Source organism: Cryptomeria japonica, chromosome 9 (assembly GCF_030272615.1).
Source record: "Cryptomeria japonica chromosome 9, Sugi_1.0, whole genome shotgun sequence".
In the NCBI taxonomy this organism is placed as follows: Eukaryota; Viridiplantae; Streptophyta; class Pinopsida; order Cupressales; family Cupressaceae; genus Cryptomeria; species Cryptomeria japonica.
In genome coordinates, this window is record NC_081413.1 from 707,783,805 (window position 1) to 708,072,162 (window position 288,358).

The following is a 288,358-nucleotide window of genomic DNA, read 5'->3' on the forward strand; positions in this document are numbered from 1 at the left end:
CCTGCCCTATTTTGGGGCAGGACCCTTCCTAGAGAATGCATTGTGGGTTGTGCCTCGAGCGGGAAACTCCCCTAATGTCAGCCTATGATAAAATTAAAATCCACCAACATGTACTTAAGGGACATTCCTCCTCTCATTTGCATAAGTGGAAGTTAGATAGGTCGAAGTTAGAGAGATTCAAGTAATCAAGCATTCAAGCATTCAAGCATTCTTTTCCAGCATTAAGCATTCTCAAGTCTTCCTTCAAGGATAGGTGTCGCATTCAAGTCAAGGATTCAACCATTGAAGAGGAGATTGATTTTAACATTTAATTCCACACAAGCATTTCTATCAACATTGCTACTACAACCTCCCTTGAGTTGATTTACAATTCAGTCTTTCATTTACATCTACTTGCAAGTACTTTCTTTCATTATTTGGTTAGTTCCAAAACTGGGGTTTGACCTAAAAGAAAACCTCCAATCCCAAGGTTGCAGGTGCGTAACTATACTTTTGGATTCAAGCTTCATTTGAAATGCAGAAAAACCCTTTTCATTTTGCGGATTTTTTGGAGGACCATGTACATTCTCGCCACGGTTCAAGAAACTTTTCCTCAAATTCATAGGGCAACTTCATCTTGATATTTTACTACCTGATCCAAGTGCACAACATCATCTCATATTTCTATCTCAAGTTATAATCGATTCTTTGTCACTTTTGCACTACACAATTCAATCAATTTCCTTTCCAAATCAAACAAGGAAGAGGGGATCAACTTGGCATTCCTAATTCAATCATAATTCAATCTACCATCTTTGTGTGGAGAGATTGAATCTAGTGAATTATCATCTCCTACCTCCTAATGTAATGGTGAAAAGTGCTTGAATGGTAATCGATAGCGAAACTCTCATCTCTTTTTCGAGGAAAGGGTAGTTTCCTTCTTGATTTATCATTCACCATTTTCCCACCATTACATTTTGGTGAATATGAAGCTCTTATAGGTGGAATTAAAGCAGCCTTGGCATTAAATGTGAAACATCTACATATTTATGGAGATTCTCAATTAATCATAAGACAAGTGACATGAGTTTATCAAGCTAAGCAACACAAATTATCACAATATAAAGATCTAGCTTTATCTTTGTTGCAAAAATTTGATTCTTATACCATGCAGCCCATTCCTCGAAAAGATAATTGACATGCTAATGTGATGACATGTGTTTCCTCTCTTGTGTCTCTAGAGGATCCCTTGGTAGATCTTCAATTTACTATTTGCAACCTTACTTCCCCGGCTATTGTTGATAATCCTAGTGATGTGGCATATTGTTGTATTATAGATTCTGATGAATGGTACTCGTATGTTGTGAGATATTTGAGTGATGGTACCTTTCCTGACTTTGAGAATAATAATACTAGGGATAGGATTTGCAAATTGGCTGCTAGATACATTATCCTTTCTAATGTCCTTTATAGGAGGGGTTATAAAGGTCTTCTTCTTTGATACTTAAACAAGGCTGAAGTCCCTATTTCTCTTGAAGAAGTGCATGTAGGTGCTTGTGGGGGGCATTTTGGGGTAGGTTTTTATCTCATAGATTGCTTCGAATGGGATATTATTGTCAAACCATGGAAAAGGATTCCTTTGCATTTGTTAAACGATGTCATCAATGTCAGCAACACAACAATTTGATCCATGCCCTTGCCCAAGAGCTTCGATCATAGATAGCGTCTTGGCCCTTTTCTACATGGTGTTTGGATATTGTTGGTAAAATATCTCCTCCTTCATTGCAAGGACATACTTTCATCATAACTACCACTGATTACTTTACGAAGTGGGTGGAAGTCGTTCCTCTTCGATCCACTACCGCTGAAGTAATTTGTCAATTCATTTTGGAAAACATTATCTCTCGATTTGGGATACCTTCCACCTTAGTTTTAGATAATGGAACGTCATTCAAAAATAAGGATGTGAAGAATTTTCTCAAGAAATATCATATTCAACATAAATTTTCTACACCTTACTATCCTCAATAAAATGGTCAAGCTGAGTCTTCTAATATGATAATTGAACAAATTTTGCGAAAGATTGTAAACAATCATGGTAAGGATTGGCATACCCAATTAACCTATGCTATGTGGGCCTATCCCATGAGTCCACTTGTTGCTACGGGTTGTACCCCTTATAATCTTGTTTATAGTGTTGATGCCATTATGCCTTTGGAGTTAGAAATTACTTCTTTGAGAGTTTCTCTTAGAGGCATAGTGGATGATGATTCCTATAGAGAGAAAAGACTTCAACAACTTGAGATTCTTGATGAACAATGTATAAATGCCCTCAAGCATATTCAAGCGTATCATAAAACTTTGCAACGAAGCTACAGTGATAAGGTTATTCAATGTTCCTTCTCGATAGGGGATTTAGTCCTTTATGAGAATCAATGCAATGTGAATACCTTACCTGAGGAGAAAGGAAAATTCAGTCCTAATTGGCTTGGACCATACCTCATGTTTTGTGTTCATTATCCTTGGGTTTATACCTTGATTGGGGGCTAAATCCGTGCGATAATGTGATCCCTCCTTCTCTTTCTTTCGGGTGTATCCTACCTTAAAGAAATCACTCCTGATAAGGCATGTGTGATCACTTTTACATGGGGGTATACAATTTGCTCATACTTTCCTTCTTGTGATACTTAGAATTACTTAGTGAACTTTGTTTTTCTTTGTAATCTTTAGTATCCTTGCTTTCATGACTCATAGTGAAGGGAACTTTGCTACTTGCAGTCATAGTTCTCTCCTTCTTGATCTTCCCTTTTACTTTGTCAATTGAAGTCATAAGATCCTAAGTCCATTGGGGGCTTGGTGCATCTTGCCTCCTTGATGTGGTGAAAGTCTTTCAATCTTGTTTCCTTGTACTTTACCGATTCAAATTGTACAAGTGATCAATCATTCAAGCATTCAAGCAATCTTTTCCAGCATTGAGCATTCTCAAGTCTTCCTTCAAGGCTAGGTGTTGCATTCAAGTCAAGGATTCAACTAGTGAAGAGGATATTGATTTCAACATTCAATTCCACACAAGAATTTCTATCAACATTGCTACTACAACCTCCCTTGAGGTGATTTACAATTTAGTCTTTCATTTATGTCTACTTGCAAGTACTTTCTTTCATTACTTGGTTAATTCCAAAACTGGGGTTTGACCTAAAGGCAAACCCCCAATCCCAACCCATTTTCCTCTCTTTTATGTATGTAGGTTGTAGGTGTGTATCTGTACTTTCGGATTCGGGTTTCATTTGCAGAGGCAGAAAAACCCTTTTCGTTTCACGGATTTTTCGTAGGACTGTGTACATTCCCACCACGGTCCAAGCAAATTTTCCTCAAATTCATAGGGCAACTTCATCTCGATATTTTACTACTAGATCCAGGTGCACAGCTTCATCCCATATTCCGATCTCAAGTTATAATCGATTCTTTGTCACTTTTGCACTACACAATTCAATCAATTTCCTTTCCAAATCAAACAAGGAAGAGGGGATCAACTTAGAATTCCCAATTCATTCAAAATTCAATCTACCATCTTTGTGTCGAGAGATTGAATCTAGTGAATTATCATCTCCTTCTTCCTAATGTAATGGTGAAAAGTGCTTGAATGGTAATCGATAGATAAACTCTCATCTCTCTTTGGGGGAAAGGCTAGTTTCCTTCTTGATTTATCATTCACCATTTTCCCACTATTACAATTGTTCCACCGGTGGATCTCATAATGAAAATTACAACCAAGGGAGTGCCAAGTCTCTTAGTCACAAAATGAATAAAACAAAAAATTGATCTAATGGTGAAAACCATTCATTGGTAGTATTAGATCATAAAACAGTAAAAAGAAAGGGTGTATCCAATGGTGAAAACCTCTGTGAGGCACTGAAGGATAAGAGACTCTACACTCTTCCAGAGCATTATAAGGATAGATCATCAATATTGATTGAACCAACTCAATCAATCAATATCGACACTGAAGAGGCAACAAAGACCATACACCTAGCCGAATCATTGACAGAACAAGAATGACCTCATTTCATAAAGTTATTCAAAAAAAATCAAATCAATTTTGCTTGGTCATATGCTAATATGTCAGAGATAGATCTAGATTTGATAATGCACCACTTATCCATAGCTCCCAGAGCTAAGCCGATAAAGAAGAAGCTGAGAAATATGAACCCACATGTTTCACTTTTGGTAAAAGTACAACTAAAGAAACTACTAGATGTGGGATTCATCAAACCAATTGACTATGTAGAGTGGATTTAAAACATTGTATCTATATACAAACTATATAAAAGCATCAAAATATGCACAAATTTCAGAGATCTTAACAAGGCTTGTCCAAAGTATGTTTTTCCTTGACCTATCATCAACACTATTGTAGACTTAACACAGGACATGATATGCTCTCAATCATGGATGGTTTTTCAAGCTACAAACAGATCAAGATAGCACCAAAAGATCAAGAAAAAACAACTTTCACCTACCCATGGGGTACATATTGTTGGAACATCATGCCTTGTGGATTAAAGAATGCATGAGCAACTTATCAGCATGTAATGATTACAATTTTTCATAATATGATGCACACATTCATGGAAGATTATGTAGATGATCTGCTAGCTAAGTCATTCACTAGGAAAGGACATCTGGAGATCCTAGATAAAATTTGTCAATGATTAGAATAGTTCAAAGTGTGACTAAATCCAAAGAAGTGTGTATTCAGAGCCACATCAGGAAAGCCCCTAGAATAATTAGTATCAGGTAAAGGTATTGAGGTAGATCCAGCAAAGGTCCAAGAAATCATGGAAATGCCACCTCCTAGAAATATCAGTCAACTAAAATCTCTACAAAGAAGGTTGCAATCCATTAGAAGATTCATTGCATAAACAGCTGACAAATGCCTACCTTCCACCCATCAACTACACAAAAATGTTCCTTTCAGATGGAAGAAAAGATGTGAAGAATCTTTTGACCAGTTAAAGTAGTATCTCATGAAACCACCCATATTGATACCACCAATAACTAGAAAACCACTTCTACTCTGCATATCAGCTACAGAGGTATCTTTAGGATCTTTTCTCGTACAAGAGGATTCTATAGGCAAAGAAAGGGTTGTCTATTACATCAGCAAGACACTGAGTGGTTATGAATTTAATTAAACATTCATCAAAAAGGCTTGTCTAGTTGTAGTGTTTGCATCCCAAAAGTTGTGACACTATATGCTAGCTCACACAATCAAGCTAATAGAAAAGATATATCCCTTAAAATATCTACTCAAGAAGGCCACTCTAATAGGACAACTCACAAAATGGGTGATGATTTTGAGTTATTTTTACATTCATTACATGGATAGAAGAGTCGTCAAGGGCCAAGAAATAGAAGATCAATTGGTTGAAGTACCATTGTTAGTTGATCATCCACTACATATTGAATTTCCAGATACAGATGTTCTAGTAGTTACAACACAATCATGGGTACTATACTTTGATGGACCTTGCACCCAACATGGGTCAAGTGTTGGAATCATGTTTGTCACTCCTCAGGGACACACAATCCCAAGATCTTATAGGTTGATGTTCCCTTGCATGAACAATATCATTGAATATGAAGCCCTGGTCACTAGCCTCAAGGTGGCAATAGAATGGAACATCACAGAGTTACTAGTCTATGGAGACTCTCAATTGGTCATCAATTAGGTTAATAATGACTATCAAACAAAGGATGACAAGCTAATGCCATAGAAGAGAATGGTTGATGACTTTAAGAAATACTTTGTTTAAGATCAAGTTTGAGAAAATTCCAAGACTCGACAACAAAGTTGCAGATGCCATAGTGACCATCACCTCTCTTCTACAAATACCAGAACAACAGACTTGTTATGAAATCCTAGTGGAACAAAAAAATTTACCTACTTGTGACAATCCCAATACCCAAGTTATATGCCACCTAGTTGATTATTAATCTCCAACCTAAGAGAAGATCTATACCTATCTAGAAGATAATACCCTTCCATATGATCTATCCCAAAATTAAAAAACCTAACTTTATCCATCAAACAACCCTTTACACCCTAACAACCGATACACTTTACCAATAGGGTCTTGATGGTACTCTCCTTAGGTGTCTTGAAAGTAATGAATCTGAAACGGCCTTATGAGAAGTTTACAAAGGTATTTGTGGTACTCATTCAAGCAGTCCTACTCTAGCCAAGAAACTTCTTAAGATGGGATACTATCAACCAAACATGAAAAATGAATCCTATCTATTTCCTAGGAAATGTCTGAAATGCCAAATTCATGGCAATCTTATATATGCACCAGCACAGGAGCTACAACCATTTATAACATCATGGTCATTTTGTCAATGGGGACCTAACCTTGTGGGTAAGATCCATCCCTCCTCCTCAAATGAACACAAGTTCATAATCATAGCCACTGAGTATTTCACAAAATGGATCGAATTTGTTCCATTAACCACTATCATTGGAAAACAGATATCCTCCTTATCTTGAACTACATTATCTTCTAGTAGGACGTTCCTAGTTCCATTATCACTGATAATGGTAGACCCTTCAAGAATCAAGATGTGCAAGAACTTTGTGAAATATTCCATATCCAACATCGCTTATCCACACCTTATTACCCTCAAGAGAATGGCCAAGAAGAAGCTTCAAACAAAACCATTTTGAAAATCCTAAAGAAAATAGTAAACAATGTTGGTCGTGATTGGCATGTCCAACTAAACCTTGCCTTATGGGTATACCAAACTAACATCTACACACCTACTGGAGCCACACCATATGCACTTGTATATGGGCTATCTAACCCATTTAGGTCGAAATACCGTCACTCAGATTATCATTCAAAGGACTCAAACTAGATGAGGAATACGGGGTAAACAAATTACAAGAGCTAGAACTGCTAGATGAATTTCATCAACATGATTTTGATCATTTGAAAGTATATCAACAATGGATGTCTAGAAGCTATAACCACATGGTGAAGCCACGAATGTTTCAATTTGGTGACTCAGTACTAAAAGAAAATCCCTGCAATCAACAAGATTGGGAAAAGAAGGGAAAATTTGAACCTAACTGGCTATCTCATATTAGCATATGGATCTAGAGCATATCATCTATCTAAATTAGAAGGGGACTTGTTTGAAACACCTATCAACAACATCCATCTCAAGAGGTTCTATATCCAAGTTACCTAATGCATGGGAAAAATAAAAAATAAAATAAATTAATTAATTAAAAAAAAAGGTGCAATAAAAGCAAGTAGTGAAAACTTGGCACTAGGCTCTATTTGTGATTGATTGGCTCCTCCATCTATTAGTATATATATCATATATCTACTTTTCTCTACCATTATCTGCATTTGTGATGTCATCTTACATCCACCTCGAGCATTGCAATAATATATCACCATGTCTTGGTGATCATCATATATATCCATAATAAAAGGTTGTATCTGGACTGGGGCCAAAATCATGAACTCAATGGGGGAAATTCACTTTGAGCTAAAAACACGCAAACAACGAGACATGTGCATCAAACAAGGATCACGAAAATCAATAGTGAACATTGAAACTGCATTCCCAAAATAATCACAGGCAAATTCCAAGAAAAAACCAAGTTCAATCCATTAGTAGGATGTTTTTATCTGACAAGTAACAGGGATAAGTGTGAATGTTCATCTTTGGTAGTTTGATTTTTGCTACCATATCTCTCGAGCAACTCAAGGATGTCTTGAAACTAGAGAAGAAAGGGGGGAGTTTGATATTCTTCTTTGTCTACTGTCTATGAGTGAATCCTTAATCCTATGCAAATTTGTCACAAGACATGATTGGAAACATATCAATGAAGACATTTCAAATTTACATAATGGAAGGATTAACTCTTGCCTATTTACGCAAACAACACTCGGGTCATCTTGGTTCAATTATACCTCAACGCTTGTGTCATTTTGCAGTATCAAAATCCATGTAAGTTGTACTCAGGTCATCATGGTTCAATTATAACATCAATGTTTGTACTAACTTTCAACATTTTAAAAGCTCAATGATGATAAAAAGGGCACAAACAATTTACCAACAAAATGACAACATAACTAGGTTTTCATGGCTACAAAAGTTCAAACCATTATCATTATTCATATCAATTGCATTTAGTTGCATTCATTATCATTATTCATATCAAATTGCATATCATTTAGATTATCATTTACATCCTTACCATATCATTTAGATTATCATTTACATCATTATCATATCATTTAGATTACATTTCAAAACATTCACTCATTTCATTTTAGCACACTATAGTAGAATTTACATATAATTCACATCATTTAGGTGCATTTTCATATAAATTCATAATATTAGAACCAACAGATCATTACATCCATCCATGCATTACATCATATAAACATGCATCACATTATAATAAATGCATTACATCATATAATCTTGCATCACATCATAGCCATTTTATAAGTATATCCATATACATTAACATCATCATACATAAATTTAGTGCATATGCATCATCATCATCATAAGTAAATCCATATACATCAACTCCATCATACATAAGTATAGGCATCAATAAACACATCCTCATGATACATACATACCCATTATATAAACATATTATAATAAAATCATGTAGGTCATGTCATCATGAAATCACTCATCACACATACATCAATTGCATCTATACATACAAGCATGAAGTTCATAAGCAAGAATCATATAAGCATCTATAAGCATATAGAACATAAATTAAATGCATCCATCACATATAAAACATATAACAATACATCATCAAGCATAAGTACTACATATGGATCTCAAGGAAAATCGCTACTACATCTCATATAATCATAAAAAAGGAATCACTATCAAGGTTACACAAATATCAAATCCCAAATGAGAGATACATAAAAAATTATCAGAATCATATAAAATGAATCAGTGTATACATAATGATAATACAAAAATTGGGGCACATGAGTCTAGGCATGACTGTCCCTAGAGGTTGTAGGCCTTGCAGTAGCTGATCCAACTCCTCAACTCTCTGATCAACTATGTCTTGATCTCAGGCTACTGGGCTCTGCATAAATAGGATCTCTTTGATTAGTAGGAATAGCTACAAAATACAATGTCCTATAATACTCAGCCTCCTGAGCCAAGCGTTGGATGGCCTTGATGGCCTCCTTCGAGCTAGTCCTCATAGATGTTGTCAATAGAGCCTCTACTTGTCAACACCCATCTAGAGTTGTGTCTCTCTCTGCTATCAAAGTCAATATGTGCATGTGTCTATGATAGATGACCCTGTAATCCCTGTAATATCGACTGAAAAGATTCTATTTGGGTTGCCTAGTGATGGGGTGGCACCATAATGTGTACTCTCAATTGTTGTGATGGTTGGGGATCTCGTGCTTCCTGTACCAAGATATCTTGTAAGGGAGCCAATGAAGGAGGCATATCTATTTGCCTCCTTTGAATCAGTGGTTGCTCTACCTTTGTCTCCTCTAAGTCAAAATCATCTCCTCCATAACCCCTGACACCACCAATATCTTGTCCCATCTACAAAGGTCCACCTTGGCTTGCATCTCTCCAACCTCCACCTCGGCTTGCATCTCTCCAACCTCCACCTCGACCTGCATATCTCACTGCACCCCCTCTCCCCATCCTACCTCCACCTCTCCCACGGTCCCAACCACCCACTAATCTTTGTCCCTGAGAATGTGGTCGGTCCTCACCATCATCAACCACCTCTAAAGGTGGTATCAGCTCTCCTAGCCCTGTCAATCGGGGAGAAGGATGCTCTGCCCTGTATTGAGCATATTGTGTTGACATCCCCCCATCTGTCACATGTAGAACCATATCCCATGCCGACCGAGGTAATGCATAAAACTCTTCTCAGGTTATCTCAAAATCGAGCGTCGAACCCCAATTTGCTCTATCATTGTGCGCACGAGCATACAAGGAAAAACCCTAAGGCATCCCCAAGGTCCGGCCAACCTGCCTCAACACACAAGTCAAAATGAATCTCTCCATAATGTAAAGTGTCCTAACTATCGGATATTGACTCTGCATCAGCACCCACATCTCTGTAGCATCATCTTGTGAGGCCTCACAATCAAGGTAAAAACTCCACATCACTCGATCTATATCATCTAGGGTGTGTCTCCAATACTGCAATTTGTTGGCATTTGGCATAACTGATGTAGATGAGGTGATACAGTTGAAGATGGATAACTACATTGGTAAAGGATATAAGTCTATTTGTGATGAAGAGATTGATTTTGTGATTAGATGACTTGATCAGTTATTTGTGTTGTCATTGATGGCAACTGATGTCAACTGATGTTCTTGATGTTTTATTTTGTCATCTAAGTAATTTGGTTTACCGAAAGATAGGGTTTACCGACAAAGAACTGAAGTCTGTGAAATAGAACTTTAACTAGTAAAATAGAGATGTTTTGATTGAATCGGCCGATTGACGATGATTGGTGATTTGTGGTTTGGATGGTGAGCTTGTATCATGGAACTGAGTATCTGACCAGAACTGGAACTTGTGAAGATTACTGGAATGCATGTTTCAAATTTCTGATGAAATTTTGCTAAGGTTTTAGTAGGGTTTAAGACCAGTGAAGAAATCATCAAATCGGTAATGATTTATGTTATGACAGTGATCAACGACAAGTCTACATGGAGGTGGTAACACGGCACAACCCATGTGAAAATATTTAATTACTATTTTGGCGCGATTCAAGGAATAATTTCTTGGGAATCAGCAAAACGCTTAGTAGAGTGTTTTAAGGTTTTGACTTTGGTACATATCGTATTTTTGTGATGGGTTATGATCAACCAACGGTTGATATTGCATTGTAATTTTTTGTAATGATCTGTATATCAATTTTATATGATCTCATATGATTTGAATTATAAATTCATAATGTAACTAGGGTTTAGTGGCCGACCTAGTTGAGATGGCTATTTAGGATGACACAGTTGATGTTTATCATGTCGGTGGTCTTAGAGAATTTCTTAAGCCATCCAAGTGAAGTGTGAGATTTACCTGAGAGTTGCAGAGTGTTGAGTATAACTGGATCTAACCAAGCAAGTAGAGAAGTGCAAGTAACATATCACTTATTCACTGTTGTTCCCTAACAATTGTAGTAGGTTAAATCCCTTAACTGGGTAGGTCCTAACAGGCCTTAAACATTTAAGTCCCCTAAAAAGGAAGCTCTCAAAAGAGTGTTAAATCCTCTCATGAGGTTGATCCTAATAGATCATAAAGCTCCTAACCAGGCTGCTAGGCAAATCCCTTTACCAGGTGACTCCTAATAGGGTATGCTCCTAACAGGGCGTATTGTAAGCTCCTAACAGGGCATACTTCAAAACAGTACAAATATTTGTCTGTGCCAACTCCCACCGTGGTTTTACCCTATTTGAGTTTCCACATCAACAACTTATGGTGTTTATGTGTGGAATTTTTTTCTTATGATGTTCTTGTTTATGTTTCATTTTATGCATTATTTCTGAGATACCGGTTATGATGTTTTATCAGAGGTTACTAGTACTGATATGTGTTGGTAGAGAAAGTGTTTTGATCTGATTGATGAGGATATAGAGTTGGTAAATGATCAAATCTATATGACTTCTTTAGTGGTGAAAGTATTGATTGATGTGATAAATGATTTGATTAATGTGTTAAGCAAATCTGATAAAGAGGTTGTTAGATCTAATATAAGAAGTTGAGATATTTGTTAAATGATTTCAAATATGATATAAGTTTGATTTTGGCTTTAAAGTTTCAATTGTTCTTAATACTGATTAACCAGATCCTCATAGGATTAACATAATTTCCCAAGAATTGGTTGGGAACCGTGTGCCTATAAGCATACAAGTAGGGTTGTCCTGGTGCTTGTGATCTCTCTACTATCAGTCGTGTCACTACTATGTTCTCCCAGGCCCAAATTCGCAACAATGTCACTTCCACTGATAAACTGGTCACTTTGTCCTATACTACTTGGTGCAAATCATGATATAGGTGGGCTAGGATGTAAATCCCCCATGCATATTGGGTACCCTGTGTGACCATTCACTCTAGATGCGACCCCATCCCACTGTAAATCCATGACACCTCCTATCTAGTCATAGGAAGCCTCCCACCAAACTTGCCAATATCGACGACAATGACATATAGAACTCAACCTTTTACTCCCAGAAGATATCGGGTCCCTTGATCTCCTCATACCCAAATACTTGCCACAATGTCAATGTACCTCCCGCCTGATGTTGATCATATTATACTAACTCTCTTGTAATCAGACTTCGAAGAATCCTATATATGTCCTTGGGAGTCACCATGATCTCTCCAGTAGGTACATGGAAGTTGTTGTGGTCGCTATGCCTCCTCTCCGCTAATGCAGTTAACAAAGCCTTGTGTTGGGACTATTTAAAATTGAGTAAAGTTTATAGGCCAATTTCAAAAAAATTCTCTGCATGTCACAAAAGCACCTAAATGAGTCGGTTTGAATGGCTTAGTTTGAGAGGGGGTAAAATGGAGCCAGTTGATTTTCAGAGGGTAAGGCTCGGGATTCATGTCCCACACCTTTCATTTGGCCTATTCAGTGATGTGTAACTTTCAGAATTCAATTTGGATAAGTTTACAAGGTACCCAGTTTGAGGGGTGAGCTGAAAGTGCATTTTAGGCACAAATGCAGTCTTTATTGAGTAGCCTACTTTGAGCGATTACATCTTTTGCTCTGTTGATCATCATGGAGAAATTAAAAGTGGATTCAATTGTATGCATTAATGTGAGTCAGCCTCCAAAATTTCAGGTCTTGACGAATCCATTTGCTCAGTTTTCAAAGCCGAATCCGTTTGCAGTTTGTGTGTTTTGGCAAGTCCCTATTTCGACAGCTAGTCGGAGCTCTGTTTCGCATAAGTGTAAAAGTTGCCTCAGTAAGTGTCATGCCATAATGTTTGTTTCGAGCTGATGTTGGTATAAATGATGAGCTACGTTTCAAATTTCAAGGCTCTACCAATCCGTTTGATCGGTTTTCAAAAGAGCTCATTTTGCCATTAAATTCAGTTATCCGCACTCCAGTGTTATATCAATTAATGTAGCCATTTTTGTGAGCGCACCATTTGCATCCTTTCAGTCTGGTGATCGAACTGAGAATTCAAAGATTTAATATGTACTTAAAGGTACATGTGTTTCAAGTTTGAGGGCCTATGGAGGTCGTTTGATATTTTTGAGAAAGGCATCATGTGTTGCCAGGACATTGACTTCATCAGGTCCGCAGTGTCGACAAAGTCAGTTGGACATTTTTCAAAATTAATATCTCTTTGCTCGGGACTCATCTTGAGAAACTGTTTGGTAGATTTCATGCTTGCATATTAGAGTACGCGCCTGTCAGATGGCGAGATCCAAAAAGGTGTTTTGACCGACTTAAAAATTACATCTTCGCGATTAAATGCGAAAATTTGGCGTAATTGCCTGAAAGTTGTAAAATGCAATTTGATGATCCAAAAATGATGTCGATCATTTCCAGAGGTGTGTTTGATGTCCGTGAGATATTTCAGAGGTCAGTTGCATGAAAATGAAAAAAAATTTAGTCGGACCCACTTCGGGGCCCGACCCGGATAAATGCCTGTGCATTAATTTTATGACGAAATGGTCAAAAAGAAAAGCATGTATCTTCCAAATCCAAGAGGGAAATAAGCTTTGACATTGAGGTTCAGTGTCCTCCTATGGTGTGGTAGTTTGAAAAGGCATTTAAACTTCAGCAGGATGCATTTTTGCCAGGCATAAATCCAATTCCACGACTTTTGCCAGCATCTCCCTCCCATGAGTTAGAATTAGTTATTGAAAAGGTAAAGAAACTCATCGCAAGAAAAAATGTTTTGATTTGTTTTCAGAGGCAATTTAAAACTCTAGGCAAATGAAGATTGGCAGGCTCAAGCCAAATCCTGGAGTGTGGCATAGAAAGCATGTAAAAGATTCAGCAATGTTTTTTTTTAAAAACAAATATATTGGCAGCCATAAGGCCGAGCCAAAATCCTCCCCATCTCCCTGCTGGTGGTGGCTTTTTAAGCAGAAATATATTCCTTTGTGTGAAGAGGGAGTGGCCATAGGCTGTTGGAAAATCATATGGTAACATGCCAGCACATAAAGTAAAAAGCTAAGGGAATGCAAATTAATTAGTTGCAGTCTTCCCTCCCTCATGTGGTATATGAAATACTCCAAACTTCAGCTGAAATCTGTGTCTCCAGCAAATGCAAAATGTAGATGCAAACAGCAATAAAATCCCACACTCCATGTGACTTTGCCAGTGTACTCTCTGCATTGAATGGAGGCAATTTATAAATCAAGTCTTCCTCCCTACTGTGCATAATAATTCTTCCCTCACCTGCGTTGGAAACAAAGGGAAAAGTTCAACAATAAAACTCAAGCCAATGTCCTGCATGGTGGAAGGAGACTAAAGAAGACAATTTGAAATGTTGATTAGCAAATACCTTTGGCTAGTGTAAGGCCCAAACTCTACAACCTTTCCCAACATTATCCCCTGCGTGACATGTTGAAGATGCTTAAGAAGCTTCAGCAAGTGCAATATGGCAGTTTTGATGCCAAATCCCCTTTGTGTATGGCATGTAAAAAATGTAGAAGACTCCAGGCTTCTACGTGGTGTTTGAAAGCTGCCATAAACAAAAATCAGCAAATGAAACACTTCCTCCCTGCTGGACGTGATTGTTGGAGGGGATTGAAATGTATTTTTAAATAAAGGCAATTGGCTGGTATGAAGCCATCCCCCCCTTGCTACCATGGTGAAACAAGTAATGTGCAGCAGGCTTCGCATGGTATGAGGAAGAGGCAAACAGAAAAACTTGCAAGAAAAGGAAAACACCATTAAACACTCTCAAGAAAAGCTCAAAAATGAAGTTCCAGGCAAAACATATTATCCCACATTGACTGGGAAAGGGACGTTTTTGATGTTTATATGCAAATCTACACAGTAGTAATATGTCTAAGCCATAAAGGCTTTTGACACAAGGTGCCTATGGGCTCCCAAGGTGGGCCCACGCACGAGCACACTTCTCAAGGTGATAGAGGAGATGACTGAGCGGTGACCAGGTGGATCCCACGCAGGCACGCTTCCCGAGGAAGACAAGCAAAATTTTGCAGAGGAAGGTCGGCTTAAGGAAGATTCACAGGAGTTACACCCTGCGAAATAGCGAAAGTGAACGAGAGTCATCCACGTGTCGTGATAGATGGTCATGTCAGTTCTTAAGATGACATTGCGATGAAGTGGCGTACAAGCAAGCAGCCCAGTGGCGGTGACGTGGCCGACAGGTGGCAAAAGATGAGGTGTCATCCCAGGTGGCGTTCAGTCAACCCCATCGACCAATCAGAGGCCACCACGTGGCAAGGCATCAGAGCACAAATGGAGGCAAAAAATCAAATTTAAAATGAATAAATGATATAGTTCTGACTATATTAAAATTCGAAATATTTAAATGACTGAGCACAAATGGGAACTAATTCACCCAGGGTCTAAATTTTGGCCAAAATATAAAGTATTATATATCGTCGGAAAGCTCTTGGAGTGAGGAATCTGATTATGAGGTTAATTTTGACAAATGTGGGATGTTTTGGAGGCAGTTTCCATGGGAACAAAATTCAGTTAGAGAGGAGACACTTGGCAATTCAGTTGCAGATTTGATTTGGTTCCCTCTCCCTTTTATTCCCAATTCTTCTCAGTTGTAAGGGTTCCAAAAATTTGGAGAAATGCTCCAGATTTGATGGCTTCCATTTTCTGAAGATCTTGACCCAAGTTTGTAAATGCTTCTGTTTGGTTTCAGGGTATAGAGATTGCAATGCACTATTGTAAATATGGTTTTAATTGCAGGTCTTACTTGTGTCAGGCATGAGTAATTTCCCACAAGATTGTCTCTGTGATATGTTTTTTCATTATTATGAATTCAATCCTCAAGGAGGATGAAATTTGTCATCTCAAGGAGATTGTATGATTGTTTGTAGGCATTCTTCAATGAAAAGTTTAAATTCTATAGTCAGTCATAAATAATGAAATATGTATCCAGATCTGATGAATTTGTGAATGAATCAAATAGTGCATTAATATAAGGTATTGATGCATGAATATCTTATTTAAGGAAGACAAACTTGCATCTATGATTCATATTTGTAGTTCTGTGAGTGACTCTGCTGCCCAATGAACAAGGCACTAGTCTTTGACAGATTTGGGAATGGTCTCAGATATACATTTTAAAAGACAAATCTATTTTCCTTTATGTTTAGGGGTTAATGTTCTATCCTTCCAAATCTCTATTTCACCTATTATTTGTATAAGATCCAGCCCATCTGTACATGTTACCTAATTTGGTGAGCTTGTGGAATGGTTTGCAGTCTTATGTTTGTGATTGTTGTATTCAATGCATCAAAAGGGTGTCCCCCCCTAGGTCTAGCAGAACCTGAAGTGCAGGAGGATCATTAGGATCCTATGTTATCTTGTCCCAGCCCTGAAGTGTTTCATTGATTGAGATTGGCTATCTCATAGATAGATTTACAGGTGTCTTGGGTTATCACTTTTGGTGAACAACAAAAATGGCGACTCTGCTAGGGAATATGAAATTTAAAGAGTCTTTGGTTGAAAATTTTGTTTCAAATATAATTGAGTCTGCCTATTGAGAATGCACAGAGTTGAAAATGTCTTTTATGGTTGAGGGATTTAGTATTATGTTCTGGGTTGTAATGTTATTGTCTGCAATCAGAGAATGTTTCTTGTGAAGAATCAGAGAGAATATACATTGTTTAGAGTTGTAAGAGGTTCTTACAGCTCTTTATGAATTCTCACCAATGTCATAATTGGGTGGCGACTCTAGTCTCTATACCAGTGCTTGAAGGAAGTTTGTATTCCAAGACTTTCACAAGATTGGTTGATATTTTTATGAATCATATTAAGATGCAGATGGATCTAAGTAGCAGATGCTCAGACATGGTGCTTTTATCATAAAAGTGTTATAAAGAAGATGCAGTAAAAGATTTCAGTCACACATAACTCTGTGGTTCATACCAGTATTAAGCAGCCTGGAAGAGTGTTGATTGCAGCGAGATTGAAGGAGTAGCAAAGAATTGAACAAGTGTTGGATGGCATTCTGCTATTCAAAATATCCTCTGTGCAAGAGGTGGCGACTCTGTGATAAAAGACCGTGCTAAAGTGTGAAGTAAATCTCCAGATTTGCAAGAGTTTAAAGCTGCAGATCTCCAGGTATTTTCAGAGGTTTCAAATGCAAAGATGTTTGTTCTGAAAATTAGAATGTGTAATGTCATTTTTCCATTTAGTGAACAACACTAGTCTAGAGGGAAAGAGAGAATCTCAAAATGTATTTGCATATCTATGCTGCTAAAATATTCAGTGTATGTTATCCTCTGTAGTATGCAAATGTGGAAGAACTTTATGTCAAGCAGTGTTATGAATAGATCAGTATAAGGATACTTGCTTGAATTTTTCTATCCAAGATTTTATAATCATTTGTGGAAGTAAGAAAAATGAATAGTAAAGATTTTAAGCCTTGTGTATTTTGACATAGAGCCATGCCTGGTGAAGTGTCACAACCGTATAATAGGAGAAGTTTCATCATGAACCATTATGATGCTCTAAATTTCAGAGATATTCTAGGTTACCCAAATCCCATACCCACAGAAATCAAAAAGTATTTGCCCATATTTAGTGGGAAGAAATCAGAATCAGCATGTCAACATTTGAAAAGATTTTCAGATTTGGTAGGAGAATTTGAAATTTGTCAGGAAGATGTATGCATGAAATTGTTTATTCAGTCATTGAAAGAGGATGCAAGAGATTGGTTCTCTTTTTTGCCAGTGAATTCTATTACCTCATGGGAGGAATTGGTTTCAGATTTCATGGACCAATTCGATGAGAAGGTGAGTGATTCTGACTTGCTGAAAGAGTTCACTTATATAAAAATTAGGGAAGATGAATTGGTACCAACATTCAATATCCAATTTTCACAAGCTTTGTCCAAAATTTCCAGAAAGTATAAACTTGATGATAAAGTATGTCTGGATGTTTATATGAGTGCATTTGATGAGAAGATGGGTTTCCTATTGAGAAACAAAGAACCCAAAACCTTGTATGAAGCCTTTAACACAACTAGGGATAGCTAAGAGGTTTGTGTCTGCTGTGGTTTCTTGTCAAAGCACCTTCAATGGTGAAATACCATGTGAGTCTCAGCAAATCATTCCGTGTCTAGGTGCATCAAGCTCTGCAGTTCCAAATGGCTTTTATGATGCATGTGTTTCAAATTTAAATGAGAGTCAAGAACCTTTGTTGTTAATGTCGTTTGTCTCTCGCAGTAGTGATGGAATGATCAGTGGGAAGCATTGTGAAAATGTTGATAGAGAGGTAGATATATACAAGGGATATGTACCATTTGATTTGTATGCCGGTTATGTTGATTATGTGGCTGCCAACTACCAAGTGAGTCATGCATCTCTTCAGGATAATATTAATGAAAATAATGATGGTGATGACCATCAATCTTTACATGTTGCTGATGTATTTGATGTTGAAATACCAAATACAGAGGGATTACTAAGTGTTGCTATTTGTGCAAGTGAAAATGTGCCATATGATGAAAATCAAAATTGTTTAGTGCAAACAATAGTTGATCCTCACTTAGATATTGATGATCTTAATTGTGTTGAGGATGAAGTAAATCTATTTTCAGATTTCACTTCAGATTTCATTTCTTGTAATCATGTTGATAATCTTTCTATTTTGAAAGTTATGCACAAAGTAAATTCAGAAAATTGTGATGGTATGCATGATTGCAATGAAAATATAGCACACATGGATGGAGAAAATTTTATGGAATCTCACATGGAACAAAAAGGTGCAATGCAAGTCCAGAAGATTGTAGAACTCAGAAAAGCTCTTGAAGTTGTGGATAAGAAGGTTCAGATATTGGAGAGCCTTCGAGCTGTTAATGAAGACCTTCTACAATATGGTGAAGATGATTCTTCAGAAGAGGACTATGAATTGAATGCTTGTACACTTGATGAACATGCTGATCTAACAGATGGTTTTATGACAGAAAATTTTAGTGAACATGCTGAAAACCCATCTGATGAAGTAAATTGCAGTGATGTTCATTTTCTTTCTTTGGCTGATGACGAGTATTCTATTGGTGAAGAAGATCAGTTGTGCCAAGATAAGTATGATTATCTTAATTTTCAGAATGATGGTCATAGGATAAAATCTCATGAATGTGAAACATGGAACACTGAGGATTGTTCCAGCCAAGTTTCATTTTCTTCTTTGTCTGATGAAGATGATTATGATGATCGAATGGATGGTGTCTTTAGCAATTTTACTAATGCTTTATTCAATGCTGATATAGATACGAACCAGCCACTTCAGTGTCATAATGTTCATAAGGGGGTTCTTCATTTTGTTTCTAACCCTTTGTATGAAGAAATAACTGATCAACCAAATGTTGTAAATGGTAAACCAGTCCATAATAATGATGAAATTCCGAACAACAATAGCGTGGGTTGTCAAAAATTATTTCATGATGAAAGTAAGAGGCATGGACTATGTGATGATCATTTAAAACCACAAATGAAAGTGTTTCAGGTGGATATAAGTTTGGATGAAAAAGATCCAACTGAGGATTTGCTTCAGCCAGAGGTATGCATTCTTTTCTATGAATGGGATGTTGAGAATGCAGAGGTTTTCATTTTGATAAGAAAGGATAGTATGAGGTGTGATCAACATAGTAAAGTATCACATCCGGATTGTAACATTCATGTTCCTTGTTTGCATCAGCTAGTTAGTAATGCCCCTCATTCTACGAATTTAAATGATAATAAGGCATGTGCTGATAGGAATTGCAATGTTGAAAATGAGTGTTTTATTTTTCAAGTTCAGCATGATGATGTCTTTGCAAATGATAGAGTTGATTGGGATAGTGAAGTGTATGGCAGCTTGTGGAAAGGCCCTTATTGTGCTTTGTTTCATGATCTTATTTTTGTTGAAGTAATGTGTGGCTACAAAGCTCAAAATCAGATAAATGGCATGCACACGAGCTGTTTCAGCAGTATGATGGTAAGGTCTGATTATAATGATTATGCTCAGTTGTTACTGGAAGATGCCTTTGTTAGGATCATAGTACCAAGAGATGAAAATCAGATTTTTGACAGAGGTAAATGTTTGTAAGTGGAGCAGTATGATTCAGTTTTAAGCATGTTTGTATCTCTTGTACAGTCGCTTTGCTTTAGTTGTGTGGTTTTCAATAAAGTGCCCTGCTGTTTGGGTAGAATAAGGAAGCCCTGTTTTTTAAATGAGAAGAGAAGAATGATCCGTTTTTGGGTGGTCTGCTTAACCAAAGATATCTGGATTCTTGTGTTGATCTTGCAATCAACCATCCCCAGTCAGAGCCACTGTTGGGACTATTTAAAATTGAGAAAAGTTTATAGGCCCATTTCAAAATTTTGCTCTGCATGTCAAAAAAGCACCTAAATGAGTCAGTTTGAATGGCTTAGTTTGAGAGGGGGTAAAATGGAGCCAGTTGATTTTCAGAGGGTAAGGCTCGGGATTCATGTCCCACACCTTTCATTTGGCCTATTCAGTGATGTGCAACTTTCAGAATTCAATTTGGATAAGTTTATGAGGTACCCAGTTTGAGGGGTGAGCTGAAAGTGCATTTTAGGCACAAATGCAGTCTTTATTGAGTAGCCTACTTTGAGCGATTACATCTTTTGCTCTGTTGATCGTCATGGAGAAATTAAAAGTGGATTCAATTGTATGCATTAATGTGAGTCAGCCTCCAAAATTTCAGGTCTTGACGAATCCATTTGCTCAGTTTTCAAAGCCGAATCCGTTTGCAGTTTGTGTGTTTTGGCAAGTCCCTATTTCGACAGCTAGTCGGAGCCCTGTTTCGCATAAGTGTAAAAGTTGCCTCAGTAAGTGTCATGCCATAATGTTTGTTCTGAGCTGATGTTGGTATAAATGACGAGCTACATTTCAAATTTCAAGGCTCTACCAATCCGTTTGATCGGTTTTCAAAAGAGCTCATTTTGCCATCAAATTCAGTTATTTGCACTCCAGTGTTATATCAGTTAATGTAGCCATTTTTGTGAGCGTGTCGTTTGCATCCTGTCAGTCTGGTGATCGAACTGAGAATTCAAAGATTTAATATGTACTTAAAGGTACCTGTGTTGCAAGTTTGAGGGCCTATGGAGGTCGTTTGATATTTTTGAGAAAGGCATCATGTGTTGCCAGGACATTGACTTCATCAGGTCTACAGTGTCGACAAAGCCAGTTGGGCATTTTTCAAAATTAATATCTCTTTTCTTGGGACTCGTCTTGAGAAACCGTTTGGTAGATTTCATGCTTGCATATTAGAGTACGCGCCTGTCAGATGGTGAGATCCAGAAAGGTGTTTTGACCGACTTGAAAATTACGTCTTCGCGATTAAATGCGAAAATTTGGCGTAATTGCCTGAAAGTTGTAAAATGCAGTTTGCTGATCCGAAAATGATGTCGATCATTTCCAGAGGTGTGTTTGATGTCCGTGAGATATTTCAGAGGTCAGTTGCATGAAAACGAAAAAAAATTTAGTCGGACCCACTTCGGGGCCCGATCCGGATAAATGCCTGTGCATTAATTTTATGACGAAATGGTCAAAAAGAAAAGCATGTATCTTCCAAAGCCAAGAGGGAAATAAGCTTTGACATTGAGGTCCAGTGTCCTCCTATGGTGTGGTAGTTTGAAAAGGCATTTAAACTTCAGCAGGATGCATTTTTGCCAGGCATAAATCCAATTCCACGACTTTTGCCAGCATCTCCCTCCCATGAGTTAGAATTAGTTGTTGAAAAGGTAAAGAAACTCATCGCAAGAAAAAATGTTTTGATTTGTTTTCAGAGGCAATTTAAAACTCCAGGCAAATGAAGATTGGCAGGCTCAAGCCAAATCCTAGAGTGTGGCATAGAAAGCATGTAAAAGATTCAGCAATGTTTTTTTTTAAAAACAAATATATTGGCAGCCATAAGGCCGAGCCAAAATCCTCCCCATCTCCCTGCTGGTGGTGGCTTTTTAAGCAGAAATATATTCCTTTGTGTGAAGAGGGAGTGGCCATAGGCTGTTGGAAAATCATGTGGTAACATGCCAGCACATAAAGTAAAAAGCTAAGGGAATGCAAATTAATTAGTTGCAGTCTTCCCTCCCTCATGTGGTATATGAAATACTCCAAACTTCAGCTGAAATCTGTGTCTCCAGCAAATGCAAAATGTAGATGCAAACAGCAATAAAATCCCACACTCCATGTGACTTTGCCAGTGTACTCTCTGCGCTGAATGGAGGCAATTTATAAATCAAGTCTTCCTCCCTACTGTGCATAATAATTCTTCCCTCCCCTGCGTTGGAAACAAAGGGAAAAGTTCAACAATAAAACTCAAGCCAATGTCCTGCATGGTGGAAGGAGTCTAAAGAAGACAATTTCAAATGTTGATTAGCAAATACCTTTGGCTGGTGTAAGGCCCAAACTCTACAACCTTTCCCAACATTATCCCCTGCGTGACATGTTGAAGATGCTTAAGAAGCTTCAGCAAGTGCAATATGGCAGTTTTGATGCCAAATCCCCTTTGTGTATGGCATGTAAAAAATGCAGAAGACTCCAGGCTTCTACGTGGTGTTTGAAGGCTGCCATAAACAAAAATCAGCAAATGAAACACTTCCTACTTGTTGGACGTGATTGCTGGAGGGGATTGAAATGTATTTTTTTTAAATAAAGGCAATTGGCTGGTATGAAGCCATCCCTCCCTTGCTACCATGGTGAAACAAGTAATGTGCAACAGGCTTCGCGTGGTATGAGGAAGAGGCAAACAGAAAAACTTGCAAGAAAAGGAAATCACCATTAAACACTCTCAAGAAAAGCTCAAAAATGAAGTTCTAGGCAAAACATAATATCCCACATTGACTGGGAAAGGGACGTTTTTGATGTTTATATGCAAATCTACATAGTAGTAATATGTCTAAGCCATAAAGGCTTTTGACACAAGGTGCCTATGGGAGCCCAAGGTTGGCCCACACGTGAGCATGCTTCTCAAGGTGACAGAGGAGATGACTGAGTAGAGACCAGGTGGACCCCATGCAGGCACGCTTCTCGAGGCAGATAGGTAAAATTTTGCAGAGGAAGGTCGGCTTAACGAGTGAGCAAGTTCGAGATGGATCAACGGTGCGCGCTATTTCGCGAAAGGAAGATGCACACGAGTTACACCCTGCGAAATAGAGAAAGTGAACGAGAGCCGTCCACGTGTCGTGATAGATGGTCATATCAGTTCTGAAGATGACATGGCGATGAAGTAGCATACAAGCAAGCAGCCCAGTGGCGGTGACGTGGCCAGCAGGTGGCAAAAGATGAGGTGTCATCCCAGGTGGCGTTCGGTCAACCCCATCGACCAATCAGAGGCCGCCACATGGCAAGGCGTCAGATCACAAATGGAGGCAAAAAATCAAAATTAAAATGAATAAATGATATAGTTCTGACTATATTAAAATTCGAAATATTTAAATGACTGAGCACAAATGGGAATTAATTCGCCCAGGGTCTAAATTTTGGCCAAAATATAAAGTATTATATATCGCCGGAAAGCTCTCGGAGTGAGAAATCTAATTATGAGGTTAATTTTGACAAATGTGGGATATTTTGGAGGCAGTTTCCATGGGAACAAAATTCAGTTAGAGAGGAGACACTTGGCAATTCAGTTGCAGATTTGATTTGGTTCCCTCTCCCTTTTATTCCCAATTCTTCTCAGTTGTAAGGGTTCCAAAAATTTGGAGAAATGCTCCAGATTTGATGGCTTCCATTTTCTGAAGATCTTGACCCAAGTTTGTAAATGCTTCTGTTTGGTTTCAGGGTATAGAGATTGCAGTGCACTATTGTAAATATGGTTTTAATTGCAGGTCTTACTTGTGTCAGGCATGAGTAATTTCCCACAAGATTGTCTCTATGATATTTTTTTTCATTATTATGAATTCAATCCTCAAGGAGGATGAAATTTGTCATCTCAAGGAGATTGTATGATTGTTTGTAGGCATTCTTCAATGAAAAGTTTAAATTCTATAGTCAGTCATAAATAATGAAATATGTATCCAGATCTGATGAATTTGTGAATGAATCAAATAGTGCATTAATATAAGGTATTGATGCATGAATATCTTATTTAAGGAAGACAAACTTGCATCTATGATTCATATTTGTAGTTCTGTGAGTGACTCTACTGCCCAATGAACAAGGCACTAGTCTTTGACAGATTTGGGAATGGTCTCAGATATACATTTTAAAAGACAAATCTATTTCCCTTTATGTTTATGGGTTAATGTTCTATCCTTCCAAAGCTCTATTTCACCTATTATTTGTATAAGATCCAGCCCATCTGTACATGCTACCTAATTTGGTGAGCTTGTGGAATGGTTTGTCTGCTCATTGTTGATGCAGTCTTATGTTTGTGATTGTTGTATTCAATGCATCAAAAGGGTGTCCCCCCCTAGGTCTAGCAGAACCTGAAGTGCAGGAGGATCATTAGGATCCTATGTTATCTTGTCCCAGCCCTGAAGTGTTTCATTGATTGAGATTGGCTGTCTCATAGATAGATTTATAGGTGTCTTGGGTTATCACTTTTGGTGAACAACACCTTGTTCATCCTATAGTCAGGCATAAACAAGATATGGGATAACCCACACAAATCAATAATGGACCTGTCTGCATCGATCAGGTACCCTCTCATGCAAAAAGTCTTCGGGTATCACTCCCAAGACATCAATACACTCAAATGCTCCTACAAGGTGATATCAACTTAATGTCATATCTTTATCCGAGTAATCAAAATCATCAATGAAACAATTAGTTTTCCTATCCACTCATGTGAGATCTTAATCAATCTCTTTGAGCACATATCAGTGACAAAGTCACACAATTATCCAAATTAGAGTTTTTTTCATAAACTCTTATCAATCAATCACTCAGTTTTCCTATCTACTCATGTGAGATATTAATTAATCTCTTTGAGCACCTATCTATGACAAAGTCACACAATTATCCAAATTGGAGTTTTTATCATAAACTATTATCAATCAATCACTTATTCATCCTCTTTGCTCACGAGAGATCTTAATCTCTTTCAGAACCTATCAGTGATGAAGTCACACAATCATCAAACTTGGAGTTTCTATCATAAACTCTTATCAATCAGGTGGCTCATCAAGCCTAACATATCAGTGATGAAGTCACACAGTCATCAAACTTGAAATTTCTATCATAAACTCTTATCAATCAAACAATCAGTTATCCTATTCGCTCATGAGAGATCTTAATCAATCTCTTATTATTAATTAAATATTTATTATTTAATTAATTTTTAATTAATGCCTTTAATAAAATAATCTTTATTATTTAATTAAATTCAATTTTTAATAATCAAATAATTTCTTTAAATTATTTAATTAACTCATTCATTCTTTTACAATTCAAAATTCAAAAATTCAAATTTCCCCAAATTTCAATTTCATCTTATTTCATTAAATTAGCATTTCATTTTAATGTTTTCAAAAATCAAAATTCATCTCAAATGCAAATGAAATCTGAATTTCATGTCAAAATCCTACAGCGGATGCTAAAATCATAACTGAGCAATCAATTAACTCGGTTATCTCCCCAATCACCTTTTTCAACTCCAAATCAGCTTTTTTTCTAACATGGAATCAGATCAGTCATCTCTCTAGTTAACTCAGTTAACTATTCAATCTATCTAGTCATCTATTCAATCTATTCACTTAACAATTTAATCTATTGAGTTTCAAATCTCAATCAACCCAATTCAACTATCAATCAACATGTGAGCTCATTTGAGTTCCACCTCTCAATCAATCTCATCCAAAAATCTATAAATTCAACATCAATTCTACATTTTCAACAATCATGAACTTCAAATTCTTGCATCAATCTTATGAAAGTTAGCAATGCAATATCTGAGATCCATCATGCCATGAGAAGTAGAAGAACAATGGAAGTTATTTGCATCTATGCAATAGGGTTTTTTATTGAATTATTTTATAGCCTTGTTGTATTGCATGCATACTTTCATTGATGTTTTGGAATTTGTTAATTAGATAGGATTCATGATTTGCTATTATTCTAGTTAGCAATGATGAATTTCCCTCTAACACAACATACATAAGGCTACCAGCAACACTTGCATAAGGAACTTTGGTCAATGGAGACTTTGGACAGTCTTCCACAAAAAGTTGTGTCCCCTATAGAACAACAACAACTAATTGTGTGCAATATGTCATGCTAAATCTCTCCAACATAGAGTTCAAATACTTTCTTTGGTTGATCCAAAGCTTTCTATTAGCTCTATCTCTTCTGATCTCCATACCCAGAATGTACCTATCTACACCTAGATCTTTCATCTCAAATTGTGCTGACAATTGAGACTTATAATCTGAAATTATTCTCTTCGCATTCCCAATGAATAACATATCATGCACATATAGGACAATAATAATAATATGACCATTTTCAACTTTATAATAAACACAATGGTTAGATTTAGATCTTAGAAATCCCAATGACAACACATAGGTGCCGAATTTCTAGTACCGCATTCTAGAAAATTGCTTAAGACAATAAAGAGATTTCTTTAGCTTGCATACCAGATTCTATTTGCCTTTCTCCACAAAGTTCTCTAGTTGTGATATGTAAATCTCCTCCTCCAAGTCACCATGAAGGAAACTTGTCTTCACATACATCTGCTTGACTTCCAAATCATGAGCTACTGCAAGCAATAACAAAATCCGAATGAATGTCAGCTTCACTACTGGAGAGAATATCTCCCTGTAATCAATTCCCTCCACCTGGGAATAACCCTTCGCAACCAACTATGCCTTGTTCTTCTCAACACTGTCATCTGGACCCAGTTTCTTCTTGAACACCCATTTACAACCAATGGGCTTTTGTCCCTTGGGAAAAGCTACTAGATACCATGTAGCATTCTTTTTCAATGCAGCCATCTCTTCATTCATGGCTTTCATCCAAGAATCTGCATCTTGCATGCTCATTGCCTCTCTAACAATCCTAGGCTCATCAACGTTAGCAATCAAAGAAAAAATACAACTAGAATATAAAAATGAATAACCAAACCTTTTTGGTGAATATCTATATTTCTAAGGTTATCGCCTATCACATGTAGACCTCCTCAAAGACCGAGGTTGAGGATCGTGTTCCTCTTTTGAACTCTTCGAGCTACTAAAACTCTCCTCATCATCAAGTCCCGCAGGAATACATAGTTCATCTATCTTAGGAGTGGGTGGAATTTGAACTACCTTATTCTTCTATTTCTCTTCCTTCTCTAGCTGCAAATCAATTGTGGAAGGTTTCAACTCTCTAAAGACTACACTCCTACTATAGAGAACCTTCTCTACAGCTAGATCCCAAATCTTGTGCCCCTTCACACTGATACCATAACTGATGAAGACACACTTAACTACCTTGTTCTCTAATTTAGATCTCTTTTCATTAGGCACATGAGCATATGCCTCACAACCAAAGACTCTAAGATGTCTCAATGAGGAATTTATACCAGACCAAGCTTCCATAGGGTTCTCTTAAACAAGTATTAAAGTAAGATATCTATTTATCAAATAACATGCAGTGGCTACTACCTTAGCCCAGAACTTTTGTTCAAGGCCAGCACTACTCATCATACTCCTAGCCCTCTCCATCAATGTTTTATTCATTCTCTCTACAACTCCATTTTTTTGTGGTGTATATGGAGTTGTCTTATGTCTTTCAATCTCATGGTCCTTACAGAACCTATCGAACTTAGTAGAACAAAACTTGCCACTGTTATCCATCCTCAAACACTTAATTTTCCTACCAATCTAATTTTTAACCAAGCACTTAAATTCCTTAAACAAACCGAAAACTTTAGATTTACTTTTGAGAAAATAAACAAATGTCCTTCTAGAATAATCGTCTATGAAAGAAACAAAGTACATAGATCTATTTAAAGAAGGCATATTAACTGGACCAAATAAATTAGAATGAACATAATCCAAAATCCCAAAAGACTTATGAGAACTAGAATAAAAGGAAACATGGTGTTGCTTTCCATAAATGCAAAGTTTACAAAATTCAAACTCAAGATTACAATCATCAAGGCCTTTAACAAGGCTTGTAAGCCCTTTTCACCTGCGTGGCCAAGTCTTTAGTACCACAACATTGTCTTCTCAATTGGGAGCTTCATTTCCAAAGCATTAGCACCCTTAGGTACCCAGAAAGGATGATCATCAAATGTTGATATACTAGTTTTCTTCTCTTCTTGATTTGACGGTGAGGATGAATAATCTAAAGCCCTTTTCTTGGAATTCACAAAAGTGTTGTACTAAACCATGCATACATGCATCTTATATGGAGTGCCTAACCAAACACCATTAGCAAGCACCATAGAACCTCTAGTCATCTCGCATCCACCTTGTGAGAAAAAAAATTTCACTCCCACATCACTTAGCTTGCTCACTAAAATAAGGTTTTGTATCGACCAAGAATGTGCAGTACACCATCAATCCCCTTCACTCTACCATCAGGGAATCATATCTTCTGTTCCATGACCAACAATTTTTCAGGTGAGATTCCTCACCCAAGTACACCTTCCCACCATCATATTCTTCATACTTTGAGAACCAACCCCTATGAGAGGTCATGTGGAAGAAGCACCTAATTCAATCAACCATACATCTTCTAATACATGGGTTGACAAGGCAGTGAAAAAATTATCATCATCTTCTTGAGAGGATTTATTAGAATCATAATTAGAGGCTTTCTTGTTTTTCTTTTTCTTCTCCTCTTTACAATCTTTTTGAAAGCAACCAGGTTTTCCACAGTTCTAGCATTTATCTTTGGAACTTTTTCCAAGAGACTTTGATCTCCCCTAATATTTTAAATTTCCTTTCATGTCCTTCTTCGTACCTTTCTCTGTTGATCTACCACGAGAAACAAGGGCCTCCTTGTCCATCTCAGAAGACTTCCTTCACATTTATTTAGACAATAGTAAAGCAACCACATCTTCCATCTTGAAAGTGGTTTGTGTGCTTCCAATCACAAATACAAATTTGATAAACTCCAAAAATAACAAAGATAAGAAAATTGAAAGCACAACACACAACACCAAGATTTTGATGTGGAAAACCCGGTTAAGGGAAAAGCCATGGTGGGAACCTACCCACAATAAGATGATACTTTGCAGTAGTATGTGAAAATATTACAATGGGAAATGCACATGCATTTAGGCACATTTCCTAGAGCTCATTACTCAAAAGATAATGACCCAAATGGCTACAACCCTTAGGGAAGTCTCACTGACTTACAACAAGATTCATACTACAATCCGGAAGGAATGAACTAAAAGAATAGCATCTCCAAATGCCTGATTACAATTCCAATTAAGCACAATGTCTTTTCAACACCAATCTCTGCTTAATCACTACACTGAAATATAAATCACTTGTTCACACATTTACCACTCTCCGATAATGCAAACACAAACTTGACACCTAAATTACATGACAATATCACCTATTTATACAATTCATCAACCTTGACAACAAGGTCGGCTAAACCCTCAACTCACAATTACAAAATTAAATCACACGATACAAAGATTGACCACCGAACCAATATAATATTATACATGACATAACATGGTCCTAAACCAAATATCCAAACATACACCACTACCGAAAATCATGCCAAGATCAACCACAACATGCTACACCACCAGGAAAATCGTATAACATGAAGAACATCACTAGTTGAGTAAAATCACCAAGAAATTGCACAACGATCAATGCAGATCACCAAAAAAATAGGACACAATCAGGAAAAACCAGCAAGAATGTTAGAATCATCAGTAATAACTGCACCAACGCCACTTATCAAATCTTCATCAATCAACATTTGAACCTAAAGAACACTCAACCAGCAACAACTGTCATGAATAAAATATAACTGGTGAAGCACCAAATCATGAACCATTTGAAATGAAGATACACAAGACCATCCCAAACAATCTCCCAAAATCTCAGCACAAGATCTGATCACACTGAAATGTACCAAAGGAAATACTAAACTCTGCAAAGCACTAATCAAATAAACAAACCACAAAATTGGATCATCTGATATGATCCAGTAGGCTTCCCAGCTCACCAAAACCAATACAAAAGAATATAATGATACTAGGAATAATCCATACACCAAATCATGATCCCGATAAAACAATTTGCAATCATCAAAGCAAGAATATGTTGACATCAATGACAACAACATATCCTAGCAGCAGCAATGTCCAACAATCTCCCCCTTTGGCATTGATGGCAACATATGAATGTGAAAAATAATCAATACAAAGATAGAAGATATCTCCAATAAACTCCTCCTAAGATCAAGTAGATAAAATACTTTTTCACATGCTTTTATCCCCCTTTGATAGTAATGCCAAAGATCTCAAAACGGAAAACCAAACTCACTCCATAGAATATAAAACATGAATCTCTCCCCCTAAAACATATAACCAGACTACTCCACCAGAGGAGCAGTGCCAACTCATCAATTTTGATAAAGAGATATAACTGTGAGGTCCAATAGATTGATGCAACTTAATGCATCTAGCTCTCATCAAGAGGGGCGGATACCCCTAACTTGTCTCTCATATAGACAAATGTATTTGCAGGCAAAGACTTAGTGAAAATATCAGCAATGTGTTCCTTTGTAGACACATACTCCAACTTCACTTCCTCTTCACTGACATTTTCTCTCAAGTAATGATATTTGATTGACACATGTTTGGTCTTTGAATGTTGTACCAGATTCTTTGACATGTTAATGGCACTAGAATTATCACAGTATATGATAGTAGGTTCATCATAGATAACTATGATATCCTTCAACATTTACTTCATCCAAACTACCTAAGTAAAGTTACTAGCAACAACAATGTACTTAGCTTCTACAGTAGATAAGGATACTGAATCTTGTTTCTTACTAGCCCATGAAACCAATTTCTTCCCTAAAAAGCGATTGTCCTGAAAATGACTATGCAAAAATGTGGTGTTCTTGACATGATTTTGGTCATTCTGAATCATTGTTGCTCTTTGTTTTTACCCTCAAAGTTTAGGGTTTTTCAGGTTTTTATGTTCCCGGGTGAGCTTTTTGTTTTTAAAAACCCAAACCTGTTATAAACTCGTGTTACCTTTTTTATTTTAAGCATGAGGGTCTATTCCATCGTGTCTCAAGTGGGTTGAACAAGTCTGATAGCAGGGCAACTGACAGAGCAGATACTCAACGATGATTTGGCAGTGCTTTGTCAAGTTTTAACGGGCCCACTTGCTGCATTGGAAGGTCAATACCAATATTGACTGATGGTCATCATGCGATATGTCGTGCTGGACAAATCAATGGTGGAAACAGAAAAAGTTTTCAAAAGGAGTGATTCGGACTGTTTCATTGTTATTCACGTAGGAAAGTAAAGGCCAAAGGAAATAGGCCTATCAACATAGAATAAATAGAGACAAGTCGAGACAAGTAGATGTCAACCAACTCTCAAAATGCCAATTTGAGAGGTATTTTGTTGGGTTGGGTTGTATTAGCAGGACAAAGCTAGCAGTACCTAAGGTGGCAACTATTGGAATCCAAGAACACTGAGAGGGGGGTAAATCAGTGTTCTTTTGGAATATAATATTTTAGATGTATCAAAGTATTCATTCATCAACCAATAAACATAAATACATATAACTGAAACAAATAATACAATCACATAATGAACACCATAACACAGAGAATTTATACGTGGAAAACCTCAATGAGGAAAAACCATGGTGGGATTTGTGACCCATAGTATCAATTCACTGGCCATATGAAGAGATATTACACAATATAGGGGCATGCACATGCAGGAAGGAACACTGCCTAGAGTACACTGCTCATCACCAAGAGTCTCACTAACTACAATCACTTTCTGATACAAAAATACAAAACTGAACTCATATAATGCATCTTCTATGCCTGATTGAGTTCTATTTAAGGCTTTGACTATTTCGATTCTTAAACCCTAAACCCTTGCTGGAATAACATACACCTTATGAGTACCTTAAGAATCATTTACAAATCATTATAGAATATTGCTTTCACATACATAAACTTCACATTTCAAATCTTATCTCCAATTATATTTGAAAATGACCTAATAGACTAACTAATATACCCTTACAAACATTTATGCCATATGTCGGCTTACATACAAAATGATAATACATGTCATCTCATTACAAATATATATGAATTATAAAATGATTCATCGGATACTACCCTTTTCCAGATCTCCAAGTGATGTCGGCTTCCCATACTAGTACCTAGTTTGTCGGTGAAGTGTCTGTCAAATGTTAATGTGAACCAAAATATGTTGCCATCAATGACAACATAAGAAACCAAATGAGTGTCAATTGCCAACAATCTCCCCCTTTGGCATTGATGGCAACACTCATCTGAAAAATGGTTTCAATTTGCCTTGTTGATCTTGGAATGTGATTATGCTCCCCCTGAGCTAAATATACCATCGGAAATCTGATCCATACATATTTCTCATTTATATTTATCACATACATCACTCCCCCTTTGGCATCAATTCCAAAAACTAGTACAAAGAATGAATAAAACAATGAAATTTTGTACAGGGGAATGTCACTCAAAATACTTATTGGAGTTGAATGAGCTTGAAGATTTTTGGGTAAGAATTCTTCAAGAACTCCAAATATGTGTCCCAACTAGATTTGAATGTCTCTGAAATTGATACAAATCCATTTAGGACATATGCATGAGATTCTTTTTCTTTGAGTTCTATCTGTGTGGGCTTTTCCATCATATATATATACACTCCTTGTGTGCATACAGTATGTCCAACCGGGGACTCAGTAACCCCTTGGGCTCTTTAGCTCTTTGTATGATTTTATCCCCGTCTCTTTCAAGAGCTGAAATCTAGACTTCTAACAACAAAATTTCACCATCCACAGATGTGGTTAAATAATTTACTCCATAAAAGTTATTTACAATGCCTACAATTGTATTTTGAATATCTTTAATGCTTTTGTCTATACCTGTTGTAAATAAACTTGAATTGCAACATATGATGAGCTAAGATATTAGCTCTTTTTATTCTTAAAACTCATAAGTTTTTACCATGTTTTAATTTGTATAATGGGATAGTAATGATGTATTAGAGTTTGACTATATGCATTTCATATGTTAACTGAACTCATTAAATTGTGTTTTGCCATGCCAATTACTCTTGTTGCCATGCCAATTATTCCTGTTGCCATGCCAATTATTCATGTGCCATGCGAATTATCATAGGTGATATCATGTGTGAAATGTATAAGTGTTTTTATTAATTAAAATAGATATATGTGTATGCTTGTATGTTCTATCTTTTTAATTGCAGGAATAAATAAGATGTTGTTGTGGTGGTTTTTGTGTCACAACATGAAGGTAGTTAGAGATATTCAAGGGGCGGTTAAAAGTTCAAAACAGCAAAGAGAATAATGGGCGTAAGGAGTGACAAAGGAATAGCAGGGCGTGCAAGACTCATTTATGTCTGTCTTCAGTAAACATTAAATCTTGTAATATTGCCATGCTATATTCTTGGCTACGGTTTAGTAGTGATCCACATTTTTAGTGGCTTAACTCCATTTGTTCTCTGTCATAAATATTCTCCACCTTGTTTCATCGACGTGACCTAGTTTGTAGGGAGTTCTTGTTGTTTTCTTTTAAATAATATTTTGCACCTCTTCTTTGAGGTTAGAGAAAGAGAAAGGGAAGAGATACAGAAGATTTAGAAATAAAGTTGCAGAGTATTCTTAGCTTTCTTTCATTCTGTAAGTTGTATCGACCTTTGAAAGACAATAAATAAAGTGATGCTATTCTAAGTATTTAGAGTTATCTTTGGAAGCCTGGATACACTCATCCAAGGGGACCCACTTGGTGATTATTTCTGTGCATTTGTTAACTTAGTTTCCCTTTCTACTGCAGTAGTCATTCTGGCAATTGACTGTTCTTGTAGCCACTGGAAACAGATCTTGTGATTGTTCCTGCAGCAAAAGCAAATAGAGTAATTCATGTTTGTCATCTTTGGACTTAGTTAACAAGTTCTTTAATTGGGTTTTATGTTAATGCAGATTTTTCCTGTAGCCATTCAGTTGTTACAATTCTTGGTTACTTATTTCAAATAGGTTTAGTTGTTGCAGTAATGCAGAATAGCTATTGTAGGAACTTAGTGCATATATAGTGCAAACCCATTTCAAGTAATACGTCCCTGGGTTGATATATAAATGAACTTTAGTTATGGAGATAATAACTTCATAGAGTGAATGTCCAAACTTTGGGTTGAGACTTTAGCTATAGTTATTGTTCCTATTGGTGAAGCAAACATTTTTGGCATCGTTGTCGAGGATGGTGTCAAGCTAAGAAGCTGTTATGGTTATTAATTTTTATCTTTCAGTATAGTTGTTTTTGATAACTCAATTTGTTTAAAGTAATTCTCATGAATCTGCATGCATAGACGAAGAAGAGATGCTCAAGGTAGATTCCTTCCCAGTCATCCTAACCATACAAGACTCAATCCATATGACCCCCCAGATGTAAATCCTTTTGCTGCACTATACCAAACTCCAAATAATTTGAACCCTCTTGAATTTGAACTTCCAGAGAACACCCTCCATTTCCTCTTTGGACCTCCTGAAGAGGAACTTCATTTAGTAACTCCCCCTCAAAGCCCAATGCAGGGAAAAAATTTACAGACAAGATGGTTAGGCCCATATGAAATAGATGAAGTTTTTATGAAATAGATGAAGTTTTTACAAATGGAGCAGTCTGCTTGACCACTATAGATCTAGTCAGATTCAAGCTTCTAGTCAATGGTCATCGACTACACCTATATCATAAGCCTGCAATCAAAGAGCAGTTCCTGCAACAATTCACTAGCCAAGAAAAAACATCAGATCCTGTAGTAACTGAAGAAGTTCCTTCAGCATTTGAAGAAGTTCCTGTAGCAAATGGAGAAGACATTAAGGGCGCAGTTCCTACATCTTGCTGACAGTTCCACATATCGGCCTGATGGTATGATTGAAGATGTGGTTGTTACTTTAGATTCTTGGGAATATCCAACAGATTTTATGATCTTGTCTCCTAAAGCTACATTGGGAGGATATCCAGTTATCTTGGGAAGACCTTGGCTTGCTACAGTCAATGCATATATTGGATGCCGGTCAAGAGATGTGACTATTTGAGATGGAAATACAACCAAAACTTTGGCTTTGTATTCTCCTGCTCAATGCCAACTTGACCAACAGCAAGTTGTTTGGCCTAACGTGGGAGAAGAATTTGAGGAAGGAGATGACTCTGTCAATCATCTTATGATGATTAATAGAGAACCATTCATACAACTTCATGATGATGATTCAATTCTCTATAAAATTCTAACAAATCCATTAAGACAAGGGCAACAATCGTAGGAGTTAGTATCAAATATTCTAGCCACTGATATTCTGCATACCCTGTTGCCGCAGGAAGTCGACACTTCTCATCTTTCTGAGGCATCTTAGGTTGATCTTACTATCAAAGTGGAAGTTGATCTAAACAAATATTTGAATATCAACAATCAACTCATAGGGATTCAAAGAATAACATTGGTTGACTTGCTTAAATGTCATCAACATGCTTTTGCATGGGATTACAACGACATGTATGGCATTGATCCTAGAGTTTGTACCCACCGTATCTACATAAAAGAAGACTGTAGACCACTTAGACAACCACAAAGAAGAATTAATCCTGCATTAAAATAAATAGTTAAAGAGGAATTGTAGAAATTATTAAATGTTGGATTTATCTATCCTATCTCAGATAGTCAATGGGTGTCACCTCTAGTGATAGTTCCAAAGAAAGGAGGTAAATGGTGGGTATGTGTGGATTACAGAGCTTTGAATTTAGCAACCAGGAAGGATCATTTTCCATTACCATTTGTGGATCAGGTATTAGACTCCTTGGCAGGGAAGTGATACTTCTCATTCCTGGATGAATTCAGTGGCTACAGCTAGATTCAAATTGCTCTCGAAGATCAGGAAAAGACTACATTTACTTGTCCTTGGGGAACATATGCATATTTTGTTCTTCCTTTTGGATTATGTAATGCTCCAGCTACTTTTCAAAGAGCAGTGATAAGCATATTTTTAGATATCTCTCAGGACAACATGGAGATCTATATGGATGATTTTACCACCTATGGTTCAGAATTTGAAGAGGCGTTGAAGAATCTAAAGAAAAATTTGCAGTGGTGTGAAGACTACAATTTATCATTAAATAGTGAAAAGTGCTTCATGATGATGCAGGAAGGTATAGTTCTTGGTCATCATATCTCTATCAAAGGAATACAAGTTGACCCAACAAAAATTGAAGTCATTCAAAACCTCCCTACACCTGTAAAGAAAAAGGATGACAGAAGTTTCCTGGGTCATGTTGGATATTATAGGAGGTTTATCAAAGATTTTTTGCAGGCTCCTTATATTCTCTTTTGACCAAGGATATGGAATTTAATTGGACTTCATCATGCAATGAAGCTTTCTTGAAGCTCAAATATGCATTGACTCAAGCACCGATGCTCAAGGGTCCGAACTAGTCCTTACCTTTTCATATTCATACAGATGCATCAGATTATGCCATAGGAGCAGTTTTGGGACAGAAGATTGACAATATGGAGAATGCAATTTATTTTATCAGCAAAAACATGCAAGGGGCTGAGTTGAATTACACTGTCACTGAAAAGGATATGTTAGCAGTTATATATACACTCAACAAATTCAGGCATTATATAACAAGATATCCAATATTTGTGCACACTGATCATATAGCAATCAGATATCTCATGAACAAACCTTCAATTACAGGAAGATTGGCTCGCTAGTTACTATTGATGTAAGAATTTGACATGACAGTTGTTGATAAACCAAGTAAATCCAATGTAGTTGCAGATTATCTTTCTACGTTGCAATTGTAGGATGATCCTACAGCCATAGACGATGCTTTTCCACATGAACATTTGCTCCTTATAAAAGTACACACATCCTGATATGCTGATATTGCAAATTATTTAGCTGCCAATAAGATGCCAATTAATTTTTCACCTAAAGAAAGAAGACTGTTAGTTGAGAAAATCTTTAATTTCTCATGGATTATTGATTGCTTATTTTATACTGGACCTGACCAAGCCATGAGAAGATGTGTAAGAGAGGATGAAACATATGATATCCTGCATGCATGTCATGATGAACCATGTGTAGGACATTTTGCTGCTAAAAGAACAACACTTAAAATACTTAACACGGGATATTATTGGCCAATATTATATAAGGATGCAACACAATATACTAGAAAATGTGATAGATGCCAGCACATGGGTAGACCTACCAGATCTGATGAAATGCCATTATATCCCCATATATTAGTTGCATGATTTGATAAATGATTAGATTTTGTTGGGCCAATCGATCCTCCTTCAAATGGGAAATCTTATATTCTAGTATGCACTGATTATGTCACCAAATGGGTGGAAGCACGAGCTATGACACATGCAAGAGATAATAAAGTGGCTGAATTTCTCTATGAAGAAATATTTACCAGGTATGGAGTTCCAAGAGAGATTGTTTCAGACCAAGGACCACAGTTTACTTCCACATTGATTGCAGCATTGGTTAATGAATACAATATCAGGCACAGGAAGTCTACCCCATATGATCCACAAGCAAATGGTCAAGTAGAAGTCACCAACAGGGATTTAGAAGCCATTCTTACTAAGACAACAACTCTTCATAAGAAAGATTGGTCACATAGACTTCCTGAAGCCATTTAGGCATACAGAACAACATGGAAGACACCAATTGGTTTTACACTTTTTGAAATAGTGCATGGAAAAACAACAATGATACCCATTGAATTTGAGCACAAAACTCTTAGAACAACTCTACAATTGAATATGACTCTCTCTGAAGCACAAACAGACCCCATTCTACAATTAAATGCTTTGGATGAGCTGAGGAAGATGGTAGTCCAACATACAGAACTTATTCAAAATCAAAGAGCTAAGTGGCATGATAAGTACATAAAGAAGAAAATTTAAAACAGGTGATTGGGCACTGTTGTATGATTCAAGATATAAAGATACTTGGGAAAGTTGTAGACAAGATGGTTAGGCCCATATGAAATAGATGTTTTTTTTACAAATGGAGCAGTCTGCTTAACCACTATAGATCCAGTTAGATTCAAGTTTCTAGTCAATGGTCATTGACTACACCTGTATCATAAGCCTACAACCAAAGAGCAGTTCCTGCAGCAATTCACCAGCCAAGAAAAAACATCAGTTCCTCCAACAACTAAAGAAGTTCCTTCATCATCTAAAGAAGTTCCTGCAACAACTAGAGAAGACATTAAGGGTGCAGTTCCTATAGCTTCTGCAGGGAACATTCTTAGCATTTAATAAATTCTTCAAGCATGCTTTCATAAAAATATTTCCATGTCTTATGGAAATATTATTCTCCCATAATAAAAAAATTTCCATCCACATCATCCCATTCCATCTCTTTGTCTATCACTTCATTCATGTCACATCATCTCATTTCACCCCTTTTTATTAGCTAATTGTTTAATGTAGCATTTATTGGTACGACTACAGGTATGTACATTATTTTTTTTATTAATTATTTTGTTGTGATTATTGCATATTTTAAATCCACATACCCTTCCCTCTATCCTTTCAGCATGTGTTGACACATGCCACCATAAGTTGGGGGGCATTTTATGGTCCATTTTTCCAAGTCAAGTAATTATCCATCCTTGTCAGTAATTTGCTTTGATTTTCCTAACATCATTTTTGAATAAGACATTCTTTGCCATGAGTGATCAATTCATCCTGCCACTGAAATCATTGAAAGAAAATGGAAGTAAGGTATTTTTGAGCAAAATATTTACAATTCGGAAGGTTATCTCAGTCCCTCATTCTCTGTCGTGGAAATTATTTTGAAAGTCGAAATAGACATGGGTGGAGATCCTATCTGCCATGAACCTATAATTCATGACATGTTGCTACAGGATGTCCTGTGTGAGCATTATTTCCGTATCCATGGGTGGATTGATTATTCTTTGAAAATAACAGATTACAATGAAGAAATTGCTTCTGAATTCATGCGTACATTCAATGAACGAGAGGCCTCTGTTAAGGGATTGAGAGTTATTGCCATAGAGAAGCAAATAGCTAAAGTTATTGGATTTTGGCTACAGGAGGGACAGGACAAGGAACTATTGGTGACTTGTGAGTAAGTGCCCGAATCAAAAAAATTCCTCTTGCTGGAGAATCAATAAGACACTAAGTTGGGGGGCATGATGAGCTGAGATATTAGCTCTTTTTATTCTTAAAACTCATAAGTTGTTTACCATGTTTTAATTTGTCTAATATGATAGTAATGATGTATTAGAGTTTGACTATATGCATTATATATGTTAACTAAACTCATTAAATCTTGTTTTGCCATGCCAATTATTCATGTTGCCATGCCAATTATTCTTGTGTCATGCGGATTATCATAGGTGATATCATGTGTGAAATGTATAATTGTTCTGATTAATTAAAATAGATATATTTGTATTCTTGTATGTTCTATCTTTTTAATTGCAGGAATAAATAAGATGTTGTTGTGGTGGTTTTTGTGTCACGACATGAAGGCAAATAGATATATTCAAGGGACGGTTAAAAGTTCAAAACAACAAAGAGAATAATGGGCGTAAGGAGCGACAAAAGAATAGCAAGGCATGCAAGACTCATTTATATCTGTCTTTAGTAAACATTAAATCTTGTAATACTCCCATGCTATATTCTTGGCTACAGTTTAGTAGTGATCCACGTTTTCAGTGGCTTAACTTCGTTTGTTCTCTGTCATAAATATTCTCCACCTTGTTTCATCGGCATGACCTAGTTTGTGGGGAGTTTTTGTAGTTTTCTTTTAAATAAGAGTCTTCACCTCTTCTCTGAGGTTAGAGAAAGAGAAAGGGAAGAGATACAAAAGATTTAGAAATAAAGTTGCAGAGTATTCTTAGCTTTCTTTCATTCTGTAAGTTTTATCAACTTTTGAAAGAAAATGAATAAAGTGATGCTATTCTAAGTATTTAGAGTTATCTTTGGAAGCTTGGATACACTCATCCAAGGGATACCACTTGGTGAGAATTCATGTGCATTTATTAACTTAGTTTCTCTTTCTACTGTAGTAGTCATTCTGGAAATTGACTGTTCCTGCAGCCACTAGAAACAGATCTTGTGACTATTCCTGCAGCCAAAGCAAATAGAGTAATTCATGTTTGTCAGCTTTGGACTTAGTTAACAAGTTCTTTAATTAGGTTTTATGTTAATGCAGAGTTTTCTTGTAGCCATTCAGTTGTTACAATTCTTGCTTACCTATTTAAAATATGTTTAGTTGTTGCAGTAATGCAGAATAGCTATTGCAGGAACTTAGTGCATATATAGTGCAGACCCATTTCAAGTAATATGTCCTTGGGTTGATAAATAAATGAAATTATTTTATGGAGATAATAACTTCAGAGTGAATTTCCAAACTTCGGGTTGAGACTTTAGCTATAGTTATTGTTCCTATTGGTGAAGAAAACAACATACCCGGTAAAGATTTGTACATTGCCTCAAAGCATCATCTATCATTTTCAATCTATCTATTATATGTACTTTGTCTGATTCAATCAATTGATCAAAAGTGGCCCTTTTGGCATGAGAAAACCGGTCAGAGCATGTCGATTAGAGATTTGTTTCAGTGATTGAAATTCCTTTTAAATATGCTATGCCAGCATTTTGAGCTTGTCGAATGGGCTTGCTCCCTTATCAATTTGGCATTCCGGGACTAACTGGTGCAAAATTGGAATGAAATGATCAATTGTTTGCTTTTCTTCAATTCCTTCCCTTATCATTTTTTGAGCTGCAATCATCATGAGTTTGGTTGAACTCATCTATGTTATACTCTTCTACTCAACATTTGTAGTGTTAATTGCCAACAATGAAGTTCTGACTGTCGGTTCTCTGTTGGATTCATCTCCCTTTTTCTCTTATGAATGTGCAGAAACAATTATTTCAGTTTGATCTTCCTTTTCCTTCTCTCCTTCCTGATTTTTCTCTTTATCCTTCTCCTTTGGCTTATTTTCTTCAATATCATCTTCTTTTGCACCGGTCGTTTTTCCACTCAGTGCAACATCTTCTATTGTCGGTTCCTCATTTTTTGTATCCATAACCTGTTCATTTTGATCTAGAGGACTATTGTCCTCAACATCTATAACCTGTTTATTATATACACTAGCTTTTTTTGTCGATATCTCCACTTTATCCTTTACATTTGCTTATGGCGGAGATTCTACATTTTATTCCTTGGCATCTTTTAAAATTGTGAATGGGTTGTCCACTACACCTTTGCCTTTAACATCAACCAGTATGTCTATATTGTCAAACTTAGGATTAGCTTTTGGTGATGTAAATAAATCAGGGTGGTCAACAAAGAATTTGACCCATGCCTCATGGGTTAAACTGAATTTTTCATTAACTCTACCTACCATAAGGCTAACTGTCATGTGCCTGCTTTGGAAAATTGTTTTATTAGCAGTTTCAAGACACATATTCATCTCCTATGGGGTAGTTAAATCAAAAGTAGTTAGTAAACCTTCAATCTTTATGTGTTGGTTTTCCTCTATAGTGGATAGTCTTCTAGCATTTAGATTATTATATAATTGTGCTGGTACTTTTCAATCTCTAATAAAGCCTTCTTATATATTTCTAAGTGTAACAAAACTGCTTCCTCGGTTTCTTTTTGCTCATCATCATCCAAATTTTTATAGTAATGTTGAATGTTCTTTAAAATACCATCCTTTGTTATCTCATCTATTAACTCATCACAAGACATAGGTAGAATAATAGTTACATTATCAGTTTCACTAGCTTCATCTATGTATCCCTTCTTCTTCTTCTTCTTGTCAGATGATGTAGGAGTTTCTTTTACTGCCATTTTCTTCTGAGTGGGCTTCCTTTCAGTTGGATTACTTACCGGTATCTTAAATTTTACCTTCCTTGTCGACTGCTTCCTTGTCTTCTCAGCTTTCTCATTTGGTTCTTCTACCCTCTTTCTCTGCACCCTCTTGAAAGATAGAGGAATTTCATCCTCAGTCTTAGTATTTGAATTAATTGGTGCAATGAGAGCTTCAGGTTGTTTCCTCTTCTTGACTTCTTTGGCTGATGAGGCTTCAATTATAGTCTTAATATCTTTTGAGACTTTTTCAACAAATTGACTTACTTTTCTCTATTGCCTCTTTCTCTTCTTTTGATTAAATTTTGTTTTAACTTCAATTTCTTTTTGCTTGGCAGTTCCAAATGATTTTTCAGATTCATATGTCGGTGCATCTATAAGCATCTTAGCATATGCATCCAAAATGTTTGCATCTACCTCATAACCCATTTCTTCAATCCATATCTTCTGGGGTATCACAGCTTCCATAAGAGTTTCATCCTTTTTCACCATGAAAAAGATTTCGGTTGAGTGTTTCTCAACTATGTGCTTTGGAATTCTTTCCCTTGACTTCATGGCTTTCTCAAATGATTTGAAGTATCCCCAAACTTTGTCATCTCTTTGGTTCTCCAAACTAGTGATAGCACCCTTAATCTGCCTACCTACTAGTATATCGAAGGCCCATTGCCTTTTGCCCAAACCCGGTATCTCATTCAAAAAGAAAAGCATTAGGCACACTATCAGATTTCCATACTGGAAAACTCCTTTCTTTTCTTCCTTGATCTTGCCTAAGTTCATAATCAACTCTTCTTTCATCAATTCAAACAGATCATACTTTTCATCCTTCTTCAACATTTGATAAGCAGCAAAAATGCAAGAGCTATAAAATGAGTTAAGTTGGTTAGATTGGGTTACCTTGTAACCTATAATCTGTTAGGACCCAGAGGCAACTGAGAGGAGGGGGGGGTGAATCAGTTGACTATTAATTTCAACCCAAATATAAGTTAATCAAACTTGATGCATGATATCGATAAACCAAACTTAATGTCAGTTGACAGTTTAACAGTTAATAACAGTATTGGTAAAGTTTAATGCATGAAACAAAAAGACAAATAACATCCATGACACATAACACAGATATTTGTATGTGGAAACCCTGTAAGGGGAAAATCCATAGTGGGAAACCTTACCCACAATCAGATAATACTACTGCAAATAGCATGTGTATACAAATGGGGTCTGCACGTGTAGAAAGGCCAACTACCTAGAGCTCACCGCTCAATCACAAAATGGGAGACACACTAACTACAATTGGATGGTTAAATCCAATGATTATGTACTGATCAAAATAGCATCTTCATATGCTGGATTCAGTACCAGTTAAGCTCTGATTGTCTTCTTCATACCTTCCTTGAATCTTCAAATGATGTCTGTATGTATAGCTCTACTTATATTCATATATACCTCATTATAATCTTCTACCACACCTTTTGCATAATTTCACAAATGAGATCTTATATACCAAAACCTAAGACCAAATGTGTAGGTTGGCTCACTAAGAATATTACAATTAAATCAATTACAAATGAATCAATATGTGATGCATCATGTCGGCTCAATGCATTTACAATAATGACCAATCAATAAAACATCTCCATAATGTGTCGTGTTGATCTAGAATAGATAACACTTGTCGGTCCATAACCTAGACCAATTTGTAGGTAACAACAAATATGCAAACTCGATTAGACCAATAACCAATCACCAAAACCAAGTGTCCAAATAATGTCTTCGACATAACCAAGTAATCTCCAGATGATAATAGATCATCCTCAATGCCAGTGAACAATATAACCTATCGGTAACCCAGATATCGATGACTATGCATAAGTCACTAAACATGCTGGTGAACATAACCAAAGATCTCTATTGCTGATAAGTGTTGACAAGTGTTGACATCAATGACAAAACCAATGCAACACATCCATAATACCAACAATCTCCCCCTTTGGCATTGATGGAAACACAAGATGGAAAAACCATCTAAGTGCCAAAGCAGAAATGCCAAAAACCAAAAACCAACAATCTCCCAAAGAGATCAATTACCAGAAATCAAAATACATAATATCTCTCCCCTAGGAATAATCTCTCCCCAAAAGATAATGTGTTTTCCATATATAACTCTCCCCCTTTGACATCAAATGCCAAAGCAATATAAAAACCAGATACAATCAGTTCATAGAACTTATTACAAATATCAACTTATCCAATCTACTCCCCCTAAGAAGTATCTCTCCTTCACCAAAGTCGGAAAAAGATTTCTCTGTTAATTCCTGCCGGTTTGATGTCAATCTCCGACTATCTAAGTTTCTACTAGTGAGGGTATAACCCCAATCTATTCTTTGAGATATTTAAAAGTTTCCTTCGGCAAAGGTTTAGTAAAGATATCTACAATCTGCTCTTTAGTATTCACATAAACCAATTTCACTTCTTTTGCTTCAACATTCTCTTTCAGAAAATTGAATTTGATAGAAACATGTTTAGTTTTAGAGTGAATACTGGATTCTTAGATATATCAATTGCTGCCTTATTATCACAGCAAATGATTATAGGTTCTTTGCATTTTACCTTTATGTCCTTCAACATTTGCTTAATCCATAATACCTGAGTACAATTAGTTGTTGCTGCAACATATTCTGATTCAATTATTGATAATGATGTACAACTCTATTTCTTGCTCAACCATGAAATCAATCTGGTACCAAGAAAGAATGCTCCATCGGTGGTGTTCTTTCTGTCATCTACATCTCCTTCCCAATGTGCATCTGTGTATGCACATAAATCAAAATTTTCATCTTTAGGATACCATAAACCAAGATTTGTTGTGCCTTGTAGATACCAGAAAATCCTTTTCACTGCTGATTCATGATTTTCCTTAGGATTACTCTAAAATCTTGAAACAATACATACTGCATTCATAATATTAGGTCTTGTTTGTGTCAAATACAATAAACCTCCAATCATAGATTTACATCTTGTTGGATTAATAGGTGTTGATTCATCCTTCAATGATAGTTTATCAGTTGTAGTCATAGGAGTACTTACCGGTTTAGAGTTTTCCATACCAAATTTCTTTAGTAGTTCTTTCAAGTACTTTGATTTATTTATGAATATACCTTTATTAGTCTATGAAATCTGAAATCCTAAAAAGAATTTTATCTCCCCAATCATAGACATTTGAAATTCTTCATGCATCTTATTAGAAAAGTATTTACACAATCCATGTTCTCCTCCAAAAATGATATCATCAACAAAAACTTCAATAACCAAGATGTCATCATTAGTCACTTTGTAATATAAGTTGTTGTCAGCATTACCTTTAGTGTAACCAAGCTTCAAAAGATATTTGTCCAATATAGCATACCAAGCTCTAGGAGCTTTCTTTAATCCATATAAAGTTTTCCTTAACCTGCAAACCATATCTTTGTCATCTGTCAAAGAAAATCCATCAGGTTGTTCAATGTAAACTTCCTCTTCAAGATCACCATTCAAAAATGCACATTTAACATCCATTTGATATACTTTATAGTTCTTGTGTGCTGCAAAAGCTAAGAATAGCCTAACTACCTCAATTCTAGCTACCGGTGCAAAGGTTTCATTGTAATCAATTCCTTCTTTCTGTGAACATCCCTTACACACTAATCTTGCTTTGTTTCTGATTACCTTACCATCTTCATTACGTTTATTTCTGAATACCCATTTGGTTCCAATTACATTTTTATTTTTAGGTCGGGGAACCAATGTCCATGTGTTATTTTTTTCAATTTGTTCCAATTCATCTTCCATAGCTTTAATTGAATCTTTATCTTCATATGCCTCAAAAATAGTTGTTGGTTCAATTTGAGAAATTAAACATACCTCTTCATTTGCCAATCTTCCTCTAGTCATAACACCTTGATACTTATTCCCAATTATCTGACTTTCAGAGTGATTCAATCTTACATACCTGGGTGTATTCACTTGTTGTTGTTCTTCAGTCACTGTGGAATTCTTAGATGATACCGGTGTGACTGGGTCAACATTTTGTACCGGTGTACTTAGTGTAGGTTCATTTGTGATTATTTCGATTACCCGTTCAAAGTCCATGGACCTTGAATTACCTCTAAACTATTCATCAATCTTCATGTTTGCACTCTCAATGATTTTTTGCAATCTCTTATTAAAACATCTATATGCCTTGCTCTTAGATTAATAACCAAAAAATATTCCTTCATCACTTCTAGGATCAAATTTACCAATATAATTATCTCTCCTAATATAACATTTTCTTCCAAATATTCTAAAATATTTAAGAGTAGGAGTATGACCAAACCATAGTTCATGAGGGGTCTTACCGGTTTCACCTTTGATGTGAACTCTATTGAATGTGTAAACCATTGTATTGAGTGCTTCTCTCCAATACACATGAGGTGGGTTTGCTTCTGATATCATTCTTCTAGCTAGATCCAAAATAGTTTTGTTCTTCCTTTCCACAACTCCATTCTGTTGGGGTGTCCGAGGTGTTGATAACTATCTTCTGATTCCATTCACTTCACAAAATGTATTAAATTCCTTAGATGTGAATTCACCTCCTTGATTTGATCTTAAACATTTGATTTTCTTACTAGTTTCATTCTCTACCATTACCTTGAATAATTTGAATTTCAAAAAAGCTTATGATTTCTCCCTGAGAAAAGTAACCCAACACATTCTAGAATAATCATCAATGATTAGCATAAAATATCTATCTCCTTGTAAACTTCTAGTTCTTGTTGGACCACATAAATTGGTATGAATTAAATCAAGAAAATAATTGGATTTTTCTGGAATACTCTTAAAAGTTGCTCTAACTTGCTTTCCAAATTGACATTCCTTACATACTGGATTATGAGGTTTTACAATCTTAGGTAAATCCCTTACTACCTTAGTTGTACTGATCTTCACAATGCAATCAAAATTTACATGACAAAGTCTCTTATGTCATAACCAACTTTCATCAATATGTGCAATCAATCATGTCTTCTCATTATTATTCAAATGAAAGATATTACCTCTAGTCTGATTACCGGTTGTAATTTCCAAACCAGTTCTATTCATGATTTTGCATTTACCATTCTTGAATTGCAACTAAAATCCCTTTTCAACTAGTTGACCAGCACTCAAAAGATTATGCTTCAAACCTTCAACATAATAAATGTTGTCAGTATTGTGCTTACCATCAAAAGATATAGTGCCTTTTCCTCTGATCAAACAAGCTTTATCATCCCCAAATCTTACTAGACCTCCATTGTATTCCTGAAAAGTTAAGAATTTACTTTTATCACCAATCATATGATGTGAACATCCAGAATCAATGATCCATTCATCCTTTTCTTCAATTTTAGTTGCCAGGGCCTGCTCTACCAGTTGTACAGTAGGTGTCAGTTGATCTTCTGTTATTGCAACAAAAGCCCATCCATTGTCTGTCGGTTCCTCATCAGAATCATCAGTAACTCCTTCATCAGTATAGTAACATGATTTGTCTCTATTCTTCTTAAATCTGTATCTTTGATATTCAGGGTTAGGCTTATATGTTCTTTTAGCTTCTTTTTTCAATCTTGCATGTCTATCAGGACACCTAGATGCCATATGACCAATTTTATTGCAGTTAAAACATTTAAATGGTGCTTTACCTTCATACTTACTTCCAATTGGACCTTTAGGCATTTTCCTTGCAAATAATGCTTCAAGCTCTTCAAGTTCTTCATTCTCTCTTCTGATTTCTTCAAGTTCTCTTGCATAGAGTGCTTTCCAATAAGATTTCTCAGATGATGATGATGATGCTTTGAAAGCTAAATATGTCTTAATTGTAGCAATAGGACCAAATTCCTCAAGTTCAAAAGTTGAAATTTTTCCAACCAAGGTATCTCTAGATACTGATGTATTAGGCATTCTTCTCAATTCATTAATAGTTGTAACTTTCATTTTGTATGCCAGTGGCAATGCTCTTAAAACTTTAGAAACAATTTCATCTTCACTTAAGGATCCTCCACAACATTGTATACCCAAAACAATTTCATTAACTCTTTCCATAAAAACAAAAATCCTTTCATCTTCTTCCATTTTCAAATTTTCATACCTGACCCGGAAGCATTCCAGTTTTGCAATTTTGACAGTGGTATCACCTTCATTCAATGTCTCAAATTTGTCCCAAATAGATTTAGCAGTAGATCGGTCTGATAATCCCTTGATTTGTTGATCTGACAATGTGCTCAAAAAAGCTTCTCTTTCTTTGCAATCATTCTCTTGATCTTTAGCCAAGGTAGGTGGATTAGGTTGACTCTATGTAGGACCAACATAGCCATTCTTTGTAACATCCCATATGTCTTTTCCAATGCAATTCAGATGTGTCTCCATTCTGATCTTCCATATACCATAGTTAGTTCCATCAAGCTTCGGACTATCCTTCCTGAAATAGTTAGTTGCCATAGAATCTCCTCAAGTTGTTAAACTTCTGCAAAAAGAGGACTTGGCTCTTATACCAATTGTTAGGACCTGGAGGCAACTGAGAGGGGGGGTGAATCAGTTGACTATTAATTTCAACCCAAATATAACTTAATTAAACTTGATGCATGATGTTGGTAAACCAAACTTAATGTCGGTTGATAGTTTAATAGTTAATAACAATATCGACAAAGTTTAATGCATGAAACAGAAAGACAAATAACATCCACAACACATAACGTAGATATTTGTACGTGAAAACCCTGTAAGGGGAAAAACCATGATGGGAAACCTTACCCACAATCAGATGATACTACTGTAGATAGTATGTGTGTACAAATGGGGTATGCACATGCAAAAAGGCCAACTGCCTAGAGCTCACTACTCAATCACAAAATGGGAGTCACATTGACTAAAATTGGATGGTTAAATCCAATGATAAGGTACTGCTCAAAATAGCATCTTCATATGTTGGATTCAGTACCAGTTAAGCTCTGATTATCTTCTTCATACCTTCCTTGAATCTTCAAATGATGTCTGCATGTATAGCTCTGCTTATATTCATATATACCTTATTATAATCCTCTACCACACCTTCTGCATAGCCTCACAAATGAGATCTTACATATATACCAAAACCTAAGATAAAATGTGTAGGTCGACTCACTAAGAATATTACAATTAAATCAATTACAAATGAATCAATATGTGATGCATCATGTCAGCTCAATGCATTTATAATAATGAAAAATCAATAAAACATCTCCGTAACGTGTCGTGTTGATCTAGAATAGATAACGCTTGCCGGTCCATAACCTAGACCAATTTGTCAGTAACATCAAATATGTAAACTCGATTAGACCAACAACCAAATCACCAAAACTAAGTGTCCAAACAATGTCTTCAACATAACCAAGTAATCTCCAGATGATAACAGATCATCCTCAGTGTCAGTGAACAATATAACCTATCGGTGAACCAGATACCGATGACTATGCATAAGTCATTGAACATGTCAGTGAACATACCCAAAGATCTTCAGTTGTGATAAGTGTTGACAAGTGTTGACATCAATGACAAAAAAAATGCAACACATCCATAATACCAACATAATCATTCTAATAAATTTGGCATCCTTGTTAGTAATGGTACTGACTTTGATTGACCGACTATTAGAGGTTGTACCTATGAGCTTGTTGATTTGATCATTTGATATCTTCTTCTCTGGTTTCTGACCTATCTAGGGTAAGTTGATGATAGCCCTGATTGCTTTCTTGGTGATCTTGTGGGGTCTATCTAGCTAGATAAATTCACCATGAACTCTGCTCAGCACGTACTAGATTATTTCATCCTCAAACTCAAGAATATCCAAGATTTTGGTTAACCCTAGGTCTGCAATATGTTTGAATTTGGACTTGATGATTTTGGAGTCGTTCAACAGTTCAGATATGTACATTGATTTGATTTCAGTTGTTCCCAAGTCCTCTAGATTGTAGTGGATGTAAGCTCCGACATCCTCAACATAAAACAACGCCTTCAGGAACCCTCAAAAAAGCGCCAACCAAATCATTCAGAGTTGCAATATGAGGGAATCTTTTGAATATCAGTCTTGGATGGTCCTTAACCTCTACTATAGTGGGATTTACAATGAAAGTGGGGAAAGAAGAAGAGCCAGCCTCCATTTTGAATGATTGAATTACGAAAAATACCTAGAAATAGTCACTAGTGACAAACCCTAGATATCTCCTTTGAATGCAGTTGAAATCACTGATGGTTGCTTATGATCACTCTGAATCGCCTTTGACTCACTCTGTATCACTTTGAATGCAAGGTGATCATACTGAAGTGAATTCTTCCTTTTATCCTTCAAAAAACCCTAATTTGACATCGACATAAATGCCTTCCGATGAGACATACTGGATCTCGATTCAACATATATATGTCGGATAAACCTTCTTAGATGTCTGAAACTTCCTTCTAGATCTCTTTCCTGGGGAATATGCAGGATTTTCATGAAATTTGCCTACCCCTAAGGCATCTGCCTCAATTGTCAGAAGAGCTTCCTGCTGGTGTAGGAACATTTTGCTCTGTCGGCTGAGTAACCGGACCAATTTCATCTCCTGATTGATCATCTAACTTCCTCACCCATCTCTTGGTATGATCATGTTGAATCTCATTGATCTTTTTCTTTCCTTTATCATTTGATTCATTATTTCTAATCGGTGGATTTTTTCTTCTACAAAACTTGGCTATGTGTCCAATCTTGTTGCATGCATAACATGTAACATTTCTCATTTGAATTGCTTTGCTATATTCGGGATAATTGCTTGACCTGCATTGATTATCCATACGTCCAAACTTTCCACATGCATGACATTTTACATTCATTTTGCAATCTTCTATCTTATGACCATACTTATTGCATTTGGAACATTGACTGGGGATAGAGTTATAATTCTAATTTTCTCTATTTCTACATTGTCTAGCCATATGACCAAATTTATTACAAATAAAGAATCTACCATTGAATTTGTGAGCATTGACCTTCCTTACCAGTGTCCTCTAGTTCTAGTTGTTCTGATCATTTTGCATACCGGATGTCTGATCTTAATTTACAGTACTGTAGATCTGACCTTGTTCAAATCCAAGTCCTTTGGAGTTTTTGTTCTGCCTTTGGCTCTCCAATAATTCATTAAGTTGTGCTAAACTAGCCTTGAATTTGTCCTTATACTCATTTACAATAGTCAAATCATCTCTTAGGATTATCATCTGTCTTTCAAGTTGTTGTTTATTGTTTTCGAAATGTACTAATTTTGTTCTCAACACATCATTTTCATGAGCCAACCTAATGCATTCTTGAGATCTATCCTTCAGTGATCTAGCAAGGTCTTTGATGTAGAGAGTCATGGTGCTGGTATAGGATAGGTTCCCCTAATCCAAGAACACACCAAAGGCCCTAGCAATCACATAACACTCCAGGGGCTAAGGAACATCAGTTTGACAAGTCCCACATCCCTTTCTCTGAAATAGAAGACTACCAGTACAAGGTCTCTTTCATTTACCGATACAAAGTATTTATGGACAACAATGGTTTGGTCCCTTCTCCAATGCAAAAATGGTTAATCAAGGTTTGATTTTAAATCCCCTAGGTCAAGGAGACTTCCTTCAACCACTGAGTTCAGGTTCCCTCTATCAGTTTGGATAACTGCTGCAACAAGGCCTACAAAACCTAGTAGCCTTGCCAGACTGTTTTTCTACACTTAACTCTTTGTTACTCCAAAAGAATAGACCAAAAATCCTAGACTTGGATACACTTTTGGGGGTTACGAAATATATCCTAAGGGTTCTTACAGGTAGGGAACACAAGAATCCAAACCCTACTTGGTTAGGAGACCGGTATAGCCCAATTAGGCCTATTCTACAAAGGAGTGTATAGACACAAACCTTAAATCACCAAAAAACTAAAGGGGTACTCTTAAGCAATTGCAAAGACACCAATTCCTAAGTCTTAGGCCATGATCAGACCTTTAACCCTTGATGTGAGACCTGTTTGCTTACACTTGTCGATGGCCACATGGAGTTGCCCACCTTAATGCATCAAACCCTCGCCTCCAACTGGTGCTAACTTGCAAAATCCCTTTAAAATCCTAAAATTAATTGGCCATACTTGCATCCCCTTCAAAGTCATGAACCACCAATGAAGGATCACCAAGGTAAGGCCATTTCTTTGCAAAACCCTAGGCAAAACTGTCAAATCTAGAACACTTCTAGAAATTTGTCGATTTCTTCCTTGTCTTGGTGAATTGGGACCTCAAACTTGATGCATTTGAAATTTGTTTGGCCACTCTAACACATCCCACTAGTTTCCAAATTCAAAAATGATCGCACAATATGATACACCACGTAGAATAACAGAATTGCAGGAAATTCTCAGAAATCTATTACTTCAATGATGCCAGAGTTTACAAAATCATTCTCCCCTCATTCTCATCTCATCCTCTCTCTCAATTATGATCGGGGATGAAATTTTATACCTTCCTCAATAGTTATCAACCACCTTTTGAACTGAGGTGACCATTGGAAAGAAGTTGCTTTTGAACCAAAAGTTGTCATTAAAAGTTGTCAAGTTTGAGCAACTTTTGACATATGTTGAATCCGACTACGTAGAGGTGCTTAGACATGTCCTAGACCTTTCTAAGACATTTCCAACACATAAACACCTAGAAAAATACTCAACCAAATACCCCTAGGCCCATATGCCCATGGTGGCTTATCAATTTGCCAAATCCATGTCATTGGGTAACAAGGTGGGGTTTATTATAAACAAATCAAACATCAAACACACAAGAATACCTTGTTACATAGATTGAAAGGTCACATTCTCATGTGTGTCCTTTAGCCTTTATTGCTCTTATTATCTTAGTCATGAGGTGCTCCTGCACCATACTCCCGAGATTAATGAATCTCAAGTCCACTTGAGATGAGGTCATGTAATGTAGTGCCATGGTTCTTGATCTAATCTTCATCCAACCAAATGGCTTCAGAGTTTGGTTTTCCATTCCATTTGACCAAGTATTGTTTATACTCATTATTCCTGGTCTTCTTTATAATCTTGGTGTCCAACAATTTTTCAAGTTTAGGTGGCTCATGTTTGAGAAAATCTATATTTGTTGCTTCTTCTAAGATCTGCTATGAGTTACCTACATTAGAGTGACATTTAAAAGGAGTTAGATCACAAACATTAAAAATAGGGGATATGCCAAGGTCTAATGGTAATTGAATTTCATAAGCATTGGTGCCAAAATTCTTCAAGATTTGACATGGTCCTACTTTCCTTTGCATGAGCTTAGTGTGTTTGCCTTTGGGTAACCTTTCCTTCTTCAAATTTGCCCAACCCAAATCTTCGACTTGAAACTGTACCTCTCTCCTTTTCTGATCTGCATGTTCTTTGTATTTTTTTGATGACTTTTAAAGTTGTCTTATGACCTTCTCATGAACTTCTTTTATAGTTTTAGCAAACTTCTCATCATCTACACTTATGGGATCTGTATGGGGTAGTTTTCTCAACTCCAACATCTCTCTTGGATGCAACCCATACACAATCTGAAATGGTTACTTCTTGGTGCTTCTGTTTATAGTGTCATTGTAGGCAAACTCAGCCTGAGGTAAGATTGAATCCCACTTTTCACCATGCTGCCTTGTAATACATCTCAACAAATTCCCTAATGACCGGTTTACCACTTATGTTTGCCCATCTGTTTGTGGATGATAGGCTGATGAGAAAGATAGATTGGTGTCAAGTTTCCTCCATAGAGCTCTCCAAAAATGGACAACAAATTTGACATCTTGGCCAGACACTATGTTCAATGGAAGTCCATGAATCCTTGCTACTTCTTTGAAAAACAAATGTGTTATATAAGATGCATCACTAGTGGACTTACATGGCAAGAAATGTGCCATTTTACTAAACCTATCCACTATCACAAATACACTGTCAAACCCCTTTTGGGTCCTAGGAAAACCCATTACAAAATCCATTGACACACTCTCCCGCGGTCTTGAGGGAATGGGTAAGGGTTGATAGAGACCAACATTGGTACTTCTTCCTTTTGCCTTTTGAAAAATGGTGCATGCATCTACAAATTCCCTTACATCAACCTGCAATTTGGGCCAAAAGTAGTGCCTTCTTACCATTTCAAGTTTCTTGTCCAAACCAAAATGACATGCCATAGCTCCACTATGTTTTCCTTGATGATATTAGTCCTCATTGAGCACTTTGGTATGCACAATTGCCCACCTTTGAAAAGAAGTCCATCCTAAATCAGAAAATCAGAAAACTCCACATGATACCTTTCACCAAATTCAGTACATGTCTTGTAAATCTCCTTAAAGTCCTCATCTGCAGCATACATTTTTTTCATTGCATCAATCCCAATGCTTTCTAATTGGATTTTAGATATGATTAGCACTCTCCTACTTAGTGCATCAACCACTTTGTTGGATACTCCCTTCTTGTGTTTTATGGAAAAGGTATAGGCTTGTAGGGATTCTACCCACTTCATATGCCTATGGCTTAACTTTTCTTGGCTATTAATGAAACTCAAGACTTGGTTGTCGGTATAGACCACAAATTCCTTTGGTAGGAGATAGTGTCTCCATTTTTTTAATGCATGAACTAGTGCATACATTTCTAGGTCATAAGAACAATATTTTCTCTTTGCCTCATTGAGTTTTACACTAAAGAATGCTATAGGTCTGCCTTCTTGGCTTATGACTACTCCTATGGCCACATGACTAGCATCACATTTAATCTGAAACACTTTGTTAAAATTAGGTAAAGCAAGTACCAGTTGTTGAGCTACCTTTTTCTTGAGAGTTTCAAATGCCTCGTCCACCTCCTTTGTCCAAAAAAACCTGTACTTTTGACCACCTTTTATGGTTTCCAACATTGGAGCACATATCTGACTGAAACCTCTTATGAACTTTCTATAAAATGTAGCTAATCCATGGAAACTTTTAACTTCACTAATAGCATTAGGATTAGGCCAAGAAATAATTGCATTTACCTTATCCCGATCCATCTTCAAGTGACCTTTAGAGATCACAAATCCTAGGTAGATGAGATCTTCCTGCATGAACAAACACTTCTCCATATTGATCATCAATTCTTCTTCACTCAACCTTTTCAAAACCATGTCTAGATGCCTCAAGTGTTCTTCCTTTGTCCTGCTAAATACTAGGATGTCATCCAAATACACTATTACAAACTTCCTTGTGAATTCTTTCAAAACTTCATTCATGAGTCTCATGAATGTACTTAGGGTGTTAGACAAACCAAATGGCATAACATTCCATTCATACAACCCTTCATTTGTTTTGAAGACTGTTTTCCACTCATCACCAGGCCTAATTCTAATTTGGTGGTATCCACTATTTAAATCAATTTTAGAAAAATATTTTGCACCCCCCAAACAATCAAGCAAATCCTCTATCCTAGGCATTGGAAATCTATACCTTATGGTGATCTTGTTGAGATCTCTTGAGTCAGTACAAAGCCTCCATGTTCCATCCTTTTTGGGTGCCAAAAGTGTCAGTGTTGCACATGGACTAAGACTCTTTCCAATCAGATCACAGTCTAACAACTCTTGAATCTACCTTTCCATCTCCTCATTTTTCTATGGTGTGAGTTTGTATGCAGCCTTGTTAGGCAATGTAACCCCTGGGATCAAGTCAATACAGTGACTGATCTCTCTCATTGGCGGAAAACTCCTTGGTACTCCATCTACAACTATTCCTTGGTATTTACCAATGATCTCCTTCACTTCTGAACCGAGATCCTTGTCCTATCCTTCTGTTCTGTCATCAGCAACAAGCTTCCCCTTTGAGGTTGGTATTGGAAGCAATGCAAAACATATTCCTTCTTCCATCTTTATCTCCTTGAGGAATGGTTTTCCCTCCATCATCATCACTTTGGACTCAGTTTCTTTTTGCTCTTCATTGTTTTCAATTAGGAGCAGTAGCTCTATGACCTTGCCATTCTTTGTGATGGAATAGGTATTCCTAAAGCCATCATGGTGTGCTTTGAGGTCATACTGCCATGGTCATCCAAACAAGAGGTGACAAGCATCCATGTCAACAACATCAAACAAAATCTTATCTTTATATGCTCCTATCTGGAATTCTACCCATGATTGCTCTTCTACAAGAATTTGTTGCCCTTTTGTGAGCCAAAACACCTTATAGAGGTATGGATGGGGTATCTTCCTCAATTTCAACTTCTCTGCCATTTCTATTGACACAAAATTCTCAGTAGACTCTGAGTCAACCAGAACTTTACATACCTTTCCTCCTGATTGGCAAGTGGTGCGGAAGATAGACTTCCTCTGAGGTGTCTCCATAGGTGTTGGTACCTTCAAGAGGGTTCTTCTCAACATGAGTGCCTCTCAGATCTCTGGATAACTATATGAATCAAGTTTACTACTACCTTGGTAATTTGATTATTGGGTTAGGTTGCCTCTCCTTTCTCCTTGGGAACTAGAACCCATCTTCTCTGGGCATCTGCTGGCAATGTGTCCCTCTTGGTTGCAGTTAAAACACTTTATTGGTCCCGCTCATCTTCTTGATGATCTTCTTCTGAAATTTGGCCTTCTACCTCTGAAGTTGCCTTTTTTGTTGCTATCATTCCTTAAGGAATCTTGACTACTCTCTCTTTGGAATTCAAAATCCGGTCCTCTTCCTCTGAAGTTTCTCCTTCCTCTTAGTTGTTTACCCCTTCCTCTACTACTCTGCTCTTGTCTTCTTTTGAGCTTCTCCTCCACCTTTAATGCTAACTAATAGCATCTATGAACATTGTCAAGGCACAAGAGGTACAACTCTTCTTGCATGTTCCACCTTAGGCCATTTAGACACCTTTCTACTCTTTCACTTTCATCTTCAACCTTCTTAGACTTTATACTCAATTTCTGAAATTCTTCAGTATAGGCACACACATCCATCTCTTTCTGTCTGAGATTCTGTCTTCTCTTGTGTAATTGGACTACATAGTCCTCCAGTACATATACTCCCTTGATCTCTGTAATCATCTTCTTCCAAGAGGTGATCATTCCTCTTCCCTCTTTCACTCTTTCTCCTTGCACAAAATTCCACCATGTCAGGGCTGCTCCCTGCATTTTTGACTTAGCAAACTTCATCTTTTGGTTGTCAGCAATGTCTTCACATTCAAAAAAGTTGTTTAAGGACTCTATCCAATCCATCACTCCATCAACATCCACCTTCCCACTGAAAATAGGAAGGTTTGATTTTTGTTCCATGGTTCTCCTCTCCACAGACTTCAAGGCATTGACCAGGTACCTATGCTCTACAGGAACTTCCTCTTCTTCCTGCCCTTGTGGGTTCTCTCACTTCCTCCAAGCCATTAGGTCCTCTCTCTAGCTTGCCTTCCAAGTTCTCAATCAATCTTCTAAGTTGATCATTTTCTTCTATATTCTATTGCACCATCTTGGCAAGTTCCACATTTGTCATCTTCTAGCCTCACCCTTTGATTCTTCTGTTGACATGTACTATTCTTCTTCCCAAAAGGATTCCTCCTTTGCTCTAATACCAAAACTGATGTAGAGAGTCCCCGTGTCATTATAGGATAGGTCTCCCTAATCCAAGAACACACCAAATACCCTATAAATCACACAACATTCTAGGGGTTAAGGAACATCCGTTTGACAAGTCCCACATCCCCTTCTCTAAAATAAAAGACTACCGGTACAAGGTCTCTTTCATTTACCGGTACAAAGTATTTATGGACAACAATGGTTTGGTCCCTTCTCCAATGCAAAAATGGTTAATTAAGGTTTGATTTGAAGTCCCCTAGGTCAAGGAGACCTCCTTCAACCATTGAGTTCAGGTTCCCTCTACCGGTTTGGATAACTGCTGCAACAAGGCCTACAAAACCTAGTAGCCTTGGCAGACCATTTTTCTACACTTAACTCTTTGTTACTCCAAAATAATAGACAAAAAATCCCAAACTTGGATACACTTTTGGGAGTTACAAAATATATCCTAACGGTTCTTACCGGTAGGGAACACAAGAATCCAAACTCTACTTGGTTAGGAGACCGATATAGCCCAATTAGGCCTATTCTACAAAGGAGTGTATAGACACGAACCTTAAATCACCAAACAACTCAAGGGGTACTCTTAAGCCATTGCAAAGACACCAATTCCTAAGTCTTAGGCCATGATCAGACCTTTAACCCCTGATGTGAGACCTGTTTGCTTACACTTGCCGATGACCACATGGAGTTGCCCACCTTAATGCATCAAACCCTTGCCTCCAATTGGTGCTAACCTACAAAATCCCTTTAAAATCCTAAAATTCATTGGCCATACTTGCATCCCCTTCAAATTTGTGAACCACCAATGAAGGATCACCAAGGTAAGGCCATTTCTTTGCAAAACGCTAGGCAAAACTATCAAATCTAGAACACTTCTAGAAATTTGCCAATTTCTTCCTTGTCTTGGTGAATTAGGACCTCAGACTTGATGCATTTGAACGGTGTTTGGCCACTCTAACATATCCCACTAGTTTCCAAATTCAAAAATGATCACATAGTACAATACACCACGTAGAATAACAGAATTGCAGGAAATTCTCAGAAATCTATTACTTCAATGATGCCAGAGTTTACAAAATCATTCTCCCCTCATTCTCATCTCATCCTCTCTCTCAATGATGATCGAGGATGAAATTTTATACCTTCCTCAATTATTATCAACCACCTTTTGAACCGAGGTGACCGTTGGAAAGAAGTTGCTTTTGAACCAAAAGTTGTCATTAAAAGTTGTCAAGTTTGAGCAACTTTTGACATATGTTGAATCCGACTACGTAGAGGTGCTTAGACATGTCCTAAACCTTTCTAAGACATTTCCAACACATAAAAACCTAGAAAAGTACTCAACCAAATACCCCTAGGCCCATATGCCCATGGTGGCTTATCAATTTGCCAGATCCATGTCATTGGGTAACAAGGTGGGGTTTACTATAAACAAATCAAACATCAAACAAACAAGACTACCCTGTTACATAGATTGAAAGGTCACATTATCATGTGTGTCCTTTAGCCTTTATTTCTCTTATTATCTTAGTCATGAGGTACTCCTGCACTAGTCTTCCACATTTTTCTTTCTGTCTTTAATTTCTTTTTCCATCCTCATAGTTAGGGCTTGCATTTCATTCTTCATAACTTCATTTTCTTGATTCAACTTCTGACATAGGTTCTTCAGAGTATCCTTTTCTTCATCATTTTGATCTTGCAATTCTTCCCATAGTTCCTTCCTTTTGGCTTGAGCATTAGATAGCTTTTCTTACAGAGTGATAATGAATTCTTTTGCAAATCTAAGTTTATCTTCTAGCTTTATGTTCTTAAATTTTTCAGCTTCAAAATATTCAAGAGAAACTTCAAGCTACTGTGTCAAACACATCTCCATGGATTCCGAATTCAGGATTTCCCTCAATCTGTTAGGCTTCCTCTAAGGCACAAGGCTCTGATACCAATTGTTGGAATCTAAGAAGACTGAGAGCGGGGGGTGAACCAGTGTTCTACCGAAATATAAGATTTTAGCCTTATCAAAGTATTAATTCATCAATCGGTAAACATAAATACATATAACTGAAACAAATAATGCAATCACATAAATGAACATCATAACACAGAGAATTTATATGTGGAAAACCTAAATGAGGAAAAACAACAATGGGATTTGTGACCCACAATATCAATTCACTAGCCATATGAAGAGATATTACACATAATAGGGGCCTCCACATGCAGGAAGGCACATTGCTCATCACCAAGAGTCTCACTGACTACAATCACTTTCTAATACAAAAATGTAAAACTGAACTCATATAATGCATTTGTTATGCCTGATTGAGTTCTGGTTAAGGCTCTGACTGTTTTGGTTCTTAAGCCCTAAACCCTTTCCAGAATAACATACACCTTATGAGTACCTTAGAAATCATCTACAGATCATTACAGAATATTGCTTTCGCATACATAAACTTCACATTTTAGATCTTATCTCCAATTATATTTGAAAATGACCTAATAGACTAACTAATATACCCTTAAAAAAATTTATGCCACATGTAAGCTTACATACAAGATGATAATACATGTCATCTCATTACAAATATATATGAATTATAAAATGATTCACCAAATACTACCCTTTGTCGGATCTCCAAGTGATGTCAACTTCCCATACTAGTACCTAGTTTGCCGGTTACCTTTGAAATCTTTGATGTCGGTGAAGTATCTACCGGATGTTAATGTGAACCAAAATATGTTTCCATCAATGACAACATAAGAAATTGAATGATTGTCAATTGCCAACAGCAACATATGCAAATTTTCATTGCCACCACAGAAAGAAATCAAGGTCATCAAAGAGATGAAAGGGATAAGGATGATATATGAGCTGGAGGCAAGTTGATCAAGTGTTGGAAAATGCCCACTCCAATGAGAAATTGTAGGTGATTCAAGGTATTTTCATTGATGGAAACCTTACAATCATGTGATACTGGCAGGCAGACTCAGGCACCGACACCGGCAGACTCTACACTGGCATACAAAACACCGACACTGAAAAGGAAGAATACCGGCACCTTGGCCAACAATAATTTTGTATAAACATATTTTGTAATTAATTGTAAAATCTTTTGTAAGCTGACATGGCGGATTGTAATATGACTCATATATGTATGAGATCATTGTAGATCATTTAAAAAATAATAGGATGTAAAATATGAATAAAAGGTAGCAGACCTAATGTGCGAATTATTAGGTTAAGGGTTTATGTATGTAGCAGAGCTTAAACTGGTACTGAATCTGGCATAGTAGATGCTAATCTAAAGTAGTACAAGACATTGGATTAGTGTAATCCATTTTTGTAAGTCAGTGTGACTTATTTTGTAACTGAGCAGTGACCTCTAGGCACTTGGCCTTCCTGCATGTGTAGGCCCCTATTGTAAGTAGTAATATTCTCTTATTGGCCAGTAAGTGAATATTGTGGGTCACAAATCCAACCGAGGTTTTTCCCACACCGGGTTTCCTCATTAAAATATTGTGTTATGGTGTGTTTTTCATGTTGTGGTTGTTATTCTTATTTGCTACATTATTTCTGGTTTACCGATACACAGTTTTAATATGCTTTTCATGTTATAAGTTAAGAAAATTAACATACCGGTAAGATATTGATTCATCCCCCCTCTCAATATCTTTGGGAATCCTAAAAATTGGTATCAGAGCCTGGTCCTCTATTTTCAAAATCCTAACAACTTGAGGAAGATCTTGTCACCGGTAGAGATGGAAAACTTGAGAAAACAATTGGAAATAGCTCTTTTAGACTATGATGCAGAAAAAGTGAAGAATATCAAACTTGAAGATGATCTAAAGGCTACTTAGGATATTATTCGAGGACTTCAAGAAAATTTCACCATAGCAAGAAATAAAAGAAGAGAACTTTGTGATAAGATGTAGAAAGAGGAAGATGAAAAGGAAACTCTTAATGATCTGGTGAACCAACTAAGACAAGATAACTGTACAATGAAGAATGAGATGCAAGATATGACTATGAGATTTTGTAAATAAATTGAAGATAGAAAGAAGAATGAAGATGATTTGACTAGAAGACTAAATGATGCTAGAAATGAAAACACGAGACTTGGTCATGAAAATGATATGTTGAAGACAGATTTGATACATACACAAAATGACAGAACTGAACTCATGAGACAAAAAGGAATCTTAGAGAATGAATTGACTGCTGCAAATCAACACAAAGAGAAATTCAAGAAAAGTTCAGAAGAACTTGTTGACATGCTAAAGAATCAGAAACCTAATGGTGATACAAATGGCCTTGGCTTTGAAACTAGTGAAAGCTTTGGTACTGCAAACATTCATGATCATAGCAAACTGGTAAGACAACCTAATGCTTACAAATTCAATGGGAAATGCTTTAACTGTAACAAGTATGGTCATAGAGAAAATCAATGTAGATCTAGAAATTATCAGAACACTAATACACCCACAGGTCAATGTTCTAAATGCAACAAAATTGGTCATAACTCAGAAAATTGCAGAATGAATGTAAGATGTTATATTTGTGGAAGATTTGGACACTTATCTAATCAATGCAGAACACATACCAACATAGAATATGGGAAAGCTATTCAAAAAAACAATGTGACTTGTTATGCTTGTAACAAAATTGGACATATTGCGAAATTCTGTAGAAGCAAGACCCCACCGACAAATAACAAAGGTCCTAGCTTAAAAGGTAAAGAAAAGGTTGAAGAGGTAAAACAAGAATTCTCAAAACAATGGATCAGAAAGTCAGATCAAAATGTTGATGGGAATACCCCTCCACTGGTAGAATAGAGTAACACTCCACCAACAGGAGACTCTTCATCTAACTGAAGGAAAATCCTTTGGGGGTTTAGCAACAAATTGAAAAACATGCTATTATACCCTCGGTTGATGGTAAGAAGTTGAAATTACTTCTGTACCAGCAGATGAGTTAAGTTGTGACTTAACCAGCAAGCATTAAATGTGGTAGTTGGAGAAAATAACATTATAAAGCAGGTGTTTTGGCTCCTTTTTCATTCACCAAGCATTCAAATCTTTGAGAGCGCGAAAATTTCTGAGCGAAGACATCCTTAGCAAAAAAGTGAAGCAACTCATCCAAGCATTCATCCTTAAGGAAGATTAAGGTATTTATAAATATGGCTTCTTTATCCACTCCTGAATTTATTGCAAACCCTACTGTGATTGAGGTTATTAAGCGCCCTAGACCTGTATTCAAACTAGTTCCCGAAATTGCGAAGAAGGATGATAGCACAGGCGCATTCTCTCAAATTCCTAAGGGGGTAGTATATGTTGAAGACCCTAGGATATACATACATTGTCATATAGAGGAATTAGGTGATGATGAGATCAAAAATATGTATAGGAATGTGATATGTGATGTAGATGGTAATGTCAAGCCGGAACATAAGGTAGTAGAAACCCTAGGCTTTGTGGATATTCTTAGCATTCTTGATTTTCCTGAAGATGTAATAAGAATAGTTCTAAGCAGAGTTCATGGAGAATTCTTTTGTTTGGTTTCAATTTACAAAATCACCAAAGAAGCAGTAAAAGCAGTAAAAGGGTTACCTTCCACTGGTAGCAGACCTGACAGAACAAAGAAGATCCCAAATGACACAGTGATGAAACTAACCGGTGCAACTTTTGACAAAAGATTTCTAAGGGTAAATGATGTAAAGGACATCAATGTCAGATTTATCAGTATGATCTTAAGTTACAAAGCCACACATGCTAATAGGTTGAACTCAGTTTCTAGCCTATGTATCAAAAGTGCATATGACATGGTAAATGAAAATGCTAGAATAGATGTGTGTGAATGGCTCAAAGATGAATTGATAGACAATCTAAATAAGATTAAAGGAGATAAGAAAGGAACCTTTAGATTTGGAAATTTGCTTGTTTGCCTAATGTAGTACATTACTAAGCAAGTTCCCGATATTGGTAGAAGAGATTTTGGCTTTGATATACTGGTAGGAAAGCAACTATTGGATCTATTGAACAACATGGGAGAAAACAGAGAGAAAAACATAAACGAACACTTTCAAGCATTGAAGGCTCGAATGAAAACTAGAATAAGATTGTCACAGGCAATTGTGGACAAATATCAGAAGGAAATATGTTTTGTAATCAAGAAAGATGAAATTTGGATGGAGGCAATTGTCCCTAGAACTATCTGGGTAACTGAAATGGGCTATGAAATAGACGATAATATCATAGAAACTTATGCAAAAGCCCTCCTTGAAGCACCAAAGGAACCCACTGAGAAAGTCTTTGGAAATGCAGAAACAATTGAGAGTGGAATTCAGTCTAGGAAAAGGGTTAAGAAGGTTGAAGAAACAGTAAGGAAAGGAACCTAATAGGCAAAGGCAATTAAGGAAGATGTCTTGAAACAAACTGGTATAAAATAAAGTGAGTTGGAAGGACTTCAACCGGAAACTCATCTTTCACCGGTTGGAACCTCCTCTGAAAGTGATATGCCAGCAGTATTCAAAAGGGTAGAAAGGAAAAGAAAACCCTCACTGGTACTCTCACCCACTCCTAGAAAAACAAGACAAAAGCAATAGGCAGTGAGTCCTCTAGTGAAGAAGTTAACTCCTAAGAAGAAAAAGAAGGAAAATCAAGATATTGCTCCACTGGATAAACTCTTAAGTGAAATAACTGAAGATGGAAAGTTGAAAAACATTAGCAAACTGTATAACACACTATCTGCAGATGACAAAGAAAGTATAGAGAACAGTGTAATTTTACACTTGGACATTTACCAGAAATTTCTGATGGAAATTGTTGATGAAATACCAAATTATCTGTATAGAAGACTAGAAGCTAGAAGGGTAGCTATTGTTGAGCTAGATAAGAAAATAAAAATTGAAAAACTACTTGCAGTGCATCCAGTAAACTCACCTGATGGGATAGACAAACTAATCAGTGAAGCTAACCGGACAGTATTTTCAACTGCTCACCGACATGTAGCATTGATGGCAGGTAGAGTGAATGAAGTCTCTGAGGAAACAACAGATGCATGGGATATAATCTTTGTAGAAAAAGAGAAACAAGAAGAATCACTAAGACCCAAAACTATCAGAGTATACCAAAAGGATAGGGATAAGGGAAAAGGTAAGGTAGGTGGACCTCCAAGCCTTAAAATAACTGATAATGTGCTCCCACCTCCTTCGGATACTCAACCGATAGATACTATAGATAGTCAACCAGCCACTGAGAGTATGGAGACTCCACTTGAGGATACTAATCCTGAATTTGGAATTTTGTACACTATAAATATAGACACACAGGAAGTAAATTTTGTGGTTGACAGAGAAACCACTGAGGATAAGAAGGAAGAAGTGACTACTAAGTCACCAACTACAGATGTTGAGGTTAAGGTTAATGATACTATAAACATGAGCATAGAAAAACCTACTCTAATAGAGAAACCGATAGAGGACAACACTGGTAAAACACTAGAAGAACCGATAGATACAACTAGAAAACAGTAAGGAGAACCGACAATAGACAGTGTAGAGGTACAAACTGAGAAACCGGAAGTGCATACAGAGACACAGATTGAGAAACCGGCTATTAAGAGCTCAGAAAAACCCTCTGAGACACAGATGGAGAAACCGGAATAGAAACAGGTTGAGACACAAGTTCAAACAGAGACAGTGCCATCGGCTAAAACTAAAAAGCCCAAACCTTTACTTGTAGAAATGCAAACACAAACTGACCTTCCAGAGGTCGAATCAAGCAAGGTAATTACTACAACCGGTAGCATGGATATTGTGAAAGCAGTTGGGTAGACATATGGTACTTCAATATCAGAATTATGGCCTACAAATGTAACATAAGTCTTATTGGATTCAATAAAGAAGATCACAAAGTGCAATGCACAAGCCTATAAGACTATAGATGATACAATCCCTATTCTTAAACTGGTAGCACCTAAATGCATAGTGGATAATAAAGATTCTTTAGGTCAACTAGACACATTGTCTAAGTTCATCACCGGCAACATTTTGACAGTTGATCAAATAAATGAGGACACATTTAAGGAGAGATTGATAAAGGAAAAAGAGAAATTCTTTGAGGAAATTGTGAAGAAGAACAAGGAGAAAATGGACACCTTATTACCAGATCTAGGAAAAACAATTTTGGATTTTAAGAAAATGTACAGGGATACTTGCAAAACAGACATCTTGACACAGGATATAGATTCAGAGATCAACAAAACTCAAACTAAAATAAACAATGTTGCTAACAATCCAATAGGTACATCTGATTCATTTTTGGAGATAGAAAAGAAGATTGCAAATCTAGAAGAGAAAATTGAGAAGTTAGAGAAAGACAAAGAGAAAGTTAAGCATAAGGCAAAGAGAAAGTTAAGCATAAGGCAAAGAGCTTAAAATGTAAACTTGGTCCAAAACTAGACTACTTCATTTCTTTGAGAAAAGAAATTTCTGAGGCTCTGGTTCCCGGACTTAAGACACCGGAAGAGAAAATGCACATACTCACCAATACAGTTCAGAGAACCCAAGAGGCATTACAGGAAAGCACAAGATTCAGCGACAACTTAAAATTGGTTTTGACAGATATTTTTTAGATTGTAACCCAACGATTACAAGAATCTAGGAAGGACTCCACTGACAGCGAATGACAACCTTTGTCATTGATGTCAAAGGGGGAGTAGTGAGATGAGAAAAATGATTAGAATAGGACATCATCAACTCAGGGGGAGCATACATTTTTGTGCACATAGTTTTGGTATGACAAATTTTGGCAAATTCTTTTTGGACATCTTTTTGGACAACTTTTCATTTTTCTCATGAGTGTTGCCATCAATGCCAAAGGGGGAGATTGTTGGCAAATGCACACTCCAATGAGAAAATGTAGGTGATTGAAGGTATTGTCATTGATGGCAGCCTTACAATCATGTGATACAGGTAGGAAGACTCAGGCACCGGCACCGGCAGACTCTACACCGGCATACAGAACACCGGCATCGAAAAGGAAGAATACCGGCACCTTGGCCGACAACAATTTTGTATAAACATATTTTGTAATTAATTATAAAATCTTTTGTAAGCTGACATGGCAGATTGTAATATGACTCATATATGTATGAGATCATTTTAGATCATTTAAAAAATAATAGGATGTGAAATATGAATAGAAGGTAGCAGACCTAATGTGCGAATTATTAGGTTAAGGGTTTATGTATGTAGTAGAGCTTAAACCGGTACTAAATCTAGCATAGTAGATGCTAATCTGAAGTAGTACAAGACATTGGATTAGTATAATCCATTTTTGTAAGTCAGTGTGACTTCTTTTGTAACTGAGTAGTGAGCTCTAGGCACTTGGCCTTCCTGCATGTGCAAGCCCCTATTGTAAGTAGTAATATTCTCTTATTGGCCAGTAAGTGAATATTGTGGGTCACAAATCCCACCGAGGTTTTTCCCACACCGGTTTTCCTCATTAAAATATTGTGTTATGGTGTGCTTTTCATGTTGTGGTTGTTATTCTTATTTGCTACATTATTTCTGGTTTATCGGTACATAGTTTTAATATGCTTTTCATGTTATAAGTTAAGAAAATTTACATACTGGTAAGATACTGATTCACCCCCCCCCCCCTCCCTCTCAGTATCTTTGGGAATCCTAACATCAAGAACCTATCAACAAAATCATATGATGCATATTTTTAGAGATTCTCACAGTGAGGCAGAAAATCGAGAAATCGGGAACAAAATCGTTCACGTAAGATGAACTTGGTCAGAAGGTAGTGAATTGGAAGTTTGAGTTTGACGATGTTCTTGATTCAGTGGATATGATTTTTTGAATCCATTTGCTGGCAAGATGAGTAGAAAAGCATTGGAATGATGATTTTTTCCATGCATGAACACCGCCAACAAAGGTATTTTCATTATAAATACGACTGTGTGGTGTCTTCAATTGGTAGAAAGATAGAGAATTCATTATCTTCTCAGAAGATTTTGAACAAGGCAAAAATGATTTTTGAGCAGTATCGTGCCAGGAGTTACACTAAGCTTTGTGATACCAGATGGATTTCCTCTGGGAATGAGTATGCTTATAGTTGATGGAGTCTTGGAAATGGGGAGGATAGTCGATGGAGGCTTGAAACCATTTTCTTATCAGAAGAAGCCCTACAGGATTCATCCTTTGTCTCTCCTTTGTCACCCATTGGAAGAGGGTTAAAGAAGGAGCCACACAAAGGAAAACAAGAAGAACAAGGTTGGGATTGGGGTGGAAGCCGATCATCTTAGCATGGGCATGGAAGCTCCAATGCCTTCCCTTCACTTTATATTCCTCTGTGAGCTCCTCTTTCCATTTTCTCTAATCATGCGCATGAAGGTTGAAGCTCTTCCTCTAGTTTAGGGGTGACTTTACTTCTTGTCAGGATCCAATTCCCCTTCCCGAAGGGGAGTGCTCTGTAGAAAAAAGATGATGCTTCTCATGATCCATTTGGAAGCATCTACAATGATAATGGCATGGCTCAAAGGTTTTTGTTTCTACCAAAATACAGTGGGGAATTTTGGTTCTACTTCATCACAACCACCAGCATGGACAGTCTTTTGGGAGACTATGAGTAATATTTTGTAACAAAGTAACAAGCAATCTTATAAGCTTGCGACAGGTGTCTCCTCTAGCCTAAAGCTTGTTGCTCCCTTGTTTCTATAAAAGGGAAATCAGTGCCATGAGACAGAGGTCGAGAAATTTAGTCCAAAAGTTTGGATCCAAATCCTTGGTCATGTATAGTAGGTCTAGGTGAAATGAATAGGTTGTAATAGGCATTTGCAAAGCAAATAAAATGGGTTTTGTGTCTTAGTTTGTTGCAAGTTCTTGAAGGATTTATATTGAATATAATTTGTAACATAAAGTAGCTTATGAAATGAATGAAAGTATTGTCCGAATTTATTTTCTCCAATGTATGACTCTGTTATGTTTTCGAATGAGTAAGATCAAGGGTTTTTCTCGTTTGTTGCATTGTTGTGATGCATGTTTCTTCTATCTTACACTTTGTCATAAGGGGTCTGTTAAACTGCTTAGATAGGATTTGTAGAATAATGGGGATTATATATGGATTCCTGATAAGTATTTTGGGTTGGGATAGACAAATGAGATACATTGTAAGGTAGTGTTATCTTGAGATCTTTAGCTATTAGATTAAGGTTTCTGTCACATTTTTATCTTGCATTCTGTAATTTCAATTGCCCAATGGATAAGACACTAATCGTTGCTTACAATAATTTTTCTATAACATTTCTTTACTCATAACTCATCGACAACTTGCTATAGCTTTGATAATATCATAATATCTTTTCATTTTCCTGTGTATGATGTTGTTTGTCGAAAAGTTGTCTCGCACTCCAAAGCAGGTTGAGGATCACTAAGAGCTAGCCACTCTATAGCATTCTACCTCTTTGTTGAGCCCCCTTTTAGGAGTGAGACCATCTGCTTTGTTTTAATATCACCTAAAAGTGTGGTGCAGAGATTGCAGAAGCATTAAGGGAACACCCTCCCAAGTTTTGTAGAGCCCGAAGTGTAGAAGGATAATCAAAGAATCCTTGTTATATTGTTGGTCCAAGTCCCTGAGTATCCTAAATAGTCTGGAGGTTGGCCTCTCCATGCATGATTCAAGGGCTCGACTTGGTTTCTATCCCTGGGTTAGTGCAATAACCCTGCCAAGTGCATTTTGGGGAACCGACAAAAAGAATGCTCCACCACTGGTGCTCTTCCAATCATCAACATCACCAGGCCAATCAACATCAGTGTAAGAACATAACATGAAATCATCATTCCTCGGATACCACAAACCATAATCCACAATCCCCTTCAAATATCTGAATATCCTCTTCACAGCAGTGACTTGACTCTCTTTCGGATCATCTTGATATCTAGCAGCCATGCACACAATATGTGTGATGCTTAGCCTAGTTTGAGTAAGCTATAGCAGTCCACCAACCATAGATCTGTACAAACTCTAATTAGCTTTTAGAGATTCATCATTCTTAGATAATTTGCAACCAGTCACCATAGGAGTTCCAACCGGTTTGGAGTCATCTAACCCAAACTTCTTCAGCAATTCCTTCACATATTTAGTTTGAGATATAAAAATACCTTTTCCAGTCTATGAAATTTGCAAACCTAAGAAGAATTTCATCTCACCTATCATAGACATCTCAAATTCTTTCAGCATATCACTGGTAAACTTCATGCTCAAGTTATCATCACCTCCCACCTACAAAGATAATATCAAAACAAAGACTTCAACAATCAAGATGTTATCATTTTTAATCTGAAAGTACAGATTACTATCAGCAATCCCTTTATTAAATCCTAATTTCAGCAAATACTTATCCAATTTAGCATATCAAGCTCTAGGGGTTTGTTTCAAACCATAAAGAGCTTTCTTCAGCTTACATACCATGTCTCCATCATTTGATAATGAAAATCCTTCAAGTTGCTCAATGTAGACTTCTTCCTCAAGATCACCATTCAAAAAGGAAGATTTCATATCCATCTGATACACATTGAAATCTTTATAAGAAGTATATGTAAGCAACATTCTAACAACTTCAAGTCTGGCTACTGGAGCAAAAGTATCCTCATAATCAATTCCTTCTTTCTGTGAATGTCTTTTGCATACCAATCTTGTTTTATTTTTGACAACTTCACCAGCTTCATTCAATTTATTCTTGAATACCCATTTAGTACCAATGGCATTCTTATCTTTAGGTCTAGGCACAAGATCCCATGTGTTATTCATCTCAATCTGATCTAATTCTTCTTCCATAGCTCTCATCCAATTTTTATCTTTTCAAGCTTCGACAACATCTTTAGGTTCAATTTTAGAAATCAAACATACTTCTTCAGTAGCTAGCCTTCTTCTAGTCATCACACCTTTATTTTTATCACCAATAATCTAATTTTCAGAATGATTTAATCTTACATATTTTAAAGTCTTTTGATTGTTCTGATTTTCAGGTTCCTGCACCTCTCCACCGACAACAACATTCAGATTAACTGTCTCTACCGGATCAGTCTACTTCAATTCTTCAGTTTGAATAGGCATTATAACAACATGCTGACCATCATCATATCTGCATGCTCTGATCTCTTTACCAAGGTTCTCATCCACCTTCACATTCGTACTTTCCACTATCTTCCTCAATCTCTTATTGTAGCACTGGTAGGCTTTTCTCTTTGTTGAATATCCCAAGAAAATTTCTTCATCACTTCTTGCATCAAATTTTCCTATGTCGCTATCTCTCTTGATATAACACTTACTACCAAATACTTTGAAATATCTCAGAGTAGGAACATGACCAAACCATAGCTCATAAGGAGTCTTACTAATATCACCTTTAATATGAACTCTATTGAATGTGTAAATAGTAGTGCTAATAGCTTCTCTCCAATAGATCTTCGAACACATTCCCTTCAATCAGCATAGTCCTTGTAGCATCCAAGACAGTCATGTTCTTCCTTTCAACAACTCCTTTTTGTTGTGGGGTTCTAGGGGTAGATAATTGTCTTCTAATCCCATGCTTCTCATAGAATGAATCAATCTCACTGAAACAAAAGTCTCCACCTTTGTCAAATCTGAGACATTTCACCTTCAATCCTAACTTAGTCTCAACCTTTGCTTTGAATATCTTGAATTTGTCTAATGCTTCATATTTCTCCTTCAAAAATATAACCCACATCATCTTGGAATAATCATCAATTAGCAACATAAAATATATATCTCCCTACACACTTCTAACATTTGTAGGTCCACATAGGTCAGTATGCATAAGATCCAACAACCCATCAGATGTATACTGTTTTCTCTTGAAATAAATTATTGTTTGCTTACCCAATTGACACTCCTTACATATCGGATTATCAGGATTAACAATCTTTGGCAGATCCCTAACAACTAAAAATAGAACTGATCTTAATTATAGAATCAAAATTAACATGACACATTCTCTTGTGCCACAACCATCTTTCATCTACCTGAGCAATCAAGCAACTTTTCTCACCAGCACTGAAATGAAAAATATTGCCTTCAGTCTTAGTTCCAGATGCAATCTCTATACTGAAGGCATTTAGGATTTTGCATTTACTATTCTTGAATTGCAAGTCATAACATTTTTCAACCATCTGTCCAACACTTAAAAAATTATGCTTCAAACCTTCAACATACAAGACATCATCAATATTATGCTTACCATTAAAGGAAATAGAACCTCTACCATGGATCACACAGGCTTTTTCATCTCCAAATCTCACTATTCCACCATCATAACTTTTCATAATCATAAATTTTCTTTTATCACCGGTCATATGATATAAACAACCACTATCAATCACCCATTCATCTTTCTCTTCAACTTTAGTAGCTAAAAATTTCTCCTCAACAGTGCATCTTGTGGAATCAACAGGTACCAGTCCATCTTCTTTAATGGCAAGAAACACAACTACATCTCCTTCTGATTCTTCATCTGTAACTCCTTCATCAGCAACATAATAGTAGTTCTTCTGATGTTTATACTTCTGGTTAGACTTGTAAGGCTTATCATACTTCTTTGCTTCTCATATCTATCATTTATATCATGCTTATCAAATTTATCATGCCTATCATATTTAGCCATTCTCTCTGGGCATCTAGAAGCAAAATGTCCTACCTTATTACAAGAGAAACATTTCAAAGGTAATTTTCCGTCATACTTACCGGCTCCTTTAGGCAATGTTTGGGCAATCAATGCTTCAAGCTCATCTAGCTCTCTTTCTTGCTCTTCCATTTCTCTCCTTTCTCTTTCATATCTAGATATTCTACATTCTTAAGGTTTATAATTTTGCTTTTCGAATACAAATTCTCTAAATATTGTCTCAAACTTTCCATGTGATTCACCCAATTTTCTCAGCTCAAATGCAACAATCTTTCCAACCAGCATATCTCTTGTTACAGAAGTCACACAACAAATCTCATCAATAGCAGCTACCTTATGTTTATAAGCAAGAGGCAAAGATCTCAACACCTTAGCAACAATTTCATCTTCTTCAAGGGTTCAACTGACACATCTGATACATAGGACAAGATCATTCACCTTAGCCATGAAAGTGTTTATGTTCTCATCTTCTCCCATCTTCAACATCTCATATTTCCCTTTCAAGCTCTACAACTTAACAACTTTTACTTGTTTATCACCTTCATATAGGGTCTCAAGATTCTCCCAGATCTCATGTGCGGTTTGAAGTCTCATTACATTTGTCATCTCTGAATCAGTCAGGACACTCGACAATGCTTCCTTCTCTCTACTGTTATTTTCATCTTCCTTGATCTCATCAGCAGTAACTGGTCCATTCTAAGGAGCCACATAGACATTCTTTGTAATCTTCCAGTAATCTTCTCCAAGACATCTCAAGTGCACCTTCAACTGATTCTTCCATATAGCATAGTTACTACCATCAAATCTCAGACTCTCCTTAAAGATAACACTTCCACTTCTAGTTGTCATCCCAGATCTCCTCACGAGGTTAATCTTCTTCTGGAGGATCTAGCTCTGATACCAATTGTTGGCAACAACAATGAAGGAAAACTGAGAGGGGGGCTGAATCATTTTTCACCAGATCTATAAACTTAATCGCAAATACAGATATGATAAACTACAGCAATAACAAAGATAAGAAAATTGAAAGCACAACACACAACACCAAGATTTTGACGTGGAAAACCCGATTAAGGGAAAAACCATGGTGGGAACCTATCCACAATAAGATGATACTCTACAGTAGTATGTAAAAATGTTACAATAGGGAATGCACATGCATTTAGGCACACTTCCTAGAGATCACTTCTCAAAATATAATGACCCAGAAGGCTACAACCCTCAGGGAAGTCTCACTGACTTACAACAAGATTCAAACTACAATCCAAAAGGAATGAATTGAAATAATAACATCTCCAAATGCATGATTACAATTCCGGTTAAGCACAATGTCTTCTTTGCAACACCAATCTCTGCTCAATCACTACATCAAAAGATGAATCACTTATTTGCACATATGCCACTCTCTGATAATGCACACAACCTTGACACCTAAATTACATGACAATATCACCTATTTATACAATTCATCAACCTTGACAACAAGGTCAGCTAAACCCTCAACTCACAATTATAAAATTACATCACACGATACAAAGATCGACCACTGGACCAATTAAATGGCATACATGACAAAACATGGCCCTAAACCAAATATCCAAACATGAATCACCACCAGAAATCATGCCAAGATCAACCGCAACACGCTACACCACCAGGAAAACTGCATAACACGAAGAACATCACCGGTTCAACAAAATCACCAATAAATCACACAATGATCAATGTAAATCACCAAAAAAAATAGGAAACAATTAGGAAACACCAACAAGAATGTTAGAATCATTAGCAACAGCTACACCACCACCACTTATCAAATCTTCATCGATCAACTTCTGAACCTCAAGAACAATCAACTAGCAACAAATATCACGAAGAAAAGATAACTTGCAGAGGACAAAATCATGAACCATCTAAAATTAAGATACACAAGACTATCCCAAACAATCTCCCAAAATCTCAACACAAGATCTGATCACACTGGAATATACCGGAGGAAATACTAAACTCTGCAAAGCACTGAGGATCATCTGATAGGATCAATTAGGCTTCCCGGTTCACCAAAACTAATACAAAAGAATATAATGATACTAGGAATACTCCATACACCAAACCATGATCCTAATAAACCAATCTGCGATCGTCGAAGCAGGAATATGTTGACATCAATGACAACAACATATCCTAGCAGCAACAATGTCCAACATTCCCTTCACAAATATCACCAAGCATTTTTCAAAGCGTAGCTGCAGTCTTCTCTTCATGAACATTCAAGAGTATAGAGTCGGCTAAACAGAATCTTATCAGACCCTTATCTTTCCAATCCATTGTATCCTAAACATCTTGGGTTTTAGTCTGAGGTTTTTGTCCAACTATCGGATCCCAAAGGTCTTTGTCAACAAGCATGTCCTCCATTTTGAGTTTCCTCAACTCAAAATTGTTGCCATTGAATTTATCCATTTCAATCCTTCCAGGTGTGCTTTTCAGATCTACAATTGGGTTAAGAAACTTCTTCCTGCAAAGACTCCTACTAAAAAAGATATGGGCAAAAAACACCCTACAACCCACCAAGGATAACAAAGCTAGCTAAGATCCGATACCAATTGAAAGAAAAGAAGAGGAGAAGAAACAACCTTCCTGCTGAAAACCCCCAAGGAGAGTGAATGAAAATTTATTTGCAAACCCCTAAACAACATTACAAATAAAAGAAAAACACACAAATAAATTTTAGATTTAACATAACCACATGACACAAAAGATTTAACGTGGGAAAACCCTTTCGAGAAAAAACCCACTACACCAAAGAATGGTTCAATTGTATTACAGTAAAAAGATATTACAAACAATATGAAGAGTATATGCTCTTGTAGGTGTCTTCAACTGTGATATCTGATTCCAGAATAATTCTGACAACATAATGACATCTTTTAAAAATACTTCACACTACTTCTCTTCTACAACACATTGCATTTAGAGAGTTTTCAATGCAAAAGGAAACAACTTCTCAAAAGTGTTGACATTCAATGTATCCAACATATAATTAGAAACTTCCTTTATGCATAACTCTTGCCTAAATAATATTTAATATAAATATTATTTATTCCATAAAATGCAAGGTGTCTAAGAAAATCAAACCTTCTGCCAAAATAGAACTTTCTATTTTGCTCCAAGTCTATCCATGTGGAAGATTTGGCCCCATTGAGAATCTTTCCAAATCCATGCTCAAAGATAGGAAGCAATTTCCATGTGTCGCTTGGAGGAGGTATTGAGGAGCTCCAAAAAAATTTACTTCTCCAAAGTTCCCTCCTTGTGACAAGTGTCGCAATTCCACTTTCTCCTCAATGCTTGTTTCTTGCACTTTGAAAATTTGTACTATAACATTAAAATCAACATGCAAGACCAATTAAATAATTATCCTTGGGACTCCTAAGGTTGAGGTACCTCAATCCCAACAACTGCCCCCTAGACCCTTGGAAAATCATGGGATTAGTGTTGGGAAGGGGGGAACTCCTTGCAACCCCCAAGTCAAGGGCTCTACCCCCAAATCCCTGTCATCATGTATCAACAATACTCTTTTATCATTGCAAGGTTGAGACACAATTTTCCTAACAACATGTAGGCAAAACGTGTAGCACTTAACCAATTGGCCGAAAAACACTTCTTCCAAATAAATTCACATAATGTAGACCCCCACATGACATAGTGAGACCCAGATACAACTCAAAACATCTTCCAATGCTGATGAAGACCCCAAAGATGTACCAAAAGCAAGAGAACAAGCCTTGTTAGTCAAATAGTTGTCAATTGTACCATAAAAACCAACACTAGACCAAATGCAACATCAAACAGACCACCCAAAATCATGTGGATCACATAGAGGCGTTCCATGAACCCTCAACAACAATCTCCAAAATTTCACTCTTGATCAACTTCCAAACATCAAAACAATATTTTTTTCACTCAAGAGCAACAAAGGAGATACTACAATATCTTTTCGTATGCACAAAATCATTCAGAAAATATCAATTCATCATCATTCTTCCAATCTGCATCTTAATATTATCATGATATCTATTCAACAATTAATCATGAGAATCATCATCATCATTGTTTTTCAACATATCAACAACATCACCACCACATGTTGAGTGTAGACATCAACACCAAGAAGGTGGACATCCACATTAAGGAAACTCTGCATCAATGATCACATAGTATAACACAACAATAAATTGCAACACCATTCTTCAACAACATGTACTATCATCAACAAGGGGTTAACACCAATGGACAACACCATAAATGTACTAACAACAATCTCCAATCTCTTCCTCAACATTGAGTCAATAACCTCTACAATTCTACAATTACAACACTGAGTATGACATGACATAATCTAACAACATCAAGCTAATCAACACACAAGTTGAGGGTTGACATCAACAAAAACACCAAGTCATCAATAACAACACCTGCCAATAGATGCATCATCCCTATAGAATTTAGGTTTATTTTATTTTATTTATTTTCCCTTTTCCTCAACAAGACTATAGTAGTTTAAGTTACTTTAGGAAATAAACCAAGGGAAACAACCCTCTATAGAGATTCATCTTGGTCTATATGCAACCCACATGTGTCAAGTTGTTTCCATGCCTATCAATTGGAGAGAGAGTCTAATATCACTCTTTAGGGTGCACCCCGGTTGATAAAACTAAAAAATGCCTTACATTCAATGAGATACAATTCATGAGCTAAAGGGTCTAGGGGTATTTCCTTGCAATACAAAAAATCTATCATGCTAAAAAATAGTCTAATGACTAGGAGAAAAAAACACCAAACTACATCTTCCCTTTCTCGGGAACATAATCTTCTCCTTTGACCTTGCAGATGGGTTATGATACCATCTTATTCCCTCTACTTGTGGCATAGTAATAAATCCTAAAATTGTCAAGGAAAAATACCTGTTGATAAAGGAGTTCATGAGAATTGAGGCTTAGTAGCCTCTTTGATGAGGTCACCAAAAGGAAATAAAATAAATAGTTGTAAATCAACTTCTTGCTTTATTGTATCACTAGCTTGTGACTGAGAAGAATTTATTGGCTTTATTGAATTATCACTAGCTTGAGGTTGAGAGGGAATTGGTTTTTTAGCCTTAGCAATGAAACAATTACTAAGCCTAGGGTTAGATTGAGAATTCTTTTGGGCTCCATTAAGTCTATTTTTATGGTTTCCAATATTAGTCCACCCATATTTAGGTTTTCCTATCTTAACTATTGACTGGGAGTCTAGTTTGGGCTTATGTGTTAGTACAAGATAGTCTCTAATTTTATGGTTGAAGGATTGAAATTGAAAGTAAATATTGAGAAGGTTGATATTCAAAATATGTTGTGTGTGCACATGTCACCTATTTATATATCAACAATTTGTTTTAAGACCTAGGCAAGGTCAATCTCTACATATACTATGTTGTAAACTTGCCAAATGAGACTTTTTGTTCAATACAAATGACCCTCCCCAAAAAAGAAACCATGAGATGAATGAAGGGCCCATGGGGTAGGGGTAACCAAGTAAATTGAACCCAAATAAGCATCTTGAGAGCATGTTTATTAGCCATTTTGAAATCCCTTGTCTATGAAAAAGAAACTAGCGAGTATTGCACATAACATGGCCCATGGTGGAGGATTGCTTCCACATGGTTTTCTTTTACATAGCAAAAGAGAAATAAACCTTTCTAAAGTTAAATTCTAGATGGAATCCAATTTACCACCACAAGGAACCCACACAATGTTTATCTACTTGTGGGGCATGTTTTCAAATTGCACATTATAAAAAAAAAAGCCAATAAGCATAAACTACCATACCATTTACATGCATTATTAAAGTTAAGCACCCAAAGAATAGCATTTGACAAGTTGGTAGAAGGTATACCTTGTGAAATACTTTGGACACAAACTTGTACATTTCTTTGATAATGGCATTGCTCACTCCAATTTCTATTTCATTAACATTCACAATTAAAATGAAAAACTTAAATGCTAGTAAAAGAATCGCCCTGAAAATAAAAAAATCTAAAGCTATTATAATAAATAAAATCAAAATTAAAAAATCTCTACTAAGGGAAGAGCACTAGTTATCGTCCATGTTTCAATTACCATTCAAATCATCTAGTTGGCCAATAACTGCATATTTTATGGTAAAAAAAGAGTAATTATATCAATTGTGAAACTTTATTGGTAACAACAGTGCATAATTATTGGAGCATTTGTGCGTAAGTATAAAAAATGAATTGTACAAATCTTTTGATTTTCAAAGCGAATGGGTAATGGGGCAAAATAGGGAATATGGTTCGGACAACACTTTGAAATGACCACTTTTTGATCCTTGTGTGCATAACAGATCCTACAATGTTCATCTTTATTACATAAAAGTCAAAACAATAGTTATAAACAGTTAAGTCCCATGCAAGGACAACCAAAAAACTGATCGAAATATGATGTACCATTTAAGAGCTTAAGATACACAAAATTAACTATAACAATTTCTGATACTTTACCACTAATATTAAAAAACCCACATATTACCAAAAACCAACCTCACTTTCTTCAACAGACCTATTAAATCAACATTGATTTTGAACTTGGTGTAAGTTTATCCCCTAAATGATAAGCAAAAGAACTTGTGGTAAAAAAATACAAGGAATTGACATATATTGGATCTTGTGTTATGCTTCATCTTGAAAACAAAAACAACCGGCCAAAACTTTTCTTGCAAAGAGTGTGAATTTAAACATGTGGATATGATTTATTGCTAATCACAAGACAAACCCAACTTTTAAGTCTCTTTAACAAGAAGATTTAATCCCTAATTTTCTTCGTGAATGTGGCTTTCCACCATGTTGGAGGGTACAGCAAATTGACCACTTTTAGAAGCATTTTATTAATGAATGTGATGTGGAACTCGTTGACCATAGAGTCCTCTTGCTTTATGGAGGATTGAATGTAAATTAATTAATTGAAAAAACCCTCCCACTAGGGCTGTAGTGAGTGATAATAGTACTATCAAACTCAATAAAAAAAATGATTAACAACTATTATTGTCTTTAAATACATAGAACGAGGAGGCAAATGGGTTCTTTATTGCACAAAAAAAAATGAATTCAAAGAGAGGTCTTATGTTGTAGTGAAGAAAGCAAAGCATAAAGGAAAGGAAAGGAAAGGAGGGAGAAGGGAGTCAAAGAACGGAAAAAAATTCCACTAACAATGTAAAAGGTGTTCCCCACTTGCAAAAGAGTTTAAGAAGAAGTAGGGTTAAGTAGACAGATAACCTTATCTCCGACATAGACCATCATTAAAACACTTAGCATAGAGAAATGTTGGATAAATATTGAATGAAGGAATCTCGGAAGACATGGGATTTGGTTTTGTTAATTATGTTTTTCTAATTGGCCTTTGTCGGCTGACTTAGCTAATCAAAACAAAAGTGCCCATGTAGCATAAGGTGAGGATGATGGTTTATGTCTCATTGATGTGGTTTAGTGACCTAGCACCCTTTTTAATTCTAATATATTTTTTTTATATTTGAATGACTGATTTGTTCCAAACTATTCTATATTTTAATGACTGATTATTGGAGGTAAAAACTAAGATGGTTAGATAGCAATATTTGAACATTTTGAGACCCACCATATGGGGCACACTTAACTTACATGGGAAATAGATTGGGGAGTACCATGTTTTAATATGAGGGATAAGACAAAGCATATGTCTGTATATTGAAAGGGAAATGTATGTTTCTTTTTTAAATTATGTAGTTGTTAAGTAATTGAATAAGTTAATAAAGGAGTGATGTGTATTAGGTATAAGTATTTGGAGTATACGAGTATGGATAGAGTAAGTTAATTGGGATTATATAAATATATATGTTATCAAGATTTTGCATTTGGATTTGATTATGCATTTTTATTTGTTGTCAACATTACAGATTAATTTTTTATAGATGAAATAAAGATATATGTTTTAAACATATTGAAAAGAGAAATTTAAGTAATGTGATGTTATGATAGGAGATTGATATGTATGAATTAAAATTGGATTTTGGATCAAAGAGTAAAGATGACTAAGATTAATGAGTGTGAGTTCTTAGGATGTGATAGCAATTTTTGTGATCCTATCTAGGGGTGTGGTTTCATCTAGATCCAAATATGATTCTATATATAGGCAAAGATGGATCCTTGACACCTTTAGAACTAGTAATGCTAAGAAGTGTCATGGGCCACCCTATGCAAGGGTTAAAGTTCAAAGATTTATTGCACATTGATTAGAGATTGAGACTAAGTTAATAATTATAAACAAAGAGTGACAATGAAATAAGATGTTGATGTAGATAGATTAGTCACTACCTAGAACTTGCAAGTGTTAGTTACAAATGTGCAAATATGTTACAATAGTTGTTAAACTATGATTTTAAATCATGTTTAATTAATTTAGGGTATTTCCTTTAAATACAAGTCCTATACCTATAATTCAAGCATTTTGACATATATGTTGATAGATAGTCATTATGTTTACAATTGCCAACTTTAGAATTAAGTAAATTTTGAATTTGGAAAAGGGGGTGTGTATACTCATGGTACTATCCAAAGGAGAATATTGAAGATATAGTCTAGTTCGAAGGGGACATAATTGTAGGTCTGATCTAGTTTAGGATAGGCAAGTTTTGAACAACGAGATGAGGCATAACTGAGTGTGTTAAAATAGCTCAAAAATGTGTTAGAACTATATATTAAACTCATCCACACAAAGTAGCATAAAAAGAGAAGGCAAAAATGTAACAATGTGCATATTTCCCCTATAAATTAATAATTAAAAAGTTAGTTTGGTATATATGTCTGATGTTAATGTTGAACATATTTTTATATTTAATTTTAATATATATTACTTAAAATTGTTTAAGTGTGGCACTAATATTAATACCTTACTATTACTAGCTAGATCCCTTAGTGACAGTCATTTTATAACATATGATTATTTTCCCTCTTATTTAGATATAGACTAAATTTGACCATCCTTACATAACATTGAGCCATTAATAGCACTTAGATGACGAGTTTTAATAGTTAAACAACATGATCTCATTTGACACACATTATGTGTAAACTTCCATGCTAATAAAAGTCTTTATCACTTGAAATGTTTGTTAGCATAAAAATTGATCAATGCTATTATATTTTCTCATTTGTGTATTATTCATTACCTTTCATTTTATAGATTTTATCTTGTGTATTTTTTTTAATATATACTAGTTTAAAAAAAAATAGCGTTCTTTGCACCTTCATGAAGTGAAAGGCCAAGTTAAAGAGTATTTGCACTAGACAATATAGACAATGAAAGCTTTAAATTCTTACATTTCTTCATAATAATTTGAAACCTTAATAACCTAAACTTTATTGTATCGTTTATCTATGCTTGTATTAATTTTCTTGATCTTGTTTCTTTACTAGATGTTTTAACTACTAGATATTATAACAAAGATATGTTCTTAGTTAGTTGTCTAAACTTCATTGTGCCTCCTTTTGAGTTTATACATCTTCAACAAAAAGCCATTACCATCATTTTCTCACCTATTCATCATGTTATCTTGTTTCAATGTGCAATAACAATAACTATTACAATGAACAAAGATGTACTCTCCAACAATCATAGCAACATTTTCATCATCATGGAAAAATTAGATCAATATGCATTTCTTAACAATGAAGAGAATTAATGAATAATTTGGTTGATACACCTCTCACAACATATGAAGGACAAATGAGTTCTTTGAAAAAGAGAAACAATGTTATTGTGATTCAATTAGTAATTTATTGCATTGGCTCCATGTTGTGAAAGATGTAGCCTATAAAAATCACAAAGAAGTTAATTAGATAAAAGACATATTACCAACCTTCAACTTTAATGGTTGATGTTGTGCATGTATGGAGAATGCCATAGAGACCACATCTTAAACTAGTTATTATGCATTCAAATATTAAATTCCCAAGTAAAGTTAGATGCTTACATAATGGATTCAACCTTTGTCAAGAATGAATTTAGGCAAGGAATCATCATAGTCATTCCTATTGGTAAAAATCTATAAGATTTTTAAAATTTTAGCCATCACTATAACACATATATCTTAAAAAATAAACACACGGTTTGAAATCTAGCTTCCTAATTATATTAGGTAAAGATGGATTTCCAAATTTATATATTTATATAAATGATTTTGCCTAATTTTACAATGTAATTTTTTTATCTCACTTCTTAATCTTCTCTTTGGTTTTACTTCATTAGATTCTTCTCAACATAATTTTAAAAAAAATTAGAAATAAAATTATATGCATATTTTAAAAGTATATTATATTTTTTTTATTAGAGATAAAATTTATAGTATGGTCCAAATTAAAATATCCTAAATATAACTTATAAAAAAATATCTATAACAATAAATGTGTGTAAACTTACCCTTATCCACATAAATGTGTGGGAAGAAATGGATTGCATTCTTCATTCCTTACAACATGATGTCTTTATCAAATTCAACTTTGCAAATGCCTATGATCATATTGAATGGCCATTCATTCTTGTCATATTATAGGTGCTTGGATTTGGCTCTCAATTCATTGACACAATCTAAATACTCTTTATAGATGTCTCTACTTGCATCACCATTTCCAATCAGCTATCTAGTTCTTTAGAACTTTTCAATTTCATTCGATAAGGTTGCCCCTTGTCCTAGCCCTTTATATTTTGGCACTTGAAGGCTTTGATTGTACTTATTGGTGCAAGTTGTTTTGCAAACATGTGTTAAGGGGATCTCCCTTCCCAATTCATATTTACAAGCTTGCTAATGCGTATTTTGTTGATGGCTCCTTTATCGCGCTCATTAAAGAAGAGAACAATGTCAAGTAGGCGCTACAATGGTTAGAATATTTTTCCAATCCTTTGGCTCTAGCATCATATGTTGAAAGAATCTTTGCTACACATAGTCTTTCCTTCCCAAATTAGGTTGGCTTGAATCATTTGGGTGGAAGTGGATAAAACATTGGTGAAATATTCTAATTTTTGGGGCATTCCTTTTTCTTTCCAAGCCTCTCTTTTCTATATTTGGCAAGTCATGCTAACAATAATTGAAAAATAATTTTAGTATTGGATTGCCAAGCCTCTTATTTTGCTAGCGAATTCTAGGTTTGTTTTAAAATCGTTGCCACCATGCATGTTTTCCAGTTGATTCCCCTCCAAGGCCACTTATCTAAAGATAGAGAAGCTTCTCAAAGATTTCTTTGGGCCTCTGATGAAGGGCACCATGACTTCCATCATATTGCTTGGGTATTTTGTTGTTGTCCTCATGAAGCTAGAGGACTTGGTTTGATTTCCATCCATTTATGTGCCAAGAAAATTTTGGTTTGACATTGTATTGGTGCTAACACATCTATAGGGTATCAAAATGGAAAGGCTTGGACTTAGGAACACTTCTCACCATGAGGGGACCTGTTATCATCCATGCCACTTTTTTATTAAGACTATAGGAAGGCTTGGGAAGCCATTAAGCCCTGGTTCCATTAGGCAAGAGATGACTTTCGTAATGGTTTATCTATTAATCACCAATCCATTTGGTGGTCTCCTCTCCTTGGTTCTTAAGGTAGACCCTTGGCCTTGATCTACCTTAGATTCATGCCTTGGAGGTTTTTAAACAAGGAGTGTAGGTTTTGTAACCAAGAATTTCTTATCTTCGACTAATTTCAAGCTTGGGTTAAAATTCACTAATTAGGATCAAGAGATCTTTTAGGTTGTTATTGATGTCATTTCTCCCTAGATGTTGCAAAAAGTGGGGATGTGATATCTCAAGACTCGATGGAAAGATTGGAAATAACATCTAGACAACTTGTTTCAAAATCATAGGCATGTAAGGGATACTCTTGGCTATCTCCTCATTCGCTTATGGTAGATCAACGTAATCACCTTTGATAGCTTTAGTACTCTCATGGAACTTAGCATAAACAATTGCAATGTGTCAATTGTCTTAGAACCCAAACTGACTCATTTTGCTTAGTGTATTTTATACTAAGGCCTTTTGATGGGGCCCATATCATTCATATGAACATTCCCAACCCTCATTGTTCATTCTGTGAGATGATCAAACACCTCTTTTGGTTTTTCCCCAAGCTTAGGAAGCTTGGAATCAGATCCATCATTTTACTTACCTGCCCCTTTTTTCTTGGTGCATGGTTTTACTAGGAGTTTGGCCCTATCTATCGGCTAGATCTGCTAAAATTTGGCATCCTTTTGAGGTGAAAATTCTTTTTAGCATATAAAAGGATAATAATGTTGCTCTCTTTAATTAGAGTGTTGTTGATAAGCACTTCTCTTTGTACACTAAAGTTATCATTTGTTTTAATGTTCTTACATAGATCCAAGTGCAAGATCGTAAAGTTGAATTGGAGGTTGCTCACCTTTAGGAGTTGCTGGACAACTGGGGTGATGCCCCTTGCATAATGGCTAGGATACCACCTAACTCTACCTCTCCTAGAGGTTGTTGATGTGGGTGTAGGGTTTCTACCAAGTATGAATGTGGTGACAAAGGTTCTCACTCTTGTGCTTCCTTGTCCCAAATTTTGAGGGCCTCTATTGCCCATGAAAGATGACCCCAACCCTCCAAAAAACCCTCTTCTTTTCCTCTTGGATGTGGTGGAGTTGGCTGGCCTAATTTAGGCAAGTTCCCGCATCTGTAACTTACCATTTCTCTTATTCACACTTAGTCGACCAAGGAGAATTCTAAAGAAAAATATTCCATTTTCATTAGTCAAGAACCTATTGATGATGCTTACCCTAAAGATGTGTGGAGAAAGCTTGATGATCATAATCCCCCTCTACAATGATTAGATCAGCTGCTTAATACTCTTTGAACTTTTCCCTATATTTTTGTCTTTGTTTCAAATGTTGTCCTACCAGATTTTATAAATGTGCCTTTCTATCAATCTATCTTTTTTAATGCTATAAAAAAAATAAAGAAAATGTAAATATAAAATCATGCATATGGGGAGAGCCATTGCATTTCCAAATTGAAAAACCTATTTTCTCTTACAAGAATAGGCTTCTAGAACTACCTTCCACGTTCCGAGACACAAACAAATTGAGTCCGTAGTGCTCTCTCCATTACCCAAAACATGCATATAATGACACAATTACAGTCATTAATACCAGACTCGAGGAGGAAAGTCAATACCAAAGCAAGTTAAATTTTTTTTGTCTCCTATCTTTGTTGTTTTTAAAAATCCTTCCCCGTCAATCATTCTTTCATTAGAACACGTGAGCTTGTACACAAAATCCACCACAGCCATTCACCCATTGTCGTTCATTAAATCATCCAAAGACCAAGAACACATATTTAATCACAGTGCGAATTCTTCAATGCAAGAAGATCCATTTCGTGATATCACTGTTCCCATCACATCTATCTAATCCCGTCTTTTCTTCTTCATTTCAATTGCGGCTCTGCCATAAGCTCTTTATATTTATATTAAACAGAAGCATCTTCTTAGCAGCATTCAGAGAACACAACATTGAAAATGCATCTACTCTTCAAGCTGACGGTACAATAGTTTGCAACAGAAACCCAGAAATAATAATAAAAATTCAGGTTAGGATGCGATGTGTATTGGAATTTGTTTCTAAGGAAGGTCCCACAGTCTCTCACGAGCCATGGCTTCTAGTTTTTGCCCTGTTTGTTTGTGTTGTCATTATTATTATTAATGTAGAGCCTCACGCCTGGGCCCTCCTTCAAATTTGTCGCCACCCCATTTCTTTTTCTCCCCTGCATGCGCATAATCTTTCATTCCTCCTAAATCCTCCCCTGCATTCATACAAGCCTTACAAGCAATCTTTCTAGTCATTCCATGATCTCTATAGATTCTATTCAATCAAAGCATGCATATGGAGAATCTGTATATTGATGTTCCTTTATAAGTAGAGTTGGAAAATTCAACTGGGGTTTTTAAATTCCACCATCCCAAGTAAAAAATCTTGCATTGAATTTTGACACCCATGTAGCTTTCCAGCCCAAAACAATGCTGGATTCCATGAATGACTATGCCAGATTGTGAAATATCTACTGTTGTTTTACCTGGGAAGACTAAGCCAAAGTTGAATAGACATGATATCCTGGAATATTAATTAGTATCAGATTCTTCAGAATCAGGTAGTACTGTCAGGGCTCAGTTGTCCATATAAAGACTTCCAAGTGTTACATAAGTTAATTAGTCTTGTTCTTTTCTTTTGTTGTATTGGCTTATTCCAATTAGTAGCACCTACCCACCTGGCTGGTATAGTCCTCTTGCACTTGTTTCATTCAGAAACAGGTTTTTAAGCAATCGATTTTTCTCTTTATCTAGTCTATAGGTTATGCTCTGTTCTGACATCTTACTTTCTTTCTTTCGCTTCTGTCTGGCCACAACTCTGGGGGATCCATGATAACTAACTTCTTTAAGTTCAGAGTTGAGATGCATAGATTTTTGTAACTTTGTCCGGCGGATCCCAATAGTGTATTTTTAATACTGTGATCTGGGTTTGCAGATCTAATATAAGTTTTGCAAAATGGGTTCTGAGAAAAACAACATTCTACTGTCTGACAATGACAGAATGGAGTATATCAAGAATCAGTCTTCTTCTCCTCCTCCTCCTGCTTCTTCTGCTGCTGTTCTTGTTCATCATAGGGGTGGTTCTACTTATACTTCTACTACCACAAGATCTTCTCCTGAGAGGAAATTGAAGAGAAAACAGCAGGAACCTGGAAGATATCTGGGGGTAAGAAGAAGGCCATGGGGTCGTTATGCTGCAGAAATTAGGGATCCCACAACCAAAGAGAGGCACTGGCTCGGCACTTTTGATACAGCCGAGGAAGCAGCTCTTGCCTATGACAACGCTGCCAGATCAATGCGTGGGGTTAAGGCCAGGACTAATTTCATGTATGCTGATATGCCTCAAGGAGCTTCCTTGACTTCGGTCATGTCCCCTGAAGATACGGAGAAACTCAGGTGTTTACTCCTTGCCTCTAATGTGAATTCATGGACAGACCAGCATCTACATCAGCAACAGCACCACCCACATTTGCAGCAACCATACCACCCACATTTGCAGCAGCAACACCCAGATTATCATCATCATCATCATCATCATCAACATCAGCAGCAGCAGCAGATTAACATTGATCAGCATTCGAGGGTTATTGCAAAGGATTGTCTTGTGCCTGCTGCAACTCTATTACATCCATCTCAATTCATGTTTGCCGAAAGCTGTGAGCCCTGCATGGCTGATAGTGTGGGAGAAGAAAAGGCTGTTTTCATGCAGTCTGATGCATGGAACATAGCCAGCCTTCTTGACAGTTTTTCATGTCAACCTGCTTCTTCCAATCTGCAGCAACAATTCCTTCATCAGCAGCAGCAGCAGCAACAATCATCAGCCTTTTCTTTTTCGTCACCCACGTATGGTCCCAATCACACCCTCTTCTCACCTCCCCCAAAGCAAATCGCATCGCCAATTACCCAACTTTGTACTTCTGACCTCCTGTCAGCAAAATCCCAGTCCCCTGCAGAGACAGTCTCTGCAACTTCTTCGGAAGTGTGCAGCCCTGAATGCTTCCAAACTACTTGTACTACTACAACAACAACCACTGCTACTGAAACCCACTATCATAACCTCCACATGAGCAGTAGTCTGCCACCCACTGAACAAGCGTTATCTGCTCCTGCATCTGAAGTTTGCAGTCCAGCACCAGTTAGCCATGCCCAGATCAATCCCACTTCAACAGAGTATTCTAACACATTTCCTAGTCTGTATGATGTCAGCCAAGGTCTCTGGGTTGATTCAGATCAGCAGCCTCTTGTTACAGAATGGGGTGACCAACTGTGTGAGTCTCCCATATATTGCCCAGGCATTGATTGCACTGAGCTGAATTCCACACTTGTGCATAGCCCTCTTTTTGGATTCATGCCCCAGGTTTCTGATACCTTCCTACATGGTATACCAACATTCAGTGATGTCTTTGACTTGGGATCCTCTCAGCTATGAGCCAAGAAGTCTTAAGATTTCAGCTTAGAGTTCTGATATATTTTACATTTTACATATCTATATATGCATGTTACTACATTGTTCATTAGAGTTTGAGAGTGCAATTAGTAGCAGGAGGAGGAAATTAGATGTCCAGACCATGCCTGTCTAATGCAAGACAGCATGGAGTTCATATAATGGTGATTATAATTTCTACTTGTCCCTCAAACACACCTGGTCAATTAGACCCATACCCATTACTTCAGTGCACCAACACTCAGAGATTATATTATGGAGAGAGTGCAAGTTTCTTCATAAGTAGTAATATTCCTTCTGACAGAGTCTAAGGCTGGCTACACAGTTTCTAATCAGGTATTGTTGGCTGAAATATCCTTTAGTGATCAAATGCATTCTGGGTGGATTGCTTTTGGGTTCCTCTGCACAAAGAAATTAATCTATATCATCAAAATTTGATTTGCAGGTTGAGTTGGTAATATGGTATACATATTTATTAGAGGCGGAGCAGATGAGATGCAGAGACGAGAATGAACATAGATGCCCAGATAATTTTACAAACTCTATGTAGAAGTTTGCTATTGTATGTAGAATGTATGGAGTTTTTGTGGCACGCAGCGTGCTATAGTAGCTTTTTATCAAAGCTCAATATGTAAGCGCAATGGCTCTAATTCAGTAAGCAAGAAACAGTATAATTCGTACATGTATGTCTCCTTGATTTGTGAATGTAGTGGTAATTGATATTTGGCTCTTTAACATTGTGAAGAGTCCAGAAATTCTATTGGCTAATGAGTGAATACGACCAAACAGCCTATTGCAATCATCATGCGAGCAATATAGTCTCTTACACAAGCATTTCACTGAAACTAAAAAGGAAAACACATCAGCATCACTCCTAACAACTGACCAACTTGCCATCTTTCGCTATCAGACTAACGAAAGAAACAAAACACAACTGTGCTCATGATGTTCACAGTATCAATCACTAGAAACATTTGTCTTAGTCACTGTTGTTTCTAGATTCGATTGTGTGAGATTTTTAAGTATGAACATTTTTTATCATAATCCATGATTTATTATAAGAATGTTAAGAGTTTAAGAATAAAATATATCAAAGAGTTCAAGAGGAACAAAATTAGATCATGGAGTGTTCCGAAATATTGATGCTAAAAATCTCACAATCATGTTTCGAAATGTCCATGCTAAAAATCTCACACAATATGATTCAAAACATTGATGCTAATATGATTCAAAACATTGATGCTAAAATCTCACACTATGATTCAAAATATTGATGCTAAAAATCTCACACTATGATTCAAAATATTGATGCTAAAAATCTCACACAATGATCTAAAACATTGAAGTTAAAAATAATATGGACAATCTGACTCATGAATTGTGGAAATCTGATCATGAAACGTTGATGTTAAAAACAGTAACGACCGTCTCATGAATAGAGGGAATCTGATAAGATTAACAGTTATAGCAGTTCTTTTTGGGCCGAAATGTAAAATTTATTATGCTTTTTGTTTGCGAATTCTCTTGTATAGGTAGACTAAGTTTTACTATTTGCAAAATTCCGCTCTGGGTTTACAAGTACCTAAAAAGCTAAGTTTTGTTATGATCCCATCAGCGTTGAGCAGAGAGATGACTCAAAACATTTTTGTAAATCACAGTGAAGCAGACGTTTTCATTTCACACACAGAATTTTACAGTTCTGTAAATCAAAGTTTCGTTCAAAATTTCTTTGACATTGGTGATGGACGTACTAGAACAGGTAAGTTTTAGTGAAGACGATGCCTAGAGCTATTCTATTCTATGGGATAGCTATATTTCTCACACGCTTCAAGAAAAAGCATTATAATTATCATGTCGGATTGTATCTGTCACATTCTTCAAAAAATGGAAACTTTTGAAAGCGAAGGCCTTCTAAGCTGTCATATATTTTATTGTTTATTACTGTCTCTTTTGAAAAAAGCATTGGAAATGGGGTTTATAAACTGGTGGAGGAGGCAGAATGTGGCTTCTTGGAAATATATGATGGATTCCACAAAGTGGAACTGGACATGACAGTTAAAGGACAGACTGACCGTGTCTAGGTTTGCTTGGAACTTGTGAGCTAGATTTGCTATGCTATGCTATGCTAGGTTTATCTATCTTTACTTTGGCAACACGGAAGGAACCTCCTTTCTCTTTAACAGTTTAGCATGCTGACTAGCTCTGAGCTGCTCGATTGTTATCCTCTGTAGCTACAGTTCCCATGGCTGTCAGGTTGTAGTTATTGGGCTGCGGGCAAACTGATTTCAAAAAGTCATTAAAAAGTACAATTTCTGCATAATTTTTGTGTTAGTCGAAAATTACAAATTTTTGATAGTGATCGGCACAACAAGCTGAGGCTTTGATTTTTCGAAAAAGTCAATAACACAATTTTTTTGGAGTCAGTTTAGTCGCGTTCGTAGCTATGCTCTAAAAACACCCTACTTTCGTGTTATATTACAATGGGGAAAGCAGCCCAACGCTTCTGCCGAGCCCCGCAACCATTATGTGCCTATTCTACAATTTTTGTGTCCGCAAACACAAAAATTATCGGTCGTACAATATCATGGTTTTGGAGCTAGATTAGGCACGCCCTGGCTGTCAACACTAGTTTCTCTTTAGATTATGTCTACGGATGACAACATTTAAATGTTTCTTTTACGGAACAAATTTAATGTTGATATGCCCACTCATAGTTGTACAAAAATTCTTTTAGGTTGTGGAATATAGGTGAGAGGGAGAGGGGTTAGAGGTCAAATTTGTTCGAGATATAATACTAGTCCCATTTCTTTTAGATGTGAGAGTTTTGCACTCAACATGACTTGAACTTGGGTGGCCTCTTCAAGAACCTTTCAACTTCACTAGTAGACTAAAGACCCATAGCAAGCCAAAGATCTATTGATAACTACCAATGTTTCAATTATCATTCCACGAGGGCTTCACTGGCTAGGCAAAATATTATATCATGTGCATTCATATCGGGGGGTTTAATATCCCAAAAATGAGGGTGCAATATATTGCCTATCGGTGAAAATAGGGGGGTTTTTAATTCAGGATGTTTATTGGGAGGGGGTGACAAAAAACAGTTTGGGGAAATAGTTTTTTAAAATAGGGGGATTCTGCCATTAACGCACGTGTTATAACCCAGGTTCACTAAGCGAAGCCCCCATGTATCATTTTTTGGTTTTTAAAGTGAATGGGTAATGGTGTAATAAGGAATATCTTTCTGATGGCACATTGAAATGATCATTTTTTTTTACCCTTGCATGCATGATGGATCTCATAGCATTTGTCTTTACTACCCAAAAGCCATAACATTAGCTATAAGTTGTTAAATCGCATATGAAGACAACAAAACAAATGGTCAAAATCCAATGTACCACTATTGGTGCTCTTCTCCTAATGTTTCTACAATTTTAATTTGTTTTCTAGGTTTTGGAATAGGTAAAAGGGAGAGCGCTTAGTAGTTGTGTGAGCTAATTTTGCGATCATGTGCTAGTTGTATAGAATTTTATAAGAATTTTAATTTCTTAGAAATGTTCAACAATTTTTAAATTTGTTTTCAATGTTTTTAATACATCTATGAGGGGCTAGTAGTGGCATGAGCTATTTTGCAACCATGTTATATAGAATTCATAGGGCTTCCCTTTTATTTTTAGAAATGTGACGTGGATTGTTATCTATCTACATTTAAGGTTTGGAGATATGACTTATCATGCAACTTGTCATATTAGTGCATCTAATGGAAGGTATCCTTAAAATGATTTTTCAAGGATTTGACCAAAACTTTATCGTCATGAATTCCTAATAATGGAACATTAGAATAACATTTATTGTCAATGGTTCCTTTGTTTATTGGTGATATTGAATGGTTTTGAATGAGCCCACAAAGATCAAGCCTTGTTAAGTGCAAAACCTCAAAAACATATGACAATACTGCAAGATCAATATGCATTAGTAGTTGTGAAAGCTAACTTTTTTTCTTGAGGTTTTGGAATAGGTTAGAGGGAAAGGGGTTAGTAGTTGTGCAAGCTAGTTTTGCAATCATGCAGTGGTTACATAGAATTTTATAACTCTTAATTTCTTAGAAATGTTGTACAATTTTTAAAGTTGTTTTCAAGATTCTTAATATGTCTAGGAGAGAGGGGCTAGTAATCTCATGAACTATTTTGCAAATATGTTTAATTGAAAGTCAAACATTAAAATATATTCATTTTGTCAAAATCATCCAAGACCTCATCCCTTATAACATTGAAACTTTACACTTATTTAATTTATAATAAACTAATTTTGAACTCTAATTTTTTTAACCGTAAAATCCATAATATATCAACCCTAAACTACTATCTAAACTCTAAACTCTACAATCTATTCACATTATCCTTTGTTTCATTTTTTGGCACTTAGTGTGACATGAAAGACATTGGAACGTTCTTTTCATATATCACAAGCATGCAAAGCTTCTTCTTAGCGCAAACACACAAGATTTTTATGGTATGAAAATTTTAAAATATTTGGGTATGTATAGTGGCACCCACTGATGTGTGTAATAGCATAGATCGTTTCATCTTCCCCTTTACTTTTGCTGACATTGATGAAAAACATGCTCTAACTCACACATTTTTCTATCATTGACCTATATAATTCATTACTTTAGGATATTTTGACCTTTCAATTTCATTATTGCAAATGTTTTTGTATCCTCAACCAAATTGGTCAAGATATTGTAAATTTTTTAAGGTTCTTCTAAAGTTTCCTTTTCAACTATAATTGCGGTCAAATATTATGAAGGGTTTATTTGTGCTATGGTCTTCAATTATAAGATTATTATTATTATTTTTAAAATATATGATTTGTGTTTTAATATTGATTATTAAGTAGGAATTGTATTTTCTATTATAAGATGGAATGCTTGATCATATACTTTGTATCATATTTTCATCTTTTTTCTTAAAATTTTATAAACATTTGCAAAGATTTTAATCTTTTGTTTTATTATGTTGAGTTTTGTGACATCTTTAGCTTGATTATTTTTTCACATATTTTACAAAGAATCTTAGTTATGTATATGTATTAGAATCCTTGAGTAGGTGCATTAAAGGAGCATAAAATATTATAGCAAGTGAAACAATATATAAAATGAAATGAAACAACATGATGTGGAAAAGCAAAGGGTTTTGACAGGAAGGGCCATTCATTCATGATCTATCTGCAAGATGCTCATGCAAAATAACAACAATTTTTGTTATATTTTTAAAGATGTGTATCATGACCACATTTATGAAAGAATACAATTTTCTGGCTCCACACACACACATATACACAGACATATACATATACATATGCACGCATAAGTATACGTATACGTATACATATACATATGCATATAAAAATACATATACGTATATACACACACACACACACACACACATATATATATATATATATATATATATCTGTGTGTCACACAAACACACACACACACACACATATGTGTGTGTGTGTGTGTGTGTGTGTGTACTGTTGGCATTTGCATGAAGATTGCATTAATGATATGTTATGTTGTCATTGATGTCAATTGAACCGGTAATGGTATTTATGATATTGTTGATATTATTGTTATTATTGATATTCGCTTGTAACCGGCAGGAAGAGCCTTGTGGAAGATGTTGTAAATTGGTATGGTAAGTTTATGAGTTGAACTAGTAAACCAGTGTATAAGGTTAAACCCCTTTCTATGCAATGTAACCGGTAAACCCTACCAGTTGTTTTTTGGTTAAACCCTAACCGATCAAGTTTGTTGGTTTAAGATCTAATGATGAGCAGTAATGATGGAGACACGTGTGATCATTGAATGAGGATAAGTTCATATTGTTTTGGCCCATTTGTTTGTTTGATTGATTGTCTAGGGAATGAGCAAAGTGGATTGCATCAAAATGCATAGCGCGTGATGAGTTACAAATTCTGATGAAGCGGTGATCATGGAGCGGTTGGAAATTTCTCAAAGAATGTGAAGAGATTGTTATGATTTCTAACGATCAAGATTGAACCGACTTGTTTGTAATCTCTATGAGAAAATTAGGTTTTTGTTGTGTTACCGACCTAATTTATTTGTATTTAAGGTCGACGAAGTTGTTTGTAAGAGTGTTGGCAAAGTGTTGGTTGAAACTAGTAGAGTGTGTAATTGCCTAATCAGATAATGTATCTGCAGTTTGTGTAGAAGCAGATTGAAGCTTAAAAGGATCTGATCAAGCAAATGTAGTGTTATTCAGACAGATCATAAAACTTGTTGTTTTCTAACAATTACAGCAGAATTGAAATCCCCTAACCAGGTAAGCTCTAACAAGCTTGGTTACTTCTTAAATCCTCTAACAAGGTGGTCCATTAGCTTGGATTCTCAAACCCTCTACTGAGGTTACTCCTAACAAGGTTTTTTTCTTTTCATCAAGGCATTTTATAAATCTCTTAACCGGGTGATTCCTAACAGAATCAGTTCTTAACAGGACTTATTGTAAAAGCTTTAACAAGCTTGGCTCCTAACAAGGTGAACTTCAAAAGAGTTCAGATAGCTATCCTTGTGAGTCTCATCTCACCGTGGTTTTTACCTATTTGGGTTTTCCACTTATAAACATTTGTGTCAAGCGGTGAATGTTTTTGTGGTTATGATCTTATTTGTTGATTTGATTAACTTATGATAAGGAATGATAACTGGAAGCATTGAGAGATTGAATATGTTGAGATATGATTAAGCATTTTTTATGTTTACAAGATTGAATTTGTTTACTGTTAAGTTGTTATAACAGTTAACCGGTTGATGTTGAGTATTGATCTTGACAGTGAAAGTTTACTTTGTGAGTTTGAATTTGAGATTGGGAAGTTTGTATCAGTTTTTCAGTATATTGATTCACACCCCCCCCGACTCTCAGTATTCTATCAGATACTTATTCTTTCATCATACCATCGATTGGTATCAGAGTGTCTCAGGTCCTATTTAGCCTAAAAGCCTAACAGCTCGAGGAAAATATCTTGTAGATCATGATGAAGAAAGAAGGTCTGAAGTTCAATAAAGATAACTATAGGATATGGAGCGACAAAATGAAGATTTTCATTAAGAGTCTGGGAAGTCAGTATTGGGATCATGTAGAAACTAAGTATATTGCACCTACTGGAACTCTAACTGATGATCAAAAGAAAGAACAACAAGAAAATCATCAAGCATTGGAGGCTATTATCAGTTCCCTATCTGATGTTGAATATGTAGATGTTCATGGTCTTGAAACTGCATATGAAGTAAGGAAAAAACTTGAAGAGATTTATAGCGGTGATGAACATGTTAAGATTGCTAAAGAGGAGAGCCTAAGAGGAAAGTTTGATGACATGAGAATGTCTGAAAGTGAGAATATCCAATAGTATGGTCAAAGGATAAAAGAGATAGTTAGTGAAATAAAGAGTGCAAGAGGGAAAGTGGAAGATGCCATAGTGATCAGTAAGGTACTGAGAACCCTGCTACCGGTCTATGCTATCTGATTTGCAGTTATTCGGGAGCTGAAGTCCATTGACAAAACTAAGGTAGCTCTTGACTCTATCATTGGCAAACTTACTGCTTTTGAATTAAACGGTTATGATGGTAGTGTACATAAATCAGAATCTGCATTCAGAGCTTTTGTCTCTAACCCATTTGTGAGAAAAAGTAGAGATACTTGTCATGGTTATGAATCTAGATCCAGTAGAGATGCTGATGATGAAGACAACTTAGTGGAACTTGAAGCATTGTTCGCAAAATGACTGCCTAGAGGTACTAGTAAATATAGAGGAAAATACCTTTAAAATGTTTTGCATGCAACAAGATTGGTCATATAGTAGCTAATTGTCCTAATGGTGAAAATGAATACAAGAGAGACAAATTCAAGAAGTATAAGGGCAAAGGCAAGAGAGATTGTCTTATTTCTATTGACAGTGGTATTACTGATGAAGAATCTGATAATGATGTTAGTGAAGATATTGTGTTTGTAGCTATTAAGGAAGAGATATCAAATCAGAAGGCACTAGTGTCTAGGATGGATAACTCTGATGATTGGATCATTGATAGTGGTTGTGCACATCACATGACTGGTGATCGAAGCAAATTTCTTTCCTTGAAGGAATTTGATGGCGGTGTTGCCAGATTTGGCAATGACTCACCCTGTATGGTTAAAGGTAAGGGAGTTATTTCTCTTAATGGGAAGAGCAGTGCTGACGATGTCTATTGGGTTGAAGGCCTAAAGCACAATCTTCTAAGTGTGGCACAACTTAATGACAGAGGATACCCACTAGAGTTTAGGAATGGTATGTGCAAAATCTTTGACAACAAAGGTAGATTGATTGCAATTGGGAAACAAACCAAAGGTAATTTATTTCATCTTAATCCTAAAGTTAGCAACTGTTTGATTGAAAAGATAGATGATAGCTAGCTTTGGCATAGGAGATTTTTTCATATAAACTTTGATAACATTGTTAAAGTGAGCAAGTCCAAGACAGTAAGAGGTTTGCCTCAACTAGACAAACCGGTTAATGCTCTTTGTAAAGAATGTCAGTTAGGAAAGATGACTTCTTCAACTTTCAAGAGCAAGTGCTTCTCAGCAGAACACTTGTTAGATTTGGTTCATACAAATCTATGTGGACCAATAAGAACAAGAAGCATTCAAGGTGATAGATATTTCATGATCTTCACTGATGATTGTTCAAGGATGATGCAGGTCACATTCTTGAAAGATAAGAATGAAACTTCTGGTAAGTTCAAGGCATTCAGGGCGTTAGCTGAGAAAGAGTGTAGTAAAAAGATAAAATGTTTGAGAACAAATCAAGGCAGTGAATTTACTTATGAGGAATTCACTAAGTACTGTGATGAGAATGGTATCAAGCGGCAAATTTCTGCACTAAGGACACCACAACTGAATGGTATAGTAGAGAGGAACAATCGATTAGTGGTTGAAGCTGCTAGGACAATGTTGATACAAGGAAGTGTAGTGAAAACTTTTTGGAAAGAAGTTGTAAGTACAATTGTCTACACAATGAACCGAGTTCTGATGAAAAGAGGTAAGGACAAGACCCCTTATGAATATTGGTATGGGAGATCACTTGATGTTAGTTATTTTAAAATATTTGGTAGCAAATGTTTTCTTAAAAGAGGTGATTACATAAGCAAGTTTGAAGCTAAGAGTGATGAAGGCATATTTCTTAGCTATTCCACCAAGAGTAAGGCCTACAAATGCTTCGACAACCAGACACACAGAATTGTTGAGAGTGTTGATGTTCGTGTAGATGAATGTCCTGAAGTCTCAGAAGGAACCAATTTAGAGAAAAAGGATGAAGATCCTTGCATTTTGCTTTTGGAACCTAAAACTGTTAAATCAGAAACCAGTAAAGCAAATTCTGATATACTTTTTCAACTAGAACAAATAAATTCAGAAGAAGATGGTAATGAAGAAGCTGAACCTGAAGAGAATGATCATGTTATTCGTAGGTATGTAAGACTGAACCATAGTCCTGAGTAGATTATTGGGGATAAGGATGCTGGAGTACTAACTAGAAGGAAAATAAGAGAGAAAGCTTGCATGATCTCCACCATTGAGCCTAGAAGTGCCAAGGAGGCATTTGGTGATGATTATTGGGTTAAAGCTATGGAGGAAGAATTGGATCAAATTGAGAAGAACAACACTTGGACCCTAGTACCCCGATCGGTAAACAAGAATGTTATAGGTACTAAATGGGTATTTAGAAACAAGTTAAATGAAGATGGTGTTGTAGTTCACAACAAGGCACGATTAGTCTGCAAGGGTTATGCTCAAGAAGAAAGAGAAGATTATGGCAAAAATTTTGCACCAGTAGCAAGATTGGAAGGTGACATAACTTTACTTGCATTTGCAGCCCATAAGAAGTTCAAGGTATACCATATGGATGTTAAGTCTACATTTTTGAATGGGATATTGAAAGAAGAGGTATACATAGAGCAATCTGATGGTTATGCATTAATAGATGAGAAAGACATGGTATGCAGATTGCATAAAGCTTTGTATGGATTGAAGAAGGCACCCAGAGCATGGTATGAATGGCTTCATACACATCTGATGAAGATAGGCTTTGCAAGAACCAGTGATGATAGTAATATTTATCTCAAGTCTGAAGGAGATGAAATACTGGTCAGTGAAGTATTTGGTGATGACATTATTTTTGGAGGTAATGATGTCATGAACAATAGTTTTGCAGATAAAATGAAAAATGAGTTTGAAATGTCTTTAGTAGGGGAAATAAAAAATTTCACAGGCTTGCAAATACAGCAAATGAAGAATGGTATTTTCATTACTCAATCTAAGTATGTGAAAGAGTTTTTGAAGACTTTTGGCATGAGTGACTGTAAACCAGTTGGAACACCAATGGTTACATGTTGTAAGTTGTCCAAGGAGGATGCATCTAAGTTTGTTGATGAAAAGGAATACAGGTCAATGATTGGCAAATTATACTATGTTGTTCACAGCTTACCGAATATTGCCCATGTGGTTGGTATAGTTGCTAGATTTTAGAAGAATCCAAAGGAAGCACACCTAATTGCAACTGAGAGAATTTTTAGATATCTGAAAGGTACAGTTGACTATGGATTATGGTATCCATATGGAGGAAACTTTGATTTGAAGACATACACTGATGCTGATTGGGCATGAAATATTGATGATCGGAAAAGTACTACCGGTGGAGCATTCTTTCTAGGAGGAAATCTACTTTCATGGAGTAGTAAGAAGCAGAGTTGTACTTCACAATCTACTACTGAAGCTGAGTATGTTGCAACCTATATGAATTGCACACAAGCTATTTGGATGGCACATTTTGGAAGGTTTTAAGATGAAGATCTCAGAACCTATAAATATTTAATGTGATAATATAAGTGACATTAATATTTCTAAGAATCCTGTTTTGCATGCTCACACCAAGAACATTGAATTGAAGTATCACTTTTTGAGGGAAAAAGTTCAAAGTAAACATGTTATCTTAGAGCATGTTTCTACCTAGGAGCAACTTGCAAATATCTTTACCAAACCTCTACCTAAGACTACTTTTGAGTATCTTAGAAGTCAGTTGGGGGTTGTCCCTCTTCATGAAGTTAGTTGAGCATGATGTTGATTGCATCAGTCCTCGAATTACTTGTAAAATTTTACATGGATTGATGAAGAAGTGGATGTATTCCACAAGGGGAGCATCAAGTTGCAGTATGTTGTTGATGCATAGTGAAAATTTGAAATTACATGTTTTACTTCCAATTTGGCATTGCTGTCAAAGGGAGAGAAGAATTATTTGTGATTGAGAAGAAGAGTTATGTGACCGACAAAGGGAAACCAACGATAAGCTAAAGACAGACAGAGCATGGTGATTACTTGGTAATGTAAACCAGGATTCCTATTCACCAATCACAACAGCAATCAGAGGCGTTGATATTTATATTACCATCAATGCCAAAGGGGGAGATTGTTGGCATTTGCATGAAGATTGCATTAATGATATGTTATGTTGTCATTGATGTCAATTGAACCGGTAATGGTATTTATGATATTGCTGATATTATTGTAGGAAGAGCCTTGTGGAAGATGTTGTAAACTGGTGTATAAGGTTAAACCCCTTTCTATGATATGTAACCGATAAACCTTACCAGTTATTTTTTTTTTAAACCCTAACCGATCAAGTTTGTTGGTTTAAGAACTAATGATGAGCGGTAATGATGGAGACACGTGTGATCACTGAATGAGGATAAGTTCAGATTGTTTTGGCAAGTTTTTTTGTTTGATTGATTGTCTAGGGAATGAGCAAAGTGGATTGCATCAAATGCATAGCGCGTGATGAGTTACAAAGTCCGATGAAGTGGTGATCATGGAGCAGTTGGAATTTTCTTAAAGAATGTGAAGAGATTGTTATGATTTCTAACAGTCAAGATTGAATCGACTTGTTTGTAATCTATATGAGAAAATTAGGTTTTTGTTGTGTTACCGACCTAATTGATTTGTATTTAAGGTCGACGAAGTTGTTTGTAAGAGTGTTGGAAAAGTGTTGGTTGAAACCAGTTGAGTGTGTAGTTGCCTAACCGGAGAATGGATCTGCAGTTTGTGTAGAAGCAGATTGAAGCTTAAAAGGATCTGATCAAGCAAATGTAGTGCTATTCAGATAGATCATAAAACCTGTTGTTTTCTAACAATTACAACAGAATTGAAATCCCCTCACCGGGTAAGATCTAACAAGCTTGGTTACTTCTTAAATCCTCTAACAGGGTGGTCCATTAGCTTGGATTCTCAAACCCTCTACTGAGGTTACTCCTAACAGGGTATTTTTCTTTTCATCAAGGCATTTTGTAAACCCCTTAACCGGGTGATTCCTAACAGAATCAGTTCTTAACAGGATTTATTGTAAAAGCTTTAACAGGCTTGGCTCCTAATAGGGTGAACTTCAGAAGAGTTCAGATAGCTATCCTTGTGAGTCTCATCTCACCATGGTTTTTACCTATTTGGGTTTTCCACTTATAAACATTTGTGTCAAGTGGTGAATGTTTTTGTGGTTATGATCTTATTTGTTGATTTGATTAACTTATGATAAGGCATGGTAACTAGAAGCATTGAGAGATTGAATATGTTGAGGTACGATTAAGCATTTTGATGTTTACAAGATTGAAGTTGTTTACTATTAAGTTGTTATAACAGTTAACCGGTTGATGTTGAGTATTGATCTTGATAGTGAAAGTTTACTTTGTGAGTTTGAATTTGAGATTGAGAAGTTTGTATCAGTTTACAGTATACTTATTCACCCCCCCTCTCAGTATTCTACCGGATACTTATTCTTTCATCATACCATCATATACATGTATGTATATACATGTATATATATACATATATATGCATGTATATACATGTATATGCATGTATATATGTATATACATATGCATATGCATGTATATATGTATATACATATGTATATGCATGTATATACATGTATATGCATGTATATATATATATATATATATATATACATATGTATATGCATGTATATATGTATATATGTATATACATATGTATATGCATGTATATACATGTATATGCATGTATATATATGTATATACGTATATAGATACATGTATATACATATGTATATTCATGTATATGCATGTATATACATGCATTCATATAGATGTATATACATGCATGTATATACATATATATGCATGCATGTATATACATATATATGCATGCATGTATATACATATATATGTATATGCATGCATGCATATATATGTATATACATGCATGTATATACATATATATGCATGTATATACATACATGTATGTACATATGTATGTATATATACATACATACATGTATGTATGTATGTATATATGTACATGTATGTACATATGTATGTATATATATACATACATGTATATACATACATGTATGTATGTATGTATATATATATACATACATCTATGTATATACATGTATGTATACACATACATACATGTATATATATGTATGTATACATATACATATATATGTATACATACATATACATACATACATATATATATATGCATATATATAGATATATACATACATATACATACATACATATATATATGCACATATATATATATATACATACATATATATGTATATATGTATATATAGAAATATATATACATATACATATACATATATTCATGTATATATACATATAAATACACACACACACACACACACATATACGTATACATATACATATATATTTACACATACACAATCTAGTTATACATTCTATCAAAATGGTGGAGTTATGATTTATAAGTCTATTCTAATAATAAGGATTAAGATAAGACTTAGAACTCAAACCAAGTAATAAGAATCCAAAATGGTCACAATAAACTTCACCCATGGAATCTTTGATGCACAATATTTTCTATTGATTTGATATTGATGATGAGTATTCCAACAAATAAGTTCAACATGCTTGTTAAGTTATTAGAGACGAAATACTTCTTTTATTTTAAAACTTGTAAAGTTTGCAGCAACATACAATTATGTCAATATTGTATGCTTGTTGAATTTATTGAATCTCAAATTGTAGTAATCGATTATTTTTGTAATGCATTAAAGGAAAACATATTCAAAGAAAAGGGAAAGTTGATATACACAAAATATGTAAGAGGATGGAAACGTCATGATTGATTTTAGGTGAGGTCAATTTGGACCTCATTAAGCTAATGAACCAAATGTTTCTTTTTAATATTTTTGATTTTGTATTTTATGTTTATCTTCTCTAAGATGGAGACCTAACAAGATAAAAAGATGTATCGATATATAATATAGTTTTTAGTTCTTTTTTTCTATTTGTATATGTATATATTTGTATGTGTGCACATACACACATAGCCAATAGAGATTTTTGAGAGAAAGAGACATTCACTCATGACTTGGGTGTATAGTGTGTGCAAAATAGCAATTTTTTTTTGCAAACTCTAATTTTATGCTACTTACAATACCTATTTGTTGTTTTTTTAAAGGTGTGTATTCACATTATATTTTTTTAAGGGATATAGCTTCATTATCAACATGGTTGTACAATTATGCGTGCGCGCACACACACACACACGTATGTATATGTATGCATATGCATGTGTATGTATATGTATATGTATGTATATGTACATGTATGTATGTATATGTATATGTACACACACATGTATATTTATATATGTATATATGTATATGTGTGTGTGTGTCTATATATGTATATATATGTATATACATATATACATATATACATTTATGTACACATATATGTATATATACATACATATATATACATACATAATATGTATATACATATATACATATGTATATATATCCATATATATATGTATATATCTATATATGTATATGTATGTATATGTATGTATATATATGTATGTATATACACACATACACACACACACATATGTGTGTGTGTATGTGTGTGTGTATGTATGTATATATATGTGTGTCTGTGTATATATATATATATGTGTGTGTGTGTGTGTATTTATATATGTATGTATGTATGTATGTATGCATGTGTGTGTGTGTGTGTGTGTGTGTGTGTGTGTGTGTGTGTGTGTGTGTGTGTGCGTGTGCACGCGCGCATACATACACATATACATACATGCATATATACATGTTGGACTTACTAGGTAATCACCATAGTAATTAATTAACCAATGATTAATAACTTAGGTCCCCTATTACTTTATTAAACTTAAGCTAAACTTAGGAGTGATTCTCTATTATTTGATTGAGCTAATTATAAGACATATTATCTTATTACCTAGGATGAGGACACTTGTCATGCTCTAATTTAATCATTGCATAGGTTTAGATCTAGAGTTTTGTCTTTATGTTTTTATATGCATTCATTGTAATCATTGTAATCTATCCAAGTTTATCCAAGTTTATTCACTCAATCTATACATGAATATATATCATGCTTTATTAGATCAATCTCTCTATCAAGGTTGCATATAGCATTAATCATGCCTCTTCTCTTAAGATATGATAGGTGTTTTGGTTGCAAGTGATTTTTAAGAGTTGTAAGGTTAACTATCAACTCCAACATGGTATTCATTAAACACAAACAAATGTTGAAAGGGAGGGGGGTGAATTAGCATGCATCTATTTTCATCCATTGATTAACTTTTAGAACCATTAATTCAAATTATCAAAAATAGAGATGAAGCACAAAATTCATAGCACAAAGACAACCGGATTTTTATGTGAAAATCCCAAGGAGGGAAAAACCATGGCGAGGATTAACTCACAATATATAAAACATATTTTTACAATTTTTGTTTTAGGCTAATGGCCAAGTGATGCAGGAGCATCCCCGGTCGATGAGCAATCTTGCATCAACCAAAAATATTTCCTTTCAGTTTTGTTATTGTTTAGTTCCTTGTGCAGGTTTTGTGTTCTTGCCGGTATGTACCGGTAGTTGTTTGTTCTTCTCGGTAGATCTTTTTGGCAATTTCCTAGCGGTTTCATGTGGTTGATTCCAGATTTCTAGTTCATTTGGGTACTTCTCTGGCATGTTATCGCTTCTAGTTGGTTGTTTCTTGGTTCCCGAGATAGTTCTTGTACTTACCAGTTGGTTTTCTTTTTTTACCAGTGCGATTTTTGGCATGTGGATCCATCTTGGGTCTTGTCCGATGTTCTTTGGCATGTGGCCGACCTTCCTGCTGATCCACATCACTTGGTTGTTATTTTCTGGAAAGATTTCTTAAATCTTAGGGCTGACCTAATTACACATTTCATTTTCCTGCATTGGTGAATGTAATCTTTTGAGGTCGATCCGGATATGTTCCGATGGCTATAAATATGATGTTATGTAATCATTTGTAAGAGCAGAGGTGGTAGAACTCAGAATAAGGATTGAGATTCGCCTATTATGATCCGATTGATCTTTAGAGTCCTGGTTGGGCTGTTTGTGGCTTGAATCCTACATGTAACCGGTTATCTACCGAATGTTCTTTGGTGATAATCTGGTGATTATTGGATGATTGTCAAAAGTTCTATGTCTTGAATATGATCTATTTATATGAATTTGTTATGTTTTCTTGCTGCTTTCGTTGTGTTACTCTTGCTGCATAACCCAGATGACTCTTTTAAGGGTTTTCATCAATTATGGTTGCATCAATTGGTATCAGAGTTGGTTATGGACGGACTGGTGGAAGAATCGTCTAAGGCATTCCTTGAGGTGGACAGGTAGCCGATTGGAGGTAGGCTGTGTGGGTGTTCAATAGATCACCAAGGGGAGGCAATTGAAACTGATAGTCAAATCGCCGAGTTGTGGCAGTTCACCAGAGTGGAAGGAGAGATGTCGCCGAGGAGAACAAACCCCTTGAGGGTGGAACAAATGATGGAAGACTTCAAGAATGAAGTGAGGAATGAAATCCAGAATGCTCTGGCTGGTATGCAAAGAAACCCTGACTCTGAGGATGAGTATAAGGAATTTGATGAAGAGCTTGAGGAAGTTGAAGGACCGGAAGATGAGAGAGAGGAAAGATTCCTTAGAGTAGTGGCACAAGCAAGTAAAGTGCATAAAGTTGAGGTTTCTAACTTTTCTGAAACGCTGAACCCGAAGGATCTGATCGATTGGATTGGAGAGTTGGAGGACTACTTTGAGTTTGAGGATTTCAAGGACCCACAGAGAGTTCGGTTGGCACATACCAAGTTGAAAGGACATGCTGCCTTGTGGTAGAAAGAGTTGCAGAAAGAAATAGTTGAGAATGGTGAATTGAAGATCACTCAGTGGAGACATATGGTCGCAAGATTGAAGGCCAAGTTCATACTGGGAGACTATGAACTGGAGTTGTTCAAGAAGTTGCAGAACTTGAAATAGAGAAACATGACTATGAAGGAATGTACTAAAGAATTCTACAAGGTGGTAATCAGATATGGACATAGAGAGATGGACAGAGAAAAGGTGGCGAGGTACATCAATGGGCTTGCTTATAACATTCAAGATGAGATGAGTATGTTGAAGGTTTCAATAGTTGAAGAAGCTTACCAACATGCTTGAAAGGCTAAGGAGAAGGTGAGAAGAATACAACCAAACAAGGGAAAGGAGAAATCCAAAATGAATGATAGTATGAAGAAACTAGTTGAAGAAGAGGATGCAAAACCTAAGTGGAGTAAAGAGCTAGAACAGAAGACACCAAGGAAGGGTAGTGGTAGTATCAGTAGAGAATTTATTGGCAAATGTTTCAAGTGTGGAGAAACCGGGCATAGATCCTATGAATGTAAGCAAGGAATGGCAAGAAGTTATGTGGCAAGTAAAGAACCGGATGGTACTAGATATGACTGTGCACCAGAGCAAGGAGAATCCCTTATGTTCAGAAGAAAAGATACTGAATCTACTCAGAGGAGGAGTCTTTTCCGAACTGTATGGAAATCAGGTGGTAAGTGTTGCAAGGTCATTGTAGATAGTGGAAGTATTGATAATTTAGTATCTGAGGAGATGGTAGAGAAGCTTGGGTTGAAGAGGCTTGAGAATCCTTTTCCTTATGAGGTAAGTTGGTTACAAGATGATCAGAAGGTAGAGATAAAGGAGCAGTGTTGGGTGAGTTTCAATATTGGGCCTCTTAGAGATGAAGTTTTATGTGATATTGTGTCAATGGATGTTTGTCATGTCTTGTTGGAAAAACCTTGGCAGTATGATAGAGGAGCTATTTATGACTATATAAGAAACCTAGTTACCATTGAAAATGATGGGCAAAAGTTCACATTGATTTTTTTGAAGGAGAAAGAGAAGGAGGTGAAGAATCAGAGCCCTGAGAAAAGTTGTAGGAAACCTGTTAGAGTAAATTTTTAGTAGCTAATAATTATTTATTTAATTATTAGTCTATTATACTCTATGCTTAAGCTAAACTTAGGAATCTTATAATTCTTTAGGGTTTTTTGCTTTAGGGTTTTGAGTATCCTCTTATAAGGATTCTCTCTTTGTATTTTCATAACAACTGTAATTATTGAATTGCATTCTTGTTGCACAATCAATATGACTTCCCTTTTCTGGATCTGTGAATTCTGGCATCCATAGCTATTTTGCTTCTCTCTTTCTATGACAGGTTTGGATGCAGGTGATCTTTGGGAGATGTAGAGTTTATTTTTCCTCAACTCTACTATGGTATCAGAGCTCCAGATCTGCATGCCCCTATTCTCTTCATGAGAGATTTTGGGCCTTGTTCTTCAGATTTGTGTATTCGAGGGTTTGTGCAATTTTTTTTTCATTTCTGGGGGTAGCTGATTTTTTGGTACATTTTGGTGCCAAAAGGACCTCACAGTTGGATTCAGAAGGCCGATTCCATGAATTTTGATATATAATTTGCCTATTTCCGGTGACAAGGGTATTTGGGGCATGATTTTTTTATTGGTACATTTGTTGAGGCACAAAAATCCATACGACTGTACCTGCAAATGCGTCAGAAATTTTTCGTCAAAAAAATAAAATAATTTTTTTTTTACTCTTTTTATGCCCTAAAAGGGGGTTTTTGTTCTTTTGGTCGTAACCTGGTCATACAGAGGCATTTTTCGACAAATCTTATATCATCGGAAATCTCTTTCCAAGCTCTATCCAGATCTGGAGGTTTGAATTTTTTATTTTGCTTTTTTTATGGTGTTTTTTGCTGTCAAAGCCAGCAATTCCTTTTTGCACTCCGGGAGACATAACTTGAGCATCTGAACTCCATTTTTTGAAAACTTTATATTGTTGGAAAACTTGTTCTGTGTTATTTTCATTCATATGAGTTTTCTTTCTAGATTCTGCTCTAGGTATATTTTATTCAGTTTTTTGCTTTTCAACACTCTGGTGAATATCTTGGATGTTTCAGGTCCTGGGATCTCTTTCTTTGAGTATGATGTCTTGTCTTTGGCTGTTCTTTATGTTTCCAGTCTTCCGTCTCTTCTGATCATTGTAGCATTTTATTTATGCAAACGCACTGAGATAAAGTGCCACTATACATTGTATACTTGGGATCTTGCACATCTTGTGTCTTATTGTACCTGCACTACTTATAAAGTGCCATGGGGGGTTGACGTTTGTCATCTACCTTTGTCACATGAGTGTTCCTTCCATGATATTAGTCTCATGATGTGTTTCAAGTGAGTGTTCCTTCCATGACACTATGTACTTTCTATGCACCTTCGATGGTCCTGGTTCTTCATCATACAGTTCTTGTTGGCCATTCTTTTCTGCGTACCTATCCTTTTTCAGCATTATGAGGAGGTTTGTCCTATTGTTCTAATGCTTCCTTGGTTTGATTGATCAGATCTTCAAGATTTGGTGTTTCATGTCATTTGTATCTTCAAGTTCAGTTGTTTGCCTTTGTTTGCCATCTGATTCGAGTAGTGTCATTTGAGGGCACTCATGCATATTACAGTCTTCTCTACCTGATTATGTTCTATTTTAGTGGAGGTTCTTCATATCAATAGTTACTCTTCGATAGTGTTTACATCTATTTCATGCTTTAGTGGTGTTCTTCATGCTCTTCTTTTTTGTTCCTATCTTCTGGAACACTCTTGTTTGGAGGCTTCTTAGTCCTTCACTTGAGCTTTCATATCTTCTTGGAGAGGAGTTTTGTTCCCATAGGGTTTTCTCCTTTTTTCTCCACTTCACAGATATTTTATTGTACTTGGGTACCTCATCAAGCCTGGTTGTCGGGACCCATTGTTACTTTCCTGCATTTTTTACATATTTTTTTAGTCCTTAGTTGTTTTTTAGCTACTTCCTAAGTTCATCTTAAGGGGGGGTGTTAGAGTAATCTTTTATTAGCTAATAATTATTTATTTAATTATTAGTCTTTTATACTCTATGCTTAAGCTAAACTTAGGAATCTTATAATTCTTTAGGTTTTTTCTCCTTTAAGGTTTTGAGTATCCTTTTATAAGGATTCTCTCTTTGTATTTTCAAAACAACTATAATTATTGAATTGCATTCTTGTTGCACAATCAATATGACTCCTCTTTTCTAGATCTTTGTATTTTGACCTCCATAGTTTTTTTGCTTCTCTCTTTCTGTGACAGGTTTGCATGCAGGTGATCTTTGGGAGCTATAGAGTTGATTTTTCCTCATCTCCAATATGTTAGAGTAATCTTTTATTAGCTAATAGTTATTTGTTTAATTATTAGTCTATTATACTCTATGCTTAAGCTAAACTTAGGAATCTTATAATTCTTTACGGTTTCGAGTATCCTTTTATAAGGATTCTCTCTTTGTATTTTCAAAACAACTGTAATTATTGAATTGCATTCTTGTTACATAATCAATATGACTCCTTTTTTTAGGATCTTTGAATTCTGGCCTCCATAGCTTTTTTGCTTCTCTCTTTCTGTGATAGGTTTGCATGCAGGTGATCTTTGGGAGCTATAGAGTTGATTTTTCCTCAACTCCAATATGGTATCAGAGCTCTAGATCTGCATGCCCCTATTCTCTTCATGAGAGTTTTTGGTCCTTGTTCTTCAGATCTGAGTATTCGGAGGTTTGTGCAGTTTTTTTTTTCATTTCTAGAGGTAGCTAATTTTTTGGTATATTTTGGTGCCAAAAGGACCTCACAATTAGATTCAGGAGGCTGATTCCACGAATTTTGATATATAATTCGACCTGTTTCGGTGACAAGGGTATCTGGGGCCATGATTTTTTCATTTGCACACTTTGAGAGGCACAAAAATCCATATAGCTGTCCCTGCAAAGGCATCAGAAAATTTTTGTCAAAAAAAAAACAAAAAAACTTTTTTGTTTTGTTAACCTTCTTTATGCCCTAAAAGAGGGTTTTTCTTCTTCTTTTGGTTGTAACTTCGTCGTACAGAAGCATTTTTCAACAAACCTTATATCATTGGAAAGCTCTTTCCGAGATCTATCCAGATCTGGAGGTTTGAATTTTTTTTTATTTTTTTTTTGCGGAAGTTTTTTTTGTCAAAGCTAGAGGTTCATTTTTGCACTCCAGGAGACATAACTTGAGCATCTGAACTCCGTTTTTCGAAAAATTTATATCATTGAAAATCTTGTTCTGTGTTCTTTCCATTCATATGAGTTTTATTTTCAAATTCCAATTCAGTTATATTTTATTCATTTTTTTTCTTTTCCGCACACTAGTGAATATCTTGGATTTTTCAGGTCTTGGGATCTCTTTCTTTGAGTAGGATATGTCTCGTCTTTGGTTGTTCTTTTTGTGTTTCCAGTATTTTGTCTCTTTTAACCATTGTAGTATTTTTTTAATGCAAAGACACTAAGATAAAGTGTCATCATGCATTTTATACTTGGGATCTTGCACATCTTGTGTCTTATTGTACATGCACTACTTATAAAGTGCCATGGGGGGTTGATGTTTGCCTTTGCTTTCCATCTACCTTTGTCACATGAGTGTTCCTTCCATGACATTAGCCTCATGATGTGTGTCAAGTGAGTGTTCCTTCCACGACACTATGTACTTTCTCTGCACCTTCATTGTTCCTGGTTCTTCATCATGTAGTTCTTGTTGGTCATTCTTTTCAGTGTCCCTCTCCCTCTCCATTTTTAGCATTATGGGGAGGTTTTTCCTATTGGTTCTAATGCTTCCTTGGTTCGATTGATCAGCTCTTTAGGCTTTGGTGTTTCATGCCATCTATATCTTTGAGTTTAGTTGTTTGCCTTTGGTTTGCCATCTGATTCGAGTAGTGTTATTTGAGGGCACTCATGTAGATTACAGTCTTCTCTACCTGGTCATGTTTTATTTCAGTGGAGGTTCTTCAGATCAGTAGTAACTCTTCGACAGTGTTTGTAGCTATTTCATGCTTTAGTGGTGTTCTTCATGCTCCTGTTTTTGTTCCTATCTTCTGGAATACTCTTGTTTGGAGGCTTCTTAGTCCTTCACTTGAGCTTTCATCTCTTTTTGGAGAGGAGTTTTGTTCCCACATGGTTTTCTCCTTTTTCTCCACTTTATAGAGATTTTATTGTACTTGGGTACCTCATCAAGCCTAGTTACCGAGACCCATTGTTGTTTTCCTATATTTTTACATGTTATTTTAGTCCTTAGTTGTTTTTTAGCTACTCCCTAAGTTCATCTTAAGGGGGGGTGTTAAGAGCAATCTTTTATTAGCTAATAATTATTTATTTAATTATTAGTCTATTATACTCTATGCTTAAGCTAAACTTAAGAATCTTACAATTCTTTAGGGTTTTCTCCTTTAGGGTTTCGAGTATCCTCTTATAAGGATTCTCTCTTTGTATTTTCATAACAACTATAATTATTGAATTGCATTCTTGTCGCACAATCAATATGACTCCTCTTTTCTGGATCTTTGAATTCTAGCCTCCATAACTATTTTTCTTCTCTCTTTTTGTGACAGGTTTGCATGCAGGTGATCTTTGGGAGTTGTAGAGTTGATTTTTCCTCAACTCTAATAAAACCAGTGATAGAGGTTATAGTGGAAGATTTGATAGAACCAGTTGCAAAGATTATACTAGAAGGTGACATGAGTTGGCAAAAGGATCTGATAGACGAGTCTGATGGATAGATAGAACCAGTCGATAGAGAGCTCATGGTGACAAATCGGATGAAGTCTTATGGAAGAAGAAATCCCGAGTTGCAGAAGAAAGAAGGTAGTACACAGGGAGAATGTGCAGATCTGAAGCAAAGAAAGAAAACCAAAGAGTCATAGGTTGGAGAAGTTGGTTGAAGCACCGGGAGAGATAGAGGAGAGATTGATAGATAAAGAAGATGTTTGGATCATAAATGAGCATGGGATCTTCATGAGTTGTCTCTCATGGAACATCTTTTTCTACCTAGGTTGTCTGATGTAGGAGCATCCTCGGTCAATGAACAATCTTGCATCAACCAAAAATATTTCCTTTCAATTTTGTTATTGCTTAGTTCCTTGTGTTCTTACCGGTATGCACTGGTAGTTGCTTGTTCTTCTTGGCAGATCTTGTTGGAAATTTCCTAGCGGTTTCATGTGGTTGATTCTAGATTTCTAGTTCATTTGGGTACTTCTCCAATATGTTATCGCTTCCAGTTGGTTATTTCTTGGTTCCTGTGACAATTATTGTGCTTACTGGTTGTTTTGGTATGGTTTTGTCATTGACGTCAACACCTACTAAATACACCTACTTTGGAGATCCAGCAACATTCACCGGCAAGCAGTAAACTGTGCAACAGTTACTGGTATATGGTTCACTGACAGGATATGTTGTTCACCGGTACCTGGAATGATATGGAAGACACTTGGTAATGTCGAAGACATCATGTGGACACTTTATTTTGAAGAAATAATCACTGGTATATTCATATTTGTATATTTGCTTTTACCAGCAAATAGGTCCAGGTTATCTAGGGTTACACCGGCAGGTTTATCTTTTCTAGATCAGCATAGCACGCTATGGAGATGATTTATTATTGTTGTAAATGCATTAAGCCGACATGTTCAATCGGTTATTGCATCGGATATTATATTATTTGTAAAATATTTTTATTGTAATATCTTGTAGAGCCAACCTACTAAAATTGGTCTTAGGGTATGGTATAAATGTAAGATCTTATTTGTAAGATCAAGTGTGGAATGCGAAAAAGAATTGTGTGAAGGTATATGCGAGATCAAGCAGAGGTATACACGAAGACATTATTTGAAGGTGAAGTTAGATTTTTGTAGAAGCATATTGGCATTACATCAGTACTGAATCCAACATATGAAGATGTTATTTTGTGCAGTACATTCTTATTGGATTTAACCATCCAACTGTGGTCAGTGTGACTCCCATTTGTGATTGAGCAGTGAGCTCTAGGCTGTTGGCCTTTCTGCATGTGCAGACCCCTCTTTGTACACTTACTATCTGCAGTAGTATCATCTAATTATGGGTAAGATTTCCCACCATGGTTTTTCCCCTTATAGGGTTTCCATGTACAAATATTGGTGTCATGTGTTGTGGATGAATTTATGTTTATGTTTCATGCATTAATCCTTACCGGTATAGCAATTTATTGTTAACACTATCTACCGGCATACTTAACTGGTTTACCGATATTAAGCATTAAGCTGGTTAATAAGTTTTTGGTTTGAATTTATTAGACAACTGATTCACCCCCCCCCCCTCTCAGTTGTCTCCGGGACCTAACAATTGGTATCGGAGCTTAGTCCTCTTTTGCAGAAGTTTAACAACTTGAGGAGATCCAATGTCTACTAATTATTTCAGGAAGGACAGTCCTAAACTTGATGGAACCAACTATGGGACATGGAAGATCAGAATGGAGACACATCTGAATTGCATCGGTAAAGACATCTAGAAAGTTACTAAGAATGGTTATACTGCTGCTGTAGCTGGTCAGACTACTCCAACTACCTTAGCCAAAGATGAAGAGAATGATTGCAAAGCAAGAGAAGCACTTTTGAGCGCATTATCAGATCAACAAATCATGGGATTATCAAATAGGTCTACTGCTAAAGCTATCTGGGATCATTTGGAAACACTGAATGAAGGAGATTCCACAGACAAAATTGCAAAACTTGAAAGCTTCCGAGTTAGGTATGAACATCTGAAAATGGAAGAAGATGAAAGGATTTCTGCTTTTATGGAAAGAGTAAATGAAATTGTTTTGGGTATCAAATGTTGTGGAGGAACCTTGAGTGAGGATGAAATTGTTTCAAAAATCTTAAGAGGTTTGCCACCGGTATATAAAATGAAGGTTACTACTATAAATGAATTGAGAACAATGCCTAATACATCAGTAACTAGGGATACATTGATTGGAAAACTTTCAGCTTTTGAAATTGAGGAATTTGGTCCTATTGCTACTATAAAGACTGATTTGGCCTTTAAAGCATCAACATCATCTGCTCCATCATTTGACAAATCAGACTAGAGAGCCTTTTATGCAAGAGAACTTGAAGAAACCAAGAAGGAGAATGAAGAGCTTGAAGAACTTGAAGCACTATTTGCAAGGAAAATGCCAAAAGGTCCAATTGGAAGTAAGTATGAAGGTAAAGCACCCTTTAAATGTTTTAACTGCAATAAGATTGGTCATATGGCTTCAAGATGCCTTGATAGACATGCTAGACTAAGAGAAGAAGCTAGAAGAACATACAAGCCTAATCTTGAATATCAGAGATACAGATTTAAGAAAAACAAAGACACATCTTGTTACATTGTTGATGAAGGTGTGACTGATGATTCTGATGAGGATCCAACAGACAATGGATGGGTTTTTGTTGCTATAATAGAAGATCAACCAACACCTATTGCTCAACCAATAGAACAAGCCCTAGCAGCTAAAGTTGAATCAAAGGATGAATGGATTATTGACTCAGGATGCTCACATCATATGATTGGAGACAAAGGTAAATTCTTGAACTTTCAAGAATACAATGGAGGTTTAGTAAGATTTGGAGATGACACAGCCTATTCAATCAAAGGTAAGGGTTCAATATCTCTTGATGTTAAACATAACACTGACAATGTCTACTATGTTGAAGGATTAAAGCATAATCTTTTAAGTGTTGGTCAATTAGTTGAGAAGGGTTTTCAGTTACAATTTAAAAATGGAAAATGCAAAATCATGAATAGAACTGGTTTGGAAATTGCAACCGGTAATCAAACTAGAGGTAATATCTTTCATTTGAATAACAGTAAAAAGGCATGCTTAATTGCACATATAGATGAAAGTTGGTTATGGCATAAGAGACTATGTCATGTAAATTTTGATTGCATGGTAAAAATCAGTACTTCTAAGGCAGTTAGAGATCTACCTAAAATTGTGAAACCTCATAATACAATTTGTAAGGAATGTCACCTTGGAAAACAAGTTAGAGCTAGTTTCAAAAGTATTCCAAAAAAATCCAATAATGCTCTTGATTTAATTCACACTAATTTATGTGGTCCAGCTAGAACTAAAAGCTTACAAGGTGATAGATATTTCATGCTAATTATTGATGATTATTCTAGAATGTGTTGGGTTACTTTTCTCAGAGAAAAATCAGAAGCACTTGGGAAGTTCAAACTATTCAAAGCAATGGTTGAGAATGAAACCGGTAAGAAAATCAAATGTTTAAGATCAGATCAAGGAGGAGAATTCACATCTAAGGACTTTAATACATTCTGTGAAGTGAATGGAATAAAAAGACAGTTATCAGAACCTCAGACACCACAGCAAAATGGAGTTGTTGAAAGGAAAAACAAAACTATCTTGGATGCAGCAAGAAGTATGTTAGTAGAAGCAAATCTACCACGTGTACTGGAGAGAGGCAGTAAGCACTGCTATCTATACATTCAACAAAGTTCACATCAAAGGTGAAACCGGTAAGACCCCTCATGAACTATGGTTTGGTAATATTCCTACTCTTAAGTATTTCAGAATTTTTGGAAGTAAATGTTATATTAGAAGAGATGAGTATATTGGCAAATTTGATCCTAGAAGTGATGAAGGAATATTTCTTGGTTATTCATCTAAGATCAAGGCATATAGATGTTTTAATAAAAGACTGCAGAAAATTGTTAAGAGTACAAATGTAAAGATTGATTAACAAATCAGAGGAACTTCAAGGTATATAGACTCTGAACCGGCAACAAAAATTGTGACAAATGAACCTACATAGAATCCACTGGTACAGAATGAAGATCCAGTTACCCTGGTATCATCAGAGGATTCCATAGTAATTGAAGAACAACAACAAACTAGACACCCCAGTATGTAAGACTGAATCATTCTGAAGACCAGATAATTGGAAACAAATTCAAAGGAGTTATGACAACAGGAAAATTGGCAAATGAAGAGGTATGTCTTATTTCTCAAATTGAACCATCATCTATCAATGAGGCATGTGAAGATAAATTTTGGATTAAAGCTATGGAAGAAGAATTAGGACAAATTGAGAAGAATAATACTTGGACATTAGTTCCCCGACCTAAAGATAAAAATGTAATTGGAACCAAATGGGTAATTGGAACCAAATGGGTATTTAGAAACAAACTTAATGAAGATGGTAAGGTTGTCAGAAATAAAGAAAGACTAGTGTGTAAGGGATATTCTTAGAAAGGAGTTGATTACAATGAAACCTTTGCACCGGTAGTCAGAATTGAGGCAGTTAGATTATTCTTGGCTTTTGCAGCTCACAAGGATTACAAAGTTTATCAAATGGATATTAAATGTGCATTTTTGAATGGAGATCTTGAAGAGGAAGTATATATTGAACAACCTGATGGATTTTCTTTGATAGATGATAATGATATGGTTTGCAGGTTAAGAAAAGCTCTGTATGGATTGAAACAAGCCCCAAGAGCTTGGTATGCAAGATTGGATAAGTATCTCTTAAAGATTGGTTTTACTAAAGGAAATGTAGACAACAATTTATATTACAAAGTAACTAATGATGACATCTTGATTATTGAAGTATTTGTTGATGATATAATCTTTGGAGGAGAAGATGGATTATGTAAAGAATTTTCTCTTGAAATGCAGCAAGAATTTGAAATGTCTATGATTGGAGAAATAAAATTCTTTTTAGGATTGTAGATTTCACAGATTGATAAAGGTATATTTTTAAGTCAATCCAAGTACTTGAAAGAAATACTAAAGAAATTTGGGATGGAGAATTCTAAACCGATAAGCACACCTATGACTACAAATGACAAATTATCTCAAAGGGATGAATCTACACCTATTAATCCAACTAGATACAAATCTATGATAGGAGGTTTACTGTATTTGACACAAACCAGACCTGATATTATGAATGCAGTATGTATTGTTTCTAGATTTCAGAGTGATCCTAGGGAAAATCATGAATCAGCAGTGAAAAGGATTTTCCGGTACTTACAAGGCACAACAAATCTTGGACTATGGTATCCTAAAGATGAAAATTTTGATCTATGTGCATACACAGATGCAAATTGGGCATGAGATATGGATGATAGAAAAAGCACCACTAGAGGAGCATTCTATCTTGGAAAGAGATTAGTCTCTTGGTTGAGTAAGAAACAGAGTTGTACATCTTTATCAACAACAGAATCAGAATATGTTGCAACAACAACAAACTGTACACAGGTACTTTAGCTTAAGCAAATGTTGAAAGACATAAAGGTAAAATGCAAGGAACCAATTACTATATATTGTGATAACATTGCAACAATTGATATATCTAAAAATCTGGTATTACATTCTAAAACAAAACATGTTTCTATCAAACTGAATTTTCTAAGGGAAAAAGTTGAAGAAAAAGAGATAAAACTGGTTTATGTGAATACTAAAGAACAACTTGAAGATATTTTCACAAAACCTTTGCCTAAGGAGACTTTTGAGTATCTCAGAGATCAGCTTGGAGTCATGCCACCACCAGTAGAGACTTAGACAGTTGATGATTGTCATTAACCGACAGAATTAAATGGACAAATCTTTTATTCTGGTATTTGATGAGAAAGCTACTTCTTAGGGGGAGTAGTTGGTATATTGAATTGGTTGGTATTTTGTATAAACTTGACCTTTTGTAACTTTGGCATTTGATGTCAAAGGGGGAGAGATATCTATGCAAAAACATATTATCTTTTTGGTAAGGAAAAGAGATTTTAGGGGAGAGATTTTGAAAAACACATTTAAGGAGAAATTGGTATGAGAGATTGGTATTGTTACTCCTAGGGGGAGAAATGGAGATTGTTGGTTTTTGTATTTGGCATTTCTGTTTTGGCACTTTGATGGTTTTTCCATCTTGTGTTGCCATCAATGCCAAAGGGGGAGATTGTTGGTATTTTGGTATGGTTTTGTCATTGATGTCAACACCTACTAAATACACCTACTTTGGAGATCTAGCAACATTCACCGGCAAGCAGTAAACTGTGCAACAATTACTGGTATATGGTTCACCGGTAGCTAGAATGATATGGAAGACACTTGGTAATGTCGAAGACATCATGTGGACACTTTATTTTGAAGAAATAATCACTGGTATATTTATATTTGCATATTTGCTTTTACCGACAAATAGGTCCAGGTTATCTAGGGTTACACCGACAGGTTTATCTTTTCCATATTAGCATGGAATGCTATGGAGATGATTTATTATTGTTGTAAATGCATTAACCCGACATGTTCAATCGGTTATTGCATCGGATATTATATTATTTGTGAAATGTTTTTATTGTAATATCTTTTAGAGTCGACCTACTAAAATTGGTCTTAGGGTATGGTATAAATGTAAGATCTTATTTGTAAGATCAACTATGGAATGTGAAAAAGAATTGTGTGAAGGTATATGTGAGATCAAGCAAAGGTATACACGAAGACATTATTTGAAGGTGAAGTTAGGTTTTCATAGAAGCATATCGGCATTACACCGGTACTGAATCCAGCATATGAAGATGCTATTTTGTGTAGTACATTCTTATTGGATTTAACCATCCAACTGTAGTCAGTGTGACTCCCATTTGTGATTGAGCAGTGAGCTCTAGGCTGTTGGCCTTTCTACGTGTGCAGACCCCTCTTTGTACACTTACTATCTGCAGTAGTATCATCTAATTGTGGGTAAGGTTTCCCACCGTGGTTTTTCCCCTTACAGGGTTTCCACGTACAAATATTGGTGTCATGTGTTGTGGATGACTTTATGTTTATGTTTCATGCATTAATCCTTACCGGTATAGCAATTTACTATTAACACTGTCTACCAGCATACTTAACTAGTTTACCGGTATTAAGCATTAAGTTGGTTAATAAGTTTTTGGTTTGAATTTATTAGACAACTGATTCACCCCCCCCCTCTTAGTTGTCTCTGGGACCTAACAGATGTTTGGATCATAAATGAGCATGGGATATTCATCTCGAATCCTTTTAGATTTTCATGAGTTGCCTCTCATGGAACATCTTTTTCTACCTAGGTTGTCTGATGCAGGAGCATCCCCCGTCAATGAATAATCTTGCATCAACCAAAAATATTTCCTTTCAATTTTGTTATTGCTTAGTTCCTTCTGTTCTTACCGGTATGCACTGATAGTTGCTTGTTCTTCTTGGCAGATTTTGTTGGAAATTTCCTAGCGGTTTCATGTGGTTGATTCCAGATTTCTAGTGAATTTGGGTACTTCTCCAGTATGTTATCGCTTCTAGTTGGTTATTTCTTGGTTCCTGTGACAGTTCTTGTGCTTACTGGTTGGTTTTCCTTCTTTATCGACATGATTCTTTGCGTGTGGTCAACCTTCTTGCTAATCCGCATAACTTGGTTGTTATTTTTCGGAAAGATTTCTTAAATCTTAGGGTTGACCTAATTACACGTTTGATTTTCCTGCATTGGTGAATGTAATCTTTTGAGGCCAACCCAGATATCATCTGGTGGGTATAAATATGATGTTATGTAATCATTTGTAAGAGTAGAGGTGGTAGAACTTAGAATAAGGATTGAGATTTACCTATTATAATCTAGTTGATCTTTAGAGTCCTGGTTGGGCTGTTTCTGGCTTGAAGCATGCATGTAATTAGTTATCTACCGGATGTTCTTTGGTGATAATCTGATGATTACTAGATGATTGCCGAAAGTTATATGTCTTGAATGTGATCTGTTTATATGAATTTTTTATGTTTTCTTGTTTCTTTCATTGTTTTACTCTTGCTGCATAAGTCGGTTGACTCTTTTGAGGGTTTTCACCAGTTATGGTTGCATCACCAAGGAAACTCACTACTCCCTGAGTGGACTTGTAAGCTAGAGTGCATTGCCCTAAGGCAAAATACAATGCTTGCAATCTAAAGATCACTTCTCTAGAGAAAAGGTAAAATGAGATTACAATACCATCCACAATGTGAACTATTGAAGAAGAAGCATTTGAAAAAAGCCTATAGTGTAGCCCGCTTTATAGACCAAACTATTTTGTTATCCAAAATTAACACACTTCATAATCATCTACAATATTACTAGAATATAATTTACACATAACAATCCTTCACACTTAACACACACCTCACAAGTGAATTTTTCATCCTTATATATCCTATGCATCAAACAAAAATATCACTTAGGTTGGCTCAAATAGGACCTATCAAGTGTTATGTGCTACCCAAAGTAGGTCAGCCCCAGACATGTACATTAATCATAAATTTGGTTTGTGGATCAACCAAGCACATAACTGAACACTCAACATATCATTGCACATCTTTCAACATTAGTAAAATAGGTCTAGACTAATTGCAAATGAAGAAACACATTGTGTCGGTCATTTATCAACACCACCATCAAGACAAGTCATTTTTAACCTCTTTACCATCAAGGAGAAGCTCAAAAAATTATGAAAATCCAAGATGGGGCATTGGAAACCTTCTACAATGTTCCTACAACATCTCCTAAAGAGATCAATCATTATATGGTTGTGCATATGAGTAACATCACTGAATTGGAAAGTACATTGCAAATTGGACCAACTACATGAAACCATTATGAAAAATACCATGCATCGAAGCACCAATGACTCTAAAACTCATGTCGCTGATCCAAAACCCTCTCTTCAACCATATCCAAAAATTGCAAGTTTATACCAATCGATGTGGTAGAATATGAAGCATTCTAGTGATCTAACTACGACAAATTATACTGACAGACTACAAAAGAGAGATCCAACACTTATAGCTTTCGTTGTTCAAATAATTACAACCTAGAAATTGGTAGAGTGATAGTTAACATATTTTAGAGCACGATTATAAAACCATGCATCAAAACCATATAGGGTCAAATAGTGCAAAATAAAATACTGTGACATAGTCATTGCGAACTAGATTGTTCTGTACTTAGACAAATTTTCTTAGGCATCCGGACATATCACTAAACCCTAACATCATAGAACTCACCCCCAAAGCAAGTAAACTTCATCCAAAACCACCACAACATATGGATAAGTCAAATAAGCTAATATATATCATCTACTCCATACCATTTGCTCTAAACCAGTATGATATCATTAAGTGATTCTTTGGACTATCTTCCCCATCTCTGATCATTGACACAAAAACTAATATTTTCAACACATGCATCCATCATAAAATGCATCATTGTCCTCCACACATAATCCAATCATCTCCTTAGTGTCAATGCATACTATCAAACATAAAGTTGACATTAATGACAACACATATCAATACCAATAATCACCCTCTTTATCATTGATGGCAACACCATGTCTTCATTTACAAACTCTCCCCCTTTCACCAGCTTCTTTGTTGCATGTGCAAACTATACACTCTTTTCCCCTTTGACATCAAGGACAAAGGGCCAAAAATATCCTCTTGAAAAAGAACACTATATCTACTCCCCCTATCAAAGAGCAGTACCTCAAAATTTGCCCCCTTAGATTGAGATCCCCAATCAAAACTGATACTGTATAAAAACTACAAAACTAGAATGTGTCTTACTTAAGCCTTCTTTGAAGGCAGAATGCTCTTATATTTTACCTTGAGCTTTATGAGGATGGTGTCCCATGTATCTTTTGTAGAAGAGAGGATCCAATTTTGACATTCAAACTACAAATATAGATCCTCAACAACATCAATATTTCTTGTTGCAATTTCTGGATTTGATTGTGTTTCTATTTTTTGCATCTAGAAAAGAGAAACATAATAAAAATCTATAAATATAAACAAGAAACATAACGGATTGTGGAAAACTGATATCTTGAACATCAATATTGTCTAAGGTCTTCATCTTTTTCTTTGTCAACTCTACATCACTCAAAATATTGACCAAGAAAGCCAACCTTAACTCTACAGCTTCCTTTAACATACAAAATTGCTTCTTAATTTGAGCTCTTTTTTCCTATAGCAGAGATAGTTGCACATGAAGTTGATCAATATGTTCTCTTACAAAGCCATCCTTATCATTTATTAAGTCATATACTTCAACTAACTAAAAAATTTGTGACTCAATTGATTCAACATGTCCCTTCATACCTTTTGTATGGTCTGACCTCCTCACAAAAACCTGGTACAATGTTATCATATCATCAATACTACTCTTAAACAAGTCTACATTCTTCTATAAAGAGCTATGTTCATTTGTACATTTATTAAATAATTCATATTTCCTTTTGTCATCAAACTTACTTAGGGCTTCTTTATTAGTTTTCATTTCTACATGTGACATATGATCTTTAAACAAATCCATAAATAACTTCAATTTTTGTTTTGGAGCAAATGATGGATCAATGTTTACCTCTAGTAAGCCCTCATGTATGATCCTTACTACTTCATCTATGAGACCAACTTTCTTCACATTATCATGAAAGAATTCTTTCTTGGCTGATGTCTATAGTAGATCTGCTAGTTGAAATTTATGAAGAGGGGTTCAATGTTTGATAGATAAATTTGTCCCTCTTGAGTAGGAATTTGTAGTAACTATGGAGTTACTACTGACTCTAATTGCATCTACAGACCTAGTAGATTTTTGAAGGAATTAGAGTATCCTTCACTAGTATTTCCTTCATTTCTCTTCTTAGCGCCTCCAATACTACCCTTCTCCTTTTTTGTTTCAACTATAGTCTCTTTTGTATTTGTGGTGTTCTCAATTTTTTATGAACTCTAGGAGAGAAACACACTCATCAACCCTCTTATTTTCCCTTTCTGATATATCGGTAGACTTCTCTAGAGGAGTCTCCTTGTTTTTTCCAAAACTTATTACACCACTATCACCTAGAGGAGCATCAAAAGTTGACATATCAATGCCATTAGAAGATGAGATAGCAACATCTTTAGCAATGAGTTTTTATTTCTTCATTTCTTCAAGAATTTATGTAGTCTCTTTCTCAATTTTTTCATTGTCATCTATTTATTTTCCCATAAGGGCATTTACCCTTTGTTTTGTTTGAAATTATTACCCTTGCACCTAAGATAGATTTACCCTTTCCTCATGGGTAAGAGACACTCCAACTTTTTTTAGTGTCTGTTCTCTCATTTTTTCTCCCTTTAAAACAACCTATTGCCTTTCAATACTAATAACTTTTGTAAGACTAGGAGGAAGTTTATCAATTATTTCATTCAAAGCCATGTTGAAAGTGGTTAGGTACATTATTATGGCTTGCATAATTGTAGCCTTGTCAACTAGAGGCATGACATCATATAGTTCAACTATTTGGTCTAGTGCATTATGCTCAAACATTGGATTAAAAATTGAGGATAGCTATAGAGGCACATTTTCATGCATAGTCTCCTTTGTTTTCTTTTCTCTATTTTTGAATATGAATGCTTCCTTTCCTTTTTCCTCTTCTTCCTCATTATATTCATCATCTACTAATTCAAAATTATCCTTTTTGGCCTATTGTTTCTTCCTTTGTTTCTTATTCTCATCAAGAGCCTCAAATTGTTTCAATATAACTATACCATACCTTTTTATGCTAAGGCATGTTTATGTAGTAGTGGAATGAGTAGGACTAGTGGACCTACCATTTATTTGTGGCGCAAGTAATGAAAGAGTGGTTTCAACAGTAGATTTGGAAACATCGCCAGATCTCTTGGTGTGTTCCTTTTTCTTTATCTTCTCTATCTTTTGGTTTCTCAATATTTCTTCATATGCACCAAATCTTTCTTCATTGTGATCTATGGGTTTGTTAAGTAGAATTTTAGCATGATCAACCCATTCATCTCTCGATATTTCATATGGTAGCATGGGGATACAACAAATGCTAGGTTCAATAGCTTCCATGTAGTAATTGTCTTTGTCAGCAAGAAAAGTGATTGTTTCCTTGCATTTTTCCATAACTGTCACTCATATTCTATATCTTTCTTGAATGTCACCTTGAAAGGTTTTAAAGAAACCCCAAAAATCACTATCACTCACTTTTCCATCTAAAAATCTACACACATGTTCTTTGACTTGGGAGACAACATACACATTTATTTTCCAGATCACATTCCTCTTGTTTGGCAATTCTCTTTAGAAATACAACATCAGACAGATGATAAGTGACCCATACCGGAAATGATACTTGATTTCTTTTATTTTTTGTAGATTCTCCATTAATTGCTATCATAGTAACTCACATAAGTAAACATATTTTCCTTATTTCACCATTTGGTAGACAATATAAATCGCAATTGTAGAGGGAAATCCTTTCCGATTTGTGAAATAGACTTTGTAGGCTATTCCCATGGTGGCATACTAGATACCCAAATCAATAATGTAGACAATAACAATTTCTCTGAAGAATTATTAATATTAAAGGAGAACAACTCTATCCTCGCCAACTTAATTAAAACTCTCTCTAAAATACTTGGCGAGGATAGAGTTGTTCTCCTTTAATCACTAATATTTTTAGGGAACTAAATAAATTAGTCCTAGCACCTAGTTTATATTGTCTAAAATTTATTTTAATCAATAATTAAAATGTACTTAAATTAAATCGACAAAAGGGTCAATTAATTTCATATTGCAGTTTCAAGCTCTTTATCCTTTCAACATCATAATCCTCAAGAGCCATCTCAAGTTGCTTCTCCATAGCCATGTTCAAAGATTCTGGTTTTAGGATCTTCCTCAAGCTGTTAAACTTCTTCTGAGGTACCAAACTCTAATACCAATTGTTGGAATACAAGAACACCGAGAGGGGGGGTGAGTCAGTGTTCTGCTGGTAACACAAGATTTTATCCTTTTATACCATACACGACACTCTTGCAACTATTTTTCACTCTTGAGCTCTTGAATCACACTTGAATGCTTTGAATGAAGTTGAAAATTATTAAATACTATTGTAGCATCCTAAAATTGTGACACTTGCAATTTCGACTGCATTTGGGTCTTCACGATGGCGATGCAACACAGAACTTGAATGGAGACCCTGAAACTTGTTCATGACATCAAAAACTGCATTTTTCAGCACCCTGGCCTGATCCTCCTTGCACCCCGCTGTCCCTGGAGGTGGGACCATGGCGCCCAGCGCCCTGGTCCTTGGCCCTATTTTGGGCCTGGTCTCTTTTGGGGCATCGAGTCTTTAAGTTTGCAAATTGGAAAATAATGTTTCTTGGTCGGCCTAAGGTCGGGAAAATCAGTCTATCAGCCCTAATTGACAAGTATATAAACTACATTTCCTCTCTCAAAAAGGGAGGAGGACATATGTGAGCAAGGCGCGAAAGCGTTATTCAAACATTCAAGCATTCAAGCATTCCTTCAAGCAATTGAGCATTCTAAGTCTCCATTCAAGGCTAGGTGTTGCATTCAAGACAAGGATTCAACCATTGAAGAGGAGATCACTTACAACACATTACATACTACATACATTACACCTTCGCATGTAAGAATACAAACATTCTTACAACAAGGTATCAGTACTTGTTTACATTACAAACATTTACATTTACAGCATTCTCATTTCTTGGTTAATTCCAAAACCGGGGTTTGACCTAAAGGCAAACCCCTCATCCCTAACCCCCCAATCGTCCTCTCTTTTCTGTGTGTAGGTTGCAGGTACGCGACTGTAATTGAAGATCTGGAATCCTTGTGCAGAGACGAACAGATCCACCTTCGTTTCGCGGATTTTTCGGAGGACCGTGTGCACGCCGGGCGCCATCGTCCCATCAACTTTCGCTCAAATTTGCAGAACATCACTGTCTCAACATTTTACTACTAATTCCAGGTCTGTAGCTTCATCCCATATCCCTATCTCTGTTTATAAACGAATCTTTCCTACTTTACATGCATTCCTAGTTCAATCATTCTATCTACATTTCTTTACAAAAGAGGGTATCCTTGATGTCCTAACCCTTGAAACTCATTTAGAATCCAATCTTGCATTGCGTGGGATTGGATCTTGTGGGTTTCAACCCCTCTTTTGAATGTAAAGTCTCCCCTAAGTGAAAACCATCAACCCTAGTGACTCTCCCTTCTCTCTCCTCGGAGTTGGGGAGGGGAGAACGACTAGGGTTCGATTTTTCCGCTTTACAACTATATATAAACTTCTCAACCATTTTAATAATTATGCATTAAATGCCTTACAAATTTAGCAACTTTTATTTTTCTTGTCAAACAATATGTAAAACTCTTTGCAAACCTTCGCAAGTGAACCATCTGTTCTAGAAAAAACATCAAGTGGCTCAACTTCATCATACCACCATGTTTGTATTGAATTTTCTAACACACAAAACAATTGGGAGGGTTGGGCGGAGGTGAACAGTTGTATAAATAAATCTTGAATCAGATCCACAACAACTTAACTTTAACACTTAATCCATAGAAAGATATGAGCATGAAAACTGGAGCACACCACACACAATGAAACACTAGATTTTATATTGAAAACCTTGTTATGGGAAGAACAACGAAGAATGCTATTCTCAATTTATGAACACCTATTAGGGTGACACTGGTTAAGGTAATTTTTACAAAGAAAGGCTCACTGCCTAAGAAATAAAGAAAGAAAGGCTCACTTCCTAAGAAAGAAAGAAAGAAAGAAAGAAAGGCCCACTGCCAAAGTGAAGAAGAATAAAAGAGAGAATCCGCCACCGATGCACCTCTGCAACTTTAAGATATGTAGATACCTTTGACTCATTGCTTCCGGTAGCTGACACATGAAAGTTCAAACTACTCAACACTTTTTACCAACTCAAATACCAGTCATCAAACAATCAAGGATATAGATCTTCTTTCACACATCTTCATTGCATTTCAACACACTTGTTCTCTCTTCAGACACCTCTATTTATATCATCCTCACACATGCAAAGTCTCCCAAGGTAAACTAAGCATCTTAACCAAACACAACACAAATTAGACCAGCACTAAACATTCCTGTAGAGGAAAATAATGTAAAGTGGACCACAACACATCTTTAATGACACTAAAATAAACATCAAACACGTTATACAATAATCCATAATCATCGAAGAAATAATATGAAATGTAAACACCCAAGGTTGGCCAAACCTAGAGTAAACACTTGAAGTTTGAAACCATGTTTCTGAAGCCCAAGAACATGTGCCAACTGAAAAAAATGAAGCTAAGGACATTATCAACTTAACTCCAAAACTACAACACTAGAAACCATAATGTGGAGAAATGTGGAGCATGCATTTCATATGGAACACTGTCAAACATACTGGTAAACACAACTTCCATATCACAATAATTCTGAGCATCGAATCCAGAATGTAATATCTCTAAACACTGCTTAGCAACATATCTAAATTGCATGAATAGATATATAATATAGAAGATATGTGGAGCAAATCTCTCAACACAACTGCATAGAGAACTCAACATCAATTATACCAACCAGTCACTAATGACAACCAAAGCATGTTGACATCAATGAAAAAACATTAATAGCTCATTCTGATCAACCTTGCAATAATCCATATCTTCTTAGCTCATCATACTTACCATTTCAGCAACTGTACTTCTCAGGGGGTTCGATAGATTTTGCAAATATAGCTCCTCATTAGGCAATACTATCTCATCTAGTCAATGGAAGAAATATATTCACCATCTCGGGGTATAGATCCATCACATCTTTCTTTCATCTTTCTTTCCATCACTTCCTTCATATTTCTTTATCCATTGTTCATCTTTTTCTTTTCTTGCTCAACATTAGTCTTCTTCTGTGGGACAAATATATTTACATTTTTTCCTTTTTAAAATCTAGCAACATGTACTTATTTATTGCAATTGTAACATGTAGGACCATATTATGGACTATTTCTACCCCATTTAACATTAGATCTACACTCAATAGCCTTGTGACCAAATTTGTTCCATGTATAATTATAATAGATGGAAAATTAGGGTTTAGCAAGTTATTCTGTATAAAATAGGAAATGAGCTAACTTTCCCATGCATCACATTAAAAGGAGGATGAACTCAGTAGATCCAACCTCAATTATATTAGGAAGAGGTTTGAATGCAAATTGGAGTCCAATTTACCCTTTTTTGAGTTGATAATGGATTTGAATTGTATAGTTGACTCTAGGGTGAACGATGGGAATTTGATGTGGAATGATGAAAATAGAATGTTCCAAAATTAAAATAGAGTTGTAAGCTAAGATCTAGGTAGAAGAAGAGGATCAAAACCTATACTTAAAAATTTGGGTAAAATTGTTAAGACTAGATAGTTCATCTACAAACATAGGCAAGTTGGGTCTTTCTGAGAATGGCAAGACCCACTGAGTCCACTAGTGAAATATCAAGGAAAATTCCTAGGACAAGGGTGAAATTCACCCTGGTCCTTCTGTAGCAACTTGGTCCTAAGAGGTCTTTGGAAATTCTACAAAAGCCATTTCTATTTGTTTTTGTCTCCTCTATCCTTTTCCACCTTCATAGCTCCTGAATTTGTCACCTGCACACCAAAAGAAGGGAAATTGTATAGTGGATAGGGTCTTGCCTTAGTCAAATCCAGATTTTGGAATTAACCCTAATTGCAATAGAATGTGAATGAAATGAATTGGAAAAGCTTTCCTTTTTAGGACAAGGCTTAAATGCTTGAATGTGTATGATCATACCTTCAATCAATGATGCAATGCTCTTAGGATAAGTTGTCCTTGTGTTGATGCAATAACATGATAAATCAGATAAAATTAATTATGAAATCATAATTGAAACATAATACATATGGATATTTCTTGATGTAGTTTGTTGATCCTTGAATAAGATCTTCTCTTGAGGAAGAAAAATTTCTCTTGACTTGTTGATAATGTTAGCATAAGATGTCATGTTTAAAATGAATTGAGAGAGATGTCTTATATATGGATTTCAAAATTAAAATCACCTTTCGGCCAACTTAGATTTGTGATTTATTTACATGGAGTGGCCTTTGAATTAGATAGGACCACCAAATTATCCTCTCGGAATTCGGGAATTTTTTTTGGGGACCAAGTCGCTCAATGACTTGGTCTTATCAGTTTTTTTCCAAATTTATAGGGATGCAAGATAATGAGATGCTAATGTCGATTCCAACTTAGTGACTCAAACCATAATGCATAGATATGCAAAATATGCTTTGAGAGTTGAAAGTGAGGTAAGATTAAGGATAAATTAGGATTAAATAATAAAAGGCAGACCTAAAATTAAGGGTCCAAATAAGAGTGTGATGATGTACTAAAGTGGAATAAGACCCATAATATTGAATTAAATATTAATTAACTACAATAAAGGTCTTATAATGCATAGAAAAAATGAAATACTAAAATAGGTGCTAGGAAAGTGTGAAATTGGACACTGTTAGGTCCCGGAGACAACTGAGAGGGGGGGGGTGTGAATCAGTTGTCAACTAATTTCAAACCAAAAACAACTTAACCAACTAAATGCTTAATAACGATAAATTAGTTAAGTATGCCAGTAGACAATGTTAATGGTTAATAGCTATACTGGTAGAGATTAATGCATGAAACATAAACACAAAGTCATCCACAACACATGACACCAATATTTGTACGTGGAAAAAAAATGGTGGGAAACCTTACCCACAATCAGATGATACTACTGCAGATAGTAAGTGTACATAAATGAGGTCTGCACATGCAGAAAGGCCAACAACCTAGAGCTCACTGCTCAATCACAAAATGGGAGTCACACTGACTACAGTTGGATGGTTAAATCCAATAAGAATGTACTGCACAAAATAGCATCTTCATATGCTGGCTTTAGTACTGGTGTAATGCTGATATGCTTTCACAAAAACCTAGCTTCACCTTCAAATGATGTCTTCGTGTATAGCTCTGCTTAATCTCACATATACCTTCACACAATTCTTTTTCGCATTCCACATTCGATCTTACAAATAAGATCTTACATTTATACCATAACCTAAGACCAATTTTAGTAGGTCGGCTCTACAAGATATTACAATAAAAACATTTTACAAACAATATAGTATCCGATGCAATAACCGATTGAACATGTTGGCTTAATGCATTTACAACAATAATTAATCATTTCCTTAGTGTGCCATGCTGATCTGGAAAAGATAAACCTATTGGTGTAACCCTAGGTAACACTGGACCTATTTGTCGGTAAAAGCAAATATGCAGATATGAATATACCAATGAACAAAACTCCAAGACAAGATGTCCAAATGATGTCTTTGACATTACCAAGTGTCTTCCACATAATTTCGAGTGCCGGTGATCATTATATCTTGTTGGTGAACCATATACCAGTAACTGTGCAATAGTTGCTTGCTGGTGAATGCTACTGGATCTCCAAAGTGCTAGTGTTTTAGTAGGTGTTGACATCAATGAAAAAACCATACCAAAATACCAACAATCTCCCCCTTTGGCATTGATGGCAACACAAGATTGAAAAACCATCAAAGTGCCAAAACAAAAATGCTAAGTATCAAAAACCAACAATCTCCAAAAATATTATAACTAGAAATCAGAGAGTAATAATCTCTCCTAAACAACAATCTCTCCCCCTGGGAGCAACATGTGTTTTCCAAAGTTTCCATACCAATTTCTTTAAAAGATAATGTGTTTTTCCATAGATATCTCTCCCCCTTTGACATCAAATGCCAAAGTTACAATAATACCAAGTTCATATACAAAATACCAACTACTCCCCCTGAGAAGTAGCTTCCTCATCAAAGACCGGAGTAAAATTTTTGTCTTTTAATTCTGTCGGTTGATGACAATCATCAACTGTCTAAGTCTCTACCGATGATGGTATGACTCCAAGCTGATCTCTGAGATATTCAAAAGTCTCCTTAGGCAAAGGTTTTCTGAAAATATCTGCAAGCTGTTCTTTAGTGTTCACATAAACCAATTTTATCTCCTTTTCTTCAACTTTTTCCTTTAGAAAATTCAGTTTGATAGAAACATGTTTTGTTTTAGAATGTAGTACTGGATTCTTAGATGTATCAATTGATGCAGTGTTATCACAATATATGGTAATAGGTTCCTTGCATTTTACCTTTATGTCTTTCAACATTTGCTTAAGCCATAGTACTTGTGTACAGTTAATTGCTGTTGCAACATATTCTGATTCTGCTGTTGATAAAGATGTACAACTATGTTTCTTACTCAACCAAGAAACTAATCTCTTTCGAAGAAAGAATGCTCCGCAGGTGGTGCTTTTTCTATCATCCACATCTCCTGCCCAATTTGCATCTGTGTATGCACATAATTCAAAGTTTTCATCTCTAGGATACCATAATCCAAGATTTATAGTGCCTTGTAAGTACCAGAAAATCCTTTTTACTGCTGATTCATGATTTTCTCTAGGATTACTTTGAAATCTTGAAACAATACATACTACATTCATAATATCAGGTCTGGTTTATGTTAAATACAATAAACCTCCTATCATAGATTTGTATCTAGTTGGATTAATAGGTTTAGATTCATCCCTTTGAGATAATTTGTCATTTGTAGTCATAGGTGTGCTTACCGGTTTAGAGTTCCCCATCCCAAATTTCTTTATTAACTCTTTTAAGTATTTGGATTGGCTCAAGAATATACCTTTATCAGTTTGTGAAATCTGCAATCCTAAAAAGAATTTTATTTCTCCAATCATAGACATTTCAAATTCTTGCTGCATTTTAATAGAAAATTCCTTACACAAACCATCTTCTCCTCCAAAGATTATATCATCAACAAATACTTCTATAATCAAGATGTCATCATTAGTTATTTTGTAATATACATTGTTGTCTGCATTTCCTTTAGTAAAACCAATCTTTAAAAGATACTTATCCAATCTTGCATACCAATCTCTTGGGGCTTGTTTCAGTCCATACATAGCTTTCCTTAACCTGCAAACCATATCATTGTCATCTGTCAAATAAAATCCATCAGGTTGTTCAATGTATACTTCCTCTTCAAGATCTCCATTAAAAAATGCACATTTAATATCCATTTGATAAACTTTGTAGTTCTTGTATGCTGCAAAAGCCAAGAATAATCTGACTGCCTCAATTCTAGCTACCGGTGCAAAGGTTTCATTGTAATCAACTCCTTTATGAGAATATCCCTTACATACTAGTCTTCCTTTATTTTTGACAACCTTACCATCTTCATTAAGTTTGTTTCTAAATACCCATTTGGTTCCAATTGCATTTTTATCTTTAGGCCGGGGAACTAATGTCCAAGTGTTATTTTTCTCAATTTGTTCTAATTCTTCTTCCATAGCTTTAATCCAAAATTTATCTTCACATGCCTCATTAACAGATGATGGTTCTATTTGAGAAATAAGACATACCTCTTAATTTGCCAATCTTCCTCTTGTCATAACTCCTTTAAATTTATTTCCAATTATCTGATTTTCAGAATGATTCAATCTTACATACCCGGGTGTCTTTGTTTGTTGTTGTTCTTCAGTTATTGTGGAATCCTCAGATGGTACCGGGGTAACTGGATCTTCATTTTGTACTGGTGGATTTGGTGTAGGTTCATTTGTCACAATTTATGTTGCCAGTTCAGAGTCTATATACCTTGAAGTTCCTCTGAATTGTTCATCAATTTTTACATTATCTCTTGTTAAAATATCTATATGCCTTGCTCTTAGATGAATAACCAAGAAATATTCCTTCATCACTTCTAGGATCAAATTTGCCAATATACTCATCTCTTCTAATATAACATTTACTTCCAAAAATTCTGAAATATTTAAGAGTAGGAGTATTACCAAACCATAGTTCATGAGGGGTCTTACCGGTTTCACCTTTGATGTGAACTTTGTTGAATGTATAGACCACTGTGCTGACTACTTCTCTCCAATACACATGTGGTAAATTTGCTTCTGATAACATACTTCTTGCTGCATTGTTTTTCCTTTCAACAACTCCATTCTGTTGTGGTGTCTGAGGTGCTGATAGTTGTCTTCTGATTCCATTCACTTCATAGAATGTATTAAAGTCCTTAGATGTGAATTCTCCTCCTTGATCTGATCTTAAACATTTGATTTTCTTATCGGTTTCATTTTCAACCATTGCTTTGAACAGTTTAAACTTTCCAAGTGCTTCTGATTTTTCTTTGAGAAAAGTAACCCAACACATTCTAGAATAGTCATCAATGATTAGCATGAAATATCTATCACCTTGTAAGCTTTTAGCTCTAGCTTGACCACATAAATCAGTATGAATCAAATCAAGAGCATTATTGGATTTTTCTGGAATGCTTTTGAAACTAGCTCTAACTTGTTTTCCAAATTGACATTCCTTACATCTTGTATCCTAAGGTTTGACAATTTTAGGTAGATCTCTAACTGCCTTAGAAGTACTGATCTTTACCATGCAATCAAAGTTTACATGACAGAGTCTCTTATGCCATAACCAACTTTCATCTATATGTGCAATCAAGCATGTCTTTTCACTGTTGTTCAAGTGAAAGATATTACCTCTTGTTTGATTACCGGTTGCAATTTCCAAACTAGTTCTATTCATGATTTTGCATTTTCCATTTTCAAATTGTAACTGGAATCTTTCTAAACTAATTGACCAACACTTAAATGATTATGCTTCAATCCTTCAACATAGTAGACATTGTCAGTGTTATGCTTACCATCAAGAGATATTGTACCCTTACCTTTGATTGAACAGGCTTTGTCATCTCCAAATCTTACTAAACCTCCATTGTATTCTTGAAAGTTCAAGAATTTACCTTTGTCTCATGTCATATGATGTGAGCATCTTGAGTCAATGATCCATTCATCCTTTACTTCAACTTTAGCTGCTAGGGATTGTTCTACTGGTTGAACAGTAGGTGCCGGTTGATCTTTTGTTATAGCAACAAAAACCCATCCATTGTTTACTGGATCCTCATTAGAATCATCAGTCACACCTTCATCAGCAATGTAACAAGATTTGTCTTTGTTCTTCTTGAATCTGTATCTCTGATATTCAGGATTAGGTTTGTATGTCCTTCTAGCTTCTTCTCTTAGTCTCCCATGTCTATCAGGGCATCTCGAAGCCATATGACCAATCTTATTGCAGTTAAAACATTTAAAGGGTGCTTTACCTTCATACTTACTTCCAATTGGACCTTTAGGCATTTTCCTTGCAAATAGTGCTTCAAGTTCTTCATTTTCTTTCCTGCTTTCTTCAAGTTCTCTTGCATAAAAGGCTTTCCAATTAGATTTGTCAAATGATGGAGAAGATGATGTTGATGCTTTAAAGGCTAAATCTATCTTTATAGTAGCAACAAGACCAAATTCTTCAATTTCAAAAGCTGAAAGTTTCCCAATCAATGTATCCCTAGTTACTGATGTATTAGGCATTGTTCTTAACTCATTTTTAGCAGTAACCTTCATTTTATATGCCAGTGGCAATCCTCTTAAGATATTTGAAACAATTTCATCCTCATTTAAGGTTCCTCCACAACATTTAATACCCAAAACAATTTCATTTACTCTTTCCATAAAAGTAGAAATCCTTTCATCTTCTTCCATTTTCAGATGTTCATACCTGACCCGGAAGCTTTCAAGTTTTGCAATTTTGACTGTGGAATCTCCTTCATTCAGTGTTTCCAAATGATCCCAAATAGTTTTAGTAGTAGACCTATCTGATAATCCTATGATTTGTTGATCTGATAATGCGCTCAAAAGTGCTTCTCTTGCTTTGCAATCATTTTCCTCATCTTTAGTTAATATAGTTGGACTGGGCTGACTAGGTACAACAGCAGTGTAACCTTTCTTTGTAACTTCCCAGACATCTTTTCCAATGCAATTTAGATGTGTCTCCATTCTAATCTTCCATATGCCATAGTTGGTTCCATCAAGTTTAGGACTGTCCTTCCTGAAATAATTAGTAGACATTGGATCTCCTCAAGTTGTTAAACTTCTGCAAAAGAGGACTAGGCTTTGATACCAATTGTTAGGTCCTGGAGACAACTGAGAGGGGGGAGGGTGAATCAGTTGTCAACTAATTTCAAACCAAAAACAACTTAACCAACTAAATGCTTAATACTAGTAAACCAGTTAAGTATGCCAGTAGACAGTGTTAACAGTTAATAGCTATACCGGTAAAGATTAATGTATGAAACATAAACATAAAGTCATCCACAACAGATGACACCAATATTTTTACGTGGAAACCCTGTAAGGGGAAAAACCACGGTGGGAAACCTTACCCACAATCAGATGATACTACTGCAGATAGTAAGTGTACATAAATGGGGTCTGCACATGTAGAAAGGCCAACAAACTAGAGCTCACTGCTCAATCACAAAATGGGAGTCACACTGACTACAATTGGATGGTTAAATCCAATAAGAATGTACTACACAAAATAGCATCTTCATATGCTGGATTCAATACCGGTGTAATGCTGATATGCTTTCACAAAAACCTAGCTTCACCTTCAAATGATGTCTTCGTGTATAGCTCTGCTTAATCTCGCATATACCTTCACACAATTCTTTTTCGCATTCCACATTCGATCTTACAAATAAGATCTTACATTTATAACATAACCTAAGACCAATTTTAGTAGGTCGGCTCTACAAGATATTGTAATAAAAAAATTTTGCAAACAATATAGTATCCGATGCAATAACCAATTGAACATGTCGGCTTAATGCATTTACAACAACAATTAATCATTTCCTTAGCGTGCCATGCTGATCTGGAAAAGATAAACCTGCCGGTGTAACCCTAGGTAACCTTGGACCTATTTGCCGGTAAAAGAAAATATGCAGATATGAATATACCAATGAACAAAACTCCAAGACAAGATGTCCAAATGATGTCTTCGACATTACCAAGTGTCTTCCACATAATTCCGAGTGCCGGTGATCATTATATCCTGCCGGTGAACTATATACCAGTAACTGTACAATAGTTACTTGCTTGCCGGTGAATCATGCTGGATCTCCAAAGTGCTAGTGTTTTAGTAGGTGTTGACATCAATGACAAAACCATACCAAAATACCAACAGACACATTAATGAAGGTGTGCAATTTACAATGGTACATTTACTCCCCACTTTAGCGGAGTATGATCTTGTTGTCATACTCTCAGTAAAGTAGAAATGAAGAGATAGAGCATCTCAGAGAAAGACAAACTAGGGATAGGATAATGGTGAGGGATGATCAAGCCCCCAAGCATAGGATCCTATAAATCTATGCAAGTAACCTTCAGATATAAACAAAAGCAAACAACATTAGTACTAAAATGCAAAGTCCCAAGTCAACTAGTTAAAGAGGTTGGATATTGTTGCTACTAGGATATGTTGTAGTCATTGATGTCAACATATTCTTGTGTTTGGTGTTATGGTGATTGTAGATAATTGTTTTGATTTCATTGTTGATAAGGATTTGTGGTTCAGTAATGAGGTGTCTCTAGTATCTCTACCTCATTCTTTATTGATTCCATGATGCTATGTGGTGATTTCGTTGAGTTGTGGATTCTGGTTTGAAGACTGTTCTTTTGTGTTCAGTAGTTGGCAGATTCTGGTATTTGATCAATTGTGCTCCGGTATGACTATATCTTTGGTTGCAAATTTGGGAGAATGTTTTGGATGTTCATGTGTATCTTTATTTCAAATGGTTCATGATTTTTTGATCCTCAAGTTATCTTTCTAGTCTGAATTGTTGTTGTTGAGTGTTCTTGAGTGTTAGTGTGTTGATCGATGAAGGTTTGAATATGTGGTATTGGTGCAGCTATTGCGGATGGTTCTAACATGCTTATTGGTGTTTCTTGATCATGTCCTATTTGTTTTGGTAGTCCACATTTGATGCAGGAGCATCCCCGGTTCATAGAAATCTTACATCAACCAAAAACATTTCCTTTTTGTTTTGCTTTCTATTTACAGTTTCAACATTTCTTTGTGTGTGTCCCAGTTTTGGCTCACCGGATCCTGTGGAGTTGGATTCTACTTGAAGACTTGATCATATTTCTTGTTTCCATACCGCATCACATTTGGATCATTTTCTGGCAAGTTATTGTTATCAGTTTCCTTGACAGTTTCCTATTACCGATTGACATTTTCTTGTTACCGATTACCTGGACCTATTTTGGTGATCTACTAGAACCCCTTCTGAAGCTTAAGGAGCCTTGGGCATTGATTTTGATGTTCCTTGGCATGTGGCCAACCTTTGTTAGGTCCCAGAGACAACTGAGAGGGGGGGGGGGGGGTGAATCAGTTGTCTAACAAATTCAAACCAAAAACAACTTAACCAACTTAAAGCTTAATATCGGTAAACAAGTCTAATATGCTGGTAGACAGTTTTAATAGTTAATTGCAATACCGGTAAGGATTAATGCATGAAACAAAAGGCAAATTCATTCACAACATATAACACCAATATTTGTACGTGGCAACCCTGTAAGGGAAAAAACCACGATGGGAAACCTTACCCATAATCAGATGATACTACTACAGATAGTAAGTATATACAAATGGGGTCTACACATGCAGAAAGGCCAAGCGCCTAGAGCTCACTACTCAAACAAAAATAGGAGTCACACTGACTACAATTGGATGGTTAAATCCAATAAGAATGTACTGCTCAAAATAGCATCTTCATATGCCAGATTCAGTACTGGTGTAGTTCTGATTGTCTTCACAAAAACCCTCCTTCAACTTCAAATGATGTCTGCGTGTATAGCTCTCCTTATTCTCGCATATAACTTCAGACAATCCTTTTTCGCATTCCACATCCGATCTTACAAATAAGATCTTACATTTATACCATACCCTAAGACCAATTTTAGTACGTCGGCTCTAAAAGATAATACAATAAAATTAATTTACAAATCAATTATACCCGATGCAATAACCGATTCACCATGTCAGCTTAAAGCATTTACAACAACAATAAGTCATCTCCATAGCGTGCCATGCTGATCTGGAAAAGATAAACCTACCGATGTAACCTGGACCTATTTGTCGGTAACAACAAATATGTAAATATGAATATTCCAATTAACAAAACCTTCAAGACAAAGTGTCCAAATGATTGATGTCTTCGACATAACCACATGATTTCCATATCATTCCAAGTGCCGGTGATCATTATATCCTGTCGGTGTACTAGATACCGGTGACTGTGCATAAGTCACTTGTTTGCCGGTGAATGTTGTTGATTCTCCAAAGTGCCAGAGTTGATAAGTGTTTAGTAGGTGTTGACATCAATGACAAAACCATACTAAAATACCAACAATCTCCCCCTTTGGCATTGATGGCAACAAAAGATGGAAAAACCATCAAAGTGCCAAAACAGAAATGCCAAATACCAAAAACCAACAATCTCCCAAAGTAATCAATCTCTCCCCCTGAGAGTAACATGTGTTTCCTTGTGTTTTTCCATACCAATCTCTCCCCCTTTGACATCAAATGCCAAAGTAAAAAAAAAAAATACCAACCAATTCAGTATACCAACTACTCCCCTTGAGAAGTAGCTTCTTCATCAAAGCCAAAGTAAAAGATTTCTTTGTTAATTCTGCCAGTTGATGACAAACATCAACTTCCTAAGTCTCTACCAGTGGGGGTATGACCCCAAGCTGGTCTCTGAGATATTCAAAAGTCTCTTTAGGTAGAGGTTTAGTGAAAATATCTACAATCTACTCTTTAGTATTCACATAAACTAGTTTTATCTCTTTTGCTTCAACATGTTCCCTTAGAAAATTGAGTTTGATAGAAACATGTTTGTTTTTAGAATGTAATACCGGATTCTTAGATATATCAATTGCTGCAGTGTTATCACAATAGATAGTAATAGGTTCCTTGCATTTTACCTTTATGTCCTTCAACATTTGCTTAAGCCATAATACCTGTGTACAATTAGTTGCTACTAAAACATATTCTGATTTTGCTGTTGATACAGATGTACAACTTTGTTTCTTACTCAACCAAGAAACTAGTCTGCTTCCAAGAAAGAATGCTCCGCCAGTGGTGCTTTTTCTATCATCCACATCTCCTACCCAATTTACATTTGTGTATGCACATAATTAAAAGTTTTCATCTCTAGGATACCATAATCCAAGATTTATAGTGCCTTGTAAGTACCGAAAAGTCCTTTTTACTGCTGATTCATGATTTTCTCTAGGATTACTCTAAAATCTTGAAACAATACATACTGCATTCATAATATTAGGTCTGGTTTGTGTCAAATACAGTAAACCTCCTATCATAGATTTGTATCTAGTTGGATTAACAGGTGTAGATTCATCCCTTAGTGATAATTTGTCATTTGTAGTCATAGGTGTACTTACCGGTTTAGAGTTCTCCATCCCAAATTTATTTAGTAACTCTTTTAAGTACTTGGATTGACTCAAGAATATACCTTTATCAGTCTGAGAAATTTGCAATCCTAAAAAGAATTTTATTTCTCCAATCATAGACATTTCAAATTCTTGCTGCATTTTAATAGAAAATTCTTTACATAATCCATCTTCTCCTCCAAAGATTATATCATCAACAAAAACTTCTATAACCAAGATGTCATCATTAGTCACTTTATAATATAAATTGTTGTCTGCATTACCTTTAGAAAAACCGATTTTCAAAAGATACTTATCCAATCTTGCATACCAAGCTCTTGGAGCTTTCTTCAATCCATACAAAGCTTTTCTTAACCTGCAAACCATATCTTTGTTATCTATCAAAGAAAATCCATCAGGTTGTTCAATGTAAACTTCTTCTTCAAGATCTCCATTCAAAAAACACACGTTTAATATCCATTTTATATACTTTGTAGTTCTTGTGTGCTGCAAAAGCCAAAAATAATCTGACTGCCCCAATTCTGGCTACCGGTGCAAAGGTCTCATTGTAATCAATTCCTTCTTTCTGAGAATATCCCTTACACACTAGTCTTTCTTTATTTCTGATTACCTTGCCATCTTCATGAAGTTTGTTTCTGAATACCCATTTGGTTCCAATTACATTTTTATCTTTAGGCTGGGGAACTAATGTCCAAGTGTTATTCTTCTCAATTTGTTCTAATTCTTCTTCCATAGCTTTAATCCAATATTTATCTTCACATGCCTCATTAACTGATGATGGTTCAATTTGAGAAATAAGACATACCTCTTCATTTGCCAATCTTCCTCTTGTCATAACTCCCTTATACTTGTTTCCAATTATCTGATCTTTAGAATGATTCAGTCTTACATACTGGGGTGTCTTTGTTTGCTGCCGTTCCTCAGTTACTATGGAATTTTCAGATGATACCGGTGTAACTAGATCTTCATTCTGTACCGGTGGATTCAGTGTAGGTTCATTTGTTAGAATTTTTGTTGTCAGTTCAGAATCTATATACCTTGAAGTTCCTCTGAATTGTTCATCAATCTTCACATTTGTACTCTCAACAATTTTATGCAATCTTTTGTTAAAACATCTATATGCCTTACTCTTAGATGAATAACCAAGAAATATTCCTTCATCACTTCTAGGATCAAATTTTCCAATATACTCATCTCTTCTGATATAGCATTTACTTCCAAAAATTCTGAAGTATTTAAGAGTAGGAGTAATACCAAACCATAGTTCATGAGGGGTCTTACCAGTTTTACCTTTGATGTGAACTTTTTTGAATGTATAGACCACTCTACTTACTGCCTCTCTCCAATATACATGTGGTAGGTTTGCTTCTGATAACATACTTCTTGTTGCATCCAAGATAGTTTTGATTTTCCTTTCAACAACTCCATTCTGCTGTGGTGTCCGAGGTGCTGATAGCTATCTTTTGATTCCATTTACTTCACATAATACATTAAATTCCTTAGATGTAAATTCTCCTCCTTGATCTGATCTTAGACATTTGATTTTCTTACCGGTTTCATTTTCTACCATTGCTTTGAACAGTTTGAACTTTCCAAGTGCTTCTAATTTTTCTCTAAGAAAAGTAACCCAACACATTCTAGAATAGTCATCAATGATTAGCATGAAATATCTATCACGTTGTAAACTTTTAGTTCTAGCCGAACCACATAAATCAGTATGAATTAAATCAAGAGCATTATTGGATTTTTCTGGAATACTTTTGAAACTAGCTCTAACTTGTTTTCCAAATTGACATTCCTTACATACTTGTTTTCCAAATTGACATTCCTTACATACTGTATTGTGAGGTTTGACAATTTTACGTAAATCTCTAACTGCCTTAATAGTACTGATTTTCACCATGCAATCAAAATTTACATGACATAGTCTCTTATGCCATAGCCAACTTTCATCAATATGTGCAATCACGCATGTCTTTTCACTATTATTCAAATGAAATATATTACCTCTAGTCTGATTACCAGTTGCAATTTCCAAACTAGTTCTATTCATGATTTTGCATTTTCCATTTTTGAATTGTAACTGAAATCCTTTCTCAACTAATTGACCAACACTCAAAAGATTATGCTTTAAACCTTCAACATAGTAGACATTGTCAGTATTATTCTTACCATCAAGAGTTATAGCAACAAAATTCCATCCATTGTCTGCCGGATTCTCATCAGAATCATCAGTCACTCCTTCATCAGCAATGTAACAAGACTTGTCTTTATTCTTCTTAAATCTGTATCTTTGATATTCAAGGTTAGACTTGTATGTTCTTCTAGCTTCTTCTCTTAGTCTAGCATGTCTATCAGAGCATCTTGAATCCATATGACCAATCTTATTGCAATTAAAACATTTAAAGGGTGCTTTACCTTGGTACTTACTTCCAACTGGACCTTTAGGCATTTTCCTTGCAAATAGTGCTTCAAGTTCTTCAAGTTCTCTTGCATAAAAGGTTTTCCAATCAGATTTGTCAAATGATGGTGCAGATGATGTAGATGCTTTAAAGGCTAAATATGTCTTTATAGTAGCAACAGGACCAAATTCTTCAATTTCAAAGGCTGAAAGTTTTCCAATCAATGTATCTCTAGTTACTAATGTGTTAGGCATTGTTCTTAATTCATTTATAGCAGTAACCTTCATTTTATATGCCAATGGCAATCCTCTTAAAAATTTTGAAACAATTTCATCCTCACTTAAGGTTCCTCCACAACATTTAATACCCAAAACAATTTCATTTACTCTTTCCATAAAAGCAGAAATCCTTTCATCTTCTTCCATTTTCAGATTTTCATACCTGACCCTGAAGCTTTCAAGTTTTGCAATTTTGACTGTGGAATCTCCTTCATTTAGTGTTTCCAGATGATCCCAAATAGCTTTCGTAGTAGACCTATCTGATAATCCCATGATTTGCTGATCTGTTAATGCGCTCAAAAGTGCTTCTCTTGCTTTGCAATCATTTTCCTCATCTTTTCCCAAGGTAGGTGGATTAGGCTAATCAGGAGTAGGAGCAATATAACCATTCTTTGTAACATCCCAGATGTCCTTTCCAATGCAATTTAGATGTGTCTCCATTCCGATCTTCCATATGCCATAGGTGGTTCCATCAAGTTTAGGATTGTCCTTCCTGAAATAGTTAGTAGACATTGGATCTCCTCAAGCTATTAAACTTCTACAAAAGAGGACTAGGCTCTGATACCAATTGTTAGGTCTCGGAAACAACTAAGAGGGGGGGGGGGTGAATCAGTTGTCTAAGAAATTCAAACAAAAAACAACTTAACCAACTTAAATCTTAATGCTGGTAAACTAGTCTAATATGTCGATAGACAGTTTTAACAGTTAATTGCAATACCGATAAGGATTAATGCATGAAACAAAAGGCAAATTCATTCACAACATATAACACCAATATTTGTATGTGGAAACCCTATAAGGGGAAAAACCATGGTGGGAAACCTTACCCACAATCAGATGATACTACTGCAGATAGTAAGTGTATACAAATGGGGTCTACACATGCAGAAAGGCCAAGCGCCTAGAGCTCACTGCTCAAACACAAATAGGAGTCACACTGACTACAATTGGATGGTTAAATCCAATAAGAATGTACTGCTCAAAATAGCATCTTCATATGCTGGATTTAGTACTAGTGTAGTTTTGAATGTCTTCACAAAAACCCTCCTTCAACTTCAAATGATGTCTGTGTGTATAGCTCTGCTTATTCTTGCATATACCTTCACACAATCCTTTTTCACATTCCACAGCCGATCTTACAAATAAGATCTTACATTTATACCTGTAGCGTCCTAAAATTGCGACACTTGCAATTTTGACTGCATTTCGGTCTTCACGATGGCGACGCAACACGCAACCTAAATGGAGACCCCGAAACCTGATTACGACACCAAAAACTGCATTTTTCAAGTACCCTGGCCTGAACCTCCTTGCACCCTGCTGTCCCGGGAGGTGGGACCAGAGCACCCAACGCCCTGGTCCCTCAGGACCAGGGCGCCCAGCGCCCTGGTCCTTGGGTCCTATTTTGGGCCCGGTCTCCTAAGGGGTCTCGGGTCTTTTTGTTTGCAATTTGGAAATTAACTTTCCTGGTTGGCCTAAGGTCGGGAAAATCAGTCTATCAGCCCTAATTGACAAGTATATAAACTACATTTTTCTCTCTCATTTGGCATGAAGAGGAGATGTGTACAAAGCGTGGAAACTATACTCAAGCATTCAAGCATTCAAGCATTCCTTTAAGCAATTGATCATTTCAAGTCTCCATTCAAGGCTAAGTGTTGCATTCAAGACAAGGATTCAACCATTGAAGAGGAGATCACATACTAATACAACATACAACATACAACATCTAAACCTTCGCACATAAGGATACAAACATCCTTAGAACAAGGTATTAGTACTTGTTTTACAGTCATTTACATTCACAGCTCTTGCTCATTTCTTGGTTAATTCCAAAACCGGGGTTTGACCTAAAGGCAAACCCCTAATCCCTAACCCCCCAATCATCTTCACTTTTTTGTGTGTAGGTTGCAGGTACGCGGCTGAGATTGAAGATCTGGAATCCTTGTGCAGAGACGAACAGATCCCCCTTCGTTTCGCAGATTTTTCGGAGGACCGTGGCGCCGGGCGCCATCGTCCCGACAACTTTTGCTCAAATTTGCAGGACAGCGCCGTATCGACATTTTACTGCTAATTCCAGGTCCGTAGCTTCATACTGTATTCCTATCTCAGTTTATAAGTGAATCTTTGTCACTTTTTATGCATTCCTAGCTCAATTCTTCTATGCACATTCTTTACAAAAGAGGGTAGCCTTGCTGTCTTAACCCTTGAAACTCATTTAGCATCCAATCTTGCATTGCGTGGGATTGGATCTTGTGGGTTTCAACCCCTCTTTTGAATGTAAAGTCTCCCCCCTAAGTGAAAACCATCGAATCCTAGCGAACCTCCCTTCTCTCTCCTTGGAGTTGGAAGAGGGGAGAGCAACTAGAGTTCGATCGCGATTTTTTCGCTTTACATTTTGGTGAACCCGACGTGAACATCCTTTCTGATTTTTCATGCTTAGATCTAAAAAAGTTGATTACATTTCCATGTTTGATCTTTTGCAAAATTTTAGAGGTGATTGCATAAAAACCCTAAAATTTCTTTTTAGTAATTAAACTTGTGAAATATTTAATTGTTAATGCTTGTTTCATGTGAGGCCTCACCTCGACTCAGTTTGACATTCAGTGGATTTTATATTTTAGACTACTATGGATACTTTGTTTTGATGCATTTTGAGATTTAGAACTTTTATGACTTCAGGATATTGGATAACATTGCTATGAATTGATGTTTTACTTACATGCTTTATGAGATAGAACACTACATGATTATTAGATAGAATGATATTGCAATGATAGATGTCGTTAATGAATTTGCAGGACTTTACTTTGAATATAGAACTATGATGTATGTTTAGTTTATGTGAATTGGGATGAAAATTGCTTATGTGAATTTGCTTGACAAAAGATGTATTCAATCTGTGCAGATGAAAATTGTATGCAAGTAATGATGTGCATTGTTATATTATTGAATTATATTTTATATGAATATTTGGGAGTACTAATGTGTAAATTGAGATGCGCAGGAAATTTACCATGTGACCATGGAAAATTACGGAGAATCAAACCTAGACTTATGTATGTTCGTATAGCCAGGGTTTGTCTATTTGGAGAGACAACACCCCGTTTGTGTTGTATTTTATTCGTATCAGTATATGCTGCATGTGTGTTATGTGTTATTTAAATTTATTGTGTAAAAACCTCAAGAGACAATTTCATGTTTATTTTTGTAAAAGTATTTTATTAGTGTCACTTGACACATGTGTGGATTTAAATTTTAATATTTTATCTTGTCTCTTGATGGGAAAGTGTTAATTATTATTAATTTTAAATAAAATAATGTGTTGTCAAAAAGATATTTTGAGAATATACTATTTGGTGTGATCAACTTATGTTTGACCCGAAAATAAACTTCAGAGGGGTTTAAAATGGGTTAAATGAACACCTAGGGGTAGTTTATTAGGGTTTCCTGAAGCCCATAAGGTATACCTAGGGGTTAGGGGTAATTTTAGGCAAGTTTCTACTTTATTATGATCTTTTTAACGCTTTAAAAATTGGCTTTTTTGAGTTGAGCGAAAATTGAAAATTGAAGTGAAATCAAATCCAGATTTTCCCTCTTGGAAGGAAAGTCTTTTTGCATTTTTGCTTTCTTCCTTCTTTTTTTGATTTTTTTTTTAGAATCCTGTGAGAACTCAGAGAGTGAGCTTCTTAAGGAAGATTTTTGGGAATAGCTGGTTAATCACCCACTCTCCATTTTTGGAGACAGAAGAAAATTTGGAAAATAATGTTATGGGATAAAGAAATTGATTAAGGAAAATAAAGAATTGTGGATTGGGCAGCTCTTCTTCAGATATCAGTATAACCTTTGGGCAGATTAAGGTTGGTTTCATTTTTACTTTTAATAACCTGTTTTTTGTTTCTTTCTGAAAGTTGTTGAATAAGAAAATCTGTATTCTTGAAAACGAATTTTTGAAAATCTTTTGATTTTGTTTTATGAATGAATGTGTTTTGGGAGTTTTCTCAAGATCCCTCTTTCTCTTGGGAGGGAAGAGGATCTTGAGGGTGGTAGCAGTGACAGCCCTCGAGTGAGAGACTCTCTTTAGAGAGCGATCACAAGGGATCTTTGTGTGACCCTTGCTGCATGGCCTGTTTGTGCAATGGGGGTCATAAGGAGGGTTATAAGGCTAGAATGCCTTTGGGGGGCATAAGGAATTATGGGGTTGAGATTTTGATATGTTATTTGTGCCATGAGGTGGCTTCTTGTTATTACATACTTGCAGATTCTCCTCAGGGTATTTGGTCCACTACCACCCTTTGAAAATGTTCACCACCAGAGTGTGGTGCTGTGAAAGCCAGGTTGGGAATGTGTCTGAAATATTTGTATGCTTTGTGTTTCTTTGTGTTTGCCTGTTTGTACCCGTCTAGGAATTGGTTCTCCGAGCTCGGGGGTGGCTACCAGTTAGCCTAGGCTGGGAGGTGAGCACTCCATGGTCAGTTTTGTGTTTTCTATTATGCAGGAAATCCAGAGGAAAGAGGATAGAAATTCATGAAAGTTATTCAGAAGATGGAATTTGAAGATTTTTGAATTCAGTTGCAGATGTTGTTTTAAAGTTGTTGTGAATAAATGCCTCAATTCAAAAGAAAGGAGAAGCAAGTCGTAATTTTGTAATAATAGATTTGAAGTTTTATTGTTGTGACTGTTCAGAGAAAACATTGCTGTAAATTTGGTAGTATATAATAGAAATGTTTTTAAGAAAGAGAAAAGGCTTGATTTTACTCCTAGAATAATTGAAAAAGAAAAGCAAATTAGTAATGCATGCAAAGCTTCTTGTTTTATGAAAGAAATAAAAAGTCTGATTTCATTTAGATTTTTACCTATATTTTAATTAAGTCAAATAGAAGTTTATTTAAGCTGAAAGCTTTATAAGTATTTTAGATGGAAAGAGAAGTTGTTTTAGGTGAATAATCTATTTAAAAAAAAAGCATGTTAATGGATTTCTTATTACAAAAAAAAAGAAACGTATAATGTATCTTTGTGAAATACTTTAAATTGTATTTGTTTTTGTTAAACATTGATTTAGAAGCTTGTTTTATCGATGCATTTAAATTAATATATATATATATATATATATATAATTAAATATTTTTTGATTTAACTTAAGGTTATCTTTTCCTTTATTTTTATTAGCTTAAAATTTTGCATGTAATAATTCTCTTTTAAATTATATATAAGTTTTATTTAGAATTTAAATTTATCTTTTTATCTATGCTTATAAATTTATGAAAATACCACATATATAAATATATATATACATATATATATATATAAATATATATATTTATATATTTATATATATATATATATATTAATAAATATTATTGTAAATTTTAAAAGAAAATTTAAAAAAAAATATATGTTTGGGGCCCCCGCGGACTCCACTGTGTGTACGCACAGTGGACGACCGCGCGGCGCCCACTGTGTGCACACACAGTGGAGCCGCTTGCGGCACCCACTGTGTGGGCACACAGTGGACGGCCACGGCCGCCACTGTGTGGCCACACAGTGGGGAGCCGCTAGCGGCGCCCACTGTGTGGGCACACAGTGGTGCCGCGGCGCCACTGTGAGCTCACACAGTGGTGCGCGCGGTCAGCCTCCACTTGAAACCCCAGCGACCGGCAAGCTTGGTAATCATGGCCGCTTGTTAACTCTTCGGCCCGGCATGAAATCTTCACTTGTTAAAAAAAGAATGGGTTAAACCCTAGCCCGATAGGGGCTAGGGAAGTTTAGTTTTTTTTTTAAATATAAAAAAAGAAAATAATATGTATTTGGGGTTTAGGTAACGGTTAAATAGGAATTTAGAACCCTAATTAGGGTTGAGGAAATTAAGTGGTAATATTTAGCAAGTTGAAATGGATTTAGGAGATTAGGATTAAAATATTGGAATATATGTAGAATATATATATAATAATATATATGTTTCCATATATATATATATGGGAATATATATATGAATATATATATGTATGTTTTTTTTAGTTTAATTGATTTAAGAAATTAAATTATGGATATTCAAAATATATGCATAATCTATATGTATATATGTGCATTTTACATGTTCTCAATATTGATTTAAAAAAAAATCGTAAAGGAGAAATTAATTAAAATTGCTAAGACTTTATAGTCATAGTGGGAAATAAATTTTAAAATATCTCCCCTAATATTTTTAGTATGATTAATGTAATAAAACTATAAATTAAATACCTTTTGGAGATAGAATTTAAACCAGTAGGTTTTTCCGTAATTAAATTATAACTGATTGTCGATGCTTCGTTCGTTTCAGAATGAGCTCGAATTTATTAATGAAATTTTCGTTAACGCTTGTCGCAAGAGTGTGCTTGTTAATTAAATTTAGTATCTTTTAAAAAAAAAAAATTGTTCCGTTTTTGCCCTAAATTTTGGGCATGACATTTCAGATCTGTCCTTCTATTACAAATTATCAATTCATATCTATGCTTTAATTTTGAAAATTAAGTGGTTAAGTGTCAAAACCCTAATTTTTGAAACCCTCTTGATTCAACCTTTGTCCGACAATTTCACTGATCAAAACATTTCCAAATCAGCTGTAACTTTGGATTTCGCAATAAAATCACAATATCTTTCATCCCTGAAAATTTGGAAAAAAGTTGCGAGGACCGTGGCGCCGAGCGCCATCGTCCCCGACATTTTTTCCGAAATTTCGGGAGCGAGATCTTACTGTATTTTTCTGCTAAAATCCAGAATTTTGGCTGATTTTATCAATTTTAACACCTTCAAAATTACAGTCAAAGTTGGTCTTGTGATTGCTTGGATTAAGGCTTTTAAACATTCAAAAATCATTGAAACTGAAATTTTGTGTCAAAATTGTGTTCTTACTGTCCTAAATCTGAAAAGTGCGTTAACATTCATTAAAAATTTCAGTGCTTTATTCAAATTCTTGCATTTTGTGACTTTTGAAATTAAGTGCTTAATTACAACAACTTTGATTTCCGCTTTCAAAATTGAATTTTGCGTGAAATTGAGTCAATTTTTAAATTTCAAAATTTGCATTGCTCTAAAATCATAAAATTCAAAATTTCAGTTTCCCTCTCTTTTTTTTCAAAATTCAAATTTTGCATTTTTCGACAATCTGGGTAGGGTTCAATTTTGAGATTGCAAATTTAATTTGGCCTATCTACAGATCGTAAAATCACTCAATTTTTTCAGATTGGCTTTAAAATCATCATACCTTTCATCCCTGCAAATTTCGAAAAAAGTTGCAAGGACCGTGTTGCACTCCGAGCGCCACGGTCCCGGACATTTTTTCCGAAATTTCGGGAGACTGTTGTGATTGCATTTAACAGCTTAAATCCAGAAGATTGGCTGATTTTACTGAAAATTGCTACCTCTAAAATCAAAATTTTCTCTCCTTCTCTAGTGCATGAGTTTTACAACAATAAGCCCTACTTACACTATTCCCGTTAGACGAAGCCGTAGAATTAAGTCTTTCCGAGGTTTAACTACTGAGGAGATGGAACCTAATTTGAATAGCCTTTTTAACGAGGACATGGGTAATTCCTCTAATCCTCCTAATGATGAAGAAGCTCTCCATGAGGTTTCTGAAGAACAACTTTCGAAATTGGAAAACCAATTTGACGATTTTCGACAATGGATGTCTCAAGAATACCCTGATAGTCAAGCTCTTCCTTTAATTGAGGGTCTAAAACGTATGCTTCAAAGTGATAAGAATGGAATTGATATTTTGCGTGGTATTTCACACATTGTGAATTCGAACGTGATGCCTATGAAGAGTTGTGCCGAAACTTTAGGTTATACACAACCTCCTACAAAAGTCAATCATTCTATTCCTTTGATGACTTCTATTGCTAGCATACCTACCTTTACTTCAAACATAATGGCTACTTCTACACAAGACATTCCTCCTGTGATCACTAGTCATGGGGGCAATCCTTCCTTTTCAATTAACCCTCTTCCTTCATTCAATCCGACTTCTTCATTCACTCCTTCAATGAGTGTTCCTATTACATCTTCACAAATGAACATGACGCAAGGGGGCAATTCATTTAACCATTCCATTCCTCCTTGTAGTGTTCCTCCTGTCCAATCATCTCCTATGACTAATTATCATAGGGTCCCACCACCTTACTCTTTACCTTCTTTCAATAACATAACACCTCCATCTCAATCTAACACATCTAATATGAACTCTTCGACTGAAGCGACCATTAACAATCTTGCACAAACTGTCTCTTCTTTACAGCAACAAATTGCCTCTATGAATCAATCTAAGTTTAGTGTGCCCACATTTGATGTTGCGAGCCCACTTTCTCTTGACATTGTTCGAGCTATCCCTCCTAAACATGTTGAAATCCCGCATTTGGAGCTTTATAATGGTAAAGGAGATCCTCTAACACATGTTAAGACTTTTCAAACAATTTGTACTGATTTTGCTTATGACCAAAGGTTGCTTGCAAAACTATTCACTAGAACATTAAGAGACAAAGCCCTACAATGGTATTGCTCGTTGCCTTCCTATTCTATTACTTCTTTCGAACAACTTGCAAATGCTTTCATTCAACAATTTCAAAACAATATAAGTCCTAAAGTTACTTTGATTGATTTAATGCATTGTAAACAAGGTGTTAAAGAAAAAGTGACTGATTTCATTGGTAGATATAAGCATTTGTATGCTCAAATTTCTTTTCCAGTGTCTGACAATGATATTCAAAGAATCTTTATTTCTAATTTATAAAAAGATATTCGAGACAAACTTCTGTTTTCTGAGTTTACTTCTTTCCAACAGTTGTGTGCAACTCTTCACAATTATCAACTGACTGTGAGTCAAATGGAACAATCACATCCTATGGCTCCGAGTGATAAGGGTGATAGCAGTCAACAACCATTTGGGAAGTTTAAACCGAACAGAGACTCCATCAAATTCAATGAAAACATCATCAACAACAATGTGAATGCAGCATCAGGTGTGCCTCCTATTTCTAAATTTTTCAAGAAAGAAAGAAAGTATACTCCTTTGAATGAATCATTGCATAGTATTATGAATAAATTATTGGAACAAAATGTGCTTACTCTTCCTCCTATAAGACAAATTGATCCTGCAAAGATTACTTCACCTTATTTTGATAACAAAGCCTTTTGTCAATTTCATCGTCAGCCTGGGCATGATACTGAAAAATGTTTTTCTTTAAAGGGTAAAATTCAAGATTTGATTGATAATAATACTATCTCTGTTTCGGGAGTGAATGATAAAGGCAATACATCTGTAGCTCCTCCTAATCAAAATCTTCAGATTTTCACTGATCCATTACCTTCTCATACTTCTAATGCGATTGAGACTAATGATTCCTCTCTTTCATCTGATGGTCTTGTGTCTATGACTCCAAATGTGATTAACTTTGTAGAGCAGCAAGAAAACCCTAAAGAACCTTCCATCACATTTGATTCCAATGAAACCATTAGGGCACCTGATGGTCCTTTATACATAGTTGCAAAAGTCAAGAATACACCTTGCCGTGGAGTGCTTATTGATCCTTCGTGCATGGTTAATGTTATTACTGAAGAATTTCTTTTTACTTTGCAACTGAATCAAGTGATTTATGACAAAACAGATGTGATTGTGAAACTATTTGATGCATTTTCTTCTCCTGCAATTGGTTCTATTACATTGCCTATTGAGGTCTATAACAAATCCCTTGATGTGAACTTTGCTATTATTCTATCTTCCGAACAATTTCGTGTGAAGCTTGGCTATCCTTGGCTATCTTCCATGAAAGCTATTGCTTCTCCTATTCATAAGTGTTTGAAATTTCCCCATAATGGTGAAGTTGTTACTGTCAATCATAGCCTCTTTAAACCAGCTGAAAGAACCTCTAGTGTTCCTCTTGATTACTTTTGGCCTAAACAATTCCAATCCCTTCCTCCGCGAAGTGATCATCTTTTCAAATCTTATCAAAAATGGAAAACAAATATGATCCTATCTTTAAGTGAACCTAGAACACCTAAACTTGACATTCCTATCATTCTTGAGAAGGAAGTTCTTCCTTTGAAAGATAAAACTAATGTCTTTACTCAAGAAGATTCCCAACCCATCCCTATGGATGTGACTATGTCTATATCTAATAAACTTCCTACAAGTAGACCTATACCTCCTCGTCATGATGGACTTGGTCTCCTTCCTAAACCAAAAATTCCTCCTTTATATGGAGCAGTTCCTCCTCCTTCCTTTTATAGAGAGAAGAGACCTTCTTCTTCTCCTATTATTCAGCCTAAGAGACCACAACCTAAACACCCAAGTGATAAGGATGAGAACATTCCTCCTCCTCAATCTTCTTCACTTCCTACTAAGACTAGACGAAATCGTTCTGCACGTGAACGCCGACGAAAGCGTCGTCTTAGGGCTCAAGCAGCTGCTTCTCAAACTTTGAAATCTCCAAAAACACCTTCAACAAGCATTATTCCATTTTCTCCTCAGCTGGACATTGAGCCTAAATCTCCTAAACATAAGATGCATGATGGTCTTGATCCTGTGCGAATTAAAGACCCTATTTTTATAAATCTTGATGATGATATAGATGAAAATGTTATTCATGATGAAAATGCTACTTCTCTTGCTTCTGATAGTGAATATGAACTTGTTGATATTGATAACCATTTATCTAACGAATTTTCTAAAGCACTTATCCTAGCTCCTAGACAAGAACAATGTGGCCCGGAACATGAACATAGCCCTTGTTTGGATCTTGTGATAGCTCCATCTGCTGTGTTGGATGTTCCTCCTCTAGCGTGTTCCCTGCCTTCCCGAAACATTGATCAGCAAGATCGGGGGGTAGATGACGTGCTAGACTAGTTACATTAGCATAGCAGATTCTCTCCTCCTCTCTTTTGTTACTTCTTCTATATGTTATTCTCATTCTTCTATTTGTTGTCCTTAGTGTTGTCTACTTGAGGACGATGCAAAGCATCGAGATCTCTCGATCTCTCTCATGTTGACTCAAAAGACACATGTGTTCCCTTCTTCTAGGTGACCTTCCTTGATTGGGGAATGAAGAACAATTATGCATACATACATATGATATATATACATGAATTATCATACAGCATACTGACCCCGAGGAAAGCGAAGTCACCTCGTGCTTTGTGTTTTGTGTCTATTATCCTTGGGTTTATCTCACACTTGGGGGCTAAATCCTTGCGATAACGTGCTCCTTTCCTTTCTCATTCTTATATGTATCACTACCTTAAAGCAATCACCCCCGGTGAGGCGTGTGCGATCACTTTAACGTAGGGGGGCATACATCCCGTTCATATATTTTCAAGATACTTGAAAATTTCTTGGCAAATTTAACCTTGCCTTGAAAATTTTTGATATCTTTCTTGCATGACTCATAGTGAGGGAACCTTACTACTGACAGTCATGGTTCTCCCTCGTGATCTTCCCTTTTACTTTGTCAATCGAAGTCGTAAGATCCTTAGTCCACTGGGGGCCTGGTGTATCTTGCCTCCTTGACGTGGTGAAAGTCTTTCAATGATTGTTCCTTGTACTTTACCGGAAGTATGAGCATACATACTCCCGCTAAAGTGGGGGCTAAATGTAGCGTCCTAAAATTGCGACACTTGCAATTTCGACTGCATTTCGGTCTTCACGATGGCGACGCAACACGCAACCTGAATGGAGACCCCGAAACCTGATTACGACACCAAAAACTGCATTTTTCAAGTACCCTAGCCTGAACCTCCTTGCACCCTGCTGTCCCGGGAGGTGGGACCAGGGCACCCAGCGCCCTGGTCCCTGGGTCCTATTTTGGGCCCGGTCTCCTAAGGGGTCTCGGGTCTTTTTGTTTGCAATTTGGAAATTAACTTTCCTGGTCAGCCTAAGGTTGGGAAAATCAGTCTATCAGCCCTAATTGACAAGTATATAAACTACATTTTTCTCTCTCATTTGGCATGAAGAGGAGATGTGTACAAAGCATGGAAACTATACTCAAGAATTCAAGCATTCAAGCATTCCTTTAAGCAATTGATCATTTCAAGTCTCCATTCAAGGCTAAGTGTTGCATTCAAGACAAGGATTCAACCATTGAAGAGGTGATCACATACTACTACAACATACAACATACAACATCTAAACCTTCGCACATAAGGATACAAACATCCTTAGAACAAGGTATTAGTACTTGTTTTACAGTCATTTACATTCACAGCTCTTGCTCATTTCTTGGTTAATTCCAAAACCGGGGTTTGACCTAAAGGCAAACCCCTAATCCCTAACCCCCCAATCGTCTTCACTTTTCTGTGTGTAGGTTGCAGGTACGCGGCTGAGATTGAAGATCTGGAATCCTTGTGCAGAGACGAACAGATCCCCCTTCGTTTCGCGGATTTTTCGGAGGACCGTGGCGCCGGGCGCCATCGTCCCGACAACTTTTGCTCAAATTTGCAGGACAACGCCGTATCGACATTTTACTGCTAATTCCAGGTCCGCAGCTTCATACTGTATTCCTATCTCAGTTTATAAGCGAATCTTTGTCACTTTTTATGCATTCCTAGCTCAATTCTTCTATGCACATTCTTTACAAAAGAGGGTAGCCTTGTTGTCTTAACCCTTGAAACTCATTTAGCATCCAATCTTGCATTGCGTGGGATTGGATCTTGTGGGTTTCAACCCCTCTTTTGAATGTAAAGTCTCCCCCCTAAGTGAAAACCATCGAATCCTAGCGAACCTCCCTTCTCTCTCCTTGGAGTTGGAAGAGGGGAGAGCAACTAGGGTTCGATCGCGATTTTTCCGCTTTACAATACCATACCCTAAGACCAATTTTAGTACATTGGCTATAAAGGATAATACAATAAAATTAATTTATAAATCAAGTAATACCCAATGCAATAACTGATTCACCATGTCGGCTTAAAGCATTTACAACAACAATAAGTCATCTCCATAGCGTGCCATGCTGATATGGAAAAGATAAACCTACTGGTGTAACCTGAACCTATTTGCCGGTAACAAGAAATATGTAAATATGAATATGCCAATTAAAAAAACCTTCAAGACAAAGTGTCCAAACGATGTCTTCGACATAACCATGTGATTTCCGTATCATTCCAAGTGTTAGTGATCACTATATCCTGTTGGTGTACCAGATACCGGTGACTGTGCATAAGTCACTTGTTTGTCGGTGAATGTTGCTGATTCTCCAAAGTGCCAGAGTTGATAAGTGTTTAGTAGGTGTTGACATCAATGACAAAACTATACCAAAATACCAACAACCTTTTCCTGCGATTTACACTTCATCCTTTGGATTTTCCAAAGGAATCTTTTGGCAGAGGCCGACCTTGTTGATTTTACATGTTAGGTCTTGTTCTTCGGGTTTTGATCCCTTTTTGGGCCAACCAGATCCCCTTGGATTTTATATATAATAGTAATTGTGCATTAGATTGTATCAACTAAAGAATGAAGTAGCTAGACTAAGCATAGAAGATAGATCTTAAGATTAAAGGTCCTGGTTGTGACCTATTCTGTACTTTGAGCATGTTCTAGAAGGCCTGTGAGCTAGTTATGATGTAACCCAGTTATTACCGATTGGTTGTAATCAGTTTTCATGAAATAAAATGATCTAATCTACATTGCCTCCATCATATCTTTGTTTCTGTTGTTTTTACTCTTGCTGACCGATCCAGAATGATCTCTTTGAGGTCCCTCCTAATCGGTGACTGTTTCAAGTGGTATCAGAGAAATTTTTTATTCTGGAGGTTGTGTGTCCTAAGATTTTTATTGTAGGGTGGCTGATTGTGGATCCGACTTGTAGCTGCAGAGGACTGACGTAAACAATGGCACGAAGAGGAGCTAGGAATGGTGGAGTGTGTGGGAATGTATACCCTACTGTGATGGAAATGTTGCGAGGATAGTGGCCCATCTGGAAGCCATGGGGATAGCCCAAAGAAGAGGTCAACATATCAAAGATGTAAGTGAAGATTAAGGAGAAGAAGCCTCAACAGAACAAGTAAACCCACCGACGGTTGATCTGGACGAGGAAAGGTTTTTGAGGGTTTTGAGTAGGGTGAATACTAAACCTTATTTTACCCCACCAGAATATGATGGGAACTTGGATTCATATGAATTGATGGATTGAATCTCAGAGATGGAGAAGTATTTTGATTTTGAAAACACTGTAGAAGAAAGGAAGGTGAAATATGCTTGTACCTGGTTGAAAGGTCATGCATCTCTTTGGTGGGAGAATTTGCATGTTGATAGACAAAGAATAGGTAAAGAGAAGATTAAGACATGAGATCAGATGATTAATAAGTTGAAGTCAAAGTTTATGCCAACTGATTATCAAGTGAATCTATTTTGGAAGTTGCAAAATTTGAGATACAAGGAATCTAGTGTGAAGGAATACACCAAAGCATTTTACAAGTTGAACATCAGATCCAGACATTTTGATGATGAATTTGAACACGTTGCAAGATATTTGAATGGATTGTGGATGTCTGTACAAGATAAAGTTAGTTTGATCAAATTAGAGAGTGTTGAAGAGGCTTATCAGTATGCCCTAAAGGCAGAAGAGAAGTTAAACAAAAGACATAAGAATTGGCAGAGGTGGAAGGTTTACCAGAGGAAGATTTCAAGGAGGAAGAGGATATCAGAGGTAGAGGAACCTGTACAAGTCAGAACAAGAACAAGAAAGTGAACAAAGAAGGTAATTCATACCGAAAAGATGATAGAAATTTCTACCGGAGGAGAGAACCTGATGGCTACTGGAATGATAATTTTGGAAGACAAGACAAGAGAACATTTAGAGGAACTTGATATAAGTGTGGAGGAGAAGGACATCATGCTTTCAAGTGTAAGAAGACAAAGAATACCAGAAGAGCAGTAGTGGTAGAAGAAAACCCCATCGGATCAGACAAGAAACCGAAAGATGGAGAACTATTGATGATGAGGAGAGCTTTGTGGCATACCGAAGGAGATGAAGAGCCCTTGCAGTGGAAGAATTTGTTCAAGACCAAATGTAAGGTATCCGATAAGTGTTGTAAAGTTGTTATTGAAAGTGGTAGTTTAGATAATCTTGTTTCAGAAGAGATGGTGAATAAGTTGAATTTGGAGAGATTGAAACACCCTAAGCCTTATCAAATAGCATGGATTCAGATGAACATAAGTTGTTAGTAAGTGAGAAAACGTTTGGTGAAATTGAAAAATTGGAAGTTATCATGATGAAATCTTGTGTGATATTATGCCTATGGATATTTGTCATCTTTTGTTGGGTAGACCTTGGCAGTTTGATAAATAGGCAGTACATGATGGGAGGAAGAATACATACACTATTGTGGCCAATGGGATGAAGCAAACCTTGTTGCCCTTGGAGGAACCTTTGAAGAATGAAGTGTGTACAAATTCTAGAATGTGTTTGGTAGATGGAAGGAAATTCCTGGATGGATTGAGACATGAGAATGTATGTTTTGCCTTAATTCCTAAGAAGACTGAGAATCCAGAGCATGAAGAAGAACAACCAGAAGAGATATTTGCTGACAGAATATGAAGACATCATTTTAGATAATGTACCTAATGGACTGCCACCTATGAGAAGTATTAGTCATTACATGGACTTGGTTCCCAAAGCTAGTTTTCCTAACAAAGTTGCACATCAGATGACACCGATAGAGAATGAGGAGCTGAATAGACAAGTGCAAGAGCTGTTGAAGAAAGGTTTGATCAGGGAAAGTCAGAGTTGTTGTGCAGTATCAACAATATTAGCACCTAAGAAGAATGGAGAGTGGAGAACGTGTACTGATTCCAAAGCAATAAAAAAGATCACAATGAAATATCGGTTTCCTTTGCCTAGGATGGATGACATAATGGATTGTTTGAGTGGAGCCAAATACTTTACAAAGATAGATTTGAAGAGTGGATATCATTAGATCGGGATCAAAGAAGGAGATGAGTGGAAGACAACATTCAAGACAAATGAAGGACTGTATGAATGGTTGGTGATGCCTTTTGCATTAAAACTAATACATTGAGTACTTTCATGAGGTTGATGAATGAGGTATTGAAGAAATTATTGGGTAAGTTTGTTATTGTGTATTTGGATGACATTCTGATTTTTAGTAAGACAAAAGAGGAGCATTTGAGACAAGTTTTGTAGAGGTTGAGAGAAGAAAAGTTACTGATAAATATTAAGAAGTGTACTTTCATGAAGGATGAGTTAGTCTATTTGAGATTTCTGATATCTGAGGATGGTTTGAAAATGGACCCTAAGAAAGTAAAATCAATTATTGAGTGGCCTACACTGGAAGGCATTGGAGAGGTAAGATCATTTCATGGATTGGCTAGTTTTTACCGAAAGTTCATCAGACATTTCAGTTCAGTTTGTAACCCTATGACTGAGACCATGAGGGGAGATCAGAAGGAATTCAAGTGGACCACTGGAGCAAACAAAAGTTTTGAACTATTGAAGAAAAAAGTGTCTGAGCAGCGTGTGTTAGCTTTACTGGATTTCAATAAAGTATTTTAAGTGGATTGTGATGCAAGTGGAACAACAATAGGACCAGTCTTGAGTCAAGAAGCGAGAATAGTAGCTTATTTCAGTGAGAAATTGAATGATGCTTGAAGGAGATATTCAGTGTACGATCAAGAGTTTTATGCCATAGTTCAAGCCTTGAAGAAGTGGAGACATTACTTGTTGCCTATGGAGTTTGTGTTGTATACAGATCATCAAGCTTTGCATTGTTTGAACAGTTGGAGTAAGTTGAATCAGAGACATATGAGATGGGTAGAGTTTTTGTAGAGTTACACCTTTGTGTTGAAGCATAGAAGTGGAAAACCTAACAAAGTTGTTGATGCATTGAGTAGGAGAAGGAATTTGCCGACAAAGATGAGAGTGACAGTATTAGGATTTGAAGAATTGAAGACCTTGTATGATGATGACCCGGATTTTGCATAACCTTGGAAAGCATGTAGAGAACTGGTTATGGTAGATAGAAGCAAGTGGTTAGATTACTTCATTCAGAATGGGATGTTATTCAGTGGAGTTCAATTTTACATACCTAAGAGTTATATGAGGGAGAATCTGATAAAGGAGAAACACAGTGGAGGATTAGCTAGACATTTCGGTATTGAGAAAATAGTAGCATTGGTGAGTGAGTAGTACTTTTTACCCCAGATTCATAAGGATGTTAAGAAATATGTACAAAGTTGTAGATTTTGTCAAGTTGCAAAAGGGTAGTAGTCAGAATGTGGGATTGTATAAACTTTTGACATTACCAGTATGACCTTGGGAGGATATAAGCATGGATTTTGTACTTCAATTGCCTCAAACATCGAGAGGGAATGATTATATATTTGTGGTGGTGGATAGATTCTCAAAGATGGCTCATTTCATACCTTGTAAGAAGACATCAGATGCATTACATGTAGCAGACCTATTTTTTAAGGAAGTAGTGAGATTGCATGGATTACCTAAGAGAATAGTTTCAGACAAAGACACTAAGTTTGTTGGATGTTTTTGGAGAACACTTTGGAAGAAGATGAAGGCAAATTTGAAGTTCAGTTTTACTTTTCATCCATAGACTGATGGACAGATAGAAGTAGCTAACCGAAGCTTGGGAAATTTGTTGAGATGTTTATTAGGAGATAAGACCGAAAGTTGGGATTTGATCCTTGCACAAGCAGAGTTTGCTTACAACAATTTAGTAAACAGGTGTACTAGAAGAACACCTTTCAAGATTGTTACCCAAGTGCATCCTAGAGGTATATCAAAAGTAAGAGATATCAGCAATGAAGACTGGAGAAGTTCAGAAGCAGAAGAATTTGCAGATCACATAGAAGCCTTGCATATTAAGGTTAAGTAACATTTCAAAGACATGAACAACAAGTATAAGAAGAAGGCAGATGAGAAGAGGAGACATAAGGAATTTGAAGTTAGCGATGAAGTGATGGTATATCTGAGAAAAGAAAGATTCCTGGTTGGAACTTGATGCCCTGCAAAGTGGACAAGGTTAGTCTAAGATAAACAACATAAGACACACAAGAAAATCATTATTGTTATTCAATCAAAAACTAATCTAAACAGACATATCAAGAGAGACACTAAAATCATGCTAATATATCTAACTAATGAAATAAAGATAATGAGGCATCTTCAAATGCCTCTTAGCATGCTCTTACCTCCTTCTCCCTTGTTCCTCTCCTCTCCAAGTTCCAAAATAGTGTAGCTCTCAGCAGCTTTTTTGCACTATGGATGCTTATGGAGGATTGAGATTGAAATATTGCTCTAAATGTAAATAAAGAAGCTAATATTTAAACTATTGATACTAAAATGATTTATTTTAACCAAAATGACAATATAAGAGTTTGCTATGCTAAATGCTCTAAAAATGCCTATAGGTTAAATGCATACAAGTTTTCAGGATCTGGATTATGAAGAAATGAGCTCTATTTATAGGAAAAATGGAGCAATGAATGGTTGAGATTGAGCAAACTCAACAAGGGTCAGGATTGAATGATTTCAAATCCATGTGATGGCTTTCAACCCAATCCCAGGATGACAAGTGTCAATGTGAGATAGGTTGAGAGGGGAGGGAATAAGCATTAAATGCTTGACATGACTTTGGGAGTTAAAGTCAAGGTTGGTTGAATGAATAAACTCTTTATTCAAAGAATAAAGTTTTTATCTAATGGATAAACTCTTGTGCAAATGTGAAATGGAGGAATATGGTCAAAACAATAAATGTTTGGGGAGACAAGTTTGAAATAACCATAAATGGTTATGTAAGAGCCATAAATGGTCATGTAAGAGCCATTAGTGGTTTTGGAAGACTTCGGGGGTTAATTTGTTGAACACACAAAGCATTAAATGCTTTTCAAAGACTTTGGAGTCTTTGAGAAGTGACTCCATTTTGCTTAGGAATGTGACAATAATTAGGGGATGGATTAGGCTAATTAGGAAGGGGTTAAAAGGAATCTAGAAGGGGCATTAGATTTTGCAAGTGGATTTGGTGGGTGAGGGAAAATAGGATTTTATTAAAATAAAAATTCATTTATTTCAATAAATGTGTGCAAGTTGCATTTGTAGGAAAATGCAAGTTGGGGGGGATAATGATTTAAATAAATGTTTTATTTAATTTATTTAAAAGAGGAAAGGGGGGATTTTAATTAAATAAATAGATTTTATTTATTTAATTGATTTGAATTTGATTTAATGAATTAATTAAAATAAATTGAATAATTTATTTAATTAATAGAAGAATGTTTGGGGATGAATTAATTAAATATTAATTTAATTAATTGATGGCTAGTGGATTTTTAATCAAATAAATAGCGAATATTTATTTAATTAAGCTAGATAGATTTGTGTGACTACATTTGCCCCTCTTTGAGACGGTGCGGTTTATCGTGTCGTTTCAAAGAAAGAAAAACTGGTGTGAAGAAATGCCCCATAAAATGTAAATTTAATGGGTGGTATGCCCCCTCGAGAGATGGGCCAATTTTTTTTGAAAAAATCGGGCGATCTCTTGAAAAAGAATGAAAATTGGCAGGGTGGTAGAAGAGAAGGAGTTAGCCTTACGGGTGAAAAATAGAAGAAATTGGGGGAAAAATGGAGAAATGGGGGGCTCGGGAAGTTCACGGGGACCACGGCGATGAGTAGGGGGGGAAGTTACGGTGATGACGAAGGGTATAAATGGGGTGAAAGGGGTGAAAACAGGATCATTTGTGACCGCGACCATTTGGAAATCAGAGCTCTGATAGGGACATTTTGGAGGAGCGAGCAGCAGTCAAGATGCCGATACCAATCACCGAGCACAGATTTGAGCGAGTTCGACGGTTCCAGCGCCCAGATGACTACGGACCAGCGGTACGTAAATTCAAAATTTTAATTTTTATGCCTGTTTGATAGGTTTTTAGCTGAGTCCAAGTCAAGTCGGAGCAAGAGCACTGGAACTACGGTTTTGACACTTTTGCTCCATAAACTAGTGCTACTGTGCCACAATAGCACTATTGCCCCATTGTTTGAGCGCTTTTGTTGTGTTGTAGCGCTATGGTATGCAAGTTTAAGCGCTATTGATGAATAAGCGCTATTGAGGGCTTGATTGAGCGCTATTGATTTTAAGTAGCGCTACTGTGTATTTGTTTTAGCGCATTTATAGTTTGAGCGCTGTTGGATAGCTGATTGAACGCTTTTGCTAGGGTTGTAGTGCTATTGTTTGGAAACTAGCGCTTTTGTTGGTATAATAGCACTTTTGTCTTAGGATAAAGAGATGCCCCAGTTTGGATGAAGAAAATCTCCCGATGCCAATGATTGATGGATGGCGAGGTGAAGTGGGAGTTGTTTTGAACCATAGCAGCCTGATGAGACTTAGGTCATTTGTTAGGATAAAAATGCCCGTTGAAGTCTAGGTGGCCATGATTGCTTACCTGTTGAGACCCGAAAATACTTGATCAAAGTATCTGTTGATAGTCTAGGTTTAAACTTAAGAAAGTTTGAAAACAAAATAACTGATGGTGATTGATGAATGTCCATGTACAGGAGGAGCTGCACGTGTTGCGGTTACGTGAGGGACATCCTGCGACACAGGGGTTGCGGGATCGATTGACACAGGCGGAGATAGACTGTATTGCCGCGACGGGACTATATGAGGTGATGCACATGCTTGTGATTTGTATGAATCACAGATTGATCACAACACTAGCAGAGCAGTGGCACAGTGAAACGTGCACCTTTCATTTGGCACAGGGGGAGATGACAGTGACCCTAGAGGATGTGTGGCGCATCCTACGGATTTTGATTCGGGAGGAGCTAGTCACATATGATAGATCCTGGGGGACTCTTGTAGTGCAGAGATATTTTGATGAGGATGTATTAATTGATGATGGCTCCATTGCCTGGGAGGATATAGCTGCTTTATATGAGCCTCTTCCAGCAGTTTTATCAGGTATTATGGGAGGACTTCTTTGTCCAGACAGGCGATCACATGGTTTGGCCATCGGATGGAGACAGGTTATCGAGATGATGATGACTGAGGGGACCCGATTTGCGTTGGGGTCGTGCGTGCTGACGCACATGTACCAGGAGCTCCATGAGGTGGTTTACCGGGGGAGGGGTTCCTTAGTAGTGGGCATGACGCTGCTGCATATTTGGGCCTGGGAGCATCTACCAGTGACTCGACCGGTGAGTCTGAGATTCCGGGTAGTAGATCAGCCGTACATGTTCATGTATAGCGGCATGATGAGTCAGCCCCACTTGGGGAAGTTAGAGTGGTGGCGGTGGGCATTAGATGATCTGGATGCAGTTATATGGCGGCCATACTTCGAGTGTGAGCCATGGGATGATGATGCAGAGCCACTACCTTACGTTTTTATGACCCGATTCCTCATTGGGAGGACTGCATACCATGTGGAGAGACAGGTGCCTGGGAGAGTGATGAGGTAGTTTGGACGGCAGCAGGGATTTCCCAGTGGATCAAGAGAGTATGCTTGAGTTATTCGGGAGAGGTACGCATGGGGGCCAGTGCTACCATATGATCAGACACTGGCAAAGTTCCAAACACTGCAGGTGAGACCGTGGGACATATGACCGAGGGTCGTGGATGCAGGTGTTACAGATGAGTACACGCAATACCGGGCAGTGCACTCGATCTTACGGATCTCTGATCCAGCAGAGCCGATCCCAGCTTTTGAGGATGAGAGGGGACGAAGACGGAGGAGGGCAGGAGGTCGAGGACCGAGGGCAGGTGGAGGAGATGGAGGAGATGGAGGAGGAGGAGGAGGTGGTAGAGATGGAGGAGATGGAGGAGGAGGAGGAGGAGGTGGTGGAGATGGAGGAGATGGAGGAGGTGGTGTAGGAGGAGGAGGTGGTGGGTTGGGGATGTAGAGTCAGCGGAGAGGGAGAGGTGGACTGCCTCTACAGATGTTACAGGGACCATTGATATAGGGAGGAGTTCAACTGAGTGGGAGGGGGATGGAGAGGGAGATCCCGATGGACAGAGGGGAGGGGACTAGTGGAGAGGGTGGTGTAGGTGAGGCAGCTATGGATACCGGGGAGGGAGCCACTGGAGATCTGCGAGATCATATGATAGTACATTTGCAGACTCGGATATAGGATTTGGAGGCGGAGGTGGTAGCTAGGGATGTGCAGCTATTTGCACGGGAGTCAGAGCTAGTGGTGGTGGTGCAGGAGAGGGATAGTGCAGTGGAGAGATTGGCAGAGCTGCGGGAGAGAGTGCGGGTTGGAGTAGGAGCACAGGGGCCTACGGGGGAGGTGATGAGGGAGATGTGACGAGCACAGGTGGAGATAGACTACTGGCAGGGTTTATATGAGCAGGTGGTGCCAATTAGTCAGCGAGCTCTCAGTTATTCTCAGATGCGGCAGGCCAAATCAGAGCGATCGCAGAGGGTGCAGAGCAGTGGGGGTGTGATGGGTCCGCTACAGAGGGAGAGATCAGGGGATGCAGGAGTGAGTGGTGGTTTGATGAGGCCTCCACGGAGAGATGGATCAGGTGGTGCGGGCACTAGTGGTGGAGCAGGTGGAGGTGTTGGGACAACATCTGGCCAGAGTGGCATTTGAGAGAGCATTTTTGCATGCATATATGTATTGTATCATTGTTTATTATTCTTTGGACTGTATCTTGGATGGCTCGTGGTAGCTGATTTTGTAGACTTCATTGTACTTTGATATATGAGATGATATATATGAGGAGATCCCATATTTTGATGATATGCAGTTGATATGTATGGATGTTTATGCAGGATGATGAGTGATTGCTTAGATGGATGTGTGTATATGTATGCATTTGATGAGATGTTTCTTATATGCATGTTTTTATGACGATACTGACATATGAATGCAGGTTTATATATGTATGATTTGTTTTGTTTTTTTTATGTAATGCTTTTATGTATGTAATGCCATGATGATGATGTATGCTTATGATAATGTATGAATAGGATTTTGGTGTTTCCTATTTTGATATAATGATGAGATGATTTATGTGATGATGTTAATGCAATGGTTGAATAAATGATGTTATGTATGGATATGCATCTAGATGTTTTTAGATGAATGGAAGATGGATAAACAAAATGTAGAGTACAAATGTTTATATGATAATTTTTAAATGAATGCATATATATAATGGATATAAAATGTTATGAACCAATGTTTTATAAACAAGTGGATTTATGATTCTAAATGTGTAAATATGATTTAGGTACAAATGATAATGTGATGATACTATAACAAATGTTTCAATAACTGCACCTTAATGCAATTAAAAAGAGGATAATGAATGCAATGTGAATGAATCCTAAAATGAGCATAATAAGATATTTAGTTAATGGATGAATGAATGCTCTTTTTCACTAAATGGATAAATGAATGTATACAATAATAAATGATAAAGGATAATAAAATGATAATGGATAACTGACACTAAAGGAATGCATAGTAAATGGCTTAATATAATCATAGACAATTTAATCCCACGAATGAATCTAATTATTTATGATTGATGCAATGATGCAAATGTTTAATGAAAACTAATGTCCAAAACGAACTATATACAATGTTAAGTTAAAAATGACATGAATGTATTTAATGCAAGATGCAACTAAATGCGATGATGATATGACCATGAGGAATGCAAGGTTTGTAAGACTTTGCGTGATGCATTGATGATGTATCAGAGTACTCGGTCGTGATTGTATCCAAGACCAGTTTTAATGGTCACTTTTGCATATAAAACCTACATATGAATGAATGAATGGGTGATATGCAACAGAACGCAAGATATAAACAGATGAGATGAAATGACGATCCATAGTGCTCTATTTTCATCATTGAGCTTTAAAATGTTGGAAGAGAATACAAGCATCTTGACATAATGATTCAAGATGACCTGAGTATTCCTTTCATGGATTTTATATAGCAAGTTAATACAAACGACTTGATATAAGGGTCAAGTCGACCAGAGTATTGCTTGCGGAATAGACAAGGATTATCGCCGTTCATGCATGACTTGGATCATCCTCCTTGATCTTAGGCTGATCATATCCTGAGACAAGTGCATACCGTACTAAGAGATAAAACCTTTATCCAATTTGGATGAGGAGGAACCAAAGAATGAGCATTGTACCTGCAAACAAATAGTATATACATAAAGAATAAAGAATAAGGATCCTTGGTAATGGTTCATGCCCATATGGTCGAGGTATACGCTGTAGTCAGCAAGCCGTAATGATCCATGACTGCATTTGGCATAAGATCACATAGCTTGGTGAACTTCCCATGTAGACACCATTAGTACATACCCCAGAACTTCATCGGAAATAATGCACAAATGATACAAAACAATGCTAAAAGATCCCGATACAGATAAATGAATGATTGTACTCACAAATCAACCAAGTATTTGATAGCTTAACATAATTTTCTTGTCAAAGAAAACGTCACTTGTGTCTTTGTTTTGGTAAGGAAGGATGCATCCTTGTTGAAGACAGTTTTTGAGTGTTGATGTGGATTGTGTGGTCGATTGGTAAATGGTCATGATGTGAGTATTTTGTCAATGTTTGTTTTGGTATCTGCATGGATGAGTATGTACAAGGTGTTGCCATGTTTTTGTGTGATTTTCGGTGTATTTTTTTGGATTTTGTGAGACATTTTTCAATGTTTTTTGTATTTTGATGATTGTTTGGAATGAAGACCTTAATGAATCATAAGACAATGTAGAATCCACTTCCATCAATAGGTTAAGGGCATTGCCCCCATTTTTAGACATGACTATGAAAAAGCGGGATGCAAGACGCATGGAGTACTATCTTAATTGCAGATGAATAACAAGCCATGGTTTCAGATGGATGGATGTGTGTATGAAGTAGATGTGATCGCAACAAGTCTGAAAGACAATGGAGCCATAGCCTTTACGAGTAGCGCCTGTTTGCCAAGTTTTCACCATCGTACTTATCCAAGGTGCCACCGGAGTGGTTGTTCACCGTTTGGATGCATGATTTTTCTCTTACTCTTTTTGGTGTTTTTGTATTTTCTTCAGGACATTTTTTCTGAATGTTTTTGGTATTTTCTGGTATGTAGGGGAACCTGATGCTATGTTCAGCTTAGGTATAAAACCATTTGAGGTGCATGCTGTTGATTGGATCTACGAGCGGTTCTCCTTCAGATGTAGCCAACTGATATGCCCTAGACCCGAATACAGCAGTGACAACATATGGGCCTAGCCAGTTTGATTCAAACTTGCCCTGATGTTCTCTGTTTGGTTGATTACGAGGATTCTCTCGTAGAACAAGATCACCTACCTCAAATGTACGAGGTCTAACTTGGTGATTGTAGCTCCTGCTCATGCGCTGTTGATAGGCTTTGAGGTGGTTGTATGCAGCTTGTCGCTTCTCATCAAGTAACTCTAAGTCCTAAAGACAGGATACTCTGTAGGCTTCGTCATCTATTAGATTATGCAAGGAAACCCGTAATGATGGTATTTCGACCTCAATAGGCAAGATAGCTTTTGCACCATAGACCAATGAATAAGGAGTTGCACCTGTAGGGGTTCGAATGCTAGTTCGATATGCCCATAGTGCTGGATTTAGTTGAACATGCCAATCACGACCGACATCATTGATTGTCTTCTTTAGGATCCTCAATATATTTTTATTGGATGCTTCGGCTTGACCATTGCCTTGTGGGTAGTAGGGGGTGGAAAAGTGGTGTTGGATATGAAATTTCTCACAAAGTTCGCGGACATCCTGATATTTGAAAGGAAGACCGTTATCTGTGATGATGGACATGGGCACACCATACTGGCAGATGATGTAGTTGAGGATGAATGAGGCGATCTGCTTGCCGGTGACCTGGGTAAGTGGAACAACTTTGATCCACTTTGTGAAATATTCGGTGGCGGTAATAATGAATTTATGGCCATTAGATGAAGATGGATGAATCTTACCCACAAGGTCAAGGCCCCATTGACAAAAAGGCCATGGTGTTGTGATTGGTTGCAGTTCCTGGGCTGGTGCATGTATCAGGTCGCCATGAACTTGACATTTCTTGCATTTTTTGACAAAGTAGTAGGAATCTTTTTCCATAGATGGCCAATAGTATCCATTGCGCAGGAGTTTCTTGGCTAGTGACGGACCACTTGAGTGAGTCCCACAAATTCCTTCATGGACTTCTTCCAAAGCCTTTGTTATCTCATCTTGTTCCAAACATCGAAGGAGAGTACCATCAAGACCACTTTGGTATAGGGTGTCGGCAATAATGGTATATCGAGTAGTTTGGCGAATGAAGGTTTTATGTTGGTTATTCGATTGGTTGGGAGGAAGGGTGTGATCGCGGAGATAGATGTAGAATTCACCATACCATGGGGATTCAGGACCGACAAGGTGACATATCATTTCGGATTCGGGGATATCATAAGCGGGAATCCAAAGCTGTTCGACCAAGAACTCATAGCGTGTTGAATTTTGTGGAAGATCTAGGATAGATGCGATGGTAGCCATAGCGTCAGCAGCTCGATTCTGATCTCTTGGTATCTGCTCAAAAGTGATAGTAGTAAATGATGTCTTTAGAGTGTCCACCATTTGCTTATATGGCATGAGTTTATCATTCTTGGTCTAATATTCATCTGTTGCTTGTCGAATGACCAATTGGGAGTCGCCATATACTTGTAGTTCTTGTAATTTCCATTGGACGGCTAACCTGAGTCCTATGTTTAAGGCCTCATACTCTGCGATGTTGTTGGTGCATAGAAATGTGAGCTTGTAAGACTTCAAGATGCTATCACCTTGAGGTGTGATAAATATAATGCTTGCCCCCAAGCCATGCCTAGTGTATGAACCATCAAAGTATAATTTCCATGGTTGTGTTGTTGTGATCATGAATATCTCTTCATCTAGAAAATTGGAAATGAGAGGATGATCACCTATGAGAGGTGCATCGGCCAATTGATCTGTAATAACTTGACCTTTGATAGCTTTACGGTCTACATACTCGATGTCAAAATCACTTAGAATCATCACCCATTTGGCCAAGTGACCTGTCAATGCTGCTTTGCTGAGTAAATACTTGAGTGGATCAATCTTTGCAATGAGTTGTACATTGTGTGTTAATAGATAGTGCCTTAGTTTAGTGGCTGCTAAGATTACTGCTAGGCAAGCTCGCTCAATAGGTGTGTAATTGAGTTCATAGCCCACTAGTGTGCGAGAGATGTAGTAAACAACACACTCTTTTCCTTTTGCATTATGTTGTGCCAGTAGTACACCCAATGCTGTACTTGTTGCTGAGATATAGAGTAACAACGGTCTTCTTGGATTTGGTGGCATCAGCAATGGTGGATTCATGAGATAGTCTTTAAGCATCTGAAATGCTTGCTGGCATCGGGCATCCCACTGAAAGCGGATGTTCTTTTGCAGCAGGTGTGTAAATGGGTGACACTTATCAGCCAGTTATGCAATGAATCTTCAGATGGATTGAAGTCGCCCTTGTAATGTCCTTAGCTGACTGATATTCTTTGGTGGTGGCATATCCATGATTGCCTTAACCTTTGCTGGATCGACCTCAATGCCTTTGCTTGAGACAATGTATCCTAGAAGCTTCCCGGAGGTTACTCCAAAGACACATTTCTTTGGGTTGAGTCGAACATGGTATTGTTCCAGTCTATCAAAGATTTTATCTAAGATGTGGAGATGCCCTTCTCTGGTGAGTGATTTTGCTAGTAAGTCATCCACATAATCTTCCATCATAGTATGCATCATGTCATGGAAGATGGTGGTCATTTCTCTTTGATAGGTTGCTCCTGCATTCTTGAGACCGAAAGGCATCACATTCCAGCAATATGTGCCCCATGGACAGGTGAAGGCTGTCTTATGTTGATCTTCTGGTGCGATCTTTATCTGATTGTATCCTGAAAAGCCATCCATGAGTGAAAGCATGGCATGTCCTGCTGTTAGATCCACTATGATGTCAATATTGGGAAGGGGGAAGTCATCCTTAGGACAGGCCTTATTCAGATCTCTAAAGTCAGTACAAATGCGGATGCCCCCTTTTGGTTTGCCGACAGGCACAATATTAGAGATCCATTCTACATAATCAATTGGTCTAATGAAACCAACATCTAGGAGTTTCTTGAGTTCTGTTTTGACTGGCACTGCAATCTGAGGATGCATCTTACGAAGTTTCTGCTTGACAGGTTTGGCTCCTTTTGCTACGGTGAGGTGATGCATGACTAAAGCAGGATCAAGCCCAGGAATGTCTGCATATGACCATGCAAAGTTAATCTGATGCTTCTGGAAGAACTCTATAAACTTAGGTTGTTCCTTTGGAGTGAGAAGAGATGCTAGATGTATGAGATGAGAATTTTCAGGAGTCCCCACATTGTATTCTTTGGTTTCCTCGATGAGAATCGTTGATCGTTCCTGTTGTGCATTAGCAGGGAGAATGTCAAACCCTTCATCCTCAGGCACCTCAAAGAGGTTTTCACCATTGGATACGCTCTTTCTTTTTACTTTTGTCGGATCAAACAGTGCCACAGTGTGGTTTTCACTGAAAGATCCATGTTTTATTGTTATATTTTTGCAGCTGAAAGGTTTGGCATCCACCCCGAAGTATGCTACACTATTAAGTTCAATGGCAAATCCAGCTTTGTGATCCCCGCTTGGTAGGTTATCCCTTAATTCCAAAAATTCAATGATAGCCTCATCATTTTGGAAGAAGTCAAGACATGGGGGAGTTGGTTGGTTCCATTCGATGAGTTCAAGGTGGATAATGGGCATTACTTCATCGATTAGGTTAAGTGCACTAGATGTATCAGTGAGGGTTAAGATGTTATCGTGAAGGTCGTTGATGGTACTCTCCCTGTCAGAATCAGGTGTAGGATGAGACGTAGGGTCTATGGAAGATGTTTCCAGTTCAGGAACCCATGTGGTCTTTATTTGTGCTTCTCCATAAACAGGGATGTCTTTGCTTGGTGGAGGTGGTGATGTGTCTTCCTCATCTGAAGTGTTAAGCTGTACAGAATCAAATTCCCACTCATGTGAGTCGGTCTTTGAGTCACTTTCCAACATCCGATTACTATACCATATTGGGATGTCCTTTGAATTAAATACTGTAGGTGTGATTGGTTGATGTACCTTTGTAGTGATCGGTGCTGTAGGAAGGTCGATGGGGATTAAAGGATCTGGTATAGGGAGTGTCAATAGTGTTAACTCAGTGGCTTCTGCTAGAATTGCTGGTGCCATAGATGCTACTGTGGGTTCCAATACAGTTGTTGCTGCTAATGGTACTATTGATGGGATTACTGGTTCACTTGGTGGGATGATTGGTATTGTAGATGGTGGTGTTGGAGTTTTGAGCCTTGGTGGGGCAGTTGGGATGGTGCTTGAGGCTGCTTTAATAATGAAAGGTGTCCTTTTTGTAGTAGGCTGACATAATGGTTTGCTGGGTTTTCCTTTGAATCTGAACTTAGGAAAGATCTCTTTTTCAAAGCCTAGGCCTATATTACCTTTGGGCTTTAATTTCGGCAGCAGAGGTTCATGTCGTCCTTGTTTGCAATATCCTAAAGCACTCTGACCATCATACCCCATTCTTTGCATAATGAGGAGGCCTTTGCCATATTGATCCGTAGGAAGTCTAACTTGCGGTATATCAGTGGTGATGGGATCTTTATAGATCCAGTCCGCTAAGTCCTCATCTTGGGTTTCTTCTTCTTGACTCTTTCCAAGGATGAAAGGCGTCAAAGCACATGCTGGTGTGATTAGTGGTTGCTGGAGTACCTGCTGCGGTTTACCATGTGTTCTAGGAGAAGTGGGTATTTGTCCCACACAAAAGAGTTGACTCAAGTTGTATTCCCCAGGACCTTCCTCTGCTATTTTCATTTTAAGCTTTTCTTGCTTGGGTATAGTGGTGTTTGAACTGGCAAGAGAGGTGGGACTTATATATGATGTGGAGGGAATGGCTTCTCTATTATTAGGAACAGTAATCTCTGATTGATGGCTTATATTATGACAGTACGCAAAGGGATTTGCATCGCCTGGGATTATGATCTCTACACCATTATGTGGGAACTTGATACATTGATGGTAGGTAGATGGAACTGCTGGCATGGCATGTATCTAAGGTCTCCCTAACAATAGATTGTATGGCAGAGGAAGGTCCAGAACCTGACAAATGATGTGCTTTACCACGGGGCCCACTCGGATTGGTAGTACCACAGCTCCTTTGGATGAATGCTCTGCATCATCATAGGCTTTGATTGTGATCTTTTTACGAGGATCCACTGATTCTACCGCATATCCCAATGCTATGACCAACTATAGTGTACAAATATTCAGGCCTGCTCTATTATCTATCAAGACTCGTTTGATCCTATGCTAGTTGATAAAGCCTTCAATATGTAGTGAAGCGTTATGAGGTTGCTAGAAGGAAGAGTTGTCACTTTTGGAAAAAGTGAGACAAGGTGATAACTTTAGACTTCCAACCATGGCTTGAAATTGGTCTATATTCAGATTTGCAAGGACTGACGCCTCTTGGAGGGCTTGATCCAAGATAGTTTTATGAGATGGTGATAGGCACAAAAGCTCTAAAATGGATATAAGCGTAGGCGTTTTATCTAATTGTTCCACAAGATTGTACTGCTTTGGGATGGAGGTGGTGCCTTGTGGAGCTTCCTTTATGGTAACCTTACCGCGATGTGTAACAACATTGCAATTTGAGTTGGGATTTTTAAAGGTTATAGTTGCAACTTGTTCACTGGCATCATACAGATGATTTACAGTGTAATTATATGCAGCCTGTGTATAATCCGTGGTATCAGTGCCTCGTCTAGAAGTGGAAGGACCCCTTTGATCTTGTGATGGAAGTGGATTTTTGAACATCAGATGATCATTACTTGTTGTTTTGGGTTCATGTCCTTCTATTTCAATTTCTCCTCGGTCAATAAGATCCTGAATGAGATCTTTCAATCAGTGACAATTACTTGTCTTGTGTCCTCTCCCTTGATGGAATTCATAGTGTTCAGTATCTCTCCATCATGCCGGTTTGACCTGAGGCTCATAGTTTGATAGTTTAGGTAGAGTGACCAAATTTTGAGAAATGAGTTGTCGCAATACTGTTTCAATGGGTTCCCCTAAGGGAGTGTATGTGCATTTCTATTTTTGCTGACGAGGTCTTGGTTCATCGTGAGATGTGATGCGACCTTGATTTGTAGGAACATTTGTGTTGTTTTGAGGTGGAGGATCCTGTCCTGCAAACCGAACCACAAGTTGTGCATTTTGTACAGTCCTAGCATCCACAACCCCATCATTGACGATATTCTTGTTTTTATTCCAGAAGCTTGGTTTATCACTATTGAAGCGTGGGAGAGGACCATCCTTTGGTTCATTATAGATTTTGATGAGTCCTTTCTTGATAAGTGCCCATTCACATTTCAAACCCTTGGTGATCATATAATTAAAAGAGTCTGTGTCTTTGACATCTAGGTGAAATTCCATTTCTTCATTTAAGTTGGAAATGAATATTTCCACTAGTTCTCATTTAGGTAACTGAAGAGAACGTCTGCTAGACATTTGGCACCATCGTTGCAGGAATACTGAGAATAGTTCACCTAGTTTTTTTTTGGTGTTGCACAAATCACCCATGGTGATGTCGCGTTCAATGTTATGAGAGTAATGAGCTAGGAATTTATGGATAAGTTCCTCAAATGTTCTAATGCCACCTGATAGTCGGGAAAACCATGATGTGGTTGTTCCTCCCAAGCTTTGGGGAAAAAGGCGCATTAGGTAGGTGTCTTCATATGCCACTTCGAGGCAAGCGGAATGAAATTCTCTTACATGATCACGAGGATCTCCCTTTCCTCTATATTTTTTGAATTTGGGTGTTTCGAATCCTCGTGGAAAGGGTGGCATATAAAGATTCCTATCAAAAGGATAGGGACATATGTCATTGAGTGAGAATTGGTTAGTCTTGACACCACTATGAAGTTGTTGGGCGAGATTCTTGACTTGTTGCCGCAACATCTCCATTTCAGTTGGAGGAGGAGGTGGTGGGTTACCTCGAGGAATGTTATATCTGATGGGATCTCTACCTCTTTCCTCTTCATGGCAACTTTGTCATTCCGATGCTTGTCTTAATTGGGCAAGATCAAAGTCAGAGGGGAGTTTGGCTCCTTCTTGAGCGAGTTTTAAGAAGTGAGCATCCGCATTGCTCCTGAGTATTTCGTCAAACAGTCTGTTAAAGAGAGGGTTATGCTGAGCCCTTTCTATTGTTGCATGAGTAGGAGTACTTGGGTTTTCATCATTCGCATTTCCTCCAAGTGCTTCTTGAAATTCATTGAGATTTTCCTCTTCTTCTTCTTCTATTTCTATTTCTCGTTGCCTTGACTGTGATCGGGTTTGAGCCATTTCGCTTATGAGTCTTTGTTGAAATTGCATAAAAATGATGATGAGTTTTTGGTGAAATGAGAGATTGATGATTGGTGGATTGTGTGGTATGTGGATCTCTAGCACTTTTAAGGTAGATGTAACCGAAATTCCTTTTTTGAATTGCTTGTTTGTGTGATAAGTTGGGATGTGATAAGGTGTAGAGAAATCTGAGATGTGTTACAGATTTAACTACCTAGTAATGAGAGGATTCACTCATGAACCAGTTTTAACCTGCGTAGATGTGTTTCTTAGGATGAGCTTATCCTAGATGTAGAAACAATCTAAAAATTGATGTGAAGTTTGATTCAAGCAATATCCAAAAGAGAACTTGGGACAAGAACCTCTTAATGTTTTGAGAGTTGGAAATGGATTGATGATGAAATGATGATGTATGAGCAAGATGATGGATGAAATCTTTTCAACTTTAATAAAAACTTTGTGTTACAAATGGGACAAACTCTACCTCTTCCCTTTCGGGCATTGGTGGCACTTCTTGAGCTGTGTTGTATGTGATACAGACGTTTGGGAAAAAGTTGGGATAACTCAGAGCTCTATATTGCATAAAAGCTTTGCGGTTCAATGATTTTGAATCAAATTCATTTGTTTTGCCTTGAAGGTAGAGATGCATGTGACGCAAAAAAACTCTATGGGAGACAAAGATTTGTCTATTGATATAGAAGAATTTCCTTCGTTTAATCAAAGCCTTTGAGCTTAATGGTCTTCTTTTCAAGTTGATATTCTGTTGACGCTTCTTCTTTCGCAAGATGTGAAGAATGGTCATAAAATTTGTCTCTTTGTTGTTTGTACTTTGTTTTTGATGTGTTTGGTTGTTTTGAGAAATGTTTGGTTGAATGAATAATTTGTTTTTGGGAGTGAGTTTTCTGATTTGATGTTTCTTTGACAGGAAAACAAAGCAAGCACACAAACACAAGAATGTAGCTTTAAAGGCACAAATGAGTATGGGTCTAGATCAACCCAATCCTTGGACTTGTATATGACCCTTCCTTTAGATGTATTTTAAGGTACATTTCCAAAGCCTGAAGTCGGCTCAATTTGCACTTGGTCTTTAAAACGAACACACTTCAAACACTTTTTATCCCTAAGGTCAAATGGCCAGTTGTGATAAATTTAGCCCACATCTTGATATTTCTTCGACTTTGGTACTACATACCTTATGAATCCCACTGTGGTAGGTAAGGATGTGATATACTAAGTCTTGCACGAACATAACAAATAGATGATCCCTATCATGGGGGAGTCACCACTTTTATCAAGCCACAAGTGACTTTTCAAAAAGCTATGTTTCTACTCAAGGAAATATGTATGGTGAGTATCTTGGGAGCAAAACCATCTATGCTCTTGCACTAAATTATATCGCAAATATACTCAGTCAATAGAACGGGTGGGATACTACTTAAAGGTGTTTAGTCATGTTCGATATTTTTGGACATAAGTTCATTCTGCAGTGACTCACTTAAGAGCCTTGTAACTGGTGGTGGGGCCCATTTGTCCTTTCAGCCAGTTACATTGTAGGAACAACTATACCTAAGGCTACAGCTTTCGCTCTCACCTGATTTCTATAGCGGCTCGAAGGATTTACCGCTTGAGGTCGTTCCCAAGAGTATCGATCCCTTGGCAGGCCTCTCTTAAAAAGATAAAAATTTTGAGTGTTACTAACACTTTTCTCTTGCACCTAGGACCACAAAAGCCAAGGGAGAGGATAGTGTGTGTTAGAGGTAGGACCACTCGACCAACTCTTTTGCACAAGTGTGCCAAACACAAAATTCACTTGTTCCTTTTAACTTGTCATCACAATGTGATCTAACTATTTGGAGATGTTGCTCCAACAACCATGGTGTTCTTTTTAACTTCAAAAGCAATGTGTTTTGTAATCTAGAAATTGGAAATCCTGGTCAACTTAATGAAAAAAAAAACACGTCTTTGCTTGAAGTAAAGTTTTTTTTTTTTTTGAGCTTTAAATGAAAATGGCTTGTTCTTTTTAGATTGCCCAAAACAAAATGTTGATTGTAATTTCTTTAAGTTGATGCAAGAAAATAAATTTTGTTTTGTTGATTTTAAGCACCAAAACGAAGTTTGTTTTCTAACTTGCAAGAAATAAACTTTGTTTTGTTCAATTTTTAAAGCACCAAAGACAAGTGACCCTAACTAGAAAGCACGAAAATTTTCTTTGTTTCAAGTTTTAATGCACCAAAGGAAAATTTGTGATTTTTAATGGTGAGTTTTAACTTGCACAAACAACAAATTGTTAGTAAAATCTATGTCCAAGTGGGGCTTCCACAAGCCTAAAATTTTTCATCATTTTTTTTTTTTTTGCTTACAAGGTGATTTTTATGACATTCTGTTACAATAGCACTAGTCTATGTTTGAACAGAAGCGCTGAAAGAAGGGGACAGACAGAGAGGCAAAAACGCTGAAAAATGGGTAATAGCGCCAAAACAACGTCAAAAGTGCTAAAACGGTACCAAAAGCGCTGAACTTGGGACAATAGCGCTATTGTAAGAACAATAGCGCTAAAAGCATAAGTGTCGATAGCACTAGAACGAGTTCAATAGCACCAAAGCGCAACATGTGTGACACTTTCAACATTCAGACATGTTAGTTTTTTTTTAAAAATGATATTTTTGCGTGTTCGATTCACGTCGGGTTCACCAAATGATGCCCTGTGAAGTGGACAAGGTTAGTCTAAGATAAACAACACAAGACACACAAGAAAATCATTAGTGTTATTCAATCAAAAACTAATCTAAACAGGCATATCAAGAGAGACACTAAAATCATGCTAATATATCTAACTAATGAAATAAAGATAATGAGGCATCTCCAAATGCCTCTTAGCATGCTCTTAGCTCCTTCTCCCTTGTTCCTCTCCTCTCCAAGTTCCAAAATAGTGTAGCTCTCAGCAGCTTTTTTGCACTATGGATGCTTATGGAGGATTGAAATTGAAATATTGCTCTAAATGTAAATAAATAAGCTAATATTTAAGCTATTGATACTAAAATGATTTATTTTAACCAAAATGACAATATAAGAGTTTGCTATGCTAAATGCTCTAAAAATGCCTATAGGTTAAATGCATACAAGTTTTCAGGATCTGGATTATGAAGAAATGGGCTCTATTTATATAAAAAATGGAGCAATGAATGGTTGAGATTGAGCAATCTCAACAAGGGTCGGGATTGAATGATTTCAAATCCATGTGATGGCTTTCAACCCAATCCCAGGATGACAAGTGTCAATGTGAGATAGGTTGAGAGGGGAGGGATTAAGCATTAAATGCTTGACATGACTTTGGGAGTTAAAGTCAAGGTTGGTTGAATGAATAAACTCTTTATTCAAAGAATAAAGTTTTTATCCAATGGATAAACTCTTATGCAAATGTGAAATGGAGGAATATGGTCAAAACAATAAATGTTTGGGGAGACAAGTTTGAAATAACCATAAATGGTTATGTAAGAGCCATAAATGGTCATGTAAGAGCCATTAGTGGTCTTGGAAGACTTTGGGGGTTAATTTGTTGAACACACAAAGCATTAAATGCTTTTCAAAGACTTTGGAGTCTTTGAGAAGTGACTCCATTTTTCTTAGGAATGTGACAATAATTAGGGGATGGATTAGGCTAATTAGGAAGGGGTTAGAAGAATCTAGAAGGGGCATTAGATTTTGCAAGTGGATTTGGTGGGTGAGGGAAAATAGGATTTTATTAAAATAAAAATTCATTTATTTCAATAAATGTGTGCAAGTTGCATTTGTAGGAAAATGCATGTTGGGGGGGGATAATGATTTAAATAAATGTTTTATTTAATTTATTTAAAAGAGGAAAAGGGGGATTTTAATTAAATAAATAGATTTTATTTATTTAATTGATTTGAATTTGATTTAATGAATTAATTAAAATAAATTGAATAATTTATTTAATTAATAGAAGAATGTTTGGGGATGAATTAATTAAATATTAATTTAATTAATTGATGGCTAGTGGATTTTTAATCAAATAAATAGCGAATATTTATTTAATTAAGCTGGACAGATTTGTGTGACTACAGAACTTATAACAAATTGCAGATGAAAAAGTTTGGACCTTGCAAGATTTTGAGGAAGTTTAGTTATGGGAATGCATATAAAGCGGATTTACCAAATAGTCTAAGTATCTCACCTGTGTTTAACTTTGCAGATCTTCATGAGTATCATGAGATGGAATTCAGTGAGGATATTATTGTAGACTTGGAGAAACAGTTGCCCCGAAAGGAACTAGATCAGATAGAAGAAATTTTGGACAGTAGGATTGGGCATAGTACACGGAGCAGTCAGTTTAAGGAGTATCTTGTGAAGTGGAAGGACGAACTAGTTGAAGACTCATCTTGGATTTCTCAGGAAAAGGTAGACCCCCTCCATTTTCCTCTAACCTTAGCAAAGTGAGAGGCTCACTTTTTCAATAACCTCGGATGTCTAGTGCAGGATGGTTCATAGCAATCTTACATCAACCAAAAATATTTCCTTTCTATTTTGCTTTCTATTTGCAAATTCAACATTTCTTTGTGTGTCCCAGTTTTGGCTCACCAGATCCTATGGAGTTTGATTCTACTTGAAGACTTGATCATCTTTCTTATTTCCAGACCGCATCACATTTGGAGAATTTTTTGGCAAGTTATCGCTATCAGTTTCTTTGATAGTTTCTTGTTACCGGTTTCCTAGACCTATTTTGGTGATCTACCAAAACCCCTTCTGAAGCTTGCAGACCCTTGTGCATTGATTATGATGTTCCTTGGTATCTGGTAGACCTTTTCCTATGATCTACACTTCATCCTTTGGATTTTCCAGAGGAATCTCTTGGTGGAGGCTGACCTTGTTGATTTTACATGTTAGGTCTTGTTCTTTGAGTTTTGATCCCTTTTTGGGCCAACTGGATCCCCTTGGATCGTATATATATATATATATATATAATTGTAATTATACATTAGAATGTATCAATCAAATAATAAAGTAGCTAGACTGAGTGTAGAAGATCGATCTTGAGATTAAAGGTCCTAGTTGTGACCTATTTTGTACTTTGAGCATGTTCTAGTAGGCCTGTGAGCCGGTTATGTTGTAACCCGGTTGTTACCGGTTGGTTATAATCAATTTTCATGAAATAAAATGATTTGATTTGCATTGCCTCCATCATATCTGTGTTTTTTGTTGTGCTTACTCTTATTGACTAGTCCAGATTGATCTCTTTGAGGTTCCTCCTAACCAGTGACTGCTTCAACATTGATCCTTGTGTGCGGTATTGGTGATTTTGTTGAACCGGTGATAAATTTCATGTTATACGACATTTTTGGTGGTGTAACATGTTGTGATTGTTCTATCAGTTTGCAGATGACAGAGGAAGGTATGTTCAAAAACTTTCTAAATTGTTGCAGTTTGTTTTAGGAAAGCTCTGGATATTTTGTTAGCTATTTGTTTCCGTTTCCCTTTTCTCTTTTGTCTGGGTAAATTGGAGGAAATCACGAGCAAAACATGAGGCCCACTTTTCCCAAATTAGTGAACTCATCTTCCCTTGTAAGTTCTTTACCAGAGCTGGGTGATACAACACTAGTCCAACTAGATTTAGATGATTTCCTAGAAAGAGTACAGAACCCTGCTGCTAATCCTATGATGAGAGATATTGCACAGAGCGGATTATTGGAAGCAACCGTCTTTCCCACAACTGCTCCTTGCCCTGAATTGGTTTTAGAATGTATGAATCACTATGACAAAGGTAATAGATGCATAAGGAAAAACAATGGTGAGGTTTTGTTATCCATTGATAGACAGACAGTAATGGCTGCCATGGGTATCCCACATTGGGAACCCTATGAAGGTTGGACAATTGGAAAATCTTATAGAATTTTCTCTGAGAAAAAGCAGTATTACAGAACTGTCATTGCACGAAATTGACTTTTGAAATTCCAAAAAGGAGGCTCAAGGCTTCTGAGACCCCTAAACCGTGAGCATTTAATTCCTGCAATCCGAGATTTGGTAGTATTGTTGAGCAGAGTAAAGGGTAATTTACATTCCTTCTATTGGGACGACTAGATGTATTTCTTTATCCAGGTCACTCTAGACAAAAATTGGTTCATTGACTAGGGAACTGTTATCGCGGAAAGGTTACATGAGGGTTTGAGTAATTACCCGGGGATGTAAAACTTCTATATGTCTTCATACCTGTTATATATGCTTGCTTGTGTGAAGGAATGGTCTAGATTGCCTCATGTGAAATGGGTTCAAGGCATAAAAATTTATGAGTATCACCCCAATTTGACTTTAAAAGGACATGTTGATGATTATATCCGCTAGAATGACATTTTTGCTGGGAGGTTGACCTTTGAATTACAAGGTAACTTGCATAGGAGGATGTCTACAGAGGCCGTTGAACTAGTTAACATCTATGGTAGTTTCTTTACACAGTTTAGTCACTTCACTTACCTAAGGGTTGGAGGTTTTAAAGGCGAACCCTTTAGGCTACCTAGGTATGTTTCAGACTCCTATATTTTGATTGAAGTTTCCAGGTAGCTAGCCTATGTCGTAAAGGATTATGGTGAGGATTCCGACACAAGTGGAATTTTTCCCATTGGTTTAGGCCATTATAGTTGTAGGTCTGTCTCTGATGCGCTGAATCTTGAGCTAGAATTTAAGAGATTTCATTTGAAAACCTTTGTGAAAAGGGATAACTTTGATAGTAAAGGGTTTATCGCTCAATATGTGAAGATGATGATGCCTGACCAACATGTGTCCCAGTTGGAGGATTATTGGGAGGGTTGCTTGGATGAATTCAAAGTAAGGAAAAGGAGTTGGTCCAGGTTAACATTGAAACAAATTAATGACATGAAATTGCTAATGGATACATCGGGTGACACCACTGATAATGAAGATGTGTTGGATTTAGAGTTTATGAAGTGGGTACATAATGGAAGATAGCATTCCAACAAGCACTTTCAACATAATTCGCAGGACATAAAATTGGCTTATGAGTTGCCGATTTCATCCGACGAGGGCAACCAGCTCAAGAAAAAAAAGTGCAAAGAGGAAGATCACAAGCAAAACTTCTATTTTAACTAACATCCCTGTTTCTGTTGCAGGAAAAAGGCAGGCAAAGATTAAACAAGAGAAACTTGACACTGAGGTTGAACTTTATATTGGTGGTCGAGTTACCAGGTCTTGGTCCAAGAAGAGTTTTCAGCTGTCAGCTTCCCATCTCATTCTTGATTTGGACGCAGAGGAAAAACTATGTGATATGACATCCCCTGTTTTTTATACATACAAGGTTTCAACTCGCGTAGATGCCACTTTCCAAGACTCAGGGATGCTTGATATCTGACCTCATGCAGACAGCTTCACATTACCACCTTCAAAAGGATCTCCCCACATGCCATCTAAGGAACTGACTATGGCACCTAAGTGGTTAAGTGACTCAATTACCAAGAAAAGAAACATGGTTCCTATTTCAGTATCAATGGAGGATGTTGTGAGTAAATGTCTAGGAAAATCCACAAAGCCCAAAAGGCTAAAAATGGAGGCTATGATTGGTTTTGATGAAAGTACAAAGCATTGGACTATAGACATTACCAAACCTGCACCTGATAAAGATGCTGTTGAACGAGTTGATTTGGGAGTCAGAACCAAAGCCGTAGATGTGAAGCATTTGGAGACTTCAACCAAATGGATTATCTCTCGTACTTGGAAAGATGAAAGAGACAAGGCTGAATTGAAGTAGAATTTAATGCAAATGGCTCAGTATATTCATGCTCTGCAGAACAACCCATTACCATTATCTCAAAGCTCAGTGCCATTTAGTTCAAAATCACTAGGTAATCAGAAATTCTTTGATGAGGTTCAACGAAACAAAATGATTGCAAAGATTTTCTCTGAATGGCCCACCTCAATTGTGCATCAAGGGACCAATTACATTTCACATTTTGTTCAGATTTTCAAGGATGCTAATGAGGTCACCAAAGAATTGGATGTCAACTTAATCTCATGGCAGAAAGAGAAGACTAAATGGGCAGTGATTTTGAAGCAAGTGCGCGATATTCAATGCTATGGCCTGATGAATTTTCTTGTCGAAAGGCATGTGCCAAGGTTAAATGAAGACGTAATGTTTATTTGCAAAGAAAACATTGAGTGGCACAACCAAATCATTTAACATGGCCATAGTGAATCAGCCAGTCTACGTGGTGAATTAACAACCTTGAGGATGACCATGCAGAAGGATTTGTGCTGTGTGGATGTCCAATTACTTAATGAAGATAGCCAAACTCTGCAGGATACTACATAAATGATTAATCAGTTTAGCAACCACATTAAACAAATCAAAGTTGAGAAATTCTTGGCTGGGGAGGATTTTACGAGGATTTCCAAAGTGGAATCAATGCTCATAGTTTGTCTGGATCACCTAGACTCACATAGGGACAAAGTGCAGATGGTGAAGAGAAAGAAAGAGCTCTAGAAGCAAAGAGTAATACACATCAGACTACCACATGTAACTGTAATTCAATAATTTTTGAAAGAGCATCGAGAGTGGAGTAGGGCGAAAGTGGTGATGGTGTCTGTCCAAAACACCAATTCGGGCAAATCCAACCAAGACCGAATCAATGACATGACTAGGACTGCTGGCAGTTGTTTGCCAGCGAATCTAGTCATTTTTAATTTTGGTTATGCAGTTAGGATAGTTCTCTATTAACTCTTACGAGTTAATCTTACTTATGGTTAAAAATTATTGGTCTGGCGACCTATTTATATGTTTTTTAATGACTTTAAAAGGGTTCACTAAGTTTTTGAAAAACTACTTCTTGAATTTTGGCTGAAAGATTGTGTATGGAAAGTTGATAATCATCTATGAATGAAAATCGTATAACAGTTATCTTTTGACTTCAAATCTGTGTATTTGATGCCTAAAATTTGATTTCTGTGTGGATCTATTTCAAGTAAAGATCTGGTAAAGCTTTCATGTACACAGAAGATTACCAACGAGATTCACCTTATAAGGTTTTCATTTTGTTTTAGTGTACATGTGAAGTCTGTCGGCTTTATGCAAAAAGTTATATATAAATCAATGCTTGCGTTCATTTGGTGTTGACTTGTGAATGCAATAACCTTTTCTATGCTTTCTGGTGAAAAGTATAATATTGGTTGTATGTAATTTGAAGTTGATTGAATATTTGCTAAAGAGAGTTGTACCTTAATTCAGAGGTTAATCAATATAATGATTTTCCAACTGTCTGGTGAAATTTGTCTTTCATTTCTTGGTCTTAAGGGTATCCAAACTAAATAAAGTACAAAAGACAAATCTGTTTACCAATAGATTTTTGGCGCCTTTGCTGGGGAGAACGAGAAAATTGGTTTTAACAAAAGTCATCGTTATAGTGATGCTTTGTTATTTATAAATGGTGCTGCCTCACAAAGGGTTCTTACCTATTTATAACCAAATTTAAATTGGGTGCAAGAAGAGAAAAGCAATATTATCTTCAAGTTAGATACTTTAGCTTGGAGACATAGAAGAAGTCGAGTTGAGTACGACAAAATAAGTACATTGCTCGATGAAATAGAAAGACAAGCAGATCATCCTGTGTTGGTTTTTGATAGAGTGACCCTTCCTAGACTTTTCTTTATTCAAATTCCTGATAATCACCAACAGAATCTTAGACGCTTGTTACCCGATCACAACGAAGGGAGGGAATTGTTTATCACACCTTCCAGGAACTTTTAGACCTCAGTTTCATTTCTCAGGTTACACCAAGAAGGACTAGAAGTAGACCTGTATCTCCACCAAGAACAACCACTTCACCTATCTGTCAAGCCTTAACTTTACACGGTGTTGTACCCCCGAATGTTATAAACCTTACTCCTTTGAATACTATTGGAACAATGGCCAATAATCCTTGGGGTGTTGCAATCAGATCTTTAGCTTTGGGAGCTACTCATAATCTTCCTAAGGGAGTGAAAGAGTATTTGCCCAAGTTTAGTGGTGATGGCAAAGTAACCACTACTGAACACTTAAACACTTTCAAAGTTGCGTGTGGAGTGTTAGCAGTTCAACATGAAGATGTGGCAGTGAGGTTATATGTTCAAACTTTTACTGACATAGCCGCTGATTGGTTTTATCATCTACCTGATGGGGCAACCACAAATTGGCAGGTTTTAATAGATAGTGTATACGGTGAAAATGGATAAAACAATAATTGAAAGACTAAATGAATTCAACCACAAAACCCTCGCCTAACAACAACAAAGATCCACCATAACATATGAAGATTACCTAAGACAATGCAAATCAAATGAAATCACAACGATTATACCATCACATGTCCAATAGGGTTTGGATCTCCATTCTTCCTATCTCCATTGATCTTGCTTGATATATTTGCTCTCAGATTTTGTGTGCACAAGAGCTCAACAAAGAACGAAAATGTGGTCTTCCATATTCTTTTGGTGAATTCATGACTTGTCATAAGTACATGGTTTAATTCAAAGTGTATTCACCCATGGCCTTGTCCTAGAATTTGCCTTTAAGCTCACCTTGTTTTGGTGTCGAAGGTTTTAATGATTTAGGATCAACATATGCAGAAGAAGGAACAACTTCCCTATTACTTGGAATGATCATTTCAGTTTTCGATCTCAAGTTATTGCAGTATATGAATCGATTAGGATCAACATTAACTGTTATTTCAACTCCATTGTGAGGAAACTTAATGCATTGGTGATATGTAGATGGGACTACTCTCATTTCATGAATCTAAGGACGTCCTATTAATATATTGTATGTGAGATCTAGGTCTAGGAATTGACAAACCACATCCTTTGTAACTAGCCCAACTCTGAGAGGTAAGGTGACTGTGCCCTTGGATGAACGCTCTTCATCATCATATGCCTTAATGGTAATTTTGTTTGTAGAATTTACCGCTTTATCAGAATATCCCAATTGTTTAATAGTGCTCAATGTACAAATGTTTAGACCTTCTCCTCCATCTATCAGGACTCAGTTTATTCGATGTTTGTGTACAAAGGCTTCAATGTGTAATGGTGCATTATGTGGCTGACTTACGGAGGCGTCATTGGCTTCTATGAATGTAAGGGAGTGTGGAATGGACAGGTATCCCACCATGGCTTGAAACTGGTCCACATTCAGATCAGTAGGGATAGAAGTGTCTCTCAAGATTTTGTCAAGAATGGCTTTATGTGTGGGGGATATGCGTAAGAGCTCAAGGATTGAGATAAGCATGGGTGTCTTCCCCAATTATTCTACAAGGTCATACTCAGGCTTGGCTGATGAAGAAGTAGTGTGTTTAGTGGGAGCACCTTGCAAAGTGAATTTACCTTGACAAGTTGTGACATTACATTCAGAGGTAGGTTCAGAAGAAGATCCAATGCCTTTTAGGACAATCTTGGGTCTTTGGCTAGAATTCTCAGGCGTTTTGTCCTTGATGATAATGGTAGAGACATATTTGTCCATTGAAATGTGATTGATGGTTGAATCATAATTGTAGGATGCTCTGGTATAGTTGGTTTGGTCATTTGTGGCTTTAGGTTTTCCTTTGTCATGCTTTGGGAATGGTTCCTTAAACATCTCATGTTCTTGATTGGATGAATGTCCTTCAATCTCAATGTCACCTCTATCAATGAGATCTTGTATGATGTTTTTTAGTTGATGACAATTTCCTATTTTATGTCCTTTGCTCTTGTGAAATTCACAATACTCATCATCATTCCACCAATTTGGTTTGACCTTTGGTTCATATGGAGGAAAATCTGGAATTGTGATTATCTTGTTTGCCACTAGCTTTTTGAAAACTGACTCTAGTGGTTCTCCCAATGGAGTGTACTTCCGTCGTGATTTGGAAGTTGTTTGAGTATTTACCTGATTGTTTGTAGAGCTTGATCCAGAAAAAATGATTTTGGGTCGTACTGTATTGGCATCCACAACACCATCATTAACTGTGTTCTTGTTTTTATTCCAAAATCTTGGCTTGTCTTTTCCTTTATAGTCCTCTTTGTTTTCTTTGAATATTTTGACGATGCCTTGCTCAATTAGGACCTTCTCTATTGCTAAGCCTTTTTCAATGACGTCCTTGAAGGTGGAAAAACAAGCTTTTCTTAGGTCATAACCAATGTCTTTGTTAACATTTTGGGTGAACATCTCTACCATTTGTTTTTGTGGAATTTCACAAGAGCATCTGCTGGCTAGATTTCTCCATCTTTGTAAAAATGATGAAAAATATTCTCCATCCTTTTGTTTGGTGTTGCACAAAGTAGTCACCGATATGTCTGTCTCTATGTTGTATGAGAAATGTTGTATAAATGCCTTCAACTAGATCACCCCATGACTTAATTCCAGGTGGGAGTTGGGAGAACCATTCCATAGCTTGATCTCCTAAGATTTGTGGGAATAATCTCATCAAATATGTCTCTTCTGCTGCTACCTCAATGCAAGCTATGAAAAACTATCTTATATGTGCCTTAGGATCCCCTTTTCCTGTGTACTTATCAAACTTAGGTGTCACAAAGTGTGTAGGAAATGGAGGCATTGGAATACTCTTGTAAAATGGATAAGGACATATGTCTCTCATTGTGTATGTTGGCTTCAATGTATTTATGTCCTCCATTTTCATTTGTAAGTCCTTGATTTGCTGTTCCAAATTTCTCTTAGGTGGAGACCGACTTCTTGGACCATACCCCATGCCTGAAACATTGTGTGGAGGAGGAGCATGTTGCATATATGGATGATATTGATCATACACATGTTCATATGGAGGAGGTCTATAATGATGCTGCGTATATGGACCACTTGGTATAGAGTCATGATGAGGAACGTAATATCTGCTTTGTTCATGTATACCATACTCTACAGGCATGTCATGAGTTTGTTCTAGTGTGTTGCCCCCAAATTTGACACGGGGTTTCCTTATGTTCAAATTTTGAGCATGCCTTTGAATATCCAATTGCTTTGGTGGTTGATCCTTAGCTTTGGCATATTTTTCTGCGTAAGACTTCCATAATGGTTTGCAAAGGTGAGTATGTTGACCATGTGTATATGGGGCCTCTGGTTTTTGAAACAAAGATGATGGTGATTCAGGTACAAGATGTGGTCCTCTATTGCCTCCACTATTAGGCCTCCTTTGATCCATGTTGGAGTGAGTTTGTTGCAAAGGTCTATGTTCCATTATTTGAGACATGTCAAAATCATGAGGGATCTTGGCTCCACTTTGTGCCATCACTTGTAGAAAGTATTGTCTATCTCTCCTCATTATTTCCTCAACCAATCGATTGAAATGGGGATTCATAATGGTGTCTTCCACTTCTTCTGAATGTACTGAAATATTGTCCATATTGTCATTGTGTGTATCATTGTTGTTTGTAGTGTCCATATTCTCAACATTTGGAATGTTTCTATACGCATCCATGTCAGGTAATGTGTTATGATCAGTATTGAAAAAGACATCATTGTCATACTCATAGACACTCATGTTTGCGGACTCTTGAGCCTCTTTAGTTTCTCTCCTAGATTTTTGGGAACGAGTTTCAACCATGAACTAGGTATTGACCAAGATGTGTGAGACTAGATGAAAATGGAAAGAGTATGGAAGACCAAGAGTTGGATGAAATGTAAATGAATCTAAGGTGTACTTGCGATGTCCAATGTGTAAGACCAAGTATGTATGTAGTAGAGTAGGTGTGACTTCCAAAGATAGGATAGTTTCTCTTGATGAGGTAAGTTGACCTTGACTCTAAGTAAGACCAAATGAGACCCAAAGGTAATAGACCTTGATGAGGGACCACTTAGCAAAATGTTGTTGTATGTAGTGTGTTGACAAAGTATGATGAGGACAAGCAAGTGACCTTTTGACTCAAGTTTAGACAAATGTGAATGTAATGTAAGGTGTAAAGCAATGATGGACTTTGTGAGACCCAAAGACAGGTTAAATGCTAGATGAAAAACCCAAAGACATAACCTAGGAAGCTCAATAAGTCTGAAACTGACTATTCCTTGTTGGCTAGATTATGAAAGTTTTCAATTCTGAACACAGATGTGCCTGTATACTTCACAGACGCGTAGATGCTATTCTGTCAGACACAGATGTGCTTAAATGACACAGACATGGTTCTGTTAGACACAGACGCGTTTATGAGATGTTGTAAATGCAATGTTGCTCAAGAGACACAGACACGTTTCTGCCCATCACATACGCGTTTAGACGACACAGACGCGGTGCTGTCAGACACAGACGCGTTTAGATGACACAGACGCGGTTCTATCAAACACAGGCACGTTTCTGCAAACTTTGTGCAATTTTTCCAATCTGTGAAGTTGTTTTGTTGTGACCAAATTTGAATGTTTGACTATTTATCATGACAAGAGGACAGTGTTGATGAGGACTCAATGTTTGCAAGTGTTTAGACTCCAAAATGACTCCAAAAAAGTGTGTTGTTTGATGTAAATTTGTTTTGCATACAATTGAAGACAAAAAAGACACAATGTTTTGATGTTTGGTCTTGAAAGTTTGATTGTTCAAAATAAGTCAAGCACAATTCTTATGGCTGACCAAGACAATAATTGTTGATCCCACATGGAGTTTCCCCTGAGGCTACACTATTCAGAGCGGATACTTAGATGCTTGACCCCACTGGCACCACCCTTGACACACTTCTCGGGGCAGCCAAGCATCAGTCCCCATGAAAACTCCTCATGTCAAACTTTGTATCTCTACTAAGAACCGTATGTGTGTGGGCCGCTACCAGAGGTCTGACCTCCTGCCCCAACAACTAGAAGGATTTTGGCTTCTAAAACAAAAAGGTGCTAGTAAGGGCATCCGCTCATGTGGCCATACATGTGGCACTTTCAGATCTATAAATACAGAAGGCTCCCAGCCGGTAGGGGTTACGCCCTACAACTGATCAAATAAATTTGATCAAATGGGTTTATGGGGAGACATAGTATCGGTATGAACTAATCAACACATGTTATCCATAGTTTTCACCATGAATACAGTTATTTATAGTGGTTTGGAAGAAGATGGTTTTTCTTTTGCTACCACTTGGGTCATTCTTTCCTCACTAGTAGTCCTAATGACCACACGGGGAGACGGGCCCTCTAAAGATTAAACAAAAAGAGCCTATTGCTCAAGACACAAAAGACAATGGTTCAATTTTAGTGCACCAATTGAAGTGTTTGCTAATCTATGAAAACAAGGCACACAATAAAGATCAAAAACCCTTGCCAAGGTCCTGCAACAAATATCTATTAGTAGTTTGGATTGTTTCAATTAATCACCCCTTCCTGCAAGCACACAAGTTAGGTAAATTTTAGATCCAAAAGACTTTGTGAAATAGGGGCCTTTGACAAAATGATTTTGCTTTCAAGACAAGCTGCACCAATTTCGTTAGCTAGATCTGAAGATGTTAGCTCAAAATAAACCAAATCTGAAATCTGAATGACGCAAAACTGAATCAAAGAAAACCCAAAATGTAGCAAATTCACACAGACGCGGTTATCAGAAACACAAATGCTATACAATTTCGGAGACGCGCTTAAAGCCGACACAGACGCAGTTCCAGAACATAGACGCGGTTCCTGGATGTAGACGCGGTTCCTGGATGTAGACGCGCCTGAAAACTCCAAAGATGCGACTAGGGAACACAGACACGACTTTCAGAATCTGCAGAAAAATAAAATATTGTCGAGGACGCATACACGATTCTAGATGTCGCAGACGCGACAGAAAATAAAAAACATGATCCGAAAGTATGCAGATGCGAAAATATCAAAATGTTGTCGGAAATGTTAGATCTGCAACTTCAAAACACAAAATCTGCAACAAAAGATGTTAAATGCAAAAGGGATAAGAGTCCCACCGAGCGTGCCAAAATGTATATGGTGAAAATGGATACAACAGTAATTGGAAGACTAAATGAATTCAACCACAAAACCCTAGCCTAACAACAACAAAGATCCACCATATAATATGAAGATTACCTAAGACAATGCAAATCAAATGAAATCACAAAGATTATACCATCACATGTCCAATAGGGTTTGGATCTCCATTCTTCCTATCTCCATTGATCTTTCTTGATATATTTGCTCTCAGATTTTTTGTGTGCACAAGAGCTCAACAAAGAATGGAAATATGGTTGCAAGTAGGATCGCATGTGAAAGTGCAAAAGGCGTAGTGTAGTCGACTGCACAATTGAGTTAGGGTTTGATAATGAAGGAAGCATCTCCTTATATAGAAGACACTATAAGAAATGAAGGGATAAGATTAAGAGGTGTAAAAGATAAATGGTCGGCTATGATTAAAGGGTAGGTAAAAGAAATAATAAAATAATGAGAGGGTAGGTAGTGTAAGAATTAAGAGATGAATGACATGTGTCATGGGTAGAAAAGGCTAATGAATTAATTAAATAAATAAAGATTTATTTAATTAATAGAAGAAGTGGGATCAATTAAATAAATAAGATATTTATTTAATTTAGGAAAAGGATAATTTAAATAAATAAAAGTATTTATTTAAATGAGAAATAAGGTTAGAAGAGGATAAATGAATTAATTAAATAAATAAATATTTATTCAATTAATAGAAGAGTTAGGCTAAAGTAATTAAATAAATAAAAATATTTATTTAATTAGACATGACAATTTTAGGTGTCTATAGATAGTTTTGAGGCCAGATTCAAATTGACAGAGGATGAGCATTCACTTATTGCTCAGTTGGCCCAATTAAGGAAGGAGATAACAGAGCCTATGAGGAACTTTGTTGCCCATTTCAATAAACTTTGCCATAAAATCCCAACTGCACAAAAACCCTCCGACGAAAACATGAAGTGTTTCTTCATGAACTCCATGCCTGCTGAAATAAGTTTCTTGATGAGGCGCGAGTGCTTACAAAACCTTGATGATATGAAAGCTTCAGCTATAAGCCTAGAAGATGATTCAATCATGGCAGGCAAGTGGAAAAGAGAAGTGCAAACTCCTACTTCTCAGGTTGCAAATGCTTCTACTTCTTCAGATTCTGTGATTCAACGATTAATGAATGATGTAATTGCCCTAAAAAGATAGTTTCCTAAAACAGGTGCTTCATATTATCAACCTTACCTGGACATTCCTAGAAGATATCCCAATCAACAAGGAGGAAGACAATTACAATTGCCTCCTGCACAACAAAGACTTGCTATTGCCACCTCCTAAGACTAACTCATGTGTGTTTCATCTAACTGACGAACATGATCGTTCTTCATGTCCAGAGATGGTCCGTTTTTCCCGAATGATTTGCAAAGGAGATACAATTTTAGAAGCTGATGAAGGAGGCTCCCAAAGTATGCCTGGCGACTCTGAAATTCATTATATGGAATATGTTTCTGACTCAGAAAGGGGAGGAAACATGTTGGTCTCTTTGGAAGATTCTTCATATGCAAATTCTTACCATAACTCAACAAAAATTGAAGTCACGGGATGTAGTAACACCGATCCATAGCACTGTTAAAGGTAAGGAAATTTTGACTCGACCTGGAAGTGTTTCAAAAGATGTTCAAGAAGTTGTTTCTTCAAGTTCTGATTCATTTAATAATTCTTTTGATATCATTGAGTTTTGTAAGTCATCCTGTGTTCAGATTACTCTAACAGAGTATCTAAAGTTGAACCCTAAAGAGTTAGATAGACTGGTTGAATTTGTCAAGGGAAACAATGCTCATGCTTTAGCAAGTGAAACCCAAATGCCCGTGACTTGTAATTCCTCAGCACAGGAAAATATCAGTCCTGCTTTAGTACTTCCCAAAGTCCCATCAAAAACTGTTCCTCAACAAGCCGAATTGATTGAACCTAATTTTGAAAATAAACCCGAACCTTTCTATGTGTCTTTGTATATTAATGGGCATAGGTTGAGCAATTGTATAATAGATTCAGGAGCATCAGACAATGGCATGCCTTCCGCTGTAGCTAAAGCTTTAGGTTTAACCTTAACAAAAACTTTTGGAAAATGTTACTCCATGGATTCCAAGCAGGTTCCTTTATTAGGGTAAATTAAGCATGCGCAAGTCACTTTGGTAGCACACCCTGACAAGAGAATCAAGTTGGCAATTCTAGTGGCTGACATCCCTTCTAGTTATGGCATGCTGTTGAGTCACACCCTCTATAAAGATATGGGAGGAGAAACTAGAATGGATTGGTCACAAGTAATGATCACAGTTGGAAAACAGAGAGTTATTTTGCACCCTGAAATAAAAGCTAAGTACACAGTCTTTCCCTCAGATGATCTGAAAGCTCAGATCTCGTATCAAGATTGCGGTTTTAGAAATTACATGATATCAGCTAATCCTCAAGGGGAGAAAGAAGCTCTAGGTGCAAATATGTTGGATGAACTCTGGTCTATGGAATTCAATGGGAGTTGTTCATCTTTTGGTTCAGGGGCCAGAGTTGTATTAATACCTCCTCAAGGAAAGGTTATGCCTTATGCTTTCAAATTGGACTTCCAAAACACAAATAATATGGCTAAATATGAAGCTTTACTATTGGGTCTTGCTGAAGTGAGGAGATTGCATATCAAAATGTTGAAGGTTAGAGGTGATGCAAAACTAATTGTAAAACAAGTGAGAGGTTTATTTGCTGTTAAAAATGAGAGATTGAAGCATTACAGGAATCATGTTTGGGACGAGATCGAAGCATTTGATGCTTTCTCAATTGAAGTCGTACCAAGGGAGTTTAACTTGAAGGCAGATTCTCTGGCGGTATCTGCAGCTTTGTTAGTGCCTCACCCAGACTTCATGACTAATACCTACAAGGTGGAGTTAGTTTATAGACCCAGTGTGCCTAACAATTCTGAATCATGGCAAGTATTTGAAAATGATAAAAAAATTCAGAACTTTTTACACTATGCTGAGGTTTTCATATCCTTGTTTTATGAAGGATCGAAGGCGAGCTGTAAAGAGTTTTCTCCCAATACACTAGAGGAATTGCATGATGGAATGTTACAATTGAAAGGAAATTAAATCCTAAAGGGTTTAGTTTCTCTTGAACACCTTTTTGATAGGAAATATGGGTATGTTAAGCATAGGGAGAAAGAGGTTCCTATAATTCAAAATTCTGGTGAGTATGAGCAAATTAACATTGGTACTAAGGTGGATCCTAAATTTGTGAATTTGAGAAAATGTTGTTTTGAAGAGGAAAAAACAAGATTCATCAGCTTGTTGGTTGAGTTCAAAGATGTATTTGCATGGTGCTACGATGATTTAAAGAATTTCACGGATGGTAGTTTCTAGCATGACATTACCTTGAAACAAGGTGTTAATCCTTTCTGGCAGAAGTTGAGGAACTTTAATCCAAAGGTATCAGAGGTGATATTTCATGAGGTTGACAAGATGTTGAAAGCTCGAATTATTTATCCTTTACACCATTGCACCTGGATTGTTAACATAGTCCTTGTTCAGAAGAAAAATGGTGAAATACGAATCTATGTTGATTTCAGAAACCTAAATCAGGCAAGTTTGAAAGATAATTACCCCCTGCCCGCAATGGAGCACATTTTACAAACCGTTTTAGGATTAGAGATGATGTCCATGTTGGATGGCTTCTCTGGATATAATCAAATTAGTGTCTCAGAGCAAGACCAACACAAGACGACCTTTATACCTCCCTGGGGTACCTTTGCATATAACATAATGCCTTTCAGGTTGATTAATGCAGGGGCAACGTTTCAAAGAGTGATGGATCTTTCCTTTGGGAATTTGAGGGATAAGATTATTGTGATTTATTTAGATGATTTGACTATTTTCTCCAGAAAAAGGAAGCATCATGTGCGGGATTTGAGGAAAGTTTTGGTGAGATGCAAAGAGCATGGAGTATCATTAAATCCTAAAAAGTTTGTTTTTGGTGTCACGGGAGGAAAACTTCTGGGACATATCATTTCACATGAGGGAGTAAAAGTTGATCCACAGATGGTAAAAGCAATATAGCAGCTCAGTCTCCCTTCCAACTGAAATGGAGTGAGGTCCTTTTTTGGACAGGTGAACTTCCTAAGGCATTGTATTCCTAATTTTGCTGAAACTACTAAATACATTGTAAATATGATGCATGAGAAGGTAGCTTTTAAGTGGAATGAAGAGGGTAAAAGGGAATTCGAGGAAATAAAGAGAGCAATTGCGCATGCACCTACTCTAGTTAACCCGGATTTTAGTAAAGATTTTATTATTTATTGTTATGCATCAGAGAATATTATGTCTGGAATTCTGGTGTAGAAAGGTGAATATATTGGGGAAGTCCCAATCTCCTTCATGAGCGTACCCCTGAAGAAGCACGAGTTAAAATGCTCACAGACAGAAAAGCAGGCTTATGTGGTAGTGAAAGCCGTGAAACAATTTAGGTACTATATACTTCATTCACATTCAACTATATTTGTCCCAAACTCTGCAGTGAAAAGTGTTTTAACTCAGTAAGATGTTGGTATCAACAATAGAGCATCTCGGGTCTCTAAGATTCGAGAGTTCAATTTGGATCTCAAGCCCACTAAGCTGGTCAGAGGACAAGGCCTTTGTAAACTAATGGCAGAGAATAAGTTTGAAGAGGAGGAAACTCTACCCTTAACTCTATTTGTGAGTCATCAGGATTCCTGGTTCACTGATGTTGCCTATTATCTCACTTATGGAGACTGTCCAAGTCATCTTTCTCCTAGGGAGAAACGGAATTTGAAGTTGAAAGCTGCAAAGTATGTTATTTTTTATGACATACTATACAAGAAAGACTTGGATGGTACTTTTCTCAGGTGTGTAGATAAACTGCATCAAGAAGCTTTACTGAAAAACTTTTCATGATGAGGCATGCAAAGGTCATTTTTCTTCTACATTTACTACATATAAAATCTTGAGAAACTGTTACTATTGGCCAGGAATGTTCAGAGATGCATATACATGGGTAGCGAGGTTTGAGAAGTGCAAATTGTTTGCAGGAAAACCTTAGCTGGTTGCCTTGCCTTTAAGACCTGTGGTAATTGAAGAACCCTTTAAACAATGGGGGTTAGATTTTATTGGTCCTCTGAACCCAATTTCTAGTGCCGGACACACTCACATATTAACAACAAATGATTACTTCACTAAGTGGGTGGAAGCTATTCCTGTAAAAAAAACCACTAAAGAGATTGTGTGTAAGTTCCTAAAGGACAATATTCTTGTCAGGTTTGGGGTCCCTCAGAAAATAGTCATGGATAATGCATCAAATTTCTCTTCTTCTGAATTAATTTTATTTTTCTATGATCATGGCATTTCTTTGGCACATGCTTCTGATTATTACCCACAGGGTAATGGCCAAGTAGAATCAAGTAACAAAAACTTGATTAATATCATGAGAAAGTTGGTTAATGAAAATTTCAAGGACTGGCACAAGAGGTTACATGAAGCCTTGTGGGCAGATTGAACTTCACCAAAACAAGCCATAGGGATGTCGCCTTTTGAGTTAGTATATGGCATTGGCGCTCAAATATCTCTTCCTTTAGAGTTAGTGGCTTCTAGGTTGCAGAATGTAGTAGAAGATGCATTTTTCCAGAATTCCTTTGAAAAAAGAGTTATGCACTTAACTAAGATTGAGGAAGAGAGGGAAAAGCTAGTTGACAGGATTATAGAACATTAGATGAGGGTTAAAAAAATTTTTGATCAGAAGGCAAGGCCCAGGAAATTCATGAAAGGTGATCTGGTGTTACTATGGGACAAAAGAAGAGAGTTGAAAGGTGCTCATGGAAAATTTGAGTCACTGTGCAAAGGACCTTATGTAATTTATGAAGTAAGGGGCCCCAATTCTTTTAAACTTGGCTACTAGGATGGCTTTGAGTTACCCCTGTCATATAACGGGCAGGACTTAAAATTGTATCAGTTGTAAATAGGCATCCCCTGTTAGTTTGTACATACAATTTTATTGTGTTAGTTTAGATGTGCCAGTTTTGTTGTGATTCAAACCTTTGTTTTAAGTCATTTTGCAAAACCAGAGATTTTGAGGTCCATTGCTTGGTACTTTACAGTTCCAGTTCCCATGCAGAGCCACTGTTGGCAGCATATACAAAATTTCCATTCTATATGTTTCCTTGCTTGAGTAATGCCTTGTCGGATCCGTTGGTCAAGTCATTTGTTTAAAATTCCTCATGTAAATCCGGTCATTGTTATATTGCTTAAGTTTCACTGCTTTTTAACTTGAACCTTGAACTTGAACCTTTTTGGTTCAAGGTTCAAAGTTCAACCAGCATTGTTTTAAAAGTTTTTCCCTCTCACATGGTTTTAAGTCTTCACTAGTCCTTGTCGGCATTTTACATTATTTGAACCTTGAACTTGAACCTTTTGGGTTCAAGGTTCAAAGTTCAAGATTTGTCATGTTTATGATTTGTGTCGTGATTGTTTCACAAGGTTCAAAGTTTGATGTCTAGGCTTCTTGGAGATCATGTGACTTGGCATGAGGTGGCGGCGTGGATTTTAAGATATGACAAATGGCAGCAGAGGAGAGGGATATTCTTTCTTTAATGATTTGAAATCTGACATTTATAGCAAGTATGGTGTGAGGATTCGTAGTGTCAGATATGAAGTGACTTAGCATTTAAGGCATGTTCAAGCACAATCATTTCAGAGTAAGGTCACATGAACGAAGAGTAATGGGGATAGTTCATGGTAATCATGGGTAAGATTTTCTCGGCTTTAAAATTGAGTAGTGGTCATGTCGAGATTATCATTTTCTTTGGATAAGTTTTAAGAAGTTTTTGGAGCAGGAGAAATAGACTGTGATAGCGGTTTGCAGATGACAGAGGAAGGTATGCTCGACAACTTTCTAAATTATTGCAATTTGTTTTAGGAAAGCTCTGGATATTTTGTTTGTTGTTTGTTTCCGTTTCCCTTTTCTCTTTTGTTTGGGTAAATTCGAGGAAATCACGAGCAAAACACGAGGCCTACTTTGCCCAAATTAGTGAACTCATCTTCCCTTGTAAGTTCTTTACCAGAGCTGGGTGATACAACATTAGTCCAACTGGATTTAGATTATTTCCTAGAAAGAGTACGGAACCTTGTTGTTGATCCTATGATGAGAGATAATGCATAGAGCAGATTATTGCAAGCAGCCACATTTCCCACATCTGCTCCTTGCCCTGAATTGGTTTTAGAATGTATGAATCACTATGACAAAGGTAATAGATGCATAAGGAAAAAAAAATGGTGAGGTTTTGTTATCCATTGATAGATAGACAGTAATGGTCGCAATGGGTATCCTACATCAGGAACCCTATGAATATTGGACAATTGGAAAATCTTATGGAATTTTCTCTGAGAAAAAGTAGTATTACAAAACTATCATTGCACGAAATTGGCTTTTGAAGTTCCAAAAAGGAGGCTCAAGGCTGCCAAGACCCCTAACCCATGAGCATTTAATTCCTGCAATCCGAGACTTGGTAGTATTGTTGAGCAGAGTAAAGGGTAATTTATATTCCTTCTATTGGGAGGACTGCATGCATTTCTTTATCCAGGTCAATCTAGACAAAAATCGGTTCATTCACTGGGGAACTGTTATCGTGGAAAGGTTACACAAGGGTTTGAGTAATTACATAGGGATGTAAAACTTCTATATGTATTTATACTTGTTATATATGCTTGCTTGTGTGAGGGAATGGTCTGGATTGCCTCATGTGAAATGGGTTCAAGGCATAAAAATTTATGAGTGTCACCCCAATTTGACTTTAAAAGGACATGATGATTATCTCCACTGGAATGATATTTTTGCTACGAGGTTGACCTTTGAATTACAAGGTAACTTGCATAGGAGGATGTCTACAGAGGCCGTTGAACTAGTTAACATCTATGGTAGTTTCTTTACACAGTTTAGTCACTTCACTTACCTAAGGGTTGGAGGTTTTAAAGGCGAACCCTTTAGGCTACCCAGGTATGTTTTAGACTCTTGTATTTTGATTGAAGTTTCCAAGCAGCTAGCCTATGTCGTAAAGGATTATGGCGAGGATTCCGACACAAATGGAATTTTTCCCATTGATTTAGGCCATTACAGTTGTAGGTCTGTCTCTGATGCGTGGAATCTTGAGCTAGAATTTAAGAGATTTCATTTGAAAACCTTTGAGAAAAGGGATAACTTTGATAGTAAAGGGTTTATCGCTCAATATGTGAAGAAGATGATGCCTGACCAACATGTGTCCCAGTTGGAGGATTATTGGGAGGGTTGCCTGGATGAATTCGGAGTAAGGAAAAGGAGTTGGTCCAGGTTAACCTTGAAACAGATTCATGACATGAAATTCCCAATGGATACTTTAGGTGTCACCATTGATAATGAAGACGTACTGGATTTAGAGTTTATGAAGCGGGTACATAATGAACCTCTCCTAGAGGTGGATTGGAGTAAAAGGATGGAAGATAGCTTTCAAACATGCACTTTCAACGTAATTCGTAGGACAAAAAATTGGCTTAGGAGTTGCTGATTTCATTCGATGAGGGCAACAAGCTCAAGAAACAAAAGTGAGAAGAGGAAGATCACAAGCAAAACTTCTATTTTAACTAACATCCCTGTTTCTATTGCAGGAAAAAGGCAGGCAAAGATTAAACAAGAGAAACTTGACACCGAGGCTGAACTTTCTATTGGTGGTCGAGTTACCAGGTCTAGGTCCAAGAAGAGTTTTCAGTTGTCGGCTTCCCATCTCATTCTTGATTTGGACACAGAGGAAGTACTGTGCGATATGACATCCCCTGTTTCTGATACAAACAAGGTTTCAACTAGCACAGATGCCACTTTCCAGGACTTAGGGACGCTTGATATCCGGCCTCATGAAGGTAGTGTCACATTGCCGCCTTCAGAAGGATCTCCCCACATGCCATCTATGGAACTGACTCTGGCACCTAAGTGGTTAAGTGACTCAATTACCAAGAAAATAAACATGGTTCCTATTTCAGTATCAATGGAGCATGCTGTGAGTAACTGTCTAGGAAAATCCACGAAGCCCAAAAGGCTAAAAATGATGGCTATGATTAGTTTTGATGAAATTATAAAGCATTGGACTGCAGACACTGCCAAACCCGCACCTGTTAAAGATGTTTTTATTGCTTCAGAAGAAGACTGTGCCATTGAACGAGTTAATTTGGGGGTCGAAACCAGAGTCGTAGATCAGAAGCATTTGGAGACTTCAACCAAATAGATTATCTCTCGTACTTGGAAAGATGAAAGAGACAAGGCTGAATTGAAGCTGAATTTAATGCAAATGGCTCAGTATATTCATGCTCTACAGAATAGCCCATTACCATTATCTCAAATCTCAGTGTCATTTAGTTCAAAATCACCAGGTAATCATAAATTCTTTGATGAGGTTCAACGAAACAAAATGATTGTAGATATTTTCTCTAAATGGCTCACCTCAATTGTGCATCAAGGGACCAATTACATTTCAGATTCGGTTCATATTTTCAAGGATGCTAATGAAGTCACCAAAGAATTGGATGCCGACTTAATCTCATGGCAGAAAGAGAAGACTAAATGGGCAGTGATTTCGAAGCAAATGTGCGATATTCAACGCTATGGCCCGATGAATTTTCTTGCTGAAAGGCAAGTGCCAGGGTTAAATGAAGACGTAATGTTTATTTGCAAAGAAAGTATTGAGTGGTGCAACCAGATCATTGAACAGGGCCATAGTGAATCAGCCAGTCTGCATGGTGAATTAACAACCTTGAGGATGACCATGCAGAAATATATGTGTTGCGTGGATGTCCAATTGCTTAAAGGAGATAGCCAAACTCTGGAAGATACTGCAAAAATGATTAATCAGTTTAGCAACCACATTAAATAAATCAAAGTGGAGAAATCCTTGGCTATGGAGGATTTTACAAGGATTTCCAAAGTGGAATCAATGCTCACAGTTTGTCTAGATCACTTGGACTCACACAGGGACAAAGTGTAGATGGTGAAGAGAAAGAAAGAGCTCTGGAAGCAAAGAGTAATACACATCAGCCTACCAGATGTAACTGTAATTTAGGAATTTTTGAAAGTGCATCGAGAGTGGAGTACGGCGAAGGCGATGATGGTGTCTGTCCAAAACACCAATCCAGGCAATCCAACCGAGACCGAATCAATGACATGACTAGCACTGCTGGCAGTTGTTTGCCAGTGAGTCTAGTCATTTTTAATTTTGGTTATGCAGTTAGGATAGTTTTCAAATAACTCTTATGAGTTAATCTTACTTATGGTTAAAAATTATTGGTCTAGTGACCTATTTATATGTTTTGTAATGACTTTAAAAGGGTTCACTAAGTTTTTGAAAAACTACTTCTTGAATTTTGGCTGAAAGACTTTGTGTATGGAAAGTTGATAATCATCTATGATTGAAAATCATATAACAGTTATCTTTTGACTTCAAATCTATGTATTTGATGCCTGAAATTTGATTTCTGTGTGGATCTATTTCAAGTAAAGATCTGTTAAAGCTTTCATGTACACAGAAGATTACCAATGAGATTCACCTTATAATCTTTTCATTTTGTTTTAGTGTACATGTGAAGTCTATCGGCTTTATGCAAAAAGTTATAGATAAATCAATGCTTGCGCTCATTTGGTGTTGACTTGTGAATGCAATAACCTTTTCTATGCTTTCTGGTGAAAAGTATAATATTGGTTGTATGTAATTTGAATTTGATTGAATATTTGCTAGAGGGAGTTGTACCTTAATTCGTAGGTTAATCAATATAATGATTTTCCAACTATCTGGTGAAGTTTTTCTTTCATTTCTTGGTCTTAAGGGTATCCAAACTAAATAAAGTACAAAAGACAAATCTGTTTACCAACAAGAAGTTAAGCATCTCGTATGAGACTTGTTGGTCTAGTGTCGAGCTTGAAACAACCTATATAAGACATGAAATATGTCTGGTTTCGGGAACATCTCGTATAAGACTTTATTTTGTCAGGTTTCGAGAATGTGTACCTCGTATAAGATATAAAAAATGTTATGTATGGTTTCAGGCATGAAGCATCTCATATAAGACTTTGTTTTGCCAGGTTTTGAGAATTAAAACCTAGTATAAGACATGCAAAACATAATATAGTATGGTACAAAAAGGGCAATATGTATAACCCCCCTTAAGATGTCAACATAGTCCTATGTTGATGTTTTAAGGAGGATAGAAACAAGGATACACACCTTCAATGCCAAGGAGATATCCTTTTAGGCAACAATGTTCATAAATCCGAGCTAAAGAGGCATTACAATTATAAGAAAGGAAAAGATAGTTGAAAAAGAGACATCTTGCAACAAGTGTAAAGGGAATCCTTGGAGGATAAGAGATCATTTCTCAAATATTTCTACCTCTAGGAGGAGTTTTTTGAACAAAAATGACATCATCAACCAATAGAGAGGAAGGAGAATAAGAATTCGTACCTTCCCCCTATTGCTAGGTAAAAGGGATTATTGATGGGTTGACACACTTTTGAACCAATGTGAAGGGTTTGTTTAAAATAGATATACATTGCCAAATGTAGAAGAGGTTGTAGTCAAGAATAGACACCTCTTGCATAAGAGAGAATCCTTGAGAAAACAAACAACTTCACATAAGGAATGACATTGTATCATAAGCAAACACCTCTCAACAAAGGAAAAGTGGATCCTTAGAAAGGGTAGGAAAGATAAATGCCCCCCATGCATGGCAACAAGGGGAAGGATTACACAACCTCCAAAGAGAGATCATAAAGAGAAACACTCTTCTAAAATAAAGAAAAGATCCTCATCAAGGATTCATTTTCTTACAAGAGGGATGGGATACCAATAGAGATATGCACGTCCACAATATAAAAGTGTTCATAGATACAAATCAATAAATGGAAAGGATTTTATGAATGATTATAGATTTTAAATACTAAGGAAGAGGTCCCAATTGAGGATACGTACTTATGAGGCAACAATAAGATCCTCATTAGGGACACTTGTTCCAATAAGAGGGAGAGGATCCTCAACAATGATATAAACCCCCATGATCAATAAGAGATCCTTATAGAAGACACTACTTCACAAAGGAAAAGTTTAATCTTACGAAGGAGGTATGTTTGGAAATAATTCTTTCTCCTAAAACATACAGACAAGAGAAGATAAAAAAATAGGCTATTATGTTGCTACCAAAGTTTGATTGCACATGAAATTGTACCACCATGAGTGACAATGAGCCCCAAATAGGTAAGCTAACAACGTCACATAGTGAGAAGCAACATAATAGCCACTAATGTTATTTAATTATATGATAGATTAGATGAAGAAGTTGAATACAATATGTTAAATTCTCTAGAATCAATGAAAGTAAAACCATACATAAGATGATAAGAGTTAGAATGTATTGATCAACAAAGTAGTCTCTAGGAGAATAATGGGCCTCCAAGTCATGTTCCTCTTGCACACAAACTTCCTCATGCATAAAAGAAACCTTAGGAGAGGGACAAGTGTAATTCATTATGGCCTCATTTCTATAAATGAGGGTATTGGAATGAATAGAAGGTAAAGCCTCATAAAAGGGATTGTCAATCCTATTAGCCTCTTTGGAAGCTTCATAAAGGGACTTGTCAATCATCATAATTTCCATATGAGTGTTGAGAGATGTAGAGGATGATCTAGTTGTAATAAAATTTTCAAGGGCTTCATTTGACATATCATAGTTATCACTACTAAATATGACATTCACATTTAGGGATGGTTTTCTAGATGTGTTGGTGGGCTTTAAAGGATTTCATCCAAGTCTAAATGAGTTTTCACGTATGTTATTTTCTAAAGAAACTCTAATCCCTTATTCACTTGTGCTACAACCATTGCCATTATATCCACTTTAAGCTAAAATATGAAACCCAGAGCATAAAGGGATGCCATATCAGAAAGAGATGACAGACCTCATAGGTCTCAATGTCATGATTAGATTTTGTAGAAGAGTATTTTGAACAATTATTTGAATTAGAAACAGACTCAAAATTGTTACTAAGTTGTTTAGGTAAAGTTTATTTCTTCTTAGGTTCCACCATATCATCTTCCTTTTTAGTCTTAGGCTCTATTGGGAGGATTTTATATTCTCCTATAAAGTTAGGTGTAAACTATAAGGACTCCCAATCATCTTCTAAGAGTACTCTTCGAGTGAAGAATTATCTTTAGGAGGAGATGGTGTTTCAACTTGAGTAGTAGAAAAATTAGAAGAATGTGAAGAAGATTTAGAATCAGATGAATTCTGCAAACAAACTTGTAAATTAGTATCAACATGCAAATTATACATCTTATTGTTATAAATAAATTTGACTTTATGATGAAGAGTAGAAGGGGTAACTTTCATACTTTGTGTATTATAGGAAAGTCATGCAAAATTAGGCTAAAGGGGAATCGCAACTCCCTAACTAATAAATAAATCAATAATAGCAATGAAAATGTGCAAATAAGATAAATAAGATAAACTCCCTATTGCAACTTCACTTCCATTGTCCTTATGCTTCTCATGGAATGATGGCTCTCAGTATTGTGTTGCTAACCTGCAATGTGACACAAGAAGTCAAAGTTCGTGATTGTTGAAAATGGGAGATTGAAGCTCCATTTATAGATTTGAAGGGAGAAATTGAACAATTGACATTGATTCATGAACATAATTGATCAATGATTGAGATTCCTTGAGACATAATTGATTGAGAGATAAACTCATTTGATTAATTTGACTGAATATATTGATTAGTGAACTAGATAAATTGATTAGTCAAATGATTTGATTGATGAGTTAACTAATTTGATTGATCTATTCCAAAAAGTTGATTTGGAGTTAGAAAAGGTGATTGAGGAGTTAACTGAGTTAACTAGGGAGATGATTGAATTGATTGCCCAGTCAAGATTTTGACATGTGATGTAGGAAATTGACTTTAAATTCAAATTTCAATTTCATTTGATTTGAATTTAGATTTTCGAAATCATGAAATGAAATGCACATTTTATTGAACTTAAGATGAAATTAGAATTTGGGGATATTGGATTTTTGAATATTTGAAATAATGACTTAGTTGATTAAATATTTTAAGGAAACTATTTAATTATAGGAAATTGAATTTAATTAAATAATAAATATTATTTAATTAAAGGTATTAATTAGAAATTAATTAAATAATAAATATTTAATTAATAATAAATATTTAATTAATAATAAAAAAGGAGGTTAATTGATTAATTGATTAAGATAGACATTGAATAGTTAGAACATATGAAAGGTGATGAATAAATGAGTTTAGAAGAATAAACATTAGCTTCGTTAAATAATTAAAGAATTATTTAACTAATAAAGATGAATAATTAGTGTGCTAGTAATGAGACATTTTTAGGTGTCTACATTTTCCCCTCTTTGAGACAATGTTGGAACAATATAATTTCAAAGAAAATGAAAAATTCTCCTCCCTTGTGTGCCTCGACGATAGTGGGGTGTAATTATGCCCCCTCGAAAAATTGGTCTGAAAAAATATGAAATTGAGACCAAATTAACGATATCATGCTCACGAGTCATAGTTTCTGATTTCATGAAGTTTCGATCTTGTTTGGCTAACCTATAAGTGCTTTGAAGTTCACAGGGTCCATGATCGTTGTGGAGGGGAAATCCCTAATTTTGACCTATAAATAGAAAATCCAAGCTTCATTTGGTTTATTTGCATTCCATGTGCGTGGAAAATGAGCTATCATCGTACGGTATGAGCTAATGCAACCAAGATAAGAATTTGTACCCTATTGTGGCACTTTTTAAAAGCATTGCTTTTTATTTATTTTTTGTTTCTTATTTTGAACTCTCCTTTTGAAAAAGAAATTTTTTTATTTTTTATTTTTTTGTTCAATCAAATATTTACATTTTATTTTTTTAAAAGCTTGTTCTTTTTTGCGTTTTTTTATTAAATAGAAAAAAAATTGACAAAAACTAGGTTTTTTCTAAAAAAAGGTATTTAAAAGTTGGAGAAATTTTTTAGATCTATAATTGTTCTTGCATGTAGTTCAATAAAAAGGGTAGCAAGATTGTCTATGTTGAATGTTTCAGATAACTGAGAGGGAGGGGGAGGGGTGCGGGGGTGGCGTGAATCAATTATCCAATCAAACTTAATAATTTTTTCATAGAAACAGATCCAATAAAAATAGATTTCAGATTGCATAACTATAAATAGATGATATCGTGAAAAGAACACACACAAGAGACACCAAATATGATGTGGAAAACCTAAGAATGAAAAAAACATAGAGAGTGTTAGTTCTCAATATAAAAGCACATGTTAGGGTGACACCGATTAAGCTAATTTTTACAAGATGGCTCATTGCCAAAATTGCTCACTGCAAGTGGGCTCATTGCTTGGCTAAAACCACCAAAAAAAGAAGGAGAGCTCACTGCCCAGAGAAAGAAAGAAAGAATCCACCTAAAGAGGCACAATTGTCACTATGCTGCAATGTCGAAGAAACCTTAGGCTCACTGTCACCGGTACCAAACAACATCAACAAATGACCATATTGATCAACCACTTCTCACTGCTAGAGATAGATATTCCTTTTACAATCAACTTCCTTCAGCTAAACCTTCTACTTGATTTTTCATTACAAGTGATCTTTATATATAAACTGATCTCCAAAATATATTATTCAAGTTAGCCAAAGGAGATAATAAATCATAATTCAAAAAATAGGTCTCCACTAGGCATTCATGTGGTGGAAAGGAAAGAAAAGTAGACCACACCACAATTTTGTTAGGGTTTTGGGATCCGAAGCAAATACAAATTAACAATCATATGCAGATACAAATACACAAAGATGAAAAATACACAACACAAATAACATAGAGATTTAACATGGTTCACCCAAGATGGGCTACATCCATAGAAAACAACTATCCAATCTTTTCTTATTATCTAGTATAACAATGCAACACCATTACAATGCCCTTTTCATTATAGCCACTTATAACATGCAATTTTTTGGGCAACCTACAAAGTCATCTTTTTATGGTTTTTCAAATGTCAATCTTTTTTTTCAACAAAAAATGACAAATTTTTTTTTCTTAGGGGCTACACCCCCAAACCCTTGCTTTCTCAAGGGTCGTCATCCCCCAACCACCACTCGGGGCCTGAGCCAACCCTGAATCCTAACAAGGATACATAAATAGTGTATAGTACTTGCATGATCAGTCGCCACATACCAACAAATGCAACAACATGTTATCAAACGCTACAATCACCCAATCAAATGATAGAACATTTGGGGACAACTCAGACCGAGAAAAATTATGATCAAAAACACATTTTTGGAGCACAACATGTGGCGAGACAAAATAACATAGACACATGTATGAATATTATAATCCCAAATGTACAACAAGAAAACATGATATGCAGAGAAATCCAAACCTCTACAAATCTCGAATATTATGATTACTGCATAGACTTTCGGAGCACTAAAACTCTCATACTTCCAATACATAATTCCATAATAATGCAACAATATGTACCATTTTCATTATACATACCTATCTTCCATTGTCTGCAACACAACATACATACCTATCTTCCATATCAATTCGGAGCACCAGATTGACATCAATGACAACATAGACAAGTAATTCTAATAATCTCCCCCTTTGTCATTGATGGCAACATTCATCAACAACAAACAATTTCTCCAATAGCATGTTCAAAATACTTCTCAAACACTTCTCCTCCTTAGAAAGAAAAGTATACTTCCAAATTTCTCAAACATAAGCTTCTCAAACTTCTCCTCCTTTGACATCAAGGACAAAGGTAGAGAGAAACACAACTTAGAAACCACTCTACTCCCCCTAAGAGGAAGCCCCAATCATTAACCTAGAGAGAAATATGCATGAATTATCTTGGACTAATGCATTTTCAAATCTACTTAGTTCAAACTAGGAAGGGGAATAACCCCTAATAACTGTCAAAGATACTCAAAAGTGTCCTTGCACAATGCTTTTGTGAAAATATCTGCAACTTGTTATTTGGTAGGTGTTAGGGTTTCAAGCAGATCCGAAGCAAATATGAACTAACAATTATATGCAGATTTAAATACAAAAAGGATAAAGAAATAAAACAGGACACAGATAACACAGAGATTTAACGTGGTTCACCCAGAATGGGTTACGTCCACCATACACAGCTGTCCAATCTTTCTTATTATCCAGCAAAAATAGTACATCAACCTTACAATGCCTTAAGCATCCCAGCCGCTTATAACATGTGTTTTTAGGGCAACAAATAAAGTCAACCTTTTTAGGGTTTTATTACAATGTTGGTTTTCATCAACGAAAAACAGCAAAAAAAATTTTCTTGGGGGCTGCCACCCCTGAACCCCTGCCTGGTGCCCGGCCCGGCCCCAGACCCCAGCGAGGATACGTGCTAAGTGTATAGTACTTTGCTGATCAGTTGCCACATTTCAACAATCTCCCACTTGGAGACTGATCAGGCTCCACACCAAACAATCTCCCACTTGGAGACTGATACTACACGACACCACTATACATGCAACATTTGCTGGATAAAACACTAGGACTTGACTGGTATAAATTCCACAATTATCAATCAAGAAGACCAACAGAAACTGATGAAAAAATCAGCTTCTCCTGTGGAACTACCTTTGTGAACATATTGGCATGATTCTTACTTGTGTGAATCTTCTCAAGCCATAACTGACCCTCCTCCAAAATAGTCCAGATGAAGTGGTACCTGAGCTGAATGTGCTTTGTCCTTGAATGAAAAGCAGAGTTCTCTGCAAGATGAATGGCACTCTGGCTATCAGTATACAATGGGCTATCCTCTTGTGTCTGACCCAATTCCTTCAGAAAACATTGCAACCAAATCATCTCCTTGCTGGCTTCTGTAGCAGCAACATACTCAGCTTCAGTGGTTAAAAGTGCAACAACCTTTTGCAGCCTAGAAATCCAACTGACTGCAGTTCCCCCTATAGTACTCCTCTGTGAATCAATATCACCTGCCAGATCAGAGTCAACAAATCCACTCAGAGCAACATTAGATCCTTTGAAACATAATGCCTTCGTAGTAGTTCCTTTCAAATACCGAAGAATCTGTTTCACAACATTCCAATGTTCCATACCCGGATTACTCATAAACCTACTCACAACTCCCACTGCATGTGCAATATATGGCCTTGTGCATACCATTGCATACATCAGACTGCCAACAACTGATGAATACAGGATGTTAGACATTTTATCAACCTCTTCCTGTGCCTTTGGGCACATCTCTTTAGTCAATTTGAAATGACTAGCCAAAGGTGTACTAACTGCTCTTGCATCCTGCATGTTAAATCTTTTCAACACCTTCTTTATATACTCACTTTGGGAGAAATTCAAGGTTCTATTTTTCCTTTCCCATGTAATCCTCATACTGAGAATTTGCTTAGCTGTACCCAAATCCTTCATAGCAAATGATTTGGCTAATTTCTGTTTAAGATCATTTATATGTTGCATGTTAGACCCAGCAACAAACATGTCATCAACATAAAGTAACAGGATAATATAACTGCCATTATCAAATCTCTTAAAATATACACAATGATCAGAATGACATCTATGATAACCGTGTTCAGCCATGAAACTATCAAATTTTAAATACCATTTTCGGGGTGCTTGTTTTAGGCCATACAAACTTGTCTTCAACCTGCACACCAAGTTCTCCTTACCTTTGACCTCATATCCCTGTGGTTCCAACATGTAAATTTCCTCCTCCAAATCTCCATGGAGAAAAGTTGTTTTGACATCTAATTGTTCAAGATGTAAATCATCTGCAGCCACAAGACTAAGTACAGTTCTAATTGAAGTCATTTTTACAACTGGAGAAAATATTTCATCATAATCTATACCCTTTTTCTGTGCAAAACCTTTTACCACAAGTCTGGCCTTATATCTTTTCTGACCTCCTTCCTCCTCCTTCAGCCGATAAACCCATTTGTTAGGCAAGGCTCTATTTTCTACAGGTAAAGGGACTAAGTCCCAAGTCTTATTTTTCATCAAGGAGTCCATCTCCTCTTTCATGCCTAGCTCCCACTATTGTTTGACATCTACCTACATTGCTTCTTCATATTCTTTTGGTTCACCAAAATCCGTTAATAAAATAGAATACAAAGAAGGAGAAAATCTTTTAGGGGGTCTACTTGTCCTCGTAGAATGTCTAACACTTGCAGGAGTTTGTGGGACAATCTGTTGTTGCTGAGCATCAAGTACCTATGGCATTTCATTTTCAGGAATCTCATCCAACACCACATATTCTTGTTTGTCCTGTTCATGCTTCTTTTCCTGCATTTGTTCTTTATACATAACCTTCTCATTGAATATAACATCTCTACTTCTAATTATTTTCTTATTTTCAAAATCCCATAACCGATAGCCATATTCATCTATCCCATATCCAATGAAGGTACATTTCTGAGATTTAGCATCAAGCTTGGTTCTGTTTTCTTTATCAACATGGACAAAAGCTTCACAACCAAAAGTTTTTAGAAAAGAATAATTTACCTTTTTACCAGTCCATGCCTCCTCTGGAATGCCACCATCCAAAGGGGTTGAAGGTCCTCTATTTATCAAATAGATAGCAGTATGTACAACATCTGCCCAAAAATGTAAGGGCAATCCAGCATGCAATCTCATGCTCCTCGCACGTTCCATGATAGTCCTATTCATTCTCTCTGACACACCATTTTCCTGTGGAGTTCCTGGAATTGTCTTCTACTTTCGAATCCCATTTAAGGAGCAGTAATCTTCAAATGCTTTGCTGCAATACTCACCTCCATTATCCGATCTGAGACACTTCAACTTTTTCCCTATCTCATTCTCAACCAAAGCTTTCCATTTCTTAAAAGTTTCAAAAACATCTGATTTTTGTTTTAGGAAATATACCCATGTTTTTCTGGTTGAGTCATCAATAAAAATAACATAATAACAAGAGCCACCAAGAGATGATACCTGAGCCGGTCCCCATACATCTGAATGTATAAGCTCTAACTTCTCACTCTTCTTCTCTTTCCCAACCTTGAGAAATCTGACTCTTTTCTGTTTACCATAAACACAATTTTCACAGAACTCTAAATCAATCTTCTTTAGTCCTGGCAATAGATTTTTGGAGTGAAGGATTTTCATCCCTTTCTCACTCATGTGCCCAAGCCTATGGTGCCACATTATCAAATCTATTCTTGCAATATTTATTGTTGTTGTCCCTGCAGTAACTTTATCTGTAGCAGCTAAGGTAGAGTAAGTGTTACCAGTACACAGATATAATGTGCCTACCTTTGCACCTTTAGCTACTACTAATGATCCTTTAGTGACCTTCCACATACTGTCTGAGAAGGTAACTATGCAACCTTCACTACCTAGTTGCGCTGCAGAAATTAAATTTCTTCTTAAATTAGGAACATGTCTTACCTCCTGCAGAAACCAGTCATTACCATTCTGCAACTTGATCTTAATCTTTCCTTTTCCAACAATTTGACAGGGCTCATCATCACCCAAATATACCTGTCCAAAATCACCTTGAACATAATCTAGAAAATATTTTCTATGGGGTGTAGCATGAAATGAAGCCCCAGAGTCTATTACCCAGGAATCATTAACATTATCCAAACATAAGATTAAAGCATCTTGTAAAGTATTACTTGCAATATTAGCTTCCTTACTGTCATTTTCATTTTTGTCTCCTTCTTTGTTTTTTCGAGACCAACAGTGTTTCTTTAGATGACTAGGCTTTCCGCAGTACCAGCAATCTTTCTTTCCTCTAGATTGAGAGCGTCCTTTCTTTGACTTCCCTCGTGATTTCTCATTCCCAGGGCCTTTTCATCTTTCCTTTGATCTTCCTCTGTTCTCCACATTCAAAACACTACCCGATGATGTTGGAGTCTCACCTGTGATTTTCCTTCGCATTTCCTCACTTAGGATAACACCAACAATATCATCAAATACCAAAGTATTTTTACCAGAGACAGAGTTACTTACAGCCATAACCAAGCTATTCTAGCTTTCTGGCAAAGAACATAAAATCAAGAGAGCCCTAACCTCTTCTGCAAAGGTAATTTTTACCAAAGACAATTGACTGGTAATTGTATTAAATTCATTTAAGTGCTTTGCTACAGATCCTCCCTCACTCATTTTCAAATTAAACAAACACTTCATAAGAAATACATTATTCGAAGCCGAGGGTTTCTCATACAACTTAGCCAATGTTGCCATCAAATCTACAGCCGTTTTTGCTTCTGTTATATTGAATGCTACATACGGCGCAAGGCATAATTGAATGCATCCTAGTGCCTTTCTATCTAAAATGTCCCGCTCTTCATCTGACATTGTGGTCAGTTTCTTTGCCTTTCCTTCCAATGGCTGCCACAAATCCTTTTGATATAGGTAATCCTCCATCTGCATTTTCCATAACTGATAATTTTGGCCATTAAACTTTTTGACCTTGAATTTGGAATCCTCCATTGCTCCCACTTAAATATGAAAGTCCTGCCAATTTACAAAAAACCTCGCTCTGATACCAATTGTTAGGGTTTCAAGCAGATCCGAAGCAAATATGAACTAACAATTATATGCAGATTTAAATACAAAAAAGATAAAGAAATAAAACAGGACATAGATAACACAGAGATTTAATGTGGTTCACCCAGAATGGGTTACGTCCACCATACATAGCCGTCCAATCTTTCTTATTATCCAACAAAAACAGTACACCAACCTTACAATGCCTTAAGCATCCCAACCGCTTATAACATGCATTTTTAGGGCAACAAACAAAGTCGGCCTTTTTAGGGTTTTATTACAATGTCGGTTTTCATCAATGAAAAATGGCAAAAAAAAATTTCTCGGGGGCTGCCACCCCCGAACCCCTACCCAAGGCCCGCCCCAGCCCTAGACCCCAATGAGGATACGTGCTAAGTGTACAGTACTTTGCTGATTAGTCGCCACATTTCAACAATCTCCCACTTGGAGACTGATCAGGCTCCACACCAAACAGTAGGAACTTATTCAAGTTTCACTTTATTGTCCACTACTTTCTCTCAAGAAATGATAAACAACATACATGATATCTAGTCTAAGAAGTAGTCAAATATAATAATCCTCCAATCATTTATCTGTATTTAATTGCATCAATTTTAGGTGATTTGCCATTATTAGTCAATTTGCATCCAATAGTCATGGGAGTGCATACTAGTTTGGAATTTTCCAATCCAAACTTCTTCAACAGTTCTCTAACATATTTTGACTAAGAAATGAAAATATATTTTTCTGTTCTAATTTACTTGCAATCCAAGAAAGAAAATCAACTCACCAATCATATACATTTCAAATTCCTTCTGCATTTCACTAGCAAATTCTTTGCACATATCATCATTACCACCAAATATTATGTCATCAACATACACAACAACAATTAAGATCTTACTTGATTCAACTTTGAAGTAGAGATTGTTGTCAGTAGACCCTTTTAAAAATTCTTGATTCAATAGATACTTATCTAACCTTCCATACAATGCCTTCTTTAGTTTGAAAAGAACATCTGGATCATCTGATAACTTGAATCAAAGTGTATGTTGAATGTAGACCTCTTCCTTTAATTTTCTATTCAGAAATGTTGACTTTACATCCATTTAATGGACTTTGAAATCCTTATATGCTACAAAAGCCAAAAAAATCCTAAAAGCCTCCATTCTAGCAACGGGAGCATAGGTTTCTTCAAAATCAATGCCTTTAACTTGTGTGTAACCTTTGCATACCAACCTTGCTTTGTTTCTTACAACCTGAACCTGACCATCTTCATCTAGCTTATTCCAAAATACCCACTTTGTTCCAATAATATTTTTATCTGCCAGTCTAGGTTCCAATTCCCAAGTCTGATTTTTCGCAATTTGATCCAACTCTTCCTTCATATCTTTCATCCAATTCTGATCTTTGCAGGCTTCTTCAAATTTCTTAGGTTCAGTCTCAAAAAGTAAACACAAAAGAACTTGTTCTTCAGTATCTTTGCTTCTTGTAATGATTCCTATTTTTATCTCCTATAATTTTATTCTCAAAATGGTTTTTTTGCACACACCGAAGGGTTTTTGATATAGTTGTCAAAATAACCTGAGTTTCTTTCTGCTTCTCTTCATCTTTGTTCTTCTCTTCTCCTTCATCAGATTCATACCCTACTTGAATAACAATTTCTTTTTAAATGTTCTCATCAATCTTCACTTTTGCACTCTCAACAATTTTGTTCAATCTCTTATTGTAACATCTGTACGCTTCTCTCTTTGTATAATAACCAATAAATAGGCCTTCATCTTCTCTACTATCAAATTTTCCAAGGTTTCCTTCATCTCTCCGGATATTGCAAGTACTTCCAAAAACTTTGAAATATTTCACAGATGGGATCCTTCCATACCATAGTTCTTATGATGCTTTCCCAAATTTATTTTTAAATAAGACTCTGTTAAGGGTGTACACAACAGTGTGTTAGCTTCTCTCTAGTAAATTTTCAATAGGATTTTTTCCTTGATCATAATTCTTGATGCCTCCTAAATAGTCTTGTTCATTCGTTCAACTACGCCATTTTTCTGAGGTGTCTTAGGAGCTAATAATTTCCTTCTAATTCCATATTTCTCATAGAAAGTGTCAAATTCATTAGGAAAATAAATTTCCCTCTATCAAATCTCAAACACTTAATTCTTCTATTTGCTTCATTCTCAATTCCAACTTTAAATGTCTTACACTTTTCTAATGCTTCTAATTTTTCTCTTATAAATGCAACCCAAGTCATTCTAGAATGATCATAAATTAAAAACATGAAAATCCTCTCACCTTGTAGACTCCTCATTTTGGTTAGACCACACAGGTCAGTGTGTATCAGATCCAAAAATCCAATAGACAATTGTTCCTTTCCTCTGAATGTTCCTTTTGTTTTCTTTCTCACTTGACATTCTCTGCAAATACTGTTATTTGATTTAGTCAGGCTGGGTAAATCTCTCACAACTTTTATCATACTAATCTTCACCAGATTGTCAAAATTGATATGACACATTCTCCAGTGCCAAAGAAAACTCTTATTGATCAGTGATAACAAGCAATGTCTTGTAGCAGCTTCTCATTAATACATTTTTCCACTAGTCTTTTTCGCCACAACAATAATAGTTCTGGATCTCATAGCCACCATCCTAAAAGACAACATTGTAACCTTTCTCACACATCTGTCCAACACTCAAAATATTATGATGCAATCCTTTTATATAGTAAACATTATCAGTGTTATGCTTTCCATCAAAGGTAATATAACCAATTCCAACAATTTGAGCAATCTGATCATCTCCAAATATAACAGAACCACCATCATATTTTTCAAGCTTTACAAACTTACTTTTGTCACCAGTCATATGATTTGAACATCCACTATCAATCAACCATTCATTTCTATCTCTCCTAACATGCAATGTTAAAGCAATAGTCTTAACAATCTTATAGTTATTAAATTTAGGTCCATCTTTCTCTAGAATAAACAAACAATCACCATCCTCATAATTTGAATCATCATAAAAAATACTAGCATCATCTACATAACATAGTAGGATTTCTTATTAAATTTTCCTTTACTTTCCTTAAATTTTTGTTTTGATCCTCTTTCTGGGCATCCAGATGCATAATGACCAGTTTTTCCACATTTAAAACATTTAAGGGGTAACATAACTTTATACTTGTCAGTTGCGCTTTTCAGTTTTCCTATAAAGTTTACTTCCATTTCATCCGGGTTCTCATCATCTAAATCTTCATCTACAACTTTTGATGCTTTAAAGGTTGTTTTTTATTTTTGTTTGTCTCTACCAAACTTCTTCATCTCAAATGCAATCAAGGTGTCAAAAATTGTTCTCTAGTGAATTTAGTTGGATCATAGGTTTCCTTAATAGCTGATATCTTGTCACTGTAACTCTCCGGTAAGGTTCTCATGATCTTCTGTATCACATCTTTCTCATCCAAAAAACCACCAGGATCTTTGATCTCATTCAAAGCACTATCAACCGTATAAAAATAGCTCGCAACACCTTCACATTCTTCCATTCTCAAGTTCTCATAAGTGCCTTTAGTAGTCTGCATCTTAGATAGCTTGACTCTTTCATTTCCTTCATAAATATTTTTCAACCTTTTCCAAACTTCATAAGTAGTGTATAAAGCAACAACCTTCACCAATTCAGTTTTAGATAAAGCACTAAAGATAACATACCTTTCTTATTAATTTTCTTCACAAGCTTCAATCTGATCCTATGTAGTAGGTCCATCAACTGATGTTGAATACTTAGTCTCCACAGTCTTCCAGGTCTTGTAACTTAGATAAATCAAATACCCTCCCATCTTTATTTTATAGAAACTATAGTCACATCCTTCAAAGGTAGGTATAGTCAATTAATGCGTCATTGGATCTCCTCGAGTAGTTAGTCTCACTATCTAGGAACCAAATCTTTGATACCAATTGTTGAATATCTTGGATAACTAAGAGGTGGGTGAATTAGTAATCCAATAAAACCTGATAACTTTTTCATAGAAACATATCTAGCAAAAATAGATTTCAGATTGCAAAACTATAAATAGATGATATCATGAAAAGAACACACACATGAGACACCATATATGACGTGGAAAACCTAAGGGAAAAACCACATATAATATTCTCAATATAAAAACACCTATTAGGGTGACAATAGTTAAAGTGATTTTTACAAGATGGCTCACTGCCAAAATTTATCATTGCAAGTGAGCTCTGTTGGCATTTGATTGAAGATTGCATACTATTGTGTTGTCATTAATGTCAATTGTAACCAGTAATGATGTTTTTTTGCAACTAGTAGTTGAGAAAGTGAAGGAAACAGGTATTACTTTAGAAGCAGTGAGATTAACTGGTAACCCTACCTATTGATGTGCCAAACACTAACCGATGGAGCTTGGTGAATTAGTTGTATTGGTTTAAGATCAAATGGTGATCGGTAATGATTATGCATGTTGTATGTGATGAGTTTCAAATGGTTTTTGGCATGTAGAGATAACGAATTTATCTTGAGAATGAGCGAGTACATTGCATGAAGAGGAAACTATGTGATGAGTTACAGGAATTGATGAAGTGGTGATCAAGGAGTGGTCAAGGTTGTCTTGTACAATGTGCAATGATTGCTATGTAATCCAATGGACCAACGGTCATACTTGAACCGATTTGTTTGTAATCTTTATGAGATCTTATGTTTGTGATGTGTTACCAACCTGTTGTTTTGCTTATAAGGTCGATGAGTTGTTTTGTTGTAGTGTTGGCAATTTTGTTAAGTGTCAATGTGATTGATTGTCGAACCAAAAGGTGTATCTGTAGTATGTGCGAAGGTAGATAGGAGCATGAAAAGGATCTGATCAAGTAGAGTAGTGATATTTACCAAATCAACAAACCCCTGTTGTTTTCTAACAATCACAACAGTCAAATCCCTTAACTAGGTAAGATTTAACAGGCTTAGTGCTATCTAAATCCTCTAACCAGGGTGATCCATTATCTTGAATTTAAAATCCTCTATCGAGGTTACTCCTAACAGGGTATTGCTTCTAACAGGACATTATAATCAATCCTTAACCAGGTGGTCCCTAACAGGATTTGTTCCTAATAGGACTTTTTATAAAGCTTTAACAGGCTTGGCTCCTAATAGGGTGAACTTCAGAAGACTTGTGGGTATTCATCCCCACTGTGGTTTTCCCCATTTGGGTTTCCATGTCAAAAATCATTGTGTCAAGTGGTGAATGTTTTTTTTGGTTATGTTTGATATGGTTAATTTTCTTAATTGTTAAATCCACTTAGTTATGATAAGATGACAAGAAATAATTTGAAATGTGATTTTACTATTGTTAGTAAAGTATTTTGATGTTTTGGTTAAATGGTTCGGGACTTTTAGATCTGTTATACTATTATTTTGGTATGCCAGTCAACCGGTTAAATTATCAATGCTATTGCATTTTGTAGCTTAGTGTTTGAACCAGTTAGTTCAGAGATTGACTTGTGAGATTGTTTTTGAGTTTGGTGAATGTATAGTTAGTTTTCTATTTACTAATTCACCCCCCCCCTCTCAGTATTTGTTTGGATCCTTATTGATTCATCATATCATCAATTGGTATCAGAGCAATTTAGGTCCTCTAGTGTGTAAGCCTAACAACTTGAGGTAAAGATCTAGAAGAACATGATGAAGAAAGAAGGTCCTAAGTTTAATAGGGAAAACTACAGAATATGGAGTGATAGGATGAAAATCTATATCAATAGTCTAGGAAGTCAATACTGGGAACATGTTGTTACACAATATATTGCACCTAGTGGGACTCTATTTGATGATCAAAAGAAAGAGCACCAAGAGAATAATCAAGCATTGGAGGCCATTATCAGTTCTTTGTCTAATTTAGAGTATGTTCCTATCCATGGTCTGGAGACTTCTTATGATGTGTGGAAAAAACTTGAGGAGATCTATAGCGGTGATGAGCATGTGAATATTGCCCAAGAAGAGAGTCTGAGAGGTAAATTTGATAACATGAGGATTGTTGAAGGTGAGAATATTCAACAATATGGTCAGAGGATCAAGGAGATAGTCGGTGAGATCAAGAGTGTTGATGGTAAAGTGGAGGATTCCATAGTGGCTAGTAAGGTATTGAGAACCCTTCTACCGGTCTACTCTATCCGAGTTGCAGCCATTCAAGAGCTAAAGTCTATTGATAAAACAAAGGTAACTCTTGACTCCATTGGTAAAATTACTACATTTGAATTAAATGGTTATGATGGTAGTGCTTAGAAATCCAAATTTGCATTAAGAGCTTCAGTTTCTAATCCACCTATAAGGAAAAGCAGAGATGTTAGTCAAAATTATGAGTCTAGATCCAGCAGAGAAGTTGGTGATGAAGACAGTCTGATCGAGCTTGAACCATTATTGGCCAAGTGGTTATCCATAGGTACTGGTAAGTACAAAGGTAAATTACCTTTGAAGTGTTTTGCATGTAACAATATTGGACATATTGCAGCTAGCTATCCTAATGGTGACAATGACCATAAGCATGAGAAGTATAAGAAATACAAAGGAAAAGGCAAAAGAGATTGCCTCATTGCAGTTGATGGTGGAATCACAGATGAGGAATTTGAGGGAGATGCTAATGAAGACATTGTCTTTGTTGCCATTAAAGAGGAGACATCTGATCAGAAGGCATTAGTTTCTCGCATGGAAGGTTCTTATGATTGGATCATAGATAGTGGTTGTTCACACCACATGACCGGTGACTAGAGTAAATTTATTACCTTGAAGGAATTTGATGGAGGAATTTGATGAATGCTCTATGTAAGGAATGTCAGTTAGGGAAGATGACATCAACTTTTAAGAGCAAATATTTCTTAGCAGAACATTTGTTAGATTTGGTTCATACAGACCTTTGTGGACCAATAAGGACAAAAAGTATTCAATGTGATAGATATTTTATGATCTTCACTGATGATTGCTCAAGAATGATGTGGGTCACATTCTTGAAGGACAAAATAGAAGCCTTTAGTAAGTTTAAGGCATTCAAGGCCTTAGCTGAAAAAAAAAGTGGTAAGAAGATAAAGTGTCTAAGAACTGATCAAGGAGGTGAATTTACTTCAGATGAATTCACTAGATATTATGAAGACAATGGAATTAAAAGGCAGCTTTTTGCACCTAGGACACCATAGCAAAATGGTATTGTAGAGAGGAACAATCGGTCAGTTGTTGAAGCTGCTAGAATAATGCTAATACAAGGAGGTGTAGAAAAAACTTTCTGGAGAGAGGCTGTCAGCACAACTGTCTACACTATCAACCGGATATTGGTAAAGAGAGGTAAGGATAAAACTCCTTATTAATACTGGTATGTTAGATCACCTAATGTCAATTATTTTAAGATTTTTGGCAGTAAATGTTTTATCAAGAGAGGTGACTATGTTGGTAAGCTTGATGCTAAGAGTAATGAAGGCATATTTCTTGGTTACTCCACCAAGAGTAAAGCCTACAAATGTTACAACAACCGGACAAAGAGAATCATTGACAGTGGTGATGTCTGAGTGGATGATTTCCCTGATGTTTCAGGAGAAACCAGTGAGGAGAAGAAGGAAGATGAACCTTACATTATGATTTTGGAACCGGAACTGGTGAAGCCAGAAGTTGGTGAAGTGAGTGTTGTAGTACCATTTCAATCGAAATAGGTAGATTTTGCAGAAGAAGATAATGAAAGTAAGGAAGAAGAACCTGAAGATAATGATCATGTTATTCCAAGGTATGTGAGACTCAATCATAATCCTAACCAAATTATTGGAGATAAAGATGTTGGAGTGTTAACCAGAAGAAGAATTAGAGATAATTCTTGCATGATCTCCACTATTGAGCCTAGAACTACTAAGGAAGCCTTTGGAGATGATCACTGGATCAAAGCTATGGAAGAGGAGCTTGACCAGATTGAGAAGAACAATACATGGACCCTAGTACCCAGACCAGTGAATAAAATGTGATAGGTACTAAATGGGTATTCAGGAATAAACTGAACGAAGATGGAGTAGTAGTCAGAAACAAAACTAGATTGGTATGCAAAGGTTATGCACAGGAAGAAGGAGAAGATTATGCAAACACATTTGCACCAATTGATAGATTGGAAGGTGTTAGGACTCTACTTGCATTTGCAGCATATAGGGGATTCAAATTATATCGGATGGATGTGAAGTCAACATTTATAAATGGAATACTGGAAGAGGAAGTATACATTGAACAACCAGATAGTTATGCTTTGACTGATGCAAAGGATATGATGTGTAAACTACACAAGGCACTATATAGTTTGAAGAAAGAACCAAGAGCATGGTATGAAAGACTCCATTCACACTTGATGTTTTAGTGTAGGTTTTTTTATGTTAGGGGGTATTTATTTTTCCTACACATATATTATTAAGCTTGCTTAGGTTATTAGGTGTGGTTAATATGAGGACACGTGGCGGAATACATTAGCTACATGTGTAACTCTCCACCTCACATGGGTAGTTGAGTTACACACCCTCTTTTGGCTTGTTGTGCCACCTCTCATAACCACTATTTTGTCATTTCCTAAGTGGGTTATGGGGTAGTTGGGTTTCTCACCCTCTTTTGGCTTTATGTGCCACCTCTTATAACTCCTTTTTTGTTTTCATGTAAGGAGGTTATGCCACATGTTTTGACATTTACCAAGTAGGTAAAAACCTCCCACCTTTTATGGGGTAGTAGGTAAAACCTCCCACTTTTTATGGAGGTGGGAGTTAATGCACCTCTTGGTTGTATATGCTATTATTTTTCTATATAATAAGCAATATACTCTCACCTTCACAAGGGAAGTGATAGCTCGGTGAGAGTCTTCTCTAAATTCTCTTCTTTATCTCTATTTTTCTCTTATATCAGATTTATCTTCATTCAGCTATTTTGATCTTCGATCATCCGTTGCTTGGAGTTGCATGTGATCTATGACCGACATCAGATCCTGGCTCAATTCTTGCTTCTCACAGAATTTAACATGATGAAGATAGGTTTCCAGAGAACCAGTGAAGACAACAATATATATCTCAAGATTGAAGGAGATAAGATACTAGTTAGTGAAGTGTTTGTGGATGATATTATATTTGGAGGAAATGATGACATAAGTGATGACTTTGCAAATGAGATGAAAAGTGAATTTGAAATGTCTCTAGTAGGAGAGAAAATTCTTCATAGGTTTGCAAATTCAGTAGATGAAGAGTGGTATCTTTATCACATAGTCCAAATATGTGAAAGAGGTATTGAAGATATTTGGAATGGGAGACTGTAAACTAGCTGGGACACCAATGGTTACAGGTTGTAAACTTTCTAAGGAGGATGATGCCACATCTATTGATGAAAAGGAGTACAGATCAATGATAGGGAAACTGCATTATGTTGTTCATAGCAGACCGGATATTGCTCATGCAGTTGGATTAGTTGCCAGATTTTAGAAAAACCCAAAGGAGACACACATGATTGCAACTAATGATTATGGATTATGGTATCCATATGTAGGTAACTTTGATTTGAAGGTTTATACAGATGAAGACTAGGCAGGAAATGTTGATGACAAGAAGAGCACAACCGGTGGTGCATTCTTTCTTGGAGGAAGACTTGTATCTTGGAGCAGCAAGAAGCGGAGTTGTATATCACAGTCTACTGCTAAAGTTGAATATGTTGCAGCGTATATGAATTTTACCTAGGCAATTTGGATGAAACACATTCTCGAAGGATTCAAGTTGAAGATCACATAACCGATAAAGATTTTATGCGATAACACCAGTGCAATAAATATTTCAAAGAACCCGGTGTTGCATGCTAGAACCAAGCATATTGAGTTGAAATATCATTTCTTGAGGGAGAAAGTGCAGAGTAAAAATGTGTTATTGGAGCATGTATCTACTAGGGAGTAGCTAGTGGATATCTTCGCTAAACCTCTGCCTAAGACTACTTTTGAGTATCTTAGAAGTTAGCTAGGGGTTGTGCCCCTACATGAGGTAAATTGAGCTGATGTGGAAGACATCAGTCCCAGAGTTAATTGAAGAATCTTGAAGAAGGATTGGTGTAGAGTGGAGCTACTCCACAGGGGCAGCATCAAGTTGCAGATCGTTGATGCATAATAGTGAAGTATGACATTGCATGTTTTACTTTTACTTTGGCATTATTGTCAAAGGGGGAGAAAAACTATATGATTATGGAGAAGAATTGTATGATTTATAGAGAGAAGAACTATACCCAGTTACCAGCTGAAGGCATGGAGACTCAGTTGAAGGAGAGTACATGGTAAAATGTAAACCAGGATTCCTATACCTATGTATGTGCATTACTCTCAATCATCACAATCAAGGGTATTGATATTTGTATTGCCATCAATGCCAAAGGGGGAGATTGTTGGTATTTGATTAAAGATTGCATTGATGTACTATTGTATTGTCATTGATGTCAATTGTAACCGATAATGATTGTTTTTTGCAACCGGTAGTTGAGCAAGTGAAGGAAACCGATATTACTTTAGAAGTAGTGAGATCAACCAATAATCCTACCTAATGATGTGCCAAACCCTAACCGATGGAGCTTGGTGAATCGGTTGTATTGGTTTATGATCAAATGGTGATTAGTAATGATTATGCCACGTATGCATGTTGTATGTGATGAGTTTCAAATGGTTTTGGCATGTAGAGATAACAGTTTTATCTTGGGTATGAGTGAGTACATTGTATGAAGAGGAAACCATGTGATGAGTTACAGGACTTGATGAAGTGGTGATCAAGGAGTGGTAGAGGTTGTCTTGTACAATGTGCAATGATTTCTATGTAATCCAACGGTCATACTTGAACCGATTTGTTTGTAATGTCTATGAGATCTTAGGTTTGTGATGTGTTACCGACCTATTGTTTTGCTTATAAGGTCGATGAGTTGTTTTGTTGTGGTGTTGGAAATTTTGTTAAGTGTCAATGTGATTGATTGTAGAACCAGAAGGTCTTTCTGTAGTATGTGTGAAGGCAGATAGGAGCATGAAAAGGATCTGATCAAGCAGAGTAGCGCTATTTACCAGATCAACAAACCCCTGTTGTTCTCTAACAATTGCAATAGTCAAATCCCTTAACTGGGTAAGCTTTAATAGGCTTAGTGCTATCTAAATCCTCTAACTAGGTGATCCATTAGCTTGGATTTCAAATCCTCTATCGAGGTTACTCCTAACAGGGTATTGCTTCTAACAAGGCATTGTAGTCAATCCCTTAACTAGGTGGTCCCTAACATGATATGTTCCTAACAGGACTTTTTGTAAAGCTTTAACAAGATTGGCTCCTAACAAGGCAAACTTTAGAAGAGTTTAGAATACTTGTGGGTATTCATCCCCACCGTGGTTTTTCCCATTTGGGTTTCCACGTCAAAAATCATTATGTCAAGTGGTGAATGGTTTTTGTGGTTATGTTTGATATGGTTAATTTGCTTAACTATTAAATCCACTTAGTTATGATAAGATGACCGACAATAATCTAAAATGTGCTTTTACTATTGTTAGTAAAGTATTTTAATGTTTTCGTTAAATGGTTCAAGAGTTTCAGATTTGTTATACTATTATTTTGGTATGCCAATCAACCGGTAAAACTGTCAGTGCTATTGCAAATTGTAGCTTAGTGTTTGAACCAGTTAGTTCAGAGATTGACTTGTGAGATTGTTTTTGAGTTTTGTGAAAGTATAGTTAGTTTTCTATTTACTGATTCACCCCCACCCCCCTCTTAGTAGTTGTCTAGATCCTTATTGATTCATCATATCATCAAGCTCATTGCTTGAATAAAATCACCAAAAAAAGGAGGGCTCACTGCCCAGAGGAAGAAAGAAAGAATCCACCACAAGAGGCATAATTGCCACTCTGCTACAATGCTAGAAGAAAACTTAGGCTCACTGTCATCGGTACCAAACAACATCAGAAAATAGCCACACTGATCAACCACTTCTCACTTCCAGAGATAGATCTTCCTTTTGCTAAACCCTCTACTTGATTTTTCATTACAAGTGATCTTTATGTATACCGATCTCCAAAATATATTATTCAAGTCAAGCAAAGGAGATAATAAATCATAATTCAAAAAATAGGTCTTCAATAAGCATTACTATGGTGGAAAGGAATGAAAAGTAAACTACACCACAATGCAATAATACGCTATCAAACATTGCAATCACTGGACCAACAAATAGAACATTTGGGGACAATTTGGACCAAGAAACATCATGATCAAAAACACATTTCTAGAGAACAACAACATTTGTCAAGATAGAATAACATAGGCACATGTATGAATATTATAATTCCAAATGAACAACAAGAAAAAATGACATGCAAAGCACTCCATACCTTTGCAAGTCTTGAATATTCTAATTACTACACAAACTTTTAGAGCACGAAAACTCTCATATTACCAATACCTAATTCTGGAATAATGCAACAATTTGTACTGTTTACATTATACATATCTATCTTCCACTATCTAGAACACAACATACATACCTATCTTCCATATCAATCAGAACCAATATAGAGCAATAGATTGACATCAATGACAACATAGACAAGTAATTCTAACAATATAATTTTTTATGCAAGGGTCTTGTTGCTATTTTATTTCAACTTCTTGGATTTGAGTATTTAGACAACCAATATTAATGTTTTTGAATGCTTAGAATCTAATGATGATATTTATTTTTCTCATAGATGAGTCAATTCTTTTCTTGAGACCAGATCTCTTAGAAAATAAATAGGAAGTCACAAATTTGGTGCTCTAATACCATGTAAGAAAAGACATCCAACTTTAATACTATCAGAAATTTGTGTTGTTAGTGATGTCATAATGACGTCTGATAGTATGAATTGTCACTAAGGAGATAACAAGAGAATATGTGGAGAACATTGATGTGTTTGATGATGCATGCATGTGTTGAAAATATTAGAGAGGTATTGTGAAAATGATCAGAGATGGAGAACATAGTCTTGAGAATCACCCAATGATATCATATTGGTATGGATCAGATGATATATGTTGTCTTATTTGACTTATCCATATGTTGCAGTGGTTAGTTCTATGATGTTTGGGTTTAGTAATATGTTTGGATGGCTAAGAAAATTTGACTAAGTATAGGACAATCTAGTTCCCAATGATTGTGTCATAGTAGTTTATTCTGCATTCTTCTACCCTGCATGGTTTTGATGTGTGGTTTTTCAATCATGCTCTAAAACATGTCAAATATCATTCTACTCATTTTTAAGTTGTAATTATTTGTATAGAGAAAGCCATAAGTGTTGGATCTTTGTTTTGCATTTTGTTAGTATAAGTTGTATTAGCTGGGTCACTAGAATGATTCACATTCTATTGCATTGATTGGTATGGCCTTGCATTTTTGGGATGTGGTTCACAAGAGTGCATTGGATTAGTGATAGGAGTTTCAAAGTCATTATTGCTTTAGTGCATGGTATTATTCATAATGGTGTCATGTAGATGGTTTGGTTTGCACTATATTTTCTAGTTCGGTGATGGTACTCTTATGCATGATCATATAATGGTTTCTATCTTTAGGAGATATTGTAGGAAGGTTGTAGAAGGTTTCCAATGCCTTTTCCTAGGTCTACATAATGTTTTGAGCTTATCCTCAATGGTAAAGAAGTTAACAGTGAGTTGTCTTGACAATGGTGTTGATAAATGGCACACATAATGTGTCCCTTCATTTGTAGTTAGTCTAGAACTATTTTACTACTATTGAAATATATGTCATGATACATTGAGGGTTCAATTATGTGCTTGGTTGATCCAATATCTAATTTTATGATTAATGTACTTGGTTGGATCTGACCCACTTTAGGTCACATATTACACTTGATAGCTCCTATTTGAGCTAACCTAAGTGATATTTTGGTTGATGAAGAGGATATATAAGGATAAAAAATTCATTTTTAGGTTTGTGTTAAGTGTGAAGGATTGTGGTGTGCAAAGTATATTAGTAATATTGCAGATGATTATGAAGTGTGTTGATTATGTATAATAGAATAGTTTAGGCTACAAAGAGGACTACACTGCAAGCATTTGTCGGATGCTTCTTCTTTAATAGTTCACATTGTGCATAGTATTGTAATCTCATTGTACCTTTCTCTAGAGAAGTGGACTTCATATTGCAAGAATTGTATCTTTCCCTAGGGTAGTGTGATTTATCCTAGAAGTCCACTCAAGGAGCAGTGAGTTTCCTTGGCCATGAGCCTTAAAAAAACATTGTAAAAATATGTTTTATATATTGTGAGTTAATCATCACCATTTTTTTCCCTCCTTGGGTTTTCCACATAAAAATATCGGTGCCTTTATGTTATGAATGTTGTGCTTCATCTTTATTTTTGTTGATTTGAATTAATGGTTCTAAAAGTTAATGAATGGATGAAAATTGATGCATGTTGATTCACACCCCCTTACTCCCAACATTTGTTTGTGTTCAATAATTAGTATGAGAGCAAGTTTCTTAAGGCAATAGTCTAATGACTGAGGTAGATATTTCATTTGAAAACAAATATTTTACAACAATGTTGAGTAATAATATTTTTTTAGACACAGATCTTAAGGCAATGGAACCCGCTAGATGAGATATTGATCCTATTGATTGTAAAATAGATTTGGAAGGAGAAATTTGTTCTACTCTTGATGATTTAGATAATGTCAAAGAAAAAAGTGAAGAATACAAAAAAAAGATAGAAAATTAAACATCAAGCTAAAAGCTCATATTTCAAAAAAAAGGAATGCAAGGAGAAATTCAAGATAGTAGATGAGGAAATTAGTAAGATAAAGGATGAAGGAAGGAGAGTCTGCAATGATAATATTGAAAGGGCAGAAAAAAGATACAATAAATATGAAGATTCAAGTTGAAGAGGGAAATAAGATTGTTGATTGTCTAGAAACCAAAATTAAACATAAGACAATAGAATGCACAAAGCTTAAGGTGGTAGTTGCTACTCTGAAAATAAAATTGAAGGATCTTGAAGAGTAAGCAGAGAAAAGTATGAAAATCAAAGGAGATAGTGACATACTTGATGAGATGCTTAGTTATCAGAAACCACATAAGAGTCTGGATGGCTTTGGCATTGAAAAGGGATATTGTTCTAAGGACAAAAAGGGGACACAAAAGGTTCAAGATGAATCCAAGGAAACAAATGAAATTCAAAACAACTTTACTCAAGTCTAAAACAAAAGGAAAAACTTCAAGAGATCACCTTCTATTCAATCTCCTCAAACCAACTATTTTGGCAATTATTTTTCTTGCAACAAGATTGGACATAAGGTTGCAGAAAGTAGAAGTACGATGAACGTCAACTCATTTAGGCCTCCTAGACCTCAACCGTTTAATTTTTAGTGTTATTCATGCAAAAAATATGGTTATAAAGAAAATGAATGCAAAAGTAAAATCATGAGGAATGGTCTCATGAATATGCACTATATTAGAAACACTCATTCTTTCAATCAATATTATTATACATGAAATAAGTTTGGTCATAAGACAACAAATTGTAGATCCAATACAAGGAGTTGAAATTATCTTCAACAAGGTACTACATGTTATAATTGCAACAAACTAGGACATGTTGCCAAGTTTTTGCAAAGGAAAGAATGTCGGGCCTTTCAGTCCATAGAAGAAAGTTGATTAGATGAAGAAAGAGATGGAAAAGATGTGGGTAAAGAAGATAGAAGAGAAGGTAGATGATAAAGTGAAGGATAAATTTGTACCACAAGATGATGCATATGGTTCTTCCGAAAACTAAATTGAAAAGGTATTCATTTAGGAGGAGTTATACTTGCAAAACTTTAGAACCCCTTAGAAGAAAAGATGTTGAATTCTTTAGCATAATGGTCCAAGATGCTATGAACACAATGTGGTTGGAGAAACAAGATGAATGATCCAATTTTTGGAGAAAATGATCCTCTTGCAGATGATTGTGGATTGTTTAGATCTATCTGATGATAGAAGGGTTAAAGCTGCTAAAACAAGATGGTCATTTAATGAAGAGTTGATGGGGTAGTTGGAAATGCTATATATACTACACTTCACCATTTTTAATCTCACTTAAAGCAATCAAGAGTGAAGTAAAGAGTTAAGGAGGAAAGTGATTTGCAAAAGCATTTGTGTGAAAATTCTAGATGTTAATCTTCCAAGTATTTTTTAGTTTTTCTACAAACCCGAAGCTTAGAAGATAATTATAGTCTCTCCTAGGGTTATAAATGTTGTTGATGAGCTACAACTTGTACTCAAGAAAAAAGTACACAAACTAGTTGTGAACAACACCACTGAGGCATTTTCCCATGTTTCAGGAATGTGATTCACACTAAAGATGTTAGAGCCTATATTTATGCCCCATGAGAAGAATATGATCATGTGAAATTAGCAGAGTTAGGGACAAGTATTTTGCAAACAAGGATTCTACGTTGAAACCAACATATGTACACCTAGAAGAAAAGAAGCTATATGCTTGGAATTATTTTCCCATATTTTATGAAAAGGAGATGTCAAAATTGTGTTGAATAGAATACATGAGAAATACTTTTGGCTACACTGACCTCACAAGATAATAAAGGAATATATTAGGGTTATAATTGGGTTGCGTTCTACTAGAGAAGTCCCTACATTAAAGGTCATGAAGAATGATATAGTTATTAGGCTAACTATAACTACATTTGATAGAAGGGTGAAGAGGGGAAAATCTAAAGCCTAATGGTTAATGTACAAACCAAATAAAACACAAAATAATGCATTCAAATACACAAATAAACCATTATACCTTAGCTTCTACTCTTCCTCTAATTGAGCTTGATGAGGTAGAGACGCCCTTGTTTCTCTACTTGATTTGATCCTTTGATGGTGGATTGTGGATTGCTCTCCACTACACAACAAGATTGGATTTGGATTTGAATGATGATGATGGATGAGAGGGATTTGACTTAGATGAGTGAATATTTGGGCATTATGATGGCATGATGGATGATTTCGGATCTCAAATGGACAACATAAGATTAGATGAAAGGTGGATATGGGGATGAGGGGAGGAGACCCCAATTTATAAATTGGAGGCCAAAATGGAGGGCCAAGATTGATTTCAAAATGAAGCTTGTGATTGATTTGAAATGGAGGAGAGGATTGAGAGGACAAGGTGTGGGATTTAAAAGATTTTCCATAAAGGCATTTCTTGCCTCCACGCCTCTCAAGGTACATGGGGAAGAGCTCTGAAGTATATTGGGAAGAGAGAAATGAATTAAAAATTCCTTGGAGAAAGGGGAAAAGAATTAAAAATTCAAAAATAAGAGGATGTGTGGGAGGACTAAATGGATAAAGCAATTAAAAATTCCTTGGGAAGAGGATGCATGGGGAGATTCAAAGAATTTGAGTTTCTTTGAAAGGATCAAGGTGATTAGGGATGTACAAATGATTAAGGCGATTGATTGGGTGGCTTAATGAAGGATTAGAGTGCAAGTGAGAAAGTTAGGAGGATGTGAAATGAGGAGAGAGAATGAGTGGATGAATTTAAAATTAGAGGATAATGATAAGCATGTTTAGGAAGTGATTAATTAGGTTAGATGATAGGATTAGAAAAGTGATTTGTAGGAATCACATGATTAACTTACTTATTTGAAATTAATTAACTAAGTAAGGTTTAGAAGACATAAATGATTTTTGAAATGATTTTTTTAGAAAAATGGAAAATAATTAATTTATTGATAAATTAATTATAAGGTTATTGTAAGGCCTTCCCCAAACCAAGCTTTGATTAACTTAGTTGACCATGTTTGACCTATTAATAAAGGCTTTATAATTCAATAGAATGGACTGTGTTAGACAGATAGATTGGTCAAAAAGGTAATTGAACCAAGTTATAGGGTTATTGCACCTTGTGGTGTACATTTTGATATGTTATGAATTTGAAGTCATAAAAGATCCATTGATTGGATAATCTTGATTTAATGTATGTCAACTATGTCTGGAGGTAGAACGTATATGATTTCGTGATTTGATAACATTGATGAATGTTGATGCTTCATTTATATGCTTTATGATAAAGAACTCTATATGATTCTAGAATAGGATAAATTGGAGAGGATGCATGTCATTATTGGATTTGCAGGACTTTATTATGATGATAGAATTAAGATGTATGTTTTATGTGTGGACCAAAATTATGAGAATTGTGATAATTGCTTATGTGGATTTAATTGGATATGAGATATATTGAATTGTTCAAATGTAAATTGTATGCAAAGTGTTTGATGTGTATTTTGATTCATGTGTTTAATATTATATGAGGTTATTGGAAATTACTAATGTGTATTGGAGTGGCGCAGGAAAAGATATTCATGTGACCATGGAAATATTACGGAGAACCAAACCTAGACCTATCTATGTTCGTAAAACCAGGGTTTGGCTATTTGGAGAGACAACACCCCATTTGTGTTCTATTTTATTCGTAACAGTAAATGATGCATGTGTGTTAAGTGTTATTTAATTGATTTATGTAAAATCCACAAGAGACATGATTTCATGTATAAATTTGTAAAAGTATTTTCTTTGTGTCACTTGACATGTGTGGATTTATGTTTGAATTTTTAAATTTGTCTCTTGGTGGGAATTGTTTAACTATAGCTTTTTCAATTAATGTGATGTGATTTCCATAAATGCCTTGGGTAAAGAATCTTTGGGATGGTCAACATAGGTTTGACCCGAAAATAAACTTCAGAGGGGTTAAAAAAGGGTTAAATGGACACCTAGGGGTAGTTTAATAGGGTTTCCTAAAGCCCATAAGGTATACCTAAGGGTTAGGGGTAATTTTAAGCAAGTTTCTACTCCCATGTGACCATTTAGACACCCTAAAAAGTAGGATTTCTAAGTTGTGCGAAAATTGAAATTAGAAGGCTTGAGCTAAGTGGTTAACCTTCCTTTTTGAATGAAAGTTCCCTTTTCCCATTTTACTTTACTTTCCTTTTCAGTTTTAGAAACTTGAGAGAACTCACACAAGTGTCTTCTTAAGCAAGAAAGAGAGATTTTGGGTGTAATCACCCACTCTCCATTTTTGGAGACAAAAAGAATTTTGTAAAGAAAAAGATAGAATTTGGTTTGAGAATTTTAGCTAAGGGTAGAAAGAGAAGAACCGTGGAATTGGATTGCTCATCCTCAACAAAACTAGTATACCTTTGGGCAGTTTAAGGTTGGTTGTATTTTTCTTATAATGATTTTCTTACTGCATTTGTTTTGAAAGTAATTTTTGTGTATAGACTAGTTTTTGTGCATGTACTCTTGGAAACTTATTTGGTATTTTATGTTTGTACATTTTATATGTTTTGGGAGTAATCAAGACCTCCTACTCTTAGGAGAGAGGAGGATCTTGTGGGTGGTAGAAGTGGCAGCCCTCGAGTGAGAGACTCTCGTTATGAGAGCAATCACAAGGGAATTTATGTGACCCTTGCTGCATGGCTTGTTTATGCATTGGGGGTCATAAGGAGGGAAATAAGGCATGAATGCATTGGGGGGCATAAGGAATAAGGGGTTGATTATGTTATACTTGATGTATTTGGTTTGCCATGAGGTGGCTATATGTTTTGGTTTTCCATGAGGTGGCTATGTGTTTTACCATACTTGCAGTCTCCTCAAGGTACTTGGTCCACTACCACCCTTGAAAAGACATCACCAATGTGTGGTGCAGTGTAGCCCAGGTTTGCGAGTGTGCTTGAGTTTGTGTGTATTATGTCTTCTGTGGTTACATGTTTGTTACCTGTCTAGGGCTTGGTTCTCCGAGCTCGGAGGTGGCTACTAGTTAGCCTAGGCTAGGAGGTGAGCACTCTATGGTCATAGCCTATGTTTTATTTGCAGGTTGTTGGAAGAAAGGAAAGAGGACAAGTAGGGGTTGCTGATTTCATTTGTTACAGAAAAGATTTGGGAATGGAATATTTATGTTTTTAAGTTGCAACATTGTAATAGGAAATTAAGTTGTATCTATTTTTTGAAAAGAAATGTATCAAATATTTTTTTAAGAGCCTCATTTAATAGAAAAGAGAGATCCATTAGTATTGAAGGTTAATTTGTAATTTAATGTACTTTAAAGAGATGAAATATTGTTTTATGCTATACTGCAGAAAAGAAATGAATAGATCTGGATTTAGTTCCTAACGTTTTTCTGAACTTTAATAATTGTAGGTTAGATAATATTTTGGAAAGACAATAAATTTATTTTATTCCTTAACGCATGTAAAAAAAAGAAAAAAATCAAGGAAATAAGGAAATGATGTAAGGATTGCATGCATACAAATGTTTCAGTTAATTCCTAAATGCATGGCTAAATTTAGAGGATTCTAGATAAATTAAGTTGCAGAAATTAAAATCACATATTTATTTGCAGAAATTTAAGTCTAGAAATTAAATGGTCTATCTAGTTTTATTAATCACATATATATATAGTTGTTGTTAAAATTATCGAACTCTGTTATTTACCTTTTTGCAGAAAATAAAATCTATTAGTGAATTTAATTCTGATAATTACCTTATTTTTGCAGAAAGTAAATCTATGTTTAAGTAAATCTAAATTATTTAGCCTATTTTTTATTAAAGCAACAAGGTTAGCAAAGAAAAAAAAATATAAAACATTGATCTAATTATGGATAATTTAATCAATCTATTCAAAGGACTGGAATAATAGTACATACTTACTTACAGAAACTTTAACCCTAAATCTAAGTGCATTCAAATTATTTTTAGTTATGTTTATATCTAGAATACATGTTTATAAATAAAAAGTATATATATACATATATATTTATTTATATTCATATTTAAATCATATTTATATATATATATATATATAAATATAAATTTATTTTAAAAAAAATATATTAAAAAAAATAAAAAATAAAATAAAAATAATAAAAAAACTAAATGTAAAAGAAAAAGGGTTTCGGGCGGAGGGCCGAATCCCACTGTGTATACACACAGTGGGCGGCGCCAAGGTCGTCACTGTGTGGACACAGTGAGCGGCCCGTGGACCGCCACTGTGTGGGCACACAATGGGCGGCGCCCGCGCCACCACTGTGTGTGTACACAGTGGCAGCCGGGTAAAACCCTCGTGCCACTGCCTCTCCCTCTTTTAAAAAAAAATCTTCGGCCACTCCACCATGATTTCGAATTTGATCGGCCCTGCAATGCAAGAAACTAAAACTAAAACCCTAGCCCGGGTAGGGCTAGGGTAACATAAGAAAAGATGAGATTTTTAATAAGGATATATAGGGTATTTTATAATGTACTTTTTAAGTTAGGGTTTGCATGCATATTTTATAAATATGTGAAAAATTATTATTATTATATATATTATATATATATATATATATATACAAAATTTGAAAATATGAATGGATAGAGTAAACTTTAGATTAAATATTTTATTAAGTGTTTGTAAATTATTTATGTTTAAATAAACATGAGGGCAAATATTTGATTTGAAAACATAAGGATATTTTTTTTTAAATGTTTAAACTTATATTATTATTTAGGAGTTTAATCTGATATAGGTGTTCACATTTTATATATGTTTTTATAAGCATATGGGGTTATTTTAAAAATATATATATATATGTTTGAATTTAAAATACTTTTGAAGTTTAATCTTTTAGAACTTTATCATAAATTGGGTAAGATTATTTTGGCTATGGGGAGGTATCTAAACTTATAGGTAAATATTCAAGATGAATTGAATTCTACTAATGAGTTTATTCTTATCCTGCAAGAAAGGTTATCATCAACTCAAGCCAAGAGAAAAGAACTTTTGCAAAACCTGGATGATGAGGAGAAGAATGCACTTAAGGGCTAATGTCAGAAACTAAGTCAAGCAAACATGCTCATGAAGAATGAAATGCAAGATCTGACTATGAGGCTATCAAAAGATATTGAGGATAGAAAGACGAAGGAAGATAATCTTGTTATATCTCTGAAGAACAAATTTGATGAATGTGGCAGATTGACTCATGAGAATAATCTATTGAGAACTAATTTGGCACACTCCCGGAACAAAGAACAAGAACTTGAAAGACAGATAACTACTCTGAGAGATTATCTGACTACTGCGAGTGAGTATAAAGAAAAATTTAGGATTAGTGCTGCGCAGTTGGATGACTTATTGAAAAGACAAAGGCAGATTGATAATTCTCGAGGATGGATTTGTACAAGGTGAAAGCTCGGGTACTACAAATGAAGATCAGACAATCGGTATGCAGAACTCATCAGAACAGAGGAAATCGGTAAGGCAATCAAACACTTATAAATTCAATGGTAGATATTTTGTTTGCAATAAATTTGGGCATATGGCTAAACAATGTAGAAATAAAGCAAATCAAAACTACAATTTTGTTCCCGATCAATGCACAAATTGTAAGAAATATGGTCATAGATAAGAAGATTGCATAATGAATGTTAAATGTCATGCATGTGAAAAGTTTGGACATTTTCCTAATCACTATAGGTCAAGGGATGACACTGGATTTGTCAAAGCAATTCAAAAGAACAATGTTACATGTTATGCATGCAACAAAATAGGTCATATTCCTAAGTATTGCAGAAACAAGACTCAGTCGATTAGCAATGATAAAGATAATGAGAAAGGAAAGCAGAAGGTAGATGAAATACAACAAGATCACACCAAGAGATGGGTTAGAAAATCTGAAGAACCAAGTAGAGATGGATCTACACTGGTAAATCCACTGATAGAACAGGGTATTCCTCTACCGACAGGAAATTCCACCGGTAATTGAGACATAAGCCTTAGGGGTTGACAAAGTCATTACAAAATTTTGCATATTACCCCGGAGGAGATCTAAAGAGATCTGGAAGAGATTTGGAGAGTTGTGTTCATCATTGATGAAGGTTCACCCAACACAAGACTGTGAAACTGACATCCATTAGGTTTGTTCACGAAGAATTTATTACAGAGAAAGATTAGGGTTTTGTTTGCTGATAAAAAGGGTAAGTGAATCCATTTTCACTCACTGACCATTCAAGCATTCAGAGCAAAGAAAAAGCAAATTTTAGGTGAATTAAGAGCATGCGAAACCATTGTGAAAGGATTTCGAGCAGTTATAAATCTTCCACCGACATTCACTTTTAGGTATTCTTCAAAAATGGCACGTGTATCTTCAGCTCCTACTTTCATTGCAAACCCAACCATTTTCGAAGTCAAGGATAGGTTAAGGCCTGTATTCAAGGAGGTTCCCCTGATTGCTAAGAAAGAAGACTTTGTGGGAGCATTTTATAGGGTTCCTGACGACGTGATGTATGTTGAAGACATGAGGACATACATTCACTGCACCCTGGAGGATCTAGGCACAGAGGATATAAAAAGAATGTATCAATTTGTGATACTGGGAGACTCTGAAACCATCAAACTGAAATACAAAGCAATTGAGGATCTAGGTTTAACCGGTATTCTGTAAATACCAAAATTCAAGGATGAAGTCATTAGATATGTTTTGAGTAGGGCTCACAATGATTTTATCTGGGTGGATCGGCCTTAGATGATCACGAAGGAGGCTATTCAAGCAGTCACCAGCTTACCCAAGGTCAGACAAGAACCTGGCAAGAAAATTTCCAACACTGAGGTTGAGAAACTCACTGGTGCAACTCCTGATAGCAGATCAATGAGGATCAACACAATCACCGACACTGATGTGAAATTTACAAGCATGATAATAGGTTATAAGGTAACTCAATCTAATCAATTGAATTATGTTGCCAGTTCATGCATTCATGTTGCATATCAAATGCCGAGGAATAATGCAAAGTATGATAAATGTGAATGGATGAGGAGTGAGTTGATGTCGAACCTTGGAAAGATCAAGGGAATCAAGAAAGGAACTTTTAGATATGGTACTCTCATTGTATGTCTGATGCTTTACTTCCTGAATGAGCTACCTAGTCTTGGTAAGAAGCGTTGGGCTCATGACATACCGGTAGCTATGCAGATCAAGGAAGTAATCATCGGTTTTGGTACCAGTAGAGATGAGAAACTTTAGGGGTATTTCAAAACATTCCAAGAAAAGATGAGGCAAGAGAAAATATCAAAGAAAATTGTGGAGAAGTACTCCACTGATATTTTTTTTATGGTTAAAACCGATGAAACTCTTGTGGAGGTAGTTGAACCTAGGATAATCTGGGTTACTGAGCTTGGATATGAGGTAGATGATAGCATTTTTGAACTCTATGCAAAAATGTTGCTTGAAGCTCCATTGGATGACAAAATAGTCCAATTTTGGCACAGCAGAAGAGAAGGCCCTTGAAGTCAAAATTGGTTTTAACAGGAAGAGAAGAGAAAAGAAAATAGAAAATTTTTCTGCATATTTACAGGATGTAATTCATAAGATAGAAACTCAACTAGGTTCTGGATCCAAACCGGCAGCAGAACTGATAGTGGCTAGTACTGCAGAAGTGAAGAAGCTTGAAGCTTACATTTCTACCATCACTTCTAATTCTGACCCTGAGAACAATGAACCCCTAGCTTTCAGAAGGGTACAAAGGAAGAAAGTGGATAAACCATCGGTAAAGCAAAAGAAGGCAGAGCCTAGGAGGAGACTTGTTAGAAAGGCAACTAAACCTATTGCACCACCACCTCTGGCAAGAAAGCCTATACAAAAGAGGAAACCAGTCATATCTACTCCGGCAACCACAAGAAAAAAGAAGAAGAGTAATGATACTGAAACCGGTAAGACTAAAATGACTTATGTTGAGCTAATTGATGAAATTACAAAAGAAATTTTGAAAAATGTATCTATGTGTTATGAGAACTTAGAAGAAAATGAGCAAAATGAAATAGAAGAGGCTATTTTGTTACATATAGAGATTTATAAGAAATCCTTAATAGAAATTTTGAAGGAGATACCTCTATCTTTGTATAATAAACTTGATGCTAGAAGACTTGGCATTGTCAAGAGAGAAAGGGAGATTAAGGAAGCAGCACTTTTGGAAATGTGTGGTTCAATAAACAATAAGGAAATGAAAAGATGCATAGATGTTGCAAATAGGACAGTTTTCAGTAGTAAACCCCGACAAATAAGCCTTATGATGGGCAGAGTTAATGAGGTGATAAATGAGACCAGTAAGGGTTGGACCAAATTCTTCCAGAAGAATCCATTTTTTCTTACATCTCAAGAAGAATTTGCAAAGGCTACATCTTCCACCATTCCAGATAAATCAAAAGGGAAAGGTATTTTGGATAGTTTAGCTCCAATTTTGAATACACCAACAATAACTATAGATATACAGACACAACCAACTAAGGAGAGTGTACAGTTTGTACCTGCACAAACTATTTTTGAGCAAGGTAATGTACAGGACACTATAAATATTATGGATAATACTCCACATGGAGTAATTGACACTGCACCAAATGGCGAAGCCACTGGTGCAAAAGAGGTCATAGAGGATAAGGTAAAGGGACTTGAGTCTATGCCAAAATTTAAAAATTGATTCCCTGGCAAAGGTTTTGGCAATTGACACTTCTTAGGTTGTGAAGAAATCAGTCACTAAGATGAGTCCAACTGAGTTGATGATGATGGCAACTCAGAAATTATTGAAGGAGGGTACTACAAACAAGGGAATAATTGATCAATCAGTTATAGTATTGCACAGATTGATACCTGATTGTTAGATTGAAGATGGAGCAAGCCCTTCCGAAAAGCTCAAGACATTAACAAAACATATTTCTAACAATTTTCAATCACTGAGGTAGATTGCAGACTGGCAGACATTAGAAATATTTATTGTGGCTAAGAAAGCCGCCTTTGACCTGATCATAGAAATAGAGAAAAATAAAATTGAGGCAAAACTCATTCTTATTGAGGTTTGTTAAAAACATTATACAAATATCTATAGGGTCTGTTGTAACATAGGAACTCTTACAACTAATGTAGATAGCAGACTAAAGGAGTTATATGATAAGATAGCTAACATTGCTAATTCTTTTGATGGATTAACCGCACTGACCACATCTGTTGATGGACAAATTTTATCCTTGGAGAATCAATTTTTTTCTTTTGAGAAAGAAAGAGATAAAGTCATTAGGAGAGTAAGAAGTCTTAGAGGACTGGTGAGTCCCAGATTAGATTCATTGGGTGTTCAAAAGAGAGAGTGCATGGACATGATTGCTAAACCCACACCGGCAGATGTCAAAGAGAAGGAAACACTTGCCCACTTACTAAGTGGACTAGCATCCATTTTTGAAACTTTCAAAACCGGCTAGGATGCATATCTTCAATTTTTGGATAAGGCTTACCCAGAAATTTTGAAGTTGGTTAAGCTCCGGTGAAATTAACAGTATTCATTTCTTTTGTTCCGAATTCTTTCAATTCTTTCACCGGTCTTTGGCATTGATGCCAAAGGGGGAGTATGTATATATGTGAAAAATATCAGAAAATATCACATGGGAAGGATATCAGGATATCAAAAGGAGTGTATTGCTCAGGGGGAGCATATTTCAGTTGAACTGACACGGAATCCATTTTTTACATGAGTGTTGCCATCAATGCCAAAGGGGGAGATTGTTGGCAATTGACACTCATTGGATTCATTTTGTTGTCATTGATGGCAACAAGATTTGATAGAAATCATTTACCAGCATTAGGAGGCATATACCACTAGACACCGGCTTTGGAGCATTCACAGCTATACTGGCACCGGCATCAATACTTCAAGGAAGCTGACATCAAGGGAGATTTATTTATTAAATCATTTTGTAAATATTGTCGAGGCCAACATTGAATAAATTTTGTAATACATTGTAAGTCGACATAAGGCATATTGTTTGTAATGGGTATATAGGTTAGTCTACTAGGTCACTTTGCAATGTGCGATAAGGAGTGACATGGGAGAATATAGCAGAACTATATAATGTGAAGTATATGTATGTAGATCATTTGTATGCGAGTGTTATATCATGCAATGATCTGTAGATAGCTTGGAAATAATTCTTGGAGGAGAAGAGATACCGGTAGTAGTGTTCAGGGTTTATGAACCGGTAAAAAGTAGAGCTAGAACCAGAACTCTATCTGGTAGTAGATACATTTTTGAGTTCAATTTTATTGTTTTACTTCAGCAAAAACTTGTAGTCAGTGAGACTCTTTAGTGATGAGCAGTATGCTCTAGGCAGTGTGCCTTCCTACATGTGCAAGCCCCCATTATATGTAATATCCTTTCATATGGCCAGTGAACTGATATTGTGGGTCACAAATCCCACCATGGTTTTTCCTCTTTGAGGTTTTCCACATATAAATTATGTGTGTTGTGGTGTTCACTTATGTGGATGGCTTATTTTCTTCATGTTATATGTTTATTTGTTTACCAGTTTATATGTGTATGGTATAAAAGGATAAAATCTTGTGTTTATGGCAGAACACTAATTCACCCCCCCTCTCAGTGTTCTTGGATTCCAACACTAGCATCCCTTGTGGGGACTCCCGACATGGTTTAACATCAACCTGTGAATTCTATAACTCTAGTGGTTGTATCAAGCATTGACAGGTTGATCTTTTGGTGCAACGACAACCCTTTCTTGTAACAAGTGGTATCAGAGCTTGGTCATAGGTTTGAATCACGCAGGCTACGATGAGTGACGTTGGGAGGGGGATTGTTGGCAGTGGGCTAGTGTCCCTCGTGGGGATTCATGACATGGTTTAACAACCTCCCGTGGATTCTATAAGTCTAGTGGTTGTATCGGGCATTGATAGGTCGATCTTTTGGTGCAACAACAACCCTAGCTTGTAACAATTTGATTATACGGATTTTGGGACATGATAAAGATATGGTCTTGGACCTATAACATGAATTTTAGGTTTGTTGGTGTGTTTGTGAATGATTCCTTTCTTACTGTTGTTGCTCAGTCTATCACTCACACATAGTGTTTGTCAGATCAATGATCTACTAATTGTGCATCAACTTTCGATGATCAATTACTTTAGGAGGTGAATGTAGGATAGGTGTCTATGGGTTACACATCTTGTTTGGTGGTCCATACTATGTTTTCAATAATAGATTATGTTGGGATTAGTGTTTGATATGCAATTTTGTTGTATGATGTCAACTCAGTATGTTTTGTTGATTGCAGTTGATCCTGACCAATTTTATTTAGATTGGAGTATGTTTAGGAGGCGTGTTATCATCTTGTTGAGGTCGGCTATGATTTCGGTTGACCTGTAACCCATATTGGTGATGTTATATTAAGTTTTAGGACCAACCCATTGTTAGAAAAGAAGAGGTGGGCAACAATAATAGAAGCTTCAAACCAAACTATAAATTAGATCTAATAGTGTTTATCATATGAAATAAATCGCAATAACATCAAAAGATAACACCACAAAACAATACACACATAACATCATGATTATGTAGAGAAACCCTTTTGTGAAAAAACTCCACCAAGAAAAAATGGCTAATCTATATTACTCTTCGAACAGATTACATTACAAAAACATTTCCTAAATCTTGCATCAATTTGCCAGTATCTGTGTATCTATAAAAAAACTTATTTTGTCTCCAACTCAACCCACCAATATATAGACCCTTGGGAGCTTAATTTACCACCATAAAACATTACCATAGGCAAAAAAAAAGGTTCCAAAAAATCATGGTAAAATTCTATATGACCCCTACATGCCAAACATAGCCTCTTACATGACATTATGCATTCTTACAAGTTGTCATAAGAATCCCCCAAATATAGGGGATACTCTTACATGCATCATAGATTATTAATAAATGTAAGGATTCTTTTACACGTATCATAATAACTGATTGTCACATCAAAAATGATTCACCCCACTTTAGCCCTTACAATTATCATAGAATTCATCGTAAGATCCCTAAAAAATAGGCCTTACATATTATACCACTTGATGGGTATCTTTTGACAACTAAAAACTTGATTTTTAAGGCACCAACCATTGGACACCATTTTTGTTATGCCAAAAGCTTGACCTATCAAAAAACACCACTACGTTCAAACACAAGGATTCCTGAGAGGCAGTTAAGCACATGTCACAAATCCTAAGGTCAGTTCTAGACATCTATTACAGACTAGAGGGTAACAATCCCCCCTTAGTACGACCCGCGAGATTCTAACCTATAACCCAATGCTCTAATACCATTGTTGGACATTGTTGTTGTTACACCAAAAGCTTGAGCTATCAACAAATGCCACATCAGCCAAAGACAAGGATCCACGGGAGGCAGTTAAGCACATGTCATGAATCCCAAGGTCATCGTTGAACGTCTATTACAGACTAGAGGGTAACATCGATGTGTGGCAAATTAAAGTGCCAACTAATAAAAACCCACCCATGCCCCTTATATTGGAGCACAATTATTTAATTACATGAATGTCAAATAACCATGAGAAAACGTAAAATAAAAATATATAAATAATCTAGAATTTATAAAGTTGAGACACCTTAATTCCCAACACATATGGTTTGTCACATGTTTCACTTATTGGGTACTATTATGCTGACCCAATAGATGTCTAAGATGTTGTGAAGGATATATATAAGGGATAAATCATTTGAAATTGAAGAATTGCATTTTTTTATGAATGTAATGTATGAATATCTAATGTTGATGTAAGAGTTGTGAAATTTATGAAGTGTGCGAAGTCTACAAATTCAAACTTGAGCTTCAAAATGGACTACACAAATAGAATTTGAGATGCTTATTCTATAATAGTTCACCTAATGTTATTCATTATTATATTGTGATTGTGATATTGTATCTTGCTCTGAAGAACTGGTCTCCAGTCTGCAAGTCCTTGTATCTTGCCCTAAGGCAATGCGCCTTAGCTTCCAAGTTTGGGTGGCAGTGAGTTGTTGGCAAGAGACACTGTACTGGTGAAGTTTCATGTATTGATATTTCTTAGGTGTTGTTATTGATGGCAAATCAGTCAATAAATTATATGTTATATGGAGATTAGATCTACCGGAAGTCGCATTGTTCATAAGGCATAAGTCTGGAAGGTGGAATTCAGTATTTGGCAGAGTATGAGATCATTGTGCATATCTTGTTATTGGTGATGTCAATTTGGTTGCAATTATTAAGGTAGTTGATTCATGATTTGAGGTATCTTACTTTGCAATTCTAGCCTTCAGTGTCGATTCTAGTGCAAGATTCAAGGTCTGTTATCCGATGATTCTGGAAGAACAGAGCTAATGCACTGATCAGTTAGGTATTGTGTGATACAGAGTACTTGAGTTGTTTTTTATAATTGGTGTTTTGTTCAAGGCAATTGTGTTGTTATGTGTGAATCTTTTTATCATCTATTTTGGGTCTGCATATGCATTTGTGGATGGATTGAGCCAAAAAGTTACTACACGTTTCATATTGTGTAGTTTTGTGAAGCCGACATGGTTAATGATTATTTTTGTCAGTGCAAATATATAAGATTGAATTGGTTGATCATTTTGGTGTGTATTATGAGTGAAGAAACTCTATATGAGCAGATTTGTGAGTTTGGTGAATGCGATTGAAGGTTTTGGTGGTCCAGTGAGTGATAGAGCAGGAAAACAGAGTAGAGTGATAGATCAAGTGCAAGAGACAATCTGAGCCTAACCAGAACTGCATTTTGGCATATGTAGATGCTAAAATTTGGTTCATTTATTATTGTAATAATTTGTATTAGTTTGTAAGGCAATGAGCCTTCCTCTGGGTTGTAGCCCCCTTTGTAACTGAGTAGTGAGCTCTAAGCAGTGTGCTTAAATGTAAGTGCATTCCCCTCATGTAATATTATCATACTTCTGGGGGATGTCCCCACAACGCAACGATATATTGTGATCCCTGTTGATAGGGAGGTTTCATGTTTGAACCCTTGCAGGTACTGTGCACGCTGAATGATGTCCACCTATTTTGGTACTTTCAATGGTCCCCCTTGGCGATTGGTACCCATGTTGCGGTTGGTGTTGATGCCTCTTCTTTCGTTGTCCACGCAACACAAATCCTCGTGTTATAGTCCCTCTCGTGGCTTCGTTGCTATTGATGCCTCTTCTTTCACCGTCCATGCAACACAAAAATCCTCATGTTGTGGTCCCTCTCGTGCCAAAAATTGTCAATGATTCATGATGCCCCCTACCAGTTTAAGGAGTGACAAATCTCATGTTGGAGAGATAAGGAGAATTTTAATGGAGTGATAAGGAGATGTTTGGAGAGATAAGGCGTATGGAGTTATAAGGAGAGATAGGTATAACAAATATATGTAAGTGTGGCATTCATATCATCAAGAAGGTGTTAATACCTCATCATGTAATCCCTCGGGGAGGGGGTCTCCCATTGTGACCCCCATTGGTTCGTATCTCCAGTTAAAAACGTTCTTAATAAATAAAAATCACAACATTACCAATCAAAAAAAAAATTATCATACTTTTGGCCATAGTGTAATAATATTGTGGGTTCAAATCCCATTGTGGTGTTTCCCTTTCTGGGTTTTCACATAAAAATTCCAGTGGTTTGGTTGTTTGGTTGTTTGCTAAATGAGTTTTTGCATATTACTTTCTTTCTTGTTCATTTGGTGGATTAAGAATCAGATTAATAAGTTTGCAAATTTCAAAACACTGATTCACCCCCCCCCCCCACCCTCTCATTGTTCATTGATTCCAAAAATTGGTATCAGAGCCTAGTTCCTCGGGAGAAGCCTTACAGCTTGAGGAAGATCCAGAAAATTGAATCAATGGACTCTAGTTTGCAGAGACAACTTAGTGTGTCACTTGAAAATATTGATGCAACAAGAAATGAAGTAAGTTCTTTGAAAAGAAACTTGAATGCAGTTGAAGACTTCATTGAAACCCTAAAAGATCAAATGAACACTTTTAGAGAGAAGAGTAAGGAGATGATGGATAAGATGAAGGAGAAAGAAGAACAAAGCATGGATAATGAAGCTCTACAAGACAAGACAGATGAATGTGAGAAGCTAGCTAGGGATAATGTAGGTTTGAAGAATGAAATGCAATCTATTGTAATGAAGATGACAAAGGAGATAGGAGACCGGAAGAAAAATGAAGAAACCTTGACTCAGTCATTGAAGGATAGATCTCATGAATGTTGCAGATTGACAGATGAGAATGATCAGTTGAAGCTTGAATTGGTGCAATGCAAGAATGATGGACAAGAACTTGAAAGACAAATCATAATCCTAAGAGATGGGGTCTCTACTGCTAATGAGTACAAAGAAAAATTCAAAGCTATTTCAACCCAGTTAGATGAGATGTTGGAAAGTCAGAGACATGGGAAAGACATGCAAGGACTTGGATTTGAGAAAGAAGAATCCTCGGGTTCTGGACAAAGCAATCATTAGAAGGACAAGAAACCTCCGATAAGATAGCCTAATGGCTATAAAGTCAATGGTAAATATTTTGTTTGTGGTAAATTTGGTCACATGGTGAGTCAATGCAAAAGTAAGATGAATAATGAGATGATGAATAATGGTACTACCTTTACCGGTCAATGTTTCATATGCAACAACTTTGGTCATAAGTCAAACATGTGTAGAATAGTGATAAACAATTTTCAGAATAAGAGATGTTATGCTTGTGGAATGTTTGGGTACATTGCTAACCAATGCAAGATGAGACCAAATCAGATGAACTTCAGGCCTATGCAAAGGAATGTTGTTTTCTATGCATGCAATAAACCCGGTCATATTGCAAAATACTGCAGAAGTAAGAACATGAGTAACAATGGTCCGGTGAACAAGAACAACTAAGATGAAAAGGGAAAAGAAAAGGTGGAAGAGATTAGGGATCAACATAAGAAGATGTGGGTAAAGAAGGAAGATTCAAATGTGCAAAATGGCTCCACGCCTGAATCTGGTGTTGGAACCTCCTCCGATAACTAGGGCATTTTTTCCTTAGGGGGGAGATTTTCATCCAGATCTTTAAAGCCCATGTTTGGAGATTTGTAACTGGTTAGGGATGGTTGCAGATGATGGAGATTAGTTATGAAGTTGACATTTGGAAGAATTAATGGCAATTTGAGATTCCAGTGAGTGAATTCAAGAAAAAAGGCATCCAGAAACTTTTAGGGTTATTGGTGCAGGAGCACCTAATCATGCTTATACTCTCCATTTTTTGTATTTTTCATGCTTAAGTGTCTTGTTAGTTTTGAAATGTTTTCATAGGTTTTTTTTTAGTCATTTAATATTTGTTTGATCTCATTTTGTGCTTGAGAGATCAAATTTTGCTTCTTAGAGCTTGAATTGTCAATTTTGTGCTTCTAGGCCAAAAAGGGCAACAAAAGTGAGAAATTGCCTTATAGGTCTAGAAATGGTTGGGAAAGTTTTGGAACATGTTTTTTGAGTTATTTTAATCATTCCTAAGTGTCTAGGAGGGATAGATAAGTTAGGTTGCTCAAAAATGTCATTTGGAGCAACAAAAGTTGCTTTCTTGTTTGGAAAAGTTGTCATTTTTAAGACAAGATTGTAAAAACATACCTCCTATAGTTGTGTGTCCGTACGGGACCTCATAATTTCTCCATGGTGATATAAATATTCCTCCCTCTTCTTTGTATAGGGTTGGCATTTGTATTTGAAGACATTCTCAATTGAAAATATCAAAAATTCTGGCTTTTTAATGGTTTTTTAACACATTTCCTTGTGGCAGTCCGTACTGGACAGTTCCTTTCTATACTTTACTTGCTGGAGATTGTTCTTAATGTACATTCAAGGAATTTTATTTATTAGTTTCATTTGTTAAGCATTTGGAGGTTGATTGCATAAATTAGTTTCATTTTTGGCTTTTGACTGCCCTACCAAGGGTTTTGGGCCTAAAAAATGTATCAACTTGTCTAAATCCAGGTTTGGGATCCCATGGATGGAATTAGAAAAGTTTTATGGCACATTTATAGTGTAAATATTTCACATTTTTGCCAGGTTTGTAAAAAAGAAGAGTTTTTGAGCATATGCTAGGCAAATTGGAAAGGATTTGGCTAGCAATGTGAGTAAGACCAAACTTGTTTGTGCTCAAGACCAATTTGAGTAAGAAAACTTGAGGCAGAGGTCTACACTAGAATTCAAGGGGTTTTGGATTCATTTGGAGCTCCAAATAATTTACTTTTCATCTTGCAAGAGTGTGTTAATTCTAGCTGGCAGCAAGCATACATTTACCAGAATTATGACAGTCAAAATTGGTCTCGGTGCAGAGATGTTAACTGTTTATTGCATCATTGGATCTTTATGAATTTTGGATATGTTTCTCTTAATCAAGTTGTCTAAAAATTAACTAGAGAGATTGGACCATTATTTTCTGGTTTGGAAGGTATTAATGTATGAGTGTGTGTTAACTCAAGCTAGCAGCAAGTACCCAATTTTGGGGAATTAATGAATTTTTGGGTCTAAACTTGCTTTGTGTATATATCCATGCTTTGGAATCTTGTGGAAGGTGTTGGAAGGGTGTTGTGAAATTACCACAGACCTTGGTGAAGGTTTCCATTCTCCTCTAACCTCTGAAAGTGCAGTAAAACAGTGAAAGTGCAGTTATAATGCATAAAACAGTCATTTTAATGTTGTATGGCAAGTGTTTGGTGTAATGACAATGCAAGGCAGAGTTAGAAAGTAGTTCAAAGTGATGGGACAGAGATTATAAAATATTTTTGAAGCTTGGTGTGTGGTACAAGAGTGACTTCCTTTGTAACTTGGTTGAAACCCTCTCATACCCTACTAAATAGGCTAAAAACATGGATAGTCATTCTACAAACTTCCCAGGGGATAAAACCATGAAAATCCTTGATTTTATACCTTATTGACACCATCCATGTCATCTCTTTGTGAAGGTTGTGGTCACCATTTTCCTATGCTAGCAAAATTCACTCAATTAGCCCTCCATGGGCTAGTAGCCCTTTTTAGCCCTGTTTTCACAAGTGTTGAACCCGATGGTCTAAATGATGTATGAACCTTCCTAATTTGTCTAAAGCAGTTGAAATACACATAAAGGACCTAATTAGACCAATCATGACAGTCAAGACACCATTTTGGGGAGTGGACCTATGTTGGAGGGTTTGAATAACCTTGAGTAACTTAAGGAAGCAAACTAGAACAATGTGGCATAACACACAATAGGGCGATTGCTTGAGGAGAAGTGTGGGTGTTGGAGTTTGATGTTGCCAAACACAAATTGAATACAATAAAAAAAAGCATAACCTTGGGTCCATTTGACAATTAGACCAATTTAGGCTCATTGAGTAACTTCTCACTTAATCTCCCTATCAGTTATGCATTTATTGCTACTAAAAGTTAGGTTTCAGAAGCATAAAAGGGCATTCTTCTATTCATCTTTCACATTGTGAATGGGAGAAAAGAGTAGAGCAACAGAGAAAAAGAGATATAGCAGGGTAATCCAAGCTTGTAGCGATTCGACAGAGATTTCTTGCATCTGGTTGTAATTGAAAAGGTATTTATCCGCTCTCGGAGCTATCAGTTCATACCCTAAATTTCAAAATGGCATCATCTTCTAGCATTGCAACTCCTTTTGTTGTTGAAATCACTAAAAGAGTTAGGCCCGTATTCAAGAAACATCCATTTAAGTCACTTGGAGACGATCTAAATGGTGTGTTTTCTTTTGTACCGTACGGAGTGTTGCACAATCAAGACGTTAGGGCATACATACATTGCAATATCGAGGAATTGGGTAATTCAGACATGTTATCCCTGTATGCTAAGCACATGGTTGATGATTTTGGGAATTTAAAATTAGATTTCAAGAACTTTGAGAGTAAGGTTTTTATTCAATTTGTACACTTCCTGGTATTTGATGAGCCCGAATGGGTAAGGTATGTTCTGAGCCAAATTAACGATGAATTTCTATGGTTGGACAAACTCCACAAAACCACAAAGCAGACCATTCAAGCAGTAACCTTTTTGAACACTACCAGTGAAGTTCCTGCACTCCAGAATGTGAAGAACACCATTGTAATGGAGGTAACCGGTTCCAAGCATGACAGTTGATCAATGACCATTAGTGACATTGTGGAATTTGATGTGAGATTTGCTTCGATGGTTATTGGTTACAAGGCTTACCAGTCAAGCAAACAAAATTCAGTATCTGGTATTGCTATTTATGCCACTTATTAGATGCTCAAAGAAGATAAGAAGTATGATTTGTGTGCGGTGCTTCTTATTGAGCTAATAAGCAATATAAAGAAGATCAAACAAGATAAGAAGCATGTGTTTAAATTTGGTTCCTTGATCATTTGTTTGGCATGATATTTTCTGAATGAGATTCTTGGTATTGGAAAGGTCCAATGGGCATATGACAAATAGGTGGTAGCTCAAATAAAGGAAGGATTGCAGGGTTTGGGTGATGCAGTTGCTCATAAATCTTCCTTATGGGGTTACTTTAAGATATTTTAGGAGTTGATGCAAGTTAGAGAAAGAATTCCAAAGGCTATTGTTGAAAAGTATGAAAATACAATTTGCTTCATGGTAGATAAGGATCAATGTCACATGGAAGCAGTTGAGCCTAGGACAGTTTGGATTCTTCCTATGGGATATAAAGTGGATGAGATCACTCTTGACACCTATGCTCAGCACCTCCTCAATAAGCCAGTGGATGATAAGGAGGAAAGATTTAGAACTTTTAAAGAAAAGGACTTGAGCCTACATAGTCAGTTCACTGAGTTTGGAAGGAAGAGAAAGGTTAGAAAGGAAGTTGAACAACTTGCAGAGTAGATGGGCATAACTAAAGAAGCTATGCAGAGGGCCAGAGAGAAAAATATTTTAGAGGAGGAAGACATGGTAAAGCAGTAGGCTAAACTTGTCTCTACCCCTCCCAAGAAAACTAAGGCTAAATAGAGCAAGTCAACACCCACCTCTGGTGCACATAAAGGTAGTCCCTCCACCTAAGCCACAATCATCATCAACCGGTGGCTAAGGTTCCTCATGATCAACCATCTGTGATTGATCTTGTTGAGCATGAAGTTGCAAATAATACCACTGATAATTAGGCAGTTAGAGACTCTGTTGAAGCTGTGCAAGATCCTTTGGTTATGGAAGTTCATTCTAAGGAAGCAATCAAGGAGATTGTAGATGAGAAGGGAGTAGGTGAGAAAGCAAAAGTAGCAGTTGATGCAGGAAAGGGTGATATAGGTGCAAGTGCATATGCGGAGAAAGAAAAAGGAGAAGAGAAGGTTGAAGAGGCACCGATAATCATTGCAAGAGCTAGTGTACCTGACAAAGGGAAGCAGATTGCTATAGATGAAGAGGCCTTTTCCCATGGACCGATTGATTTGAACACTCTTTCTCCCATTCAAGCATTAAAGTTAGCCATCCTCACCCAAATCAAAGCAAGTGAGTACTTATTGAAATCTCAATCAGAAGACAAGGAGGTTATATCTTTGGCAACCAGTGTTTTAGAGAAAAATTTGCCTTCCTTTAAGCATGATTCTGGTGACTCGTCCTCTGGTAATCTCAGAAATATGTTACAAGCAATTGATTCTCATTTTGTGTCCTTGGAGAAATCTACAAATGTAAAAATTTTTAATAATTTAATGAAATGAGATTCCAAACCTTTTTGAAATCAGTTGAGGATGATATGGTAGTTTTGAAATCTGCAGTAAAGAGTACTGAGGATGCTTTAGATGAAGGTGGCAAGATATATAAGTCATCTCTTATTTTGTCGAAGTTTACCTTAGACATTGAAAAGAAGATTAAGGAATATGAAGGGCAGTTAGCTGTAATTTCACAATCTTTTGGCCCCCTTTCAGTTTTTGCTAGTAGTCTTGAAACTCAAGTAATGGATCTAACAAATAAAATTAAGAGCTTGCATAAGGAAGGGGACCGGATTATGAGCATAGTAGATGATTTGAGAAGCCTTATCACTCCATGGTTAGACACTTTGTTTGGCAGCCAAAATGATGTAGTGATCTTGGGTAAGGTTGTCCCCTCAGACCTTAAGGGCATAGAAATACATGCCTACATGTTCATGCCTTGATAAATGTTTTGGATTGTTTTATGAGATGATGGAATGAGTATCTAAAGTCCTTAAAGATAACCTATGCTGACATTTTCAAATTCATGTAAATCATTGTATATATTCTTTTGTACATAAGTCTTGGCGGATTCCTACCTTTTCCATCAATGTAAAAGGGGGAGTGAGTGCGGTGAAAAATGATGCATGATCTTAGGGGGAGCTTGTAGATTCTTGGGGAGTCATAAATTTTGGTTTTTTTGCAGTCTTGAGTGTACAGTTCATTTTTCACAGTGTTGAGATCAATGCCAAAGGGGGAGACTGTTGGCAAGAGACATTGTACCTATAAAGTTTCATGTATGGATATTGCTTAGGGTTTGTCCTTGATGGCAACTCAGTCAATAAATTCTATCTGGTATATGCAGATTAAATCTACCGAAAGTCGCATTCTTCCTAAGGCATAAGTCTGAAAGGTGGAACTTAGTATTCGACAGAGTATGAGATCATTGTGCTTATCTTTTTATTGGTGATGTAACTTTGGTTGTGGTGATTAAGGTAGTTGATTCATGATTTGAGGTAGCTTACTTTGCGATTCCAGCCTCCGATGTCAATTCTAGTGCAAGATTCAAGGTTCGATATCTGGTGATTCCGGAAGAACAGAGCTAATGTATTAATCAGTTGGGTATTGTGTGATCCAGAATGCTTGAGTTATTTATCGTGATTGGTGTTATGTTCGAGGTAATTGTGCCATTGCGTGTGAATCTTGTTATCATCTATTTTGGGTCTGCATATGCATTTGTGGATGGATTTAGTCAACAAGTTACTACACGTTTCATATTGTGCAGTTTTGTGAAGCCGACATGGTTAATGATTCTTTTTGTTGGTGAAGATATATAAGATTGAATTGGTTGATCATTTTGGTGTGTGTTATGAGTGAAGAAAGTCTGTATGAGCGAATTTGTGAGTTTGGTGAATGTGATTGAAGGTTTTGGTTGTTTAGTGAGTGACATGGCAGGAAAACAGAGCAAAGTGACATATTAGGTGCAGGAGACAATTTGAGCCTAACCGGAACTATATTCTGACATATGTAGATTTTAAACTTCAATTCATTCATTATTGTAATCATTTGTATTAGCCTATAAGGCAACAAGCCTTCCTCCGAGTTGTAGCCTTCTTTGTAATTGAGCAATGAGTTCTAGGCAGTGTGCCTGAATGCAAGTGCATTCCCCTCATGTAATATTATCATACTTCTGGCCATAGTATAATAATATTGTGGGTTCAAATCCAACCGCGGTGTTTCCCTTTCCGGGATTCCACGCAAAAATTTTGGTGTTATGGTTGTTTGGTTGTTTGCTTTGAGTTTTTGCACATTACTTTCTTTCTTGTGCATCCGATGGATTAAGAATCAGATTAATAACTTTGCAAATTTCAAACCACTAATTCACCCCCCCCCCCCCTCTCAGTGTTCATTAATTTCAACAGTGAACTTCCTTGGCAGTATGCCTAAAACAAATAAATTGTAATACTTGTTTCATATATTGTGAGTCGATCCTCATTGGGTTTTCCACATGAAAATCTTAGTGTCTTTGTGTGGTGAATGCTTTGCTCTTATCTTTATTACTACAAATCTAAATTTAATGTTTTATGTGTTAATGAATGGACACGTTGTAGTACATGTTGCTAAACCCCACACCCTCCCCCCCTTCTGCGCTCCCTCCCCATCCCCCCCAACATTTGATGTGTGGTGAACACAATGTTGGATAAAAAAATTGACTTCACATACCAACACCTCACCCCTACTGTCTCCCTTCCCCAACACAAAAAATCATACAACCTTAATTAAACAATAAAACATCTAAATCATTGAATACTCTTCAAAGAAGACTTACTAAAAATAGAAAGTATAACTTCTATAACCATATCACATACACATATTGTATGACCAAAAATAGCAAGTCTAGTAATACTCATTGTCAACTGCATAATCAATGTTGGATTAAAAAACTGATCTCACATACCAACACCCCTACCGTCTCCCTCACCCCTACCATCTCCCTCCCCACAACACACACAAAAAAAAATACAACCTTAATCAAACAGTAAAACATCTAAGTTATTAAATACTCTTTGACGAAGACTTTCCCAAAATAGAAAGCGTAATTTGTACAACTTTATACCACGCGCATATTGTATGACCAAAAATAGTAAGTCCAATAATACTGATTGTCAACTGCATAATCAATATTGGATAAAAAAAGATGAATTCACATACCAACACCTCACACCTATCATCTCCCTCCCCACAACAGAAAAAATAAGACTACAACCTTAATCAAATAATAAAACATCTAAGTTATTGGATGCTCTTTGAAGAAGACTTTTGTAAATAGAAAGTGTAATTTATACAATTATATAGGTACCATACACATATTATATGACTAAAAATAGTAAGTCCAATAGCACTTGTTGACAACTGCTTAATTAATACTAAATAAATAAATAAATAAAAACTTACTTCACATACCAACTTGTGACCCTGACCATCTCTCAAAATGGATATCCAACCATCAAGATGCACCATGGTATCAATGGTTGGATGCTACATAATTGAAGTTTTGACTACTGTTTAGTTCCTAGATTCCAGTGTGTAAGCTTTGTTTGCATCAATGTTTTAGATCATACTCAATGATCCATCATCGGGATGAGAGAACTGGATTCCACTATTTGACTTCTCATCGATGAAGACTGCTGTTAAATTCATTAAGGTGATGGTATAGTGAACAAGCTATAAACAATCCTCATCGATCAGAAACCAAAACTTTAACATAACATCCAACCACCAATATCATAATACATCCATATTCATTTCCCCATCTCACCTCCAACACACTAAAACCACAACCCTAACTTTTAACACTAAGATGACTAATTAAAATCAACAAATGAAAAAGAGGGAAAATCCGACGATAGAGAAATAAAGAAAATCCAACGATCGAGATTGTTCATCTAAGATAGAGAAATAAAAAAAATCCAACGCTTCTAGAATAATGTGCACTGTAGAATTTTTTTTTGAAAGCTAACCAATTCATTTCATATAAGATATGCCTTCCACATAAAATAAGTCATTTTATATCCATATCATTAAATGTTCTAGCTTTTTTCCTTGATATGACGCCACCCAAATCTGCAACAATCTTCTGGTCCTTACCATTCAAGCCTCCCAACACGGAGACGAGAAAAACAGACAACACGTCGCCATTGTTATGGATTTATGCGGCCCACCGTCATTCTCTCTCTTCATTTTGCCTAACTCAACTTGGCATGTTGCATCCAGCTTGCAACTGCTAAGTCAATTATATACGGCGATTAGACAGCAGACATGACAAGAAAGTTAGGCCACATTCTACGTAACTTGTTTTTCAGGCTTAGCACCGCATATATTCAAAGAAAGAAGAGCCCTATACTATACCTTACCCTCTGCACGCTCGTACTATGGCTCTTCGCAGTTTTCATCTTTCCTTGGAGTTTATAGATCTTCTCTAAGGAGGTACCATGGCTTTATTTATGCTTTCACAATCTCTCTCTCTATTTGTTGAGCTTTCACTTCTCTTTTGGTGGGTATGGGAATGGGATGGTTTGGTTTGGTTTTTCTTTTGGATGGAGAGGTCTTGTCATAAAACAGTGGGCCACTATCTGAACTTTGGACTTCTCCCATGTGCTTGTATTACTATGATGATGGTACTTTTGCCATGCTTGGTCGGTCCAAAGGGATACCAGGGAGAGTGTTGTCTCATCAAGGGATACCAACCATGGGATGTTAACCTTTGGGGTAGCAAAGGGCTTTCACACATGTGCTCTTTGCTCATTTTGTCAACATTCCATTTATTATAGATGGATTGGCTTCACATCTCTCCAATGTGCCTCCACAATGTCATTTTGTTTGGTTAAATATCAGTATTGCATATTAATTTATGAAATGCAAGGTTTAGAATAAAATAAAAGGGCATTATATTTATTTCAATAAGTATAGGTCACCATATTAGAAAGGAGAGGAAGATTATCTTGTTCAAGAATCATTCAAAATTAAAGACCTCTTGTCTATTATAACAATCTCATACTATAAGTAATGATGGCATTCCCTAACTAAGTGACAAAGGCAGGATAGATGTCATGATATTGTCCAACACCTAGCTAGACCATTCCCCTATGCTAAGTAGCTCTACTTTTAGCAGCTCATCTATTAGTATAGAGTAACTGGTTGTAATGTTCTTTAAGTGCTACCATCAATTGAAACTTTACTCAAAGTAAATGAAACACTCACCTAATCATTGATAAGGTCCTATAGGTGCTCGAATTCAAACACCACCTTCTTTGTTGGTACCTAATTTAAAAATAAACATAAGTAAATAAATGATCTTTCTCATTAAGACAAAAAATAATAGACGAAATACTCTTTATTCTTAAATAAACTCATAATTTCTTTAATAAGTCTATTTCATTCCACTTTTCCTTCCATAGCTTCATTTGATCATTCCATTTTTATCGTAATAAACACAAAATTTCTATAAAAAATAAAGATTCTTCATTCAATGAATCGATATAAGTAGTATCTCAATCATACAATACTTAGGCATTTCAAATTGTCATAAGTTCAATAACAAAGTAAAGGGTGAGATGCATCCTTTGATCTGCAACCCAAGCTATCTTCAATGCAATCTTTAGCATGAAGACGAGAACAAGATTCAGGCGCTTTTTCCGCCCAACCTTGAAGCTTACGCTTCCTCGAAATTCTTAGTCAATCAAGAATACCCGACCCTACACGAATTGCTTAGCAAAAAGAATTCGAAAGACAAGATGGAATCTAGTGCGTGCCTAGATGATACATGCATTTTCATTTTTCTAATTCCATTAAGAAACAAGCAAGATCAATCAAGGATGTGGTAGAGTGGATAAATAAAAGAATTCCATCTATTTCAATGGTTATTCAATTGATTACTCGACTGAGTATAATGTCATGCATAGCAAATAATATAGTTTGGAAAAAGCAAACTCTCTCTCTATAATCCACATTTGGCACCCGTCGTGGAAGGTAAGTTTCCACAAACACAAGCCTATCTAGCTTTGTTCACATAAATCTAGAATAAATACATACCGAAGACAATCTTTCGCCTTTAAATTCTACCTTCCTATTTCTTGCCAGATAAAAATACAATGATAAAGAAGACAATCTTTTGTTACAACCAATCCTATCTGACAGGAAGCAATCTTTCATGGATAAACAAATATACATCTGAAAAGAAAACAATTTTTCACTTCAATCTTTCAAGCAATTTTAAGACAAGAATTAAATATTAAGAAGGTGTAACACATGTATGTATCTTTACATATAAATTGAATAAAATGAGTACAGATTCTTTTATTCAATTATCAAAATATTTTAAAAGCGTAATCATTAACTTGCATTCCCTTTCTTATGGTTTAGAATTTCCATGTTTATATCGTCTAAGCTCTATATCTTTCCATGTGTTTTGGTTCGTCTACCTCTTTTCTCGAATAACATATTTAGTTTAATACTAATATGTGACTTTCCATGATTGAAGAACTCAACTCACTAATTTTACAAATTTTCCATAACAACAATCTAACATAAAGAAAATTCATTAAGCGCCTATCTATATGGCTTTTCAAATGAGACACCTAATAATCATCTTTACTCTTCATGCAAGGATAAAATTCAGAAGTGTAAGTATTTTCTTTACGAAATCAAAATAAACTTCAATATTTAATAATTTATTATCCTAGTATTTCATCTTCTTTGTGGTTCAAATTCAAAGTTTCTCTCTCTCTAACCTCTTACTCTATTTCTAGAGGGTTTGGTGATCTAAATTTCTAAGAGTTTCACTTTATTTATCAACAAACTTTAAGAAAATATTTCATTATTGCATCTATATTTACATGAACGTAATTTAAAGAAATTAGAAATGGTTCATATCATGATTCTAATTTCTTCATTAGAATATTGTATAAATCTAAAAATAGAACATTCTTTTATCTTTTAGATCTCTATATCAAAACATGCTAGATTAGAGCCTACCTCAGGAAATGTGATCCAAGTCTGTTATGGTCACGTATAACTTTAAACTATCTGCAATTCATCCCAATTCCAATGCTTTTCTCCTTTGAGCTATTCTATCTCACGAGCTCTCTCTCTACTCTATTTTTCCCATTCTCCATTCTTAGATCTTATCTTTTCTATATTCTGCAAAATTTCTCTCTTTCTCACAATAGTGTCTTCTCTCCCTTCTATTCTCTAATAATAATAAAACAAACTAATGCTCATTCAAGAGCCTAACTTTTAAATTCGATGCTTCATCAAAGATGATCATAACCAAACCTCTACGTCTGATCATCATTCTCCTAAATATCGAATGCCTTATTATCTTCTACATTACATTCTCTATTCCTTTGTTGTCTTTCTCCCTCCCTATCCTTCTTTTTCCCTCCCTATCCTTCTTTTCTATCTCTTTTCTTCCTAAATTTTCCTCTCCATTTTCTCTATTCTCTCTTGTCGTTCTTCTTATGTCGTTCTTCCTATCTTCTGTTTTCCCTCGAGCCTTCACTATTATTTATACTGCTCTCCTTCTACATCGGTTGCTATAACCTTGGCTTTAACTTAGCCATGACATCGACACCTCTAATAATCATTCAAGGTTCTCTTAGTTCTAATGACTTAGAATTCTACTGGTTTGCATATATGTCCACTAGGTCGGCTTCTATAGTTGATAGATCTGATTACCTATGCCCACATTTAATCCTTTCCTTGACTTAGCTAGAGTTTTGTTTAACAACAAAGCATGATATAATTGCAAATCTTCCTACCTCTTGGGTTATATGCCTATGTCGACACGTCTCCTGGTCTGTTGACCATCGTCTATTGTTTACTGTAGTGGTGGAGTGCTTAAGTCGGTCAGCTCCTACCATGGATCGTGGGGGAGTTAAGTCATTTTCTGCTACACCGAGGATCGGGGAGTATGGCCAAGCCGACCAGAGCGGCTTGACTATCGTCTTGCCTAACAGTTGATATCCTTAATCAACCCGCCACCTTTTCGATGCATAAATATGTTTAATAAAAACAATTAATACATGACTTTGTGATACATGTTATATTAAAAAGAAAACCTAGTAAAACAATAGGATATAATAATTTAATTATATATATATTAAACGTTCGATTTATTATATCTAATGTCAAAAGTATATTAAATATGATATATATATACATACATATATATATATACACACACACACACACACACACACATATATATATATATATATATATATTTCTAAATTATATACATACATATTCAAAAACATAATATTTCGAATTGAAAAGATTATCTAATGATAGTTGAATTACTTAAGCATTTTAAAATAACTACACATAATTAAAAGTCACCTTTGTGTATATATATATATATATATATATATATGATCAAGTTGTACTTATCGAACTTACATGCATAATAATTTCATATAATTGTAAACACATCAATCATTAATAAAAATTACATTTGCATTCTCTTATGCTAGAAACATTAAAGCATCTTTATAAAGAATGTTAAGTCGATAAATTTCGTAACTCTTTTTCTAAATATCAAACTAATTTTTTTTTTTTTTTCAATAAAAGTGGATTATTCCACTAAACTTTTTTATTAATATTTTTTATTTTTTACACAGGATTCAAAGAGCATACCGAAGGAAAGAACCCTGGGAAGAAAACCTTCGGTCACAGCTCATAAAATAAACCTATAGTATCTAACGGATCAGTTTATGCACCCTGCCCAAAACCACATACAAAATGCGGTCACAACACATATAATATTAGTTTTGCATAGAGCCCATATGACAATTTGCCAAAAAAACCCATCGGATAATTTTCAAATGTAGACTCCATAGCTGCTATCAATGGAAGAAGACAAAATTTTCCAAAGCCCTATGCCAAATCCCATGAGCCAAAAACCTTCCTGCCAAAAAAGAAAGTATCAAAAAACCTTTGGAAAAACACTATTGTACCAAATACCATGAGCTCGAACTCTCCTCTAGACAACGAACATGAATACTTGAAATGAAAGGGGAAAGCGGGAATAATTATCATCATAAAATTTTACATCAACATTACTCAAGAAAATCATATAACTATTGTTGCAAACCTTCCCATACCCAAGAAGGAATTTCCTCAAAACCCACCTCTTGCTGATTAGCATTGCTATCAATGGCTAAATTTGCCAAATAATCCGCAATCTTATTAACTTCTCTGTAACAATGGGATACCAAGAAAGATTCAAACAATTCTAATTTTTGTAAAATGGGATCAAGTATATACTGCAAATTCCAACAATTCGATTTCTTTTTCATAACACATTGAATAATCACCATAGAATCACCTTCAATTATTAAGTCCTTAATTCCCAAAGAGATTGCCATATCCAATCCAAAAGACAAAGCATGAAATTCCACATAATTGTTAGTTTTAAAACCAATAGCATGACACTTAGCTCAAATAAAAATTGCATTGTGATCATAAATTACCATGCCTACCCCAGCTAGCCCCAGGTTACCATGAGAGGCCATGTCAAAATTCAGTTTAAAGTGCCCCTGTGGAGGAGGTTTCCATCTAGCAGAGCATCTCTTACCTATTGCATCATTCTTTTTTAAAATTGAACCATGAGAGGGTAAAACTGACAACATCTTCCAAACTCTAGTAACTCTACTATCCCAGTGCGAAAAAGAAGTAAGATTTTCCAAATTCTTATAAATAAACGACAAAGCAACCTCAGAGATTGAAGACTCAATTTTTAATAGAACCTCAGACACATGAGACCTTGTTTTTTTAAATATCCTGTTGTTTCTCTCTAGCCAAACATTCCAAATCACAATAGATGGAGATATGATCCAAAGGCATGCATAAAAAGATGATGCAAACATAAAGGGCCAAGATCTAAAATGGGAAATGAGATCCTTACCAATAAAAAAGGATATATTTAACTTCTCAAACGACCACTACCAACATTCATAAGCATAATCACAATGTAGGAACAGGTGTGAAGAAGATTCCAAATTTTTGTTACAAAGGACACAAGGGAAAACAACAGTACTACCAAGCCTATCTAGTCTTATACCTGTAAGGACTCTGTCCTAAACTACTAACCAAGCAAAGGCTCCAGCTTTAGGAAGACAAGCCGAATGCCAAAACAACCTATAAGGCCAAGATGATAAATCTTTAGCAACCATAAGAGAATTGTAACCATCTTTAACAGTGTACTTACCAGAAATATTCTTTGTCCAAATAAGTTCATCCTCAGAATCAGAAAGAAATACAATTCTATCCTCCAAAATCTTCTAAAAATCTAATTTCATGCTTTGATCAACCTCTAAGAAATCAATCTACTTCCATCTAGCTAGCTTAAGGGGTCCACTAGTCACAATTTCAAAATAATCTGCTACATAAACACCCCAAAGGGAGGAAAGAACAATGATCAGAGGAGACCAATCCCTAATATTCACCAAAGGTGCGTGTCCATTCCATACTTCATCCCAGAATCTGACCTTTCTACCATTATGAACAATCCATGATAGATGAGGCAAAATAATTGATCTACATTTACAAAGGAAATTACAAATAGCAGAACCTGAAGGCAAATTTGAGACTTTAAAAATGTACTCTCTCGGTCCATTATTTAAATATTTGGCAAACATAATCTGTGCCCATAAGGAGCTAGGCTTGTCATATAATTTCCAAACCAACTTAGCACCTAAGGCTAAATTTTGATTTTCCAAACACTGAATTCCTGTTCCCCCAAGTTCCTTAGGCAAACATACCTTATCCCATGCAACTAAAGGGAGTTTATTCTTGCCATCTTTATTATTGTTCCAAAGAAAATCTCTAAGAGTATCCTACAAACTAACAATAGCTTCTTTTAGAGACTTCAAAACAGACATGAGATATATGGGAACAACATTCAAAACAGACTTGATGAGAACAATTTTACCCGCCAAAGTTAACCATCTATGATTCCATGAGAGAATTCTTTTAGAAATGACCGAAATAATCTTATCCCAAAAACCAATCTTATCCTGTTTAACAAAGAAAGGAATCCCAAGGTAAGTACATGAAAAACTTCCAGTCTCAAATCCCCAAAAGGATTGCAATCTATGTTGAACTAGTTGTGATGTATTAAGAAAAAAAATCTTTGACTTATCACCATTCACTTTCTGACCAGAAAACAATGCACAATTTTGTATTATTCCTTTAATCACTTTTGCCTCTACTAACGAAGCATGTCTAAATAACAGAGTATCATCTACAAAGAGACAATGAGAAATACTTTGGGGAATATTCTGAATCCTTGTACCTTTCCAAATCCCCCCCACTTTAGCAACCCTAATAGCCCAACTAAAGGTTTCAGCTAGGAGAATAAACAAAAAGGGAGAAAGGGGATCTCCCTGTCTCAAACCCCTAGAGGAAGTGAAAAAATCACAAGGAGAACAATTAATTAAAACCGAGAATCTTGCAGAAGAAATACATGCACGAATCCATTTGACGCAGGCCTTGGAAAAACCTAACTTCTCAAGAACAACACATAAAGCCCCCCACTCTACTCTATCATAAGCCTTCATCATGTCTAGTTTAAGTATCATGGCTGGGGTTCTTTGGGTGGAAATAGAATGCAGCACCTCATGTGCTACAATTGCACCCTCTGTCGTCTCCCTTCCGGGAACAAAACTGCCTTGCTCCAATGAAATGATCCTAGGTAGAATTTTTGCCAACCTAAGGGAAATTGCCTTCGTAAATATCTTATACAAAGTGTTACATAAAGCAATGGGGCAGAAGTCAGCAAAAGTCTTAGTATCCTCTTTTTTGAGGAATAATTGCAATCATTGTAGTATTAAGTTCTTTTAAAATAGACCTATTTCTCCTAGCTTCCTCGAGAGCCAATAAAACATCATTTCCCACAAAATCCCAACATTTTTGAAAAAATAAAGGAGTAAAACCATCTGGTCTCGGAGCTTTATCTGGATTCATGGCAAAGACAACAATCTTAACTTCTTCTAAGGAAAAGGGAGACATCAACATCTTATTGTCTTCCAAAGATACTAAAGGAGGAATATTAGATATAATATCATTGTTGAGATTTTCATTTTCCAAAGATAATAATGACTTAAAAAACCTAACTGCCTCTGAAGCAATGTCCTCTGGCTCTGTCAATAAATTCCCATTCTGACACTGAATACAAGATATTCTATTCTTACATCTTTTAATCTCAGTTGAAGAATGAAATTTTTTTGTGTTCCTGTCACCATCTAAAAGCCATAACTCTCTAGATTTCTGTCTCCAATAGATTTCCTCTCTAGCTAACACCTCCTCAAGCTGTAATTTTAGTGACTTCAATTCATCAAAAACTTGTGGCACCATACCATGTTGAAGCACATGAGTATTAAGACACTCAATCATATCTTGAATCCTTTGTTTCTCCTAAAAAATGTTCTTAAAATGTGAGATATTCCATTCCCTAATATTCAATTTCAAATAACTCAACTTCTTAGCAATTTGAAACATACGAGATCCACAACAAAAAGGAGCAGAATTCCACCATTTCATAAGCAAAGGCAAAAAGGAAGAATCCCTAAACCACATGGGCTCAAATTTAAATGGAGACTTAAAAGAAGTCCTATCCTCAATAACTGAAAGGGAAATTGGAAAATGATCAGAACTTGAGACCGGTATAATAGAGGAAAAGAATTCAAAATCTGAATCAATCCAATTCTCAGATAACAAAAACTGATCTAATCTCTCAGCAATCTGAGAAAAATCCCTTCTCATGTTTGTCCATGTGAAAACCCCATTATGAGACTTACAATAAAAAAGGCTCATATCATAAATGAAATCCCCAAAGTCATCCATAATCCTTTTATTAGGGAAAACACCTCCTATTTTCTCATCTAAATCAGTGATAGCATTACAATCACTCCCAAAGATAATAAAGGAACCATGTTTTAAGGGAGAAGAAATCCTCTTTAATTCACCTCATAACTTACTCTTCCCTTGAATTCTTGACGAAGCATAAATGTTAAAAAGCCAGAATTTAACCTTCGAAATCTTGCTTATAACTAAAACCAACATCCAATTTGTAGCAAATGCCACTAACTGTACCTCAATATTATAATTATTCCAAAGCAGTGCCAAACCTCCTGAAGCACCACAAGATGGAGAAGAAAGAAAATTCCACCTTCTCCAAGATGAAAAAACCAAGTCAACAGACTCCTTTGACAACTTTGTTTCTTGCAACATAAAAATATCACACTTAATTAAGTCCATCTGGGACTTAATTAAGCATCTCTTGTTAGGGGCATTTAAGCCCCTAACATTCCAAGAAATAATATCAAACTAATTTTCACCCTCATAGACGAAATAAATTTATCAATTACCATTTACTCATAACATTTCATTTATTCAAAATCATGCATCAATGAAATCACAATTGCACAAACATAACTTTTCTACTATGGTGTCTGAGATTCCTCTAATCTACCGAAGTCCATGAGCTAAGACAACTCTACCTGAACCATGCTCTTGCCTTCATTTGCGTTCACCTTTTCCTACATTCACTTGCACTCAGTTGCTCATTAGCAATGATGATCCCAATTTTACAATAAAAATTACTACTGATCATTCAAATGTATATAAATCATTTCAGTGCATTTGATCTCCTATCTTATTTCATTAACAATTCCAATTTCATTTCATTTCAATTTCATTTGTGAAAAATAAACATTATTTTCCTAATTAAATAATTATGGATAAATAGGGTTCGTGACATCCTTCCCCTCTTAAAAGAGACATCGTCTCGATATCTTATTATTCTATCAATAAGCACATACTTTCTCAACATCATAAACATTAACCATACATTGTGGTCTCAAATCAAATATAATAGAAATAGTACCATTTATACTATCCAAATTTACATGTAAATCAAAATCAGAGTATTCAAGTATTTCATGCATCAAGTAAATACTACTCTAAGAAAACAAAAGATGAATATGATAGTCAATCATCGCATCATCCTCCCAAGTAGCAATATCATCAGAATATTGATCCCACTGGATCCAATACTGAGTGAAATCTCTGTTATGCAACTTAATGCTACACTGATCAAGAATTTGGATGTTCTCCACTATCACCATTCCTGGATCTTGTATCCATAAGGAATTGGATTCATAACTTCTAGCACATCGAAGGGTCCCACATATCTTGGTACCAACTTTGATGATTTCCTCAATAAAATAAAGCTCTTATGAGCTTCTCCCTTAAAAGAATTTCTTCTTTAGTAACAATTATCAGAAAGTATTGTTTCTATTATCATAGATTTTCTTGTCTGTCGATTGTCTCTTTCAATATATTCTTGATCAATTTCATCTACTCATCCATTTCTTTAAGCATATTAGAACCAATGACGATCTTATCTTTATCCTATCCCAATGGACAAATGTTTGTCATTTTTGTCATAAAGCATCATAATGGGTATCATTCCTTAAAATCATATGAAAATATTTTTTGTATGCCAACTCAATCCAAAGGCAAATACTTCTCCAACTCGCATTTCTAATTCATGCAATACATCAAAAGAATTCTCCACTACCTGATTCACTCTTTTCTGTTCGGTCATCTATCTAAAGTTGTCATGCCGATTTAATCTAGTTCCCAAAGATATATTCAATATTGTCCAATTCCAAAATGTCATACAAACATTCCTATTTGATATTTCTATTTTTGAAACTCGATGCAATAGATAAGTTGAATGAATAAATTTCTTCACAAGATTCAATGATTCATCTATCTCTGTCAATTTGTTGACAATAACCAACTATGATGTCATTCTTGTTCTACTCAAAAGCAATTATTGAATAAATTTCATATTGATTTCCAACCACCTATACTTAGGTTTGATACAAAAGTCCTATTATATGATCATGCTTTAACTTTCACTCGTTAAACATTGTGCCACATAGTCAACTACCTTTTCCAAAGTTCTTGGTTTCGTTACATCTTTATCAACAATCTCTAGATTAACTAGATATTTCCAAATGTTCTAAATAAGATGCAATATTTACTTCTTCAAGTTTCCACCTCAAAGTGAGTACATCTTTCATTGACGTTCTTAATTACGTGAAGTCCTTTATCCCAAATTTATCAAATCTATGATCCAAAATATCTACTTTCAAAACCTCAATAATGTTTTTCTTCCAAGTGATTCTGAAATAATTGCTATCTCAAGTTGACCTTGTAGTAACCATGGTAGATAAAATTCCTTTGATCTATGAGAACCCATCATTTGACTTCCTTTTTATTTCCAACTATTCCAACCAACTTAATCCGCTTCATACCTCAAACTTCTATCAATCCATAAGATTTCCAAATTACTATGAATACTTTTAATCGACATATAACAAGGCAACCATGATGACAGAAAATTCTTAGCATCATAACATATGTTATACAACTACTAGCACAACCTTATACTTAATTATCTCAAATGTGTCTTTATGCCAAAGACCATATATTCTTGGATGTTCAAGACTCCAAAACCCACTTTTAACAAAAGACATCTTACATGGTCACATGATCTCAAAGGTAAAACCAAGGAAATAAGATCTCATATAATTGATGAACTAATTCAAATTTGTCTATCTACTATATATATATATATATATATATATATATATATATATATATATATATATATATATATATATATACGTTTGCAAGGTCTATCCTCTGGTTATTCCACACATTGAATTTACTCAAACTAAAAATTACACATATACATTGTATTATTGCCCTAACTGACACAACACCTATGTTTGGTACACTCTTCGCTTTTTACTATCTTGGATATACTATCAGGGGTTCGCTATGAACATGATAAGGAAGGAATGCAATACACAACCAAAAGACAATGAAAATTTTAAACATTAGATCCGCCACCATAAAGGTTAAGAGAACAAGTGATCAATTTCAACAGTAAATTATAAAATGCGCATAATGAAACATTAAATCAAGTGTGACCAAGGGTCACAAAATATAAATTTGGTGACTCATCCATTTAGAAAAAGAAAAAGAAAATATAATCAAGTCAAGAAGTCAAAACTAATCCAAAAATCATTGATCAAATAATTCATCAATAAACCAAATAAAGCATCAAACCGAATACATATCAAATGTATTGAGTGACTAGGAGTAGTGACATATGAAGGCGTGTTACAACACCTTGGGGTATCTTTTCTAGAGTGTGCAAGAGAGGGTATCAAACATAGTACCAACTATTTTCACGTTTGAAGATAAGGACACAAAACTAGAATACAGAGTCCTATGAAGATTTCATCATATCATCCATAATTCCTATCCATATAGTACCTACCTCGTACACTATAGGTCCATAGAATAATATCTTTCGCAAGAGACAAGTTAGAATAATTATTAGTCTAATAAATCAAGCATCTCAAGTGTCTAGGTTCTAATAACAACTATCATTTTTATATCAATAAAGTCTCAACTACAAGTTTACTATATAAGTACCCAACTCTTACTCAATAAACTATCATTTAATGAATCATGTGTCCATTAAGTATGCCAATTCTAGGAGATACTCTTTCTCCGCCTATCTGGACACCATGTTGATTTCTCAAAAAGCAACTTTATTTATCGATTGTTCATAAATGATATCACCCAAATTTATATCTCTTCTCATGGAATCAATGGGGTATATCCTTTTGACTCATCTGAACTAAATATAGTTGACTCAATAGGGAGATACTCATATAGATATTCTTCGTCTATCACCTTAGTAGGGTAGTTCAACTATTCTTGTCTCCCAAGGAAATGGTAGGAGAGATTTATGTTACCCTACTCAGCTTGGTTAGCTATTTCTTCTCTCTTGGTTTAGGAGTTGATTCCTTTCTTCTTTCATCCTAGAAGTAGACAATTGCCTTCCTCGACCTTATAATTCTCATCTTGAATATCCTAAATTCATTCCATAGTAGGAGGGAAATATTTCTTCCTTAATCAACCATCCTCTTTCTTCTAGGTTATTGTCATCAATTCACTTTGTAAAAAATTTGTGCTCCTTCTTAATTTTCAAGTGTCATGCGTTAGATATCTAATAGCAAGTTTGTTAAGAACACAATTTCATTCATGAAGCAGACTTATAGACCCTAGAGTTATAAATCGTGCTCTGATACCAAAATGTAAAGACATAAATCATACTAACTTCAATAATAGACGAAATACTCTTTATTCTTAAATAAACTCATAATTCCTTTAATAAGTCTATTTCATTCCACTTTTCCTTCCATAGCTTCATTTGATCATTCCATTTATATCACAATAAACATGAAATTTCTATAAAAAAATAAAGATTCTTCATTCAATGAATCGATATAAGTAGTATCTCAATCATACAATACTTAGGCATTTCAAGTTGTTGTAAGTTCAATAACAAAATAATACAAAGTAAAGGGTGAGATGCATCCTTTGATCTGCAACCCAAGCTATCTTCAATGCAATCTTTAGCATGAAGACGAGAACAAGATTCGGGCGCTTTTTCCGCCCACCCTTGAAGCTTACGCTTCCCCAAAATTCTTAGTCAATCAAGAATACCCGACCCTGCACAAATTTCTTAGCAAAAAGAATTCGAAAGACAAGATGGAATCTGGTGCGTGCCTAGATGATAAATGCATTTTCATTTTTCTAATTCCATTAAGAAACAAGCAAGATCAATCAAGGATGTGGTAGGGTGGATAAATAAAAGAATTCCATCTATTTCAATGGTTATTCAATTGATTACTCAACTGAGTATAATGCCATGCATAGAAAATAATATAGTTTGGAAAAAGAAAACTCTCTATAATCCACATTCGATACCCGTCCTGGAAGGTAAATTTCCAAAAACACAAGCCTATCTAGCTTTTTTAACATAAATCTAGAATAAATACATACATAAGACAATCTTTCGCCTTTAAATTCTAGCTTCCTATTTCTTGCCAGATAAAAATACAATGATAAAGAAGACAATCTTTTGTTGAATAGAAATAGAAAGAATCGATCTTTTGTTACAACCAATCCTATCTGACAGGAAGCAATCTTTCATGGATAAACAAATATACATCTGAAAAGAAAACAATCTTTCGCTTCTATCTTTCAAGTAGTTTTAAGACAAGAATTAAATATTAAGAAGGTGTAACACATGTATGTATCTTTACATATAAACTGAATAAAATGAGTGCACATTCTTTTATTCAATTATCAAAATATTTTAAAAGTGTAATCATTAACTTGCATTCCCTTTCTTATGGTTTAGAATTTCCATGTTTATATCGTCTAAGCTCTATATCTTTCCATGTGTTTTGGTTCGTCTACCTCTTTTCTCGAATAACATATTTAGTTTAATACTAATATGTGACTTTCCATGATTTAAGAACTCAACTCACTAATTTTACAAATTTTCCATAGCAACAATCTCACATTATGAAAATTCATAAAGCACCTATCTATATGGCTTTTCAAATGAGACACCTAATAATCATCTTTACTTTTCATGCAAGGATCAAATTCAGAAGTGTAAGTCTTTTCTTTACAAAATCAAAATAAACTTCAATATTTAGTAATTCATTATCCTAGTATTTCATCTTCTTTGTGGTTCAAATTCAAAGTTTATCTCTCTCTAACCTCTTACTCTATTTCTAGAGGGTTTGGTGATCTAAATTTATGAGAGTTTCACTTTGTTTATCAACAAACTTTAAGAAAATATTCCATTATTGCATCTATATTTACATGAACGTAATTTAAAGCAATTAGAAATGGTTCATATCATGATTCTAATTCCTTCATTAGAATATTGTATAAATCTAAAAACATATCATTCTTTTATCTTTTAGATCTCTATATCAAAACATGCTAGATTAGAGCCTACCTCAAGAAATGCGATCCAAGTCTGTTATAGTCACAGATAACTTTAAACTATCTGCAATTGATCCTGATTCCAATGCTTTTCTCCTCTTAGCTATTCTATCTCACGAGCTCTCTCTCTACTCTATTTTTCTCATTCTCCATTATTAGATCTTATCTTTTCTATATTCTACAAAATTTATTTCTTTCTCACAATAGTGTCTTCTCTCCCTTCTATTCTCTAATAATAATAAAACAAACTAATGCTCGTTCAAGAGCCTAACTCTTAAATTTGGCACATCATCGAAGATGATCAAAACCAAACCTCTATGTCTTGTCGTCATTCTCCTAAATATCCAATGCCTATTATCTTCTGCATTCCATTCTCTATTCCTTTGTTGTCTTTCTCCCTCCCTATCCTTCTTTTCTATCTCTTTTCTTCCTAAAAATTCCTCTCCATTCTCTCTATTCTCTCTTGTTGTTCTTCCTATCTTCCTATGTTTTCCCTCGAGCCTTCACTATTATTTATATTGCTCTCCTTCTACATCGGTTTCTATAACCTTGGCTTTAACTTAGCCATGACATCGACACCTCTGATAATCATTCAAGGTTCTCATAGTTCTAATGACTTAGAACTCTACTAGTTTGCATATATGTCGACTAGGTTGGCTTGTATAGTTGATAGATCTGATTACATATGCCCACGTCTAATCCTTTCCTTGACTTAGCTAGACTTTTGTTTAACAACAAAGTATGATATAATTGCAGATCTTCCTACCTCTTGGGTTATATGCCTATGTTGACACGTCTCCTAGTCTGTTGACCATTGTCTGTTGTTTGCTGCAGTGGTGGAGTTCTTAAGTCGGTCACCTCCTACCGTGGATTGTGGGAGAGTTAAGTCATTTTCTGCTACACCGAGGATCGGGGAGTATGGCCAAGCCGACCAGAGCGGCTCAATTATAGGCTTGCCTAACAGTCGATATCCTTAATCAACCCACCACCTTTTCGATGCATAAATATGTTTAATAAAAGCAAATAATACATGACCTTGTAACACATGTTATATTAAAAAGAAAACCTAGTAAAATAATAGGATATATAATAATTTAATTTTTTATATATTAAACGTTTGATTTATTATATCTAATGTCAAAAGTATATTAAATATGATATATATAATTCTAAATTATATACATAAATATTCAAAAACATAATATTTTGAATTGAAAAGATTATCTAATGATAGTTTAATTACTTAAGCATTTTAAAATAACTACACATAATTCAAAGTCACCTTTGTGTATATATATATATATATATATATATATATATATATATATATATATGATCAAGTCACACTTATTGAACTTACATGCATAAGAATTTCATATAATTGTAAACACATCAATCATTAATAAAAATTACATTTGCATTCTCTTATGCTAGAAACATTAAATCATCTTTATAAAGAAAGTTAAGTCGATAATTTTCGTAACTCTTTTTCTAAATATCAAACTAATTTTCACAATTATAGACGAAATAAATTAACAATTACCATTTACTCATAACATTTCATTTATTCAAAATCATGCATCGATGAAATCACAATTGCACAAACATAACTTTTCTACTGTGGTGTGTGAGATTCCTCTAATATACTGAAGTCCATGAGCTAAGACAACTTTACCTGAACCATGTACTCGCCTTCATCTGCGTTCACCTTTTCTTGCATTCACTTGCACTTAGTTGCTCATTAGCAATGACGATCCCAATTTTACAATAAAAATTACTACTGATCATTCAATTGTATATAAATCATTTCAGTGCATTCGATCTCCTATCTTATTTCATTAACAATTCCAATTTCATTTCTGTAACGTCATAAATTGTACGCACTTGCTAAAGCAGTACAATTTAACACCTAGTTTAGCACCCGCCTTGGCGCAGTTGCATTTTGCATTACATTTCCACTTTAGCACTTAATTAATCAAATTAATTAGGTCTAAAGGTTCTATTTCGTCATTTTCCACATCATAAAGTCGGGCCCTTTCATTAAAGTGTGCCCCTTTCATTTTATTCTTCCAATACATCACTTAATCAAAAACCCTAATTAGGCCCTATTCTGAGCTTGGGGGCTTGATTTTGGGGGTCAAAACATCTCGAAATCACCTGTAACTTCGGGATTCTCTCTAAAATCATCATATCTGACGGCCCTGAAAATTTGGTGAAAAGTTGCTGGGACCATGGCGCCCAGAGTGCACACAGTCCCGGACATTTTTCTCGAAATTTTAGGAGCACGATCCAATCATAAAATAAAGCTTAACCCCAAGAAATTGGCGGGAGATTCAATCTCTAGGTCGGCCAAAAGACAAAATTACGACCTAGGGTTCATACATAAGAGCTCTCTTTCTTCATTTGAAGGGATCCGAATTTTGTTTTGAGGAACCTCATATGCAGCGAAAGAGAAGATCTTTGAAGGCTTCAACAATATTCAACATCCCTCTATCAAGCATTTATCAATTCCATTCATCCATTTAGGGCTTGGAAGACATTGAAGAGCAATAGGAGATTACCGACTGAAGATTGGCTTGTACTCCTCCCTTGAGGGTTGGGTATGATTTCATATTGTTTTCATGTCTTTGCATAAGCTTCAATATCTCATTTATCCATGCTTTAGATCACTTTGCATCTTGATTTAGAGAATTTACATTATCATTAAAAAGCAATTAGGGTTTACTTTCTAGGTTGCTCTAGTTTGCTTACTTGCATTTTAGATCTTGCACACACACAAGGTCTGCACACACATTACTTTTACAATACAACTTGGCTATTCGTGGAGGTGGAAATCACCGAAGCGGGGGTTTGACTAAGGCAAAACCCTATATAGCCACCCAAACACCTTTTTCAGATATAAGTGCAGGTTTCGAGACTCGAACGACGCCGCAGGTTGCAGATCCGGAAAGAGCAGGTTGAGACAGCACCCCACACCAAATTGCAGAGCAGAATACCAGGACAGGGGCGTGGGGCACCCTGGTCCTGTCAGGACAGGGGCGCTGGGTGCCCTGGTCCCTGGGACAGAGGCGCTGGGCGCCCTGGTCCTCCTGACAGACAACATTTCAGACAGTTTTCCAGAGTGCAAAATAGCGGTTTCAGGTGTAGTTTCAGGTGCAGAGTCAGGACAGTGGTGCCCGCGCCCCCGTCCCGAACATTTCCACTCAGATTTTGACTCCGGGTACGCATTTGCATTCTTGTTTTATCTTGGTATTTACAGCTTTCCATTGTTTAAGTTCAATTCTGCAATCTTGTTATTAGTTCATACTTGCATTTTAGGGTTAGGAATTGGACTTGCATAATCTTACCTTTCAATTACAACAAAGGAATAGAAACCCTAATAGGTAGCCCGTGGCTCTCTCTTTCACAAAAAGAAGTAGCCAATTGTGTGATACCTCTAGGCTCTTTTGTATTCCATAATGTGTGACAAGAGGTAGGATTAGGACATGATAACCTAGTCTCGCTTTTTCCCTCACACATTTTGGTGAACCCGACGTGAATCTATCATTGCTTCTTCTTGCATTGCGTTTGTTAGATCTAGATCTATATTTAGTGTGTTTTCATTTCATTTTCATTAAAAAGAGAAAAAAAAAAAGAGAGTGTGTTTCTTTGCATTGTGTGTTTAAATTTCATGCAACTTTTTATTTCAAAATGTCAGACTTTTATTTGCAAAATGTTCATGCTTATGATGATTATTATGAGTATAGCCAAGATGAATTAGATGAAGCTTTAGATGAGTTTTTGAACCCTAAGGATGCCAAACCTTCATTTTACCAAAAACTCATAAACCTTGTTACTATGCCATTTCATTGTGATGAGAAAGATAAGTTGAATGAGTCCTCTCAAGGGTACATTCCTATCAACTCTTCCACTAAATCTAGTAACATGGTTGTTTTCAACAATCCCCTCTATGAGGAGATGTCTCCTTTTGAATCAAAAGATAAACCTTTTAATAGATATGATCATGCTTTGTTGGATGATGCTCTTGATGACTTTGTGGCTTTACCGAAATCTCTAAACAAAAACAAAACCTCTAAATTGGTTAACATGATAAACTTGAATGAGCATAAAAAGCCTCTCTTTGAAGTCCAAGGTGCTTATCCTTCTCCCACCTTTCAAGGTCCTAAATCACCTCTCCTTACTGTCCAAGGAGGGTATGATCATGATTCCTTTCGTACTCCGAATAAACCAATCATCACTGTGCAAGGAAGAAAACCTATAAGTCCTTATAGTTATGCCAAGCAAATAACTAGAGAGAGTTATCATGCGGTTGCCCATACTTATCATACCAGAAATAATAGGCAGCCTAGTCCTCCTCTTGTTATTCTAGTTTCTCTTCCGAATCCTCAACCAATTCTTCCGCAAGCTCCACGTATTTCACAAGTTCTTAGTAAGGAATATGATCTCATAGAACAACTTAAAGTTACCCCTGCTAAGATATCCCTTTGGGATTTGATTCAAACTTCTTCCGCTCATCATGGAATGTTACAAGATGCCTTGAAAGATTTGAATGTTCCTCCACCGAATACATCTAGTAATATAGCATCTTAGGTTAACTCTGTGATGAATCCTAAGGCCCAAATTGTGTTTACCCAAGATGAGTTGCCTACTAGTGAAATCCAACATCAACATGATCCCTTGATGATTGTGGTTATCATGAAAGACACTGCTATAAGACGAACACTAGTAGATAATGGCTCTGGTCTCAATGTGTGTAGCATTAATCTTTTGCATAAGATGAATGTGGATACATCTCTAATTGAGCCGGACTCTCGTCCTATTCGAGGCTTTGATAATGTGGCTAAAACTTCATTAGGTACTATCACCTTACCCATCACAGTGGGGCCTGTAACTTTGCCTACTCCTATCCATGTTATGTCAAGAAATCTAACATACAACTTGTTATTAGGGAGACCTTGGATTCACAGTATGCAAGCTGTCCCCTCTACATTGCACAGACAAGTTAAGTTTATCTATAACAATAAGACATATACCTTGATAGGTGATACTAATTTTCAAGCTTGTTTGCAAACATCTACTTCCAAGGGGGGTTCTTCTAAGCCGTGCTCATCTAGTGATGACTCTTTAAACAAGATACCTATCGATGAGTCCTCGCTCTCTGATGATCAAAATTCTTTGGATGAGTCTGGAGCTCCTGAAGAAGACTCTTCTTGACTTGAAACTACACATAAGAAGGATTTTGATCCTGAGAAGGTTCTCGCAGACGACGATTGGGGATCCCTTGATTTTAATCCCACCTTTGTAGGTGAATATAAGGTTCCTTCTAGAGAGCTTAAAGTTGAAAAGAAGGAAGAAGCTAAAAATCAATCAACATTACCCGAACCTATGAGTAATAATTTTGTGGCCGCTTCTCAAACTTCTTCTCCCCGCACCTTTAATTCTGAAGAGTTTGATTCTTTGTCTTATGAAAAACTGCCTTCTCTTTCTGAAATGGTTGATCGTTATGGTCGTGGTTTTCGCATTTTTGCTAAGCATGGGTATCATGGAAATGGTTGTGGCGCTCATGAACAACGGATAAAAGTTCCTCTAGAGAATAATCTTCACAACCATGCCTTTGGACTTGGCTATAATCCCTGTAAGCGCACTAAAGCTTCTAAGAGACCATGTATTAGTGTTAATACTATTTCTACATCTCTATCAATGCAACACCCCAAGTATATTGATGAAGATCCTTCGTGTGCTTGTGCTTTTTATGTTTTCCCTACCGATGATGCTTTAGCTGAACTTTTAGGAGCATATGATACTCTTCCTCGTTATCATCACAATAGGGGACTCCCTTATTGTTTGAACACTGAAGCCTATTTTGGAAAAGAGACAGATAACGATGAGATTGTGAAAGAATTCCCTCAGCTATAGGATACTCCTCAACAAAGTAATCTTCTCGTAAGTAACACCACTAATGTTAAGATGGATCCTTGCAATGAAGAAAAAGTTATTAAAATTGGAAAATGTTTGGATGAAGAGGAACAAAAACAATATGAAGATTTATTGCATGAATTCCCCGAGATCTTTGCTTGGACATACTCTGACATGCCTGGTATAGATCCTAAGATTGTTACTCATAACATTGTCTTAGTTCCTGATGCTAAGCCCGTGAAACAAAAGATTCGAAAAATGAATCCTAAGGTGGCTCTGCTTGTTAAGGCTGAGATTGAAAAGTTATTGGAGGTTGGATTTATCCGCCCTATTGATTATTCCCCGTGGATTTCAAATATTGTCGCTGTGGCTAAACCAGATAATAAAATAAGAATGTGTACCGATTTCCGAGATTTAAATAAGGCTTCTTTAAAAGATGATTTCCCTCTTCCAAACATTGACATGATAGTTGATTCTACGACAGGACATACCTTGTTATCCTTCATGGATGGTTTTTTAGGATACAATCAAATTTTCATTAACCCTCAAGATCAATTCAAAACTGCTTTCACCACTCCTTGGGGTACGTTTTGTTGGATAATGATGTCTTTCAGACTTAAAAACGCCGGAGCAACTTATCAACGAGCGATGACCCTTATCTTTCACGATTACATGCATAAGATTCTAGAAGACTATGTTGATGATGTTTTAGCCAAATCCATTCTTCGCATAGATCATATTAAGATCCTTCGTCAAATCTTTGAAAGGATTCGTAAATATCACATGCGCTTGAATCCCCGAAAATGTGTTTTTGGTGTGGATAGTGGAAAACTATTAGGATTCATAGTTTCGCATCGTGGGATTGAGGTGGATACTAAGAAAATAGATGCTATTGTCAACATGCCACCTCCTAGAAATGTGTCTCAACTCAAAAGTTTACAAGGAAAAATTCAAGCTATTCGTAGGTTTGTATCTCAACTTGCGGATCGTACTTTTCCTTTCACTCAACTTCTCAAAAAGAATATCACTTTTCAATGGAATGAGGATTGTCAGCAAGCATTTGAAGATTTAAAAATGTATTTGGCTAATCCTCCTATCCTTCGACCGGCTGAACCTTCTAAACCCTTCCTTCTTTATACGGCTGCGTCCTCTCATGCTCTTGCAGCATTATTGGCACAACATGATAAAGATGGTAAGGAGTGTCCGGTTTATTATATAAGTCGTACCTTACTCGATTATGAGACCCGATATTCTGTGATAGAAAGACAATGCTTGGCCTTGGTGTTTGCGACTCAGAAATTGAGACATTATCTCTTAAATTCAGAAGTCCACGTCATGGTAAAATTTGATCCGTTGAAGCATCTTTTCTCTAAAACTGATTTATCAGGACGCCTAGCTAAGTGGGTTATGATGTTAACTGAATTTGACCTTAAATTTGTTTCACAAAGGGCAATTAAAGGGCAAGCGTTGACCGATCACTTAGTTGAGGCCCCTTCACCTTTCTCCTTCCCTAACCCTGAGTCTTTTCCTGACGATTTCATCCTTTGTACAGAGAAAGATGAAACTTGGGAGTTATACTTTGATGGCTCTAAGTGTCGTACGGGATCGGGGGCAGGTGTTGTTCTGATTTCTCCTACAAAGAAGTCCATTCCCTTATCTTATCATCTCAATTTCCTATGTACCAATAACATTGCTGAGTATGAGGCTCTTATAGCAGGAATAAAGGCAGCCTTAGCTCTGAATATAAAACACATACATATTTTTGGAGATTCTCAACTGATTATAAGACAAGTAACAGGACTGTATCAAGCAAAACAAGACAAGTTATCACAATATAAAGACCTTGCTATCTCTTTGTTACAAAAATTTGATTCTTACACCATAGAACCTGTTCCTCGAAAAGATAATCGACATGCGGACGCAATGGCATGTGTGGCTTCTCTTGTATCTTTAGAGGACCCTGTGGTTGATCTTAAATTTGTTATTCACAACCTTACTTCTCCAGCTATTGTAGATGATTCCAGCCTGGTGACATGTTGCGACTTCATAGACCCAGATGAATGGTACTCGCATATCGTAAGATACTTGACTGATGGTACCTTTCCTGATTCCACCAATAGGAACACCAGAGCTAGAGTTCGCAAGTTGTCTGCTAGGTATATCATTCTTTCTAATGTTCTTTACCGAAGGGGTTATAACGGTCTTCTCCTTCGTTGTCTTAACAAATCAGAAATCCCTATTGCTCTTGAAGAGGCGCATTCAGGTGCCTGTGGGGGGCATTTTGGAGGTAAATCCTTGGTTCAAAGATTACTTCGTATGGGATATTATTGGCAAACTATGCAGTAGGATTCTTTTTCATTTGTTAAGAAATGTCATCAATGCCAACAACACAATAATTTGATTCATGCTCCTGCCCAAGAACTCCGTTCTCAGGTAGCTTCTTGGCCTTTCTCTGCATGGGGGTTGGATCTCATCGGTAAAATCTCTCCTCCTTCATCTCAAGGACATGTTTTCATTATAACCGCAACAGATTACTTTACAAAGTGGGTAGAAGTTGTTCCTCTTTGCTCCACTACAGCTGAAGTGATTTGTCGATTTCTTCTAGAAAACATTATTTCTCGATTTGGGATACCTTCCACTATAATCTCTGATAATGGGACATCATTTAAGAATAAAGACGTGAAGAAATTCCTCGAGAAATATCATATCAAACATCGATTTTCTACACCATACTATCCTCAATCAAATGGTCAAGCCGAATCATCCAATAAAATAATCGAACAAATTCTTCGCAAAACCGTGAATAAGCATGGTAAGGATTGGAGTACTCAGCTAATCTATGCTCTTTGGGCCTACCGAACGAGTGTACGAATTGCCACGGGAACTACTCCTTATAATCTTGTTTATGGTGTTGATGCTATTATGCCTTTAGAATTAGAGATTCCATCACTTAGAGTTTCTCTCAAAGGTATAATATATGATGACTCCTATAGAGAACAAAGACTTCAACAACTTGAGATGCTTGATGAACAGCGTATAAATGCTCTTGAGCATATTCAAGCGTATCACAAAACTCTACAATGAAGCTATAATGATAAGGTTATTCAACGTTCCTTCTCAGTGGGTGACTTAGTGCTCTATGAGAATCAGCGCAATGTGAATGCTTTACCTGAAGAAAAGGGAAAATTCAGTCCTAATTGGCTTGGACCATATATCGTTAGTGAAGATTATGGATCAGGTGCTTACAAAATAGCGGATGTAGACGGTACGCCTCTTAAAGACCCTATAAACGCTATGCACTTGCGTAGATACTATGCTTAATGCCTCATTCCTTATCATTTATCTATTTCCTTTCTCACTTCTTCAAAATTGGATAATATGTTAACATATCTTTGATTAGAGCAAATAGAATTAAATGATGTTTTGTTTAATCTATATTGCTTCATTCCTGACAAGCATGTGTCTTTACTTTATGGTTTGTCTTGAATTCATTTATGTAAATTACAAAAGATTTACATTTTCATTATGTTGACATATTATACAATGTTTTTATGTGTTAAGTTTAATCATGTCATGTTGTGTTTAAATTCAAATTAAATCACATTAGTTATATGATTCTTAGGCTTAACACATATTTTTCTTCCCTATCATCGATGTAGTACTTGATTAAATATTTTAATTAAGTCACACATGTATCAATTTAATCATGGAGCATTGAGAAATCAATCACATGGAAACTAAATTCAGAACATACATGTACATCTACCAAATGTATTAACTTTAATCAAAATACACATTGTTTTTAGACATTAAAGATAACACGTTTGAGACAAAGAAGCATGTATATATATATATGTGTGTGTGTGTGTGTGTGTGTGGATCAATATACAAAGGTAGGTCACTACACATCCAAAATGTGACCTACCCTACATCATAAGATCATCTCCTATCCCTAGGGCTGGTGGCTGGAGAGTGACGACTAGATGCTCCCTCCTGATCCGGTCGTGCAGGTGGACCCATGGGGGTATACCGTGATATAGATCGTGAATGGCTCCGAGAGGAACTCCTATGATCCCTATCCATAAGGATAGCGTGATACGAGGTAGCCTCGGCCTGAGCTGCTACTAGATCACGTTGTGCTCGCTGAAGGTCCTCTGATAGAGCCCGCTCTCTCTCCCTCCATATCTCTACCTGTACTCGAAATGGGGAAAACAAATCATCATGCCGACCCACGTTCCCTTGAGGTCTATAAGCAACCTGTGAGGAACTAGGGATCTGCGCTGTCGTAGAGATATCTGTCACTGCTTGCTGGATCAAGGAGCACCACTCCTGCACATTAGCTGTAGCAGTAGAATAGATTTTGTGTTAGTACCATTTTATATCATCAAAACATCATTCAATCAATATAAACCTACTATACCTGGATCTCCCTCACGCCAGTAGGGATCGTGATATGGTAGCATCTATGACTGGGAACTACTAGGCTCCCCACTCTCGAGCGATCTGTGCGCGATAGGTGCAGGTCTCCGTAGCACCTCGTGTTCCCCCTTTTGGGGAATAACGGGAGGATCTAAGGCTACGGTATCATCCCCTGAATGGTGAGGAGCTGCATCTGACTCCTCCTCATCATCTCTATCCTTCTCTTCTTCGTCATCCCCATCCTCATCATCATCTCTCTCCTCCTCCTCGTCATCCTCGTCCTCCTCCTCCTCAACACTAGGCTGATCTCCTATAGGCGGATCAAGACCTCCTGCCTCCTCATGATCCTCTCCCTCCTCTGGCTCCTTCGATCTGGATCCCTGATCCTCATCTTGATCTCCATGCCTCCATGGACTTGGATGGCCTGTCGGGTGATCTGGTGGAAAGATAGGCCCTGGGTATGATCTCATAAACTAGGAATGATACCTGTGCTGTGCCCCGGGGTCTGCAGCATAATCAGTGACCACATCCTGATCGGACCCCTCTATATCTGTGATCTCGATATCGTCTATCATCGGTCTCGCTACTGCTATGGGTCTGGGAAGGACTCGTGAGTGTCAAGTGTAGATGGGCACATCGGCTGGGACACACTGCTTTAGCCCAAACTGCCTCCATACTCGGTCAAAGTAGAATGGGACTATGATGTGTGGATATCGTCCTCTTAGTAGGTGGTTCCTCTGTAGGCATGCTAACTATCTCTCCATCCCATCCCATCTATGCATCCGCAGATATGGTCTCCACACGGTCACCTCGGCTATCAATCTGTCAACTATCATTCTCCAATCCAATACAATAGATCTCCAAATCTACACTCGCTGGTAAGTGGATAAGCAAATACCCTAGGTCGCTCGCTAGCCGTACTCATCGGATAGCCGATAGGCCTAGTGCATATAAAGTGCTCAAATATCCACACCTGCAGAAGTGTGCATGTCATCAAGCTGCAACCCTGTCCGAAAACATACTCCTCAAGGTCGTGATAGAGATGTGCAAGCATACTCTGACCCCAGGCATATACTCTCCTGTGTCTCTCCATAGCCCTGATGCACCATGTGAGACCCCCATGCATGTGTGTACCTTGCCCATTAGGGCAGACGGCTAGTGCAATGATGGCTATCATAAGACGTCTCATGAGGGGCACCTCTCCTGTAGGATGTAAGAGCCAGCTGACCATGATACGACCTCTCATCTCACTCGGCATGACTCTCCCTATGCAATATACCTGCTCCCTCTGATGATCCTCTACTGACCGATCGGTCGCATATGTCATGGTAGCTCCTCTGATCGGTAGGCGAAGAATGCGGTACACATCCTCAAGTGTCACCTTCATCTCCCCTATTGGAAGCTGGAACGTGCATGTGTCAGGATCCCATCGCTCCATGAGTGCCATCAGCATCGCGGGATGAAATCAGATGGCCAGCATAAGAATCATAGACCACAAACCTACTATCGACAATGTGTCTCTCTCTGCCTGAGTAAGTCGGGGAATCTAATCTCGCAAACTGCGAAGAATCTGCCCCGCCGTGTGCTCTCTCATGTACGGGAGACCCTGCATCACAAAAACATAACTATAATCAGTACTCAATCATCAAAAATAATTCATGCAAACTGTCGAACATCGTATGCTAACCCTGGCATTTCTCGCCAAGTCCTGATTGGGACCATGGCGCCCTGTCAGGGACCATGGCGCCCTGAAGGGACCATGGCGCCCTGTCAGGGACCATGGCGCCCTAAGGGGACCATGGCGCCCTAAGGGGACCATGGCGCCCTAAGGGGACCATGGCGCCCTGTGTGAGACCCACGGTCAGGTTCCAGGGCCCGCAAACGATCACAGAAAGTCAAATGCAGAAAATCAAAAGTCAAAGTTCAGTCAACTCACCTCGTCCAGTGGCTCGTCGTCGATCACGGCCTATCGCATGATCTCAATCCTCGTGGGATGCTCCGGTCATCGTGAAGGCATGATGATGGCTATGTGGGCTCCGCTGCAATGAACAGTACTCAGAATCAACAAAGTGACAAATGCAAATGTCTCTTTCAAAGTATATACTTTCATTCCTTTACCTTTGCTGTCAAAACCCTAATTTTCCTCTATCACTCATTTCATCATAACTTGAGTTTGGGAGATGCGATTTTCGAACCGTTTGTTGCGTAGGAATCGTATTTTCGCTCCCCTACTCTTGGGATGTTCCAAAAAGTGCTCTGATGAAGCCTTTTCAGTGAACATCCCTCATCAATACTCTCTTACACAATTTGTCGTAAGTAAACATGCTACCCTGTTTCACCTCCCTAATAAGCAAGCCGAAACAGGGGGGGCATATAGCTACTCGCAAATTTCATCACCTTCCTTAGTAAGCATTAGGTGATTTTGTGATCTAACGTGTGTTTTGTAGGGTGCGGTTCCTAACTGTGTACTGCAGATACCGCTGGGGGCTTCGTCCGACAACTTATGGATATATCCTTTTTCAAATGATGTTTACTTTCTGTACTTTAGCTTGCATATGCACGTAGTACTCATATGACTGCTAAAGTGGGGGCTAAATGTAACGTCATAAATTGTACGCACTTGCTAAAGCAGTACAATTTAACACCTAGTTTAGCACCCGCCTTGGCGCAGTTGCATTTTGCATTACATTTCCCCTTTAGCACTTAATTAATCAAATTAATTAGGTCTAAAGGTTCTATTTCATCATTTTCCACATCATAAAGTCAGGCCCTTTCATTAAAGCGTGCCCCTTTCATTTTATTCTTCCAATTCATCACTTAATCAAAAACCCTAATTAGGCCCTATTCTGAGCTTGGGGGCTTGATTTCGGGGGTCAAAACATCTCGAAATAACCCGTAACTTCGGGATTCTCTCTAAAATCATCATATCTGATGGCCCTGAAAATTTGGTGAAAAGTTGCTGGGACCATGGCGCCCGGAGTGCAGACGGTCCTGGACATTTTTCCCAAAATTTTAGGAGCACGATCCAATCATAAAATAAAGCTTAACCCCAAGAAATTGGCGGGAGATTCAATCTCTAGGTCGGCCAAAAGACAAAATTACGACCTAGGGTTCATACATAAGAGCTCTCTTTCTTCATTTGAAGGGATCCGAATTTTGTTTTGAGGAACCTCATATGCAGCGAAAGAGAAGATCTTTGAAGGCTTCAACAATATTCAACATCCCTCTATCAAGCATTTATCAATTCCATTCATCCATTTAGGGCTTGGAAGACATTGAAGAGCAATAGGAGATTACCGACTGAAGATTGGCTTGTACTCCTCCCTTGAGGGTTGGGTATGATTTCATATTGTTTTCATGTCTTTGCATAAGCTTCAATATCTCATTTATCCATGCTTTAGATCACTTTGCATCTTGATTTAGAGAATTTACATTATCATTAAAAAGCAATTAGGGTTTACTTTCTAGGTTGCTCTAGTTTGCTTACTTGCATTTTAGATCTTGCACACACACAAGGTCTGCACACACATTACTTTTACAATACAACTTGGCTATTCGTGGAGGTGGAAATCACCGAAGCGGGGGTTTGACTAAGGCAAAACCCTATATAGCCACCCAAACACCTTTTTCAGATATAAGTGCAGGTTTCGAGACTCGAACGACGCCGCAGGTTGCAGATCCGGAAAGAGCAGGTTGAGACAGCACCCCACACCAAATTGCAGAGCAGAATACCAGGATAGGGGCGTGGGGCACCCTGGTCCTGTCAGGACAGGGGCGCTGGGTGCCCTGGTCCCTGGGATAGAGGCGTTGCGCGCCCTGGTCCTCCTGACAGACAGCATTTCAGACAGTTTTCCAGAGTGCAAAACAGCGGTTTCAGGTGCAGTTTCAGGTGTAGAATCAGGACAGTGGCGCCCGCGCCCCCGTCCCGAACATTTCCACTCAGATTTTGACTCCGGGTACGCATTTGCATTCTTGTTTTATCTTGGTATTTACAGCTTTCCATTGTTTAAGTTCAATTCTACAATCTTGTTATTAGTTCATACTTGCATTTTAGGGTTAGGAATTGGACTTGCATAATCTTACCTTTCAATTACAACAAAGGAATAGAAACCCTAATAGGTAGCCCGTGGCTCTCTCTTTCACAAAAAGAAGTAGCCAATTGTGTGATACCTCTAGGCTCTTTCGTATTCCGTAATGTGTGACAAGAGGTAGGATTAGGACATGATAACCTAGTCTCGCTTGTTCCCTCACACAATTTCATTTGCGAAAATATAAACATTATTTTCCTTATTAAATAATAATGGAAAAATAGGGTTCGTGACAACATCTAACTTGATTGATACCCTTCATAGAATGATTTTATCTTTTATACATATATACATATATACATATGTATATATGTATATGTATACATATACATATATACATATGTATATATGTATATATGTATATGTATATATGTATATATGTATATGTATACATATATACATGTATATACATATATAGATGTATACATATATACATATATATGTATATGTATACATGTATACATATATAGATGTATGTGTGTGTGTGTGTTTGTGTGTATTTGTGTGTGTGTGTGTGTGTGTGTGTGTGTGTGTGTGTGTGTGTGTGTGTGTGTGTGTGTGTGTGTGTGTGTGTGTGTGTGTGTGTGTGTGTGTGTGTGTCTATATACAACTCCAACTTGGTCGACTCCAAAATAGATTTTAATCAAAAGCATATAACACTTTACCAATCAACCTAAAAAACATGCATCATGAAATATAATAAGTGTTGGATCAACCCAAAGCATGATTGGCCCCAAAAACATTACAACACATCCTCCAAAGCATAGATAATTGATCAAGATCAAACCACAAGTGAAGGAAACAAGACTGTCGACCCAATAATAGAAACTTCACCAAAATTGTTAACTATATACCTTTGTGCCATTGGGGAAAGACTAATTAACACTAATATCTGATCATAATGTGCTAGCACAAGTAGAGAAACACATTGAATTGAAAAAAACATAACATCCTAGATTGAATATAATACTTCAATACATTCGACATTGCATTATGGAATACCAAATCATCTAAAAATTGCATGGATTAACCTTTAAGCCTAATTAAACATCTCCTCAAATCCACACAAACATATATATTGATTTGAAGGAACGTAGAACATTTTGATAAGCCTTTGAGACACTTTACTCAGTTTTAGTGCAACCCGGAGAACAAATAATCCTAACTTTTAATGTAGAAAATGTTATGACATGAAAACTTAGAAATAACTTCCTTGGTGACTAACAACCTTAACTCTATAACTACAAGGCCAAATCTTGCAATGCAAAGGAATGCAGACCAACTCTATCTTTAGCAAATGCATTGTTTATTACTTAGACAAATTTTCTCAAATACACAATTATGAATAGAAACTCAACTAATATTCATCTAACTCCTTGAAATATGTAGAAACCAATCCATGTGATTTCATTCCTCATTAAAAGCCCGAATAGTGTGCTACTATCTTAACCAAGATGCAACTAATAGATATCATACTTTCAAATTGTCTTACAGTCATCTTATGTCATGATTACATCTACTTGGTCTTCCAAACTACCTTGCTTGTCCTCAAACATGTTAATCCCATGTCTTCATTTGTGTCAAACCAACTCTCTCAATCATGCTTGTCCCAAACCATTTCTTTACTTCTTCAAGTACACCAATCCATCTCTATGCAAGTATGATAGGTTGACTTCATTGACAACATATTGCCCATATTGCAACAATCTCCCCCTTTTTCATTGATGACAACACTTATTTGCACACTCTCTCCACCCCTTTGATATCAAGGGCAAAGGGTAAGGAGCCAAAATTTTATTTTTTAACTATATGAACCCATCACATAACTCCTCTTGAGATGTAGCACTAATTTCCTCAAATCTTAATATAGAAAAACTTGATCCTTTGATTGACATATTGACCACAAAACACAATAAAATTGTGTTGACCCCACACTTATCCCCTACATATATACATAATCACAAAATCCTCCTATCAAAAATGATCTACAACTCACTTAGAGGGTAATATGTTTTTGTAGACTACCTTAAGATAAGGTAAAATTATATCCCAATGTGCTTTTGTTGATAATAGGATGTGGTTTTGACATTCAAATTAAATGTATAGGTCCTTTGCCTCATCCACAATGCTAGGTGCCTTCATCTTTTGATCAATCTTCTTTGCTTCAGATAGGAACCCAAATAATGATACAAGTCTCCAGTTAACTTCTTCCCTTATCCAATTGAACTATTTCTTGATTTGTTCCCTTTGGTCTTAAAGTCATGATAATTGTGAGTGTAGATTTTCAATTTTAGCTCTCGTTGATCCATCTTTATCTTTTGTTGGGTCATACATGTTGGCCATTTGTGTGATTGATGACTCAATGGAGTTAATTTGATCCTTTATGCTCTTAGTGGAATTTGGCCATTTCAAGCAAAATTGATATAGTGTAGTGACCCATCCACACATTTTGGAATGTTCTTTATATTTTCTTGCAGCTTGTTGTGTGCATTAGTACACCCATCAGAGGATTTTTCCATTCTCCTATCATTTATCTTTCTAAATGCCTCTTGCTCTTCCTTTTCTTCAATATGAGAAGAATTATCTTTAAAGGATTCCATCAAAAGTTTCAACTTTTACTCCAAAGGTAGAGATGAATCAATGTTTACCTCGAGAGTAAACCTTCCCCAATAATCTTCAAAACATCATCTAATAGCTCAATTTTCTCTAGATGTTGCTACAGGATCTCTTTCCTTACTGATGAGTGCAAGATATCACCAAGTTGAAACTCATGGAGGGGAGAGATATTAGATAGGTCAACCTATCGCCCATTAGTTGGAATTTGTATCAATTGCGGTTTTGCCACTAGTTGAAACTACATTTGTAGAGCCAATAGGTCCTTGAAGGAATATATGGAGAGAGATGAAGAACCTTGACCTATTTCATGGCTTCTCTTAGAATCAACAATTGTCTTCTCAACAATTTCCCAATCTTTCTCAGGATTATCTTCTTTATTTTTCTCATCTTGCATTGCATTCGTAGGAGGAATTTTTTGTTCTTCAAATTGACATGTGTTCTCCAAAGGAGCTGTCTCCTCATTTTTCTCATCATTCTTCTCAATCTCATCACTTCCTGAGATGTGAACATCAAAAGATGAAAGATATATGTCTTGAGAGAACAAATCAAGAGCATTCAAAGGAGATTGTTCTTCAAAAACTACTTCAAATTTATTCATTTCCTCCAAGATTTTGTAGTCTTTTCATTAGTTTCTTTTTCCATCATTTCTCTATCTTCTTTTTTCACGCCCATTAGAGTGTTGCCTCTTTATTTTATTTGGACCTCTTCTGCCTGTCTTTGAGATAGTCTATCCATTATCTTATTGCCTTTATGGGGGCAAAACCACCATCTCAATTGATCTTTAGTATCATTTGACTATGTGGGGGCTAAAATACTATCTAATTAATCATTGATATTTTATCTAGTTGTCCTACAGTGCAATATGTAGCAATCACATGCCACCCTATCATATGGCTATGTACCATAACAAAAATTCCTACCTATACCAACACAATTTTTATCTAAATGATCACTATTTTGTAATCCTTGTGTTTGATTATATTGTTTTCGTATCATTTTTTTTCCCTTTTTGTATGACATGTTCATATAAAACTAACATGTTTGTGATGAAATAACCTAGCAACATCTCATGAAGGTTCAAATCTCTTCCTTGGAGGCGATTCCCCTCAAATGGAAGATTTTGCTTCCCTTTTGTGAGATTTTGCAAAGATCTAGAGGTAATGGAAAGCACAAATAAGAGAGAACAAAATATATGATAGGAATAAACTGTATTCTATCAAGATGCAAAATGTGATCAACTGGATCATTACAAGATGTTTGATGAATGCTCGTACAATGTAGATGAGCCTTCTTATATAGGCAAGGCTATATGGATATGTGAGCACACAAACATGACATGTGGCTCAATAAGAAAGAAGGGTACGTAGGAAATAGGTGTGGGTAGGTAGGAGAAACAATAAAATATTCCACATGAGGTGGATCACCCATGTTGAAGGTGGAATTATCACTCCACAATAAGTGCATATGATAAAGTAGTAACAAGATCAACACCCTAAAAGGTTGAAATTCTCCTACACATACTATCCCAATGTGGCACAAACACCCAACTGTCTCATACCCAAACTACTATGAAATGGATTATCATAAGTAAAATTAAGTAAGGTGTAATAATATCCATGATGAATAATTATTTACACCATCACCCCCCTTAAGTGCAACTTAGGGGAATGCACTTAAGTCTACAATGCAACTAAGCAATGCGAGATAGGTCCTGGCTATGAGGCCATGCTAGGTACCCATGTACAAATGCAAATGCATGCAAACCAATGCAATGAAATCTCTCACAAGGCGGGGAAATAGAGAAAAACCCAGTGGGGAAAAACCATCCCCCAAAAGAGAGATGAAATCTATACAAGAGAACTCTCATAGAAGTATGTGAGGAACAAAACCCCATGTAAGGAAAAAGTCCCCCCATATGAGAGAAGAAGAGAAGCTAGGAAGCCCCCCCCAATGTAGAATCTACACCAATGAGAGAAGCTCGATGGCGTATGAAGAACCTGCTCCACGATCATCGAACAACATTCCTCCTCTTAGGAAGAAACAAAACCAAAGGTGTATCCATGAAGTCTCCCCAATCATGAATGGAAGATGTATGAAAAAAAATCATGATGAATGAAATCTATGAAAACTGCTCAAGTGTCCTCATGTCGATGCTGAAACATACCCCCTCCAAAGGTGGTAAACTACTCCACACTGCTGAAAAAGGCACTCCAATATCTAGTGAAGATGAAAGTAGAACATGTCCCAAAGAATCACATGTCTCCTCTAAGCATAAAGAGACCTCCTCCAACTGTTGTACATAGGTATCCACAATCATGTCAATCTCGAAAGAATGATCATGTAGAGAATGAGCAAGAGGGTCAGAGTGTTCCCTCACAACAATCAAAGAAGGATCATCTTCATCAAATAGAAGATGAATATCATCAATGATGTCTCCCAAATCTGCAATGTAGGATTCCACAAACAAACCTGCAATGTCTATCAAGTAGTCATCCCATGAATCTGAAGTTGGAAGACAATGAATATCCTGCTGCAATGAATCACATGAAGGAAAAAATGTTGCACTATCTGCATCATTAGGTGCAATAGGTGATGTGATATCAATAGGAGGAGATGAAACACAAGGCTCAAGAATGGGGTCACATGTGAGAATCTCCAAGTTCAAGTACCCAAAGTTCTCCTCAAAATCTGAATCATCACAAGAAGTGTGATCAACATGTGTAGAATCATCATATGTGCAATCATCATCATCAACAAAATTTGAAAAGGAGTATAACCAAGATGCATGATCATCCACTCCATTCACAATGATAGCTCTAGTCTCCAAGTCTCTAATGAAAACTGACTCATGTGTGAACTCCACAATTCTCTTAGTTGTGCCATATGTGATTTGATAGATGGAAAGGAGATTGTTTGTCAAGTGGGGCACACATAAAAAATTATTGAAGGAGTTATCCCCAATGGCAATAGATCCTTTCCAAATGGCATTCACGTATGTATGATTGCCCATAAAAATCTGCAGCATGGTGCAAGGCTCAAATGTAGAGAACATAGACTGCGAAGATGCCATATGATGAGAAGCCCCTGAATATAAAATCCATCTCCCTGAATCATGACTTGTAGTAGCACAAAGAGATTTTCCTTTTCTTGTCCCAAAAGAGTGATTCTTCCCACTTGTAGAAGCCATGAATGCTTGCCCTTTCCCTTTTGATTGTGAGGAAGTGGAAGT

The 288,358-nt window shown here is 36.3% G+C and overlaps 1 protein-coding gene across 1 annotated transcript; it reads left to right on the forward strand.

Annotated features, from left to right (window-relative positions):
- The first annotated feature begins 86,390 nt into the window (after positions 1 to 86,390).
- LOC131073908 (uncharacterized) lies at positions 86,391 to 89,409 on the forward strand. The gene is made up of 2 exons (XM_058010415.2): positions 86,391 to 89,064; positions 89,174 to 89,409. Exon 1 carries the CDS (start codon positions 87,241 to 87,243, stop codon positions 88,711 to 88,713), a length of 1,473 nt encoding a protein of 490 aa, XP_057866398.2. The 5' UTR covers positions 86,391 to 87,240; the 3' UTR covers positions 88,714 to 89,064; positions 89,174 to 89,409.
- Positions 89,410 to 288,358: the final 198,949 nt, after the last annotated feature.

What these genes read in the sequence shown, in the direction of transcription:
- LOC131073908 (XM_058010415.2), top strand. Translation starts at nt 87,241, where the DNA reads ATGGGTTCTGAGAAAAACAACATTCTACTGTCTGACAATGACAGAATG.